This window comes from Neofelis nebulosa, chromosome 6 (assembly GCF_028018385.1).
Source record: "Neofelis nebulosa isolate mNeoNeb1 chromosome 6, mNeoNeb1.pri, whole genome shotgun sequence".
Taxonomy (NCBI): domain Eukaryota; kingdom Metazoa; phylum Chordata; class Mammalia; order Carnivora; family Felidae; genus Neofelis; species Neofelis nebulosa.
The window spans coordinates 10,348,079-10,636,436 of NC_080787.1; the positions used below are offsets into that span (position 1 = coordinate 10,348,079).

Genomic DNA, 288,358 nt, shown 5'->3' on the forward strand with positions numbered 1-288,358 from the left:
GATGTCTATTCTGGGCACATTTGCAAGGCTCCACTTAAAAGCTTTTTCTTCTTCTTCTATGCACAACAGGGACGATAAACACACACCTCGCTTTGAAGTAGAGTGAAGGGCGACTATGAAGTCAAGGGGCCCTGCAAAAGAATGCAAAGCCAAAGTTGAAAAACTTGACTCACAACCACTTGGGGATGAAAATGTGTTTCAGTGAGGATTCCATTAACTGATCAAAGAGTGATGTGTGCACACACACATTTATACAGGCTGTTACACTAGAAGTTTAAATTTGTTTTTCCATGTGCTTTATCAAATGGGCTTGGCCAACATCTTATTGCCACCAGTGCTCCAATGTCACATCAAAGCAGATTTGTTCAATGCATCTCTGTAACTCATTACCTGAATTTCCTATCTTGTACGTTCCATTTGCTCCATGGCTGATGTTTATTTCTTCCTAAGAGAAGCATTCTATTTGAAGAAGGAGCTGACTGGTTCGTTCAGGGTCAGATGTGGACAATCACTTCCATTTCTGAAGCCAGACCAAAAAAAAAAAAAAAAAAAACAAATGTTTCTTTCTCAAGGCAAGAGAAGCTGGTCCGCAGACGTGTATCTGAGATCTGGTTCTAGATATTTTTAGTGCTTTATTGAGCTTAAAATCTGGGTCTACTTGACTCAATGTTCATGACTAGCAAAAGACTAGTTATTGTTGAGTAACGTTGTAGCATGTTGGATGGCTTAATGATAATTAATTATTGAACCCCTACCCTCCACCTTTTACTGAGTTAGACTCTATAAATATAGTGAAAGTTGTGGTAGACATAGTGCCTGCCCTTGTGATATTGGAGGTGGTAGGGAGGCATCCATTTGTTCTCAGGTCTCCACATCTAGATATGTTTGTAATCACTCAAGTTGTTTTCCACCTTCAGCCAGCTATATCTACATGGTCCCATATTCAAGATGGGGGTGGGAGAAGAATGAAAGGAGCAGAGGGAAAGATCAATTGGCCTGAAACTATTTCTGATACCCAGCCCCCCGTTTTCATGTCCACTCCTACCCAATGTACACCATTCTATTCTAAATCCTAACTGAACTACAATCAGTAGCATCACATCTTTTCCGTGGCCCAGGTATCAGTGTTGGAAAAACAGAGGTACATCAATGCCACACTGCCCCTATCGGAGCAGGTGTGTGAGACCACACTCTGGGAGACATGATAGGGTCAGCACAGATGGTGTTTTTCATCACATGACTTGGTGAGCTAAGATACATTTCATTCCCCTAGCACTGTTCCTTTTTGATTTAGGATATAGGTGCCTTTCTTCTACCGTCTGATCAGCTGGAAAAGTAGTTGTTGGTCAAGACATGCTACGTAAATTCTGTAATCGTTTAGAGTCTAAAAGTCAGTGTGTAAACGTGATTATACACCCGATACTTTGCCTCCAAAAAAAGAAAAGAATTTTTTAAAGTTTGTTTCTGTTTTTGCGCCTTCACACATGGGAGCTTTGGGGGTCTTGTTTTATAAGCATAATGAATCAAAAACTGTCAGGGCTCTACTGCAGTGAGGCGCTCATATGGTGAGCATTATCTAGAGACCCGGATCTTTACACCGCAAATTTCAATAGGTGAAATAAAAAATGATCAGCAAGCAATGAGGACTATTATAAGGAAAACATCATTTAAAATGAAGCCTTCAACATCTGTTTCGCTTTCTAATTACAAATGCAACTCTCCCTCCTGACACCCAGTCTCACCAACACTACCATGAATCACAACCATAAAAAAGCTAAAAAATGAAGTGATTTATGTGGTTTTATGTGTTTTGTATTCAGAACCGCATGCATGCTTCAATTATGTTGCTATCATGCACCAGATGAAATCAGGTGGGATGGAGGGAGGGGAAACAGAGCCCTTACACTAACCATGCAATTCTTTCTTCCATGGATTTTCACTCAAGTCTCATGTAAATAAGAGTGGTCCTGGAAGGGAACGCGTGCACAAACACACACACACACACATACGAGAAGAAATCAACCTTGGAAAGTTCCTTCAGTCATTTATCAATAAATATGTAATGGGGATCCTGGATGATTTGGTGGGTTAAGCATCCAACTCTTGGTTTTGGCTCAGGTCACGATCTCAATGTTCATGAGCTGGAGCCCACATCGGGCTCTGTGTTGACAGTGTGGAGCCTACTTGGGATTCGCAAATCTCTCCCTCTCTCTCTGCTCTTTCCCCACTTGCACCGTCTCTGTCTCTCTCAACATAAATAAATGAATTACATAAAAATTTAAAAAATATAAAACCTACTATGTGGTAGGGTTAAAACATTGACTATGTGACATGAATGGTTCTGGCCTCTGGACACAAAGGAGTAAACAAAACACATAGTGCTCAGGGCCCCTGTGTGGCTCAGTAAGTTAAGTGTCTGACTTCAGCTTGGGTTATGGTCTCACAGCTTGGCTTTGAGCCCCACGTCGGGCTCTGTGCTGACAGCTCAGAGCCTGGAGCCTGCTTCGGATTCTGTGACTCCCTCTCTCTCTGCCCCTAACCCACTCACACTCTGTATCTGTCTCTCTCAAAAGTAAATAAACATTAAAAAAAAGAAAAGTCCTCCAAGTGACAACCTAATTGTCGAAGGAGACATTTAAAAAATACAATTGCACGCTTAAGTATATAATTACTATCATGATGTTTCAGTGAAGGCAAATTTCATGGTTCTATGACAATGAAATTTTCCACAAAAATCCCAAGAAGATAGCAAAACCCTAAGGAGACAGCAAAAAGACCACGGGAAGCATTCAGCTGACTCTTAGGAAATACAACCAGAGTCCTCTTTCCAGGATTTTTCCGTTTCTGGTCATTCGGCAATTAGAAGACAGGTATGGGTAATTTAAATAGAATATTAAAGATACGATTTATAGATTTAAGTTTCCAAAATTAGAGGCTTAAAGAATGAGAACACTATGTAACCCATGTGTCAGCCATTCTCCCAAGAAGTAATAAGTCTAAGGTTGATTAGTACAGAAGAGTCTGGTATGCGGAAATAGAGCTGTGAAGTGTCCTGAACTTGCTGACTACAGAAGTGGGTATAGACAGGAGCCAGGGCAAATACATCCCCATGCTGACACAGACACGTGCCCAACTTGCAACGGTTCCATTTACGGGTTTTGACTTCACAATGGGGCGAAAGCCATACAACTTCCATAGAAACCGGACACTGAATTTTGAACTTGGAGCTTTGCCAGGGCCAGCGATGTGCCATAAGATCCTCTCCCGTGATGCTGAGCAGTGGTGGTGGTTCCAGGCAGGCAGTGATAGCGAGGGCAGACAGCCTATACCTTACGGCCATTCTGTCCCCATACAACCATTCTGTTGTTCACTTTCGGTACAGTATCCGGTGCCTCACATGAGACATTCAACATTTTATTATCAAACAGGCCTTGTATTGGATGATTTTTGCCTAGATTTAAGCTAATGTAAGTGTTCCAAGAAAGAAGGCTAGGCTAGGCTAGGCTATGTAGGTCAGGTGTATTAAATGCATTTTTGACTTCCTATACTTTCAACATAAGATAGGTTCCTCAGTTCCCCTGGTAACTTAAGGATGATCTATATAGGGTTACACCAATTCCTTGGAGAGAAGAAAATTGCCATTGAATCTGCAATATAGGAGTACGTATACATTGGTGCATATCGTGGCACTTCATGTACATTTTCAAATACATGCATATTACCTGCTGCCTTGCACTTACTGCCCAACCTAAGCCTATAATATATTATATTAGTAAAAGAGAGGCTATGTTGCTGTAGCAAACAATTCCTGACTCTTAATGGCTTAAAACTCACCAGCCACATGTTCATTTTGGTCCCGTGAAAAGTCAGTTCCATATCCTCAAATAAGAACTCATGATTATGGAATTTACAACAGCTGAAACATTTGTGATTGCTGTTAAAGTGGAAGGGGCTGATGAAGAGTCGCCCACTGGTTCTCAAATGCTTCCATCTAGATGTTATGTTCTTTTAAATTTCGTTGACTGAAACAGAGCTTATCACTAGGCCAATTCTCCCATTTGCCCAAAAGTACAGAGGAACCAGATCTCCTTTTCTGCCTCATAAAACATATATACTGCATTTAACATACATGCATAATTAAATTATAGAATTATATATAAATATGTAATAAATAAATAAATATATAAAACTATATGAGTGTATTTCATTCTGTCATTTTTTCAGTAACATGTTAATTGTTGTTATCTGCCCTGGATTCATCTGATTATTTACAACTGAAATACAGAAACTTGGGGCACCTGGGTGGCCCAGTCTGTTAAGCATCCTACTTCAGCTCAGGTCATGATCTCACAGGTTGTGAGTTCAAGGCCCACATCAGGCTCTGTGCTGATGGTTCATACCCTGGAGCCTGCTTTGGATTCTGTTTCTCCCTCTCTCTTCACTCCTCCCCTGATTGCTCTCTCTCTCTCTCTCTCTCTCAAAAATAAATGTGTTAAAAATATTTTAAAATTTTTGAAAAAAAATAAAATAAAAAAACTTTTATGAAAAAATCTGATAAATAACCTTTGCTTTCCACCTCTTTTTTATAAATGGCATCTAAACAAGTGAACATAGCTTACCTCTACATGAAAACACAAGCCATTATGTCCACTGAGTAGAAGTAGGAATACTAAAGACATCTCTGTAAGAGGGGCAAGGCTCCTAAAAACTCCACTCATGACGGCAAATGAGATTTGACAAATTGTGTGCTTATAAGATGGAGTTAGCAATTGGGAACCTGCAGTTACTGAAATTTGAAAGAGCATAATTAGATGGGAACATAAGCCACACTGGTAAAAATCTAATTAATATAGACCTAGTTTGTTCATTAAAAAAAAAAAAATTTTTTCCCAAGGTGTGCCTGGGTGGCAGTTAAGCGTCTGACTCAGGCTCGGGTCATGATCTAGTCGTTTGTGAGGACAAGTCTCACATCGGGGTCTGCCGACAGCAGGGAGCCTACTTGGGATTCTCACCCCCTCTCTCTGACCCATTCACTCTCTCTGTCCTTCTCTCTCTCTCTCTCTCTCTCTCTCTCAAAGATAAAATAAAAACATAAAAAAATAATAAAATTTATAAGAATTTTTTCCCTTAAAACTATGTTATGCATGTTATGCAGGAATTAATCAACCGTCAGAAACAAGTATTTTTTCAGTGTGTTATGCAAGGAATAAAACATTTTAGCCTTCTTCTTTAAGGAAGTGAAATATTCATTTCACAGAAGAGGTCTTTTATGTACACGAAAACTTTTTTACTTATAAATCTATATTTTAAAACTGTGCATATCTTGTTGAATGGTTCCTTTTCTCTCCTTCTTCCAAAACATACATACATAATCCATGCTCTAGGAAATCACTAAAGGTTTCATTTCAATAGTAGAGCATAAATATTAAAAACAATAGCTAAGTAAACAGGAGGATTTCAAAGACACTGACAATTCCTACTTTTACAGATATCGTAATGTCTTTTTCTGTGATTGCAGGATATGAACCTTGAACACGTTTTTATTTTCCCTGCTTCCAGTCCCTCCCCTGCTTCTAGAACTGTCTCTAAAATAACTAGTATCTTACAGCATGGATAAGAAACAACAATTGGAAGAGTTCAGTGTCGGCTAAGTATGTTTGAGCATCTTTTTGTTACATTTCCTTAACATCCTAAAAAGTTATCTCATTATCTGATTAAATGAGTGATCAAATTCTTTTCATATGCATTCATTTTTTATTGTGGTAAAACATACATAACATAACATTGCTCATTTTAACCAACTTAAAGCGTCAATTCAATGGCGCTGAAAACATCCACAATGCTGTGAAACTACCACCACTATCTAGTTCCAGAATAGTTTCACCATCCCAAAAGGAAACCTCATATCCATTCAAGAATCTCCTTCCCTTCCTCCCCATCCACAACCCTTGTTAATCACCAGTCTTCTCTCTGTCCCTATCAGTTCGCCTATTGTGGATATTTCATATGATGAGAATCACAGAATATGTAGCCTCTTGTGTCTGACTTCTTTCAGTTAGCAAAATATTTTCAAAGCTCATCCATGCTTGTAGCTATATAGGAACCTCATTCCTCTTTATGGCTAACTAATATCCCACTGAATGGATATACCACATTTTGCTTATCCATCCATCATTGATGGACATTGGGTTGTTTTACCTTTTGGCCATCGTGATGAGTGCTGTTATGAACATTTGCATATAACTGCTTCTCTGAACACGCATTTTTAATCCTTTGGGGTAATCCCTAAAAGTGGAATTGGTGAATCATATGGGAGTTCTGGTTTGGCTCTTCAAGGAACTGCCAAACTGTTTTCCTCAGAAGCTGCCCAATTTCACATTCCCACGAGCAATACCTGAAGATTCTAATTTCTCCACATTGTCACCAACACTTGCTATTTGTTCTTAATATTTTCATGGTCACCCCAGTGATATATTTTAATATTTCTGGTCACCCCAGTAGGTCTGAAGTAGCATTGATCTGCATTACTCTGATGACTAATGATGGTGACAGCTTTGCATGAGCTTGGTAGCCATTTGTGCATCTTCTTTGGAGAAGAAATATCTATTCATGTCTTTTGCCCATGTTTGGTCATTTCTCATTTTGTTGCTGAATTGTCAGAGTTTTTTATATAATCCGGATACTAAACACCTATGATTTCCCTTAGGTGTTTAGGGGTTACTAAACACCTAAATAACTATGATTTCCAAGTATTTTCTTCCACCCCATTTGTTGTCTCTCTACTCTCTTGCTAATGTTCACCAATTAAACAAAATTTTAAATTTTATGAAATTCAGTTTGTTTTCTTTTGTTGCTGGTGCTTTTGATGTCACATCTGAGAAACCACTGTCAAATACAAGGGCATGAAGTTTCCCTCCTATGTTTTCTTCCTACAGTTTTATAGTTTTCACTTTTATACTTAGCTCTTAGGTCTGTTTTGAGTTTATTTTTGTACATGGTATAAGGTAAGAATCCAGCTTCATTCTTTGGCATCTGGCTATTTCGTTGGCCCAGTATCATTTATTGAAGACACTATTTGTATCCATTGAATGGTCTCAGAACCCTCATCAAAATCACTTGGCCGTAGATGTATAAGCTTATTTATGGATTTTCAATTCCATTCCATTGAATGTATGTCCATCCTTATGCCAACACCACACCTTCTTAAAATTATCACCAGAGCTCTGCATTAAGTTATAAAATCAGGAAGTGTGAGTTCTCCTTTTTTCAAGACTGTTTAGGCTCTTCAGGTTCCCTTGCAATTCCATATGAATTTCAGGATCAGCTTTTTCATTTCTGTAGAAAGAGCCATTAAGATTGTGATAGGGATTGCACCGCATCTGTAGATTGCTTGGAGAGTGTAACCATCCCGATAATATTAAGTCTTTCAATCCATGAAGAAAGGATGTCTTTCTCATACCTATTAAGACAGTAAGACAGGCAGACATAAAAGGGAGGGAGAGAGAAAGAGAAAGAGGTCTGAATGCAACACCACACTCGATTCTTACTCCCAAATTCACCGATCAATCATCATTTCTTCCAGACCCGGGGACCCATGAAGGAACCAAGAGTAACTGATTATCCCCTACTGTTTTTTCCTAAGAAGGCAGTGTAAATTCTCTCCTTCCTGTGGAAATATGAGGAGTGGGGAATAAGTGTGACTCTCAACTGTCCCAGTGCTCACACAAAGGGTTAACCAACCAACTTTGACCTTGCATTGACATTTTATTTTAATCTGATAAGTAAGCGTTGCACAAGCATGTAATCAACCCATTTACAGTTAGTGTATCTTCCTTCATATAGGATTATTATTGATTCATTTATGACACAGATCAAATCCTCACAAATGCCAATTTATATCCTTCATTCAAACTTCTAACTTTGGTCTAGAATGATCATATTCTTATATCTCTCCACTTCCCTTCACCTCATTGGTTGCATATAAGAACACGAGATTTTAAAGCATAGCTATTGATTTTGAAATATGGGTAAAATGCCCAAATGATAATTCCAATGGCAATCAGATATATGTTCCTCGAGTTCAGAAGAGACAACGAGGGGAGGGGAAAGTTTTAGGAGCCATTGACCTCTCTGTGGCTATTGAGATCAATAGATTGGAAAAGATGACTGAGGACACCATAAGAAGGAAAGGAGAGGGGCGCCTGGGTGGCGCAGTCGGTTAAGCGTCCGACTTCAGCCAGGTCACGATCTCGCGGTCTGTGAGTTCGAGCCCCGCGTCAGGCTCTGGGCTGATGGCTCGGAGCCTGGAGCCTGTTTCCGGTTCTGTGTCTCCCTCTCTCTCTGCCCCTCCCCCGTTCATGCTATGTCTCTCTCTGTCCCAAAAATAAAAAACGTTGAAAAAAAAAAAAATTTAAAAAAAATAAAAAAAAAAAAAAGAAGGAAAGGAGAAAGAAGAAAACCAAAGACAGAATCTGGAGGTGCCCTAAAATCTAAGAGTAAAGGAGAGAAAAAGGACCCGAAACTAGAGGCTGATAAAGAACAGTCTGAGATGTTAGAAACAAATGAGAAAATGGAATCAGGGAATCCATGTCTCAAAAAGGAAGGAATGTCAAACACCACCGAGAAATCATGTCAGGTGAGGTTTGAAAGTAGCCACCGGATTGGGCATCGAGGAAGATGTTGTTAATGTTAAAATGAATGGTTTCAGTAGATTGACAAGAAAACAACACAGCTTATATCGAGCCGAGGTGAGGAGAATGAGAGCGAAGACAGTAGACACAATAAAACAATTTTTGGAAGGTTGATTAAGACAAAAGAGTATTGCTCCAAGAAAGAGAGGCAGTCTTCTAAAGAATAGGGGTGACACTTCACCACGTTTATGTGCCAAGGGAAAAGAGAAGTGAAGGATGAGGGAATACCTGGTACAATACGGGGTTAGTTGCTAGAGCAAGGTCACTAATAAGGAAGGCAGTTATGGGATCCCATGCCCAGGCAGAAGGTTCCATTCTAGAGTAGACAAGTGTCACTCTTCCTTGGAGACAAAAGATTCTTGCAAATGCAGATTTAGAGTCTCCAATGAGACTCTTTTATTTTTTTAATAAAATCCTTTCCTTTTAAAACTTTATTATTATTCTTTTTAATAAAATCGGGCAAAGGACAGTTATCTGCTCAGAGAGATAAAGTAGCCAGGGTGAGGAAGGAGGCCATCAAAATTGTGTGTGTTTTCAGTAGCAGCCAAGGACAACGAAAGAAGCTGCTTATCAGGGACAATTGGTAATTCTGCTAAGTAACATTAAAGACACCGATGATTCTGGATATGATGTGAGTGTTCGACCTGCATACCAGCAGTACTGATCCAGAGTAGTTCTGGGGGTACTTCAAACTGGTTGCCACAGGAGCAAGGTAATGAAAAACATTAGGAGAGGTGGCTCAATTTTTCAGTACACTTGTATTCCAAGGGACAAGACTAAGATGAAGGGGATATTAGGAAAGTCACAGGTAAGCCAATGGAAATCAGATGGATGAAGGTTCAGTGCCACTGAAGGCTTGAGTAAGCTCTCTTATGTGATGTGCTGTGACGTGACGCTCATCTTACGTGATGTGAACGGACCTGGCAACCATCAACAATTCAGCTGTTAGGTATGCCCTTCGCCCATGCCCGTGGCCTCGTTTCCTTTCAGTTTTACCCAAACAACCTCCCGTAATATTCTTGGGCACTGGCCGCTGGACCTCACACCCTGGGTCCGATTTGCTGAGTTGCTCTGCATTATTTGTCCTGATTCTGTAGCTTGGATTTCTGGCGGGAGGGTGCCCTGGTGCCAAGCACACAAACACAGACTCAAAGCACAGCCTCGGAATGAGGAAGTCTGCGCAATGTGCAATTTGGAACACACGTCTGCACCCTGTACGAGGTGGGCTACCTTATGCTGAGCCCAGGCCCTGGCACACCTCCTACTAGACCTTCTGGGTTCTTCCCAGGAGGGTAGTCAGAACACCATAAAAGTATTGCCAACATCGCCAACCATTCCAAGTCTACGTGGGCTCCCAAACTTCACTGACGCTATCCACAGTGTGTACACATATATTTTAGGGGCTTAGCACTTTCCCAATATAAAGTATAGTGATATAGTGAAGATCTATATAGCAATTCTAATGTTACACTCCTCTCTCCTCTCTCTCTCTCTCTCTCTCTCTGATTTACCTACCTTGTATCAGACTCTCAACGTCAGATACAGTCAGATACAGCTGTACAAACCCATAGAAATTTTCATGGCGATGTTACGTGTAGCTTAAATTTACTTACTTAGACCTTGTACGAAGAGGGAATATTGACTTTCAGGGACTTACATAAGAATATCTCTGAGCAACTTCATCTGCTTCTATACATTCATGAAGCACTCAAGGCTCTCTTGTTACAGAGCCTGACTCTCAGGACCCATGCTTCCGATACAGTCCCATCTTCAGTGTCTTCACTGGTAAGGCCAGTAAAAGTCAAGGCAAAGTGAGGGGTGGTCATGAAGACTCCAGAGAACACAAGCTGCAACCCCCAGAACCACATGGAACAAGCCACTGGAGTGGGCTCTTCCTCCGTAAGATCACACTCGCCCCCTCGGGTCAAGAAAAAAGGCAAAACTACTAACTTCTTTAAATATCCTTTGAGCTACTTATTAGAGTAAATCTGCATTCTAAATTATCGTTGAGGCTCCAACTCAACAACATATGAACTGACCTACACAGGGAAACGGCACAACAGGGGGGAAAGTTGTACATCATGGTGCTCAGGGACATGGCTTTTAAACTCACATGGACCTCAGTTTGGAAACTGACTCCACTAAATATCCATGGTAGTTAATATCTAAAAGCCTTATTGACCATATCCATAAAATGGGGATAAAAATACAATTCCCAAAAAGTTCATATGAAAATTCAATGACATAGTGTATATAACATGCCCAATATGGTACATGGCCCATAAAAAGAATGTAACAAAGGTTAACATTATTAGTTATTCTTTGGTCAAGTACCCTTGGAAACTACCTTTATGAACTAATCAAATGGTAAGTAACTGCAGTCAACGTTTGGAAACATCAGATAAGAAAACTATTCCCCGCATCTAAAAGGAGTCCTCACGGCTAACACATGAGCACATTTTTCTCTTGATCCTTTCTCACAGTCAATGGAGAATAGTGGGTCACCTTTATCTGTTTAATAACACTTCATGTGATAGAAATCACTATTCACTGACCCCCTCTACTTACTCTGCCTGGCTTAAAAAAAAATCCGTCTCATTTAACCTTTTCAAATTGGGCTTGTTTTCCAACTCCTTAATCTTTGTGGCTCACTTTTGGATGCTTCACATTCTCTCTCTCTCTCTCTCTCTCTCTCTCTCTCTCTCTTTTTAACGTTTATTTGTTATTGAGAGACAGACACAGAATGTGAGCAGGGGAGGGGTAGAAAGAGGGGGAGACACAGAATCCGAAGCAGGCTCCAGGCTCTGAGCGGACAGCACAGAGCCCGACGCGGGGCTCGAACCCACAAACCGTGAGATCATGACCTGAGCTGAAGTCAGATGCTTAACTGACTGAGCCACCCAGGCACCCCTGTAGAGATCATTTCTAACCTATCCCCTCCATGTCTCCTCTGCATGTATTTCCTAAAGACATGTTGCTGCGAATGTTGCTAGAGGAAACGTGTATTAAATGCTTGTTCTTTGGCTGTAGGCTAGAGACTACGGTCTTTGATCTGTCTTTGAATATGTATTTGTGTAGTCAGGCTTACTGGTTTCAAGCCCTGCTAACATGTGAGGACATGAGAAAGCATGAGGTCACCACAAAGTCATAAAATACCCCAAATGTTGATCAATATTAACTTATAAGTGCATGTGTAATGCACACGTCTCATTTTTCAGCTGGTGATTCCTATCACCAGAAAGAGCCTCATGGAAGAGAATTACACAAGTTCTTTCCCGTCAGACTGGAAATGTAAAGCCATGGGAAGCATCCATTTTGAGAAAGAGGTCACTTTTCATTATTGTGCGTGACCCGGGGCACGTGTCTTCATTTCCACCCTGAAGAATAACGCATTTGAAACATCACGTTGAGACCCTCACGTAACAGATGAGAGCAGTGTCCTATCGAAACCTGAATAAGAAAGAGCTTGAGAATTGATTTTCTATGTTGCTGTGACCAATCTGCTTTTCATTAGTTCCACTACCATCAGTACTGAATATATAAAAATGAGTCGTGTGTGGGCGGGGGATGGCGTGTGTTGTTCTGTTTCTGTTTTATCTTAACATCACCCACAATGCTGTTGCCTTCCGATGAAGGGGAAGAGACAGGCAGCCCTCATCCTTCCCTTATGTGCCTCCAAGACCAAAATCACCCCATTTTCCCAAGTCAGCAAATGCCACGTACATCCAAAGCACTAAACTGGGCTCCTGAAAACGTTGCCTGCTTGTTACATCACCCACACTGGATAGGCCCTTGATGAGCCGGACACGCCTTGAAATTTACTGCCACGAGTGTATAGATCTTTCTAAGGCCTGCAGTTCTCTGGAGTCTTTTCCCCAGACAAGGCTCCTGCTGTTCATCCCTGCAGAGGGCAATGGAGAGCCACGCTGCCGGCCAGATCCATCCTTGCACCCTGAAGAAACAGTGAGCACGGATCCCATGGCTGGGGCCTTTGTAGCGCCTCGGCAGCTAATCAGAGTCATGTGAATGGCTTTACGCTGACCCATCTTTTCTTTTCAATTTAGCAGTCTGAGCAATGACTTGGGAAAGACCAATTAGGCTGGCCCGTCTTTCCTTCAAAGGACCGATTGTTCCACTGCTTGGTCAAGTACACATACTGCACAGAGATAGGCTGGAGAAGCCAGAGTCATAACACAAATCTACAGGATTCCAACTTTTCCTGACTCCAGCCCACTCCTTCTCTTGTGTAGGCAGATGTGGTCTTGTTTGGCACCTCAAAGGTTGGCTCAACCCATCACGCTTCCTTTAGACCATCTCAGAGCAGGCTTGTTTCATTAATTAACCTCCCTTTGTGGAGTCTAACAGCCATAAGCCCGAATGATATTGGCTTGGTAGCAAAGAGTTCCATGGCTACGTAGCGGCGTAAATTCATTTTCCAGCTAAAATTGTCTCGCGTGCTCTCTGCATTACCATTTGTAGCACCACAAGTGTGTTTCGAGGCTGACAGTGTCCTGTTCCTCTTCATTACGGTATCCCAGGATCGCACCATTAAACATGCATGCAGCGAGAAGACGGGCAGGAGACCCCTACGTGGTTGCCCCAATCTGGCATATCCCACTTCAGTTCAGGGATAAGACTGACCACTTCCATAGTCCCCAAAAGTAAACTCAATGATTATCTGAGAAAACACGAGGTTTAAAATAAAATGTCTTAGAGCCTTGTGGAGCTTACTTATGAGATGGTTTTCTGCTGCTTCGGGATCCCATTTGGTAGGTACTTTATAAAGACCTACACTCCTGGCCAATTTTCAAATTACTCTTACTACACTTTACCTTTACCAATGGCGTCTCGGGGTTTTAGATCCACAAGGAGCCATAGAAAGCAGATGACGACTGAGAAAGTAAAATATTATAACACCTTAGACCAGTGTGATCTCACCTCAGAGTGTGATCCCAAGACTAGCGACATCAACGTCAACAGTACCTGGAAACTTGCTCAAAAAGCAAACTCCCGGTCCCTCCTCCAGGCCTGCTGAATCACAAATCCCGGGGCCAGCAAGCCGTGTTTAATAAGTCCTCCAGGTGAGTCTGATGCCAGCTACATTTTGAGAACCACCGCCTTAGACATTTTTGAGGCTTTCGAGGTTTACAAATTATTTTGACATAGAGCAGTTTCACTTTGTTTCATAATAACGTCATCCAGTAAGCAGAGCAGATATGAGCGTTTTCAACTCCCTGAAGAAGAAACTGTACTTTAGAAAAGGAATTCGTTCAAGGGCATCCTGTTGCAAATGCTAAAGCCAGACTAGATCGCGGGGTTTCAAGTTCAACATTCATTCCACTGCATCCTGTTACCCAGGTAGTAGCATGTTACGACTGAATGGACGGACCAAGAAGCCAAGAGAAGGTCATCTGGCCCTAGTGACTGTCTTGGCTGGACTGTCCAGGTAGAGCCTTTGATGGCCGAGCACCACAAAAATTTTAAAAATAAAATAAAATAAAAAGTTAGAAAATAGGATTAAGGGGGACAAAACTAAGGAATGAGGAGACTCCATATACATATACCATATGTACCCATATGCTACAAAGAGGCATATGAGGTGAGAGCAAGCAATCAGGCCATGAAAAGTAAGAAAGAGAAGGAGAGCCCGTTTAAAACATGGAAGAGAGCATAGCTTGGATATTCTTCTTAGGCCTCATGGCAGGAGAAAAATCGCTCAGATTCAGAACAATGTCTGCGACAAATATGGAGGCCACAAAAAGTTGTTCTGTCCCCAAACCCTTTCAAGACAATTTTTTCCCCTTATTTGTCTTTGCATCTTAGTTGCTAACATCAGTGATCCTAACAGTGACAGTAGACCACCCATAACAGACATATTAAATTGTTTTAAATGCAGATTTCTGAGCAACGCATTTAAATTTACCAGATCTGGAGTTGGGACACAGGATCACTCTCTGCCATGTCTCAGGTGAGCTTTCTAGGTTAAGGTCAATTGCTAGATGAATGAGTTCATGGTCTGCACTAGGGGTGTGTGTGTGTGTGTGTGTGTGTGTGCTTGCATGCACAAGTGTGTGTGTTAACTAGCATTTTGTAATTAAAAAGGGGGGCGGGAGGACCGTCCTTCTCAATATCCAAGGAAGACCAAGGGAAAGATCTCTGGTTTGAACACAAAGTGGAAGAAAAAAGTGTGACCCTGGACATAATGGAAAAACTCTTTGTATGAATAATCCCTATCTGAATTGAATAACAAGGAAATAGTATATATAATGGATCTATGTGGTCATGCCTGCTCTGACACATCACCACATTATGGCAAAAATAAATATTATTTGTTCTCTAAGTACAATATTGCACAAATATACTAGTATATTACATAGAAAATATTCATAGGTGGCATGATTCCGTGGGAAAAATAAAGAGTAATTTATAGGTCCAAAGATACAGTGTCTGGAAAATCATCTTCCATGCCATATCCCAAGCCCTTAATTCTACCCACAGGATACAAAGTGCCTATGCAGAAACACAATTGAATAGATTTCTGTTTGTGTGAGAGGACCTGGCCCTGTTTCCTCATGCCAATTTTCCATTGCTTACAAATTAGGAAGTAAAAAATCATGAAAAAAACCGTAAACTAAATAAATGAATTGACCTAACCCATCTCAAGTCAATTCAATCTGCTCCAAGTAATACTCATTTTTTTTTCTTTGTTCCTAAACCAATGTTCCCCAACATACGCTCCCAGAGATTGTGATTTAATTGGTCTGGGACATGGTCTGGGCTTTGAAATATGCAAAAGATCCCCAGAGGATTCCAAATGTTCAGATAAATTTGGGAACTGAGACTCTAATCACATCAAGCAAAAGTAAAGTGAGCACTGAGTATAGTACTGAAATGCAATTATTTTCCCCAGTTCCACTTTGTGTATCCTATTTTTCACATCCTACAGAATAAATCTCAAGTGTTCAGCAGGAAAAGGCAGTCCTTCCATGGCCTGGCCACTGCAGATCTTTCCACTTTAATTTCTATCTTGCCACCCAGCAATTCACACTCAAAGAATGTGAAACTTTCTCAAACCTAGATAGTCAACAATTATCTGTTGAACTGGGTAAATAAAACAGAGAATATTTCCAGAAGGATGTCAAAACCACTGTAACATGCACAAGAATAAAAATTAGAAGTACCATGTGGATTTGGGGAGCAACGCAGGATATTCTTCATTTTCATTTAACAGCTGGTTTGCTCTCATTTTTAATCATCAGTTACCAAATATACGTGTCAGAGCTGGTAAGTAAGCTGTGAGCTCTCGTGATTCTCCTTCCAGCTGCATTTCATAAAGGGTTCTTCCTCTTCTGGTCCTACTTTCGGGTTTCTGCAGCCTGAGGCCATGCCTGTGCACATGCTGCCTTGGAGAGGTGTATCTTCAAGACACAAGATAGAAGAATAAGATACAAAATACAAGCTACAAGAACATACCATAGCCCATCGCTGTGTATAATGAAAATGAAACTTGAACAGGAGTGAGGGGTGAAAACCACATTTCCTTTCCATTGTACACACACTTTCGTAGATTAACACTTCAAATCGTCAGGGACACAGGAATGTTCATCTAAAGGACTCTCCTGCATTTCTGTCATCCCCTTTCCTGGTTTGGTTGCTTTTCCAGAGAAGCCACATCTTTGTCACACCCAGTCATATCCTGTCCAGTCTATCCGTAAATCTCAGAACAGCCACTCACGTATGTCCAAAATAACAGTCTAGAAATATCTTTCCCAGCAATTTGAGCAGCAATTCCAACCAAAAATGTGGTCACTGTCTCACCCACATTCTCCCTGACCTGTAGCTCAGGGTTTGCTTGTTTCCATGATTGACTGATTGATTGATTCCCAGCTACCCACTCTGTCCACATGAAAATCTGCTTCTATCTTTTCAAATGACATTAGATTGAAGGCAATCAACCTGAATTATTCCAAACTACCCTAGAATACATCATTGCTCCAAAAGGACTGAATCTGTTGGATTCTACAATAGAGATTTATTGTGACTTTTTAACTTAATAAAGTTACTTTGAGGGCAAATAAACAGTCTTGGGAAAAGGCATCAGAAATTGCTACCCCTGTGGGGAGCTGGCAGCCAGCCCACCTGTCTATCCAAATATTTAATTTCCATTGCCAAACACGAGATAGTACATTTATATCAGATCCATAAACTTTCTCGCAACTCAACTGTGTGAATCGACTCAAATGTATGGCAAAACATGGGTTTGAAATTATAGGCACACCTCCAGCCACTGAATATTATATCACACAAAAACATAAGCCAAGGTAAATTTAGAAATTGTACAACAGGGCATGCTGGACTTAGGCCATGTCGTTTGACATTTTCCAAAAGAGTTCAGAAGCTAATGTATTTGCTCCTGGTGACACTTGTGGATAATGTATTCGACTTTAATGAAGACATTTAAAAAAAATGGATCTGGAGCTGGTACATTTCAGAAGATTGAATGGCTTAATATGATATTTCAGGGAAGATGTGTTTAGTTTTGTTGTAAAAGGAATTAATACTAAAGATGAACAAACCTTTGTGCTTAGACACAAGATAAACAAGCCTACTGGGACAACACTGATATTTAAAAGTATCTGGACAGGGAAAAATCAGATGAATCAAAAACAACAATTTTTTTGAGTGTCTATTATGTACCCGGCTTTGTGTAAAATGTTTATAGCACCAACTCCAGACGCTGAGTTTACATTTCTAACTGGTTTCACCTTCATTCTTGAGAACCACACCAGAAGGGCTTTGGTTAATACTTAAGGTATATTTTAATATTTTTAATATATAAATGCCAACTTATTTTTTCCAGTGAATTTTTTAATTTCCTTTGGGTTTGGGGGTTTTGTTTTGGGTAGCAGGGCTGAGTAAGGAGAGAGGAAGAGACAGTAAGGATGTAGGGAACTTCTTAGCCGGTAGTAAAGTCACTAACACCATCAGCCAACTTAAACATGCCCAACTGAGGCTCTACATAAACTTGTTTCTGAGGTTATGAAAATTAATGATTTTCCTCTCAGGTTAACATTTTGCATCCAGTGTCTTTTTTCTTAAACAGGCTGATTTTTGTCAACGAGACTAAGTATAGATATGAGAACATTTTTTTTTTTATAAAAAGAAAGTCCCAAATAAGGAAGAGTTTCTGAGACTCGAGAGTGTGAATATTTGATTCTTCAGGAGTAGGGATAAGATTACTTATTAATTTGAACCTGGGATCTGAAAGGCCTTTGAAAATAAGCAGTGATGCAAACAGGTTATTGATTATCTCTCATACTACAATTTGAGAATTCAAAGTTTGGGTTCCTCCTTTGCCAGAAGGAAGGGATGGATGTTTTTCTTCAAAATGGAAACAAGTTCACAGTTTTGTAAGTTATAATGGTAATAGTGTTTTATTATACAAGTTCAAAACAAAGAAAGGCTACCCCACATAACGTTAGATTGTCAACGGATTAAATGAATATCATCAAGAAGCCATAGCAATAACCGTTATTCTCCATAAATCTGGAAAAACACCTTCTGACTTATGTGGGGGTCAAAGGAAAATCAGAGCATATCAAGGTACAGGAAGAGGGACACCGGGGTGGCTCAGTCGGTTAAGCGTCCACCTTCAGCTCAGGTCATGATCTCACAGTTCGTTGGTTCAAGCCCCGCATCAGGCTCCATGTTGACAGCCCAGAGCCTAGAGCCTGCTTCGGATTCTGTGTCTCCCTCTCTCTCTGCCCCTCCCTGTTTATGTTCTGTCCCTGTTTCTCTCTTAAAAATAAATAAACATTACATTTTTTTTAATTTAAAAAAAGTATAGGAAGAGAAGAGGGAATAGAAAATTGGATGGATTCTATGCATAAATATATAAATTTTACCATTCGTTAAAAATATCTACCACAAATGGCTGTTAAAATAATTAATTGAGATAGCACAGGCCATGTCCATACAACATAAGGGGTACTAAGTAAACATTAGTCCTCTCTTTTCACCTTCTTTTTCACTGCCAAGAAACTGACATTATGCCCACCCTTCTTGAGCAACTTTTGAAACTGACCTTTCAGATCCTTATGGTTATGAAAATATTAGGGCAATAAACAAATGCCCAACATAATTATTCATCATAAAAAAATACCAATTAGGATACGACATCACTAACAACCTGAAGAATGACTGCAATTAAGTATAAAAGGACTGGGGGTGCCTGGGTGGCTCAGTCAGTTGAGCCTGCAGCTCTTAATTTTGGCTCAGGTCATGGTCCCAAGGTCATGGGAAGAACCCCTGTGTCAGGCTCCCTGCTGAGTGTGAGGTCTGCTTAAGATTCTCTCTCCCTCTGCCCTTCTCCCCAGCTGTCTGTCTCCCGGTCCCTCCCTCCCTCCCTCTCTCTCTCTCTATCTCTCTGTCTCTCTGTCTCTTTCTCAAATAAAAACAAAGAATATAAAGGGTTGAGGAGAATGAAAACTCTTGAATTGTTGGTGGGACTGTTAACTGTACAATGACATTAAAAAAATATTTGACGACACCTACTGAATCTACATACTCTATGACCCTCACCTCCACCGGTGAATACACGTACATCAGGAATGAATGCTTTTGTCCTCCAAATTATGTACACAACAGTTGTCATATAATAGCCCCTCGCTAGAAAAAAGAAAACAGATATTCATCAACAGAACCCTCTACATCCATAAAAAAAAGAATGAAAGAAAGATACACATGATAATGTAGGTGACCCTTACAGACATGATGATACGGAAAGAAGGCAGGTACAAAAACATACATTCTATGCATTTCTTTTATGTAATATTCAAAAAGAGCTAAAACAGAATAATGGCTCCCCTTGGCGTGTATACTGACTGCAGGGTGGGTGGGAGCCTTGTAGAGTGCTAGAAATGTTCTAGGTCCTACACTGTGTGGTGTTGAAAGATGTTTGTACAGGGGTACCTGGGTAGCTCAGTCGGTTAGGTGTCTGACTTCAGCTCAGGTCATGATCTCTCAGTTCATCGGTTTGAGCCCCACGTTGGGCTCTGTGCTGACAGCTCAGAGCCTGGAGCCTGCTTCGGGTTGTGTCCCCCTCTCTCTCTGCCCCTCCCCTGCTCGTGCTTTGGTCCTTCTGTCTCAAAAATAAATAAACATTAAAAAAAAATAAAGATGTTTGTGCATTGTGTAAAAATTCACGACAATCTTCATTTCAAATCTGTGCATTTTGATACATAATTATATCGAACTATAATGTAATTCAATTAACAAAATCAAGCAGTTCAACGCCAAACCTAATATCCAATTAAAGAAACACACACACACGTGCACACACACACACAGAAGTCTGAGTCCAAATATCTTTCAAGTTTTTGTTATAGTTAAATGTTGTTCTGTGTTTACATATCCCTTCATTTTATAGATTTGAGAAAACTGTAGCCTAGGAACTAGCAGTTTCATACCCCTGATATATCTAATTATTTTTATAAAACTGAAAGGGACCCCTACTATAATAACAGAAAATACTTATTTTTTATGAAGGAACAGACATTGTTCTCAATAATTCATACACAGTATTCTGTTTTATTCCCAAATCAGACTTATACGGCAAATTCTACTATTATCATTCTTTTACAGATAAGAAAACTGAGGCGTAGAGAGGCTAAGGAGCTTACATAAGATTATCTAGAAAATGATGAAGACAATAGCAGACTTTTTTTTTTTTTTTAATTTTTTTTTTTTTCAACGCTTTTTATTTATTTTTGGGACAGAGAGAGACAGAGCATGAACGGGGGAGGGGCAGAGAGAGAGGGAGACACAGAATCGGAAACAGGCTCCAGGCTCCGAGCCGTCGGCCCAGAGCCTGACGCGGGGCTCGAACTCACGGACCGCGAGATCGTGACCTGGCTGAAGTCGGACGCTTAACCGACTGCGCCAACCAGGCGCCCCAATAGCAGACTTTTAGAATCTATGGCTCTCTCAGTCCAAAGATGATATAATTAAGCAGCACACAAAACCTCCAGTTGACTGCCATAACTGTTCAGAATTTATGTTACGCAACACAAAGACTAAGAAGACTATACTCCATAGGTATTATTTTCTTCAGGAAGGTAAAAGTGTGACGCATTCTATCTTTAAGAGGTGAAATTCTTTTCTGGCTTCTAGATCACTCTCCTATCAGCTTGTTAACTCTTTCCTCAACAACTCTCTCTCCAATGGTAGAATTAGGCTTCTCTGTTACCTCAGCAACAGAGAACTTTTAGGCCCAATCATTCCGCTGACCGACGACTTTTTCTACTCTCGCTCTGCTTCGTTTCTTTGGGAAAACATCTAAGATCAAATTAAAACTGTTTTCAGCACCTCTTCTGTCAGCATTTGAACACATTGATGAGTATTTCCCAAGAGAAAAGGCTGATTTCTCCTGGAAGAATGAGAAATATTGAGGAACTGAAGGTATGGCATGATTGTGCTAGACCTGATGATATGGGACATTAGGCTAACACTTTTTTTAGTTTATTTATTTCTTTTGAGAGAGAGAGAGAGAGACAGAGAGTGAGCGCAAGCACTACTGGGGGGAGGGGTTGAGGGAGAAGAGACAGAGAATCCCAAGTAGGCTCCATGCTATGAGCATGGAGCCCGACGCAGGCCTCGAACTCACAAACTGTGAGCTCATGATCTGAGCCAAAGTCAAGAGTTGGATGCTAAACCAACTGAGCCACGTAGGCACCCCTAGACTAACATTTTAAAGCATACTCCTTCCCCCTTCCGCAGAAAAGGAAAAAATTAAGCAGTTTGTTTTTTACTGTTTGTAATATGCATGCATATTTATTTCGGTCAACAGTCTCAATATTAATATTGTATTTGATTAATTTTTAAATCGGTTGCTCTTTGTTTAGTAGCTTTCCTTAAATGTTTCAGTACATAAATACTATTTTCAGGGGGAATTCTAGTGTCCTAGCATACTTATAAGAGGTGATGTGCCCCGCAGACCAGACAAATGAGGGGAAGTCTATTCATGGGTTTAAGAGTCAAGGCGACTGAAATTTAAATGAAGTCAGTGGGTTACTTCCACTATGGTTTCACCAGTACCAGAACAGAGTCAGACAGCAACAAAGACTCAATAGAAACAGGGCTGACAGTAAGATTTTTCTTGTTTCTATTTAATGGATGTGACAGTGTTTTTCTTCTCCAATTCTCACTTCTCGCTTCTAAATGATTTTTTTAAAAAAGCTTTTTTTTAAAGAAATTTCTTTTTAGAGTAGTGTTAGTTTTATAACAAAATTGAGAGAAGGTACAGGGATTTCCTGTATATCCTCCTTCCCCGGGTATGCACAGACTCCCCCAGTATCCCCAGCCCCCACCAGCGTGGTACATTTGTTATAATGGATGGACCTACCTTGATGCATTGTAATCACCCAAAGTCCACAGTGTACATTGTAATCCCCTCTTGGTTTTGTTCATTGCATGGGTTTGCACCGATGTGTAATGACACGTATTCATCATCATAATATCGTCACTGCCCTGAAACTCTCCTGTGCTCTATCTCTTCGTCTTTCTCCCCACCCCATCCACCAGCTCTGGCAATCCCTGATCTTTTTACTGTCTCCATAGTTCTGTCTCTTCCAGAATACCATGGAGTTGAAATGACACAGTATGTAGCCTTTTCAGATTGGCTTCTTTCACTTAGTAAAATGCACCTTAGATCCCTGCGTGTCTTTTGTTGGTTTGATGTTCATTTCTTTTTAGCACTGAATAATAGCCCATTGTGTGGATGGATCACAGTTTATTTGCCTGTTCACCTACTGAAGGACATCTTGGGCCCCTCCAAGTTTTAGGAATTGGGAGTTGAGCTGCTGTAGGCATTTGTGTGCAGGTTTTCGTGTGGCCATACAGTTTCAACTCCTTTGGGTGAATACCAAGAAGAGTGATTGCTGGGTCCTACAGTAAGAATATGTTCAGTGTTGTAAAAAACTGACAAACTCTCTTCCCAGGGGACTGAACCTTCTTGCACTCCCACCAGCAATTAATAGGTATTCCTGTTGCTCTAGTAAGTGATTCCCAGTGGAGGAAAATGTCTATGCATTTTAGGCCTTCTTGAGTAACCGGGGTCTCCTTTTGAGAGCACCCCTCTTGGCTCTGTTCTTGTACTCATCGAACCATGAACGTCTCTACTATTGATCACGATTCGTGGACCATGTTTATTTTGACCCTGTTACATGCAATAGTTCTATGTCTCTCCTCTGAGGGAATCAATTCACTCTGAAGATTAGAAACAGAAGGCCATCTCACTTTGGCCAAAAACAACGTTTCGGGAGAAACGAAAGTAAAAAAACAGAAATAATTCAAGAATCAAGCATTAAGGAGGATGACCTGTTTTCCTGATTTTTGTAGCACGAACGCCTTGGACTTGAACATTAACTCAGCAGGGGCCTTCTCTGCAGGTGACACGTGTTGTTAATCTTCACAACAAATGCTAGACATCCAGGAGGAAGGAATGATTGCAACCTCAACTTTAAAAAGAGGGAGAGAGACTCATGCAGCAAAACACAAAAACGATCAATACTCTGGAATTAAAAAGAGGTGTTAGTTTCATTTTTGGAGTACAATCTGAGGACCTTGGTAAAATCCGAACATGCTTATCAAACACAGAGGCTTGCTAAGGGACCACGGCTTTTCCAGTCCAGACGCTTCTGTTCTACTCTGTGTCTCCCGCTAGTTCAAGGTTAGATGTCAGGGCTCCATTTACTCGAACACCATGAACCATAAACAGCTCTAGCCTTGGATCGTTAGAAGCATCTTGAAAGTTTTGAAGAATGAGAGCAAAGGCCATTTAGGCTTCCAAGTTGGCCTGCACCCTCCTTCCCCTATGTTTGTGCATCTGTTTCGTTTTGTCCTTTCTTTTTGTCACTTAGTCCTTCAGGTTGACCTGTGACCCGTGACCCCAAGCCGCTTCTCATGTGGGAGAAGTCCAGACCCGCTTCCAGCTTGCAACCTAAATGCCCCGACCTCCTTGTCGCTCGGTGCCTACCACCTTTCACGTGCAAGTTACAAAAGCCAGAGCAATCTCCAGCCCCCATCAAGGGCAGAGCTCCAATTTAAGAGTCATGGCTGGAGTAGGTGTTATTTGTACCCCGTGTCAAGTGGTGATTGTTCACATCTGGCTGCAAGTGGACTCGGGCTTCGGTTTCTTCAGAGCAGTGCAGAAAACTGGCGCTGAGGGGGTTGGGGGCTGGGAAGGCGGTTTGGACTTATCTTGTGGATTTGAGGCAAGTAACGAAGGGACCTCGTTAGTACAGAAGCATAACCAAATATGTTCCCTTTAACGGTAAGTGGTCGCACGGACGTATCTCCATACATACCGGTGCCACAAATTCAAAAGAAGTAGCCTATCAAGGCATCAAAGTGGAGTCGGCATTCTTGCCCATAAGCTTTTCTGAGAACGGGATTATGATCCAACCAAGTGGTTGCCACTCCCAGACGCCGCACACACACACAGGTGCACACACACGTTACCATCAGCTATGGGTGCACATCTGATTTCTTCACACCAGGAAAGCAAGGACGTTTAAAAACCTTATTTCTACCCTTGTCTTCTTTCCTTTTTCTCCTCCTTGGCCCTTTTGTGTCGTGTATACAAAGAACACATGTTTACGGCTCAATTCTCATACCCGAGGATTAGAATGAAGCCACATGTAAAAGCTGTGTGAATACTGATGGACTCAAAGACGTCCTGGCCACTGTTTTTTTTCCTGAGAGAAGTCTCCTGGGGCGAAAGCCACACACGACATCCGCTGCTATTCAAATATTTCATTTCCTGCACTGATGCAGAGCGGCATAAAAATGTACATACCATTGGATACATACCATTCTGTGTGACAGAAAGATAGAAATGTGGATTATAATTAGGGAGAACCTAAAAAAAATCCACTGTATGGGAGGCTAGGCACAGATTTCAAAAATTAAAACAATACAGACAATATAATTGAAAGCCAAGAAAACTATTCGCTAATAAACACGAAGATCCGCTTAGGGTTTTCTTTCTCCCTGAAACGTTCCTTGCTACCTCTTCCAATATTAATTAACAAAACTGAGTTAGTCCTAGGGCAACAGATCATTAAATATACAAAAAAAAATATGAATTGCCCTGTCATTCTTTTAATATCATACAATGAGATAATCTAAATTAATCAGATAGGGAGATGATTAAACATGTCTCTTTCTTTTTTAAACGACACAATTGAACATCAAAGAAATAATGCAGAACAGATTATTTTTAAGCTGTCATTTTGACAGCTGCCCTTTAATTCCTATTTTGGCAGGACCTTGAATAATACATAAAACAACAGGATAACAGAAGTGTAAACGGAGGTCTTCCGACGTCCAAGATTGCTTCCGATACCTGTCTTCCTCTGCAGGGCTGTGGCCCTGAGCTAAAATACCTAAGGTTTGGTAGGGATAGCACGCCCCTTTTGTTTCCTTTTACTTTATAAGTCTTTACAAGACATCGGCATCAAGAATAAGAACTTTTCAGGAACGCATTCACTCCTGAAACAGATGATTTCTACATCCAGAGTCTGATTTTTCTAAAGCGTAATTCACAGCAGTTGGGATAAAATTCATTCTCTTCTATGATACTGCAACGGATGAGTTCAGTCAAAACAATGAATGTTCCAGATGACAACTGGGATAGTCTTCCTTCCTCCAGGGGCCCTCTTTTCCTACTTAGTCCGTCCTTGGGAGACTAGCATCCGTCATTACACAGCCATCTTCCTTTCTTGACATCTCCACATTTTGCACGAGCCACATGAGTGTTCTGCAAGCTTCGTTTTTAGACTTGCTGCTTCCGTCTGTAGGCACTGAGGATCGCACTTTGTAGTCCCTTACAGTGGCGTGCCAAGAGAAACCACACCCCCTAGTATTTACACCTCTGTGTAGTGCCTGCTCCTTAAATCTGGGCTGGGCCTGAAACTTGCATCGAACAACAAAACGATGGAAGCAATGTTGTCCCAGCTCCAGGCCTGAGGCTGGAGAAGGCCTGACAGCTCTGGCTTTTTGCATTTTCTGGGAGCCCAGCTTCCCTGTGAGAAGTACGGCCACCCTGCCAGAGAGACCACGAGGTGAGACCGTGTGCAGAATGCATCGGAGAAGCAGAAACCCTGGGGCTACCGCAGGAAAACGGATTCCCCAGCTGGAAGAGAAAATGGAAGTCCCGGACATATGACCCCACTTGGGCCATTTTGAGTCATACACTGCTACACCCCTAACAAGCCACTCCCTTGTGCATGATGAGAAAGGTAAGAGGGTGGTTGTTTTAAGTCATAGAGTTTTAGAGTTGTTTGTTCACAGTGGTATATACCAAACTGTCTCTATTGCTTTGACTGCTTATACATTTCAAAAAGTCAAACAGCATTTAACCAATAATACCCACGGCCCCCCTCGGTTGTGATGCTGTCTTAATCCAGCATCACCGGCCTCTACTCGGTCTCCTAGATTGAGAGTCTCTAAGAGACAAGTTAGTGCAATCGGAGAGGAAAGAACTCTTCAATGGGTGAGGCCTTTAAAAATACGACATCACATGATTATCTGGAGAAGCTTGCTATTTCCTTCCTCAGCAAAGGTACTTTTTCATGTTGCCTCTCTTCTTGGTAACTCCTAGGTAAAGGAGAACAATTTTCTAATCTGCAACCCCCCCTAAGGGAAACCGGGAGAAAGACAAACACAACTTCAACTCAGTGGAACGCGTTCCAATCTAGAGAACGAAATTTCCCTGAACTGCCTTGATCTCCCTGAGTGTAGAGTGAACCCCAAGATGATATTCCATTTACGCATCTCATCTGTTCATTCACTGAGCACTAAACAAACTTACGAGGAACTCGACAATGTGCCAGAATGCTATTTTCCTTTGCTCTAGTTACTTTTTTAACTTTTTAGTAACTAGAAAATTTAAGCTGATAAAGTTCAAGAATAATCTATTTCTCACAGATCTTTTGAAGCCAAATATATTTGTTTTTAAATATGCATCACAGCTGGGACATTACTCTCTATTTTCATGTTTGTTTCAATATTTAGTTTAGAGTTACTCAGAAAGGATAAGCATAGGAAACAGGGGAATGGGAAGATGAATCCAATTGTTGGACACATAAGTGAACGTGTGAATCAATGGACAATACTGAATTAAGTAGAGTGTGGGAAGGTGAAATGCTACAAATATTCCTCATGTTGAATGTTTACTCAGGTTTACCATTAGAAGATAAAAGAATGAAATAGATCCATATTTTAGAAGGCAGGAAGAATGCTAACTTAGTCCTGGGAAAAGAAAACTGGACGTTCAGTAGACTTGAAAAAAAAACAAGAAAGGCAAAACTGCCAGTTGTCGGAACCGGAGAAGGCAGGAGAGAGGCCAGCAGCATCCTGGAGGCACCACAGGGTCACTGCTGGGAGCCGTTCCCGCATCCTTCAAGTCTAGGAAAATACGCAGAGAGGACACAGAGGCTCCGAAGCTCGCCGTCATCACCGTACCAGACAGACTTCAACACGTCTCAGTAGGGTCCATTTGGCTCATTTCTGTGAGGAGAAGATTTTGAAGTCCCATCTTAGATATATTACACAGAAGCAGAAAAAAGTTAATGAATGACTGTAAATGTGTCCACTAATTGTTAACAAGCAATGAACAAAAAGCAGAAGGGTGGGGGTTGAGAATATGGAGAAGATTGCCTCTATCATCTAGAAAAAAAACCTCATAAATGTGCAAAAGAGAATAAGAATCCTAGAAGGCAAAATTACCCACAATACAGATGGAAAGGGTAAAGGGATGGGGTGGTAGTTTTTAGGGTGAACCCTAATCTGTCTTTGTTCTAAAGGTACAACATTTCAAATATCAGTATCAAATATCAATATTCAATATCAATCAACAATTCAATCAGGGACATTTGAAAGAAGTTTGCCGCATACCAAACCACCCTAAACCTTACAGGTTAAAAAAAACACTGATTTAGAGGTGCTTGGGGGGCTCAATCAGTTAAGTGTCCAACTCTTGATTTCAGCTCAGGTCATGATCTCACGGTTTGTGAGATTGAGCCCCATGTTGGGCTCTGCACTGACAGCAAGGAGCCTGCTTGGGATTCTCTCTCTCTCTCTCTCTCTCTCTCTCTGTGCCCCTCTCCCACTTGTATGCATACACTCTCTCTCTCTCTCAAAATAAATGAGTAAACTTTAAAACAACAACAACTCTGATTTATGTGCTCATAATTCTGCAGTTTGTGCTGAATTGTCTTTGACATGGTGGCCGTTGGGGTGGCTCAGCTGGGGCTAAAGGATGTCCTTCCACAATGGCTCACTCGGTTGTCCCGCAAGCTGAAGCCAGTTGTCAGCTTGAAGCCCAGGGGCTGCCAGCAAGGGCATTCGTGCCTTCTCAGCTGGCCCCTCCCTACAGTTTGGTTCATCTGCCCTCTGGCCCTCAATGATTTATGTCCTTTCCCCATGCAAAATATATGTACTTCTTCCCATGACCCCGAAACCTCATCTCATTCCAGCATGGCCTTATGCTTGAATTCCAGGTATTCACCCCCTAAATCTAGGTGCAGAGGACATTCATCAGGCACCCTCCCACTTGATTTGGAGACCTGTGAGCATATGAGATAGACTTTCTCTCCCTCATCTCCCCAACATACAATTGTACACCAGGAACAGGAAAACCGTAATAGAAACTCCCATTCAAAGACAGGGAATATGGAAGCCACGTGGTAATCATTGGTCAAAGAAACTCTGGAATCTGTTGGGGTAAACATAAACAGTTCCTTGATTAGGGCCTGGCATGGTTTTCCCATGACTACTGGCTCCATCCTTTGACCTGCCCTTCCTTTTCCATAATAAATAACCAATATTTGTAGATGAGTAGCTTTCTTCACTACTTCCTGCCAGTAGGAATCCAAGGGTCCAAAGGCCTCTGTTATTTGGAACTGTGTCTGTCCCTTTTAATCCAAATTGGAAGTCCTTCTGTTAATACAATTGCCTTCAAAGTCCCATAGATTTCCAACGAATCTCATTGTAATTCATCCCCTTACAAAACATATAAAGGTCACAAAAGCAGATCTCTTTGAAAAAGACTCCTCTGTAATTTTGGCCATGGCACAATGTCTTATAATTCTTAGATGGCTTTTGTTTAGCTGAAGGGCTCAATGTGGTACACCTTTAAGATGCTCAGAAACCCAGGGTTCCCCGGGTGGCTCAGGTGGTTAGGCATCCGACTTTGGCTCAGGTCATGGTCTCACAGTTCGTGGGTTCGAGCCCCGCGTCTGGCTCTGTGCTGACAGCTCAGAGCCTGGAACCTGCTTCGGATTCTGTGTCTCCCTCTCTGTCTGCCCCTCCCCTCCTTGCACTCTGTCTCTCTCTCTCTCTCTCAAAAATAAACGTTAAAAAATATTTTTAAAAAAGATTCTCAGAAACCCTATTGTCTAGCAGAGAGGGTCTAGGAAACATCACCTTATGTCCTTCAAAGGAAGTAACAAATGGTCTTAAGACCTGACCCTAACCCAGACACCGCCTTTTACCTACAATGACAGCCTTGGTCCTTCCCTGACGGCCGTTCTTTACTTTGAGAATTATTTAACACATGGAAAAAGTGTGAATGAGAAGCAACCATATTTGAATGAGGCCAACCCTGGTGTCTTTACATTTCTTTTTAATTTTGCCTGACGACCAAACTTTCCTCGTTAGTGCATCTCATGCCTTTTATCCCTTATCGGAGGAAGTACATTTGCGCTCTCAAATCCTGCTGGGAGATCTCCATCCCCAGGGCCACAACCGGATTAAGTACCTTCCTCCTCACCTGCCTTACAGGGAAGTCCGCACTCCCTCCTCTGCCGGCCCCATTCCCTCCAGCCACCAACATAACTTCCTTCCATTTGCCCATTCGTAGGAAAAGTCTCCTTGAGTCCCTTCAGAGTTCTGCCTGCCACCTAATCCCAAAACCAATTAGTAGCACGTGATGAAGCTTTCTGTCACAGGGACATCCCATCTGCGGGTACCAATCTGTTTGTTTTTCCATTTTCTATTGCTGCCTTAAAAAAACACCCCAAGACTAACAGCTTATGACCTCTCACAATCATCAGTTGACTTGGCTGTTTTTCTGCTTTACCTGGTGTTGACTGATGACTGGGGGGTTTAAAACGCCCTCACTCGTGAGATAAGTTGGTGCTGGCTGGCTGTGGGGAGCCCAGCTGAGGCTGTCTGCCTGGGACCTTTGGTCTCTTTGCCGGCTGGGTTCCTCGGTTCTTTTCCATTTTCGCTCTCCATGTGCTGATCTTGAACATTCCCAAATGTGAGGTTCTCAGGGAAGTTAGGCTCCTTACACAGTGGCAGATTTCCACAAGCACAAAATGCAAAAGCTGCCAGGCTCAGGTCCAGAAACGGCACAACAGCATTGCCGTCTCATTCCCTTGTTGAAGCCAAGTCACATGTGCCGGGAGTCGGCCCTGGGAGGTGTGACTTACAGGGGCCGCAGAAGTCAACAGTCTGTCACAATAAAATGCAGTTCCCTTTGTTACAAGGGGATGATAGGACGGTGGTTCTTAAAGTGTGGTCCCCACACTGGCAGCATCAGCATAGCCAGAAAACTGTTTCCAAACACAGATTCTTGGGCAGCATCCCAAATCTACTGAATCAGAAGTTCCGGGGACAGGTGCACAAATCTATGTTTATCAAGCCTTCCGGGCAATACTGTTGCCGACAGAAGTTTGAGAATTCAAGGGCAAAAGAAATGCATTAAATTGCATTTGCATCACATGTGGAAAATGTGAAAGCGTAACCCACTTGTCAACTCTAAATATGGTTTAGTTAGCTCGTACTTTTTGACAAGACATTAGTTATTAAAAACTCCATTTTGCTAGCAGCGTTCCTTGACTATTAGAATAAACCATCCTCTCTAATATGAACATGGTTGATAAGTAGTTAACAGTTGTCCTTGCTTCTACACACACGCTTTTTTCTCTTTCTTTTCACTCTTCAGTCGTTGCTGTTGTTGCTCTTGCTGCTGTTGTTTTTATAATATTTCGTGTTCGAATGATAAGTATTTTTGTCACACACAGTTGCTTATTCCCGGGATGTGAGCAAGGAGGTGGACAATGGTAAAGAAAGAAGTTAGCACACATGGTAAATATCGTCAGCGCCATGAACGACTTTTTTCTGTGACATTATTTTTGAAAACAACCTGAACGTGGCAATTTAAGACAAAGACACTCAGTTGGTAGGGGATTATCATCTTGTCCAAGAACATCTGCTAGGGAAATGATTATCCGTACATCCTGATCATTCTCTCTTTGGTCCAATGAGGTTATGCATGTGCCAGTAGCTCAGTCTGCTCCACGATCCTCCAAAGTGTTCAGGTGTTTGCAAAATTAACCTCTCAAAATATTGCAACTGGAAATGGCCTATGGAATTTCATTAATTGATTAAATTCTCCGTGCCATTAAAGCAGCGCGTTTGGTTGCCAATAAAAATGAATCATGGGAAGTGGTTTGTTGGGGATGAAAAGGAAAAAATAAAAAGGCTTCCAATATCTCATTGGAACCAAAAAGAAACTTGTAGTGCTGATCTCTGGGCAACAACTCTGCGATCAAATGGCATTTGTAGCCATTAGACGAGGGCACCAACGAGAGCAGTCGTGGCCGCAAAAGCCTTGAGCACGTTTTATTGTATTTCAGCAAATGCTCATGGAGCACATTATACATGCCAAGCACCAGTCTCCATCACGGAGTCCCTATACCAATCTTGTGCTGTAGGCAGTAGTCTTACCCCCATTTTACAAATCGGGAAACAAAGCCAAATAGCAACGTTGGGATCTGAACTCATACAAACTTGCTGCAGAGTTCATGCTCCTATCCAGTGTGGAATGGGTTCTTTGCGTTGATCTTAGACTCTCACTCTGCAAATACTTGGTTGTGTACCAATACGGTGAATCGTGAAGAAGTTAAAACCAATTCTTAGAGTCTAACCATCTCAAATGGAAGTAGGGGCCAGCATCATAGAGCAGATAATAACCTTCTGCATGCACAATGGCTTGATTTTAAAAGGCCCTGGACACACTCCATCTCATATGATTTACAAAATTCTCTAAAGGGCTTTACTCCAATCTGCCCTTATGGAAAAAAAGAAAAAAAAAAAAAAACAGGCTTCAGAGGATTAACTGATTTTGACAGTTTGTACAACTAGTAGGGGTCACAGCCAGAATTATTTGCCAGTATACTGGTCTCAAGTCCCATACTTTTCCTGGAAACCCCAGAAATTCTCAAAAGTCAAGTAACAATTCACAAAGAAAGAGAAACAGGGGTGATTATAACCAACACCCTCACCTGAACAGCAAAATCCCCAAGATATGTGGCCTTTAAAATGAAGTAAAGGTTTTCATTTTACTTTATTTCAAATAAATTTCAAAGTTACACTTCTAATGTATCTCCTACTCTTACATTTCAATCTCTTTCTTTCTTTCAGTGGGAGAGACAGAAATGAAAATAGAGACCGACATCCGGGGTCACCCAGTCCCTGCTCTCTGGGTATACACACCCACGCAAGCATGCAATATGAAAGACGGTGGTCTTTCCCAAGTATGTCCCAGGAGGCAACTGGTTGAGAGTCATAACCGGGTGACATGGCATGGTTTTTCTTTCCTTAGAATACATAGACTGGCACATAAGATAGGTGATGCTTGGTGGCTCTCCCTACTGGGTCGGTGTGCATTTGAAATAAATAATCACTTCCAGGACCCCATTCCCACTCTGCCTCCCTTCCGCAAACTTCCCGAGGAGCCACTAAGTGTTAAGAAAGTTTGAGCACAAGGATAGAAAGAAGAGAAGCTGCACACAAATGGAAGGTTGGATATTTGGGGAGAGCCTCCAGCAAAAGCAACCAAGCAGGAAGCAACGTGGGTTACAGAGAAGTAGGCACGGGTGGGTGGGTTGGAAGAAGGGCAGGGCTTGAGAAGATTCAGATGGCGTGGCATCCAAGGAGACTCCCCACTACTACTCTGACTACTCCCCACTACTACTCCCCACTCTGCTCTGACTCCGTCTATTGGCGTGACCTACCGCAGTCTTGCCGAACTCGGGCTGAAGCCAAGTGGACGCTTAATACCATTCGTCGTGTGAATTTACGTCTGCAACTTCTGTGTCCCGGGCATTCAGGGCAAACATTGTTTCCGTTTCTTGCCCATTTCGTGCCTCATTTCAGAGTGGCATAGTCACCATGTGGAAACTAGGGCTGCCAATTTTAACAAGTAGAGACCCAAGAATCGCGAAGCCTGCATTGCCTACATCAGGCGTCTCCTGTTTCCAAACCGGAGGATGGAGGTAGGGAGAGCAGCCGAAGTTAACAACAGTGGATCCCGTGTTTGCGTAAGTGGCCTGTTTTCACTGGGAGGCGAGTGTGCATTGCATAATCCCTTGAGAGAATCAGATCGCTGGTTGGTGGGCCTCTGGGGCCAGAACACCTGTGCGGTGGAGACGCTCCATGCTCTGTGAAGGGCCTTCCCACGTCACATGCTTAGCATCTGGCCCAGGATGGTAGCTGTTTTCTGAGGGCCAGTTGCTTGCAGAAAATAACTGGAGCTCTGTGGAGACTCTATTTCTGTCTGCTTTTCTCTCTGAAGCTGACTACTCTCTTTCACACTCTGCCCTATCTTGGGCGGCTTTGAAGCCGAAGCCTGACACATTGAACCAGTTTATCAATGTCCAGTACAGAAGGCATAATCTATCAGTCAGTCCCTGACACATCAGGAAAGCGGGATGGATAATAAAAGTTGGATGGCACTACATGGAGGTCATTTCACTGAGAGTCCAATATTTCCAAGCGTGCTAAGGGTCGTGTGTCTCCTGTAGTTTCAAACCACTGCCTTATACGGCAAGGTCATTTCTATCCCGCTCCTGGGAGTGCTTAACCGTGCCTGGCAGAATGAGCGAGTGTCAGAACTGACAAAGAGGTGAATGCTAATTTATGTAAATGGGATGAGATTTGGACATTTATGTTGCTTTTATAATTTACCTACTTGGATAACTTTCAGAAAGGAGCGTATTTTTAAACACTCTGCCTTTCTTCCTCCCCTTTTTCTTCCTTCTGTCCTTCCTACCTTCCATCCACCCTCTTTCCCTTCTCGTTTTTTGTTTGCTGGTTCTTTCTTCTTTCTTTTGTCTTTAATGTAATGTGAGAAGTCAAATCTATAGGTAACAGACCTTATTTGCCTGGGCGAACAGAGTACTTATTTTCCGAAGGCACATCAGGGGCCATTGTGTCTAAATTGACACCTGCCATTTAAAAAAAAAACCAAACCCTGCATTTCCTGGGATGCCTGGGTGGCTCAGTCGGTTAAGTAACCGGTCATGATCTCAGTCATGACATGGAGCCCGTGTTGAGCGTGGACCCTGCTTAGGATTCTCTCTCTCCTCCTCCCCCCAAAGTATAGAAATAAACAGTTTTTGAAATGTACATTTCCTTCAAAAAGAAGGAAATCATGCCATTTGTGGCAACAGGAATGGAAATAGAAGGCATTATATTAAGGGAAATAAGTCACAGCAAAACAAATACTTTATGGCATCACTTATATGCAGAATCTAAAAAGGAAAAGAAAAGAAATAAAGTTGAACTCATAGCAAGAAAGAGTAGAATGGGGGTTGCCAGGGGCTGGGGGTGGGGGCAAGAGGGAAGGTGAAGTGTATACACTTACAGTTTTAAGAATAATGTCTGAGGAGCTCATGTAAAACATGGTGACTGTAGTCGATAACACTATATTGTATAATTGAAATCTGCTAAGAGAGCAAAACTTAAATGTTCTCACCAAAAGAAACCCCCAAAAACAAGAAAAAAAAGCAAAAAAAAAACCCCACCAAAAACAAAGATAAAGATGTAGAGGTGATGAATATGTTGTTAGTTCAGTTGTGGGATGTGGGAGTCCCTTGATAACATACATGTATGTTGAGTTATCGCATTGTACCCTTTAAAGGTCTTACAATCTTATTGTCAATTATATCTCAATAAATCTGAAAAAAAAATTCAAGCTGAAAACAAAAATAACGACCCCCCCCCCAAAATGTGCATGTCCTTTCTAGCGGCAATTTGCCTTCTCTTCCATTTATTCAACTTCCTGGGAAGTAAAAGATGGTCCCATCATGCTGCTTCTTTGCTGCGGCTCCAAACCAAAATTATAGGCATGAAAGGGTCCTGCACAAGTAATTCCGCAGAAGTTTGGGTCTTCCGACTGTCAACCAGCCTGAGATAAGAGTGCAGATGAGAGCCATACCCACCAAGACTGCTGAAGCCAGTACCTGTCATGGAACATTCACCGGGTGGCACGAGCTGGCCAGTCAGCTGTGTATCCTCACCCCCTATCAAACGTACCTGTGAGTGTATTAGAAGAGAGAGGACCATGTTACTTATTGTATGGCAGCCTGAATTAAATATGTCCCTTTCTGGAAAATTCTCAATAGTGTGAGATTGGACAACAGCTTACCTGGTACCCATGCTGTCAATGTAGGCACAGGATATTATTTTAGATGCAGGTGCTTTCAAGCTGTGGTTCCTGGTGCAGGTGACTCAAGACACTAGTGATCAACTAACAAATAGAATGCCCAGGCTTACCGGTGAACTTTTAAGCCCATGTAACAGTGATATTACCCCACATTTTTATGCAGAATATTTAAAATTAAAAAGAAAACTCACTTCGTGCTTTTTGGCTGATCTCTAGAAGTTGTGACAGCAATTCCCATGACCTCCATGTTGTTGGTTCATCACTTCCCTTGGAAATGTCCATCTCTCCCCCCCCAACACACAGGGCATCCACATTTTCTTCCATTATCCCGCCAATCACTTTGCTGGACTTTACTTATCTTACTTAGGATGATGCTATCCTTAATATCATAAGACTCAGAATGAATCAAATTGAGGAAATGGTAGAGGGAAATGGCTAAGCTTCTTTCTTCTCTTTTGGAAATGCTGGTTCAATTTTTCCCATGAAGATAGAAGTTGGGAGGGTAAGTATATTTTGCACTAAAACCAAACTGATTCTGTAAATTTCACAAGAATAATGAGAGAAATTTACCAGTGACTAACACAACTATTTACACTCAGCGGAGGGGTTAACAGGTTGATCACGTGTGATAAAATAGCAAAGAAATTCAGGTCATAAGAACTGAAACTCTTAACACTCAGTCAATGTTAGGAACTTCCTGCTTGCCTTCTCTCTAGTGAGAAGCAAGGTTTTATTTTACAGTTGTGAATACGCGATTAATGCTAGGAGATTATTTTTTTTAATCTCACCCGCTCCTACTTGGCATGAAAATCCTTCAAGACAAATTAGCTCACAAGACATTTCTTTAGAAACGCCAGCTACCAAAGCAGTCATGACATATTTAATGATCTGATTAGAACTATTTTTTTTGTGATTAGAACTATTTTGATATTTTAAATACAGATGGCAAGAAGTAAAATCTTTCATGTTTATGGCACCTTCTATTCTGGATAAAATTCAGTAAACTTGGTATCTGGAATACTAATCAGAATATTTGCTACCCATGAAAACAGCAAGCCAGCCATGAAAATGCCTGTCTTATTAACTGTGAAAACTGAAACACAGAGGGAAAATATAATCTGTTTTAAATATATTCTAGCATGCAGAGAAGTGGAATGTATTTGGAAGGTTATAACTGGAATATTTCCTTGCTGTTTTCCAGGATGTGTTTATGTTTTACGGAGAATTAGCAGAGGCACAAGATGAGGCACAGAAAGTGACCTGATATTCTTATCTGGAAAGGCTGGAAGAGGGTATGTCAATATAATATTTTATTTATATTCCTAGGTGCTAAGGAATTATCTATTTTTTTTAGAAAATAGATTTTCTCCAAGAATATATGCAAAAGGGTTACAATTAAACTTCCTCCCTACAGAAGTGTGTAAAATTTTCCACCCTTGAAGCTATAGCATATGTATTTCTCAAAAAGACAAAAAAAAAATATTAGCAAACCACAAACACATGTGCACACACTGGGAAAATTGGATTGCTTTACTCAACCGAGTGAATAGATTCATTTATTGACTTCTGAGTCTCTATTTGAATGTAAATGTGTGTGAAGTGATTATTTTTATTAACAACAAACAAACCAAATCTACAGAAATGGGAGCGGGTTGAACCTAGCATCACCAGCCAGGTCAGGTCCTGCTGCTGCCAATGACCTTGATTAGGGTAACAACTTTCTGCCTCTTTTCATGAGCAAAAACTCCATAATGTATTCCCACCCATTGACTGGGAAAGCTGTCTTTCCAATGTGAGTTGTTCCTATTAACCAGAACAGGAATATTTGCGATCTTAACATTTTCCCATAATTTTCCATAAAATTAAGGATGCGACAAGGATGTTGGCTCAGCCTAATCGTTTTGGTTTTTACGTTTAGGTGTCCATCGATACAGAAATCATCCAACAGAGATGAACTCTAAACTTATGAACTCTCATAGAACTCTATGATCCATCAACTTCAAGAGCGAACTCCTACATACCTGTATAATCATTTAATTTTTCCAGTCTATGCTTTGTCTTTAAAAATATTTGTAAAGCTCCTTGATGACAGAAACCGAAACTCTTTTGAGAACATCAAGACATTTGTGTTCTTGACAGATTTGGCAATTTCCCATCTTCCCCTCCTGGGGTCTTTCACTTGCTTCCTTTTCCTTTTCCTCTCTTTCTCATAGGCAATCTGAGACTCCACCCCACTGTGCTAATCCCACCTGCTGGGGACAAGTACTTGTTGACTTAATGGGTGCCAAAGTGCCAGTGGGTACAAGCTTTTCCCGCCCAAAGGAATGTTTTCAAGGACTGTGGAGCTCCCTGTGCTCAAAGGAGACAAATGTTTTTGTGTTAGGATAGGCAAAGCCAAGTCCAGAGAAGGAAATATTCTGGAAAAGAGTTTCCAGAAACATAAAACCTAAGAGCAGTGAGCAATCAAACCTGCATTAGGAGAGAAGCATCGTCCAAGTTACATTACAGAAGTGTGAGTACGTTCAGGATGTTGGAAGGTGGAAAGTACCAGGTGGACGAGTCAAATCCAGGGCAAAATCTGACAAGATGGATGTTCAGAGAATCCAATTATGAATGCTCCAGTTCCTAGAAATCTGACTTGCTTTAGGTAGAGCTGGCTGATGTATGAAGCCAGCTGGATTCTAGGTACCCCAAGATCACTATTTTATTCTATACATTGTTCCAGATCATGTGAATTTCTCTACACTGAGGACTATCCTCAATCATATAACACAGCAGGCCAATTTGTCTCAGTGATTGTTTAGAAAGAGAGTGAGCGAGCGAGCGAGAGAGAGAGAGTTGATAGATAATAGATAGATACAAGGAGACAGAGAGGAAGAGAGATTTTTGAACAGAGAACACTTCCCCTACCCCAAAGTGAATCTCCTATGGAACAGGAAAATGCAACACATACAGTAGAGCTGTAGAGCTGTAGAGGGTTTTTTTTTGTTTTTTTTTCCAAAAAGGACATATTAGGGACACCTGGGTGGCTCAGTCGTTTAAGTGACTGACCCTTGATTTTGGCTCAGGTCATGATCTCATGGTTCATGAGATCGAGCCTCGCATCGGGCTCTGCTGACAGCGTGGAGCCTGCTTGGAAATCTCCCTCCCCCCGCCCCTCCCCTGCACAAGATCTCTCTCTCTCTCTTTCTCTCTCTTCCAAAATAAATAAACATTAAAAACTAATAATAAACTGATGTGATGTCAGCACAGAGCCTGCTTGGGATTCTCCCACCCCCTCCCCCTGCACAAGAGCTCTCTCTCTCTCCCTCTCAAAATAGATAAACACTAAAAACTAATAATAATAAACAAATCAAAAAGGACATATTATAATCTTCTATTAGTATTAAGTGTAGAACTGTTACAAAGCCATTTTGGCCTAATCAATTCTATTTACAAATGAAGGGCACTAAGGCCCTGGGGAAAATTCATGCAAATCCACCCAGGAATTTCTAAAGCTGAGGTAGGAAGCTATGTCCCCTGACTTGGGCCTAGTGTTCTTTCTAGTACATTATACAGATTATTTACATACCTCTTTCCTTTTCTTTCTGTTTGCTTGTTTACTTGATTGCCTTTGGTTTAAATATCTTCAAGTTCGAACATTGATAAGGTATGACTGCACTTCCTTATTTAGTACTTTTGCCAGTCTTTATTATTGTTCCTAAAATCTACTTTATGTTATTACCAACACACTTTTGGTTCAAATGTAGAACAAATTCACCCAGTATAGTTGATCTGATCATAAGTTCAAACTAATGAGGTTTCATTAATCACACCAAACCATGGAGTCATGGTCAATTTTGAAGATAAAAATCCTATAAAAGCAATTTACTTAAAATGTTTTATACTTGGTTTCATTGTTTTATAAGACTGAAGTCAATAATAGCAAAGTTATCTTTTTGTAATTAATTACAAGCTACAATAAATTGGTGGTTTTCTAATGTAGGATCTATCAATAATGAAAGAAACAAAAAGGACCTCATTTATCTAAAGGAAATTTTAAAGATAGAATGGTGGGCTTGGGTGGAAAACATGAAATTTTTTAAAAACTATAGAAGTAATTAAAACAACAAAAATGTTCTTTTTTGTTATTAAAAAAACTTGTTAATTACTAAAAGGAACTTCTAAAAGAGTTCATCTTCACATTTTCAAACTAAAGGCTTGAACGAATATCTTCTCACCTGAGTGAATTCAAATTTGATACTCAAAGAAATTTCACATTTTGGGGATTGTTGTGAAACATCAAAGCCCTAAGCACAGCGCTGTTTTAAATCATTACTGCATATATTTTATCACTGAGCTTTGAAATGTTATTACAGTCAAGAAGCTGGTTGCTTTTGCTCGCCATTCAATTTACTGTAATACAGCAACATGAATAGACATTTAAAAATTAAAAGTTCTGTAAACGAAACTGAAATATTCCCATTTCCAAAGGCTGAAACATATATTTATCTAAATATATATTAATTATTATATACGATATATGATACATATATGTGATAAACTATATTTTTCAGAGAGCCATATGATTAAAATAATTAGGCAGGTATCAAATTAAAACAAATTCCGGGGGCGCCTGTGTGGCTCAGTCAGTTAAGCAACCAGCTCTTGATTTCAGTTCAGGTGGTGATCTCAGGGTTTCATGAGTTCGAGCCCCACATCGGGCTCTGGGCTGACAGCACAGAGCCTGCTAAGGATTCTCTCTCCCTCCTTCTCTGCCCCTCCCCTGCTCACTCAGCCTCTGTCTCTCTCAAAAATAAAGAAATAAACTTTAAACAACAAAGAGTTAAGGAAAAAAAAAAAAGCCCCCCAAACCAAATTCTAGTTCTTTGGCTCAAGCGAGTCGATAAGCAATGAGAATAAGATCATGGAGTCAGGAAGCAGAGAACCTGGTTTGGACCTCATTTCCATCGGGGTGACCCTAGCCTACTTGCTGAATCCTCTTACCTCACGGACTCCTTGCTTATGTATTGAGGACATTATCAACTAGCCGATAGACTCACTACAAGTGCGGAAAGTATATTCTTGGTAGAATGAAGGGATTGTGATATTCATCATCACTATTTTAAGAGAATTTGGTTCCCAGAATAACGTCTACTACCTATAGAATGGGCTGTATGATCGGAAGTACCATCACTTGATCATTCGATTTGAATTTCAAAACAACCCGTGAAGTAGGATGATAGAGTATTTTATTCTGTATTTTATTTTGACGTGTTTTACTTTTGTAAACTGAAGATTATCGATTCATGTGAAAGGTCAAATACTGAATCGTCCATAGTGAAAGACCCGCCCCAAGGCCTTCTGTCGTTGTTATTCTTCCCCGTGTGCATGACATGAAATGTTCCTATTTCAATCCACCACACCACCTCCATCATCTGCCCAGGGCCAAGTGATAGCAGAAGCGGAGGCTGCAGGACAAGAGTGAGGCACAGAGGCGCATGCTGACCCAGCCAGCAGGGATAAGTCTTCTCCCACGCCCTCACCCCTCAGACATTTCTCCAGCAAATACTGGAAGGAGATGGCACTCGATCCCCACATGGTGGGAAATGGAGCAGAGCTCTCAGTGCTTCTGCCCACAGCAGGAGCATGGCTGGTCCACAGGCCACAGCCATGACTTCCAAAGGGGGCAACACATGGAATCTGACCAGCAGTCACAGAGGCACCGTTTTTGAAAAGGCCACTGCCATGAAAATGAAGTATGAGAAGAGAAACATCTTGATTCTCACGGGAAATAGCTTGGTAAACATTCCAGCATATTTCACAGCAAGGATACCCCACCCGCTCGCACAGAACCCTTGTCTGCTCTGGCTATTACAGCTTAAAAAAAAAAAAGAAAAAAAGAAAGACAGAAATTTTTTAAAAAAGGAGTAAAAATAAAAGAAAATAACAGTCTTTCTTTCTTTTGAAATTTTCACATGGCTAGCTAGGGTTTCTTTTAATATTTCTAGCCCCATTAAACCCAGTAATATTAACGGAAAAACAGCCAGTCCCATTTCTGGAACAGGTAAAGTTCAATTCACTAAATAATGCTTTCAAGCCACCAGGGGGAAGAAAAAAATCAAGTTATTACTAGAAAGTCAGGCAAATCCCTTTGTATTCATTCCAACAGCTGCTTAACATGATTGGAGGCCAAGTAAGGAAAGTTCAGGTAAATATCCCAATTTCGTAGAGTTATCCAGGGGTCAAAAAGGAGTTATGTGCTTTTGGGGGGATGGTGTTACATTTACCCTTAAAAGGCAATTTTTAATGGAAAAAGTGAAGCCCCTTGTTTTACAGACCTTAACATATTTTAGACACAGAAACATGTGACCATTTTATGCTTACGTTACACTGCCGAATGCAGGGCTAAATTAAGAGCCTTGCTCGGGGTCCCAACCAGCCAACGTCCGGATCAAAATCAGAGCCCTGGTCCCTTTGCGAACACCTTTCTCCCTGCCTTCCTACGCATCGAAGGCCACTTGCAGGGCTGAAATTCTATGTCCCCAAATAACATGTTTAACAGCACAGGGCTTCCTTCTTGATTGCACAGATTATCCATAGCTACGTACCCTTCTCTACTCAAAAATCATCCTATTGGCCTATTTAAGAATTGGATTTTTGAAGACACAAGGAGTGGTGTCTGAATGTAACAACAGATCCCTTCCTCCCCCCACCTCAATAAAAATACAATTTTCGCCAGCCAAAGCAATCATTACCTGAAAAAGTCTTGTTTCTGGCAGAAAAAAAAAATCAATTTAATTATACGAGATGTGTCTTACGTTTTAATTGTTGTTAAGCATAGTACGGTATTGACAAAGTCTCCCTGGATCTCAGTTTACGAGCTTTCCCATTACTCAGATAACTTGCTGAGGAGGGGAAAAAAAAAAAAAAAAAATCCATCATGTTACTTACAAGAACTGAAGCAGCTTTGTGCCCGAGTCAGTCATTAGGCCCCTTGACGGCACTCATAATGATGAATGTATCATTTTTCTTGCATGAAACACTGGTAACAAATAGCACAGCCAACTCTTTTCCAGCACTGTTATTCTGTTTTAAAAAACACTGACATTTTCTTAAACAGACATAATTTAGAATTTTAAGGAGCACAACAGTGCCTTGGTGTTTGAGGGCCAGAGAGCAAACAACACCTCTTTCAGTAGGACTTTTTTTCGAAAAAGGATCTCGTGCTCAGTGAGTTCACTGTAGCTCAAGGCCAGGGAGACACGGCGGCAGGAACACAGCCCATCGCTGCAGCATGTGGAGGTCACGACTAATGGGGTGAAGGTCATGACGAGCGGGGTCACAGTACAGTAGGGGTTGTCCGGAGAAAGGAGCCCGGGGAACAGCAGAGCTCAGCACACCCAGCATGGGAGTCCTCAGAGGCATCTCAGAGGGGCCACCCCCTTCGCCGGGGTTGAAGTGGCCACAGATCCTTCCCTCCCCGCCCCATGAGGGGAAGTCACAGACTCCGAGACGCTTCTGCCCATCAGAGCTCTCTTTAACAGGCTCTTCTGTAAATTTCACACAAAGGGAGCCTCGCCGCTGCCCATGTGACCGGATCAATATCCAGAGCCATGTTCGATTGCTAGTGGGGTCAGCTCAGCCCGAGCGGGTAAGTGGAAGTCTGTGCACGATGCTGCGGGTCTGTTGTTTGGATGAGACCTTAGAAGCCAAGGTCATGTGTAAAGATTACAATTCCCAAGGTGTTCTCTCTAAAATGGCTGATGTGCCTCAGTGCCCTTGGGAAGCTTCTCTTCCTAATAGTCCTTTACATACGTGACTTTTCTGTACTTTCTGCTCAGTTTTCCTTTAAACCTAAAAATGCTCCTAAAAAATAGTCCAGTTAGAAAGAGGAAACGAAGCCACTCTCACCGTGGGCATTTGGCTGCCTCCTCCCTGCACCACCAGGCCTGGTCAGAGCCTCTGTTCTCTGCACCCATGGAGCCCTTCAGGACCCCCAGATAGGCCTCGGCTAACAGCTGTCCTGTGTCCCTCTCAGTAAAGGGACTGGGGTCAAGCTGCTCACGACAGAGTCCCCGGGGGTAGACAAGGAGGCCCTGAGCGGGGTCTGCCCGAGAGACACCAGAGTGTGAGATGTGGTTTAATGAAGTAAAACGTGGTAAACTGAGCCCAAAGAAGGACCGCCTCCCCAGAGGCCCACTTCTCAAGATGACTCATGGACTAGGGACCCTCCCTGAAGCCATCTTGGGAGGCACAGGCTCAAGATGGAGGGCTACATGAGGGAAGGAACCCGGTCACTCTGTCACCTCTGGAGCAGAGTCACCCCTTCCAGGAACGCTGGGTCAAACAGGGGCTACTGGCTCCACAGAAAGTCCGGGAAATCATAAGACCTGCCAGTTGTGATTGATTTCTCCTGAGTTGTTAGGGTTGGAATCCAGGCCTCTTAGTTAATACCTTTGGGGACATCCGTCCGCCCGGGGCCCCTGCCTGCCCACACTGGCCACATACAGAGGAGAGAAGAAGACTCAGAAGGGTGGGATCCCCGGGATCTCGTGGGCAGCACCAGGCTTCCTGCAGCAGAAGGAAACCTTAAATCAGGAAAATGAGCCTCACCCAGGGACAGGGAGAGGGGCCCCACCACTCTGTCCTAACTTGCTCTGGTGTGAGAAAAGGGACATGGCCTGGACCTGCTTTGAGCCCCCTAGGTCTGCTGTAGGGCCAGGTGGGCCTGGAGTAGCGGGGGCTCCAAGCTGCCATCAGCCTTTTGCACTTGCGCCCGTGCCTGTGTAAGTGACATCCCTTTCTGTTTCAGGACCAAGTTAGGGAGAACTGCTTTCTGGCCCCTGGCTGGCCTCCCCTTCCCCCGGCCCGACTACTCTGCCCTGGTTGTTGGACACTTGTTTATCTTAGAGGCAGAACATTCTCCGGGGTTCTGAGCCATCAGTAGAGACCCACAGGATGCTGGCACTTGGAGACAGCGCTGTGGAGCGTGATGCAGCCATGGAGGGCCTGCTGCCCGTCACCAGATCCACATTCCAGCTGGCCTTGGAGCACCTGGGTGGTGGGGGGGGGGGGGGGGGGGAGGGCACCCTGTGGGTGTTTTCTGAAAGCTGGAGCCATGTCCCGGGCCTCTGTGTGTTTCCCTGGGAGATCCCGGTCTGTACCGTGGTGCTGGTTCGGGTGTAAAGAGACTACGAACTTTTAAGAAGTGTGAAGGCTCTAGGCAAACCGTGTTCTGCCTGCAACAAAGTCTGTGGCAAATGTGGTGAGAATTTTGCACCAGTGACACAGGCCGATGAGGCCCTCAGGCACCTGGGGCGGAGGCCGGTCCTCTCACGTACAGACCTTGTGCTGGTCGGCGATGAAAACAAACCTGAGCAGGTCGTCACTCCAAGACGTCACCGTCAACTCCCTGAAAAAGGCACAGAGGAGCCAACCCCCTAAATTTTCCCAAGCAACTGATGAAAAACCCATCTTCAAGGCATCAGAGAAGGACAGAGGACAACTTCAGGAGGAAATAATGGGTGGTTTGAAGGAAAGTTCAGAACCGTCCAAACAAGAAGTTGCAAGACGGAGGCAGAGAGTCCAGGAAAAGGAGGAGGAGAGAGAAGGGCTGGAGCAGCCGAACGCAGGGATGCGGCAGGTCTCGAGGGAGAAACTCAGCCAGTTGATATCAAGGGCAGAAAACCTGCTGACGACCTTCCCCTTCTCTGATCTCCTTAGAGAGAGGGGCAATCAAGCAAAAGAGAAGATGGCAATGGCCCCATCCACCAGTCAGTAGTTGATCTGAAGAGTGTCGACCATGCTGACTTCAGGGTGTCAAAGTACGAAGAGGAAAATCAAGAAATAGCCAGACAACTGTGGGAAGGAAAACAAACGAATGAACAGCTCGCAGGACAAATGACAAGACTCCAAACCGAAGAAGCACCTTTGTAACGTGAAAATTCACAGCTTGAAAGTGAGATTCTGCGGTTGAAGCTGAAGCTTCCAATTCTGCCTGGATTACATCAAGAACACATCGTGCAACGTCACAGACAGTTGTTTGAGGAGGAAACAGGCTGCTTGGGAGTCGAGAAGAAACTTCCCAGCGTGTGTAGAAGCACGAACTGCACAAATCAGATTCCCAGCCTCTAGAGGAAGACGGCCGAAGACATGGGCAAAGAATGGAGAGAAGCACTGCCTCCAATCGAAAGAGATCCGTGGGGCGCCTGGGTGGCTCAGTTGGTTGAGCGTCTGACCCTTGGTTCCGGCTCAGGTCGTGACCTCCTGGTTCAGGAGACTGAGCCCCGCCTCAGGCTCTGCACTGACAGTGAGGAGCCTGCCTGGGAATCTCTCTCTGCCCCTCCCCCACTCTCTTCTCTCTCCCCAAACAAATAAATCCTCTTCCCTGAGGACAGAGCTGGAGAAAGCTGGACGGCAGCTGTGTTGACTGGAGGAACCTCAAGGAGCTGAGAGAAGGAAAGGATCGCCACAGGCAAATGCTCGCCAACGCCACGTCCGACTCCCAGCCTTTCCCAAGTGTCCCGTTGGCTCCCGGTGCTCCACTCACAGCCCACAGAGGCCCGCAAGTGTCTGGGGGTCCCCTGGGCCACCAGCCCCCCAGGGAAGAGGAGGGTCACGTGCTGAGGGCTCAGGGATCGAGGCTCCCCTGCAGGTGTGGCCCGGCCCACGGCAGCCGGGTCCTGGTCACCCACAGCCTCGGCGCACCTGCAAGTGTTTTCTGTCTTCACAGTCGTTTTCACTGATCTCTTCTTGGTTTAGTTGCCGTCATTTAATTGCCGCTACGGTCGTTCTTATTCAAGTAGATATAACATAATTTTGGGATAGTGTTTTTCAAATAAAGATTCATTTGATATAATTCTTGTGAATACATTATTTTCACATCATTGGACACTGCAGAATTAGATAATGTAAGTATTGTATTTTGATTTAAATAAAAAGTCCACTATTACTTTATCCATCATTAAAATTTGGCACGCATACTGAGATTTAAAACAATGAAGACCATTTTTGTACGGCATCAGCATTTTTATATGCCACCTTGAAATATATGAGCATGTATTAACCAGTCTGTACAAGAAATTTAATATTTACCAGAATAAATTTTGATTGTTTTTCTTTTAATGGGGGAAACCCTAAGTAGCAGCAATACTCATTCAAACTTCATGATTTTTCTATTAGATTAGCCCTGAGTTCATAAACTAATATTGAATTATTTTTTTAACGTTTATTTATTTATTTATTTTTTTGGGACAGAGAGAGACAGAGCATGAACGGGGGAGGGGCAGAGAGAGAGGGAGACACAGAATCGGAAGCAGGCTCCAGGCTCTGAGCCATCAGCCCAGAGCCTGACGCGGGGCTCGAACTCACGGACCGCGAGATCGTGACCTGGCTGAAGTCGGACGCTTAACCGACTGAGCCACCCAGGCGCCCATCATAAACCAATTTTGGAGAGCTTAAATTTTGTGACTTATGTTTTTGTTATTTGTTTAAACGTTTTTCTCATTTGGTTTGAGATATTGGTTGTTTAAATATTTTTTAACTTTCATATAGTTAAAAGTTCTTTTAAAGATTTTATTTTAAAATGATAAAAAGCGGGGTGCCTGGGTGGCTCAGTTGGTTAAGCGTCCGACTTCGGCTCAGGTCATGATCTTGCGGTCCGTGAGTTCGAGCCCCGCGTCGGGCTCTGTGCTGACAGCTCGGAGCCTGGAGCCTGCTTCCAATTCTGTGTTTCCCTCTCTCTCTGACCCTCCTCCATTCATGCTCTGTCTCTCTCTGTCTCAAAAATAAATAAACGTTAAAAAAAAATTAAAAATAAAATAAAATAATAAAAAGTAAAAATTATTAATTTTTATTAATAAATATGTGATTTTATTGTCTATATTTTATTAATTTTATTAGTAAATATGATATGTAATAAAATATATTAAAATTTATTAAAAATAAAAACAGTAACCTCTACACCCAGCGTGGGGCTCAAACTCCCAAGCCCAAGGTCAGGTGTCCCAAAATAAAAGTTTTCCCTTGATGGCAAACACACACACGCAAACACACGCAAACACACACACACACACACACACCACAATATAGATATGAGTCACCTTCAGTTAGGATGTCAGTAACAGAGGATAATCTAAAAATAAAGAAAGCAGAAAAATTAAAAAAGACAATTAAAGAAAAAGGAATGGACAGTTATGTTTACAGTTTGTATATACACAAAAAAATATCTAACTCACATGCGCACAAGAGGAGATAAGGGACAAGATTCCAGCTGGAGACACTTCATCCCAAGTGGTGCAGGTGCAGAGGCTGTACTCGGTTTGCCAGCTGTGGCACCGACGGGGGAGGAGAGGGACGCGGAGACTTCCAGAAGCTGGCAGTAGGGGAAGCTGTGCCCGTTCCTGGGCCTGGAGGGAGGAGGGGTCGCCTGGGCCCAGTAAGGAGCTGCCTTCCTGATGGCAACGCAGGAGGGAACAAGGCAAACGGGCCCCACTTTCCCTCCTCACGTCCTCCCATTTACAGCTGGTGCCGGAATGGGCGGTGAGGCCGGGAGTCAGCCTCGGGCACAGAGCCGGCCAGGAAAGGGTGCAGAACTGATTCGGAGAATGACCAGCAGCACGCTTGAGTCTGTTCCATCAACAGTATGCACGCGTTTTATTGCATTTATTCTCGTCTATTTATTTAGTGCAGGCAACCTCAGAGATATTGTGGGTTCCTTTCCAGACCACCGCAATAAAGTGAATATTGCAATAAAGCGAATCGAATGAATTTTTTGGCTTCCCAAAACACATAAAAGTTATGTTTACACTATACAGTCTAAGTGTGCAATAGCATTATGCTTAAAAGAAAGGTACACCCTTAATTTAAAAATGCTTTGTAGCTGGGGGGCTTGGGTGGCTCAGTCGGTTAAGCATCTGACTTTGGCTCAGGTCGTGATCTCACGGCTTATGAGTTCGAGCCCCACATCGGGCTCTGTGCTCACAGTTCAGAACCTAGAGCCTGCTTGGGATTCTCTGTCTCCTTCTCTCTCTGCCTCTCCCCCACTTGCACTCTGTCTCTCTCACTGTGTCTGAAAAATAAATAAACATTTAAAAAAAACACACTTTATTGTTAAAATTGCTAACCATCATCTGAGCTTGCTGGTGGAGGGTCTTGCCTCCGTGCTGATGGCTGCTGATTAGGTACTGGTTGCTGAAGAAGGTTGGAGTGGCCATGGCAACTTTTTTTTTTTTTTTTTTAAGAGAGAGAGAGAGCTTGAGCAGAGGAGAGGTAAAGAGGGAGATAGAGAATTTTCAGCAGGCTCCATGCTAAGCATCGAGCGTGATTCGAGGCTTTATCCCATGACCTTGGGATCATTCGGACACTCAACTGACTGAGCCACCCAGGTGCCCTGGCCATGGCAACTTTTTGAAATACCACAACAATAAAATTTGCCATATTGGTTGAACCTTCCTTTCACAAATGATTACTCTGTAGCATGCAATGCTGTTTGATAGCATTTTATCCACAGTAGAATCTATTTCGAAATTGGAGTCAATCTTCACAGATCCTGCTTCTGCTAGATCAACTAAGTTTACATACTATTCTAAATCCTTTGTTGTCATTTCAACAATCCTAACAGCATCCTCACTGGGAGTAGATTCCATCTCAAGAAACCACTTTCTTTGCTCATCCATAAGAAGCAATATCTGTTCAAGTTTGATCATGAGATTGTAGCCATTCGGTCACATCTGCAGGTCCGCTTTGAACTCTAGTTCTCTTGCTGTTTCCACGACATCTGCACTGACTTCCTCCACTGGAGCCATGAACCCCTCAAAGTCATCCATGAGGGTTGGAATCAACTTCTTCCAAACTCTTGTTCATGTTGTCACGTTGATATTTTGACCTCTTCCCATGAATCACAAATGTTCTTAATGACATCTAGAAGCGTGAATCTTTTCCAGAAGGCTTTCAATTGACTCTTCCCAGATGCATGAGAGGAATCACTCTCTATAGCTTTACAAAATGAATTTCTTAAACTATAAGACTTGAAAGTGAAAATGACTCCTTGATCCATGGGCTACAAAATGGGTGTTGTGTCAGCGGCATGAAAACAACGTTCATCTCATTGTCCGCCTCCATCAGAGCTCTTGGGTGACCAGGTGCATTGTCAATGAGCAGTGATATTTTGAAAGGAATCTTATTTTTTTCTGAGCAGTACTCAACAGCGGGCTTAAAATATTCAGCAAGCCATGTTGTAAACAGATGTGCTGTCACCCCGGCTCTGTTCTTCCATTTGTACAGCACAGGCAGACTAAATCCAGTATCGTTCTTAAGGGCCCTAAGATTTTTGGAATGGTAACTGAGCGTTGGCCTCAACTTCAAGTCAGCAGCTGCATTAGCCCCTGACAAGAGAGTCAGCCTGTCCTTTGAAACCAGTTATTGATTGCTCCCTAGCTCTGAAAGTCCTCTATGGCCTCTTCTTCCAATAGAAAGCTGTTTGACCTACACTGAAACTCTGTTGTTTAGTGTAGCCACCTTCATTAGCTAGATCTTAGCTAGATCGTCTGGAGAACTTGCCGAAGCTTCTCTGTCAGCACTTACTGCTTCATCTTGTATTTTGGTGTTACGGAGATGGCTCCTTTCCTTAAACTGCATGACCCGACCTCTGTTGGTTTCACACTTTCCTTCTGTAGCTTCCTCACCTCTGTCAGCCTTCGTGAAACTGAAGGGAGTCAGGCCCTTGCTCTGGATGAGGCTTTGGCTTCAGGGAATGGTGGGGCTGGTTTGATCTTCTATCCAGGCCACTCCATCTCCATATCAGCAATAAGATCTTTTGCTTCCTTATCACTCGTGTGTTCATGGGAGTAACACTTTTCATTTCCTTAAAGAACTTCTCCTTTGCGTTTGTAACTTGCCCAACTGTTCGTGGCAAGAAGCCGAGATCTGAGCCTATTTCGGCTTTCGACATGTCTCCCTCATGGAGCTTAGTCAGTTCTAGCATTTTTAAAATATTTTTTAAAGATTTATTTATTTGCTAATCTATTTTGAGAGAGAAAGAAAGCAAGGGAGAGGCAGAGAAAGAGGGAGAGAGAGAGAATCCCAAGCAAGCTCTGCCCTGTCAGCACAGAGCTCCACAGGGGGCTCGAATGCAGGCATCGAAATCAAGAGTCAGATGCTTAACCCACTGAGCCACCCAGGCACCCCCGCTTTTGATTTAAAGTCTGATGTGCAACACTTCCTTCAGTTGAACACTTGGAAGCCAGTGTAGGGTTATTATTTGGCCTCATTGCAATATTGTTACGTCTCAGGGACTAGGGAGGCCTGAGGAGAGGGACAGAGACGGGGAATGGCCAGTTTGTGGAGCAGTCAGAACACACACAACATTTATCAATTAATTTTGCTGTCTTATATGAGTGTGGTTCACGGTGCCCCCAAACAATTACAGTAGTAAGGTCAAAGTCACAGATCGCCATGACAAATATACTGGTCATTAAAAAGATTGAAACGTTGTGAGGATTATGTTTGTCATACCAAAATATGACACAGAGACATGAAGGGAGCAAATGCTGTTGGAAAAATGGTGCCAATAGACTGGCTTGACGTACGAACCTTCGATGTGTAAAAAACACAATGCCTGCAAAATATAATAAAGCCAAACACAATAAAACAAGGTCTGTCTATAGTAAATAGCCATGTTTTATGACTTGGAGAAAACGATGTCCGTGAAGGCAAAGGTGTCTTGTGTGTCCCCTATATGCATAAAGCTATCTGTTTACGTATTATGCATGTATGTGTGTGTATATATGCAGATTTATATACACATATCTCGTGAGTTATCATTTCCCTATGAGAACATGTTTGCTCTTATTTCTTGATGTACATGGCTTCTCTAACTTAAATATATCCAAATGAATAGAAGTTCAGAATCCCAAGTGATGTTACCACTGCATGACGTGTGGCCACTCATTTGTTTCACCAACATCTTGTAAGCTCCTACCACGTTCCAGCCATGATGCTAAAAACTAACCACATGCACAGAGTTGACCTCCCTCATCCATTAACTCACAGCCACTTGAATACATTAGACCCCAAAACACAATGATAAACCAGCATCTGAATTCAAGCAAAGTAAGAAGGAGGGAACAAGGTGTGGTGGTAGCTCTGAGGAGCAGGGAGTCCCTCTAATGAGCATGAGTCAGGAAAGAATTCTCCAGGTTGGGGGAGGCTTCTACTGTGGATTTGCACAGAAAGGGGAGGGCGAGTTTGCCAGGCAGACAAGGGGAGGAAAAACTCTGGGCAGAGGAATGAGCAGGTGCGAAAGCACAGAGGAAGAGCCCCGCATCCGTGTTCAGGTGGAATATAAAAGGGCAAGGCTCCCGGGGGCAGAAAGTCAGTCTGGACAAGCAGACAGGAAACAGCACATCACACTGTGCCCAGTGCAACAAAGTTAAGCAGCTTGATTTTCTTCCCAGAAAGCATCACACTTGGGTCTCCGTGGAAACTAGTACTGTCGATATTTAGTAGGGAAAACTTGAAAAGGAATTCCGTGATCCACTATGTTGAGAAAATTCTGGATTGAACATGTCTCCTCGCTGTAGGATCCTTCAGAACCATTACTGCTCTGAATTACGAATGCATATGGGGTCTCCACGAGGGATTTTGCCTACGTCAGTTTTTAAATGTATAGTCAACCGTTTATTCATTTGCTGAAGTTTCTCTCTGAGTCTCTGTCATTTTTGTTTTTGTTTTTGTTTCAGAAAATGCTGATGTAATTGCTGGATAGACAGTGAAATATTTTAAACAGCAGAGCAAGAGAGAGACCATATCGGTCTTGTATTCTGACATTTTTGACATTATCCTCTGGTCGCAACGTGAAAGGCCTGGGCCTGACAGCAAAAGAACTAATTAAGAGGTAATTAGTGATCAGGAAGAAGGTCATCTCGGGCAGAGGGAAGAGAGACAGGAAGCGAACAATAGTTTAAGGAAATAATAGTTTGTCGAATCATCTGTCCCCTCTGTCTCCGCACCATATAGATTTCTTCAGCTATGGATCCTGGGCGACATGCGTTGCAACTTAGAGAAGCATAACGTGTCCCAGGCCTGTCCTGAAGATGAATATGATTAACATTAACTCATTGTTAGTTTGCGTCCTGTCAGCCCTTCTGGAGAAATCGGATTTGGGGCTGAGAACACATACCCTATAGTATCCCCCCTAAATGTTGAGCACGAGGGACGGAAGGGGATGAGCCTCCCTCCCGCCTCAAAGGAGAGACCAATGAGTCCAGCAAAGAGCAGAGTCCTGAGGCCAGAGCCTCAGGTCCAGAGAACAGGTCACCGCCTGTGACAAGTTAGCCGAGAAGCCTCAATGGTGCAAACAGACTCACCAAAAGTCACCAAATGTAGAGCAGAGTGGATTGTTGGGGGGGGGGGGTGCTCCGTGGCAAAGCAGGAGCACCCCAGGGACACCTGGGGGGCTCAGTCCATTAAGCGTCCAACTCTGGATCTCGGATCAGGTCACGATCTCACAGTTCATGGGTTTGAGGCCCACATCTGGCTCCGTGCTGACAGCGTGGAGCCTGCTTGGGATTCTCTCTCCCTCCTTCTGCTCCTCCCCCACTTGCTGTCTCTCTCAAGATAAATAAATAAACTCAAAAGAAGAAGAAGAAGAAGAAGAAGAAGAAGAAGAAGAAGGGCAGGAGTACCAAATTGTACAACAAAGCAAATGGGAGATGGGCCATTCCCCTGGGGTCAAAGGTGAAAAAGCAGAGAAAGGGTGTCTTATTTCCTACGCAGCCCCTTGAAACAGTGTTAAACTGCTGCCAGTGTATACAAATTAAACATATCCCCCTGTAGCTCTAATGTAGATAAATCCCTCGAATTATCAAGGACGGGGAGGAGGGAGGCGGGACGGTTGAGCGTGAATCTGGAGGAGGTGATGGGGTGAGAGGTGGGAAAGACTCACGCGAGGAGGGATTTCAGGAAGACCCCGGAAGCGAACACGAGCCAAGGACAAACACCGCTCACCACACCAGGCCTTTTATTTCTATTTTTTAACCAAAAACAGGGCTGCACGTTTTTCAGCAGTCTTACGAGACAGCCTGATATTTAGACACGTATGGCTACTTTGTTCTGAGTTGCACGGTCTCTGGGGACCCCCATAAACCCGTGGCAGGCGTGTCCGCACCAGGTGTGGGTCAGAAGCCCCGGGCTAGAGGGACCAGGGCACACATCCAGTATTCTGCTGGCTTCTCCCAGGATTTCCAGTCTTTCCCTGCGGCCTCCAGGGCTCCGTTTGACCCGAGGGCCTCATGGACACAGGAGAGGCACCTCCCTGTCCCTTTCTTGCTCTCCAGCTATCTCCCGCCTAGTGTCAGGATTATATGGAATTTGAATCTAAATGAGAATTTAAAAAGTGGCTAAAGCTGGTCCAGGCTGGAGTCTCCTTCACGGGAACGTCAGTAGTGAGTTCACCCGCTCCAAGCGACAGTCTGCGTTCCGTAGGCGCTTTTGAAGACTATTTAGAATAAAACAAGCGGAGGAAAAATCTGCCTTGTGCCGGACGGCGGGCTGCTGCCGAGACACACATCAAGGCAGAACCCGAAAGCTCTGTGAGCCCAGATCCCGGGCTGAGAGCCGCAGCCTCGTCTTGAATTTTGTTTTAAATCCTTTCCTTCCCAAGAGGAATGAGGTCACCAACCCCAAGGTTGCACCTGATCCTTTCCATTCCCTTTCAAGATGCTGGCTTAGCCAGTGTATGCTGCAGTCCTCTTTGGAGCTCCAGGGTGAGGCGGTGTGGGATGGGCAGGGGGGGTTAGGAATGACTTAGGAGCAGGAGAAAATGCTTCAGGCTGGAGCTCTGTGCTCCCCAGTGAAGGGAGAGCAAAGGGAGGGAAGACGAGGGAGGTGTTTCACCAAGAACCTCTGTGATGGCGACCCCACCCCTCAGGCCAGGGCGTGCACAGGATGTGCTCTCCCTGGGGTGTCTTCTAGCCCCCCAGGGATTAGAGAATCCAAGGTTATAGGCAGTGTGCCTTCTCAGTGCCCTCCAGATGAAATGTAGACTTAAGAAAAATTTGTTGAGACATTTTTCAAATCAAAACTCGGGACGTTCTATTCTACCGCAGTGCAGGTCTTGGTAGCTGGAATTAGTAACCGGTTCTGAAACGCAGTGTTGTAGTTGGAATTAAGTCAGTGAAGCACAGGAAAGTTGGGCTTAGAGGTGATCCCTGCCCTCCCCAGCCCCAAGGTGAGGGAGGGTATAAATTCGAATTACGATCTGCAGGAGGAGAGGCGGAAAATCAGTTGAACTTCCATCTCAAAATCTTCCAACTTGGCAAGAGCTGACTCTACTACTGGAAGGTATTTCGGAAGCACAGTCAGCCTTGTGGGGCTCTTCACTCCAGCCGCCCTGCACCGCCCACCCCCCTGGCCCATCCTAACAGCAACCCACCAGACCACAGACCACTCCACACTCCCTTTGCCCACCACCACTCTAATCAACGTGCTCCCAGAATTGCTACAGAACTCTCTTTTGCTTATTTTTAACATCCATGGAGGCGATTTTCAGCAATGCTGAGCCATCTGCCTGGGCCATTGGAATTAACTCCCCAGATACAAATTCTTTTCCTTCCTTCCTCCTTCCTTCCTTCCTTCCTTCCTTCCTTCCTTCCTTCCTTCCTTCCTTCCTCCCTCCCTCCCTCCCTTCCTTCCTTGTACTTTGATTGCAAAAAATGCATTGGACAAGCCTGTTTCTCTAAACCCTATTATTTTTAATGTGCAATGTTTAAAGGAACATACACAGCACTTGACAAGACATGCCTGTATTCTCTTTCCACTCAATTTCTTACCATCACATTTATGCTCATTGCTATCAAAACAATCAGCAACCATAAACGTACAACAGGTACCATGCTAAGCACTTTACATACATTATTTCACTTAATCTTACGTAACAACCTCACAAAGGAAGCAGTAACGAGTGAATTTCCTCAAGATCACTCTGCTTGAGTAAACGGTAAAAGCCAGGATTCAGAGTAAGCCGGGGAACTACACTATAAATTATCCACAGGGAAGAGTATCAAGCTTGGATACAGATATAAGGGGAAACTCGTGATAAGACAAAATTTGAACCTGGGAGATGCTTTATTGCTGCTCAAAATGTGATCTGTAAAGTGGCAGCATTAACATCACCTCATCATCTGGTAAAAATGCAGCTTCTTGGGCCCTAACCAGACCTATTGAATCACGTTATTTAAAAAAAAATTTTTTTTTAATGTTTGTATTTATTTTTGAGACAGAGAGAGACAGAGCATGAGCAGGGAAGGGGCAAAGAGAGAGGGAGACACAAAATCAGAAGCAGGCTCTAGGCTCTGAGCTGTCAGCACAGAGTCCCATGCGGGGCTCGAACTCACGGACTGTGAGATCATGACCTGAGCCGAAGTCGGACGCTTAACCGACTGAGCCACCCAGGATCCCCTCACATGTTATTTTTAAATGTATATATTTATTTTGAGAGAGACAGAGACAGCCTGAGCAGGGGAGGGGCAGAGAGAGAGGGAGAGAGACAGAATTCCAAGCAGACTCTGCTGCACCAGCACAGAGACTGATGCAGGGCTCGAACTCACAAACCTTGAGATCATGACCTGAGCTGAAGTCAGATGCTTAACCAAATGAGCCACCCAGGAACCCCTGAATCATATATATATATATATATGTGTGTATATATATATATATATATATATATATATGGCTACATATATATTTGTATGTATTTGTATATATACATATATATTTGTATGTATATGTAATATATATATATATATATATATATATATATAGTTGTTTTTTTTCTTTGAGAGAGAGAGCGAGAGCACTTAAGCACAAGTCTGGGAGAAGGGCAGCGGGAGAGGGAGGGTCTTCAGCAGACTCTCTGCTCAGCACAGAGCCTGACACGGGGCTCGATCTCACAGCCCTGGGATCGTGACCTGAGCCAAAACCAAGAGTCGATGCTCAGCCAACGGAGACACCCAGATGCCTCACGAATCATATTTTTATTATCCTGTTCAGTCTCCACGTGAACTGTGGAAACATGAGAGGTCATGAAGTTATTCACAGGAGTTATGAATCCAAAAGAGCAGGAGGCATTGTCTCTGGGATAAATATGTCTTGAGAACTTAAGTTTTGCAAAATATAAAGATGCTTTTGAGCCATCTCAAATATCTCTATATGGCAATAGTTCTGGACCCAAATAAATGTTTTTGTGTTAGTATATATACCTTCTCATGTAACTGGTTGAAGTATTAGCATATGAAGACCCGTGGAATTTTTTCTTAATTAAAAGGAATCTTCATAAAGATAGGGGAAAACCAATACATTTCAAACTCGCACCTGATGCCGGAAATTCTTTTCCAACATCCCTGATAAGTGGTCACTTAGTTTGTGTCTGAGGATCGCTGTGGAGAAGAACCACACTTCTCATTATCCAGCTCAATCATTTCTTTAGAAGATATAATTTTTTTTAATTAAAAAAATTTTTATGGACGGAGTACTAGATGAAACTTAGAAGACCTAATTTTTAGAAGTTATTTCAATATTGAGTTGAATCACACCTCACTACACTAATTTCAGCTTCTCAAGCTAAAGAAAATTAGAGGCCTAATCTCATCGTTTCTTCAAATATTTGAAGACATAACATGTCTTCTCTGGCCTAAACACTGTAATTAGATCCTTCAACTTTTACTCGTTTGGCATAATTTCCAGATCCTGAGAGTTTCCTTTCTTTTAGTTTTTGTCCCTTTAAAATAGAGTACCCACCCAAAAGACAACTCAATGCTCAAAATGAGATCTTTGTCAGTGCGGGTAAAGCTGTTTTCTTTCTCGTCTGAGGTGACCCATGTTTCTGAAGGTAAACCAACTTATACCCTTGGGTATTTCCTTTTTTCCTTTTTTCAAAAAGACTTTATTTTTAAGTAAGTTCCACACCCAGTGTGGGGCTCGAACCTGTAACCCTGAGATCAAGGGTCCCACACTCCGCTGACTGGGCCAGCCAAGTGCCACTTGGGTATTTCTTTTAAACATAAAATCAGCCAAGTACGCAAGACTGGTCACTTTAACTGCTATAAGGCTAGATCCTCAACATTCTCCCATTTGTCCCATTTGTTTGTTTGTTTGTTTGTAAACCTAAACACAGGACTTTCCATCTGCCCCTGTATATTTCACTTTATCTGGGTCTATTATTCCCAAATGAGAATATCCATTCTATTTTCATCCTGCCCCCGTGAATTAGCTTCCTCCAAACTCTGTGTGCTCTCAACAATAATGACATAAATGAAATAAACATGCAATGACTTCCCATTTGTGCATTTCTGTTCATTGCTTCATGTGACTGTTGTCCAAACACAGACGACTTGACAGAGTAGCCCATTCCAGAATTTGTCAGGAATCAAACAGAAGATCACCACCCTGGAGTCTGTCATTTAGGTGCTTGCTTGTCTTCCGGTACTCTACCAGTTCTGCATAACTCCTCGGAGATTATGAGTAATGGCTCTTTGACAGCATCCGCAAATTAATTCACTAGTCTGGAATAATCTAAGCCGGAAGACAGGAACTCCTTCAAAGCAGAAAGATATTCTTTACGTTTCTCTCTCATCTTTCTTTGGATCCATATGCCCATTTTCAAGTGAAAGGCCATTCTTTTGTGAAGACACAGGAAAATCACTGTAAGCCCTGGTCCTTAGATATTATAGCCCGTGCCCTTCGTTTGTATTCTCTCCACTCTACATACACATTACAGAGTGATTTCAGTGACTCTTAACATTTTTGTAAATTCACTGGCTTCTTCCTTCTTGACATTACTCACACTGTTCTGTGCCCTGTCTCCTGATCCCCTGGGCCATTAGCCCCTTCCATATACCCCATCTCATTCTGAGAGAACTTCTTCATCTAGCTAAGCTAAGATTATAATTTGGAGGGTTTATTTTAAACGGAAAAGTCAACCGAATATCCCAGATCTTTTCACTTCAATTGCTGTAAAGACGGATCTTCAACCTCCTCCCACAAGCACTTAGGTCAACCTACTCAAGGTGAAAGGAATAATCTTCCTCTCCATCCTCGCTCATCCTCTCGTAATCCTTGCCCTGGTTCGTGGTGCCACAGTCTAACCAGTTACCCCAGGCAGAAGCCAGGAGTGATTCCATGACTCTTATTCCCTCGACTTTCTGCAGTCAAACCTCAGCAACTCCTTCCAGCCATCCTTTGGTATTTCTCTTGATCCACCCTTCTCCCCATCATCTCCACCACAGAGTTCACTGAATGCCTGTAACATCCACTTTCCTGGAATGCTGCAATCATCTCCCCGGTGATGTGTCCTATTCTAGATGAATTCCTCCAGAAATTCTCCTCTACATTGTCAATATAAAAACCCACCTAACACACATATTGGATATCATATCTACCATGCTCAAAACCCATAAATGACTTCTCTTTGCACCCAGGATAAAATTCCAAGTTCTGAGCATCATCGAGCACTTGCTTCTGCTCACCATTGCAACTACATAGCACTCCTTCCTCTTGTAAGAGAGTGCAATGCACTTCATCCTTGCCTTGAATCTCCACCTACCTGAAATCTCTGCAGAACTTTTCTTCCCATTTTTCAAAACTCAAGTCAATTCCCCCCGTCTCTCTTAAATGTTTTTATGATCTAACAAAACTGACTTTGCTACTCCATCAGTGGGCCCTACAGACTCCTCTATTATACCACTTATCAAACGGTATGAGAAGGATTTATTTGCACTTTTGTCTCTTGGCATAGGCTATCGAATCACTGAAGGTAGGATCGGGGCTTGGTCATACCTGAATCTACACCCCATCCACAAACACCAACGTGGTAGGCAGAGTGATGCTTTCCTCCCCCCCAAGACAGCCACATCCTAATTCCTAGAACTGGTGAATATGTTGTCCTTTTGGCAAAGAGGAATTAAGTTTTCTAAGACTCTGGCTTTAAGGAAAGGGAGATTTGCCTGGATTATCTGGTGTGCCCAAAGTAATCACGAGGATCCTAAAAGTGGAAGAGAGAAGCTGGAGACAAGATCAGAGTGATGCATGTGAGGAAGTCTCAGCCTGCTCTTGCTGTCCCAGAAGACGGAGGAGGGAAGGGACAAAGTACAGACGTGCAGGTAGATTCCAGCAGCCAGAAAGGCAAGGGCAAGGATGATCCCCCACGGCCTCCAGAGAGGAGCACAGTCCTACTGACACCTTGACCTTAACCAGTGAGACCCGTACTGGACTTCTAAGACAATAGATTCATGTGGTTTGAAGCCACCAGGTTTGGCTTAATTTGTTACAGCAGCCAGAGGAAACTCATACAAGTAGCACTTGCCACAGAGTCTGTTTGAGACCAGTTTATGGTGAACGCCTGTCTCCTAAACTTCCACTCAGTAGACATAAGCATCTCAGAATGTAGAGTCAGGGACCCTCTCAGATTTCCAAGAATATGCTGATATTTGTCCTAATGCAGACATATTCCCCCAAGGCACTACTGCTTTTCCAGGCCCCATCCCTTCCAGAGAAAGAAGAAGCAGCCCCCCAGTTTCTGGATTGTTCCTGATCGTGTGTCATTCCTTAAAGTACCACTGTCATTGATGGTGACCGGGGTCCCCTACCATTGTGGAGAACGATGAACCACTCTTGATTCAAATTTGCTTTCTTCTCCTCAGTGAGGCCTTCTTAAGAAAATATATTAACCTTAAAATAGATACCCTCTATCTCCTCAAGCTAGAACTTCTCCACCTAATCGAAGTGAACAAGGCAGACTTTTATTTGTCATGTGCACTGTCATGCTGGGCTCACTAGGACCTGAGACCAATATGGCAAGTCAACCCACTGGGATTCCCCGAAGGGTCCACAGGAACAGAGAAACGCAATGGTAGATATGGGAAGACATTACTGGATGTACTCCCAGCCTTGTTCTCTGCTCCACAGAGAAAAATAAACATAATCAACAAGAAATGGAAACTGCTGGATATGGCTAGTCAGTAGTCTGAGACCCTCATCCCCTACTCCAGACTCTGAGGTTCCACGTGAGGCTCTGACTTCCTAGCCCTATGCGGTCTTAATTTTGTGACCAGCCGTGTTCCTAGAGTCACCAGTCTGAGACCCTGATCCCCCACCCCAGACTCTGAGGTCCATGTGAGGCTCTGACTTCCTAGCCCTATGCGGTCTTAATTTTGTGATCAGCCATGTTCCTAGAGTCACCAGTCTGAGACCCTGATCCCCCACCCCAGACTCTGAGGTCCATGTGAGGCTCTGACTTCCTAGCCCTATGCGGTCTTAATTTTGTGACCAGCCGTGTTCCTAGAGTCACCAGTCTGAGACCCTGATCCCCCACCCCAGACTCTGAGGTCCATGTGAGGCTCTGACTTCCTAGCCCTATGCGGTCTTAATTTTGTGACCAGCCGTGTTCCTAGAGTCACCAGTCTGAGACCCTCATCCCCCACCCCAGACTCTGAGGTCCATGTGAGGCTCTGACTTCCTAGCCCTATGCGGTCTTAATTTTGCGACCAGCCATGTTCTTAGAGTCAAATCTCCTATTTTTCTTAAATTATCTTAAATCGGGTTTATGACTCTTCCAACCAAAGGAGTCGTGGCAAACAATAAGTGTTATCAAATAAGTCAGGTCAATTAAAAAATTGGAAGCAATTCACAAAACTTGGGTCACAATCCCCTGAAGATGGTTGAAGATGAAACCACTCCGTACAATGCTGAAACAGGATGACCTCCACTTGAGCAAAGACCCTTGCACTCATTGTTGGAACGGCCTGTAAGGTCTTCAAAGCAAGCTAATGCACACTTTTAACTGTTGCTGGCTACGCAGCTAGCCTTCCTTAGCCTGCAGCCTTGGTTCTCAAAGTGTGAGCCCTGGGCCAGCAGTATCACCCGGTAACACCTAGCGACAAACATTCTCAGGCCCTGCCCCGGACCTATGTCATCAGAAATTCTGGGCCTGGGTCGAGTATGCAGGTTTAACAAGTTCTCCATATGATTCTAATGCCTTCTAAAATCTGAGACCTACTAACCCACATGATAACCACGCCATTGGGTTTTTTGTCAGTTGGTTTGGATTGTTGTATTTTTCATTTTGGGGGGTTTTTTTTTTTGCATTTCATTTTGTTTGAAATACTGATACATGACATATGACGAATTCGTAAACTATCAATCCATCTTTTTGAAGAACACTTAAATCTCCACCCAGCCGCGCAGAAAAACATCAACCACATAAACTTCACAAGTTGATAAATTGATTCCAGGTGAATTTTTTGCCAACTTAGGTTGGCAATTTTCAGCCTCGTATAGTATATAAAGGCTAGTATAGTATATAAATTTGTATGATAGAGGGAAAAAAAAGCTCTTTAGAAATCAACTTACTATCAACATTAAATATACATATGTAACTTTTTATTTTAGTTAGACTATGGGACACCAGGCATTTTTTTAGGCAGGTAGATCGCACACCAACTTTATGCTCTCTTATAAATCCCCTTGTAGCTTTTGTTTTTCATTTTCTTTGAATTTCTTAGGATTAAAAAAGGAGATACATATCCCATGATGTGAGTTCACTATACGAAAGAATACTCTATTTTGAGCTTACATTTCTGGGAGAAGTAAGTCTTTGCATTTCCTGGCTATGTTGCGAATTCTTGGCTCCAGTTACCCAAATTTCCAATGGGGCTGACTGCTGAACCCCACTACCCCAGTGGGGGGCACTCACTGTAAAAGGCTTGCTAAGTGGGCATGACACTTCCCAAGTTTCTAGGGAGAAGAGTGTTTGCTTTCCTTCTGGCTAAAGATTTAATTTGTTATTTAGTTTTGCACTCACTTCATGGATCTACAACCTGGGGTAGAAAAGAGAAAAAGTGATTACATTCAAGAAAATGGACAAATATGCCAGAATAAGAAATCCCGTTAAAATGTTGGATGCATTCCCCAAGGCCAGCAATGCTATCATTATCATAATATACTACCTTTCTCATATTGCTCTGAAGTATAAAACACAGCAACTTACCTACCTTTAATTAGCTGCATTTAGTATTTTTTATGGCCACTGAACATGGTACTCAGATTATCATACATTAGCATATAATTTGCATACACACCTCAAGGTATTTGATTTTATTGCTATTACCTTTTGTGGCCCTATTTCAGTAATGACTCTAATGGAATATAAAAAAAAAAAAAGGGTGAGATTTCTGACTCAATTCGCTCTGCAATCTTGGGAGTTTTACAATGGAAAGTTCTATGTTTAATATAAAATTCTTCAAAAAATTTTTTTCTGTGTCTTCTTATCTTAGTCAATCGGCCTAGGTACTTATCTGGCAAATCCCTGATCGGCGCCGCAATGAAAGCGTTTACTTTCATTCTGAGCTCCGTAAAGATATATTTCATAAGTAAGTCTTGGGGTATAAATTGTTTCATGTTGGCTGAAAAGAAAATTGCACACACACAATTTAATGAATCTCACCGGTCTATCGGCAGCTAAAGGCCCAGAGAAAGAAAAATACCAGCTGCAGCCAGAGAGTTTGGCGAAAGGTCAGAGGTCAGTGCCTGCATCTGCGTTCACTGGGAGACAGAGAGGAAAAATAAAGGGTCTCTCTTTGTTGCACGTCAGCACTATTTTAGAAAGTGCAGATACTGACTTAATTACCAACGTTCCCTCTTGCTCTGGGGTGCTGCGGCGGGCTATAAATCAATACCTAAGGTCACATTGCTAAAAGCATGAAAAAAATGTCTTTCTCGCGCTCGGGAGCATTGTTTTGTGCTTCTTTCTTGGCGTTACCAGCGCTCGATATCAGATAGAAACAGAGAGCAGGAGTCATTACGGAGAGAATCAGAATTATGAAAACCGATAAGTAGAGCCGGCCTTTTGAACTGCAGGCAACTGTTCAACTATGTCAAATCTCCTGTCATTATTTGATTGTTTGTTGTTGATTCGTTTGTTTTTAATCCCTCCACCCAATCCTTAAGCCTAACTGTGTAAATAAATATTACTGCGAATTATGTGCCAATTTGGAAGTAAAGCCAACCAATTTGTCTTCAGTTCAAAAATAATTTCAATGGGTAATTGTAATGGGTTCGGGGCTGCCTATACATTCTTATTCATCTTTCTGTCAACACGCTATGGAAATTCCTACATCTGATTTCCATAAACAGAAGAATGTCACCCTGTTAAAAGTGGGTGTTAGCCCCTTTATCGACAACTTACGCTACCTGGAAGGAAGCATGGCGTTTGTTAATTTGCAAAATTACAAACAGCCATTTCAAAGTAAGACACTCTTGAAATAACTCACTTTGATGGTTAAAAAGAGCCAAAATGGAATCCCTTAATGATTTGCCTGCATCGAAGATACTACTTGGGATGCAGCTGAGGTTTGGTTCGGAGGACAGTCTGACGATCGTTGCATGGATGTCCACACCAGGCTTCTGTTTCAGTGACCAACGCTGCCATCACAGATCAGACCAACCATGCAGCAGGCTGATCTGGTTAAGACAAACAAAATAACTACATTGATTTTGCTGAAGGGAAAATGAATAGATGTAATATCTTTAAATAAGAAGTTTACAGCTCAGTCTATACATTTAGGGTGTCTGCAGTGGTTTAATATTCTAAATTTTTTTATGTTTATTCATTTTTGAAAGACAGAGAGAGACAGAGCACAAGCAGGGGTGCGGCGGAGAGAGAGGGGGACACAGAATCTGAAGCAGGCTCCAGGTTCCGACGCGGGGCTCGAACCCACGAACCGTGAGATCGTGACCTGAGCCGAAGTCGGACGCTCAACCGCTGAGCCACCCAGGCGCCCCTACAGTGGTTTCGTTTTCAATGTGTACTATATACCTTATTTTTGGAAGTAGGTAACGTGCCAATTAGGGATACGTGAAAATAACAGCGATAATTTCTGCAAACCATTCCCACTTCTTTATGCTTTTCTTTACATTAATTTTTTCTTCTAATACTGATACTTGTTTTAGAACTATTAAATTTGGCCCAAATTTCTATTTTACTTGTACCATGTAGCCTGGGTCCTTATGGAAAGTACATTCTTCTACAGATATCCAATTTAGATAGTTCTACAGTATGTATTAATGACGTCTTATCACTATTTCGTTGACTCATACATTTTGAGCAGGAATCTCCCTTAGAAGTCATCTGGTTGAACCTCCTTTTCTAACTAGTGGAAAAAGAGAGAGATCGTCTCATGTTGCTCCAAGGACTCAGCTGAAAAGAAGACGACAATTCAGTTAAATTTGTTTGCAGGGGAAATTTCCAATAAGTAACAGGCTCTACTCAACATCTTGGCGCAGGTTGGCGAGTATTTACTTATCTAATTATCTCTTCAAATAGTCCCCCTGGTAATGCAAAATCTGCTACCTTTCCCAGAGTGGACAAAAGCACATTTAACTTAATGAAATGGCAGCAGAGAGCAGCAACTTGTATCTTCCCAGCCTCCGCCATCAGAGAAATGCGAAGTTAAAAGACAAGTTTCATTTGCTGTTCTCTCATGAAAATGGGAACTGGATGAGAAAGGCTGTTTGTTCTGTTGCCACAGAGAATTCTCCAGAATGAACACACATATTATTATAACGGCTCAGCTTATAAAACACAAGTCGTAATTGAAGGTAGTGTCTACCCTAAATACCGAGGGCAATTTGCCCTGGCATCTAGCTACCCATCGTGCCTTTAGGGGTCCATCGAGCATATGCCCATCACATCAGCCAGAGTCTGCCAGCATATAATGTCTCTCTAGGGTTTCACTATTACCCTATTTGAATGCCTGAGAAGATGCTCATAATTGCTTATTATGACATTAGACAAGAGAATTCAAGTCCCATTTGATTGTAATGAGTTCGTGGAGTCCCTGCCTTTTGTGGGTCCAATCACATCCAGAATTGAACTTAAGGCATGTATATTGAAACAGAATTACACTTGAACCGTTGAGCACGAGGCGTGGACCTTGTTCGCTTGTGATTTTTTCTATTACTTTCCATAGTCTGTTGGTGGAAACAAAAATAATATCAATTATAAAATCCTTCAGCAGACACTTAAGCTTCTTTCCAAACTGCAATTTATTTCTCCAGGTTACCTCTGAAATCGTTCAGACTTACTGTCTCCAGATAAGCAAATTAAATGGTAAAAAAAAAAAAGATAAAATTATTTCTTTAAAACATGTATTAAGTGGCAGAACTAGTGGGTTTTACGTGTATGTATAAAAATATGCAAATATGTATCTTACGAGCAGGTGCGTCCATTGACAACACCTATTTAGACCAAGGTGAAACACCTCTGCGTTTAAGAAATTACCAGTAAACAGCCTCTATCCTATTTTTACAAGACGAAAAGTCAAAGGAGGCCTATTAAGTCAACACAGAATTGACTACAATAATAGGGGCAAAGAGCAACGCGATCCCATTCGATTTCTAAGTGGAAAAACTAGGAATCCTTTGAAGTGCTTAGGATTTCATCATTCTGTGCTTTGATAAAGCACCGCTGCTTCCCATTTCCTCACAGGCGTATCCAGACGGCTGAAGGAGGAACAACAGTGAATCGGATTCTAACGGAAAGCTCACTGAGACCCCAGGGCCCTCCGTTCAGAGCTGAAGCCGAAACCGTCCAAAACGTGAAAGCACATGGGGAGGTGGTGCAGGGACACAACCAGCAAAGCCCAGGTGCATGTGTGATCTTCAAGTTTGCAGACACACATCATGGTAATTGCTTGCCCGCAGAGGTAGGTTTTTTTATTATAGATTTTAATATTTGTTATTCTTTTTTTTCTTAAAAAGAGATAGTGTGTGTGCGCAAGTGGGGGACAGCGGCAGAGGGAGAGAGACAGAGAGAGAAAAAGAGAGAGAAAGAGGGAGAGAGCGTCTCAAGCAGGCTCCACACGCAGCACCAAGCCTGAGGCTGGGCTTGAACACATGACTATGAGATCGTGACCTGAGCTGAGACAGACGCTCGACCAACTGAGCCACCCAGTGCCCCAATTTTAATAACTTTGATTTATTTTGAGAGAGAGAGAGAGAGAGAGAGAGAGAGCAAGAGTGAGAGCACAAATGCGGGAGGGAGGGAGAAGGAGAGACAGAATCCCAAGCAGGCTCTCTGCCATGAGCACACAGCCTGACACGGGGCTCGAACTCACAAAACTGCAAGATCACAACCTTAGCAGAGATCAAGAGTCGGAGGCTCAACCGAATGAGCCACCCAGGTTCCCCTTCATTATAAATTTTAAAATACTGTTGTGGCTATTCTGAAAACAACACTAAGTTCCCTTAATATCAAACTGGCTCTGAGTTATTAAATAAATATCTGATTGCCGGGGGTGGGGGGAAGCTCTGAGTTGGGGTGTTCTTTTCAGAGAACTCTAATAAGTTTTCTTTTTTTTTTTTTTTTTTAATATTTCGAGGGAGAGAGCAAGTGAGCGCAAGCAGGCCAGGGGCAGAGAAAGGAAGAGAGACAGAATCCCGGTAGGCTCCCTGCTGACAGCACAGAGCCCTATGGGGTCTGATCCCAGGAACTGTGAGATCCATGGCCTGAGCAGAAAGCAAGGTCGCCTCACCAACAGAACCACCCAGGCACTCCTAACAAGTATTTTTAGAAGAAGACCCAACATGTGTTTCTCTGTTTTTCCTACAAACGTTACCAGGTCATTTCACTCTTAAATGGAGCAGTTAGTGTCCTTATCTTTCAGAAGAAAATAACAGTGATTTAAACCACCCAGCATCACTCAGTATGAATTGAGTACCAAGTATTTGCCAGGCACTGAACTAAAATGCTAGAAAGATAAAGAGGAATATGGGGAGCTGCCATCTAGGAGGTTAAAACCTGGTAAGGGAAGTATCCACTTGCCCTTCTCCCAAGAAATCCCATAGCAGCTACAGTACCGGCTTACAGAGCTCTTGTGCAGGCAGGTACTAGTCGTGAACTTGGCGAGCCCACGAACATCTCCAAATCTCAGTCTTCCCATCAGTGCAATGGGAATGATAGCAGTTATCTGCAGCTTAAATGCTAAAATTCAAATAAAATAATCAGTGCCAGCTGGACAGGTAGTGAGCATTAAATAAATGTTAAACATTCATTATTATTATAATCAACAAGGTAAAGTGGTCAAATAATGTAAAGAGGAATTCATAAAACGCCCTTTACAAATACTATAAAGGGACTTACTTACTCTGATGTTATAAATAGGATAATGAGAACTGTTAGGGGCTGAATTGAGCTCCCCTCCCCAAATTCATATGTTAAAGGCTGAACTCTCAGTACTTTAGAACAGGACTGTAGAGAGAGGACCTCTACAGAGGTAATCAAGGTCAAATGAGGCCATCTGGGCAGATCCTAATCCAGTCTGCCTGGCGTCCTTGTAAGAGGGAATTTGGACGCAAGAAGAGATACCAGGAGGGGCGCCTGGGTGGCGCAGTCGGTTAAGCGTCCGACTTCAGCCAGGTCACGATCTCGCGCCTGGAGCCTGTTTCCGATTCTGTGTCTCCCTCTCTCTCTGCCCCTCCCCCGTTCATGCTCTGTCTCTCTCTGTCCAAAAATAAATAAAAAAAAGTTGGAAAAAAAATTTAAAAAAAAAAAAGAAGAGATACCAGGAATGTCCATACACAGCCAAAAGACCACTAGAGGACACAGTGAGAAGGAGACCCTCAGCAAACCAAAGAGAGAGGCCTCAGGAGAAATCAAACCTGTCTACACCTTGACTTTGTACTTTCTACCTACAGAACTACGGGAGACTAAATTTCAGTTGTCTAAGCCACCCAGTGTGCGGTATTTTGCATAGCAGCCTGAGCAGACCCGTGCAAAAATGAATAAATGTCCACACCGCAATGATTAAAAAGGTAGACACATGTCGTCTTAAATATATTAACTTCTGAGCACGTGTCCTTTTGTGAATTCGTATTTTGCAATAAAAATAATGTATGTACACAATAAAGAAGTATTCAAACAACTGAAGGGTGTAAAAAAATGGTAAAAACTAGCTTCCCTTTCTTATTTCTATTTGAAATGGATGGATGATATTAGAAATATATTTCTGGGCAAAATATATACGGCAGAAATGTTTCATTTGATATATGGATGACCGATGATTCACAGACCCTCAAGTGTGCACAACAATTAATCCAAGGTCTTCATCCACCCACCATCACTACCAGAGAGGAATATCCACATCGTTCTAGAAATGTGAGCCAGTCGCAAGTACATCCACACTGGTTTTTCAGCTGGAAAATGTGATACAGCCCTGGACTCAGAGCTTCATGCACAGTATGAGCTCAACAAATATGTGTCTGTTAATTTGATATGTTTGATTAATGATGCCTCAGATAATAAGTTTTACAGAACCAGAAGCACATGGTTTCCCTGGATATAATGAGTTCTAATTTTCGGTCAAGTCTATATGCGTGCGGATAAAAAATGACAGAATACATATGTTAGTGCAAGAGATTTTGCCAAGCACTCTTTCTTGTCACCTTATTTAGTTCAATATGTCCATATTCCTACATTAACTCAGTGCCAATAAAAACTTTGCTCCTAATGTTTTGCTGCTCTACAAGTGTCAGAGCATCGAAAACTGAGGATTAACTTTACCTGACAGATATGGGCCAAGGCAATAATCCATACCTAATTTCAGTTTTCCTCATTGTCTCGAAGATTCCCTGCAGTTTTCTAAGAAATAGCAGGAAGGGAAAAGGATTATGGAGACTTTGTTCACAACCAGAGCTCCTGCAGGAAGTGACAGCATTGCACTGGGCAAGCCTTTTTTTTTTTCTTTTTCTTGTCTGTTTTCCTTCCATGTTTGGAAATAGAAATAATACTGTCTCAGATTTCTAATAATGAGTTATTATTTCTTAGGATTCTGTGTATTGGCCAGGGGCTGATTTGCTCATCTTGCCGGGGCTCTCTCAAGAGGGAGCATTCAGCTGACAGGTCCACTGGAGCTTGGGTTCACCTGGGTACCCCTGTGCTCAACTGGGGCGTCTGGACCTCCCTCCAGGGTCTAGCAGGATTGGGGCTTTCAACTCTGTGATTCGCTTTTTCTCCTGGTGGCCTCTCCTCCCGCAATGCCTGCGGGCAAACCTGGTCCATGAGGGTAAAGGCTTTATTTTAAAATGTCTTATTTTGATATTCTTTCATTATAATTTGGCCTTTGCCTTTTCATTTCACAGATAACTTTGACCTTTTTGGACAAAAGCCATTTAAAAAAAAAATTTAATGTTTATTTTTGAGAGAGAGTACAAGCAGGGGAGGGGCAGAAAGAGAGGGAGACACAGAATCTGAAGTAGGCTCCAGGCTCCGAGCGGTCAGCACAGAGCCTGACGCAGGGCTTGAACTCACAGACGGCGAGATCATGACCTGAGCCCAAATCAGACACTTAACCGACTGAGCCACTGGGGTGCCTCTGGACAAAAGCCTTTTTTGAAAAGACATATGAAAAATTATTTTTATTTTTCATTTTTTACATTTATTTTACCATATATCTTGCATAAAAATATGTCCACAATTAATTTTGTGCACTTTTAAAATTTCAATTCTTTACTATCACTACAACCTACATTATGTGAAAATCTTGATTAAAAAATGTAATTAGTGATTTTGCTAAGATGAATATTATAGAATAAATATATAACAAGCTATATGTTTTATGTGTCTTTATTCTCTTAATCATCCTGACATAATCAGACTGTGTCAGAATACCCAGACATGCATCACAATATAATTTAGCTGTTTTACTATTTCTCTGACTTTATTCATATAGAAAACCATGATTTTACATGTTGTGGTGATATTTTGTCATCATAATGGTATACGTCTCACAGGATAGCTTTCGTTCATTAGTTTGTTGAAAGTGATTTATACTTTTACTGTTTTAGCTATGTTTACATAAGATTCCACCCATACTCCGGCCCTAAGCCCTGGTGATTAAAACATCTTAACCAAGGGAGGAGCATGATCAACACCACATTCTAGAAAGCTCTCCACTGGAGAGAATAAGACAATCAGGAGGCCGGTCTTCCTTTGAGTGGATAACGTTTCCACCTCTACCCTGAATTTCTTTTTTTTTTTTTTTTTTTTAAGATAATTTTATTGATTTTGAGAGAGAAAGAGAGAGGCAGAGAGAAAGAGAGAGAGACAGAGACAGAGAGAGGGAGAGAGAGAATCCCAAGCAGGCTCCACACCATCAGTGCAGAGCCTGATGCAGGGGCTCAATCTCATGAACCGTGAGATGATGACCTGAGCCAAAATCAAGAGTGGGATGCTTAACCGACTCAGCCACCCAGGCACCCCACCACCCTGACTTCTGAGTCGACCTCCTTCACTTCGTTCCTTAGCATATCTTTGGAGAGGTGCTGAGCCCTGCCATTCTAGGTTTCCCGGCCAGCAAGTTCTTGAGGCCTATCCATTTTCAGACCAGGCATTTCTGACACCTCAGCCACAGGGGTGGACAGAAGAGGCAGAAGCCACCAGGCATCTTGAGGCCTCTACTGTGGAACCCACCCAGCATCATTTTTCCGCCATTGAAAATAACACACAGGTTTGGCCCATGTTCCGAGGGGGTCAACAGACTCCCTGCTGAGAAAGTCACGGTACAAAGTCAAAACACCGGAAGCCATACAAAGGCTGAGAGATGGTTAGCAAACCACCACAAACACCTATTTTGTAACATCACCTGCCTCTCCCGGAAGATCATTTAGCTTCTCAGGGCTCGAGCTCCCTCTGTGTGCCCCAGAACAGGTACTCTGAGAGGAACCAGCAGCTGGAATGAAAATAGACATGCCAGAGATAGACCCCAAATCTGAAATAATCACCAATTATCCGGTGTGTTCCTTGGCCAAGTTTTAATTTAAAATGTCATGAATTACAAACAGCCAGTGTTTGCCACTGAGCCAAAAATAACGTTTTCTGAATTTCTCCCAAGTTCTACTAGATACGCCTCAATCGCTCGTTTTTACTTCATGTCGGTATGCCGTTGTGTAATTCACCATTATCAGAATGATACGCTGGGTTGGGGCGATTCTCCTGCTCAGCACAAATTACCAGAGTTTGACCCCATGGGAATTACTGGTAGCAAAAAAAAAAAACCTGTTAACAAGCAGCTATTTCACTGAATTTATATCTCTGTCCAACACAGGCACAGTAGCCCATTTGACGTGCCTGTTACCAAAAGAATGAACCCCATTAGGGCACCTGGGTGGCTTGGTCGGTTAAGCATCCGGCTTCTGCTCAGGCCATGATCTCGTGGTTTGTGGGTTTGAGCCCCACATCGGGCTGTGTGCTGACAGCTCAGAGCCTGGAGCCTGCTTCGGATTCTGTGTCTCCCTCTTTCTCTCTGCCCCTCCCCCACTTGTGCTCCTTCTCTATCTCTCAAAAATAAATAAACATTAAATAAACAAGCAAATAAATAAACACTAAAAAATTAATTAATAACAAATAAAATAAAAAATAGATAAATGAACCCCATTATATTCCAGCTGAGATAGATCTTTGTATGTGGTGGTGTGGGGGGGGAGTCCCTATCTTTCCTGGGAGTTGCTATCTCTCCATTAAATGAGCTGGAAGTTTAAAATGAGAATTCATCCTCTATTAGGGCGCTAAGATTTATATACATGTATATATATGTATTATACAGATATATGTATACATGTATATATATATTTATTTATGTTTATTTAGAGAGGTGAAGCAAGAGAGAGATGGAGAGAGAATCCCAAGTAGGCTCTGCGTGTCAGCACAGATCCCGGTGCAGGGCTTGATATCTGGAACCCCGAGATCATGACCTGAGCAGAAATCAAGAGCCACACACTTAACCGACTGAGCCACCCAGGCACATATATACATATTTTTTTTTTTTTTTTTGAAATGTTACTTCTCTACTGCCCAGGACTTTACTGATTTTAGTCTTGAAAGTCCCACATCCCGGGATCCTAACCCCCTCGTCCTAGGCAAATGGATGGTTGGTGGCCTATTATCTATCTGCTAAATTCTGACTCTTCAAAGGCAGTGCCTGTATTTCCATTATTATTACTTTTTGTGCCCACCGTGTTAGCCCAGCGTCAGATACTTACTACATACCCGGTAAGTGTTTTTTTTTTGATGAATGAATGAATGAGCGAGTGAATGAAAGCATAAGAGAAGGGACCTGGAGGACAGAGTAAAGGCAGGAGAAGAGAGAAGGGCACCTCAAGAGCTGAATACCCTGCAGAGGTATTCAGAGTGTAAAGCAGAGTAATGGAAGTGATCAGTCAACACCGCGAGCAGTCACTTCAACCTTGCTGCACCTCGGAATCCTCTAGAAAGCTTTCTAAAAATACCAATGCTCTGGCTCCACCAATTGAATGACGTCTCCATCGCGAGGGCTCTGGCATGGTATTGTCCACGAGCTCCCCCAGGGTATTTCTTCACTGCAGCCAGGGCTCAGAATCACCGGCTTAGGGCCTCTCCAGGCAGTCAACACACGCTGCAGGGGAAGGATTCTGGAAAAAACAAGCTGCAAAATGAAAAGATGTGATTCTAACACACTTCTCTGATAACCTCGCTTGGGTGAGCTTCTTACTTCTACGGCTCTCCCTGCTGCTGCTCCGGACACATAATTATCCTCCCAATTATGTGACTTCTTGACTAATTTCTAGAGAGGAAAACCAGAGAGTCAGAGGAATGTGGTGGCCAAATGTTCCTCGATCTAATGGGAATGGCCAATCTGTCTTGCGATAGTTGTTTGGAAAAAGAAATAGCAGCCAAGGCCAGGTAGAGAAAATGGTGAACGTTAGCAGTTTTGTTAACATATCCAGGAAATAGACTTGCTACTGGCAGGCTAAATAAATGTGTGCCACACATGACCTTCAAAACCATTGATCTTAAAGGTTATAAACAATACCCAACTGACCCATTGGTCTGTGTCCTCGGATTAAGAGATCCTGCTGTGGATATTCCCCTTTGTAGTGCATCGCTGCCAATAAGGAAGACTACTTTAAAAATATATATATTGAACCAGGTTATATGTGATCATTAATCACAGGCTCTCCCCAGGACTGCCGTCGTAAATACCGCATCTGCATAAAACTCCCTGCTGAAATTGCCTCATCATCTCCTCAGCCTTCTAGGAAAAAGCAGACACACTTGGAGGAAAGAGGAATTAAAAAGGCACAGAGAAAGGAAACAAAGAACAGGAAAGGTGCTGCCTTTTACATTTCACTTTGAATTGTTTACATTTTTCAAAATTGCCTTATTTTTTAAATGACTTTATTATCCCAAATTATTCAAAATCGGCTTCTAGATATGCTAGCCCTTTGTCTCATAGCACTGTGGATGGTGACGTGAAACATGATACTTTAACTTAATCTTTTGTTATGTTGCTCTTTCCCTATTACCAGGCACGTCCTCATGGGGCAATTCCTTATTTCGCGGTGCCAGAAACTTACACAAATTGACAAATACAAAATTAAGTACCGGCTCTGGGAAGGGGCCCCGAAGCTGAGGCTTCATTAATATCACAGAAAATTTGCCACCAGCATCATATTTGGGGATGTTAATGATATTTCTTTCTTCCTATTGTTTTAAAAATGACATCAAATTATATGGGCATAAAAATTCCAATAACACAAAATTGCACAAATAAAAATTGAAAGGCTTTTTTTCCCCCTGCCCCTCATGTTACTCTATGGAAGTTACTGCTTTCGGCATTTAGTATGTGAGATGTACCCATTTTCAGGAAGTGCTTTCGAATAGCTATTTATGGTTTATTTTCTTTCCAGGGTTTCACGTATAACATATATTTTTTTCAAGGGTTCAGGTAAGCACATCCATGCTGTCAACTTTCGACTATCAAAGGCTGTTTGTTTCAATTCATGGGTTCTCAGGTCTGTTCCCTTCTCTACCTTCTCCTTCAAGTGTGCACTTGATTTGGGGATATTAGGTCTGTTTCTACAACCCACCCATGGTAAAATGGACAACTCAGGAGTCAGACTTTGGTTTGAAATCCTGTTCAGCAATTTAATAATGACAGGACTTAATGATCACTGCTACTTCGCTCTAGGGGGCGCCTGGGTGGCTCAGTCGGTTGAATGTCCAACTCTCAATTTCGGCTCAGGTCATGATCTCCCAGTTTGTGGGATCAAGCTCCCACGCTAGGCTCTGCGCTGACAGTGCGGAGCCAGCTTGGGATTCTCTCTCTCTGCGCCTCCCCTGTTTGCACATTCTCTCTCAAAATAAATAAATGAAAACCTTAAAAAAAATACTACTTAACTCTCTTCAGTTCTCCTTCACCACTGACCAGTTTTGAAGTTCAAAATCAGGATAATAATGAAAATTGGCTCACAGGGTTGCCGCAAGGATTGATTGAGATAGTACGTGCAAACAACTCAGCACCATTCTGCAATAAATATGAAAAAATATGCAGAGTATCACTTCTGCAATAAATATGAAAAAAAAAAACATCTTCAAGTCCATCAAGTTCAAGGTCATCATCATTACCAGCGAGGTGTTTTCAAATCTTAAACTGGTCATTTTGAAAACAATGAAAACAATTGAAAACAACTCGACCAGCTTTAACGGTGAAGGGCTACAGGAAAGGGGGGTTATAAAAAAATTAAGTAGGATTTTCGCTGCTTATTTGTAACTTGGTAGATGCTTTTTGGTACAAGAGTTTGAAATTATCGATTATGGTGAAATTTGGGGTGCCCTGTAGAAAACGGTCTTCCAAGTAACCTCCAAGTACACCAACTTGTATGCTGTCCCCGGGGTCACAGAACAGAGGGGCTCAGAGACCAAATTATCACATGGCTTATTAAATCCATGTAGAACACACAGTGAGAGCAAAGGGTAGGAAGAGGCTGCTAATCATCTCAGGGCGGTGTGCAAGCGGGACAGAAGGATCTCCTTACCCCAGCCCCGGGTATGCGACGATCACACGTCCAGCCTCTCTACCGCAAAGCCTGCCCGGCGGGTGCCGTCTCTGCAAGCAGAGCAGGGAGCGCAGCCAGGGGGTTCGCAGATGGGAGACGCCTGGAGCCAACACACACTCGCACTTTCCAAAAGACACAGGGCGAGTCCGTCTGGCCAGTAGCTGTAACTTGCCAATGAGCCTGACGAGCAGCTACCATCTATCCGGCAGGGGACACGCGGGGCCGGGATGAACGCTCCCCCCACGGGTGGCTGCTTGAAGACCTCGTGAATATGTACTGCCTCCTCGGCCCTCCCGGCTCCTCTTACCCACCTTCAGCATCTATGGTTTTACCCAGCTCACCTAGGCCCGACACAGGCCCCAAAGTATTTTTTCCTCCACCTCGTTTATCTATCCTCTTTTGATTTTTAACTTTCTACAGAAGAATGGAGTAGTCTGATTCCATTCAATACACAGGGTTTACACTCATGGTGGTACAGCGGGCTTGTTATAACTCTGCTCTCAAGCCAGGTCACCTGGGTTCAAATTCCAGCCCCACCACATGCTGGCAGTGAACACGTGGATAAGTTACTTGACCTTCCTGTGCCTCGGTTGCCTTCTGTGCAAAATGGGGGGTGATGATGACACGAATAGTACCTACCTGATAAGGCCTTTGTGTTGAGAAGACAAATTCTTCAGCTTCAAGAAGACAGTGCCTGGCACTTAGGTAGGATTCAATACATATCAGCTCCTATGACTTTTAGCCCTTTGGACAGGGTGCTCTTGGCTGGCTGCCTGGCCTGGGGGCCTGGGGAGAGAAGACAGTGTGTTTACAGAGGGAGAAAGCAAATCTCTCCATTTGCAGACTGCTTGCAACTTAACCAAGAACATCTAAGTAAATGACCAGTTTAAGATTTGAAAACAACTCGCTAAGCAGATAATATGACCCCCATTTCACAGACCGTGAACCTCAAGGTCAGGGCATGAAATGGCTTACTCAGAGGCACACATTGATTTGGTCATGTCTTGAACCCAGCCCTTCCAACTGTGTGGTCGGTACTCTCTCCTGCTTGAAAATTAGACGTCCCTTCCAAAAACCTCCTTCCACCGCACGTTTAAAGTATGAAAACTCTGTACAGCCGAAGGGAAGATTTAAAAATGGTTTCTCCCCAACGGACAGTGATTAGTTGACAGTATTGCATAGATGGCTTATAACCGATCATCTCTGATTATGTCCTGGGGTGAAGTCTTCATAGTTGGGACAGCTGGGGAGGTTAGAAGATGTGCAGAGGACAGATCTCAGAAAGGGCTGGCTGGTTTCACCATCTGGCCTAGGATTGCTAAAAATGATATTTCATTGGAATTCAATCTCTCTATTCAAAAACTAGTCTAACAATGTAAACAAAATACAGTAAAAGCTGGGTTTGTGAGCATAATTCATTCCAGAAACACACTTGTAATCCAAAGCACTTGTATATCAAAGCGCATTTCAAGAACCACTGGCTCAGTCGTGATCATGTGACATTCAGCATCACATACCAGTCATTGCAAGACATCGCTCGTTTTTGAAGTTAAAATGTATTGGAAAGGTTTGCTCGCCTCGCGGAACACTCGAAGAACACGTTACTCGCAACCCAAGGTTTTACTGTATAGGCACAAAGGAGAAGATATTTATAGATCTCATTGCAACATTTGCACAAATAGAAGTGTAGGCCCGAGTTCACCTGGTCTCTCCTCTTGCCTTCAGTGGAGGCATCGTACTGAGCCAGTCGTCAACAACTGCATTGAGTGGGGAAAATATGTTACTATGGAGAAATGCCAAAGAGGTAAAAGAATATCACACGGAAGGAAAGAAAGTGACCGTTGACGGAGAACAGAATCCTATTGCCACACACACGTGTATACGCAAACACGTGCGCATGCAGACACACAGGCCCGCACCCCAACACACACACACACACACACACACACACACACGGAGCCAAGTGAAATTAAACTGGCTGTCAAACCACACTTCCACTGTCTCACATTTGACCAACCTGGAAAGTGGCTCCATATCAGAAGGATCTCCTTTTCCTACAGAGTGCATTCTTTCAAATGCTTTGGTGAATTCAAGGATCATTTATTTTCAAATTTCAAGTAGTCAAACATACTCTGACAGACGAGGCCCCCCAACAACCAGGCTCCTGTGCCATCCCGGCCCCAGTCATAATCGACTCTTTGTATAAAGAGGCAAGATGGATTTCTTCTCAGAAGTCTTAAAGTCTTTACAGTTATATTAAAAGGGGGAAAAAATGGACGCTTTGTAATTTGCAGAAAAATGCATCACTCTTTCTCAAGGCACGAAAATAGTCCTGAGGGTGCTGTGAGGAACAGTCATCATTCCCAGGGGGCCTCAGTTGCAAGAAGGGGGCATCCAGAGAGGCCAGGACTGACTGAGGGTGGCAGGGGTCTACTCCTGGGTCTTGTGATGGCAGGAGAATTTAGGTATCTCATTACAGTATCCAGGAGCTACCTGTCCTCCAAATAATGTTCGACATCCTTTCCTTTTCCTAACTAAACTTTACGTTCTCTTCTGCCAACACTGGTAAACCTCAAACCTAAAATAATCGTGATTTATTTCGTGGTGCTTTATTTTATAGCACTGTGCACATGTATCAGGAAGAGTTCAGTCAGAAAAGCAGAACCATTAGACATGTATATGAGAGGTTTACTGCAAGGAATTGGCATATGTCGCTGTGGGGGCTGGCTAGGCAAGTCTGACCACCCTTCACGCACCCTCCCCCAGGGCATGCCACCAAGAAAGGCAGGCTGGGGCGCCTGGATGTGAGCAGACATGGACGTTTTATGGGAGGATTTGATTTCTTTTTCTTCAGGAAAGCTTCAGTTCTGCTTTTAAAGCTTTCAACTGATGGACTTGAGCCCACCAGATTTTCTAGGATTAGCTCCCTCACTTAAAATCAGCTGATTATGAACTTTAATGGTGTCTCTCAAAGACCTTCCCTGCAACACCTAGATTCGTGTTTATTTGAAAAACTGGCAAGTGTAGCCTGGCCAAGTTGGCACATCAAAAAGACCATCACGGGGGCGCCTGGGTGGCCCAGTCGGTTAAGCCTCCAGCTTCTGTTCAGGTCACGGTCTCAAGGATCCTGAGTTCAAGCCCCGTGTCGGGCTTTGTGCTGACAGCTCAGAGCCTGGAGCCTGCTTTGGATTCTATGTGTCCTTCTCTGTCTGCCCCTCCCCCATTCTCATTCTGTCACTTTCTCTCAAAAATAAATAAACATTAAAAAAAATTAAATAAAAAAGACCATCACAGTATATAGATGTGTCCGGAGCTACTCTAAGGATTTCATCTATTAACTCATTCCTGTACCGCACAACCACCCTAGGAGGAAACTGAGGCACAGAGTAATAGAATAAATTGTTCAAGATGGTATAAGAGACATTTGAGGCCAGGTGATCTGGTTCCAGAGACCATGCTTCAACCATCATTTTGCTGATTCAAGCTTCCCACTTAAAAAATTTTTTTAAATTTATTTATTTTGAGAGAGAGAGAGAGAGAGAAAAACCATGAGTGGGGGAGGGGCAGAGAGAGAGGGAGAAAGAGACTCCCACCCAAGCAGGTTCCACACTGTCAGTGCAGAGCAAGGCAGGGCTTGAATTCACGAATCGGGAGACCATGACCTGAGCCGAAGTCAGATAACTGACTGAGCCACGCAGGTGCCCCTAAAAAATATCTGGAGTGTTGTTTTGTCAAGGGACCATTGCTTTTCCTACCAAAATTTCTTGTATCCCATTCCCACTCCTTTGTGTACAATGCTATTTTTCTTTAGGTTAATGATGATTCTGATAATTAGTATCGTGGTTATCCTCACAATTAAGAACAGCAGATATAGATTAAGTTCGCTACGCCGTCCTAAGTCATTTGGTCTAACCCTCATTGACATAGTAATCTATTTTGTAATCCATTTTATAGGTGGAACAACAGAGGCTCAATTGATTCCAAAGTTCTCCCTAAGCTGACAGACCTAGGGACGGAGCTAAAAATGTTTGTTCCTGTGTTTAAGAAGGAATTGTCCTACAAGCCAGATAAAGTTTCTGTTTGCTGTTTGGAAAGGGGAGCGGACAACGAACACAAGTCTGGAAAGGGAAAAAAAAGAAAAGAAGAGAAGCAGCTTGGATGCAAGTTCACAAATAGTCTGGAAATATTTGGGAATTTAATCATTTTATGTAGGATTTTTTTCCCCCGTGAGTAACTGCTGAGAAGAAGAAGAAAAAAAAAAAATCTTTCATTGTGTCAAACTCAGTGGTGGTTTGAAGGAGATGTTGACGGCCACACTTGGCATGTTTTTCCAAGCTGTCATGGGTGTGAGGAGATGGGCTGTACTGCCCGTCCCGCTGACCTTCACGAGCCCGTAAGGAAAAGTCCTGAGTAGGCAGGTGTGAGGGCTCCTGAATATGTTTACCAGCCAGAGGGAACTGCTTTTACAATTCTGCCAAGTTGACTTCTGTTCAGAATCCCAGCAACATCCCAGCTGTCCTGACCCTGGGGTGCACACACAACTAAGAAGGCTTGTGTGCGACACGTCACCCCCCCCCCCCCCACACACCTGTCACTTAGACTTGTCACCTCCTCCACCTCCCATTGAATCCTCGCTGAGGAACATTTCATTCTCCAGATTGCTGCTGCAGGAGATTGAAAAATAAAATAAAACAGCTGCGGGGAAGGTACAGGTTTATTACTTATAAAATCTCTACCAATTACCTTTTTCTTGCTCACTTGCTTTTTCTTCTTTCTTTCAGAATTATTTCAACGTATTAGATATTTTAAATACGTAAATATAAAGTAATAGATATCTGTGTACCTAGCCCTGAGACTAAACGGATGTTAACGTGTTTTATCTTATTTCCTTTGGATCATTTAAAGGCAGAAAACATTAGAGTCCCAGCTCAGACCTTACTCCTTCCCATTTTCTAACCCTTGTTCCCTGGATGATTATCTTGACGTTGATGCATATAACTCCCATCTACATTTCTGTGCTCATACTGTGTACCTGTCAGTCTGTCCATCTATCTGTCCACCTATCACCTACCTACCCAGATGTTTCTGAGTCTTCAACATGACACATTTGACATCTTATCTGTATCTTTTTGCAGTGGACTTCTCTTTTTAATGATATGTTTTTGAGATTTGTGTATGATTATAGTTATAAACCTAGATCAAGTAGTCTGTCTTTTTTGTTTAGATTTTTGGTTTGTTGGCTCTTAGAAACAGCAATGCAATAACCATCACGTTATGACTTCCTGTGAGCATATGCTGGACTTTCAAGAGGGAGAATATCCAGGAGTAGAACGACTGAGTCATTTGGGGTACGTGATCTTGATCTTTTTTTAATATAACTACGTTGCTTTCCAAAATGGCGGTACTGATTTCACTTATCTACAGCGACGTATGGGCAGTGTTGCCATGAATGGTACGATCATAGCTGGTGCTACTCCTATAAAGAATCAGAATGGCACCTGCGGAAATTAAGCAAGTTTGCAGCCCTTTGTAGAGGAATCTTTTATTCCTGCTATGCTCACCATGACATGTTGTTGCCAGATGCAGTATCTGTTTTGCCCGTTTAAAATAATATGCCATTGTTTTCATGTGTTTGCTTGCACTTCCCTGATTGGTAGAAAAGTTGAGTATCTTTTCATATGTTCATTTGGTAATTTTGATTTCCTCCATCATTAATTGCTATTCTTTCTACTGGGTTTTCTTTCCTTGTATTTGTAGGATTTATTTACCAATTCAGGGTACTAACCCCTGTCGTTTGTTTGTTCCTCTGGATGGCAATATTTACACCCATTTGTGCTTTGTTTCATGTGCCTTTTGCCAAATAGAAATTTTCAATTCTAATGTAATCAAATATATCAATCTTTACTTTTGGGTGTTGTGCTATTCATGTTTTCTATAAGAAATTTCTCCCAACTGAAATATAATGAAGGATTTGGGTTTGGTTTTGGTTTTTTGCTGTTTTTTGTAACATTTTTACGGTTTTGTTTTTCATATTTGGTCATTGATCTTCATTAACGAATAGTGTATGAAAGAGACTGCATGTTATCTTTTCCATGTGAACAGGAAGTTGGCCTAACACCGTGTATTGAATAGTCTCTCTTTTCTCCAATACTTGATAAAACTCCTTGAGTTTCTGTGCTCTTTTTCTACTTTATGCTGTTCTATTAATATTTTTTTCTATTCCTGAACTATACTTGTAATGATTATAGCTTCTTTTTTAAAAATTTTTTTTTTCAACATTTTTTATTTTATTTTTGGGACAGAGAGAGACAGAGCATGAACGGGGGAGGGGTAGAGAGAGAGGGAGACACAGAATCGGAAACAGGCTCCAGGCTCCGAGCCATCAGCCCAGAGCCTGACGCGGGGCTCGAACTCACGGACCGCGAGATCGTGACCTGGCTGAAGTCGGACGCTTAACCGACTGCGCCACCCAGGCGCCCCCGTTTATAGCTTCTTAATAACTCTTTTTAAACTGAAATACAACTGACATATAACATTGTATTAGTCTTACAACATAGTAATTTAATGTATGTGTTGTGAAATGTTCACCATAAAAGTCTAGATATTATAGTATTGATTTAAAAAATGTTTTAATGTTTATTTATTTTTGAGAGAGAGAGAGACAGAGGGTGAAGGGGGAGGGCACAGAGAGAGAGAGAGAGAGACATAGAATCCAAAGCAGGCTCCAGGCTCTGAGCTGTCAGTGCAGAGCCTGGCATGGGGCTTGAACCCATGAATGGTGACATCATGATGTGACCTGAAGTCAGATGCTTAACCGACCAAGCCACCCGGGTGCCCCATAGTCTTTATAATATATGCAATAACTTTATACTTTCTGTCAGAATTTTTCAATAAATTGAGTTCCATGAGAAGGCTCATTAATAATCTAAAAGCAATGGCATTGAATGTATGGATTAACTGTAGGAAAATTCCCTTCTTTATGATGACGTTGGAACTTCCCCCTCTTAAAGCACAGTATATCCTCTATTATTTCGGCTTCCTCTTTTGAGCATTATTAAATTATAACTTTTGTCATGAATTGTATATCTACTGTTGGATTTATTTCTACATGCTAGTATTTTTTCTATTTAAAAATTACATATTAACTGTTTGTTTTGGAAAAATACCATTGATTCATAGGAAGTTGCAAAAACAGTACAGAGAGGTCTCATGTACCCACCACTAAATTGCTTAGTAGTAATTTCTTCCATAACTATGGTATAATATCAAAACCAGGAAATGGGCACTTGCCTAATCTGCAGATGTTATTCAGATTTCAAGCGGTACATGCACGTGAGTGTACCTGTATGCAATTTTCTCACAGATGTAGATTCATGTAATCACCACCAAAGTCAAGATATGGACTGTTCTTTTACCATGAAGATCAATTCTGCTATCATCCCTTTGTAGTAATACACTATCCTCCTGACTTAACAACTGGCCACTGCTATTATAGTCTCCGTATCATATTGTCATTTTGAGAGTAACATAAACATAGAATCGTTTTTTATGTATGTAATTGTTTTGAGATTGGCCTCTATTCACCCAGAATAATTCCCTTGAAATCTGTCTAAATTTTCATGTATATCAATATTTTATTCTTTTTTATTGCTAAGTAGTATTCCACAGCAAGAATGTGCCTCATTTTGTGAAACCATTTGCCCACTGCAGGACCTTCAAGTTGCTTCCAGTTTAAGGTTATTATAAATAAAGCCACTCTCAACATCTGTGGACAGGTTTTTACATGAACATAAGTTTAACTAATGCTCACGAGTGCACTTGCCAGCTCAGATGACAGTTACACTTATAGTTTTGTAAGAAACGTCCATAGTCTTTTCAGTGATGGTACCATGTTACATTCCCACCAGCAATTCACAAGAGGTCCAGTTTCTCCACATCTTCACCAGATTTTTGCTGTTTTCACTTTTTTTTTTTTTTTTTTTATCTTAGCCATTCTGATGAGTGTGCAGTGATCTTTCATTGGGGTGCTAATTTGCATTGCCCTAACAGCTAAAGATGTTGAGCACCTTTTCATGTGCTCCGTTGCCAATTGTACATCTTAGGTGAATAGTCTGTCCGTACCTTTTATGTGTTTTCTAATTAGACTGCTTAGTTTGGAGAGTTTTTAATATATTCTAGACATTCTTCATTTGTCAGATATGTGCTCTGCAAACATTTTCTCCCTGTCTGGTGCTCGTCTTTCCACCCTCCTCACGGGGTCATTCACAATGTGAAAGTTTTGCTTTGTTCTGTGTTTCACTTTCTTTTTTTTTTTTTTTTTTAAGATTTTTAAGTAGTTTTGACACCCAATGTGGGTCTTGAACTCACAACCCTGTGATCAAGAGTCACACACTCCAAGGCATCCAAATCAGCCAGGAGGAGGTCAAACTTTCACTCTTCTCAGATGACATGATACTCTATATGGAAAACCCAAAAGATTCCACCAAAAAACTTCTAGAATTGATTCATGAATTCAGCAAAGTTGCAGGATATAAAATCAACGCACAGAAATCAGTTGCATTCCTATACACCAATGAAGGAACAGAAAGAGAAATCAAGGAATTGATCCCATTTACAGTTGCACAAAAACCATAAAATACCTAGGAATAAATCTCACCAAAGAGGTGAAAAATCTATACACTGAAAACTATAGAAAGCTGATGAAAGAAATTGAAGAAGACACAAAAAAATGGAAAAAGATTCCATGCTCCTGGATAGGAAGAACAAATATTGTTAAAATGTCGATCTTACACAAAGCAATCTACATATTCAATGCAATCCCTATCAAAGTAATACCAGCATTCTTCACAGAGCTAGAACAAATAATCGTAACATTTGTATGGAACCAGAAAAGACCCCGAATAGCCAAAGCAATCTTGAAAAAGAAAACCAAAGCAGGAGGCATCACAATCCCGGACTTCAAGCTATACTACAAAGCTATAATCATCAACACGTATGGTACTGGCACAAGAACAGACACTCAGATCAATGGAACAGAACAGAGAGCCCAGAAATGGACCTACAAATGTATGGTCACCTAATCTTTGACAAAGCAGGAAAGAATATCCGATGGAATAAAGACAGTCTCTTTAGCAAGTGGTGCTGGGAAAACTGGACAGCGACATGCAGAAGAATGAACCTGGACCACTTTCTTACACCATACACAAAAATAAACTCAAATTGGATGAAAGACCTCAATGTAAGGCAGGAAGCCATCAAAATCCTCGAGGAGAAAGCAGGCAAAAACCTCTTTGATCTTGGCTGCAGCAACCGCTTACTCAACACGTCTCCAGAGGCAAGGGAAACAAAAGCAAAAATGAACTACTGGGACCTCATCAAAATAAAGCAAAGGAAACAATCAGCAAAACTAAAAGGCAACCGACAGAATGGGAGGAGACATTTGCAAATGACATATCAGATAAAGGGTTAGGATCCAAAATCTATAAAGAACTTGTCAAACTCAACACCCAAAAAACAAATACTCCAGTGAAGAAATGGGCAAAAGACATGAATAGACACTTCTCCAAAGAAGACATCCAGATGGCCAACCGACACATGAAAAAATGCTCAGAATCACTCATCATCAGGGAAATACAAATCAAAACCACAATGAGATACCACCGCACACCTGTCAGAATGGTTAACATTAACAACTCAGGCAACAACAGATGTTGGCGAGGATGCGGAGAAAGAGGATCTCTTTTGCATTGTTGGTCAGAATGCAAACTGGTGCAGCCACTCCGGAAAACAGTATGGAGGTTCCTCAAAAAACTAAAAATAGAACTATCCTACGACCCAGCAATTGCACTACTAGGCATTTATCCACAGGATACAGGTGTGCTGTTTCGAAGGGACACGTGCACCCCCATGTTTATAGCAACACTACTGACAATAGCCAAAGTATGGAAAGAGCTCGAATGTCCATGGTTGGCTGAATGGATAAAGAAGATGTGGTATATATATACAATGGAGTATTACTTGGCAATTAAAAAGAATGAAATCTTGCCATTTGCAACTACGTGGATGGAACTGGAAGGTATTATGCTAAGTGAAATTAGTCAGTCAGAGAAAGACAAAAATCATATGACTTCACTCATATGAGGTCTTTAAGAGACAAAACAGATGAACATAAGGGAAGGGAAACAAAAATAATATAAAAACAGGGAGGGGGACAAAACAGAGGAGACTCATAAATATGGAGAACAAACAGAGTTACCCGAGGGGTTGGGGGAGGGGGAATGGGCTAAATGGGTAAAGGGCACTAAGGAATCTACTCCTGAAATCACTGTTACCCTATATGCTAACTAATTTGGATGTAAATTAAAAAAAAAAAAAAAGAGTCACACAGTCCACTGAGCTAGCCAGGTGCCCCATGTTCTTCAATTTCAATGGGATCCAATTTATCAGTTTTTTCCCTCCCATGGAATCTAACAACTCTGTGCCTGTCTAGTTCTCAAAGACTTCCTCCTATTTTTTCTCAAAGTTTTATGGTTTTAAATGTTAAATTTAAGCCTGTTGTCCATGTAGAATTAAATTTTTTACAAGGTGTGAGGTTGAGGCTAAGGTCATTTTTTTTTTTTCTTCTGGATGTCCAATTGCTCTGGCACTATTTGTAGGAAGAGCTAGTTTTCCTCCATTGACCATCTTTTGGACTGTTGTCAGAAATCAGCTGAATACATTTCTTGTAGGTCTATTTTTGGGTTCTCTAATTTGATCCATGGATACATGAGTCTATCCCTCTGCCAACCCATATTGTCTTGCTATTGTGGCTACAGAGTAAGATAGAGTGACCCTTCCCACCTCATTCTTCCTTTTCAAAATAATTTCAGCTTACTCGGTACTGTGTCTTTCCATATAAAGTTTTAAGAATAAGCTTGTCTATGTCCAAAACAACTTTGCAGGGATATTAATAGAAATTAGGTTCAATCTATAAATCATGCTGGGGAGAACTGACATCTTTACTATGCTGAGTATTCCAGTCCATGAACACAGTATGTCTCTCCATTTATTTAGGTTTTATTTGACTTCTTTCATATCCTTTTTCTTTCCTGACAGACTACACTCAAATTGACTGTTTTTATCTGATTCTTCTTGACGGACAGATAGGGAGCACCCAAATTCTTCAGCCTAAACTCCAGGCAAGCAGAGTATTTAAAGTAAAAGGAGAGGGAGCCAGACGGAGTCACAAAAACAGTATCAATTTCTGGGAAGGTAGCAGGAATTCATACTTATTTAGAATGCCACCTTAGGCAAGTTACAGAATCTTTGTTCCTTTATTTCTTCCTTTGTGAAAAAGATGACAGTAGAGTTCCCCATCAAGGATACTTGTGAGAGGCCACATTTAGCAATGAAGGCAGGGCTCGGTGCACCCAAGCACTCAGTCAATTTCATCATTTTATTCATTTCCTTGTTAGTTTAATTACCATTGTGATTGTTATTATTTGCCAATCACTTTATAGCTTACATCACAACAACCCTGTGCAGTGAACTGTATTATCAACCACGGAGAAAAATGAGATCTGGACGTGGTAATACAAAGTGGCCAAAATTAGTCTGACCTGCTTGGCTTTAAAGCCCGTATTTCCCCCCAACTTTCTCAGCCGTGGATTTTTAACCCATCCACTGAAGAGTGACAACTTGCACTTGGTGCGTCTAAAGTCCTTCAGACACCAAATCAGGAGACGAGAAGGGGAAGGTCTTCAAAGAAAAACCACCTTTCCTTCTCTGCTTCATGCACCAGTCAGGGAGAGGAAGTCCTTCCCTAATGCTTCACTCATGTGTCTGCAACTGAATTTTCAGCCTCTCTCCCCTTATATGGTTCCTAAAGATAGTTTATTACCACACTCAATGTAATTTCCCACCATTCACCATGGAAGTCGTAATGACTTTTATTGTAAGCATTAAATCACTTGTCACTTGAGGACAGATGGAAGGACACTAATAAATGAAGACGAGAGCCTTTTCTGAAAGGGAGGGTCCATATGTAAGAAGGGGGAGGAGGGGCGCCTGGGTGACTCAGTTGGGTGAGCATCTGACTTTGGCTCAGGTCATGATCTCACGGCTCTGTGTTCGAGCCCTGCATCAGGCTCTGTGCTGACAGCTCAGAGCCTGAAGCCTGCTTCGGATTCTGTGTCTCCCTCTCCCCTCTCTGTCTCTACCTCTCTCTCTCTCTCACTCTCTCTCTCTCTCTCTCTCTCTCTCAAAAATAAATAAAAAACATTTTTAAAATTTTTTAAAAAGAAGGGGGAGGAAAGCATGACTTCTTAAAAATTAAAGATAATTCTTATTTTACATCGGGAAGATTTCAATTTGAGCAAGATGTACCTTGCATTCTCTCTCATTCTCAAGGTGCCGAATCAGGCACACCTTAAGCCCCTAAACTAAGAAAGAGCCTGACACTTGCGATTCTGGAAGCTTTCCTAGAAGCTGGCCCAAAGTATGCCTTCAGCCGTGCAGGGAACAAAGCATCACACTTGTGGATTCTGCCCCCACTCTCCTGAGATACCTGAGATATCTCAGGTATAGTAATAAACTATCTTTAAGAACCGTATCTTATACCCTGCGATAGTGGCCACTCGCTGACAGCTTCCCGTTTTGTGGGCCCTTGGCCTCTGAAAGCTGCTAGTCATTCATTCTGAATTGGGGAGATGCAGACGTTTGGGCAGCAGAAAGTAATTTGGGGGTTGTATGGCAGGAGACATAGTCAGAATGGGAGAAGACGGAGGGTGTCCACACAGAAGGAGACGCAGTAGGTCTGCTGGGTGAGTCGGCACAACGCCAGCCGCTTTGAGACACGCAGGGACTTAACGAGACAGAAGTGGAGGACTTACATTTGGTCCGAAATAAGTCTTGCCGACAGGCAGGTCGCCTTGCACGTGGCTACGTAGGGATTCAGGCACGGTCTGCCGTGTGGACCCGCCCTCCTTAGGGCCTCACAGTTATCTGAATTCTGCAAACACGTGGGGAAAGAGGAAGGGAACTGCGTGGACACTTGCCGGTTCCATCCACACCCTCTTGGTACGAGTCAGTCGCATGGCAACGTCTAACTGCCCAGGAAACAGATAAATGTGAGCTAGCGTGTACCCTGGGCAAAGAGAAAGGGGCTCGGGTATTTACCCCCCACGGTCCCTGCACGGTGACCTCACAGAGAACCTAGTCTCAGATCATCCCATCCAGAAGGCAGACCAAATGCTTGGCCCTCACACAGACCTGTTCTCTAGGGCCCAGGGAGGGCAGAATTTCACCAAGCCAGTGTAGGGAAGGCTGCTGTTGTGATTCACAGAAGAACTCACCTCGGGGCGCGGTGTTTTATTAACGTGTCCCTGTTTTTGTATCTGCGAAGCACATTCCAGTCTCAGATTTCACGGTGTTAATTCCCAGCATCTTCGTATGTTGCCTTTTCCTCTTTCTTTTTCTTTTTTTTTTTTCCCTTAGCGTTTATTCATTTTTGAGAGACAGAGCCTGAGCAGGGGAAGAGCAGAGAGAGAGGGAGACACAGAATCCGAAGCAGGTTCCAAGCTCTGAGCTGTCAGTACAGAGCCCGACATTGGGCTTGAACTCATGAACCTCGAAATCATGACCTGAGCCGAAGTTGGACACTTTACCGACTGGGTCGCCCAGGCACCCCTCCTCCTTCTTGTCTCAGTTTAAATTCATAACCCCAGAGACTTTTCTCACATTCCCCTTTCTAAAAGTTTTCCCTTTACCACATTAAACTCTAACATATTACCCTGTTTGACTTCCTTCATAGAACTTGTCTGGATATGAAATTATTATGCCTGTGACACATTTATTTTCTCTCTCTCCCACTGGGATATAATCTCCAAGATAGCATGGGCTCTCTCTGTTTCATACACTGGCAATGGCATTTCCTCAATAAATGATGGTTAGGTAAATTAATAAAATACATCCTTCTGCTTATAAAACTAGGGAAATCCCATTTCATTTTCCATGAGTGCATAAGAAAACAGAGAGCTACAAATACAGACGTTCCAATGCCTAAGAAATACCAGTGGTGTATTAATTCACAGGTACTTTTAAAAATGTTTTCTATTTAACTGTCTCACCATTAATTAATTTCATTGTAAACCAATTCAGAGAGATCTCTTTATTTTTATTTTTTATTTTTTTTAATATGAAATTTATTGTCAAATCGGTTTCTATACAACACCCAGTGCTCATCCCAACAGGTGCCCTCCTCGATGCCCATCACCCACCGTCCCCTCCCTCCCACCCCCCATCAGCCCTCAGTTTGTTCTCAGTTTTAAGAGTCTCTTATGTTTTGGCTCCCTCCCTCTCTAACCTCTTTTTTTTTTTTTCTTCCCCTCCCCCACGGTCTTCTGTTAAGTTTCTCAGGATCCACATAAGAGTGAAAACATATGGTATCTGTCTTTCTCTGTATGACTTATTAGCATAACACTCTCCAGTTCCATCCACGTTGCTACAAAAGGCCATATTTCATTCTTTCTCATTGCCATGTAGTATTTCATTGTGTATATAAACCACAATTTCTTATCCATTCTTCATTTGATGGACATTTAGGCTCTTTCCATAATTTGGCTATTGTTGACAGCATAGAGATCTTTTTAGAGTTCTCTGTGCTTAATAGGTCTGCTTGAGGTCAGAAAAGTACTAACGAGTAGCCATACAATTACCCAAAAACTTATACTATGGGTAATATAGGGTATAACTATAGTAAAGTTCAAAAGAATATGGAGTGAAATAAACAGTATTTGTATCTTCAGAATCAGTTCAGTAACAAATAACCAAAACGCATGTCAATATCCATTCTATTAATCCAAAATCTATATTATAATCTTTTTTAATTTAATTTTTTTTATTTTAGAGAGAGCAAGTGAGTTGGGGAGAGGGCAGGGAGAGAGAGAGAGAGAGAGAGAGAGAGAGAGACTCTTACAGGCTCTACTCTCAGTATGAAGCCAGATGCAGGAGTCCATCCCAAGACGCTGGGATCATGACCTGAGCCAAAATCAAGAGTGTGACGCTCAACCGAGCCACCCAGGTGCCCATGTAATATTACAATCTTTATTGCAAGGCCAATGTATCATTTTTGCCAGAAGAATTAAATGTAGGCATAAAGGTGGCAATCAAGAAATATAATTAACAAAAATTTTAGACCTGAATATGCAGGAGATCACTAAGTGTCTAACTTAAGAAACAAACAGATTTTTGGGGATGGATTCGTAGACAGAATTCTTGCATTTAGGGGAAAAAAGCAAACCTCTGGTCTATTAGGTCTAGAATAAGGCTGGCCCATCGCCTTTCTGTGAAGCACAACCTAAGGCTATAGAATCTCCTCTTTCTTTAAGATCCAGGCACTTAGTGGTCCCTGGGCGGCTCAGTGGGTTAAGCATCCGCCTCCTGATTTCAGCTCAGGTCATGATCTCATGGTTCAGGGGTTCGTGCCTTGCACTGGGCTGTGTGCTGACAGTGCGGAGCTCTCTCTCCCTCTCTCTCCCTCTCTCGACCCCTCTCCCTCCCCCCCCCCCACACACTGTCTCTCTCAAAATAAATAAATAAACTGAAAAAAAAAGACAAGGGTTGAGATACCATGAAGTTAAAAAATCATGAAAAAAAAAGATCCAGGTACCTAAAAATGTGTATTTCATCTAATGAACAGATAGATTGTATAAAGAGAAAACCTCTTGTATTTGAATCTAATGCCAACATCCCCCGCCCCTCTCTCTCAGAATACTTGTGAATTCGGTAAATGCCTACTACAGGTTTTATACTGTCACTTTACTTATTTCATGTTTCTGCTGTTACAGGCTTGCTAATCATCCCAAGTAGCATTGGCAGGTACCTACATATTACGCAGTCCCTACAGTAAATCTTGGATTGTAGCTCCTTTGTGCTTGTGTGGCATCCACCTTATCAGCTCAGATGACTGAGTTCCGGATGAGTAACGAACGGTATGTTGCTCTGGATTTGCATCCACAAACCTGAGTACTACCAATTCCAAAGACACCCAGGGCAGCACATTCTCCCGGCTTACCATCGGCTTCCCCTCCCAGTGGGATATCTCAGCAGCTCTGCTACAGCCCTATTTTTCAAAGTCAAACACTGAATTCAGGTTCCACGAACCTGCCAACTCAATGCCTCATTGATTTTCCTTTATTGTTTCCAAATATATTGTGTAGATAAATGAGGGGTGGATAGGATTTTTAAAGTTTGTGTAAGGATTTAGTGAAGATTAAAAAAAAAAAAACCCAAATGTTTGGGTATTCATACATTGCTTATCTACTCCCTTTGGAAGCCAATGGGAAACCATCCAAGAAGGATTTTCTATCCTTGCCAACATTTCCTGCTTTAAGTTGGGTGAAAACAGCATGTGGTCCTACTTCAATACTTACATGTTTGCAATTTTGGTCATAGTCAGAAATTGCTTCAGTAAGAAATTTGGGGAAATAAACAGGTAAATCAATTCAACTTGAAATTTTGGAACACTTATGTGCTGGATGTAAATATAGGTACACTCCGCTTTGTCCAAAATGGACCATCTGACCAAAGCAAACAGAGTAAAAATAAAATGAGTGGTTCAGAAATGGCGAGTCTTGGTTTTACGATGATTGGTTTTATAAATCTGAGCGGATCTTTTAGATCCTCGGTTCTTTCATTGGCTAAATTTTCATATTCTAGCTAACAAGCTTCTCAAAAAAATTTTATGCCTTATGAATATGAAATAATATTCATAAATTGGTGGTAGTTCATGACCTTCTCTGGGACAACACATGGTACGCACAAAGATCCCAAGCAGTTCGCATTATAAATGCATACTACCTGTAAGAGGGCCATTATCTATATGAGTCAAATTCCTAAGTGCCTAAGTTGACCAAGTGATGTGATGACCCGGCATAAAAGAAAATTAGGTCCATTATATCAGAAAATAGGTCTATGTTATATTTGGTTAAACTTCTCATACAATTTGAGTTTCTTACTCCTTATTCTCCTAGATTCTGTGGAGTATCAAATGAACCCTGTGTTGTTCTACCCTTCATTTGATCACATAACTACAGGGAGTCCTCTAGTGTATACAGTATCGAAGTTATACTTAAAGGTTCAATACCAGCAACGCTCCTTCCTTAATACCTAACCGCATGACTTTACCTATGATGGTTAGGTAGGTTGTTGGTTATGTTTCTCTAAATCTCAGCCATGGGTGATTTTCAAAAGATCTTCCCAAAGGTCAATTTCATGTTATTTATTGGCCAATCCCTCCCTAATAAATGTGCTGGCAACTACTAATTACATAAAATCATGTCAAGCTAAGCTGTGGACATACATACCTCTGAACAAATACATAAAGGCTTTATATAGCCTATGCAGGAAAATATAATGGGTAGCTATAATATAATAGCTACCATTTATTGGTGTCTTTATCATATAAAAGACATACTGCTAAACATTTATAAGCATAAATTTCATTTCATTTCTCTAGTCATCCTAAGAGACAAGACCATTACTATTCCTGTTTTAAACATGAATAAAACAAGATTCAGAGTGGTTAAATGCCTTGCCCAAAGTCGGAGAACCTGTAAGGGATAAAATGGGGACTTGAGCTTGCTTCCAGAGACCATTTCCACCTGGCTGTGCTGTTCCCAACATCCCTCACCATGCAAAGCCAGGGATTTGGGATGGTGGTTCAACATCCTGACCACCCGCAACCGGACCCTGACTATCCCACCTTTTGTATGTCTCTTACACAATGACTGCTTCCTGAACACTAACATTCCAGACTGACAACTCATGTTTAACAGAGCTAGACAAACCAGCAACTATGGACACAGGCCACTGCCCCCAGATTCCCTCAGTGTCCTCAGCCTTACAAAGAAGACAGGAATCAGGGCTCCTGGGTGGCTCAGTCGGTTAAGCGTCTGACTTCAGCTCAGGTCATGATCTCACACCTTGTGGGTTCGAGCCCCATGTTGGGCTCTGTGCTGAAGCTCAGAGCCTGGAGCCTGCTTTGGATTCTGTCTCTCTCTCTCTCCCTCTCTCTCTCTGCACTCCCACCCCATTTGTGCTCTCTCTCTCCCTCTCTCTCAAAAATAAATGAACACGAAAAAAAAAAATTCAAAGGAGACAGGAATGTGTTGGGATTGTGTGGAGATTCAGGCCATCTTTGCTTTTTATCTACCTTATAAATCCCTTAGTTACTCTTCCCGAAAGTCCAGCTGTCTATGCTTTTTCACAGAATTATTCCAATAATCTCATGTCTAAACATCAAATGGTAATGTGGAAAACCATATGGATAAACTTCCAAGCAGTCACAGGAATAATTGGAAACAGTTAAGCCAGTGACTGTTTATCTTTTTAAAAATACACATTTCTGAGAATATGATACTTTAAATACGTTACTCAAAAATTGAAAGTAATTTCTACAATGAAACTGTGTGTTGATTCTGTAACATAAATTGCGTTAAGTTTTTGGACCTTAAGGGCACAGAGTAACTTATGAAGTGTGGATATGCTTTTGGTGGACTCTGCTTATGATGTTCAAAATCTTTCTTTAATTCTGGACAATGCCATGTAGGTTTCTCAAAAGCTCATTGTTTTATCTGAGAATAATGAGACTGGTAATTGTGTTTAAGATAAAATATATAAATAAACATATTATTAACAAGTTAATAATAACTCTATTATTAAGAGCTGCTAAATTCTAGATACAGCCAGTTTTTCATTATTAACTTATTATAAGGTCAATGCCACCGAGTCAACATACTTCATTTTATTCACAGGCATGACCTGTGTTATTTGATCTGAAGGATGTAACCTTTCGCTTCCTTTAGACTCAACTTTGAAGTCAGCCAACTAATCCAAATTTACTCAGTAAAAACTCGTTGGATAATGTTTTTAGTTTTGATAGTATAAATATACTTTCTGCTTACAATATCAATTAGTCACCAGTGGGAGGGACTTATATTAACATTATTTTGTAGGAATCCACTCAAATCACTTTCATGCTCTTTCTAATTTTAACCAGGACATGCAAAACCATTTAGGGCAAACCAAGCTGTATTGAGTTAAAATGCTAAGACTTGAGCACAAAAGTAACGATTTTTGTTTGGTCATTATTGCTCATGAATCTCATACACTCGGCAGCCTTTTAAGGAATTGGTGATACTGTCTTTCTGCATGCTTGTCGTACCCGGAAATACACACTGCACATGTTAGATGGTGCAAAACACAAAAATGATGACATTCTATAGTTTCCTGAAAACTTTTCTTGGTTTTATGGATTTGTGTTTCACTATAAAATGTTTTTATTTATTTTCAAGACAGAGAGAGAGAGAGAGAGAGCAAGCGGAGGAGGGCCAGGGGGTGGGCAGGAGGTCCAATGTGGGCTCTGTGCCGACAGCAGAGAGCCTTATGTGGGGCTCAAACTGACGAACTGTGAGATCATGACCTGAGGTGAAGTCAGACACTCAACTGACTGAGCCACTCGGGCGCCCCAAGACATCCGGCTTCTAAAAGAAGATTTTGAAGACACATGAAGGCAATATCTATGGCTCTGTTATGTTCTACAAAGCACCAACCCAATGCCAGAAGCAAATTCTACACTTTACAAAATTAAGCAAGAATGGACTTTCCACCAAAACGTAGTTTTTCTTAATCATTGTGCATTATTTTGCTAGGTTTTGAAATTCTATTCTATTTCTCATAGAATACCTATTTTCCAAAAAGAAGGCTCAAAGGTGAGATGAATAAGTGATCAGCATGGTGTTTTTTATGCACACCGCAAGGTATACCCCATACATGATGCACCTGCCATGTGTGGGAGAAGGGCGAGCTATGACATCAGCAATGACAGAGTGCCACCAAGAAGGGAGTCGTCATTTTGTAGGCTCAGCTGTGGAGTATCCTCCGGAGTATCAAAAAGTCTAAGTTGATACCACAGGCAGAAGTAGATCATACCCTCATACCCTAAAAGCTTAGGAAAAGCACAAGAATAGGGGGAAGAAATTCTTCGCATTGGATTACTCTTTCTATCTCTATATGATTGAATGAGCACGGTATTCTTGCATGTATATGAACTAAGCTTCGATTTCTTCTATTCCGAAACTGAATATCCTGCCATAGAACCAAATAGAGCCAAATAATTCAAACTGGTACAAACAGGAAAGAGAATAACAAAGTTTTGGTAGATTAAACACTCCAAGTCCACACTGATGCTTTTCTTCATGGACACACACACACACGCGCGCACACACACACACATATTCCTGTGATATTGTTTCTTTCCTTTTAATCCATGCTAGATACCCATAACTCATGATACACAGCAAGGGCTTCATCAATTACATTTCCTTTCAAACTGAAGCTAAATTTGTAAAGGGAAAAAGCTTGACAAGTTCACGGTGGGGTCCTATCTCCACTTTAAAATTGAAAGAAAAATTAATAGCTAAACAACTATTGCAAAAGTTGTAAAGCCATTACGTGTACATAAGCATAAGCGTGTGTGTGTGTGTGTGTGTGTGAGTGTGTGTTAGTAATTGGGGATTGCTGGCCATATTAAAGGTCCATGTTCTCATAACAGGAGTTCTACCATCGAGCATCCTACTTCAAGGGTATTAAAAGACAAAACTCAATTCAAGACAAAAAAAAATAATCACTGACTTACCAACCTGGTAAGTCCTAAAGAAATCCTTCAAGAGAATTCCAATCATTGACTTACCAACCTGGTAAGTCCTAAAGACATTCTTCAGGAGAATTCCATGGAAATTTCCAAGGAAAGAGAATTTACAAAGAAAATGTTGTATTTTCTGGTGGAATCAAGGGACGGGGAAAACTGCTTATAAATGCAAATATTTATGCCAAGGTTATCTTGTTACAGCAAGGGCCCACAATTGGAACTCTACTTTTGTTGGAGGAGCAGTGAGGTGTAACCGACACGGGTGCCAGCAGCCAGACTTGTCTGAGGAGACGGTGTGTCGGGTTCAGAGTGTGGACCAAGAGACAATGGAAACTCACTCCAGGAAACAGGTCAGCAAGAACCAAGCTTGTGGTCCAGATGAAGTACCAAGCTGAAGAGGGAGAAGCTGGTCCTAAGGCAACAAGATCCATACCCAAGATACCAGAGTAAATCTACCAGGAGCAGAAGAATGCTTTTGACCTCATGGAAGCCACTGACCTGGCTCATCCAACATACTGACCATATCATCTGGTCTTCCTTTGTGTGTGTGTGTGTGTGTGTGTGTGTGTGTGTGTTTCTTTGAGTTTTATGTACGAGGAGAAAAGGGTGCATGTCTGTGTGTGAATATGTGTATGTGTATGTGTATGTGACACACACACACACATTTGCAACCGTGGTTAAAATAATAGCCAAAGGATCATAACTACAGAACCCTACAGGGCAAGGTCTGTGGTGCATTTTTGTTTGTTTTCTGTTTTGGGTGGTTTGTCATTTTTTTGTTTTTTGTTTTTTGTTTTTTGTTTTTTTTTTGGTTTTTAATCTATTTCCTGCAACTAATGCATTTTATGTATGACAATGAATGTTTGTTTAATGAGTGAATGAGGAAGAACTTTTGTCTCCTCTGGCACACGGTACTTTGCAGTTGTATTTATCAGGGATGAACAACTGTACTTAAACACTTGATGCCCAAATAATAAAATTAATAACGATATGTCATCAGGAAGTTGTCACTATCTCTTTAACCTTAAATCTGCTTTTTATCAAAACCTAAATAAATACCTCTGTGCACGCTACGCGGGGGAAAGGTGGAGTCCTGAGAGGGAGACATGAGAGAGGCTCATGGGGTATCCTGCTGTTCCACATCCTGAGAGGCATGGCCACACATACGAGTGTGATTTGTCACACTGTACACCCAAGATCTGTGCACTTGACTGCAGGTACATTACACCTCCAGCGACAACACGATGCAAGCCAAATAAAATGTGCCATGAGGCCAGGTAGGGGAAAAACCTGCTTTTATCGAAAGACTTTACTGCAGAAATAATTTGTCTCAGCTAAAGAGGACTGCCGAGGAAGGTGCCTGAACAGTCATCTGGGGCAGAAAAAGGCGTCTGGTCCTGAAGCATACGCTGCATTCTGCAGCAGCACCAAAATAATGAGCACAACATATACTAGTCAATTTGCAAAACAGAAACCAGTACATTTCTCGCAACTTCAGTGATGTGACGTGGGTCCATTACATTCCTACAAACTCACCCCGTTGGGGGGTACTCCAATGTCCTCTTCGCTGCCCGCAGGGGTGAACTGCCGGGAGACTATTCTACTGTGGCTGAGCACAGAAGGCCTACCCTAGCCGTTAGGAAGGCTGGGCCTCTGCAACCATCCATCAGCTACGGGCCATGTTGCCTGTTCATGTTTTGTTAGTGTGCTTCCCAAAGCACTGGACTGTCCCAGTGTACTCTGGAGCCAGCGTCTGGGGGACACCTAACACCGAACGCCAAGTCTGTGTGAGAGAAGCCAGCACAGCTCCTGAGACCCCGCAGGCCTGGGACCAGAACCCGATTCGGCACCTTCCCCTGCCACACATAGGAATGGAAACCGATGTGTTTAGCATCCAAATGAGGCACAGAACACCAGCAGCAAAGAAAGTTGTCATTTTTTAGTTTACTTGTAAGGCATTATGAAAAAAAAATTAAATAAACAAATACAGATTATTTTTATAATGAATGCAATCTTCTTAGACTAATAGCCAGAGAAGGGCTATGATGGCTACATGTCTAAAAATCCCAAATGGCAAAACATAATTAAAGTTAAAACTGTTGAACAAATAAACCTGTTAAATACATAATATTACCAGGCAGAATAGCTTTGTGTTTATCACTTTGCCACTGTAATTACGTTCACTGCAACTCTTCATGCATATATTAATATCTCGCTAACATTATGGAAGCTAAAACATAAATTGCAGAGCACTGAGTATAGTTTCAAACAGAAAGCACACGGTAAAAACTCTTGTTATTAAAAAAGAAAAATAAAAAGGACCTTTGGATTTAATGTTACTACTAATTGCTTTCCTGAGAAGTAAAAGATTCTAACTACATGGGTACTGGTCTCAACTGAAAAATCATTATGTACCTCTACATGGGTGTCTGGTTAGCAAAGTCTTAAAATTAGGTGTCGCAGGTCTCCTTGAGCATGAAGCAAAAAAGAAATGGTTCAGTTTAACCTGAAGGAGAAAACACCAGGAAGTGAACCTAGGTTGTTATTCCCACGTAAATAGAAGACAAATATTTTTAAGTAATTTTAACTAATTTCCAAAGATTATGGGTAAACCATAATTGCATAGATGTGGGTTCAAGTGGGTGTGTTAGTTATTAGGAACCGGGAGAGGTCAGGAAATTAATTCCCCTGGGGTGAAACTCTGTCTCCAAAAATAAGCAAGAAGAGACTTTGAAATGATTTCTGAAGGCCTGACAAAATCAGTGCCAAAGGTTGCAGGGGGAAAAAGAAAAAAAGAAAGAAAAAACGATTACTTGCAATAAAGAGCAAAAGGAGGAGGGGGAGGGAGAGGGGGGTTTGAGAAGGAGAAGGAAGACCAGAGAGTCTATAAGTACAGAGCACATCAGGAACCTTTACTGCCTGGGTCCATAAAACACTGTTAATACCACCACCAAGTTACAGAAACAGGGACTGAAAATTTTTAATAAAAATCACAAGGCTTTATTTTATTTATGTACGTATTTATTTTCATTTTCAAGAGAGCATGTGAGCAGGAGTCGGCGGGGGGAGAGGGGCAGAGGATGAGAGAGAGAGAGAGAGAGAGAGAGAGAGAGAGAGAGAGAGAGAGAGAGAGAGAGACTCTCAAGAGGGCTCCACACTCAGCACGGAGCCCAACACAGGGCTTGATCCCGCAACCCTGGGGATCATGACCTGAGCCGAAGTCAAGAGTCTGACACTCAACTGACTGAGCCACCCAGGTGCTCCTCCTTCAGTTTTTTAAAATAAATACCATGGAATGACAATCTCGGTTGCCTACCTTTTTGGTCCATCACATAGTGACTACAAAACTGCCCTGACACGTCCAATTTAATGGCCATCGTGCTTGTGGTTTTAGAGTGTGGCGTTCCGTTTCCTCGCATTTGGATTTTAATCCCATCAATCATTCGAGTCAGACCGCTGAACACCTACCGATTTTTAGCAACTCGAATTACCCCCATTTTGAGATGGATTAAAACTTAAATCATGCTGAAGGACATGGCCCAACCAGTTAATGTATATATATGGGGGTGGGAGGTTGCAAATCTGGATGATCTCAAAATGGAAACTATTGTATAGCGACTGGACCCCACGCCCCGCGTGTCTGCACACATCCACGGCACCGACTCGATCTCTCTTGAGACAGTCACCGTGAGCAGCGACAGATCGCTGTTTGCTCAAGCCCTGGACAAAGCCCGAGATTTTCCCTGTGACTGGAAAGGGCCCTGAGTGCCATTCTAGCCCCTTGCCGCCCCCCTGGTCTTCACCACTCCATTGTGCTGCAGAAATAAGGAGGCGGTTCACATTCCCAAATCCTTAAAGCTATTTTACCCCCGAGCTTCTGTACACATGGTCCCCTATTGATGGAGGTAGGCTTGCTTGCTTCTTAAACTTGCCATCTTCGCCTGCATTTTTTGTCCCTTCACCCCTCCCGTGAAAGATCACCTCATCCAGGAAGTCTTTGATGATGATGACGAAGCCCGTACAGACATCTTCGTTGGGGTCTTCAACAGGTAATCTCTAGTCTGCTGTGTCTTCCATGGGATCACCAGCTATTTAAAGAAAGGGACCTGTGTTACTAAACTTCAAAGCCCCAGGACCTATCATAGTTCCCGAGGCATAGTTGCGATTCGCTCATTCAAGCAAGTTGAATGACTAAGAGAAATCAACAAAAGCCAAAATAGAGAGGAGGAGAAAGGAAGGACCAAATGAACAGCAGTGACATTTTTAACTTTCACACAGCTCTGTACTTGTGCTGGTCGGCTCATAGATAGCCCTGTAAAATATTTTTCCAAACTCTCTTATGACACATATTTCCCACTTGGTAGATGGATGTTCTTCTGCTTGTTATGAGGACACTGCAACTCAGAAAGATGTTAAAGACTTGCCTAAATGCAAGCAGATGGCTGATGGCAGGGTTGGAGCTACACCTTCTAAGACTCAGTCAGCTTCCTTCCACTTGGCTGCCGTGTGTTATGTGCTGCAGAAGAGGTACATCAGGACGAAGGAAGGGGTGACAGGAAAGAAGCTTCCCCAGAACAACTCTTTGGACACAAAACCTTTCATGTAATAAATGTAGGGAGAAAACACCGCTTTGTGGTTTGAGCACATGCAACCTCAGAACAAAATTAGACATCCTTGCTAATTTCCTTGGAGGCCCAATTTTCAGGGGGGAGCAGGTAGAGATATAGAAGCCTTGGTTGGGGTACCAGGGTTCCACATAACAGCTCCAATAGAGCAGCACTGAGTGAGAGCCATAGCCAGCTGTGGGATCCCTGGGAGAACTGCAGGGTGCGGAACCTGGCAACAGAATGGGTATAACTTTATCAGCAAAGAATGAGTTCAGGCATGGAACAAAAATCCGGGCCAGATCACTTGGCTGCTGTCACAGGGAGGTCCTGTGAACTCAGGCTGTCATTGAAAAGACATGGTTTGAAGTCGTTCCAAGGCATTGGCATTGTCCGGTGAGCCATATCCACAGAGGTAAGGCTGGAAAGGCCTGTGAGATCATCGGGTGCAGAGAGCCTCAAGTATTTTCAATTATTCTTTAAGCATATGACCCAACCCCCCAGCTCTCTTTAAAATGGTGCTAAAACCCAGTGATTCGGTGACCGTGTTTTTCTCTCCACAGGAAACCCCTTGGACAAAACTTCTGTTTCCCACTCGTTTTAGAGGAAATATCCAAGTGGGACATGGGGCCTCCTGATCCTGAAAGAGCTACTTAAACTCAAACAGTTCTCTGGGATATGCACAGACGCCCAGCATTGACCTTGGATGTAAGCACTGACTTTACAAGGCGACACTGTACCCATGTTTGTTCCCTAATGAACACAAGAAGTTTTGCTGGAGGAACCTGCATGAGAATGAGACTTTAGGAATCTACCTCCGATCTGCAGCTAACTGATACGACACTGGCCATCCTCTTTTATCAATCTGGGCCCCCCAAATCTCATCCTTCAACCCACATATGACATTCTATAGCACTAGACTGTTGAGACTTTGATGTATATACAAGCCTGAGATGTTTACTTAAAAGATCACTCAGAGAGGCACTGGAGGGAACAGGTGGATACAGACAACTGTGAGAAACAGAGCTCTCAGGGGACCAAAAACAAATCCTTGGAGACCCCTTATCATAATGAATGAACGAATGGGTGGATGGATCAATCAGAATTTTTCTGCTATTGCTGTGTTTAGGCCTGTAAACATTTTATCACCTGACTGTAAACCTCCCTTGAAATACAGTCAGCATCGATTCCAGCCAAGGATAGTGTCTTATCAGGCTGTTACATCCAATATTAACATCATCTTGGTATCTTTAGTGACATAGAAATATCACTCTTCAGAATATGAATTAGAAGTGTTTAAATTTTTTTTAATTTTTAATTTTTTAAATTATAATTTATTGTCCAAATTGGCTAACATACACTCTGTGAAGTGTGCTCTTGGTTTTGGGGGTAGATTCCCATGGTTTACCGCTTCCATACAACACCCAATGCTCATCCTAACAGGTGCCCTCCTCAATGCCCATCACCCATTTTCCCCTCTCTCCCAACCCCCATCAACCCTCAGTTTGTCCTCTGTATTTAAGAGTCTCTTGTGGTTTGCCTCCCTCCCTCCCTGTTTGCAGCTATTTATTCGCCTATCCCTTCCCCCATGGTCTTCTGTTAAGTTTCTCAAGATCTACATATGAGTGAAAACATATGATATGTCTTTCTCTGACTGACTTAAAGATTTAAAAATAGAACTATCCTGTGACCAGGCAATAGCACTACTAGGAATTTATCCAAAGGATACAGGAGTGCACATGTATCCCATATGCATAGGGGCACAGGTACCCCCATGTTTATAGCAGTGCTTTCAACGATAGCCAAATTATGGGAAGAGCCCAAATGTCCATCAACTGATGAATGGATAAAGAAATTGGGGTTTATATACACAATGGAATACTACTTGGCGATGAGAAAGAATGAAATCAAGCCATTTGCAGCAATGTGGATGGAACTGGAAGGCATTATGCTAAGTGAAATAAGTCAGGCAGAGAAATGTTTAAATTATGGGGCACCTGGGTGGCTCAGTCGGTTCAGTGTCTGAGTCTTGATTTCAGCTCAGGTCACGATCTAATGGTTTGTGAGATCAAGCCCTACATCAAGCTCTGTGCTGGCAGTGCAGAGCCTGCTTGGGATTCTCTCTCTCCCTCTCTCTCTGCCCCTCCCCTGCTCTCTCTCTCTCTGCCTGTCCCTGGCTCTCCCTCTCTCTCTCTCTCTCTCTCTGAAAGTAAACTTTAAAAAAAATGCTTAAATTCTCTTATCCCTTAATCTTTTTTTTTCTAATTGAGATTCATTAAATTAAATCCATGTTGTTTTGTCCTGCTACATAGCCACAATACCCAAAGAGCTGAAGAAATTTCTTACTTGCTTGTTTCCAAGGTCCCAATGCTAAACCCTGGCAAAATGCTGTTAGCTATTTGGAGACTGTATGCTAGACAAATCTTGCAAATAAATGAATAAATAATATATGAATGCCCTGGGTCCTTCGTTCACCAGATTTATACAGCACAAAACTGACAGGGAAGACTGACAGCAACTTTAAAATATGTAAATACCTAAATTAGACAATTCAGGCACAAAAATATATTGTAGCTTGGTACTTACATAAATTTATGTTTTATGCATTTCTGTTGTATAAGTTAATATATTTCTTGGTTTCTACATGCTCGTATCTCCAACAATACCTTGTCTTTAAAGTATTGCACAAAATATCAAGAAAGCATTAATCTATAAAGTTTAACTACTGTGTTTGTTTTTATCAACCACCCCAAAGCAGAGTTTCTCTTCATAATGAGGCATTTCCTAACAGCTTGACAGAGTATTTTTAAATCAGCATTGACAAGCTTACTCCGAGCCTAACCATTCCCAAATGCATGTGTGTCTATCTCCATACACACTGTGGACACCACTGTGAGCTCTGGGTGGAATGCTTTAAATTTCCTCTTGTTCAATATCAATGGCCTGAGCTGCTGAAAATTTTTCTTAAGCTCTCAAAACAGAGTTAGTGTTGATTTCTGGGGTTGGCACGATCTATTTTCTCGCTTAATGCGAAGGAACAAATCTTTGTTTAGCTCCAAAATGGATGATTTTCCAGCCACATTGTTGCATTTGGAAAGAGAGTTCTGGAAATCATTGCTTGCTGTATTTGTAACTTGCTTTGTATTTTTAGGGCATTATTATTATTATTATTATTATTATTATTATTCAGTGCAGCTTTAGAATTAAAATGTGGATAGTCACTCCTGCTTTTCCCAAGATAAATATAAAAATTTCTCCCTTGGTCACCGAACCAGTTTTTCCTTTATGCGGGCAATCAACCAAGGGTCAGGTTTACAATGGTGGGGCAAGCGTTCGACTAATGAAAACCATGGAACTTTCTAGTCGCTTAGGTTTGAGGAGTTTGTGCAATTGTTCCAAGACCTATTGGCTCTAATTTCCCCGGCCCTCTCTTTCTGCCTCCTTTTCGATAGCAAGAGATGATCTGTTTCAATTTTTTCAACTTCTCTGGAAATCATAGACGTGATACCATTGGCTTTTCTCTGCCCTCAAAAAAAGTCCAAGTTGAAAGTACCTCGCTGCATATTTTTGGGATAAAAAGCATTAGGTACCGGTATTTCCTAGCAAGAGTTGGTCTAACTTATATGTTGAACGACATTTCTTTGGATGGCTTATGAATTTTCATTTGCTTCTCACTGTATCTGATGATCATTCAGTTTCCTCCTCTTTTCCTTTATCTTCAGTGTCCCTTCTACACCTGCTGGACTACATCCCTGCCCCACGTCTCTTTAGGCGAGCTGAGGATTTAGGTAGTCAGTGTAAAATATGGGAGATTTCTCTCATCTAAAATTGTTATTTACATGTATTATGTTAGAGTCAGTCCTGCAGTGACCTCTGCAGAGGACAATTCACCAGTTTGTGCAAGAGCAAGTAAAATCAGAGCCACTGCATGAAATGAGGAAGTGTCTAAAGAAATGCGCAGAGAAAATGGAAGGAATCCAACGGTAAATGTGCCAACACTGAAATGCATAAACAGTTACCACAGGTGAAGAGCACTGAAGCAGAAATGGCTTTGTTTTTGTAACTGTGTTTCAGATTTAATTGAATCAAAATAACATATAGGATAGATTCCTTGCCCGGGGCTCACAATTTCAATTCATCACCCTGGTGGTGGGGGACGAGGATGGAAAAGAGGAGGGAGACACAAAGGCCCAAACAAACAGGGTCCAAAGGTGGGGGAGGGGACATTGGAGGCGGTCATTGAGGCGGGTTCACACGGAATATTCCATTTGTGCCTTCTCCATTCAGGTGGGCTTTTACAATTCCTATCATCCAATGAGATCTGTTGGCTTTTCCCTTTAGCCTCACACTCTGTGTTCCGCTTTACTTGTAGCTTACTGAGTGTGCATTCTGTGTTGATTAATTATGTTTATGGACGAGGCTGTGAAGGCCTGTCAGAATTCCACTTAGGTTGCTTGTCATGGGCTCATCAACACCTGGCAGGTCTGTTCTTCTATCCTCTGGTGTGATCCAGGCAGATCTTTGATGCAGAGGGACAGGCTCCATGTCAATAACCAGGACCCAAGGTAAACCCAGGGGTGTCATTGTGGTGTGATTTGTAGATAGCGGGGTATGGGAAAGGAGAACGTCAATTAAGTCCAATACAAGTGTGCTGTGTGTACGTATTCCTAGTGCAGGTTATAATTCCCAGGGCTTTTAGATTGTGAATAATTGACATCCCTGTAAGGTGGATCACTATAATTGTCCCCATTTCACTGAGGAGGAAATTGTCCTGCACTCCGGAAAAGCTCATTTACGCTCTGTGTATCTTTGCTGCGTACCCAGGCACTTCCCAGGGGTGCTGTGAGGACCAATTACTAATTATCTGGAAGAGCTCTTGTGCTCTGATGAGATCCTTTAGAATGTAGGTCTCTGTGAAATGCTGGTGATACCTTGCTCGTGTTTTCTATAACAGTTGGCATCAGGCCAGGCACCTTTGGTCATCTCATCAGCACTGTCAGAACTAGATGGAGAGAGGAGAGAGAGGATCTTAAAGAGAAAGTCGCAGGAGAGACGGTGCTCCACCCAGCCATGATTCAAACGTCAAGACTGTAGCAGTAGAGAAACTAACCCTATGTGACCCTCCCATTAAAATGATTAAAAAAAAAAAAAAGAAAGTTGGGAAATTGTAGAGTTGGAAGGGTCCCAATGGCTACCAGGTGCTAAACCAGCAACAATAAACACCTGGTACGACATCCACATGGAAGTGAACTTGGAACGCCACATTGCAATAGCTGATGAAAACAACGTAAGCGACTCGAAGGAAGAATCGTGATAGAGGTAAATTCAGTGCCCTGGGACGCTTGGGTTAATTAGGAATTTCAAGAAAAGAGTTTTGACCAAAGTCGCAACAAGAAGTGATAATGGACCAAATCCTCGGATTGTCGTATGTCGGCCGGTGCCATGGTGGTTATGAGCAGGTGTTCCAGAACCAGCAGGCCCTGTTGACACAACCACGTGCCTCTAGGTACCAACTTAATTTCTCCGAGTCTCAGTTTTTTCTCATCGGTAAGACGGGATAAGTAGTGGTTTGTACCCAGTGAGGATCTGGGGGAGAGCAAATGAGGGGATACTTGTCAAAACGTGGGAAGAGAGACTGACACACAATCAATTATCAACAAATCCGCCATTCCGTTGTAGCCGTGGTGTCGCTCCTGGCCCGAAGTAGGTGCTCCACAGTATTTACTGAATGAATGCAAGATTAATCTTTTCCGTAGGTCATTTCTCTGCTTTGGTGTAGTAGCACTGGAGAGTGAATGAGGGAAATAGACATTTTAGAGATGCGCTGGTGTCCTATGAGTAAGGACAAAACCAAAAGACAGCAAACAACTTTTCTTCTTGCAATGGCATTAGCTCCTTCATTCACTTCCCAATGGCTAGCCTTCTTTGAAGTATCTTCTGTCATTCATTCTCCATTTGTTCTTCCATCACTGGCCCCCTTCACAGACCGTATTTTCTCTCTCTCAGTGTCTTTTGCGACATTCCTGTCTCTGGGTTTTGTCCTGTATTTCTAACTGCTCCTGGTACTCAACCCCTTCAGAGGTGACCACTGATGTTATTGGTGCCCAGGAGTCTGCCTGCTCCTTGCTCCTCGAATCCGTCCTTCAGAGGAGCCCCTGGACTCTCCAATCTCATGCCCTACCAATCCTTCCCTCCCACATGTGACCTGAACTTCTCCTCATTCCATGAGCCACCCTGAGAAGTACCCTCTCATCTTTCCATTGGTCTTATTTCTGGTCACCCTTCAGCTTCAGGGTGGGCTTCTCGGACTTTTGCACAACCGAGTCCCTCTTGCAAGAATTTCCTCTGTAATAATACTCTGCCTGTTTGCTTTCAATGACTTGTAAGTGTCTGTTTCCCCTGCAGAGTTCCAACTGGCGTCCTGGTGCACTCTGTTCTATGCAGATGTTCAGAGCAGAAGAGGTGAAGAGGCAGAGAGACGTCTTCTACACTCCGTGATCCCAGGAGTGGGGCAGCTCTGCCCAGAGGCCACGTCTTTCTCCAATGTGCACAGAGAGAACTTTTACACTAAGGGAAGCCCGATCCTCTAATAACTTGAAAGTTGAATGAAGAAGAAACGGTGTCTTTGTTCACCACTGAATTCTCAGCTCCTATCACAGTGCCTGGAATCTCTCAACTAATAATTGTTAGATAAATTCTATCCATTACTATGTTCTAAAACTGTACCGTTCTCATGGCAGTCCCTGATCCACACTGTGGCTTCTGAGCCACAGTGGCTTGAGGTTGCTCAGCGTAACGTATACACTGAGTTTCAGACTTAGCAAAAAAAAAAAAAAAAAAAAAAAACAAGCAGTGTGTCTTGTTAATAATTTTGTATTGATTACATTGATCCAAAATAACATTTTAGAGTTATTGTCTTAAATCAAAGGTATAATTAAGATTAATGTCACCTATTTCATTACATTTTTTTTTCTTTTGAGTGGCTACTACAGATTTTGCATTTGAAGCTTCCATCAGGCTAATGTTGGACAGCATCATTCCAGACTTCCTTCTGAGATGCTGTTCTGTATTGAAGCCTTCACTAAACATGTCCAGCTGATGTCCATGGCCACTTTCCAATGCAACAAAGCTGATCAATTTCCCGATAACTTGTTCCTCCTCCTCGGGTGTCGATGGCCACAATTCACCCAGTCACCTAAGCCAGAACATTGGCATATCTCGCAACTCATTTTTTCCCCATAAAATGACTCTTTTCCTTCAATTTGCCCTTTTCCTTGTCTACCCTTTGCCATGCTATGAAAATGGCCACCAGACTCTCCATTGTAAACCATGTAACGACTCCCCATCAGCACCATATAAAACACCCTTTTTGGCAAAGCATGTATGAAACAGCCTTTCATTATGATCAGGTTGCTGTCTTCCACCCCAGTCTGTCCATTCTCTATTGTCTCACTAACCCTCTCTGCTTCCTGCTACTAAAAAGAGCAACTTACAGAGTATGTTTCAAAAACATATCCTCACCACACCTTATCATTCCCGTTTTACAGATGAAGAAACGGAAGCAGACAGGTTAAATAATTTGTTGAGCATTTCACCTAACCAGGTGACAGAACCGGTACTCGAACCCAGACCATCTGACAGCATGTCTGTCCTCAGCCAATGTGTTCAATTCCCTTCCACAGTAATGAAGCCCTTGCTGTTCTCCGAGTGCATCAACGCTTGTCATCCCTTTGTATCTTTGCAAGTGTTGTTCTCTATGCTTGGGAATGTCTACCAGCCCGTCATCACCTCATTGACAAGGACATCTACGTGGAAAGTTATCAGCCCTTACCAGGAATGTTTAGTACTTTTCCTTCATGCTCTCCTAGCACTTAAAATACATAAATATTAAGTGTCTTGCTCACTGGGATGATGTATCTTTTCTGTCTTAGTTTTCTAGTATCAAGCACAGCACCTGACACATGATTGGTTCCTAGTGTACTTCTATTGGGTTTGGGACTGCACGCGGTGGCTGGAGGGCCACTGCTTTGAACAGAATATTGTTGGCTGGAAGGTGGTGAGGTTGCTGACTGAGTCGACCTTGTCTGGACTCTTGAGATTTCCAATTACAGTTTGAGAAAGTTGAGAAACACTGGACCAGACAAGATTGAAATTCATCCTAGTCCATCTCTTCGTGCAGAGGTTTTCATTCATGGGACCATTTTTGACAAAGAGTCATAGAATTCCATGATGGTGTTACAGCAGAGACAATTTAACAGCCAAAGCTCTAACTGCACACAGAAGTAAACTGAGACTGCAAAGTTTAAATAACTCGCCCACAATGATGCTATTAGAGCCTATATTTGAACCCAAATTCTTGCCTTAGAAGGTACCCATAGTCCCTGGCTCTTTCTCATGGACACGTAAGTACCAGGATGATTTTACACACACGCGTGCGTGTGCATGTGCGCACACACATGTGCGCGTGCACACACAAACACACACACACACACACACACACACACACACCACTGCTAATGACGTATTAAAGTAATGCATGTTTCCTTACCTAAAACCCAGAGTCATTTGTGGGAATAATCAGGGCTAATAGAAATTCGGTTATTTAACCCAAATATCTCCTCACTTACCTGTATACTTTACAAAGAAATGCACTATTTCTCTTTCCCCAGGACGGGGAAAATTATCCAGCCAACACTTTTCAGACCAGTCAGTCGAAGAAATCAAGTTTCCTCCATTTTGCTGACTTACTTTTTGTCAGTCTTTACTACTTTCATAATTATCACCATAATAGCTGCTAACATTTCTGTAATAATCATTCTCTATCATGACTTCTGCAAATGTTAGACACGCCTTGCCCCAGTCAATGCATACAGCAACTCTACGGGGTTAGATCAGTAATACAATTTCCCATTTGTCAGTGACAGATACTGAAGTCCAAAGAGATTTAATAAATTCCACAGGGTCATAGAACTCTTCTGTGGCAGAAATTGCAGTTGTATTTAAAGTAAACCTGACACCAAAGCTTATGCTCTTAACCGCTAATCCTGTCCGTGTGTCTTCGACACTGTTTTCATGTTCTGTTTAGAAAGAAGGAATCACAGAACTAAAGACCCAGAAATTATTAAGATTCTGTCTGGTCCCTATGAATTATGTGGTAGGAACACAAAGTCAGGTTCTGGAAAATAAATGAATCAACCTCACCTGGACTTACTGTTCTTAAAATGTTTTCCAGATTTTTCTACATCACGCAAGAAAGTGCTTCTCATAAGTGTATGCGATGAGTAGGGACGACTGACTTCCATGAATTCTTCCATAAATATACACAACCATATAAACACATGCATATGCATGTATGTATATCAAAACCTAGTCTGTGTATCGCTAATAACACAGGCCCTGGGAATAACAACCAGCCTGTGAAAACACAGTAGAAGGACCACATTTTGGAGAGAATTACAGTATCATTACCATTGACATGGGTAGAATAGACGAGTGTCCCTTAACTACCGCCTGTCAGGACCTACTCCTATCTTAGTACCCAGTTGAAACAGTACTCAGCCAGCTGCCTGTGGATTTAGCCAACATTGCATGTTAATGCAAGAGTCTGATTGCCCAGATGGTTATTTCTAGGCTCTCAACCAAAAATAGTAACCGAACACGGGTCCAAAGCATATCTAGCCTACGCACAGGCTAGTGCCTTCTTGCTTTCTTCACAGATCCCTCTTCTGTGCATCCTGGGCATGTCAATGGTCGCTGTTTTGATAATTCCCACCAGGGACAGGAAGAGGGAAGCAGAAAGGACTGGACATCAATCGGTGAAATCTGTGAAAATTTCTACAGTACTTCATCCTTCATATCTTTGCATTTTTCCTGTCTTCACTGCTACGATTGTGTCTGGAGTATTCCCTCTAGCTGTGAACCTCCCTAGAGTGAGTGTTCTCCCTCCTTTATCTATTGCATGGAGCACCAGCACAGTGGCTTGGTATTGAAAAGGCAAAATAAAGACTTGGTGAATCTAAGCAGCCGCAAAACAAGCAGACGGACCGAGCAAACAAACCCGAGTGCTCCCGGGGACTTCAGTGGGAGGAGTCCTGGTTTAGAAGTCTGGTGACCCCCCCTGCATGCCCCAAGAGAAGAAATTGCTGGCATACTGTGGAAAATCAGGTCTCTAGGACAATAGCGTGGAATGATTCGATTTGTGAGCAGGAGTAGAACCACCTTCAACATCTCGTCCAAGCACCTTTCATGAATAATTCTGAATCCTTTTTATTAGGATGAAACCCGCAGAGGTGGTGAAGACATGGTGCCAGCTTTGCCCGGCGAACCTCGGATTTCTGGGATGTCCCTCTTGATTACACCCCTGGAGAGAGCGAATTCCATTCGCTGCTTTGCAGAAGCACCTCCCTTCCTATAAATTACCTTAGCTCTGCCTTCATCAGCCCTTCTGGGTTCTGTTTCAAGAAACAAACATAAGAACAAATAATCTTGCACTTTCTTGCTTGCTCTGTTTACCTAACGGCTTTCCTCAACCAGCAACCTTTTCTAATCTTTCCACCGCCGTGAGCAGAGAATTTTTACAGGGTAAAATTGTTCATTTCCACGTCAGCATGTTTTCTTATATTTGGAATAGCTTGGCTCAGCTACTCTGACCTTGAAATGCAGCCCCACCGCCCCTACCAAGAAATCAGCAGGAGCTGGAAAGTAAAGAACACGGAGTTTCCATTTCTTTGCAAATCCATATTTACATGGTGACAGCTACGCTGTATCCAAAGGCGAAGGGGCGGCCTATCATCCAAAGAGAATGATAGATAAGGATTAGGTTTAATACTGGAAAACATTTAGAGACGGAATGAAAGGCTGCATTCATGATGGAAATAAAAGGGGCCATTCTTTGGCAAAACATAAAACAGTATCTGTTGCAACAACTCAAGTTCTGGGCTGCTTTGCATGGCATCCTTTGTTGCCCAAGGATGGCGGCATCTCTCAGGCCTTTGAAGACATGAAATGATGACAGATAAGGAACCTGCGCCAAGAAGCGAGAAAAAAAAACCCTCACATTTTGATGTGCAACTACTTGATTCTCAGCCATCTAGAAATACAGAGAGGAGGCTGTCAAATGCACTCAATGAACTGCTTTGGTAGCGCTGGATGATTAATTTCCAATTTTGCCCTGCTCTGTCACATAGTGGAGGGCACATTACCAAGGCTTTCTGGCTCTGAGGAGAACATGAACCCCACGTGTGTAATCTACTCCAGGTGTACTGAAGTACTCTGAAGTACTTCAGCGTACTGAAGGGCTCTCTGCCCTCTTTCTTTGGCTGTGCACCCCCTTGACATTCTGGTGTGATATACCCACTTTTGCTATGTGAAATTCTCATAATAGTATAGCCCAGAAAAACTCCCAAGTAATATATGTACATATGTGTGTATATACATACATATATATGTGTGTGTGTGTGTATATACACACACAGAATATTGTGTGTATACACAATATTGTATATACACACAATATTGTATATACACACAAAATATTGACAGAAATGAATTGTTGCTATATAGCAACAATTCATTTCTGTCAATATTTTCCACATATCATTTTTTGGCATAAGATAGGGAAAACACAAACACTAATCTTGATCATGCCTTAAACCAAAGAACTAAATTACTGAGTTTGCCTACCACTTCTAGATGATTAACAGAGCTTTGAATACACACAACTAATTGTAAGAATCATTAGAAACAGAGCGGATGGACTTCTTTTCTCAATGGCCAAGGTCACTGTCGTTTGTGTAGTGTTGGAAAAAGTAAACATAAAAGACAGAGACGTTTTGATATTTCACCTGTATTCAAAAACACGTCTGATACCTTTGATAAAGAATGACATAACATTTTATTTGCTTAACATACAAGGTAGCTAATAGATACTAGCCATGCATGCCCAGGGGGAAAATGACTTTGTTTTACTGCAAGGAGATTTTGTGGCTTTTTATTTTCATGTCTGAACCATGAAATATGCCAGAGACACTTTGTTGCTGTTTACAGTATCTGTGTTCACTATTAATGAGTGGCCAATTTTTACTTCCTAGAAGGAACCTGAATAGTAAAACACTTATCTACATATTAAAAAATTCCCTTAAATATGTTCTGCATTTCCAAAGAGGCAAATTTCAATGGTCTTCATTAATTTCACTGTTTTTTAAGTTTATTTATTATTTATTTATTTATTTATTTAGAGAGTGAGTGAGCACAAGCAGGGGAGAGGCAAAGAGAGAGGGAGAGAGAGAATCCCAAGCAGGCTTCCCACTCTCAAAGTGGGGCTCAAGCTCACAAACTGTGAGATCATGACCTGAGCTGAAATCAAGAGTCGGCCACTTACCCGACTGAGCCACCCAGGTGCCCCTAAATGCTCTAATAATCTCTGTTTTGTCTAAGTCTGCAGTTAATCTGTTCACGGTAGCTTAAAGGTTGAAAGACATGCCATTTGATTCACACCATGATTGAAAAAGGAGAATCTGGCTTCACTTGTTTTAAAGATGGATGTTAAACACAACAAGCCCAAAATGAAGTTGCTTATACAAAACTGCACACCACGAAACCGAGACTTAATTACACTCTTCGACCTTCCAGCAACGAACTCTTATACCAGTCAGTCATTGAGTCACCTGATCAGCACTAGTTAGGTCACCCTCCTGGGAGACCGTCCCCTAGGGGAAAGTAATCTTGACATAAACAGTCTCCTTTTTCATCCAGTACAACTTCCTTGTTCCTGCTCCCTTCTGCCTATAAAAGTCTTTCATTTTGCACAGCTCCTCAGACCTCCTTTCTACCTGCTACATTGCATGCTGCAGATTCACAAATCATTGGCTAAAGCCAAAAAGATCTTTAAAATATATTCAGTTGAATTTTGCTCTTCAACATGGATAACTGAAAAGAAAGGGTGTGGATACTAAATCCTGAGACCTTAGTCGATAACAATCATAATTTTAATTTTGTTTTGGCCTCTCTGGTATGATATAGGAGGTGATAAGACGGTAGAAATATCTTTGTCAAGACTTGCCTTGATGGAAAGAGGTTATTTTTGTTAATTGGCCCTAAAGGGAGCAGTTGAGGCATCAGGGCCCATATGATAAGAGTCCCTCGAGATTTCTGGTTCCATGATGAAATGGAGTAGTTACCCAGCTGGAATGTTGTTATGGAGGTAGAAATTGCCAGTAGGTACTGCAGAGGGTGATGTTGAGACAATGTGAATCTGGGACAGAATTTGGAAAAGAAAGCCACAGAATCCATTCAAATGCAAATGTAGCCTCCTACATATGTGGGCAGAGTTTGGAACTCAGTTCCCACAGGCTGCATGTCCTGGACAAATGTGAAAGACCCTGTGGCCACCTCTGGGGTTAAAGAAGCATCGTTGCCCACCTCGGTGAGACAACTGCTTTCTCTTCTTTGGCAAGCATTCCTCATTTCTAAAGGGGAAAAAGAAAAACAAAATCCCATCTCCCAACTTCTTCTCTTCACTGCTAAGAAAAAATATCATCTTAACGTAGACAAAATGGTTTCCCTATGCAAGAAGAATGAATGAAATTTCTCTGTTGTTCTGCCCAGTAAAGCCTAACTTGGCTTTTTATCAGGACCATTTTTGCTAATTACTCATCTGAAATGCAAATCAATTGAAGTGAAAGGTCTACTGTTTGGCTAAAGGTCTTCTTTTCTGCCTCCTTCCTGGAGCGTTATGTAAATGTACACTTTTTACTATTAAACTTTTGAAGGATTCCAGTGGACTGTCTCTTTAGGCAAAGTTTTCCAGAAACTTCCATTTCTGTATGAGCGGCCGGCCTACAGAATATGTTCCATATTTAAAAATCCATTGTGTTGGAAATGCCAGAGTTCAGTGCTTAGATTTACTTACAACAAACTTAAAAGATCAGTGGATTTGGAAGATTAAGGAAATCATCTGGGTCTGAATGAGAACATGTCCGGATCCCAAACAAGCTTCTTTAGGGCTCATCCACAGCCTAAAACCATGGATGACATTCTATCATCTTTTGTTTGGCCTACTGAATAGTTCCCCCAAGTGTATGTTCCATCTTATGTAAGAACTTTTCCTCCTTTCACGAGAAATTTGTTGAAACATGAATAAAATATTAGAGAAAAGGAAAAGCATATAAAGACCTATGTAAATAATAGAGCCGGTCAGAGAGGGAACACATAGCAGCTCCAAAAATCTAATCCCTTAACCCAAATTAAATTATATTCACCCATGAACTTTACATCCATTTTGCCAATGAGTATCACTAACAATCCTGTGAGGCAGATATTGTTATTTTAGACTTTAGAGATAAGGGACTTGGACTCAAAGAATATAAGAAAGCAATCTTGGCAGCTGCGTGGTACAGAGAGAATCTGAGTGTGAGTCTTTAATTCCAAGGCCCAGATTATTACCCCTCCTCTACCTTGGGAGCTTCCATCCGGCTGAGGCAAGGGAGCAAACGCCCCACGCAACTCATTTAACAAAACTGCGTTTCTCTAATTTGAGGTTTTCCTCAAGAGTCAGGTCCCATCAGATCTCTAAGTTCCAACAGCCCTTGGCAAAGCTACTCTCCTATTGAATACCTATAAATATTCAAGTTCAAAAGATGAGTTTCTGGGGTCCAGGTTTGCCTTTATCTACAACCCACTTCTTCCTCAAGATCAAGCCTCGGGTCGATTTCAAGTACACAAAATACCTGCCTGATCTGGGAAATTTGTCACTGAAGGAAATGTGTTCATGACGGAGCCAACTTCCCTCAGTCTTGGCCTTTAAGGGCAAGTGAGGGTCAGAGGAAGTCCACAGTGGATTGTGTCGTCAAGGTATTCCATTAAAGTTACACGAAACATCAAGAAACGTCAAAAAGCCTAGAAAAGTAGAAACCTGTTTCCTAATCCTCAAACAACGGTATTAACCTAAGCAAAAGAGGATTTGATAGAAGAAAGAATCATTGTGTAGCCTTGTCCTAACATAACACACAACACAAAGGGTATATTCACAGTGGAAAGGTACTTTCCTTTTCTTTCAAAATAGGGGACAATGTATCATGAGATACTTTACAGAAGTCCTTTCTCGTAGGACTCTGCAAACAGTACAGGTTCAAGAACAAAATCAAAGTTCCCATTCATGAGACTGATTTGTCTTGCATTTTAGAAATTCTAATTGAATATTTGCACCGTGTCCTGTAACCTACAGAAGGAACATACTTCACTTTTCCTGTTTGCTCACTTTTCAGTCTATGAAACAATGATTTCTTTTCAAATCTGAAATTGGAACATTTATTCACCACAATCACTGCATTTGACCCAGAAATTTGTCCCCAGCCATTACCTTCCAAAGAATTCGTCCCCAGTCCATTATCCTCCAAGCTCTCGGTCACATCCAAAAGCTATTACAATTGAAGCTTCTCCTTCCCGCTCTTTATGGACTTAACTTTTACCTCATCTCCCATACTTCTCCATCAGTGAAATCTAAAAGGAGTTCAGAATCTTGCATACTATGCAAACAGACAACCTAATACCCTGTCTGTATCATGGCATCATTTTATTTGGAGAAACTCAAGTATTTGAAAGTGAGTTCTTGAAATCGCAATTGACAGCAATTGACTAGAAGGAACGGAGACAAATTTCAAAGGTTAGAACAAATCATACAAAGGATGGAACTTCTTGGACAGAAACTTTCTGTCTTGGAAAACTGATCACCCTTCTGGATAGGAAATGATACAATTTCCACACCACAGCATCAAGAGTTGCTCGGTTGTGGTCCTCTCTGAAGAATTTTGAGATTTTTGTGACAATGTTAATTAGAGTAGAAGGCAATTATCTTTAGATTTCTTCGTTGATTAGTAAAAGTCTTTTTTAAAATATTATATGTATGCACTTAACCAAGATGTTACAAAATGATTGTTTTTGTGATGAAGTTTCAAAACAAGCAAATGTAAGTATTTGCCTCGCTGTGGTCTTATTAGTTCAGGGACCTTTATAGAAGCTACTTTGTATACTAGCTTCATAGATAATGCTCTGTCAAAACAGAACATTTGTGTACAAGTCTAATTCCAAATACTCCAGGTAAGCATAAATTACTCCCGGACTATGCTGCAAATTGAGATTTATGTACTGTGCTTCAATGTATGGTAGAGTTCTTTATTACTTTTTGGTTATATGTGTATCTTATGTGTGAAATAAACCCCATTATTGCTTCTTCATATTGACCACCCTAACAATTGCTGTGGTTTGCTGTATGATTGATTTGGCTTCAGCTTCAGCAATTGTTATTTATTGACCAAAATAAATGGATCCAGCTCACGTCCTGTTCCAACTTATCAACAGTATACAGTTAACGCGTAATTTGGAGCACACTGGCCTTGATTATGGAATATTGTATTTTAGGGATTGACTAGAAAATGGGCTATCTCTACAAACACGAACCTACGACTAATTACAAAACACGACAAACTTCAGACGACAGAAGCTTCAGACTAATGTCTGAAAACAGAATAAATGAACCTTATCAAAGAGAGAAGAAGTAAGCAACTTCTTGATTCTGAAAGCATCTATTCACCCTATCTTGTCATGGTTTACTCGAAGTGAATGTACGCATTTTAAGTCATTCTTTAGCACCTGCCGTCTTCCAGAACATCTTCTGAGACTGGATAACAAACCTTCCCAGAGCTGCCAGAGAAAGATGCCTAGGAAAGAAGAGAACTCCTTGCCTCCAAATGTGGGAGGAGACCGTTAAGTCCCCTTAGTAGCTGAGAAACAGAACGCTCCCACTATATGTAAACTACCACTATGCTTTTACCCAGGCCAGGGCGCAGGGTGTTGTCCAACAAAGAGGAGAGCCCAGACTTTGTGTCTCTGCCCCACTGGAGTAATACTTAAATATTTCAGTGAGAAACCTCTTCGCTCGAGCAGAAAAGATCAGTATGAACATCATTACAGTGTCAACTCTTTTTGAAAAGGGCAGGGCACGCTCAAGCACACTCGCTATCATTTGCTGGGTTTTTTATTTTTTCTTTCTTTTCAAAATGTTTAGCATCCTGTGGGCAAAACCTTTCTCTTCCCTGTTCTCAAATAAAATTGTTGGATGGTGCTTTCCTCCAAACTGCCAATTTGAAAATTGTCAACTACTCTTATGAAACGATAAAAATGAATTATTCTCTTTAATACTAAATCATAATATTTATTTAAAAGGCTCTGTATTTGTCAGATTTGGACACTAAAAAGGAAAAGAATTATAGTATTTCAAAGGCTGTGTATAAACCTGTGTAAAATTTAAAAACCCGTGTCTAAGGGCTCTTGGGTGGCTTAGTCGGTTAAATGTCCTACTTCAGCTCAGGTCATAATCTCGTGATTTGTGGGTTCGAGCCCCGCATCGGGCTCTGTGTTGACTGCTCAGAGCCTGGAGCCTGCTTCAGATTCTGAGTCTCCCTCTCTCTCTGCCCCTCCCCAACTCTCACTCTGTCTCTGTCCCTCAAAAATAAATAAATGTTTGGGGCGCCTGGGTGGCGCAGTCGGTTAAGCGTCCGACTTCAGCCAGGTCACGATCTTGCGGTCCGTGAGTTCGAGCCCCGCGTCAGGCTCTGGGCCGATGGCTCGGAGCCTGGAGCCTGTTTCCGATTCTGTGTCTCCCTCTCTCTCTGCCCCTCCCCCGTTCATGCTCTGTCTCTCTCTGTCCCAAAAATAAATAAAAAACGTTGAAAAAAAAAATTAAAAAAAATAAAATAAAATAAAAAATAAATAAATGTTTTAAAAAAATTAAAAGAAAAATAAAAAATAAAACAAAAATTAAAACTCACGTCTATTTGACCTTACGAAAACCAAAGGACCTAAACACCCCACAACAGTTACTAATTTCAGCGACTTAGAAACATTTTTACTGCCTGTGGGCCCACATTTCCGCCACAACAAAGCTAGCCGAATGAGTATTAACAGTCAACACATTTAAAATTATTACAAGAATTACAAATATCTAATATTTTATTGGCTATTCCAACCTAGAGAGTGATTTTAATTGTATAAGAGTAGTGTTGCCATTACTGATTTAATCAACACATCCATGTACGCAGACCATTTCAAAAAGGAGTCCCGGGGCGCCTGGCTGGCTCAGTCCGGTGGAGGGTGCAACTCTTGATACTGCGTTGTGAGTTCAAGCCCCATGGTGAGTGTACAGATTACTAAAAAATAAAATCTTTAATAAATAAATAAGTAAATAAATAAAAAAAGGCTTTGTAAGCCAAACATAAATGTCTAGATATATTTTTAAGTTTTTTTTTTTTAATGTTTATTCATTTTTGAAAGAGAGAGAGAGAGAGCATGACCGGGTGAGTGGCAGAGAGAGAGAAGGAGACACAGAACTTGAAGCGGGCTTCAGGCTCTGAGCCCTCAGCACTCAGCACATGGGGCTTGAACCCACGAACCGTGAGATCATAACCTGAGCCGAAGTGGGATGCTTAACCGACTGAGCCACCCAGGCTCCCCTGCCTAGTATAATTACATATACATCTAAGTCTGTCTTTCTGTTTATCTACATATCTATCTATCATCTCTCTATCACCTCTCTATCTATTGGTCCTTCTATCTCAATTAATCTGTTATTCGATTCAGTTTTGCACACTGCCCACCCTACTGTAGCCTCTCAGGTATTGGAGTACCTGACGCTACCACTCATCCTCATTTTTTTTAATTTAGGTTTTATTCAGAGATATTTAAAAATATATAACCTATACCAATGCTAGAAAGGAGTCACCTAGCCCTTTTATTTTAAATCACAGACAAGCAATACGTTGAACGGCTAATGTTCACATGCAGATGATATGAGATGAAAAGAGGCTAAAACATATAGCATAACCAGTGATTGCGTTGGCAGACTAATTCTATAAGCAGTGGTTCTCAAAGTGTGGTCAGGGAACCCCTGGGGTTCCATGAGGGGCCCATGAGGTCAGAGCTAATTTCATAACAAATTAAGATGTTATTTTTGCTGTTTCATTCCCATTCTTTCACAAGTGACCGATGAGGTTCTCCAGAGAGTACATAATGTACCAGATCATGACGGGCTGAATAGAGAAGCAAATCTAAGAATCCAGCTGTCTTCTATTAAACAAAACAATAAATTTTTTAAAAAATCTAAAACCATGCTCTTCTAATTTTTTGTGTTGAAAAACATAGCTATTTTATTATTATTTAGATAATTATGTCTAAATGTAATGGGATTATTATTGTTGGTTTTAAGTAATTTAATGACTAACTATTAAAAATTTTTCGGTATTTTAATTTCTAATATATATTCTTGACAGACATAACCCACATTAATAGAAGCTTTGGGGGTTTCTCAATAATTCTTAAGTATGTAAAGCGGTCCTGCGACTAAAACATTTGAGACTGCAATTTTACAGCTTTGGGATCTCAAAATTTTTTTAAGGCCTCAGTTACTAATCTTACAAGAATCAAAATTAGGGTGGTACTTGCCAGAAAAGACTCCAAAATTACACTTTAGCAAGACTAGATCCATGTGTCTTGCTGTTCTCAGTTGTTAGTCAACAAAGTATAGCCAACTGACTAAATGCAAATATAGTTTTAAATGTGATTCATTTCACCGCCTCCATTCCTGGCCAGCTACTTTTTCGAGACCTAACTTTGTGCTAATGCTAGTGTAGGTAGGAGGCATCTGGCCTGGCGTGCGTTATGCCTCTAATACATATTTGCTGACCTGATTTAAATCCAGGCTGCCTATATCTTCACTTAAGTTTACTTGGCTAAATCATTAAGTTTATTCCTTGTTTTGTTTTTGTAATTACCATTTTGGTCAGCAAACTAGATTGGTAGGTATTGGTGCAGTGGGTAACAGAAGACTCCCCAGAACCACCCTGATCTGGCTTACATCCTGCATCTCATCCTCCCTCCCATACGACCATGGACAAGCTCTTTACCTAATCCGTGAGTGAATTTCCTCATCGGAAAATCAGGGATAAAAATAATACTTTCTACTTAATAACTCAGTTGTTATACCAAGTAACGAAGTTATTAACATTTGTAAAAAAAATTGAGAACTTACCATATAATAAATGCCACGTGAAGATGTCTTAAAATATAATCTAATTTCAACTGCCATTTAAAAAATTGTTTTAACATTTATTCATTTTTAAGGGACAGAGACAGAGTATGAGTGGGGGAGGAGCAGAGAGAGAGGAAGACTCAGAATCTGAAGCAGGCTCCGGGCTCCGAGCTGTCAGCACAGAGCCCGATGCGGGACTTGAACTCACAGACTGCCAGATCGTGATGTGAGCTGTAGCCGGATGCTTAACTGACTGAGCCACCCAGCTGCCCCTCAACTGCCACTTAAAGCAAGTTCATGGATACCAATGCTTTCGTTTTCAGAGAAAATGTGTTTATTTAGCTAAATTCAGACACTTATTTAAATAAATTCAACCCATTTAATTCCAAGTTCATCCCCACCACTAAAAGTTAAGAGTACCAAGTAAAACATGAGTAACAGTATAAACACACTGACAATGTTGAGAGAAAAACAGCAGGAAAATGCAGGTCCAAACATAGACACAAGAGTTCAGAAGTATGGTAGAGAAATTCAAATGCATTCAGCTAGCAAAGCATCAAAAAGCCAGTAACTGAAATGGTCTAACTTATTTGGGCAATAGATAGAAAGGTTGGCCAAGCCCTCTAACCAATTTTTTTTTAATGCTAAAAATGTGGACACTGTCATCAAAATATCATTAATATTATCATCTAAACAGTGTCTTTGTAATTCTAGCTACTTTTAAAAAAAATCTTACAATAATAAGTATACACAGTCACGTAGTATGGTCCAGCTAAAAGCAAAGGGAGAATTACAAAATTTCTAGAACTCTTTCACTCTTTGGCTTCCACGATATCCTTTGGGTTGAGTTTCCAACTCACATCTTCCAACAAGATAAAATCCTCCTCCTACTTGCCAGGCTCTACGTCCCAAAGATGTGGATGTAATGCCGAATGGATGGACTGTACTTATCAACGTTGGCACGTGTTCAGCATCCATCAGCTTAGCAGGCCAAATATCCCAGCCTTTGAGCTTGTTTGCAACCAGCAGCAATGCCTAACTTCCAACTCTCTAGTTGTTTTGTTTTGTTCTTTTCCTGTAAACTTATGTGAATTCAAGTAATTAGATGAAATAAAGTATGTTACCCCCCCAAAAAGATTTATTTAGTAGATCTGGTTAACTTGTCTCTTTAGCTATTCATATTTTACCCAGAAGAAATGAGATCAGGGAAATATATACCTGATTGTTTTTTTTCCAAAAGCTAATTTCCCTTAAAATGGGTTATAGACCAGAATTTGCTAGCACCTTGTCACTCTAGTCGTGGATGTAAAGTACCCTGGTCTGTCCTGTATTAAGTGGCTACACTGGGAGGAAGAGGGCACCCTCATCTTGTTGACCTTGTCACCCCACAGAACTGCGTTTTAACTGTTTAATGATAGTTCATTTCGAGTTATCAATAGTGAAAATATTTTGCTTCTTAGATAGTCCTTAAAACAATGAAGTGTAAAATCTGAAACAGACAGGAGCGCCAATGTTGTAGCATGGGAGTACTTAGGGGGAAAAAATTGAGTTTTGAGATGGAAAACAAGGTTCGAAATGAATTATTAAACCCTAACAGGTACTTTTTCCGTGTGCGCGTTTAGGCAGGTGAACCCCAGGTAAGGAAAGCCCATTTCTGTGATAACTATCACATGCCTTCCAATTTGTTTTATTTACGACCAGAAGCCTGCCACTGAACACGGAGCATTGCTCTACTTGGGTTTCCATGGCAGTGAGCTGCAGTGTTTGGGGGTGCAGCCCAGAGGGGTTTGGGGAACAGTCGGGGGACAGGGCACGGAGGAGCTGCTGGTCCCTTGGCTCCTGTACTGTTGCCAGCACAGCATCTGTCTCCTCCTTCGTCCTGTTACCACAGTGAAATAGCTTCCTGATAGAGCTCTATTTCAACCAGTTTCCTGCCAGCTTCTGCGGGGAGCATGACACAGGCACATCGCACCATTTTTACATAGTGTGATAGGAAAAGGTCCATTTTACAAAGCGATGCCATGAAGGCAAGAGCTCTGCCCCTGCCTGTCCTCCTCAATCTCACTCATAAAGCCAAACCAGATGAACCCTGCAAAACTGTCTGCAATTCACTGTCTTCCGCCAATATTAAGGGGAACGGGCTAGACCACCAAAAATGAATAAAAGTAGAAGAGAGCCATCATCATTTCTTTGGGGGTTTACCAGTGAGGGGCAAATCAAAGAAGATTTTGGCTATAGAAGAATTAGAGAAAAATGTAAGTTTTATTAAGTATCTGAAATAAAACACTGATGGCATAGACATGAACTAATGAGGAGTAGGAATTAGTCTCTTATTTCAGATTAGCAACAGTGTGAATTTCCCTTGTTAAAGCAGTATTTGCACCCTGGGCTTGTTAATCAGCTGTGGGGAAGCAAGGATCTTCAGTCAAGAATTTCTGGACTGAGTGAGCTATGGGAAAAGAAGATTTCCCCCAAGCTCAACAATTTATGTCCTCAGAATTGGGGCAAAGGTTTCTAAGCACATTTTCAAAACAACCCTTTGCCTTACATCATGATGAAATCACATTGGAAGAGCCCAGAAAGAAATGTAGAGCATATTTACAGATGGAGAATCAAAGACTCATTTGTTGACTTCAGGAAAACGTGCCTAAGTGCCTCGTACTTTGAACACTCATGACAGAAAAGGTAGAAACTTCAGGATTATCTGAAGGAAAGAATGTTCCTCAAACTATTTATATCACCATCACTCTTCTTTCAGAGGGGAAAATCAGTGAAGTATTACCACAACAGGTTTCTTAGAGGTTTCCCCAGTTTTCTGAAGAAAACAGAATTTTTCCAAAGCACTGGAGATATTTAAACTGTATTAGATGCCTGATAAAATCAGAAATGATACACGTATTTTGGTTGCAGAAATATTTATATCTTTCATCAAGAAAAAGGATCTGTGACTATTGTCAAGGTAGTCATGGTGATGACTTAAATTTTGAAAACTGTATCTGCGGGATAACAACCAGATGGACATAGGAGGCACAAAGACCATTTATTTAATTAGCTGATAAGATCAGTAAAAAGAAGAAATGCTGGTGGATAAAATTAAGATTTGTTTTTACTGAACTTAGTCAATTTAATATGTAAACCTAGCATAAATTATATAATTATATTGTTATATTTACATTTTATGTATTTATTGAATTATAGCAACTGTGCTTAAACACAATAAAAACTTATTCTTTCCATCTTGCTGTTAAAGAAACTGAAGACCAAAGTAAATAAGTAGCTCTTTCAGAGCAGCAGAAGTAGTAAATGGCAAGGTTAAAAATAGCCCTCAGGACTTTAGATTCTTTTTAGAAGCTCTGCTACGTTATACATTTTTATGTTGCTTCTCTAAGTTAAATTTAAAAGATATTTTGATCATCTAAAGAATTTGTTTGAAAACCTAAAATAGCATGGGATATTTAATTCTCTCTTTCTCTTCCCTAGATGGATAGAGAGATGATTGATAGATAGACAGATATATGACAGATAGATAGATGATTGATAGGTAGATAGATAGATACATAACAGATTGATTGACAGGTGGATAGATGATGATAGATGATAGGTGGGTGGGTAGATATATACATAGATAGATAAATAATAGATTGATGATGATAAATAGACATAGATGACAGATAGATAGATGATAGATAGGCAGGTAGGTAGATAGATAACACATAGATTGATTGATAGATTGACAGATGATGATATATGATAGGTGTGTGGGTGGACAGACAGATGGATGGATGGAAAGATAGAAAGATGATTGATAGATAGATAACAGATTGATAGATGATGATGATAGAGATAGAGGTATATATAGATATAGAGGTATATCTATACACATTTGTATATATCTATATACATCTCTATCTCTAGCTCTCCTAGTGTAGAAAATCATGTGTTGTTTCCCACTGGTCATCTGTTAGAACAAGAATGAATAAGAAAACTCTACAAGGGAAGAATATGTAAACAAACCAAACCTTCGAACGTAAGGTAACTTCATTATCACAGGTTTTCTTGGTTTTCTTGACACTTCTACAGTGTTGATACTGTGTCAAGGGTGTCTATGAGGTTATGATCGTTTGGATCAAGGACCCTCAGCCTTGCCTGAGGTCTTCAAATTCTTCACTCGGACATTAACTGACAGGAGCAGAATAGCTCAGAGAAGATTCTTGCATGATAGAACTGCTGAGCCAATGGAAGCTTCTCTACTCAAAGGCATGCAACACGTTACTGAAATGCTGTGTCCACAATTTTAATGACCCAGTCCCATTTCTCACACTGCAAGCCTATGTGAACTCTGAATGTAAACACGGGGCCAGATTTTGTTGGATACAGCAACACCGCACTTTGAACTGAAAAACACTTGTGAATACTTAATCTTGAATATAAGGCTATCTGGGTACTCACATAGAATGGCAGAGAAAACATATGACATAGAAGGACAACAATTATATTTTGTTTTTCTTTAGAATTAGATGCCTTACTTTCTGTTATTGTCTCCAAAAACACTTCTATCTTGGATGAAAATAAAAGTAGAGAAAGTATATTTCTAATAACTTTTATTTATAGCTGTTTATATCAACTTCACCATCCCAACTACTCTGCATATAGTAATCTTAATATCATACTATACTATGACCAAATAAAAATGGCATAAAATAGCAACAGACAATAGATGCACAAACCTGGAAAAGTCTTTATGCAAAAAATAACACATAGATGTAGATGTAAACTAAAGGGTAGACAGTCTCTGTGGAATGGAATTTGAAGAGAGGAATATCCCTTTAAAGTTATCCCTTTAAAATTTTAAAGGAAAATCCCTTTAAAATTAGGTTTGTTTTTGGTGGTTTTTGTTTTTTGTGGGTTTTTTGGTTTTTGGTTTTTGGTTTTTGTGGGTTTTTTGGTGGGTTTTTTTGGTTTTTTGGTTTTGGGTTTTTGTTTTTGTTTTTGTTTTTGTTTTGGTCAGGAAAAGTCATCACTTCTCTTCAAGGAGTCAGAAATGCTTTCGAAAAGACACTATTTGAATAGTGAAATTCAGAAGTCTTGAAACTGTGGCACAGGAATTTGTGTGATGTAGAGCAAGTGTTGAGCCTGGTGTTCTCAGTTCTCACACATGTCTCATATGACTTGTTGCACCGGCTGGGCCATTCTGTCACGGGTCTACTTCTCTATCTTCACATCACCCTTTGCCTTCGTGTTCTGCAGTGCCTGAGGCTGATTTCCCACGACAGTTCCCTAGGAACTTTACCAGCGAGTACCCCCATATCACCCCTCCTGCTTTCAAGGACATGTAAGATCAACCAGTGTAATGCCTGGAAATAACAGTCAAAAATGAATCTCTTAAAATAAGAGAAGTGAAGTGGAAAAGATGGAGGCGGCAGGCATTGGTCCCCTATTTTTATGTTGGAGCAAAGCCACACTGGTGCTCGACCTGATTTCAAGGTAATGTTCCCCACGGCAAACTGCATTCAGCAAACTAAAATAATGGAAACCCTTTCCCAACCCCCAGGGGGAGAAATGACATCATTGACTATGCTCTCAACGTTAATTATTTTCCACATGCATATATGCTTAATTTCTTGGGGTCTGCTACGGCTTGTCCTCTATCTAGGAAATGCTGGTGTTTAAAACATTTACAGAGATCACAAAACGGCAACAGCAAACCCTCATAACAAGAGCCAACTCCTTATTAAAAATTTATTTATTTATTTATTCCTGAAAGGGTAGGGGGAGGGACAGAGAGAGACAGAGAGAGAGAAAGAATCCCAAGCAGGCTCCCCAATGTCAGCTCGGAGCCAGACATGGGGCTTGAACTCATGAACTGTGAGATCCTGACCTGACCTGAAATCAAGAGTCAGACGTTTAACCGACTGAGCCACCCGAGAGCCACCCTGATAATCACTGTATGTATGAACTTTAAATAACTTCACTCTCATCTTATCTGTGAGGAAAACTGAAGTTGAGTGACCGCAGTAGTTAAGGCCACACTAGTTGCTAGCAAAGATACATTCTGAAATCTTAGTAGCTAAAACAATAGAAGTTTCTCTTCTATACAACAGTCCAAAGAGAGTGCTAAGTGGATAATCTTCCTTGCAGTGATTTTAGACTCAAGATTTGTATTGTTATAGCTACATTCTCTTTTTTTTTAATATATGAAATTTATTGTCAAATTGGTTTCCATACAACACCCAGTGCTCATCCCAAAAGATGCCCTCTTCAATACCCATCACCTACCCCCCATCAACCCTCAGTTTGTTCTCAGCTTTTAAGAGTCTCTTATGCTTTGGCTCTCTCCCACTCTAACCCCCTTTTCTTTTCCCCCTGGATCCTGAGAAACTAAACAGCTACATTCTCTTCAAGACGGCTTACAAAGTCACTGTGGAAGAGGAAAATCACAGCACCCTAGAAATGATACTCTTCGCTCCCACGTACTGTCCATTAGTGAGAATCAGTCCTACGGCTTTGTCTAGAAGCAAGGAAGATTGGAAAATTGAGACCATAGCATAGAAGCCTCTGCCCGGAAGTATGTTCATACTACGGATGGGGTACACAAATCTTTGATAGACAGTTGGCAATTTCTGCTAGAGAAGGCAGTGAAGCTGGCATTTGAACTCATCTTTGGCTCCAGATGTGAGTTCCTAGCCACACTGTCATACTTTTGAAAGTATGGCTTATGCTTTACTGGCTCCTTCACTGCCCTGCATGAAAGTCTTTATGGCTGTGACTATACATAGCAGAGTGAAATTATAATAATATTTTAAGGCGTTCTGAAAAAAAAAATCCCCATTACTTCCTGAAATTCTGCCAGCAAAGTAATCTTGAGAATTTCCATTGTGGGGTAGGGTAGGCATGTTCTAAGATCTGAATGAGTGTCACAAAAAAGATACGATTTTCAACATTCAAAGGACACAAGTTTCAGCACCTTCCCTGTAATATTCCAGTATAGAAAAAAATCTAAATGTACAGTTTGCCAAATCAATTATTATTCAATGGTGCTTTATCTCTTTGCCATATCAATCTTATTTGATGGAGTCATATGGGCCTTAGAATAGAACTGTTTTTCTTATTATCAGCTTTTCTAATATAAAATTTCACAAAGCCAAGTTCCGTATAAAATTTAATGTTGGAGGGAACTGCCCTCTACCAATAAGCTTTTATCGGTCATGTCTAAGCATACCAGAATAAAGAAAACTACTTGTCTCCTGCTGTTCAACAGCAATGGAGAACTATAGAAACTCTAAAGTTAAAAAACTAGACACAAATGGAAGAGACAATATTACCCTCCTCCATTACATTCTTTAACCAAAACACCCTGGCAGGATTTGCTATAGACGTTGCCAAGCAAGTTGAGCTGAGCCTCTCTGAAACTGTACACAAAACAAAATTGCTATATAGTTCTTTAATTCAGCAAATTTAATTCTACATATGTTTATTTAACAATGCAGCTGAACTCAGTATGTTGGCAGATCGGACTAGCTGACTGACAGTCTGCACTGGAAATAAACCGTAAGACTGCTGTCTTGCTATTTCCAACCTTTCTTCCTATTAATGACCACGTAATTATAATTTCTGAATCAAATGCACCAATGATCTACACTTATTTTTAATTCAGATGAAAAGGTCAAAAGTAAGGCCTGTAAATAACGATTAATATTGTTTTCCTAAAATGTCAAAAAGGGAGAAAAACACAACAAAACTATAAGCAGAAAATTAGCCTTTTCAACGACTGACATTAATATCAGTTCTTTTCAACAAACGTTTATTGAGCACTAACCATGTGCTATGCGTTGTGATAGCATCCCACAAGAACGATTCATATGCGCTTTTTCTCCTCAAGGTGTTTACAACGTTGTTGGGGGAAATATATGCTTCAATACTTCTAAAAACAAAATATGAGTAGCATCCATTCAAGTAGCTCTTCTTAGAGTTCATCCGTGCCAAATCTGGGAAGAGGTTGTATATTTGTATCATCTTTATGGAGGTCTGAAAGTGAATCACTGAACTTAATCTGCCCCAAAATACACGGAGTCAAGGTGAAGTTCTTTGTTACCCTGATTTATACCCATGAGATGAAGGAAACCTTCCCACGCTGCCACAGGATCTTCTTTCCTACCTATGAGATCACGCAGCCCTACCCACACAAGAGACAGTGACAAATGAGAAGTTCAATCACCACTTTGTTGTAATTATCCTACTGTCCATCACTCCCACTTAAGCCCTGTAGTAAAGCTGGGGTGGAATGCTCGACTCCACAGACGTAGAGGCCCTTCCCTGGCTTTTAAGTTCTCGTCACAAGCAAGTTGCTGAGCCCAAATTAATGAGAAACCCAATGCATGAAAGCAGTTTTATAAGATGAAGGTGGCTCATCATCCCCTCCCTTCTCCCCCCCTGCCCCCGCCCCCCGCAAAAAAAGTCAGGCCAAACTCTGTGGCTTTTACCATGTAGACAAGGGATCAAGGAAGAACATTAGCAGCAGGGATGTCTGCCTACCACATGGAGGCAAGACAGGATGACGATCACGGGCACCACTTTTCGCAGAGCTATCCCCCACTACAAAATGGGCCCCGTCTGTGTTTCAGAATCTGGCCAAAGTGGCAATTCCTGTGTGTGTTTGGGTAAACAGAAGGAATGTGAGGAGGACTAAGGAACGGGTCAATGGGGAAGAGACAGCTTTCCTAAAATTCAAGTTCTGCTATTCTCTATCTCTAGAAAATGTTGCTGAGAAAAACTTCAATAACCAGCTGCTTTAAAAATATTAATTTGCGGGGCGCCTGGGTGGCTCAGTCGGTTGAACGGCCGACCTCGACTCAGGTCATGATCTCATGGCTCGTGAGTTCGAGCCCTGCATCGGGCTCTGTGCTGACAGCTCAGAGCCTGGAGCCTGCTTCGGATTCTGGGTCTCCCTCTCTCTCTGCCCCTAACCCACTTGCATTCTGTCTCTCTCTCTCTCTCTCAAAAGTAAATAAACATTAAAAAAAAAAAAAAACAGTAATAATAATTTGCATTTGTTAGAGTGTCATTACAAAATGAGTCCAAAAACAAAGAAAAGATTGAGATATGGTGAACTCGATATACATAGGTTCTCGTTCTTTGGGACAAAACAAAGTAAGGAATTCGTGAAGTGGGTGATTTCTCTCCACCACACATAATGTCATGTTATTACATGACATAAGCTACACTTTAGTCCTTCAACTTACAACAAATTTAGAATAGTACTTAAAAGTACTCTAAATAGGTAACAGACACTTCTAATTTGGGGAAATCTATAAGGTTATATAAAATTCAATACTTGGTCAATACATTTTCAAACAAGTCTAGTAAATGTAACACATAAACCTTGCCCAAGTGGTAACTAAAGCCGTTGCTTTAAAAGCCAGCCTAGGGGCGCCTGGGTGGCGCAGTCGGTTAAGCGTCCGACTTCAGCCAGGTCACGATCTCGCGGTCCGTGAGTTCCAGCCCCGCGTCAGGCTCTGGGCTGATGGCTCGGAGCCTGGAGCCTGTTTCCGATTCTGTGTCTCCCTCTCTCTCTGCCCCTCCCCCGTTCATGCTCTGTCTCTCTCTGTCCCAAAAATAAATAAAAAACGTTGAAAAAAAAATTAAAAAAAAAATAAAAATAAAAATAAAAGCCAGCCTATGAAATTATGACATTGCATGTAACTTATGAACAATTTCTCATAGGTTCATTTTGCTTTGTTTCCTTCCAGAAGTATTACTACACTTCCTTTTGAACAGCCTTACATAGACCTTCCATTTTTAAAGGCCTATTGCTGCCTTGGGATATAACTAATAAACAAACAAAAATTTTAAGAGAGTGACATCACCACACCCGGGTGGCTCAGTCGTTTCAGCCTCTAACTCTTGATTTCGGCTCAGGTCATGATCGCATGGTTCCTGGGTTCGAGTCTCGTGTTGGGCTCTGTGCTGATGGCATGGAGCTTGGTTGGGATTCTCTGTCTCCCTCTCTCTCTGCCCCTCCCTGCTCATTCTTTCTCTCTCATTCAAAAATAAATAAGTAAACATTAAAAAAAAAAAGGGAGAGAGAGAGTGATGTCACCAAGGTGGTAGAATAGGAGACTCCCCCCATCCTTCACCCCTCACAAAGAACAACAATTAGGTGGCTATTCACCAACAAAAACAGCCCTGGAAGATCTTACGAATCCACTTGCAAAGCTTCAGTAACACAATGGAAGAAACATCTTGAGAATAACTGCACAAAAAAAACCAGGGGAAATGGTCTCATTTTGCCAGCATCATCCTATCCCCTAGGCCTGCACCATTCAGCACCAAGAGAGAACTCCCCAGCCTGAGACAGTTTTCCTCAACAGGAAAAGGAGAGAGGGGTGAGCAACAAGCTTCCTCAGCCTTTCGGGGCACTGCGTGAAGGACCGCTTTGGTTTCAGCCCACGCAGAGACCAGGGCAGCTGAAACATCTAGAGATGACCAGAACGAGAAGGAACAGGTACTACCAAGAGCATCCACACAGTAGGAGTGACCACGGTTCCCAGGGGCCTTCACCACTGAGGACCTCAACAGCCCTTGTAAACAACCGTGAACCCTAAGAGCTTGTATCACTGACGGCTTTGTCCCAGTCCTCAGCAGACTGCTCCACAGAGGACCCCAGCAGCTCTCACCACTGAGGAAACTAATGGCCGGCACGGTCACCATGAGCCCCTGCAGCTCTTGCCACTACAGCTCACAGAAGGAAGTCTGGAAAATTCACAAGTATGGGGAGATTGAACAACATGCTCCTAAACAATTGGGTGGACAAAGAAGAAATCAACAAATTGTCAACGCCTTGAGACAAACGAAAATGGAAATACAACACACAAAACTCATGGGCTGCAGCAAAAGCAGTTCTCAGAGGGAAGTTCATAATGATAGATACCTACAGTAAGAAAAAAGAAAGAACTCAAATAAACAACCTGTCTTTATACCACTAGAAGCCAGAAAAAAAAAAAAAAAGAGCAATCTAAACTCAAAGTTAGTTTCAAGACAGAAATAAAGATTAGAGCAGAAATAAATGAAATAGAGACTAGAATGACCATAGAAAAGATCAGTGAAATGAAGAGGGTTTTTTTCAAATATAAACAAAATTAATAAAGATTTAGCTAGAATAACTAAGGGAACAAAAGAAGATTCAAATCAAATCAGACATGAAAGATGAGACGCTATATAACATATACCACAAAAACACAAAGGATCATGACACTATTATGAATGATTATACACCAACAAATTTGACAACCTAGAAGAAACAGAGAAATTCTTAGAAACACACGGCCTACTAAGACTGAATCAAAAGAGATAGAAAATTTGAACAGAGCAATAATGACTAAGAAATAAAATCAGTAATAAAAAACCCGCCCAACAGAGAAAAAGCCAGGACTAGATGGTTTCACTGGTGAATTCTACTGACCATTTAAAGAAGAATTAATACCATTCCTACTCTAACTTCTAAAAAATTGAAGAGGAAGGAATAGTTCCAAACTCACTCTACAAGGCCAGCATCACCCTGATTACCAAAACCAGACACTACAAGAAAAGAAAATTACAGGCCAGTATTCCTAATGAACATAGATTCAAAAATATTCAACAAAATACCAGCAAACTGAATTCAATGGCACATGAAAAGAATCATATACCATGATCGAGTTGAATTTATCCCTGGGATGCAAGGATGATTCAATGTATGCTAACCAATAAATGTGATACAGCACATTAAAAAAAGGAAAAATATAAACCATACAATCATCTTGATACAAAAAGAAGCATTTCACAAAATTCACCACCTTTTATGACAAAAAAAAACCCTCTTAATAAGTTAACGTATGGAAGGAAGGTCCCTCAATATAATAAAAGTCATATATAACAAGCCCATATCATACTCAATGGCGAAAAGCTGAAAGCTTGTCCTCTAAGATAAGAAACAAGATAATAGTGCCTGCTCTTGTCACTTGTATTAAGTAGTAAAAGTCTCAGCCAGAGTAATTAGGCAAGAAAAAAAAAAAGCATCCAAATTAGAAAGGAAAAAGAAATACTGTCTCTATTTGTAGATGACATGATCTTATATATAGAAAACCATAAAGATGTTATCAAAAACTGTTACCATTAACAAATATAAAACAAGTGATAGGCTATAAAGTCAACATACAACAACCAATTGCATTCCTATACCCTAACAACAAACTTCCCAAAAAAGACATTAAGAAAACAATCCCGGGGCGCCTGGGTGGCTCAGTCAGTTGGGCATTCAACTTCAGCTCAGGTCATGATCTTGTGGTTCATGAGTTCCAGCGCCACATCAGGCTCTGTGCTGACAGCTCGGAGCCTGGAGCCTGCTTCAGAATCTGTGACTCCGTCTCTCTCTCTGTCCCCTCCCCAGCTCATGCTCTGTCTCTGTCTCTCAAAAACTAAATAAATGTTAAAAAAAATTAAAAAAAAAAAAAAAGAAAACAATCCCATTGGGGCACCTGAATGGGGTAGTTGGTTGAGCATCCAACTCAGTTTCAGCTCAGGTCATGACCACACAGTCGGGATTGAGCTCTGCATCTGATTCTGTGCTGGGCATGAAGACTGCTTGGAGTTTTTCTCTTCCTCTCTTTCTCCGCCCCTCCCCCACACATGTGAGTGCACTCTCTCACTCTCTCTCTTTCTCAAAATAAATAAATAAATACATACATACATACATACATACATACAATTTAAAAAAACAATCCCATTTACAATTACATAGGCAAGAATAAAATAATTAGAAATAAATTTAACAAGGAAGTGAAAGATCTGCACGCTGAGAACTATAAAATCTTGATGAAAGAAATCAAAGAAGACACAAATAAATGCAAAGATATCCTGTGCCCATAGATTAGAACTGATACTGTTAAAATACTCATTCTATCCAAAGTGATTTAGACATTCAATGCAATGCCAATCAACATTCCGGTGGCATTTCTCACAGAAAAGACACCAAATAGCTAAAGCCACTTTGAACAAGAATAATAAAGCTGGAGGCATCTGAAGTCATAATTTCTAACTTCAAACTATATTGCAAAGCTATAGTAACCAAAACCATATAGTGTTGGCAAAACACACACACACACACACACACACACACAGCAATGGAACACAATGGAGAACCCAGAAAGAAACCCACGCATAAAAAGTCAACTAATTTTTGATAAAAGTGCAAAGAATACACAATGGGGAAAGAAGAGTCTTTTCAATAAATAGTGTTGGGAAAAAACTGGATATCCACATGCAAAATAATTAAATTATATTACACCAAACACAATAATCAACTCAAAAAATTCCTAGAAGAAAACACAGAGGAAAGAACTCTTGAATATTGGTGTTAGCAATAATTTTTTAAATAGATAACAGAAGCAAATAATAAATAAGTTGGACTACTTTAAATAAAAATGCCTTGCATAGCAAAGCAATTAATCAACAAAATAAAAAGGCAAGCTATGGAATGGGAAGAAATATTTGCAAACCACATATTTAATAACGGGTTAACATCAAATCCCACCATTTGCAACAGCATGAATGAATATGAAAGATGCTATGCTAGGTGAAATAAACCAGACACAGAGAGACAACTATCCAATTACCTCACTTGTATGTGGAATCTTTAAATTTTTTTAATATTTATTTATTTTTTGAGAGACAGAGACAGAGTGCGAGCTGGGGAGGGGGAGAGAGAGAGGGGGAGACATAGATTCTGAAGCAGGCTCCAGGCTCTGAGCTGTGACCCTAATGCTGGGCTTGAACCCACAGACTGCGAGACCATGACCTGAGCCGAGATGAAGAGTGGGACGCTTAACCGACTGAGCCACCCAGGCACTCCTAACTAGAAGAACGTTTTCATTCAGAAAATCAAACGATTCACCCATGTCTTTCTTTTCTGAAGACAAGAACTCCATTTTGCAACGTACTCCATTTCGCTTTGCAGAACTTGGAATAGAATTTTGCCATCCTGGCATCAGGCGCTTCATCCGTTTCATCCACCATCTTGTGAATTTCACAAAACAATTGCCAGAACGTTCATCGCCATGTAGTCTGTTTTTAAGATCTGGCCAGACTACTTTCAACAGACTTAGGCTCTACGTGCCGAGTGAGAAATACTGGAGGAGGGGTCATCACCGCTACGTTTGGATGGTGGACTATAAAAGAATGGTCTCGGGGCGCCTGGGTGGCGCAGTCGGTTAAGCGTCCGACTTCAGCCAGGTCACGATCTCGCGGTCCGTGAGTTCGAGCCCCGCGTCAGGCTCTGGGCCGATGGCTCGGAGCCTGGAGCCTGTTTCCGATTCTGTGTCTCCCTCTCTCTCTGCCCCTCCCCCGTTCATGCTCTGTCTCTCTCTGTCCCAAAAATAAATAAAAAACGTTGAAAAAAAAATTTAAAAAAAAAATAAATAAATAAAAAAAATAAATAAAAGAATGGTCTCTCAGCCAAAGAGAGAGGGGAAAATGAAAAAAGGAAGCACACCTTCTGACCACCTGATAGAGTGATAGAATGCCATCCCTCTAGCCTCCAGAATGCATCCCATAAATCATACTATGAGAAGGTTATTTAATTTTTTTTCCACTGCGTCAGACATTTTTCCCCTGCACTCAAATCCCGCCAGGCCTGTTGTGCCAAACACTCCCAGGAGACACACGGGGTGACACCGTGCGTTTTCGCAACTGCGGGGAGGCAGCACAATCCTCAGCTTTAATGCAGGGCCCGTCTCCGCGCCCCAGGGCTCTGCTTCTTTGTCGATATTCTCAATGGCACAGCCCTGAATGTTACTTAGTGCTTAATGAAAAAACAGATTGCTCTGCCTAGCATCTAATAGTTGTTAATATCCTAATAACATTAATGTATGCAATATTGAGCTGACTTGTGAGGCTGACAAGAGCCTACGTGTGTGGAAATGTAATTACAGTGGAAGTTTAATGGTAAATCACTGCAGTTTCTCTCTTCCTTAATAAACTGTGAGGTACTACCGAATAAAACAGAAGCAATTAGGGGAATCAACAGGATCTTGAGCTGAGGGACAGGAGGGAACGGAAGAAATAGAACCGCTGCACCCCCAAGGTAGCTTGCATAAAACGCTGCCATTTAACAGCTGCTGAGCTTGGGTCCGTCCCCTTGCCCACCCGCCTCGAATACAGCAGTTTGATTTCTCATCAGAGGTACCTTATTTTCAACCGTGCTCAAGGACCTTAGCTATCCAGACAGCTCATTAAATTCCATCTATTATTTCTGTATTCCCCTCGTATCTATTGAAAGTGGTTATTTGTAAAACACTAACATTTTAGTTCGTTTTATTTAAAAGCAAGAAACCCCTTATTCCCGGGATCTTCCAGCTGTGACTGTTAGATGGACAGACCAGGACACAGACGGTGCAATGAATCTAGGACAGCACATGGCACAGGTTAGGGACCCTGCTGCCCAGCAGGGAATCACAAAGGATTTAGAGAGTGATGGACCGGAGTTCATAGCTCGGCTCCAGGGCTTTAGAGCTGGGCTACTTTGGACAAGTTGCTTCAATCACTTTGATACCCCGTTTCCTGATTTATAACATGAAAATATCAGGTAATAATATTGACTTCAGGGGCACCTGGGTGGCTCAGTCCGTTAAGCGTCTGACTCTTGATCTCGGCTCAGGTCATGATCTCGCGGTTTGTGGGATCGAACCCCAAGTAGGGATGTGTGCTGACAGTGCAGAGCCTGTTTGGGATTCTCTCTTTTCCCTCTCTCTGCCCCTCCCCTGCTCACACACGCGTGCGTGCTCTCTCTCTCTCTTGCTCTCTCTCAAAATAAATAAATGAGCATTTCAAAAAATAATATCTTCATAAGGTTGCTATGAGGAACAAATTAAATAATGTACTAAACGTCTGACCTGGTACAGCTCCTGCCACTTCTAATGCACTCAATATATATTATTAATAGTTCATTATTATATCATCAACCGTGGTATATATGTGTGTACCACCACCCTGCAGCCTCAACATGTTTGCTAGACCTTGTTCCTGCAGCGAGACTAAGTGATGGAATCATTACAGCATCTGGACAGACAGGATTATTGTAATTATACTGTCTAACCCTATTATAGGACACAGGAGGAAACGCAGTTGATCTGAATTCATACATCTAATCATTAACTGGTCAGATACAAGCCCAACACCAGGCTCTGAAACAGGCACTCAAAATACAAATATAAATAGAACACAGTCCCTATTCCCCCGACATCCACCATCCTCCTATTGAACCAGACAGCTTGGAGGCAAATGAGAAATGCACCAGCCCATGCAAGTTGCTATTGACCCTCAAACCGCAAAGAGAGAGAACGTACCTCTCCGGCTGACAGTCTGAGAAGGTGTTTAGAGAAGATGACGTGTGCTCTGTTGTCAGAGTCCACATACGACGGAAACTTGAAGAAGAAAAAAAAATCAGAGTACAGAAAAACAAATAGGACTATGCGCGAATATCATCAGTCATTAAGGAAATGCAGATTCAAACCCCAGCCAGATACCGCTACATCACAATTGGAATGGCTAAAATACAAAATAAAAACAAACAACTACAATTCCAACCACTGGAGAGGATGTGGAGGAACTAGATGGCTCATACACTGTTGGTGGGAATGCGAAATGGTATAGGTACTTTTAACACCCGCTTGTCAGTTTCTTATAAAGTTAAACATCCATTGAACAAATGATACAATCTTTCTCCTAGGTATACACCCGAGTGAAATTTTTTAAATTAGGTTTACATAAAAACCTCTTCATGAGCATTTAGAGTCTCTTGGGGCACCTGGTGGCTCAGTTGATTAAGCATCCGACTTTGGACCAGTCATGATCTCACGGTTCATGGGTTCAAGCCCCATGTCAGGCTCTGTGCTGACAGCTCAGAGTCTGGAACCTGCTTCGGATCCTGGGTCTCCCACTCTCTCTGCCCCTCCCCACTCACACTTGGTTTCTCTCTCTCTCTCTCTCTCTCAAAAATAAACATTAAAAAAATAACCTCCCCAAACTGGAAACATCCCAAATGCCACCTCTCACCCCCACAATGAATGAATCGATAAACATACCATGGTACATCCTTACTACGCAGCAGTAAAAAGGAACAAATCATGGATACATGTTAATAATGTGACTGAATCTCAAATGCATTATGTTCTGTGAAAGGAGGCAGGCTTAATACACTAATAACTTATGATTCCATTTGTGTGGCATTTTGGACAAGGGAAAACCATAGAGAAAGAATACAAAATCACCAGTTTCTACGGGGTCAGAGGAGGCGAACTTTAAAGGGGCAGGAAGGACACTGTGGAGTACTGGGGCAGTTCTGGATCTTGCCTGTGGTGGTAGTTACCAGACTTCAAGTATCATCAAACTTTACTCTAAAAGGGACAGATTTTACTGTATGTGCATTATACCTTATTTTTCAGAAGGGCCCAAACGCACGATGTTCAAAGACCTGGAAATATAAATATTTTTTTAATGTTTTTTTATTTATTTTTGAGACAGAGAGAGACACAGCATGGACAGGGGAGGGGCAGAGAGAGAGAGGGAGACACAGAATCCAAAGCAGGCTCCAGGCTCCGAGCTATCAGCACAGAGCCCGATGCGGGGCTCGAACTCACAAGCTGTGAGATCATGACCTGAGCCAAAGTCAGACGCTTAACCGACTGAGCCACCCAGGCGCCCCCCAAAGACCTGAAAATATAAAGCAGGGCAGCAAACTCAGGTTTTGCAAGTATGACAAGGGAATCGGGGGGTATCACATAGCTATTGCTTTGCTAGCCACCTGGCACGTGGTAGAGATCCGAATACCATATGTAGCGTGAATGAACGGTGTCGAAAGACTGGAAATAGATAGGAGCCAACTTGCCTCCAATCATCGAATCATTGACCAAGCCCACACGCTTACATTTGGCTCAGCCGTCTAATGAATATCTCTGTCGAATACATTATTTAGTGAGTCCTGTCTTCAAGGAAGGAAGAAAATGTAATAAGATGAGGTGTATAAGGGCAGCCACGGACACCAGTTCCTTATAATCTATGCCGTCACACACAGCAGCCCTGGGGGTGTTTGCTGGGGAGACGGTTCTCTGTGTTCACGTCTCCAGGTGTCAGAGAGAACTTCGCTAAGGACAAACAGAAGTAACAGCAGGAACCCAGAATCCAAGGGCTGAAAATGAGAGCTATGCAATTCCATGGGTTTTATGCCATTAGGCCCACCTCAGTCAAATATTTTTTCAACAGTTTTTCCATATATATTTAGGCAGCCATCCATGGGTACATGATACTCCAGGGTAATGTGTGAGAAGATAAGGTAATACAAAATTATTTTCATAGGAGTAAAACATCACCTCACACACGGGTCATAATCGGAAGTCAACGTCGTAACTCAGGACAGACAGAGAAACACCTGGTGAGTGTAGAACCTCGTGGAGCTATGCACCCAAGTGCTGGGAAAAGGCTGGAATTAAGGGAATGAATGCAGGGAAGGGAGAGCTGTGCCTTAACAGTGTATGGTGGGATTGTTACCATATCTATTACTTCCGGAGCAGGAGGCATTTTGAGCGGTCTACTCACCATCCTTAATTAATCATCCCAGAATGCCTGACCTGCAAAGAAATATTAGCCTCTTGGAAACAATGACTTTAGAAGGTGAAGATGAGCCAGAGAGTCTAATGTCCACAAAAAGAACTCTTTTGACCATTTCAATACCGTGGTGCTCTACTCTGAAAGGATGGGTGTTCAACAACATGCAGCTCTCTTTCTAGAACGGGAACGACTTGGAGGTGTTTTGTGGGGCTTTTTGTTTTTGTTTTTGGTGGTTTTTTTTTTTTTTTTTTTTTACATTTTTTGAAATAATACTTCTAGATAAAGGGCCAGATGGTATTAGGAGGAGGGAAGAGAGTCAGAAACAGGAAATTCGGTGTCAGGGCAAGAAAGGACGTGTAGAGAAAAGTTTAGAGAAGTTACTCTGTGCATCCACCGAGAATCCACACGATGGGGTTTTATCTCGACCGAGTCTTTTGAGATTCATCTGTCACTAGACAGTACTAAGCACGCTGTCTTTAAAAGAAATCTTTGTTCGGATTCCCCCCTGACAGGAAAAAGCTTCTGGGTTCACTCAACCCTATCTTTATCCTTTACAAAGGAAAACTATAGAGAGAATGGCTTTACTCCCAAGGGCTTTCCCAGGACTTCTTATTTAACTAGCTCGTCTAACCAGAGAAGTGTTCACACTCCCTCCATTCACCTGCTACAGGCCTCACACAACAAAAAAGCTTTTATTTTCTTTCCTTTGGGGTTCCTCAAAGTCTAGGTGCCCCAGAGAACAATCCTTTGAAACGAGGTGACCTAGGTGATTGATAAAAGGGCTGGAACGTTCCAAAAGTTCCAGTGGTTATTGCTTGTTTTCCTCAACCCCACAATAGCGGAGAATACATGACCCAGATTCACATCATCAGAAGAAGAGATTTCCAATCCTGTATCGAAACACAAAAGAAATGGCAATAGTTCTCACATTACATTTAATCGCAGAGAGCCTCTCACACCCATGGTATATGGAATGCTGACCGGCCCTTGCTTCAAAGCATCCAGATCATTGTACAAAAATCAGCATGTGATTCACTCTAAGGCGTTCCGGAAGAGAATATTCAATCTCAAAATCCAATAGCCCCGGTCAACTTCTTACAGTATTCCACAGTTGAATTTTCTGATTTTTACCTCTAATCTCATGTTTATGCTCTGGATTATAATTTCATACACTGTACTGCAAAACTGCAGAACTTTTCCCAAGAAATATTGCTGGGCTTGGAATAAAAATGATCGCTTCTCATTGTAATGAGTGCACCACTGCTCATCTCCTGTGTCTCAGGTACGACCCTCAGTTGCAGGCAACACAAAGTGGTCCTGGGTTATTTAAATAGAAATGTATTTATCGGAGGGGTGCCTGGGTGGCTCAGTCTGTTAAGCGTCGGACTGTTGATGTCGGCTCAGGTCATGATCTCGAGGTTCATGAGTTCAAGCCCTTTGTCAGTCTCTGTGCTGACAGCATGGAGCCTGTTTGGGATTCTCTCTCTCTCTCCCCCTCTCTCTGCCCCTTCCCTGCTTGTGCGCGTGCTCTCTCTCTCTCAAAATAAATAAACTTAAATAAAAAGAAACGTACTTATTGGAAATACGATGGGTCCACAGAATCTGCACGAGGGTGGAAAATCAGCCTCAGGAAGCACACCAGAAGTGAAGGAATTTGGTAAAGAAGCAAGAAACAAAACAATTGCCTCGTGGCAGAAATGCCCAACTGAGACGTTACCTTAGGTCCCACAGAACACGGACGGGGCTGGACACCACACCCTCACCGCTCACAGCGAGAGCTATGAATGCATCTTCAGTCTCCCTGTCTTTGCACCTTCTGCTCCAGATTAAAATTCAGAGGCTGAAACATCTAACTGGCCAAAACCAGGTCGTGTCCTGGTATGTGCAGACTGCCGATTACTCGCACAAACCCACTCTACGAGTCGTTGTTACGACTAGAACACCTTTCTTTAAAAAGTCTTCTTTAAAAATTTAAAAATAAATATGGGGCGCCTGGGTGGCGCAGTCGGTTAAGCATCCGACTTCAGCCAGGTCACGATCTCACGGTCCGTGAGTTCGAGCCCCGCGTCAGGCTCTGGGCTGATGGCTCAGAGCCTGGAGCCTGTTTCAGATTCTGTGTCTCCCTCTCTCTCTGTCCCTCCCCCGTTCATGCTCTGTCTCTCTCTGTCCCAAAAAATAAATAAAACGTTGAAAAAAAAAAATTAAAAAAAAATAAAAATAAAAATAAATAAATAAATAAATAAATAAATAAAGGGGACACCTGGGTGGCTCATTCGGCTGAGCATCCGACTTTGGCTCAGGTCATGATCTCACGGCTCGTGAGTTCGAGCCCTGCGTCGGGCTCTGTGCCGACAGCTCAGAGCCTGGAGCCTGCTTCGGATTCTGTGTCTCCCTCTCTGCTCCACCCCTGTTCACACTCTCTCTCTCTCTCTCTCTCTCTCTCTCTCTCTCTCCTCTCTCTCTCTCAAAAACAAATAAGAATTAAAAACAAAAAATAAGGTCTTCTTGGCAATAAAAGTCTGAAACTCCAAAGGAGGGAAAATACCTTCTTTATGTCACTACATACGACAAAGCAGTAGCCCAAATATCCACAGAGAACCATAGGATAATAGCAGAAAAATGAGCGCTGACCATTGATATGCCTCTGCTCCTCTCTTGACATTAATTTTGGCTCAAGTTTGCTCACGTTTGGTTACGCCACAAACTCCTAGGACACTCACCAGAACCAACAAAGAGCTATTTCTCCCCAGTGTGGTTATTTCTTGATTACAGGGAGCGGCGGCGGCCTGGGAACAGGTGGCTTCCTTCAATCAGCTGAGTTCCTGAGAGATGAGAGGGGAGGCAGGTCTTGCAAGATCTGTCGCCGTCTGGCAGTGGCTCAGACATCCCAAGATTTTCTGTCACTTTCTGGAAAGAAGGGGACATTTCAGAAACTACAAAGCTTCTCTCAGCTTTGATTTGGTGCACAGCTCACAACAGCTGTAAAAGTTGAAAAGTTGAATCTTGGGGGATGGGTGGGGAAGAAGGTCAAGTCTGATTATAATGTGGTTTTGCTAGAGTGTATTGTTTTCAGAAGAGGGAAAAACTACTGGGTATGAATATGCAGAGAGTGAAAAATGAAAAAAAAAACCCCAAGATGTTAGTTTTATTTCAAGCTGTAGACACGGAGCCCACAATCCCAATTACATATACGCTTCTAGGGGCAGAAGGAATAACTCTTTGTCTTTGAAATGCTCCAAGATCATCTCCGAAAACATGCACTGTTTTTAGTTTGTTTTAAACTGTCATCATCTGAATAGAGAGGGGTGGCAGTGTCTAAATGCTGAACAGGTTAGTGAAACCAAAGTATTCATTAAGAATTGATGGCTGATTTTCACTGTACCCTCCTGATTCAGCAGCAAAGTGGAGAATTTTCTCTTTGGACGTCACTTATTTCCTTTTACTTATTCCCTACTATAGAGAAACACACACCCCCCACTCCAAGTAATACAAACATGTCTCTGTCTTCTCTAGAGATTCAAACTGGAATTGTTTTGTTTTGTTTCCAAAAGCAATGGAGTTGTGTCTCCGAATAGCTCCCAGGTTTTTCATGGTTCTCTTGTCAGTTCACACCACTTTTGACAAGAAATGCCAGCAGGAAGGTAGCTCTATTTTAATGATTTAGGATAGGAGCTCTTGACCCCCGCTGCATGTTAGAATCACCTGAAGCACTTCAACAAAATGGATATCTGGGCCTTATTCCAGACCAGCTCAATCATAATCTCTAGACATGGAGCCCCGTCCTGGTATTTTGTTTTGAAACTCTCAGGGGAATCTAACGGGAACCTGGACTAAAAACCACTTCGCCCAGTGAGCTGCCATTTCTTTGCGGCTGAGGATCAAATTCTGTACGAAAGGATTTCTATCAGGACACAAAGAAAGAATTAAAGATAAACTATTCCTGCCTCTTTCCTCTAGAGGAACAGCTAAGCTCCTGAGCCCAGATGTAATGTAACAACAACAAAAGTCACCTTACCGTTTCCCCACACCTCTAGCTCTCTTTCTCCCTAATTAGTCTTTCTGATCCAGAAAGGGTACCTTAAACTTGTACGTTCAGTATGTCTGACCCTCTGAGATCCTGGCTCTCATGACATTACTTGCTATAAATTGTATTGTCCATCAGAGAATACAGGAATCCCAAGGCGAATGCCCTTGCCAATTTCTGGAAACATTTTTAAAGTACTTTTGAGATTCTAAGGGCGAGTTCCCCACCGGTATGCACTTGATGGGCAGAGGAAAGTCAGTTCAAAGGAGTGGAGAGCAGGCTGACACTGAGCCCAGCTGGGGCCCAACTCCCACAGCACAGAGCTACGGCTCTCCAATCTGACATTCTGATTCGGTACATCTGAGGGGAAACCCTACGATCGGCATTTTTTAATAGGAACCTCAGAAGATTCTGCAACAGATGGTCTGCAGACCACCCAGGGAAACGGGGCCATAGACTCTTCTATGAAAAGCTTTCAGAGAAACCAGGAATATTTAGGTGGGGAAAGCGAAGTTGTCTTCAAATATTTAAAAGGTCTTCCTGTTTGGGGAAAATAAAAAAGTTAAATAGATTTTTTTTAAGCCCTCTTAAGACCCCAAGAGATAGAAAAATGAAATAGGGGTTGAAAATGTAGCAAAATTGATTTGGCCTCAATTTAGAGAAGAATTTCATAGCAATCAAACCGGACTGCCTTGGAAAGCAGCATTTCTAGATTCATCCTAGAATGACTGCCACTTAGCAAAGATATGATCAAGGGGAATCAAGTTTATGGTGGGCAGATGGCTCAGTTGCCGTGTCCCTTAAAATATGCATTCACTCAGGGTAATAAAACTCCTCACCGTCCTAAATGTGTATCTCTACAGCAGGATAAGAAAACGACAGCTCAACACTTGTGCATCATATTCACTAACTCAGTTTCCTAAACCACATCATTACCTCTTGAATATCTTACAGAAAGGAATCTTGAAACCAGCTTTTAAGAAATTCTAACCTAACCGGTGAATAGGGCCACCAAGATAAAATGCTGATCAACCATTTATAACTTTAGAGTGTAGATCTAAGCTGATCTAACACAGGGATGGCTACATAGATGGATAGATAGATGGGAAGGTGGAGAGAGAGAGACAGAGACAGAGACGCATTCACTTCTGGCTAAGACAGACTAAGCACTCTCCACTCCAACTCTCGCTGAAGGCAGCTTTAAAAAAGCTGCATGGAGTGGTTCCTTGAGGACTCTGAAAAAGAAAATGGCAGCAAGTGGTTTGGATAAGACCAGAATTTAAAGTATTATCAAACAGACAACTCACCAACCTTCTTCCCCTCTGGAGTTCCATGGCCTGAATTCAAGATGGCCCAAGAACTAGAAGGGGTCCTTGGCACAGACAGAAATCCAGACAAGTATTACAGCCCTGGTTCAAGACGTGCTAAAAGGGTCTCCTAAATGTTCACAAAGAGGATGGATGTCCCATTTTATTATTATTTTTTCTTTGCTCTCCCTAGGGCCTCAGTGGAGTGATCCTAGCGCAGTGGTGGCAAAGGCTGCACATGGATCCAGCAGGAATCCTCGACTTTGAGAAAAGAAAACTTCCCCTCCAAGCAGTGGCTTGGGTTTCAAAATAAGGGAAGAAGCCCCAGTTACCTCCATTCCTCCCCCCCCATCTGCCCCCCCTCCGTTGACCCCAAGGAAAGTGTGCAGCACAGCAGGAGGTATTATAGCTCCAGCTTTATGGCCAGAGGACTGAAGAAGGGGAGTGGAAGGAAAGTACTGGGGAGACAGCAGAGAGGGAAGAGCTTGAGAAAACTTGCTCCCTCCAGTTGTGGATGAACTCCCGGCTTCCCTGAGCTGCATGTGCAATGATCTGAGTCTGAACAGCACACACAGAGGGCGAGAAATAAATGACAGGATAGGGCCCCCACCCCTCAAGGCCCAGGCTGGCCACATGTAGGACACGCACGACAGATTTTAAAAACCATATTGACCTTGGAAGGCAACCCAAAGAAGTCTGGTCAAAACGTGTGATTTGAACCCAGTCAAGTTGAATGCTGCCAGAACAAAAATATCAACATGCTCTGTAGGCTTTCCACTAGAGCCAGAGATGCAAGGTGGTATCCGAAATGTCCTCAACATAACTGGAAATTTCTCAGCACACACAGAACCTGGGACAGCTAAACTGGCATAGGAAAGAGACAGGGTGAGAAGATACAGATTTGGGAATGATCTGACAGAAACTTTAAAGCCCTTATTTTATATAAGTGGTCTCCAACCAGAAAGGGCGGGCGACAGAAACACCCTTGACACAAACGCAAAGATAGAAAAGTCCCAGCAAAGAAATAAAAGACATAAAGAAGAACTTAAATGGAAATTACAGAACTGAAAACTGGAAGAACTGAAATACAAATCTCCTAGCTTGGTCTCAATGACAGAATGGAAGTGGCACAAGGAAAGAGTAAAGGTGAAGATCGAAGAACAGATACTTAATTCCAACAGAAGGGGAAGGAAGCAAAGAAAGGAGGGAGGGAGAACCGGAAGGAGAGGGGAGGGAAAGGAAGGAAAGATGGAAAGGAAAGGAAAGGAAAGGAAAGGAAAGGAAAGGAAAGGAAAGGAAAGGAAGGGGAGGCGGAGGGGAGGGGGAAGGAAGAGATCAATAGAGCATCAGGGAACTGTGGGATAATATCAAATGGTCCAAGGCTCGTATCATCTCACGCCAGAAGGAGACAGAAAAACGTGTGGGGCTGGAAAACAAATTTTGAAGGAATTATGGCTGAAAGTTCTCCAAATCTGGTGAAATATTACCTACAAATGATCCTGCGTGCGTGCAGCCTTGGGCCCGGCAGCCAGAGGATAGAGAGCGAACCAGTCAGGGGGAGCAGCCCCAGCCTTCTGGAACCGCAGCTGCACGAGACGGAGAGAGGCCCACCCCGTTTCGAGTTAGTTTGTCCCCTCTGCGCTTCCGTAGCCGCCGCTCCCATCGCCGCCCGCGGATTGGCTGGCGCTGCCACAGGTGGGGGTGGAGCTTCTCGGGATTTCCCAGGGTTCGCACTTCCCGTCTGGCTGCCGGAAGCCCGGCTCTTCCTGGAGCGTGCTGTGACGGCGTTGCAGTGCTCGCTTGCAGGGTCGTGGCCTTGCGAGGTGCGGGCGGGGGTGGCAACAGGGCGAGCTGGCCGCGGGCTCGCTCAGGGTGAGAGGTCTGCTCGCCTCCAGCCCTCTTGCTGCAGCATTTACCTGGGGCCCCAAACAGCTGCCCTCTGCGCGCACCTGCGCTTGCTCCTTGTTACCCGGGCCTGGGACCCCCGTCCTTCCAGAAGGAGCCCCAGGGACACGAGAGAATACGTATTTGGGGGGAATTCCTACCTGTCACGAAACGCTGCTTCTTGAGTCTTTGGATAACGTTTTCAGGGATGAATGCTAAATAAGGCCCTTTTGGTTTTCTGTTTATAGATTATTCAAAGGATTCTAATTTCTTCGATTATATTCCTAGGCACTTTCCCACCCCACTGCCAATGTGTATTGAAGGACTAGGAGGGTATTTTTAAAGAGTCCAAGAAAATCATCTTTTCGAAAGTAACAGCGTTTGTGCCTAAATATATAGACTTCCCAAATTTAAATAGTCATGATTTTGGACCATTCTGCCACCGAATGCTATCATTAGCACAAATAGCGGGAAGGTGGCTACATATTGAAAATACATGTACAGTCTTACGTGTTCATCATACATTCTGTATTATTCAGGAGATGCTGAGTGTCTATCTGCTTCTGGCTTTCACAGTGTGGCAGTTAATAAATGGGGTAAGGTCCTGGCTTCATCGTATCAGTGTGCATATTTGAATAAAATACCATAGGCAAGCTAACAAGCACAATTGTTCCCATATTGTTGCTTTGAATATGTAGGTATTTTTGTCTTTTATTTTTTTAGAGAGCGAGTGTGAGCAGGGGAGAGGGGCAGAGGGAAAGAGAGAATCTTAAGCAGGCTCCGGGCTCAGTGCGGAGCCCAACGAGGGGCAACATCCCACGACCCTGGGATCATGATCTGAACCAAAATCAAGAGTTGGAGGTTCAACCGACCCAGACGCCTCTAGATATTTTTTTCTTAATTCTGCAAATGGTGTTGGCCTGTAGTGATCTTTACAACACCATGGAGATTGAACCAATCACATTTCTCTTCAGATATACTTCACCTGGAGAAGTTCAGAGCCATCATATACTTCACCGTCAACTGAGTGATGTTAAAAATAGCCATATGGTTTAGGTATGAATAACCCCGCTCGTTGAGCATAACACTCGCTTCTTGCCTTGAAATATTTTGCAAATTTTTGAAATTTGGGCAAATAGGTCAGGTTTACAAAAGCAAAAAAAAGAAAAGAAAAAGCCACATGTTGACTCAGGTCTCGTTTTCACTCTGATCCGTGCTCTCCCAGCTGAAGTTAATAATTATACCCCTTATTTTCTTAAGCAACTTTTTAACTTTAAGAAATTACACGACTTGATGAGCACAGTTTATCTTTCGCAGGGTGGTTTGTTGGATGTCACAGTTAGCAACCCAAGGCCTGACAAATAAAGCTAAATTCTTAAAGTGAATTTTTGTTTATTCACGTCATGTCACTTTGGGTTCACTGCAAGAAAAGGGCACTAGCTACAAATTCATTCAGCGCACGAACCTGGGGGGAATTTTGTGAACTTAGTATTTTGCACTTCAGCTCTGTGGCGGAAGTCACATTTCCATGCCGGACACTCGGCATCTATGTATCGTTTCCGTTTCCTCCTTGTCTTTTCTCCTTCATCCTCTCCTTCATGCCTCCATCACACTCCCTCTGACCCACCTTTGGTCAGTTATCATCTTCCAAAATGTTTGAACTTGGTACTGAGAGCATGCGCATGCCGTCACTTCTCAAATACAATCAGGTGTGGTGCACAGCCAAGTTTAACAGACCACGGCCATTCTGTCATCACTATCACATGGGGTGCTCATGCGTCTGTTTATAGGCGTCCAGGCATGCAAATAATCCTCACCTGGCAGAAACACGGTCCACTAATTAAAGCTGGTGGAAACTACAACAATTTCACCGAGTCCCAGAAATCATATAACCTCTCAGTCTGTTTTGAGGCATTTTTCGCTAACATTGGTTAAATAGCTCTCATTTTTTAACATTTACCTTCCTCCCACCCCCCCAAGGGAGGATAGTACTATTGTAATTACACTACATTCTTCTGAGGTTCCATAACGAGCTATTATTTTGCTAATGGAATATTCAAGTAGTCTGTAGTAATTTATCAAATAGTCCTAAATCCCATTTTCTCAGTGTGAATCTTTTTGTTCACAGGTAAATTGATGTGTGGGGGGTTATCAAGGCTTTTTTGTAATTCAAATTATCCATTTCACCTCCCTTCACACACACACACACACACTATATATATATATATATATATATATATATATATATATGCATGTATGTATGTGCAGTTTTATAAGAGTTCTTACAAATATTTCGAATTAAAACTGTACAGACTGTGCAAGTGGTAATTTTTGCATTTTCATTTGTTTTATATTTTTTGCGTTTTGATACCTATTTTTGAAAATGCATCGAAACTGAGGCGGGGCAGGCAAACATGTAATTCGACTTTTTTCACACTACAGGCTGTTCTTTGTTTCACTACTGGCAGGAGAGCTCTATTTTAAATCAGATCCAGTGACAGGAAACCATCTCAGCTCACGCTCTCCCACTTTCCTTCACTTTACAAGACAGGAATTTAAACTGATTCAGTTCTCATTGATATGGACACCACTTTTCAGCACAGAACTCCTCAACGTCTAATGGATTGTGCACGTATTGATGAATATATAAGGGCCCTTGAGCAAGAAAACTATGCAAACAGACCCAAGTTGGAAGAAGGGTTTTAAACTCTTTAAGCGACAGCAACAACACAAGCAAACAAATGCAAATTACTCGTGAAATTAACCGAGCAACTGATTGGAGGGTTCCGGTTTTTGTCAAGGCAGCAAAATGGCTTGAGCTGCTCAGGTCATTATCTCACTGTTTGTGAGTTTGAGCCCCATGTCGGGCTCTGTGCTGACAGTTCAGAGCCTAAAGCTTGCTTAAAGTTTCTTTTGTCGTACTGCCGCTGCAGGAAAATGTCTCCGAGAAGCTAACCAAAATCACTAACAGGAAGCCATGAGAAGGCTGCAGGAGGTCTGAAATTGCAGCCTGTGGAAAGGATGAGGGGGTGCATCCTCCCAGGGGATTCGTATCGTCCCATGGATGCACTCCAAAGAGGACCTTGGGAAGACCAAGTGGAGGAAAGCCTTTCAGATTTGGCACTTGCCTTTCCCTTATGTTGTCTGCGGACAACTTCGCCTTCGTGTTCGCCAGAAAGCTGCTACGGCGGCTCAGATCACTAACGTGGTGTCCCTGAGAGAATACTGAGGCAGCAAAGAGGCCCTGCCTGAGTGATCAGATGTCAAAAACAGGTGAAGACTGACCCGCTGCCCTTGGACATTCCCTGTCCCCCTCCTCCCCCTCTATATTCATTCCCCAGTCAATATCAGCCCAGGGAGACAGCCTCCTCCTCCCGGAGCTGCATGACCATTAAAAATGGGGCAGGCATCACTGGCAGGATGAAAGTCCTGTGAGACAGCTAACAGTCTGGAATCCACAAAGTTCTGTGGTGCCTGGATACTCTGCACAAGGGCCTACCCCCCCACCCCCCCCTCCCGCATTTGTAAATTCTCCACAATTCACAGAGGCTGGAGCCTGACATTTCGTCCTTGCCCCAAACACATTTCCAGAAAATCAGGATCATCTTTTCTTTTCAGATGTCCCGCTGAAACAGAGTAGCCGACGCACCAGGAGAACACGAACTCACCAAAAGTAACTAGATGTCAAAGCCTACGATTAATCTAAAAGAGAAAGCACAAATCAGGCAACATATACCATCTACAGCAAAAATATTGGAAGGGACAGATTAAGAACTAAAAATAGTATGATAAATATGGAGATACTAGACAAGATCAGCCATATAAAAGAAGAAAAATGAGCCACAACAAAGTTCTCGGGACTATAAACATATAAAAATTTAGGAACTTTTCTCAAAATTAAAGACAGATGGAAGATCTTGGATTTAGAAGGACAACTGAGTAGCAAATCGATTATTTTTAATTAATTTACTTATTTTGAGAGAGAAGGACGGGGGCAGAGAGAGAGGGGGACAGAATCCCAAGCAGGCTCTGTGCTGATAGCTCAGAGCCCAATTTAGGACTCGATCTCATGAACTGTGAGATCTCGACCTGAACCCAAATCAAGAGTTGGATGCTTAACTGACTGAGCTACCCAGACGCCCCGCCAAAATGGGATTGCTAATGAAAAACTCACACCTAGACAGAGTACAGTTAAATTTAAGAGTACAAAAGACAAGGAGAAAATCTGAATACTGCTAAATAGAGAGCAAAGGAAGGAACTAATGCCCCAACTGAAAACAATTCTGGAGGATGTAATCACATTAGAAATGGACCCATCCAGAACAGGATGGAAGAAACAGAATCAGTTGAACGAGCAAATACTGTGGTTAACAGTTACTGTTGGCAAAACGTGAGAGCGAGTGAATCTAGAGCAAATGAAGAAGCATATATACAATAATCCAGAACTAAAAGTCAACATGATTCAATCTGATGAGGTAGCAAAAGTGAGTAATGAGACTGAATTAAGGTATTTGTCCTGTGAAGAAAAATGTCCTTTCAGATAGTTACATGCATTACTTGTTTTGTCAGAAGAAAAATGTATAAAATTCTTAAAACATATATACATATAAATGTGCGTGTGTGTGTCTACATAATACAACTTTAACATTTGCTACAAGAACATAATCGTCACCATGGGTCATTGGAGAAGGACAACTGCCACAATAATGAAAAAAGATGTCATGTATAAATTTTAAACAGCAGAGCAAATTACAATCTATCAAAAAGAAAAGCATAAATAAACAGAAGAAAAGAAAAACATGTGAAGTTTACATGAAAAATAAATACGAGTATAACAGCACTTGTTCACCTAGCAGTTACACTTATCTATAAAAGTGAGTGGGGCGCCTGGGTGGCTCAGTCGGTTAAGTGTCCAACTTCAGCTCAGGTCACGATCTCACGATTTGTGAGTTCAAGCCCCGCGTGAGGCTCTGTGCTGACAGCTCAGAGCCTGGAGCCTGTTTCAGATTCTGTGTCTCCCTCTCTCCCTGCCCCTCCCCTGCTTGTGCTCTCTCTCTCTCTCTCAAAAATAAATAAACATTAAAAAAAAAAAGTAAGTTAAACATAGGAGTTAAAAGGTATAGACTCTAAGAATGCATGCAAAAAAGCAAAGATTCAATCATTTGTAAAAGAAAAGAAAAAAGGGTGGATCAAGCAACTACGAGACAAAAGAGAACTGACAAAGTAATCTTACTACCTGACAAATATAACCAAATGTCAAAAAGGATGTTATCTACCCATAAGAGAAACACTAGAACAGGCCATGTCCATCCACTTATGCATTGTCTATGGCTGCTTCCTCGCGACTGTGGCAGAGCTGTGTATTTGTAACACACCAAACAATTTGAAAACCCTAAAGTAGTTACGCCCTGGTCTTTTACAGAAAAAGTTCACCAGCTCTTGATGTATTCAACTGAGTGCTACAAGGAGAGAAAGTGAGTGGAACAAAAATACTATTTTAAGAGAAGCGGAATTACACAAATGATACAATTTGTAAGTAAGAACATTTCAAAAGCTATTATGTCTGTCTTCCATATGTTCAAGGAGCTAGAGGAAAGACTGAACATATTAAGGGCACTGAAGACAGATTTTTTAAAAACGAAATTGAACTTATACCAGTGAAGACTACAATATCTGAGATGAAAAATTCGCTGGGGGGGATTCATGGCTGATTTGACATTGCAGAAGAAATTAGTGAATTTGAAAACATATCAATAAATACATTTTTTTAGTGTAGAAGATAAAAAGCTAAAAAAAAATGTCTACAGCATCAGTGAGTACTGCAAAGATACACACATGACTGGAGTTGCTCAAAGACAGGAAGCCACAGGTACAGAGAGAATATTTGAAGAAATAAAGGACACAATTTTCCCAAATTTTCTGAAACCCACATATTCCAAGATCCAGAAAACTGAATAAACCTCGGGTGCAAGTGACACGAAAACGACTCTGCCAAGTCACATCAGAATCAAATTGTTTAAAATCAGTGATAAAGAAAATCTTCAAGTGATAAAGAAAATGTTCTACATTTGGCTAAATGTAGAACAAAGTACATTTCATATAAAAGAACGAAGTGTCCCAGCGGATTTCTCATTGGATGGAATGCAAACCAGAAACACGAAAAGAAAAACTATCAACCTAAAATTATTTACCCACTGACAATATCTTTCAAAAACAAATATTAAATAAAGATTTTTCAAATATACAAGACCAGAAGGCAATAAAGAGCTTTGGGAATCACAGCTACATAAGTACATATAAAGATTTGTACGAAAATTATTTAAATATCTTTTAAAAAGGATCTGCCATTTAAAGCAAAATTAATAACAATGTGTAATATGGTTTATAACATATGTCAAAACAAAATATATAGTTACAACAACACAAAAACTCAGAAGGAGAAAATGGAAATACATCATTTTAAGTTTCTTATAGTATACATGAATTTGTGTAATATAACTTAAAGGTGGACTCTGGTAAGTTAAAGATGTATACTTAAAGACCCTTAAGTAAGCACTAAAATATCACATTAATGAGTTACAATGAGTGCTCCAACAAAAACAACAATGTGAAATCGTAAACAATACTCCGTTAAAAGGAAGGCGGAAAAGAAAAAAAAGGAACAAAGGAAAAATGGGACAAATAGAAAACAGATGGCGGGAGAATAGATTGTCAATAATCACATCAAATCTACGTGGTCTGAACTCCAGCTAAAAGATAGGGACTGTGTTGTATAAATTTATACAATTAATATAATATGTAGAGAATACCAAGTATATTTGTATGTTGCCTATCCATTTTATAAAGAAATAAGTTAAAAAGTAAAAAGATAAAAGAGCTGGTCTACGTGAAATAGATGAAAATGAATGATCAATATATGAAAATCTGTTTTTCTCTTATACATGAACAAAAACTTGGCTAGAAATGGAACTTTTGCACTGAGGTTATCACTCTGTGCTGTATGAACTGCTGACCTGGGGTTAGTTTAGAGACCATACTGCCTGCTGATGTGTTTTTCTTGGCTTGTAGAGTATTAACAGAAAAGGTGAATTTGTTGCTGGCTTTCAAAAATCTGGAGACTTCACATAAAAAGTCATTAATTCTGGCTTTTCTCAAAAGGCTAGCACAGTTGGCGCCCTGGGTAGCATTGTCACATAGCAATAAGGAGCTGGAGTTGAGTGGCCACTTCTGCCCTTCGTCTGCACCTGCACTCTTCAATTCACTGGGGCACTTACCTGAACTACTTCAAGACGCTTTCACAATACCGTCTGACTTCTATCCGCAATTGAAAACTGAGATTGTGAGCCCCGATGTTGCTTGATTGGTTTCTAGAATTTTGTGTGACTGAAAAAAACACTGTGAAACAATTCTGGCTTTTGTAGTTTGGTTTGTCGTGGCTTGTTTTTTTGTTTTGTTTTGTTTTGTTTTGTTTTTTTGTTTTTTTTTAATGCTCTGCCTGGATTAAGATTTCTTTAAAAGGTGAAACTACGGGTGCCTGGGTGGCTCAGTCGGTTGAGCATCCGACTTCGGCTCAGGTCATGATCTCACAGTCCACGAGTTTGAGCCCCTCGTCAGGCTCTGTGCTGACAGCTCAGAGCCTGGAGCCTGCCTTGGATTCTGTGTCTCTCTCTCTCTCTCTGCCCCTCCCCTGCTCATGCTCTGTCTCTCTCTGTCTCAAAAATAAATAAAAACATTAAAAAAAAAAAAAAGGTGAAACTACAAATATATGAAAAAAGAAAACGAAACAATAGAAACTTATATCTGTTTTTCTCCATTTACTTATCTAGTATATAATTTGTTTTGCATAGTGAAGTATGCAGCTTAGTAAGTTTGGCTTCCATTCTAATTTATTTATTACTTTTATTTTTGTATTATGATGCCAGGTAAGCATATGTTGAAGATATGACTTTAATATCTATCATCTTTTCTATCATTGTTTCCATTTCCTTGTTTTTTTTTTTCTTCTGGGTTCTAAGACAATATTTTATTCGTTATTAAAAGCTCAATTTTCTGTAATGTTGACACAACTCTTTATTGTTTCTAATAATTTTAATTCTGTGATTACATTTTAGTTTTTTAGTATATTAATAATAGTATTTATTGAGCACTTAACTATATGTGAAACACCATTTAAACGTTTTGAATATATTATCTCAATGATTTTTTCACCCAGAAATCCTATGAAGAATGTATTATTATTATCCCCTCTAAAGATGAAAATAATGAGGCTTTCAGAGATTAAGTAACTTTTCTAAGATAAAAGAGTTAGATAAGAGTGGCACCAGGATATATAATTAGGCATTTTTTTTTAATCCAAAGCCCATGCTCTTATTTAATGAGCTGCATGGCAAGTTCTCTTTATCTCTAAATGGTGAAACAAATATTCCAACATCTGGATCTAAAAGGTTATCCACCCCCATGTTGGCCTCAGTGGTGTTTCATTCCCTAGGAATATTGGGCAGAGATGCATTAAAGACTGAAGTGGGGCCAAAGGCTAGAACAATGTGTTTGGATTCCCCATCAAGGAGCTTTCCCGAAACAGAAGGGTGCTCTTGTGCCTCTGTGAGGCGATGGAGGTGGAAATCCCTCACCTTATTCACCCACACGGCTTTGTGATCCTGCCTCCAGGCTAAGCTTTCCCTAGTTGTCTCCAACTTTTTTGTCTGACACATTTTCGATGAGCACTTCTAGTTTCCAGTGTTGTTGAAACTGCCTCACGTTTCCCGTTTTCGTGATCGTTACAATGGAGGGACCGCAGAGGGGGAATCAGGAACTGCTGACTGCCAACAATGGAGCCAGAACGCCCTCTTCCATATTGAAGGAAGAGGGAGCTGGTAGATGTGCCGAAAACCCAGTGTGAGCCGATGGTCTTTTTTAAAGCACACAATGGACGATGGGCCTTTTGACTATAACTTCAGCTGGTCTTTGGAGGGCCGGTTTCTCTTTACTACTATCAGCTTTTCCATTGCCTTATCTCACAAGTATTGTATAGGAAAAAGTGCATATAAATTGTACAAATTACCTATATCGTACTGAGATGCTATTTGTGAGCAGTTTTTCCTTAAAAATCTTCACTGTTGTTCAACATCTTTAAGACTAAGTATAATTCTGATGTGATGACTTTAATTTTTTTTAATGTTTACTTATTTTTGAGAGAGAGAGAGACAGAGAGCAAGTGGGGGAGGGGCAGAGAGAGGGGCGACACAGCATCCGAAGCAGGCTCCTGGATCTGAGCTGTCAGCACAGAGGCTGATGCGGGGTGTGAACCCACGAACCGTGAGATCATGACCTGAGCTGAACTCGGACACTTAACCAACTGAGCCACCCAGGCGCCCCCTGATGCGATAACTTTAAATGATCAGATGTCTCTTCCGTGGTAGAGATTTGATGACTTCCAACCTTCCAAACTCTAAGTCATGTCCCTAGTGCACGTTAGTTTAACGAACGGCCTTTGTGGAAGTAACAGTAGCTAAATTATCAAATCTGTTAGAAATCCATTCTACCACGGTCTAGTTCTTTATTATACGATTTAGGGAGGGTAGGACACGTAGAAACAGAAACGGACAGAGTGTGAAATTTAGGCAAAAATGGTGGGCTAAAGCTTGAAATTAAAATTTCAACTAAAGCTTGGTTTAAGAAAACAAACTGAATCTAGAATGGGATTTTTTTGTATGCGTGTATACATGCTTTTGTGTGTGTTCTCTGTGGCCTATGAACATTCGATGAATTAGCTCATGGCCATGACTGCAGTATTTCTTATGGAAAGAATGGGTAGCTTGTTAGCATGATCTCATCCATCCTCAAGGAGCAGGACGTTGTTTATGTGCAAAGGCTTTTAACAATAATAATTCTGAAGAGAGGAAGTGTTGCCCAATGTTTCGAGTCAGCTGCCTGGATTCTATTTCTGGACCCATCAGCTTTTTGCGGGAGGTGTTAGACAGGTCACCCTTTCTTAGGACTACTGTTTCTATATCTGCCTCTGATTGGCATACTAATAGTTTCCACTTTATTACTTCATGGCTATTTTGCAAGTTTTTAAAAACTTTAGGTAAAGTAATCTGCAAAAATGCTTTACGGTCTTTGGAGAACCTCCAAACAAAGGAGGAAGTGTTACTTCTCTGGAGAAAATGTAATATCTTTTCATAGCGAGTGTTGTGTGGTCTTTCTTTTCTTTTCTTTTTTAATGGAAAGGCTCAGCATTGCCAAGTAAATTCTATAAACTTTCTTTCCAAAATTGGCACTTAGCAGCACCTTACCAGCCGCCATAAGAGTTTTACATGGCCTCATTATTAGACATGGTTTGTGACGAATACATTTTCTTAGTATGTTTCAAAGAAGAAAAATCACTGCGGGACGAGGGGGGCAAAAATTTGGAAACATTCTAGAGCAACAGCTGTCACACATATTGAAAACGTACTTGTAAGTTCACCCTTTTTTGTATGATGCCCTGGGCAGGCAAGTGTCCAGAAGCCCGTGATAACATTGTTCGTGTAATTGGGACCAAAGAGGAAATATAGGTGTTTGAGACTTAGCTTCCGGAAAAATGACTGAGCGAATGGGTCTGCAAGTATCTAGAAGCCAAGGATGTGTGTTCGTCTCTGTCAATTCATAAGGAAAACTGAAATCTGCCCCACGCTCAACAGTTTAAAATAGCACAATCATCTGTGCAGCTTCACGAAAACCGTGAGGTAAAGCGATGCGTTGTTTCAGGATGAGAAAACTAACATGTGGAGTTTCTAATGGATTTGTCCAAGGTTGCACAGCTAGAGAGCTAGTCCTCTAAGGCAATATTTTGATTCCTCCAAATAGCTATTGATGCTCTACCTTTGATTCTCAATGAGGGAGTGGAGGGGGTCAGTTTTCAAATAGTTCATGCTCCCTCTCCTGCTCATCTCCAAACTTTGAAAACCAACATCCCACCCGTTGAGAATCACTGACAAAGTCAGCCATCTTGATGCATGGCTTCCCTCCAATGTGTTAGGACAGAACACAGCTTGCCAACCACAGAATGTGGCTTTTTCTGCGGGTGTTTTTCTTTCCTTTTTATGTAAATGATGAAACGATATCATGAATGTGAAATACGTATCTTCGTTTCCTAAAGAAAGCATTTTTTTTTAATATTCCCAGATACTTGTGACAATGTTTATCCCCACTCAGAGTTGAAATTTGGCTGCTGTTTTTATGCCCTGACAATAGTCCTAGCCATCCTCCATTGGCTGTATCTAAAACTAACATTCTCCAGGCCTAATTCCTTTCACTGCTGGTGCCTGAGTTTTTCACTAATGTACATTTTAACTGAAAACACATGACACTGAAGAGATTAAAACCTTTCTGAAACATAACCAAGGAACATATCATACTTGATTTCCCTCTGGACCTTATTCCAATGAGATTCTCATGTGGAGGCAAATGTCGAACCTCACACTGGCATCTATGTTTTGGCATAAACTTGGAGAGAGAAATAAAACAGGTTCCTCTTCTCATGAAAATCTCCTATCAGCCCTCGGAGAAAGAAATGGGGAACTGTTTCAAGAGAGACATACCTTAATTTTGTTGCAAATCCTTTTCTGCCTTCCAGACTTCAATATCAATATGTCACAGTAAATTATTTCATTAAGTACTTCATCTGCTCTGTAACCTGCTTGTCTTTGAGGACAAACTTTAGATCTGCCGTGTACACGTCTGCGATATTTCGACTCAAAGGACACCTGCCGACTCTTAACTGGAAAGCTGTGTGCATTCTTTTCGTCTCCCCTTCATAAATATATATTGCAATTGCCACTGTTATTAAAAAAAATTATCCTTTGGTCCTTAGTGATCCACTGTGCTCTACCCTCCCTTCATTCTCAGGCTGACCTTGCTCCCTCAGAAAGACAAGAAGACAACCTTAAGTGACAACGAGACAAATTTCATTTTGTTGGGAACTGCCTTTTCAATTATTTCTCTCTTCTCGATTTCTCCTTGCTGGCCTGGTCCAAGCTGTTACTTTGACAGGGGTCTCTCACCTCTAAATTAAAATATGCAAATTGTTATGCTTCCTGCGCTAGGACCAGGATAGCCTATGCATTGTAATTGCAAAAGATTGCTCAGTTCCGTTTTACGCCAGAAGAATACAGTTACCCACTTCTGCCATTTTCTGTTATGAGAAAAATAATATCCTGTAGACTGATACATTATAAGCAATACATTTAGGCATCAGTATATTTCTATCTGAAAAATGAAACATTATTCTTTGTGACCCACATTCTGCCACAAGGAAAACAGGTCCAAATATATCCAAATACTTTCAAAGACTTGGGGGATATATTTTAAGTGCTCCAATACAGAGACCTAGTCCACCTTAATCTGAAACATAACTACACTTTTAAGTGCTTAATTTTTATGGAATGGACTTGAAATGCAGAATACTTACCGTCAGTGCATTTTTTCTTCACGTTCCTCTGCTAGTAAACTTTTGGAAACAGATGCTTCTCTAATCACCTGATTAGTCAATACCGGTCTACACTGATAAACCATTTTCAAGGCCATCCTACATACTGTTTGCCTCTATGTATAGATATGATATTTTCCTAATACATTAAAACAAGTTCTGTTTCTCACTCCCCTATAATTAGCTTTATAAATACCTACCATGATGACAAACAGTATTTACAAAAATTGCTTAAGGCCTATCTCTACGATGCTGTCACATTTGCCATAATTTCAGAAATTCCCAAATGATCATGAAATGTCTCTGGGAGACTAATGATTCTTCCCAGGTTGTCTCAGGATTTTGGGGTGAAAGCCTATTTGGAAATCACTGAATGGGAGTCAGCTACCTAGAGGAGGAACAACAATAATAATAAAAAACAAACTATTGGAAAATCAGAAGGTTATTGCTTTGGGATAGATTTGATATTTTCTATTAAATTTTCCATCAAAATTTGGTCGTGATAGATTGTTTTCAAGTGAACTTCTAGGGGCGCTTGGGTGGCTTGGTCGGTTAAGTGTCTGATTTTGGCTCAGGTCATGATCTCACAGTTCATGAATTTCAGCTCCATGTCAGGCTCTGTGCTGACAGCTCAGAGCCTGGAGCCTTCTTTGGATTCTGCGTCTCCCTCTCTCTCTGCCCCTCTCCTACTCACACGCTGTCTCTCCCTCTCTCTCTCTCTCAAAAATAAAATAAACATTAAAAAAATTAAAGTGAACTTTTAATAGTTAAGCAGTTACTGACAGAAGGAAAATGTATCAAGTAATGAGAGGAAAACTATCTTGAGTTTAAAGTTTTACACAATGAAAAACTACAGGGAGCGACATGAACTCTGAATTCAATGCAAAGACATTAAACACCAAGTCCTATCTCTGTTGGTAAGGAGTAATATAGACACGGGGTAAATAACTTAACTAGACCCTACTTTCCATATCAATTAAATTCCACATTCCATGTCAGTGAACTTTAGAGTTGAGATGACCTCATCAACCCCCCTTGGTTCAAACAGAGTAACAGGATAAATTATGTGACAATTAGCATACCATCAGTTATCTGGAAAGGCAGCTCTAGAATCCAAGTCATTTACTCTTCCATTTAATGAACACTCTACTGAGGAGCGACAGGGTTAGAAAAACCATTTGTGGCTATGAGAAGTTGGTAGGTGTGTAGGTGATAATTGTTGACTCTTATCACAGCCCAAGGCCATTTGAACATGGCCTTGCTCCTATGGGGTCTCGCTAATCTCTCACTTCATGAATGCTGTGGAGTTAGGACCTAGCTCTACTACTGATTCTTTTCTCTCATTGAGTTGGTCTTCCTCTCCTAGAGATTGTAAAAAGTCATCCCTCAATTACTTGTTTCCCAAAAGAGCAAGTGGTAATTGGATTTTAACAAGATGAGAACAGAAGCAAAAGGGCCCAGTTTTGTTTTGTTTTCTTCCCCACCACCCCCACTAAACAATGTTCTTAGATGTTTGGGTCTGACACCATGTGGCAGACTTCCTTGTTTCCCTCTTCTACTGAGAACATGTGGTCATTTGACCATGGTATAAGAAGGCAGCTGGAGAAGCACTTAGCAGAGGCAGGGCTCCTGAATGCTGGGTGACTTGGAGACCCAAGCTCTTACATGTTAACTCAACATACTTTTGCCTCTGTGTGTGTGTGTGTGTGCACGCACACACACGCTCATGTGCCCATGTTTCATTTCTGTGAAACAAGGGACTGTTAAAAGTAGTAAAAACAGAAAAAAAAAAAAAAAAAGGCAGCAGGTACACATAGAAAGGTTTACAAACCCAGAATAGAAACAAAAGAAACAAACTCAGAGTAAAATATGTGTTTCTTTATCAATGGAAATAGTTTCATGGGAGCAAAAGATAGTCAAACATGCTAGAAAACAATGTTCCATGTCAGGCAGAGAGAGAAGTGACCGCCCCACCAGTATACACCAAATTTTAGGAAAACTAGTCTGCATACATATGTATGCATGCATGTGTACATGTGCTAAAATCTAAAATTAGTTTCTAGAGACCAATGTACTGAGTAAGAAAAAGAGTATCCATGCTATAGTTTTACGTATCTTTTTTTCTTGTGTGAGGAGGTCTAAGGGAAAATGACAAATTTTTACAAACTAAAATAGAAACACGGAAGAGAATTTTCCCTGGTCTCTTAGAGATTATTGAAAATATCCATTCTGTAACTATAATGCATCAGTTCTGGGCCCCCTTGTCTAACTTGTCTTGTTTACTGCAGGAATATAAAGAAAGAAGTGTATCACTACAAACCATCCTTTATAACTCTAAATGTCTGAGATTATTACATAGATTCTTTAAACAATCCATTTTTTTCTCTTCATTTTGTCTTTTCTCTTGAATCACTGTCTTTGAATTTCTCTCCACACCAACCCTAATCCTACATTTCATCTTTAGAAACTAAGGGAGTTCTGGTGGCATCAAAAAGCAACAAAGATCATTCCTGACTTTAGTTCCCCTCATAAGAAGACCAACTAACAACCATTCATAGATAAGATACCATGGTGAAAGTCCTAGAACAGAGGGGCGAGGCTGAACCCTGCCCTGGATCACGGAGACAGAGAAGGAGTGCGTTAGAGGGGAGAGGGGAACAGCTACACTCTGACCACATCCCCTGTCCCCCAGGGTGACATGGTGCCACACCAAGAGGGCCCCCCAGGCCTACGCTTTTCCCAGTGGGAAGAAGAGAGCCCAAAGTGGACATCCAGCTCCCCGAGCATATGTGTCACATCCTGGGAAGCCCATTTGTGTCTCACTTCACAGGAATTGTAGGAGGAATGTGGGGCTTGACTGTGGGAGGTCAGATTGTGGTGAAGAGGAGGGACAGGGCTTAAAGCAACCAGTACTCAGATCCTGGCATACTAAATTCCTATTCACAGAAGCACCCAACTAGAAAACCTAACCAGTAGACTTTAATACCCCACTTTCAACAGTGGATAAATCAATAAGTCATCCAAAAAAAGAATCAATAAGGACACAAACCAGATGGACCTATCATATATGTAATGAACATTCCATCCAACATACTTCTCTAGTGCACATGGAACCTTTTCCAAGACAGATCATATGTTAAGCCCCAAAACAAGTCTTAGCAAATTTAAGAATACTGAACTCATTCCAGGAGTCTTTTCTACCATAATGGTATTATAGTAGATATCAATAATAGGAAGAAAACTAGAAAACTCACTAATCCATGGAAATTAAGCACTATATTCCTGAAAAACCAATGGATCAAGGAAGAGATTATAAAGGACATAAAAAAGCATCTTGGGGAGAATGAAAGTGGAAATACAATATATCAAAATGTATGGGATGCAGCAAAATCAGTGCAAAGAGGAAGATATATAGCTCTACAAGCATACAAGAATACAGAATGACCTCAACTAATCGACCTAACATTGCACCTAAAGATACTAGAAAAAGAAAAACAAACTAAGTCCAAAGTTAGAAGGAAAACAATATTATAATTAAAGCAGAAATAAATGCTATCAAAAATAGGAAAACAAGAGAAAAGATTAACAAAACTAAGAGTGGCTTCTTTGAAAAGAAAAGACAAAATTGAAAAACGCTGTAGCAGGACTGACCATAAAAAAGAGAGATTAGTAAAATTATAAGTGAAAGAGGAAACATTACAACTGATACCACAGATATACAAAGGATGACAAGAGACTCCTATAACCAACTCCACATCAGGAAATTGGACAACCTAGAAGAAATGAATAAATTCCTATAAATATACAACTACCAAGTCTGAAACAGGAAGAAATAGAAAATCTGAACAGACCAGTAATGAGTATGAGATTGAATCAGTAATTAAACTCTCCCCCACCCAACAAAGAAAATCCCTGCACCAGATAACTTCACTGGCGAAATTTTACAAAACATTTAAAAAATAATTCATGCCGGTCCTTTTTAAACTTGTCAAAAAATAAATAAATAAATTGGAGGGAACACCACCAAAGTCATTTTACCAAAGCCAGATAAGGAAATTACAAGCAAGGAAAACTACCACCCAATATCCCTGATAAATATGGAAATACACATTCTGAACAAAATACTAGCAAACCAAATTCAGCAGCACATAAAAATGATCTACATTGATCAAGTAAGAATCATTCCTGGGATGCAAGGACATATGCAAATTAATAAATGTGATACACCACAACTATAGAATGAACTATAAAAATCATACAGTCATCTCAATAGACGGAGAAAAAGCATATGGAGAAATTTGACATAAATTCATAATAAAAACTCAAAAAATGAGGTATAGAAAAAATTTGCCTCAACATAACTAAAGCTCGATATGACACCCATAGCTAACGTACTGGATGGTAAAAGTTTGCAAACTTTTCTCTAAGATCAGGAACAAGACAAGAGTGCCCCCCTCACCACTCCTATTCTACATAGTACTGGAAGTCATAGTCAAAGTCATCGGTGAAGAAAAAGAAATAAAAGACATCCAAACTGGAAAAGAGGAAGTAAAATCGTCTCTATTTGCAAATGACATGATTTTCATATAGAGAAAATTCTAAAGACTTCACTTAAAAACTATTAGAATCTAGGGGTGCTTGGGTAGCTCAGTAGGCTGACTCTTGATTTCAGCTCAGGTCATGATCTCCCCGTTTTTGAGATTGAGCCCCAAGTCAAGTCTGTGCTGACAGCATGCATCCTGCTTGGGATTCTCTCTCTCTTCCTCAGATTCTGCCCCTCCTCCACTCATGCTTGTTCTCTCTCTGTCTCAAAATAAATAAATAAACTTAAAAAAACACATTAGAATCAAATGAACAAATTTGGTCAAATTGTAGCATACAAAATCAACATACTAGAACAGTAGCATATCTATAAACTAACAACAAATTATCTGAAAAAGACATTTTTTAAAAAGTCCAATTTATAGTTCTATCAAAAACAATAAAATACTTAGGAATAAATTCAACCAAGGGGGTAAAAGATTTCTACACTGAAAACTGTAAGACATTGATGAAATAAATTGGCAAAGACACAAATAAATGGAAAGATATCCTGTGTTCATTGGGTTGGAAGAAGTAATATTGTTCAAATGTCCATATTACACAAACCCATCTATAGACTCAGTGAAGTCCCTATCAAGAATTGAATGGTACTTTTTTTTTTTTTACAAACAATCCTAAAATTCATGTGGAACCACAAAAGACCACAAATAGCCAAACCTATCCTGAGCAGGAAGAACAAAGCTGAAGGCATCACACTTCCTAACTTCAAACTATATACAAAACTCTGGTCATCACAAAAAATAATTGTATTGGCATAAAAACAGAAACAGGGACCAGTGGAACAGATCTACAGTCCAGAAATTAACCCATGCATATACAGTAAACTAATGTTTAAAAAGAGAGCCAATAATACTCAATGGAGAAAAGATAGTTTCTTCAATAAATGGGGCTGGGAAAATTGAATATTCACATGTAAAGAATGAAATCATGTCCTATCTTACACCACTCACAAAGATTCACTCAAAATAGATTACGGACTTAAATGTAAGGCCTGAAACCATAAAACTTTAGAAGAAAACACAGGAGAAAAACTTCTTGACAATGACTTTTTGGAAATAACACCTAAAGTATAAACAACATCATTGAAAACAATGGGTACTCTACATCAAACCAGAAAGCTTCTACACAGGGGAAGGAACCATTAGCAAAACAAAAAGGCTACCTAAGGAATGGGAGAGAAATATTTGCAAAGCACACAACTGATAAAGGGTTAATATCAACATATATAAGGAATTCATACAACTCAATAGGAAAACAAAACACAATTAAAAAATAAGCAAAGAGGTTGTTGCCTGCTTTCTCCTCCAGGGTTTTGATGGTTTCCTGTCTCAGCCACAGCAATTTCTTACTTGACACATCTCCAAAGGCAAGGGAATTAAAAGCAAAGCTTTTAATTCCCTTGCCTTTGGAGGGAATAATCCCACTGAACTATTGGGACCTCATCAAGATAAAAAGCTTCTGCACTGCAGAGGAAACAATCAACAAAACTAAAAGGCAACCGACAGAATGGGAAAAGATATTTGCAAATGACGTATCGGATAAAGGGTTAGTTTCCAAAATCTGTAAAGAACTCACCAAACTCCACACCCATAAAATAACTAATCCAGTGAAGAAATGGGCAGAAGACATGTGAATAGACACTTTTCCAAAGAAGACATCCAGATGGCCAACAGACCCGTGAAATGATGCTCAACGTCATTTCTCATCAGGGAAATACAAATCAAAGCCACACTGAGATACCACCTCATGCTGGTCAGAGTGGCTAAAATGAACTGTTGGTAGGAATGCAAACTGGTGCAGCCACCCTGGAAAACAGTGTGGAGGTTCCTCAAAAAATTAAAAATAGAACTACCCTATGACCCAGCAATAGCACTGCTAGGAATTTACCCAAGAGACACAGGAGTGCTGATGCATAGGGGCACATATACCCCAATGTTTTTAGCAGCATGTTCAACAAAGCCAAATTATGGAAAGAGCATAAATGCCCATCAACTGACGAGTGGATTAAGAAGATGTGGTTTATATATACAATGGAATACTACTTGGCAATTAGAAGGAATTAAATCTGGCCATTTGTAGCAACGTGGATGGAACTGGAGGGTATCATGCTAAGTGAAATAAGCCAGGCAGAGAAAGACGGATACCATGTTTTCACTCATATGTAGATCTTGAGAAACTTAACAGAAGACCACAGGGAAAGGGAAGGGGAAAAAAATAGAGAGAGAGAGGAAGGCAAACCATAAGAGACTCTCAAATACAGGGAACAAACTGAGGGTTGATGGGGGCTGTGAGGGAGAGGGGAAAACGGGTGATGGGCATTGAGGAGGGCACTTGGTGGGATGAGCACTGGGTGTTGTATAGAAGCCAATTTAACAATAAATTATATTAAAAAATTAAAATTAAAACAGGGGCACCTGGGTGGCTCAGTCTGTTGAGCATCTGACTTCGGCTCAGGTCATGATCTCACGGTTTGTGGGTTCGGGCCCTGCGTCGGGCTCTGTGCTGACAGCTCAGAGTCGGAGCCTGCTTTGGATTCTGTGTCTCCCTCTCTCTCTCTCTGCCCCACCCCTGCTTGCACTCTGTCTCTCTCTCTCTCAAAAATATATAAATGTTAAAAAAAATTTTTTTCATTAAAATAAAAAATAGGTAAACGACCTGAACACAGATTTTCCCAAAGAGGATATTCGAATGGTCAACAGGTACAAGGAAAGGTGCTCACTATCACTGATTATCGTGAGAATACATTTCCGAGCACAAGGACAGGTCACCCCACATCTGTTAGAAAGGCTATCTCAAGAAGATAAGAGAAAACAGGTGCTGGCAAGGATATGCCGGAAAGAAGAATCCTTGTGCCCTGTTCGGTGGAAATGGAAACTGATGCAGCCACTATGGAAAACGGTATGGAAGTTCTTAAAAATATCAAAAGCGAACTACCATATGATTGATTAACTCTACTTCTGGATGTATATCTGAAGGAAACGAAATCACTATCACACAGAGGTATCTGCACCTCCATGTTCTTGACGGCATTAGTCACAATAGCAAAGACTTGGAAACCATCTAAGTATCCATCCATGGATAGATGCATAAAGAGAATGTGGTATATGTACACACTGGAATACAATTCAGCCATCAAAATGAACAAAATCCTGACATTTACAACAACATGGATAGACTTTGAAGCACCATGCTAAATTAAATAGAAAGGCAAATACTGTATGCTCTCACTTAATGTGGAATCTAGGAAAACCAAAGTCAGAAGAACAGAGACCAGATTGGTGGTTGCCAGCGGAGGCAAGGAGCAGGGGTATTGGGTGGAGATACCCAATACCTTCTCGTTATAAGACAGGTTCTAAAGATACAACGCTCTACATGATGACTTTAGTTTACAATACTGTATTGCATACATGCAAGTTTCTATGAGAGTAGATCTCCAAAGTTCTCATTATAAAGAAAAAACTTGTTAACTATGTTGCACTGATGGGTTATTATGGTTAATATATCGCAATGTATTCAGGTTCAAATCATTATGTTGTACACCTTAAACCCACATAATGTTATAAGTCCATCGTATCTCAATAAATCTAGGAAAATTAAAAAAAAAAAACTAGTGGAGTTCTTATTTTTTTTTGTAAGGCCAATATTTTGATTACAAATATATCATTTTCTCTAAAAAAATATGTTAGATCACCTCCTTTATCAACTGGGGGGCAGAGTGCTAATTGATAAAGGGGAAGCTAATTGATATGAGCATTAGGGAAAAAAGTGATTTAGGTTTGTGGAATCTTGCTAAGATGATCATTTTTAGAAAATGTCTTTGAAGGAAAAATATCCCTATCACTGTACATAAAAATGCTATCAATATTTTGGTAAATCTAAGCTTTCCTGTACTTTGCTGGCCTTATTTAGTCTCACAGAGGGACATCTTTAGACATTACCATTATCAAATATGAGCTTGAATAATGCCTGGGAGTTAGCATGAAATCTCTGGTGATAGCTTTCCCCCTGAGCGAGGTGTAAGCACGGGTATGTGTGGGCAGAGGGTTCCGCCAAAAGCAAGGAGGGAAGGCACACAGTCTGAGAATTTCCAGCTTGGAGTGCGTTGACACCGCAATAATATTCGAATGGTTGGTTTTGAGTAGTGTTGTTTTGAAAATAATTTGCCAGGAGGGTATATGTGTACGTAGTAGGAAATGATGTGTGCTAATAGTTTACCCTAAAACATGAAACCAATAAAATCTCTCCCCCAATTCAGTTAGTGTTACGCCTGCCAAAGGAGGCTGTATTATTCAACTTACAGGCAAAGTGGGCATAATTGGGAGACCTCAAGATGCAAAGTCTTTTATATGTATCTTTTATTGGAGTTTATTTCTCTCTGACATACTGGTGGGTTTTTTTCTTTTTTTTAATTTTTTTTTTTAATGTTTATTTTTGAGACAGAAAGAGAGCGTGAATGGGGGAGGGGCAGAAAGAGAGGGAGACACAGAATCGGAAGCAGGCTCCAGGCTCTGAGCCATCAGCCCAGAGCCCGACGCGGGGCTCGAACCCACGGACCATGAGATCATGACCCGACCTGAAGTCGGACGCTTAACTGACTGAGCCACCCAGGCGCCCCATGTTGGTTTCTTATTGGAGAATCTCCCACGCGGTGGGAAGGAGAAATGGTAGGTGTCCTTCTCTCCCGAGGCATCCCATCTCTTGTGGACTGCGACCAGAACCTAGTCAATGGGCACTCCAAGCCATTGCCAAGAGAGCTGGGAAAAATAGCGCTTATCTGGGGGGCTGTGTATCCAGGTGAAACTAAGAAACTTGTTTATTCAGTGAGGAAGAAAGGAGATTGGTAGACCACAGCGGTTTCTGCCCCTTTGCATTCGGTCGACGTCTATGGAATAAATGAATGCCATTTTTGGGACATTTGTTTAAAATCCAAAATGGTACTAGTGGGCGAATTCCCAACTGAATCGGAATAGTGTTTCTAAGCTAGTATTATTCTAAGCTAGTTTTAATACATATTTAAGTATCATTAATAGGAGAATGTAACTCACAAATATTCTTTTTTCTGGTCACCAATATATATTTTCTTTTTTCTGCATGACTACACAATATGGCATTGTAAACTATGCCTGTGGTTAAGGAGGAAAGAGAATAAGCACACAAAAGTTTGTCTGAAAATATTAAGGGAACTCCGTACACATACCTATTCTGAGACATACAGTGAGGAAAAGAAATCAGTACTCTATTACTGGTTCCTACCCATGGAACAGCTCCCCGGTTCTCTTTTTACCTTTCCAGGCCAGTTGACTTGTTCTCACTAAAACGTTTTGGCACATTCTTATTTTCCTAGCCATTTCCAGAGGATATCAACTCCAGCCCCTTTACCCTGTCTCCGTCCACATTCCGTAACATCTTGCAAGGCTGTGGTTGCTTAATTAATTCAGAGCATGGGTACCAGTAATTAAATATCATGTACAATCCACTTTAAGAAGAGTAGCAGTAAGTGACTTTGTTTCCCCTCCACCAAACCTTGTTTAAATTAGCTATGTTCGCTTTCCAGTTTGTTAGTCGGCCTAAATTGAAATTCAGTTGACGGCATCTTAGCGATTACCTACACATCTTGCACCGTTTTGCCAAAAGCTCTCAAATACACTTATTTATATGCGCTCTTTGGATTTCCCAAAACCATTATAAAAGCAAGCTGACCTAGAGAGGCTCGTGTTTTCTCGAAAGGACTGAACTGTCTGCTGCATAGAGGCAATTATTAAAGGCAACGCTTTAAGTTTTGAAGCAGAGAGCCAGCACAATTGCATATAAAATACTGACATCAAAATTCAGAGAATCAGAGAAAATAATAAAGGCAAAGACAGATGACATAAAAGTTGATCAAATTTTAATCTAAAGTACCCTATGTAATTTTACTTAACTTCTTGTTCCTAAGGCTGCATAAAGTTAAATCATTTATACATGCTGTTTGTGTGTTTTAGCGACATTATCAGTTTCTTGTGTTTCATTTTTCTCTATTCACACACTGAATCCACCCCGTTGAAGTAATTAGCATAATCACCAACATTATAAGATCATTTTCCTCACTCCAAATAAATGACCATCAAACTCATGCCTTACTCTCTATATTCAGAAATGCTTAAATAGTTCATTATTACCCAAATGATGATGGGAGAAATGCTGTGCATAAGATAAAAGGAATAATGACTCATACCCCCCACAAAGAAGATGAAATTCTCCCACATAAGAATTAATTCACTGTAAGATATCTGAGTATAGGGATGATAATTGAAAGGACTAAAAATAAAATTGAATGCAATAGGCAATCTAAAGGTCATGAGACTTGTCACTAAACAATTAGCTTTTTAAAAAAATTTTGATAGGTTTTATAAATATTACCATGGCTTGGATTCTGAATGTAGATTACTTTTAAATGGAGCTTTCTTGCATCTGAATGCATATCTAATGAAAATACTTCATATGCTGCAAGCTTTCTCCTATCATACCAAATTATATTGATAAAAAGCTAAAGGTCAGGAGACTTATCACAAACAGAGTTTTTTGTTTTTTTTTTTTAATTTTGGTAAGGTTAAGTTTTATAAATACGACTCTGCTTCTGTTTGGAATTTAGAACAACTTTTAAGTGGTGTTTTATCTACCTAAATGTACATCTAGTGAAAGCCTTTTTCTATGTTCTGAGATTCACATTTCTTACAGTAAATCTAAAAAGAACCTGAAACACTTAATAGTAGCCATTTAATTATCCAACAACAATATCTTCTGTTGGTAACAGGTTTTATCGATTTTTAAATCTGAACCTATATTGTCTGAAACAAATGAGGATTAATGAGGACTATAGTATTCTTACATTCAAAGATTAAGCAAATTTGCTTATAGGGATATATATTGATTTGCATGACATCACAATGGATTAGCGATACTGGTTAATAGCAGAATTTAGATTTCTTAACACTGAACCTAGGGGCCAGGTCTAAGCAAATCATATCATCTTTTTTGCGTGCAAATTTTTCTCCAAATACCTTCTGTGTCCATGTTGGTCCCTAGCACCCTGCTGCCCGGGACTAACATGCATCTGTTAAGCTATAAGCCTGTTACGGTTGGTATCCAGGTGACAGGTCGGTGGCTACAAAGACAGGTGATAAAGTACTTTGAAATTCACCCATGGTGCACACTCTCTAAGTCAAGTCTATCCTTTCATAGGAGACTTTCCTAACAGAACTCAGGGGCACAGCTGTCTCTTCCTCTCTTGAGTGTCTGGTCTACTTTAACTTCTTACGGTCCCAGAGAATCTTCTACAAGATCAGTGTCCCTCTTTCCTTTGGCCAATGTAAATTTCTGAGGTGAGTTTCTAACTTACCTTTAATGTCTGCAGTGGTGTCTATCAGGGACTACGGTTCACTGCACACATCAGGTTGGGCACCAGACATCCCCAGACATTGTCATGAACCTTCAAGTCATTGTAGCTATGTAAGGTTTTTGTGACAGTTTTCCCAGAAGACGGCTTTGGGGCATCTTGGTAAATGGAGAATTTTTCCTAATTTGCAGAAAGGTCAATAAATATAATTTATTTCTAGTTTCCAAATGGTCAATGAATGCATCAAAAGCTACTCGACATCATGTATCAAAATAACTGAGAGCAAATCAGACTCACAGACAGTACACCTTGATGCAATTACTTCCATAAATTCTTGGCCCATACCTAATAAATCTGGACATACAACTAACATACATACAACTAATGAATCTGGACACACATACAACTAATGCCCGTTGTGGGTATACCCAACACAAAGGCGTATATATGGACTCTAACAGAGTATTTTTAAAGACCCATAGCAAGCTTCATTAAAAACAAACTCTGGGAATACAAACAGTACATAAATAGATAAAAAGAATTGTGGTAATGGACAGTGGAATACTATATACCAAGAGAAAAGAGCAAATATTGCTACATGACAAAAATATGGATAAATACAGAGCAAAAGGGTGAATGCTATGTTATTCCACTTAGATGAAGTGAAAGAACAGGCAAAATTAATCTGTAAGGACCTCTGGAGTGGAACGAGGAGGTTCTTGATGTGAGTGGTAGACAGGAGTGTTCACTTTTTAAAAGCCAACTGGCTCTCTACTCGTAAGGTAGCACTGGAATACCATGTTTTGTTTTGTTTTGTTTCGTTTCGTTTTGTTTTGCTTTTAAAGGAAGCCCACATCTAAAACAAAGATTCACCTCTTAGGGATTGATTCACATTACCCAGGTACATGAGAGACAGCTAGGCAAACGGAATGTCAAATCATTCACTGGAATTAGCAAACGTAGTGGTTTCATAGACAATACGTGTGTCAGTATGATCAACACATTTACTCCATGAAAACAAACCCCCACGGGAAGCAATATTATACGAATACAACAACAATGACCATTGACTAGTAAATGTCCTTTCGCTTAGCAGTGCACTGAACCTTTACCATGCTAAGCATAGAGGGCACATTTGTTAATTCAAGAGGCATTTAGTTACATTCAACGACACTGGTTCAAGATGGCCACTCGAACACCAGAACCTTTGAGCAAGCCCATCTAACAGCTCTCCCACGGCTACAGATACAATTTTGACATAGCTTGTCTGAAGAATCCCAAGCTACTTGGGAAGAGTGTGACTCTCGGAGATCAAGAATTGACATTACCGTATTTTATAAGGGGTAAACTCAAGTTCAAATCCAAGTCATGTTTATCTGGAGGCTACGGATAAAACCAGAAGAGGATTCAGGATGCAGGGCTTCAATTCAGAGATGCCACACTCATTCACTCAAGAGCTGGTTATGGAGAAACAGCTTATTTGTGGCCAACTATTATTGCCTTATGTGCTAAGGACAAAGCTCTCATTGGAAAAGTCTTTGTCCTCAAGGTGATTACATTCTAGAGGGAAGACAGACAGACCACACGCCCATAGCCAAATAGGAAACTGTCACTCAATGGGGCGTGCTCTGAAGAGAACACGAATCAGGGTTAGGAGTAAAGACCGACGAAGGGCCCAACGAAAAGCTCAGAAAAGAGCTGTCCAGGCAAAGGGGACAAAAAGTATAAAGACCCCGAGGCAAGAACAAGGTTGATGCACTCAAGGAACAGCAAAGGGCTCAGCATGGCTAGGGTCCAGTTCAAGGAGAGGCGGGAGCAAATGAGGTGGGAAAGGCAGGCGGGGGCCAGACCACACTTGGCCTTCAAACACATACTGAGGGGGCTCGGGTTTTAAGCAAAATGAGGAAACACTTGCGGGGATTTAAGCAAAACAAACATAATGCCTATGCCTTAAAAAGACTACTCTCAAAAATAAACATTCAAAAACGGGGGTGGGACCACCTGAGTGGCTCAGTAGCATAAGCGTCTGATTCTTGATACTGGCTCAAGTGAGCATCTCACGGGTTCGTGGGTCTGAGACCAGCGTCAGACTTTGCTGTCAGCGCAGAACCTGCTTCAGATCCTCTGTCCTCCTCTCTCTCCTCCGCCCCTCCCCTCCGTCTCAAAAATAAATATGCATTTTTCAAAAACAGAATACTCTGGCATGTTACATAGAGACATACGTCCATACTGAGGCAATTTGGAAGTGAAATACTTTTTAAGCACCAGCCCACTTACTTTCCAATGGATAAAACATTCTCAGAAACGTTTTACAGTAACACCCAGCTCAGTGCCTTTTTCTCTACATTTCCCAGGCTCAGTGGATTTCTTGGAAGTCTATGGTTTACCACTGTTTTCACAGAGATCTAAGGAGCATCTGAAATAAAGGGCAGTCTCATCGAAAGGCTGTCTACAGAGAAATGTAAGTATAAATAACAGCATAGGACTGACCACTGTCAATATATGATAGAAAAAAATCCTTTGGTGTCAAAATTTGTAGCAGCGTTTATGGCTTGCCTCTTCCACAGCCCCACATACTTTGGACCAAAGGAACGAGGGGGCTTCTTGGGTATGTTTGCTAGGTTTGGTGGAGATGATCATCTCTGGTCCTTCCCAAACTCAGAGATTGTTTCCTGTAGGAACCCAGATCTCTTCAAATAAAAAGCAGTGACTAGGTCGTCCGCTCACTAATTACAGATTGCATATTTGCTCTTGACTCACTTGAACAGATGAACTGCTACTTACCTCTTTGTTATACTGAAATCCTCACTTGCATCGCTTGCCCTGGAAAACAAATGTGAGAGGCATGCTTAGGACATTATCTCCCAATTGGCTATCCCTCGAGTTCACCCTCAGGTGGAAACGCCACGCACAGGGAAGTGGGTCAGGGATGAATCCAATTTCATGAACATCTGAAAGCTTTCATCTGGTGGAACATACCATCCCTTTCGAAGAGCAAAACAGATCCCTCCCCCCAAAAAGTTATTAGTTAAAAGGCCAAACTGGGGTCCCCGTGGTGATACTTTTAGTGCCATGAGTACTGGATGAAGTGAGGTAAATAATAGATGGCCTGTTCGCTGGGGGATTTATGTCCGGCTTTCTCAAGAAGCAGATGGAAATTTTAACCCACTCACATCTGATCTCAGTTTGGAACCATCCTTCTTTCTCTCCAAAGAACAGAGACTGGATTTCAGGCCAGTGAAGTCATTTCCCTGCTATCCTATCAGTGCAAACAACAAGTTGAAAATTACGTGATGAATCACTGCTCTGACCTTCTGCCCAGATATAGTTAACTGCCTAAGTTATTTGTCTTGCAAACCTAAATAATCAGGTTTTAGCACTTGACCTTATGTTGGGAATGGGGGAGGGGGGTACTCAGGGTGGAGATCCTGGAATGAGCCTCTTTCGACTTTGATTTTACATACACGCGCGTGCGCTCGCGCGCACACACACACACACACACACACACACACACACACAGAGTGGGATAACCTTTGTTCCCTTTCCCAGATTCGCTCTGGCTTCTGAGTTCAGGCAATGGGAGACTCCAGTAGAAAAGGCAGGAGCAGAGTGAGGTCAGGATGTGTGTCCAAATTTGACCCTGCTTGCCCACTGGCTGCCAGTGGGTGCGTTTCTTCACGAAAGGCCACAGCTCCACCCATCTGGCTGCCCTATCCTATGGCTTGGGATCTCTCTGGTTCTCTCAACCTGGCCATACTTCTGGCCAAGCAAGCACATTAACGTCTTTTCATCTGAGCGTACTGCTGCCATCCCCTTCCTGCCTTGCTATACCAGTACAGAATTTGGTTTCAAACATCTTACATGGCAGTTACATTTCCCGTGGTATATGTTACCATTATTAAGATGATTTTACTACAGAAGATCGAAGGTACATCTAAAATTTTACATTGGAATAATTAGTAAAAAAAAAAAAATTTTATATAACTCTCAAAACAGTCACCTGGTGAAAGTCTGCCTTAGTACGCGTCAGCCAATAAATCAGGGTTAGCTTTTCGGGTAAATAGAAGATGAGAGCTAACATTTATTGTAAGTCTTCTGTGTCCTAGACAATTTACATACTGTACTCTAATCATTATAACAACTATATATGAATTAGAGTGAGTAAAAGCCAGAGCAAATATTCAAAAGCTAACCTCACCTTGAGATACTTGTACCTTATTCAGACCGCTGCCATTCAAAGGTGTTCAAGTGTGGTTTCTATTTGCATTATTTGCTATCAAAGATATGAGAAGTCAGCATAAAGAGGAATTGGTGAAAATTCTGCAAACGCTGTCGTCATCGCCGCCTCAAAGCATCCCTTTTCGGAGGCGGCTGTGATCTGAGAGCTTGTGTTCCCCGAAAACGGATATGCTGGTATCGTAACCCCCAATGGTGATAGTATCAGTAGGTGGGAGGTGCTTACGTTATGAAGGTGGAACTCTCAGGAATGCCACGGGTGCTCTTTACAAAAGAGGCTCCGGGGGCCCCTGGGAGGCTCAGTTGGTTGAGCATCTGACTTTGGCTCACGTCATGCTCTCACGGTTTGTGTGTTCGAGCCCCTGGTCAGGCTCTGCGCTAAGACTGTGGAGCCTGCCTGGGATTCTCTCTCTTCCTCTCTCCCCACCCCTACCCTGCTCACACTCCCTCTCTCTCTAAGTAAATAAACTTTAAAAAAAAAAAAGAGGCTCCAGAGAGCTCCCCCCCCCCCCCACGCCACTCCCTCCATGTGGATGCAAGAGGCTGCGACCAGGAGGAGGTCCTTGTGACACATGCTGGCACTCCGATCTGTCTCCGGAACTGTTAGAGAGAAATCTCTGTTACTTTAAGCCTCCCGGGCTGTGGCATTTTATTGCAGTGGCCTCAACAGACTACAGTAGAGGCACCCCCTCTGGATGGCAGCTGGCTCCCTTGAATTTAGGTATCAGCTCCTTCCCACTTTACCCCTCAAGCCTCAGAGATCGGGCTCTTCCAGGAGGCTGACGACTTGGGGGTGAGTTCATAGGCTGGTACAGCGGTCTTCTGTCCACAGTCCTTGCGAACTTCGAACCACTCTCTCTCTCTCTCAGCTGAAGCCACTGGTTCTTATATCTGGGTGAAAATTCATATACTTCCTTATTCGGGCAGAATGCAGAGTACACGTTCTATCTCAATAAAGCCACAGGTTTTGAACACAGTTTCCCCTCTGACATACCAGCCAAAGTGCCAAAAATGCAGCACAAATGCTCTTCCGCATTTTTTTCCTCCTGTTTCCATTCACAAATGGTCATTTGGGCTGAAGGATTCTCAGCTCTCCCCAGACTCATTAGTGAAGCAAGTTACTGACCCACATCTTTCTTCCTTTGCTCCGTGACTGGGAAGGGGGAGGCACCGAGAATGTCCTGCAGTTCAGATTCCCACAGCCCTTCTCTTCCTGCCATTTCCTCCCTCCAGTGTCCAACTTTACTCTGGGTCAGTCACCAGGTCCCCGCCCACGACAGAAGCTACTTGAGCATGTCGCCTTTCTATTCTCTCAGCTGCCCGCCCCCCGCCCGCCCCCATCTCCACCCACCTCTGCGACACCATGGTGCACCTGCGGCTGTCTTCCGGGGCTGCTCCCCTCCCAGGGCTCAGAGCACAGGGCAGGGGTGGAGGTGAGGGAGGCCTGTTGCACTTAGCTGCTTCGAGCCTAACTGCAGGAGACCCTGTGGATTGCAGGAGGGCAGTGTCCCGGTCGGCGTCCCCAGAGGAGGCTGGCTGTGAGGGTTCCGGGCTTTTCCACTGCCCTTTTAAGGACTGGTTTTCCTTTCCGCTTGGGATTGGCTGTTGCAATTAGTCTCCAAATCTGTGTGTTCTCCTCTCCCTCTTCAGGTTCCTATTTTCATTTCCCCTCCCTCTTCTACGGTCTCATTCCCTTCCTTCTTCCTCCTTCTGCTCTTCTCGGGCCAAAATGGTAAGCCAATTTTCAAAGGTGGTCATGAAGAGGAGAACCCCATATGCTTCGTAGCCTGGAGGTGGGAATACTTTTGTTTTGTTTTGTAATGTTTTTTTATTTGAGGGCAGGGGGAGGGGCAGTGAGAAAGGGAGACAGTGGGTTTGAAGCTGGCTCTGCGCTGACAGCCGAGAGCCCAATGCGGGGCTTGAACTCATGAACCATGAGATCGTGACCTGAGCCGAAGTCGGATGCCTAGCCGACTGGGCCACCCGGGTGCCCTGGGAATACTTATTTTTAAAGAGAGGATGCACTTAATAAAAAGGGTCACGCCCTTGGCAGAAGGCATACTGAATAAAGGCACAGCTTTCAGTAGTATAAATTTGACGGAATGTGCTTAATTCTCCACAAATAAGGAGTGGCCCAGCTCGCACACAACTCAGGGTTTGAGAGCATTTTGTGCACCTTCAGTATCTAATTTCCTCAGAAATTAGCCTTATCTGTTCAGGAAAAAAAAAATGAATTCTACACATCCTTGTCCACACGGGTATTTCATTCAAAATCAAGGCTAACAACTGCATGGCATGGTTCCCACACTTTCCCTCCAGGGCCCCTGTTAGTCTTTACTAATCAATCACCATTAGTTTTACATTTGGGCACAGAAGCAGCTTCTGCTTTTCTCAAAACAGTAAGCCAAGTTGCTTCCACCAGTTAACGGCAAATTGCTGGAAGAGAAGTCCATTTCTATTCCTGTAAAAAGATACCAACTACTCACCATAATCACCTCCACATATGACACTAAGGGTTGTATTTTATACTCTGTAAAACTTATCAAAATGCGCTACAATGATTACACATTAAGCTGATACAGATGGACTTTTATAAAGTTTTTTTTTTTTTTGCTTGTTTGTTTTGAGAGAGAGAGAGAGAGTGGGAAGGGGCAGAGCAAGTGGGAGAGAATCCCAAGCAGGCCTCACATTCAGCATGGAGCCCAACGCGTGGCTTGATCCCAGGACTGTGAGATCATGACCTGAGCTGAAATCAAGAGTCGGCCACCCGCTGAACCCAGTGAGCCACCCAGGCACCCCAAGATGTGCTTTTAATGAAGAAATTGACTACCTTATATAATTTGAAGACAGAGTTGCCAACACGTAGATTTCCTTTTGACAAAACCAAAGTAGAAAGTCATGTCAATTATCCGAGCAATTCTTTGTGTCCTACCTAGTTCTTGAAGTATTATAAATACCCTGAGGTAATCATATTTAATTATGGCATTTAAAAAACAGGAAGACCAGTAGATTTTCCAAACTATCTTAAGACATTTTTTATGATTTGCATAGCGGCAAAGAGGGAAGGGTGATAAAAAAACACACTGCACTGTGATGATTAGCAAGAAACTTGCAGGTAGAACACAAGGGGCTATTTAAAAAAAAAAAGAATTGTTCTTAAGGGGGAAAACATTTCATTTCTATTTCAATTGATAAGGCTTCAAATTAGTTTCAGCATAACATTTGGAAAAATGTTAGTTAACATTCACAGGCAATATTACCCTAGCTTGAAGCGTGTGTGTGTGTGTGTGTGTGCGCGCGCGTGCATACACTTTCATCTAATTCACTCTTACATACCTTTACCCTGACATTTACCTGGACTTTGATTTATACTTAACAATTTATTCTTAACACATATCTTACAACGTTATTCTCAAAAGAAGCTCTTGGTAAATATTGATCAAGGGTACGGAATCTGTCAAGGAGGCTAATATTGGCTTTCACTTTTGGCAATTTTTTTTTTCCATTTCTACACAAGGAAAATCAGAAACCATTAACACTCAGGATTTAAGCTCTAACAGATATCTCATGTACAATCCTGGGTATGATATCAAAGCTAGGGGAAAAATGTGAATAATATTACAGTAGATTGGTGTGAGGCATGATTACTAAAATGACTCAGCTACATTTCACTTACCAGATACTCCTATATACCAACTCTCCACTTACAGAGCCCTGGAGAGTCAAAGAAAAGTCAGAAAGTTTACACCTTTATTTATTGGAAAAAAATTATTGAGGGTCTCTTACGACGAGATTGTATGTTTCTTAGAAAGTGAACAAGACGGATATGTTCCCTGTCTCACAGCGCTCACAGTGTAGTGAAGAATACAGACAAATAAATGCCCACCTACAATGCCGTGTGTTAGGATGATTCATGATTGTCCCGAATCAATACCACCTGGGGGGCTTTTTAAAAAAAAAAACATATTCTCGGGACCCTGCTCCAGGCATCCCGACTCAGAGCCATGTTTCAGCATGCCCTGGGAGACAAGAGAGAAAGCTCATTTCCCAGAGGAAATGAGTCTTTAAAGGAGATGGGAATTATCAAGGAGAAGCTTGCGTGAGGTTGTTGTCGGGGCCAGGCCGGGTCGGGGGCAGGGGTGCTGGGTGGGTGGAATAAAATGGGAGAGACCAGTGTTGCGATCTGAGGAGGGCAGCGTGTATGCCTCCTTAAACGTGAACAGGCATTTATTATGGTAACGTCATAACGTACGACCTGGAGCGGTGCAGGAGGGTGGACATGGTGGAGAGAAATTCGACTCATGAAACAAGGCCTAGCTCATACAGGACCTTGGGGGTTCAGATGATTTTAAAGAGTTTAGACTATTTCACTAGTAGTGGGCAGAAGAGAAATCTGCTCAGGGTCACCGTGACGTTGTTTCCGGCTCTCGGGCCACGGTGCAGGTGGCTGTTCACGTTTGCTGATGTACAGAGCACAGGAGGAAAAAGTTATTTGGGGGGGAAGGTGAGAAATTGCATTTGTTAAAAATGTTTATGCATTTTTAGAGAGAAACAGCGTGCACAAGCGGGGAAGGGGCAGAGAGAGAGAGAGGGAAAGAGAGAATCCCAAGGAGGCTCCACACTGTCGGCTCAGAGCCTGATGTGGGGCTTGATCCCACGAATCGTGAAATCGTGACCAGAGCCCAAATCAGGAGTCAGATGCTTAACCGACTGAGCCACCCAGGCACCCTGAGAAATTGCATTTTCCACATAATGTTGAGATCCTTGTATTACCATCTAGTGGCAATTAATGGCTATAAAATCCAGGAGAAACTTAAGAGTCACCAATCATTTATTCAACAGGTATTAACTGAGCCCTTCCTCTGCACCTACACCTTGCGCTAAGTCTAAAGACACAACGGTGGAAAAAAAGGACAGGCGGTCCCCACCTTTGCGACCGTGTCCGTGGATGTTCATGGACGCTCTGGAAGGGCAAGGGGATCACCCGAGACGGGGTCCGCTTAAAACACGTAAAAGGATTTAGATGATGAGCGACACACAGGAACCTCTATGCAAACACGAACTACTAACGAAACAAACAAAATCAAAGAGCATCCTCGCAAAGCAGAGAACTAGAATAGGATGGAGTGCCGCCAAATGATCCGACAGCCGTGAAAGGCCTCTCTGAGCACCAGAGGACATTAAAAACGAAAAAAAAAAAAAAGCCATGGATGTATCAGAGGGAATCGCTAATGTGAAGAACCCAGACATGAGAGAGACGGTGCACGCGGGTCTGAGAATCTGGCACTGGGCTCCCAAGGCCCCCTTCGTGCATTGGAATTTTTAGCCGAAACAGGAGGGGAGGCTGCTAGATGGTTTTAAGCTGGAGAGGAACTTGATCTGACTTACGTTTTTAAAACTACTGCCGTGGCCGTTGTGTGAAGAACCGACTCTGTAAGACCAAGAGTGAGAGCAGGGTCATGCTCTAGGAGACCGCTTCAGTCATCCAGCAAGGTGATGGGGGCTTGGTCTCAAAGTGATGGACTCAGTTCATTTCCTGAGAGTGGAGGAGGATGGCCTCGCTGACGAATTAAATGTAGGCAGATGAGGGGGCACTGGGTGGCTCAGGCGGGGGAGTAACCGAATCTTGGATTTCGGCTCAGGTCACGATCTTGCTGTTTGTGGGCTCAGCCTCGCGTCGGGCTCTGCACCGAGTGTGGAACCTACTTAAGATTCTCTCTCTCACCCTCTGCCCCTCTCCCCTGCTTGCTCTCTCTTTCTCTCTCTCTCTAGAAAAATGAAATAAAATGAAGTAGGGAAAGGAAGGAAACCAAGGAAACATTTGGTGACGTGTTGGCGTTTCTCCAAGTTCAGAGTGAATTACTTGGGGAGGACGACCACGGTGCCTACCACAAATCATTTGTTCCCCTTGCCCCTGTTTTTTCCAGTGCTTTCTGATATGGCCGTCTGAGAAGGAGTGCTTTCTGAATGAATCAGTAAATGAGAGAATATGTCCATACGTGGAAAATGAGGCCGCTTCTTTCATGCAGCTCTTTTCCACCGCCTAATTTCACCTTGTTCCCCCAGGACATTAATCTCTCCCGTGGAGTATGTGTGGTCTTTATTTATTCAAATATCAGTGAAAACAGGTTGTAGCTTCTCTCTCCACTTTGAAATAAAATTAACATGTAAAATAAAGGAGATTTCGTCCCACAGCCTTTTCAGAAAGCAAATTTATCCCTGTAGAGGCTATCAGGCTTCTGGAGCTATTTGACTCCAGGGGTGATGGGTGTGGAAGAATTCAGTAAGTACCTCCATATGCTCCATACCATGTGGATGTGATTAAACCTCACAGCATCCCAAAGGGAGGTGATATTATTATTATTATTACTATTTTATCTTTATTATTACCATTCTAGAGATGTGGAAACTGAGCCTCTACAAGAGGAAATGGGACTCAAACCAGGCCAATCAATGCTCACAGTTTTTGCTTCTCACCCCGAGGTTTCCAGGCCCAGATACCAATAAGACTCATCTCGGACAGGTCAGTCGTGACCCAGGAAAGGTCTATCTGTGACTTTATGGGAACTCACCGGTCATTTCTCTCCATGTTTTACAAATGAACAGAGCAAGTATTCTCCATGAAGATCTGCCAAACATGGACACAACTATTTAAGGGCAGTCAAGGATAGGGAACCCCCTTCCTGATTTGGGCAATACACACGTGTTGGTAAGAAAGCTGAATCCAACGAATGTGGTACCAGCGACTTCTTTCCCCACTAAAATTAGACCCAGATCGTTGAGGTGGCCAGCCCAAAGCCTTCAAGTCTGTGGCCCAGCCTCAGGGCTCTGAAGGCTCCAGCTGTCTGCTTAACTCCCCCACCCCAAGTGCCTATTTTAGTTCATGAGCCTTTTTGCCCACAGGAAGATATGTCAAGGCAGGAGATGGGTTGAGCTAAGAGTCCTAGTAAATGGTTCTCCATGAAGTTCTCTTCTGCCATTGTACGCACTGACTTCAGAAAAGCACACCAACTTCATTCTTACTCTAGTCCCTTCTTCTCCTGGCCCTACTCTGCTAGCTGCCCTTATTCTTAAAATTCTGTTCGCTATCTCAATCCTATCCCTTCTGCACACACGCACGCACCACATTCACTCATTTCTATGATGTCGCATAAACAAAGAGATAGATTAGGCAGCTAGGTTTAATTTTGGCAACAGGCCTGGCATTGAGGGAATCTTCTCGGATAGGGTGTTTCTCTTTTTAATATTTTTTAAAAGTTTCTTTTATTTTGAGAGAGAGAGAGAGACAGAGAGAAAGAGATAGGAGAAAGGTAGGGAAGGAGCAGCAGAGAGAGAGAGGGAGAAGGAGAATCCCAAGCGGGCTCCCTGCATGCTATCAGTGAAGAGCAGGGGCTATTCCTAAGAACACTGGCTTTGGGCCTTCCTGCATCCCCACATTCTACCCACCCAAATATGAGCAACATTACCAAAATATTTTAGCCAGGTCACATCCCTAGAACAATTTTCATTTTACCTAATCAGAATACGGTTCTACCAGCGATCATGCTAAACAAGCCACTAATTTCCCTGAGCAAATCCATGTCTGACCTTCATTATGCTGATTAGAAAACCCTCAGGTGTTGACTGAGCTATAGATAGTTAAAGGGCTTTCAGTGGCCATCTTTGGAATTTATCTTTTTCATATAATGTTAGGCACCACCCTTGGAGTATGGATTCTTGGTTATAGAAATGGAATGGCCCCAGAAGTGAAGCTTGAACTAAGTGTCACACACATAATATCATACAGTGTGCCAAAGTGTCTTCAAGTGTGTTATTACAGACACTGTAACAGTTCCCCGTTCAACATGAATACGGCAAGTGTGATATTTTAATAAGTTCCCTCACCAAGTATTTCCGGGTGCCTGGAGACTGTTCACATGTTCCGAGATCTGCCAGATCAGTCACTTGTTACCTCAATTGTCTGCTGCTTTTTCTCGTTTCACCCCTCGTCATTCCTTCTTCTACCAATGCTTTAAGAACACAGGACTGGGGGCGCCTGGGTGGCTCAGTCAGTTGAGCGTCCGACTTCGGCTCAGGTCACGATCTCACAGTCTGTGAGTTTGAGCCCCATATCGAGCTCTGTGCTGATGGCTCAGAGCCCGGAGCCTGCTTCCGATTCTGTGTCTCCCTCTCTCTCTGCCCCTTCCCTGCTCATGCTCTGTCTCTCTCTGTCTCAAAAATAAATAAAAATAACATTAAGAAGAACACAGGACTGAATTTCAGGACTGATACGAGATCCTCCCTTAACAAACTCTGTAGTTTCTATTAATCATCTCAAATTGACTTGTCTAGCAAGACCTCTCATACACTCAAGGGTGAGCTATTTATTTATTAGTTTAGTTTCTTCCTTTCATTTCAAGGAAGGAAGTTAAAAGGTAACATTAATTCCAGTTATTATGGTGAAAGTCTGAACGTATTTTTTTTTCCTATACCAGGTAGCAGCCGAATGGATTCGTTCTAAAGGAACTAGAAAATATATGCTAGTGACACTTGCAAGTTATTACAGTCTAATTGTAGTTAATTTTATTCTCTGGGACAACTAATCTCTCGATAACATTTGCAGTGATTGATTAAAATCCACTCCTTGCTAAAATCAAGGTCTTTAGGTAATTGATGTGCTAATAGACCCGCAATTATTTGAGGCTGTGCTTCCTCACAGAGAGCAAGTCAAGGAATGGATAAAGTCCAAATAAAGTACCTATTTTGCAACAGGAGCTATGATAATTGCCAGGAGACAGCCTGCTTATCAGCTGTGAGAGTTTGCCATCCTTCATTAATATGTAGTTCAGTTGGACATCAGAGAAACTGGCCCCCATGGGAATACTCTTTGAATCTCCCATTATCTCATTTTCCATACACTTGGCTTGATCCACTTTTTATCTACGTTCACAGAAAGATCTGGCTTTTCACATAGGAGCTTTCTAAACAATCGGCTAGCCATGAACCCTTGCCAAAGCTCCACGCGGTGTCGGCTGCTGTAAATGTGGACGAGCGTGTGCACCAATAAAGTATCCGTTTAAATGTTCCAGACTAAATATTTTAGAAGTAGACAAAATAAATACTCCAAAGTGCTAACCTGTGAGTTTTCCATTCTGTGGCTCATGTCTACGTGTCCTCCTGCGGTAGACTCTCGATCGGGGCTCTTGGACTTTACTGCCTTCAGGCATCTTGGGAAGTGCTCCTGTTCTGCTGTCCACTAACTCCTCGCTGCTTGTCCGTCATATCGAGCTCTCTGCTGAGTCTAAACACGCCCACAGAGAGACTGGGATGGATGCATTAAAAACTCATTTAGTGGGGTGCCCCTCTGGCTCGGTCAGAAGAGCACGTGACTCTTGATCTCGGGTTGTGAGTTTGAGCCCCAGGTTGGGTGTAGAGATGACTTATATAAAAAAAAAACAACTTAAAACTCATTTAGTAAAATAAAATAATAACCATCTTCTTCTATCTCAGCCAGACACGATCCAGGTGGTCAAAATAACAGAATTGCTACTTGAAACTAATCAACTTTATTTTGTCCTGGGCTTGTGGGTGAATAATTTTTAAATGGGGTGCAATTCTTTGGGGGCATTGGCTCTCTTTATCCTTGGCCTCGTAAAGAATATTCTTGCCTGAGGGCTTATAATTGAAGTTTATTAAAGATGATTCTTTCCAATTATAATATGAGGGATGACTGCTTTATCTTTATATTTCATCCTCATTATGGCTCAAAACAAATATCCAATGTGGCCAATTACTAGGGACAAATAAAAAGGAAACCACAGCCACTCAGGTGTTAGTTAAATACGGTTTGCAGGTCCTAGAATAACGGCTAACATATAATGCGAACGGATCACGTGCCAGACTCTGTGCTAAGCACGTCCCTCTTACCATGCCATTCAATCTGTACAACAGGTAGTATTTCACTTATATTACATCCCGGCCAGCACAGTTATTCTCCCCATTTTAAGGATGAGTTCACTGAGGAAAAGGTAAGTTGACTAAGGTCTCACATGGTGGTAAGGAGCAGACCCCAGACCAAAACCAGAACAATAGCCAACTGTATGATGAGAACACAGCCAGATATGACCTCTGCTGTTCTGAATACAACTGAGCAAAGGAGAAGCGCCCATCAATCATTTTAACCAAGTTCACCTTTTGTTGTTGCTATTCAAGCACGATTTTTGGCCCAGGAAATTTGTAGTGAGTGATTATGATTACATTTTCCTCATCTACATGCCTCTGACACTCTTGTTGAAGATGCTAATCTTGTATGAAGCTGTCTTTGGAGTTGACGATGCCTGCCACATGCTACTCCTGTGGGAAAGGGATAGATGTCATGCAGAAAATAGAATAAAATGCACTGGGGCAAGTTAAACTGCTAATAAGAGTAATCACAGTCATAGATTTTAAAATCATTTTAAATCTAGTTGTAATTACATAAGTTCATTTCAGAAGTCCTACTGATGTGATGAGAAATTCATAAACTCTATACGAATTGAAAACAGAAATGATACACTTTATTAAAATACTACTGTCTCTGTATTATCATATATGTAAATTTATGCATATATCCATAAATTATACATTTATATGTATAAACTTTAACTTATCAGGACTAATCAATTTCATCTCCTCCTTAATTTAGTCCTTACTAATTTTCAATATTCCCATCAAAATATATTCTCCTATCAACGATAATAAAACATAAAAGCATTCTAAGATTACTGAGTGTTTTTTCTAAACAAAATTTCCTTCCCATTTTAGAAACTTGATGTCACCAAGGCATCACCGTCAAATTTCTGTATTTTTCTTTAAGATAAAAATAGAGGAGAAATCTTTCTAAATGTGTAAGTCCAAGAAAAACTTTAATTAGAATCCCTGGCTCTTGCTTAGGATTCGTTCTACATCTTATTTCAGTGACAGTAGGCAGGAAACTTCCCCTTCAATTTTAGGTGGAAGCCAGAATGAAAAGTGTTTTGGAAAAAAAAAGGAAAAATGAACTCTGGTCTCTGGTCCCATAATTCCTTTCTGTCCATAAAATAAACCTATGCAGAGTATCTGAAATAGTATCTCACACCTACCTGGCTCCTCTCTGTCACTCATCTCACTTGGTCACAAGACACTGGATGGCCAACCCCTGAGGCACCCATGGTTGATCAGATTGGAAGGCTACAACTTGAGCCTTGGATCCCGGGAAACCTTTCCGACTCACTGGCATAGTGGTCAGGCTAGAGGTTTCAAGTACTCTAAAGAGACTCGTTTATTTTGCCACTCAAGTCTGGAGGGCTTTCCCGCCAATGGCTTTGCTGTGGGTTCAAAACACTGTTATTTTTTGCCTCAACAGTCCCTGTGGTTAATGGTTGGCGTTACTTATTGCAAGAACCTCGGGTTTTGAAACCTAAGACAGCCTCCGTAATCTCTCAACTTTCTTTTCAGTTAAGGACAGGAGACCTTCAGTCCATCCACCCCTGTGGCTGTCAAAAATGCCTGGTCTGAACACGGACAGGCCTGCGGCCAAGAACTTGCTGGGCAGGAAAACTAAAATGGCAGGGCTCAGCACCTCTCCGGAAGTTATGCTAAGGAACAAAGTGAATGAGGTTGACTCCTAAGTTCAAGGTAAAGGTGGAAACATTACCCACCCAGAGGATGGCCTAACTGGCTAAACTGGCCTCCTAATTTGCCTTATTGTTTCCAGGGGAGTGAGATTTCTCACGGGTGGTGTTGATCATGCTCCCCCCTTGGTTAAAAAGGGCTTGGGGCAAGGTGGAATCTCACATACAGACAGCTAAATGCAGTAAGAGTACAATTCCCATTTAATAAACTGAGAAACAGAAGATATCCTGTGAGATGTATGCCTTTATGTGGACAAAATATCACCACAAATGTACTATGTTATTTATATGGATGAAATCAGGAAAACAATAAAACTAATTATATTATTATTGTACATGCTTGAGTGTTCTGTTTAGAGTCTGATGATGTGAGAATGAGTCATAAAAACACACAAAAATATAAATTATTATATATCCTCTAATATTCACATTATTAAAATTATGAAATATATTATTTTAATCAATATTTTTACATCATTCTAGTGACTGTAGTGATCTAAAAGATGAGAAATATTCCAAGATTACAAAAGCTTACTATATTTTCATTCATTAAAGATGTAAGCTAAATGTACAAGTGAAAAATGAATATTATTTGTCATATTTTCAAAGTCTTTTCTCCTAAAACATTGAGAATTAAAAAGGCAAATGACAAATTATAATAAGTATTTCAAAATGTTAAATGAAAATATTTTAAAATAAAGCTGAAATTGTATGTAATTTTAAAGAATGTAATATTTTCATGGAAAGAAAGCCATTCAAATTTTAGCAATGTAAAATGTTCATACTTTGTGTTTTTATGTATATATTTTTATGTATCTATTGTGTGTATGTGAGTGTGGTCTCCGTATACATATATGGAGAACAGAAGAGGGGAAAATGAGAATTTTTTAAAGCAATATGAATATTTAGCACCGTAAAATATTCCTGAGCCTTCACGTGCAAATTTTTGGAAGACCACCCCAGTTCCTGTGCGCCTCTTTGTCTACAAACTAGAACATAAGGAGAAGGAAACGGATCTTTTCTTGGTCCTGTTTCAAACTACCCTTCATTAGGCAATAATTCTTGCATACATTATTATTTGAGAAGCTTTATCCATTTAGCATAAGTTCATAAAAGCAAATTACTTCCGTTTTTCCCCTCTCAAGTTCTTTCCATTTCTCAGTGTTCCTTTGCAATGTTGGGCAGTGCAAACCACAGATCCTCAAAGAGCGAGGACCCAGTCTCCTGTGGACATCAGGCCAGAGATGCCTTCCTGGGTCCTGAATGTTTGTGGAGGATTAAGTGCCGAACTGGGTCACCCATGGTTCATGGCCACCATGAACCCAAGTACGGAGGTAGCCTTGTGTTCTTTAAAAATTTATTTATTTAGTCATTAATTTATTTAGTCATTTATCTATCTTTGTTTATTTATTTACCTATGAATATTAAATGAAAGCCTCCTAAAGCATGGGCTCCAGAGCAAGGGCCCCTCCAGCCTGAACGAGAGCACTTCTGTCATAACCACTGTGGCCTTTCCAATGAAATCCACATATTTTTAACAAAACATAGAAGACAAGACTCCCTATGGGCAAACTCCTGTTTTCTTTTTTCCACTAGATGCCTTCCCCATCCTCACTGGCTCTCCTCTCCAGCCAAAGGGAAGTGATTCTGTGCCCCATTATCCCTGCTTTTTCTTGTGTTGGGTGTTTTGGAAAACTGTAGACCCTTTGCTTTCAGACTCTTTTACTTCACGCACCACCGCCCCCGACCCCCCATCTATTGGTCATTAAAGATGTAAATCAGACAGCTGATATTTCTGGGAAGCTTCGTGCTCAGACCCGTCTGGGTTGGGGTCCCTTCTACGTCCTCCGACAGCACTCTGGGCCTCCTTCCATCATAGAACGGACCACACTGTATTGTAATTTTGTGCCTACGAATCAGAAGGCCCCTCCTAATTATGAGCATGTTAAGGGCAAGAACTGTGTTGTATCTGATTTTGTAATCCTTCCACCCAATAGGCTGTCAACTGCTACATCACTGATGCCTAAAAAAGCATCTGATAAAACAACACATTCAATACACTGTTTTTTAAGTTTATTTATTTATTTTTGAGTGAGAGAGCATCCGAGTGCAGGGGCAAAGAGAGAAGGACAGAGAGAATCCCAAGCAGCCTCCACGTTGTCAGCCCCGAGCCCCATGCAGGGCTCGATCTCACAGTTCGTGAGATCATGACCTGAGCCAAAAATCACGAGTCGGACAATTAACAGACTGAGCCACACAGGTGCCCCAGAAACTCAATAAACTATCAAATAAAACTGAACTTTGTCAAACCATCACCAATACACAGATATTATAAATTATATTTCTATTCATTCGGTTGTTGCTAGAAAGCAAAAGGCACGCTCAGACCAAAGCCAGTCCCTGGGCTGTCCCGTCCAGAAGACACAGAAATCCTTAGACATGGATCTTGCTCAAGCCCTTACCGGGGCCACCGACAAATGCACTGCCCTCGATACACGCGAACCTCTCCTCAAACAAAAGCCTCACCGGATGGCATCGCGTCTTGCATATATTGGGCTTTACTCCTCACAAGCCTCAATTTCTTTTCTCCCCATATGTGTGAAAAGGCAGCTGGGATGCCAGGGTTCCAGGCAGAGTTTTCAAAAAAGGTCAGCTAGCATTCAGATTCATTCTGGTAAAATTCATTCCTTCTCTTCCAGAAATTTAATGAGAAAGGACAGCTTTGTGAAATGGAGGAGCAAGAACAATATTGCTTAAATAAATTGGAATTTGCACTTTGATTACCCCGCAGTTTCTGCCATGCTTTACTGGAAACGCTCCCTGCGGTGCAGGTTTTTTCCTCTGGAGTGACATCATCTCATGAAGCCACCCTCGCCATAATTATTTCCATCCATATTTGTAGAGCACACAGCAAGAACGTTCAGTAAGGAAGAGCCGGTGCATCCAGAACAATTTAAAACTGTACAGTCACCAGAAAGCCCCATTAAAAGGCAAATGATATATCTTTAGGCATGTCTCTGACCCCAAAGGAGATATTTCATATTCATATTGGAAGAAAAAAAAAGAGTCTCTTTCAAACAATGAAACTCTGATGCGAGCAAACGTCCCATGCCAGGAAATAACAAACAACATGCAGGGGTTCGGTTGCTTTTCTTGGAATAACACTTTTAAAAAACTGTCACATACAGGAAGTGGACATACTGTCGTTCACAATTGTCAAGTTTAAATCCTTTTGGAATTTAGGCTGTGTCAACCCTAATACCAAGTATTGGAAGTTAAAAAATTTTATTCTTAGCCATCCTGCTTTCCCTTTGGGGCAAATTGTTCTTTTTAGAATGTGCATTTCTAAAAATTTTAATGAAAGTGAAAACATCAATAGAAGAGTGTTAATCTTCTCAAAAACCAAATAACTTGCTGAAAAAGAAGATTTATTTTTTTGGCAATTTAAGTGAAATTAAAAAACAAAAACAAAAAAACAAAAACACGAAAGCTGTAGATTGGCTTTCCTGACAATTTGTGATGTGCTGGGGCTGATGTGACCCGTGGGACAGAGACCACAGACTCCCAGTGCTGTGAGGTGAAGGGCATGGGCCAGGTTCTTTGTCTCCTGGAAAATCTGCTCACTCAGGCTTTGATTTTGTTTTAAGTGTAGAAAAACACGCACTTAACTCTGCAGTTAGTGACAAGAACCAAATTCATTCCTTCATCCATTCAGTCATTCATTCAACATAACTGAGGAAAAGGTGTTGAATAAGAGGTTAAACTGAAATGTTTACTTAGGAAAATGTGATTTTTCTTTCTCTCGCACCACTGTTTTCAGACCTGCTCTGTAAAATCCCTTTTCCATGAAATTTAATGTCCTCTCAATCAGATTCTGTCATTTGTCAACTATTATCAGTTGCTTAAAAGTCCAACCTAATTTCACTCAGTTTAGGGGTGCCTGGTTGGCTCAGCCGGTAGATCACGGGACTCTTGATCTCAGGGTTATGGGTTCGAGCCCCACAGTGGGTGTGGTGCCTACTTAAAAAAAGTAATTCAGGGGCACCTGGGTGGCTCAGTTGGTTGAGCTCTCGACTTCTGCTCAGGTCATGATCTCACGGTTCATGAGTTCGAGCCCTGCATTGGGCTCTCTGCTGTCACCAAAGAGCCCACTTTGGATACTCTGTCCCCCTTTCCCTCTGCCCCTCCCCTGCTCATGCTCTCTTTCTCTCAAAAATATATAAAGCATTAAAAAAAAATTAATTGAACTCACTTGAAAACTTCAGCCCACAACCTGTGGAACACTTTTTGCCTCTCCTGGCCCGGTGTGACTCACCCTGTGACCACAGTCCAACCCCCTGTTCCCTCTCCTCTCTCTTCTGTGCCCTGGTACCTCTGTGTTGACCGTCCAGGAGGATGGGCGGGGCAAAAAGGACCAAAAGTCCTTACAGGTGTCATCTTTAGGTTGTTGCCAGGGCAGGTGAATTGATCCTTACTGTCTCAGGTGGACAACGCTGAGCTCTTTGAGGCCCTGGGGAGATGTTGCTCCTGACTCATCACATGGGTCAGGGTAACCTTCCTCCACTGTCCCCCTTGGGTCCCACCCCTACACAACACCCTAAGCATAATGACACCTATTCTGGCTGTTCAAGGATTTTCTTTTACAAACTCATGGGTTCATAGTTTTACTTTGAATGATCATTTAGTTAATCGAAACTCAAATCACATGTCCATCTAAGCAACAGGCAACCCGCCACGGGTCAGTATCACATACACATCTAAGCCAATGAGCAAACCTCCCCTACGGCTCCCTGATTTATGCTAGAGCGCAGACCCCACTGTTACAGCCTCCTCTGTCTGCATGTGAGACACTCTTGGGGCTGAGTTTACGGGGTTTCCAGTGTGCTTTCATTTGCACACAGCACGAAAGACATTAGTCAAGCTGACCCTGTAGGATAATACTGTCAAATGCATACATTTTCACTATGCTCCCATTTCCCGCGTGCTTGATTGCAATCTGGGACGGTGGGTGGTAAGTCTGTTAGGTCGCACGTGGCTCCAGTTCTCAGACTGGGGAACCAAGCTCTGACCTCGTTTGCAGCCAAAGCAAATCTGTATTTCAAAATGTTTTATGTTTCCCGTTGCTTGTAAGGGTGACTTACCCACCTCTGTAAGGAAAGGGAAGTCACACTCCCCTGGTGCTGCACGGTTTTCTTCTGGCCAGTGTTAATGTCCATGGAATCTCCTCAGGATCAGAAACCAGAAATGCTGACTGCCACGGAAAACCCGTATTTCTGCGATTTGGGGAATGAGTCATCCCGGTCACTAAATAAAGCTCTGTTTGCCAGAAAAGAAACAGTGGCATTAAATAAGACTGTGAAATACTTTGAAGCACAGAGGGAATATGGGACTTAGGTTGAAGCCCCGTGCTTTATACCATCCCGAAGTTACACACTCACCTCCCTGTTCGCATAGGAAATAAGTCCCTCACACCTGCACCCCTCTTAAATCCCCTTTGAAAGAACCTCAACACCTCTTTAATGATACACTGTAAACGATATTGACCAGGAGGCAGGTAAAGAGACAGATTGTGGCAAAGTGCTTTAGCATTCGGCTTAAATCATTACACTGTCTTCATTTTTCAAAGGGCATTAGATCAAAACTCATAATCCATCCTTAGAGCTCCCTAAATAGCCCTCTTCCCAATTAATGCAAAACTATTCAAATGTTGAGCTTTTAAAAACTGTCCTGTGAAGTTATAAATGCGTATCTACAGCTTTCAGAAATTCTTATAAATTTCCGATGTAAATTTATAACATGCTACCACAAGGGAGAAAAAAAAAACAACATTTTGCTATTATCATCTTAGAAAGGAAGATGGAAGAATTTTGTCATAAAGTAAGCTGGGGCTCTTAAAAAAATTTATTTTATTTTATTTTATTTTATATTTTATTTTATTTTATTTGGAAAATTTCTCTAAACACTTGCTATTATGCCCATGTAGAGAAATTTGTTCTCTTGAGCTACAGGGCATCATTTTCCATAAAACTAGCTCTGTGGCTGATTTCTCCAAATTTCTCAGTGCACGTTTCCTGGGAGTCTTCCTGAAGATTCTGCCAGAATCACTTGATAAGGCTCTTGAGTTGCTCATCAGGACACATCAGGGAGAAATGGACCGGGCCTGGCTTCCCCACGGAGAAATCTGACCATTTTGCCTGGTTCCAAAAATATTCCCCAGATCCCCCCTTTTCTTTTTCACTTTTCTTTATGACGTTTCTTTCATTCCCTTTAACTTTAGCTTGAACTTCTGTTTATGACTATGTTCATCTTCAGGAGGTTGATAATACTATGAAAACTCAAAAGTACATGGATGGGGTATAAGCAGTAAAGTCTCATCGGGAAATTTATTAATTATCTGTTGTGTGCACATTTACATTAAAGTGAAAGTTGGCTCACTCCAGCTAAATTTAAATTCCAGATGAATGATGCTAGCAGATCGAAGAGTAGATCAAGAAACCTGGATCCAGTTTTATTAATGGAAGAGCTGCTAAAATAAATATATAGATGTCACCCAAATGAAAATGTAAACAACCCCCAAAAGTTTCCGTGATTCTACTTTGCCTACCTGAAACCCTGAAATTCATGGAAATGAAGTGACTAAATGGCATGATCACAAATGACCTGATCATGTTGTTTATTTTGAGACATCCATTTATTTGCTATGCCACCCGTGTTTCCTGGATTCACTGCTAAAATGATTTCTCCCCTTGCCGTAGCATCCCTATTTTTAGAGAGTCTATTTTCAACGAGTGTTAATACCTTCTTTAGAATCAAGAAGATACCCCTTGAATTGGGACCTTTGGTAAGGTGACACTGTGCTACGCCCACGTGCTGCTTTCTTAGTAACTAACACAACACTGAGAAGACGCCATTGAGTTTTGTCTCCCCGAGAACTTCCCCTGGGGTGTGCAAGATCAGGTAATTCTATCGACTAATTTCTTTGGTAAAATAAAGTGGCTGTCTTTGAAATATCATAAACAATATCCTTTCATTTAGTCCTGTACTTATTTACTAATCCATTGGGCATTCATTCTGTGCCTACTAAGCCCTAGCAAACATACTAGGTGTTAGGAATTTATTTCAATTTATAGCTATATCAACATAACCGAAATCTCAGCGACAGTGACCAACAGAGAGGAAGACCAGAAGATTCATCTCATATTCGATGCATTTTATCAGGCTTCAGGAGCACAGCAGGAAACCAGGGTCTTTGGTGACTGACTGCATGTGTAATGAGTAGGGCAGCAAGGTTAAAAAGACAGCCACACAGCTACAATGAATTCAGCAAACTATACCTCACTAACACATTTGTGGGCTTTTTTTTTTTTTTAATGTATGAATTCTTAGCTACTTTGAATCACTACCAGGCTCCTTCTAATTACTAACAATGCCAAGCCTGCCCTCTCAGCTGTAGCTGGATGCCCCAGGCATCTTCATAGCAAAACAAACAAATGATTGGAATATTATGATTTAAACTCAAAACCAAAGCACAGTTGGAGATTTTTTTTCTACCAGACTGCTTGAAAGTCTTGTGTCTAGGGTTTGTGAGATCATAGAAGATGCAGGAGGACGACACAAGGTCAAATCTACGTCTCATATACAAAGAACAAACTGGTTTTCCAATCCTTTTGCCGTGGCTCACAATCTAGACGATGGCATAGGACAGATAGTAAGGTCCTGTGCACAAAGACCACACTAGTGACCTCAAGTGCCCTGCTATGGATAATGGCCATTATCAGAGGGAGGGGGTGGAGGTCGCAGAAAGAATGGCCCCGCAGATACATGCCACGTGGACTATTTTTATGATCTAATTCTTAGGGGCATCTATTTATTTCAACAACCAAAACAGCCCCCTCTGAGTACGGCAATGAGGCACCCTGTCATTATCCAGCTGTGGTGGAGGGTTGGTTCGTTTTTGAAAATTGATAAATACGTAGTATCCACCCTGGTCTCACACAATCAGAAAAAAAAAAAAATTAAATATGCAGCTTCTGTAAGGGAGGTTTCTCTTTGACTCTCTATGGTAACACACATAGCAAGCTGTGCCTTGGGTGTGAAGGTTCGAGGGCCACTGGAGTCTGCCATTTTTAACCTGTTCATTACCATTTGTGCTCAGCTTTGAGGGAATATCTTTAACCAGTTCATGGGGTGAGCACAATCAGAGGGCACCCTGTATGCTGTAATATTTATTTCGGGGAGCTGATATAAGTGATATTGTCCTGGGTGGGGGAGGACTGAGGGAGGAGACGTAGGAAAGCACAGTAAGTCTTGTGTTTGGGTTTTTTGTTGCACAGTGAGCACTGGGATGGTAAAATATTATTTTCATCATTCTTTCTCTCTCTTTTTTTTTCAATATATGAAATTTATTGTCAAATTGGTTTCCATACAACACCCAGTGCTCATCCCAAAAGATGCCCTCTTCAATGCCCATCACCTACCCTCCTCTCCCTCCCAGCCCCCCCATCAACCTCTCTCTTTTTAACTGCAGTATCAGAAATATTACAGAATACCTGCACTGAATTATGTCTACTTGGCATTGAAACATTCGTATCAATGTGATTAAAATATAGTCAGGCTGTCCGTTTCTCGTGACAGTCATAAGAAATATGAGAAGGTGGATACTCAGCTCCCTCATTAATTGATGTGATCCAAACAGCCCTTCTCTGCTTCAACAAGGGACCTTAATGTGGATTTTTTTTTTCCAAGGCTGTGACATTCACATCTAATGGCAAAGCCCTCTAACAGAGCAGTTGTTAGGAATGCCAATCAAGTGGAAATAGCAAAACTATTGTTTTTCTCTATAGTGTGAAAGGAGACTTTTAACGTACCTAAAACACATCTCTTTACACATGCTGCACCATCACTCGTCCTTGGCTTATAGCGTTCATCTGAAAGACTGGCTAAGTTAGCTTTTACAAAAATCCGGGATACCACCAGGCTTCTCCTTGGGTGATGGGATAATATATAGGACCCTGGAAACATTTTTGATTCATGTCTATTATAACTCCAGACTCTGCTCCTGTCATGAAACAACAAATTCAGATTCTGGACCAGGAAAAAAAAAGAAAAAAGTGGAGGTTTTAAAGCCTAAAATGACTTAACACTAACTAGAAACTCAACCTACCTAGAAGTATCCTCCTAAAATGTAAGCAAAAACTTGCCCTTGACCGTTACAACAGAAAGTGGAATATTCCCCACCCGCACACGCTTCTCTCCACGCTCACACTCCAGCAAGTACTGCTGGGTTTGCATTCAGGGACATTGGCTAGTGAAGCCTGGGGTGGGGAACTGTTTACGCAAATCCGCCAACCCCGAAAACCTGAAACTCTAGGCTGTGATGACGACATGCCCCAAGAAGACTCCATGACGCTGCCCTGGCGTCCAGCCTCTAAATCTAACTCACGTCTCGAACGAAACATCCACCACCTGTGCACATGCTCTCTGGCTGCTGAGAGGCGGGGCCAACGCCCTCCTACACTGTGACTTCATTAGTTTCAGTTAATTAATAACAACGGATGACTCTTTGGGAAGTGCTCTGCTAGGTATTGGCAGAAGATCTGGGAAATTTCACGGCCCCCGTGATTGAGCACTTTCTGTTTGGGGCGGGAAAAGAAAAAAAAGAGCCAAAATATGTTAAATAGCATAAAGATAAAATCCTGGTCTATATTGCAGCGCGAAAGACGCCACATGAATGTGTGTGACAGCTTGGCAACGGGTGGTACCGGGCAATGGTTCTCATTTCGAGTGTTATAGGACTCGTGTGTCTCTCTCTGTGGTGAGGTGTAATATACATAATACGACATATATCATATATTATAAGTGTAATTATAAATAATAAAGTATTTAAGTTTGTGAATTATTCGTTTTCATAACTATATTGATTCAAGATCATCTTTGTAAAGATGCTGCTCTATTCAAGTACATTCCCATGTGCTGGCTTGAGGGCCTGGGAAACGGGAGAGCCCCAGGGCCACAGGTCAACTTGGCCACCACACTCACTGTCCTGGTTACCGTGGCACAATCCCCGCCAGCCACTCTCCAGCCCTGCTTACCTTAGTTTGTTTTTCCCAGTGTCTTGCATAATCTTCTAGGATAAAATAGAATCTTCTTATTTATTAAACGTATTTTTCTAATGTATGTTCATTTTTGAGAGAGGGGGAGAGTGAAAGTGTGCGCAGGGGAGGGGCAGAGACAGAGGATCCTAAGTGGGCTCTTTGCTATCAGCACAGAGCCCGACGAGGGGCTCGAACTCACAAACTAAGAGATCATGACCTGAGCCAAAGTCGGACGCTCAACAGACCGGGCTGCCCCTAAGTTTATTTTTGATTGCCTCTCTCTCCCTGCTAAAATGGAAGCACCAAGAAGCCAGGTACTGGTTTATATTGTTTCCTGATGGATTCTAAGCCCCTGGAAGACTCTCTGGCACACAGTAAGTACTCAATAAATGGGTGCAATTTTGTTAGTGTTGTCACTGCACAGATACAGGGACACTCACCAGCATGAAAGACTCTGGGGTCATTGTCTATGCATTAAAATGACCGAGAACCACCAGGAGAGACAATAGTGCCATGAAGTCACAGTAGGACAGAAACATTTAGTTCTGTTAAAACAGTTTAATATGCAGTGAGCCCCAGACTCACTCAGAGTCTTATAAGACACAAAGTTTAGTTTTAATATCGTTGAAAACATATGCCCCTTAGTCATTTCTCTGTCCCACTTTGATGTTACTGCATTGGGAAACTTTCATTATATTTATTTACTGTCTACTTATCTGTTTCTCCCCTAGAATATGAGCTTCATGAGGGTAGATGGCTGTTAGTCTTGTCACCGCTCTGTCCCCAGTGCTCCCCACACGCCCCGCTGGGACTGCAGCAAGAATGCTCCTCTCTCCAGGTCCCACATCCAACAAGCCAACGAGAGCAACGTTGTTATTAGGTGTCTAATAATTTAGCAGATTTTTAATTTTCAAAAAAAAAAAAAAACACACACACACAAAAGGGGCTCTCATACAACGTTACTCTGGCCTTTTTCCTGTTTCTTGCTTTTGTTTCAATAACGTATTCGAGGTGTTGTTCTCAAGGCAGCCACGGACTGTAATCAGTGCACGTGTCCCAAACATCTGAGAGTGAAAACAGGGACACTAATGAAAAGGATGGAAGCGGATGAAGTGCAGGCTGAGAAACAGAGACACGGCTGAGGACCTGAGGAGTGGCCTGCGAAGAAGCCACCAAGCCCAAGCAGCAGAATAATGGCAAGTGAAAGGGGAAAACAGGCCTGGTCACAAGTGAAGAGAGGGGGGCGGGGAGAAAGGAGCTGAGCTGCACGTATTTTTAATGAAGTGTTGAGTAGGTCGCCAAGACAGGTGGGTGACAACTATGATGAGCAGTCGGCCGGGGTGTGAAAAAAGAAAAAAAAAAAGCAGAATTAAGTGACACTCGGTAAATCACAGGAGGACACGAAACCTGGGAGGGCTTCTGGAAACAATGGTCGATCCCTTGTAACACCCCAGTGCCTTCCAGTAATCGAATTGGGCAGCTCATTAAAATTAGGTGTGAACAGATAGGTACCCTGGCAAAAAGGCAAGGGAGCCAGGAAGCGGCCAGAGCAACGCAATTACTATTTCTGTCGTTGAAAAAAAGAAAAATCAGGCCCATAGGAGGTATTCGAGGAGGTGGGCTTAAAAAATCCCCATTGGAAAACAGTGAGTGGCTCCTGGGGAAATAACAGGAACAATAAAATCGGCCACGGGAGGGCTGAGTCAGGCCAAAGAAGAGGAATGTTTAATAATTGGATATGTGTGTGTAAAATAACTCTGCTAACAGTGAGGGAGTTTAAAGAAGTTATTTGAAGAGCCATATGAGGAAACAGGAGAATAAGATCTCAGCCACTCTCTGTGTCTGGGCAGGCTAAATATAGAATTGGCAAGTGGACCTCAGTAAAGAGCTGCACGGCATCTGGCCGAGGGCCCCAGTGTTTTCCTAAATAAGCGTGTTAAGGTGGCTCCAATGATCACAAACGGTGCCGTTAGCTCTCCGGACCACGCTGAAGGGAGGGGGATTCACAGCGACATCGTGCCTTCTTCGTGCTGGGTAACGGTGTGTGACATTCTCACACGTATGAGCTCATGTGCTTCTCACAACCAAACTGTCACATGAAAATCATGGTCACAACTTCCAGTTGAGGGAAACTGAGATCATGCGGCTGTTCAACAGCAAAGTCAGGAATTAACGGTGAGTCTGGGGCGCTCCAAGGCCAGCTGCCACCAAGCTGCTTCTTTCATTAGGGGAAGCTGATAAGGAAGACTCAAAGCACTCAAGAGGACGTGTAACTGAAGGAACCAGATATCGTGGGGGTGCCTGGGTGGCTCAGTCGGTTAAGTGTACGACTTTTGCTCGGGCCACGATCTCACAGATTGTGCGTTCAAGCCCCACGGTCTGCCTCTGTGCTGACAGCACGGAGCCTGCTTGGGATTCTCTGTCTCCCTCTCTCTCTGCCCCTCTCCTGCTCATGCTCTTTCTTCCTTTCTCTCTCCCTCTCTCAAAAATAAAATAAACATTTAAAAAAAAGGAACCAGATGACTGTGTTGAATATGCTTATTCACACCCTGATTCACATGGCGACCTTGGATAATTTGATTGATCTCCCTTGGGCTTCAGTCTTGCTAAGGTTTATTATTTTATGAGACCAACTCCTACCTATATAAAATGACAAAATGATCTAATTCAATGAGTGGGGCACACACCTTTAAAAAAAAATCCTTAGGCTCCCCTTAGAGTTTTTACTGGGCATGACAAAATTTCTCAAGTTTTCCTCTGACGTTTGGGGTGAGAGTGGGGGTGATTTGTCATCCATTCATTTCATTATTAACAGCCATCAACTGAGAGCTTAATGTGAACCAGGCACTTTGGTGGGCTCTTGGAAGCAAAATGTCACGGTTCCTGTCTCCATAGAACGTATACCCTACTGGGTAAGGGATTTTACTGTTTTACTGAGCATCAGGGAGTGGAGTAGATGTTGTTACAGGAAAACCAGGGTCTTATCCAACTTTGGAGCAAAACCTAGTTCTGATGTAGTACATTTAGGAAAAGCTTCATCAGGGGAGAAGCGAATGCAGCTGTTCGTGTTCTGGGCGGAAAGAAGAGCCGGTCTCAAAGTGGCAAAAATCAGAGAGGCAAGGGCACTCACCAAATGGTCCACAGTCCTCAGGCACTGACCACACACCAGGCAGGAAGCAGGTGAAGCTTGTTTTCTGCCCGTCCCCACGCCAAAGATTCGGCCACTCCATGACGAGGGGTGCCCTTGATCCACATACGCCTCAAGCTGCCCCAGGCCATCTGGAGCCCTTGGCTGCAGTCTTTTCTGTGTGTTCTCAAGACCATCTCGGTGAAGTTGAAATTTACATGTGAAACCAGACTGCAAAGGGAAAATCGCCCGCTGTCAGAATTACTCTAGGAAACCACTTAGGAGGTCTCTATTTTAAAGATCTCAAAGTCTAATACAGTCAATTTTTCCACCAGGAGTAGGAAACAGAAGTGTTTCTATACAGGCCAGCTAGTTGGCTTGTGAGATTGGAGCCAGATTGTGTAGTGAACAGATCCTGTTCCTTTAAATACTTTCCATTCTGGGGCGCCTGGGTGGCGCAGTCGGTTAAGCGTCCGACTTCAGCCAGGTCACGATCTCGCGGTCCGTGAGTTCGAGCCCCGCGTCAGGCTCTGGGCTGATGGCTCGGAGCCTGGAGCCTGTTTCGGATTCTGTGTCTCCCTCTCTCTCTGCCCCTCCCCCGTTCATGCTCTGTCTCTCTCTGTCCCAAAAAATAAATAAAAAACGTTGAAAAAAAAAAATTTAAATACCTTCCATTCTGAGAAGCGTCTACACCAGTGAGGCATCTATATCATAAAAGGCTGAGGGAGTGGCAGGTCCCAGTTCCCCTTGGCATACTCACACTTCTTGTTGATTTCTGGCTGAAGGGTTAATACATGGCTTCTGTCTGAAGAAGGCAGCAACCGGAATTCTCTCATCCCTGCCTGGGGACCTGGGCATGATGAAAACAATGGACGTAAAATCACCCCAACCTGCATATGTCATTAGTGGACAAATCAGTTTCCTCTGCCTCCCTATGGGGGTCAGAATGGGTTCAACCTCACATACGACTTTTACTCCAGCATCATGATTCTAAGGAGTATCTCATAGCAGACTTCTAAGTGACTGCCAAATATCTACCGTGTGCTTGTTATGGCCTGTTTTGGGAAATTATGGCCTGTTTTGGGAATGGGGATAAACTATTAATGAAACATATGTTCTTTCTCCTCCTCCAGTTTAGTGGAAAAGCACAAACTTCACAGGAAATGACAGTATGGCCAATGCGAGCATGGAACTATGGGAACACATGGGTGGCTCTTACCTCGAGTAGTTGGCCAGGCCCAGAAAGGGGGGGGGGGCAGTGTTTTCCGAATGCAAGTAGCAGCATGTATACACAGCAGAGGTTAGTAGAAGCTTCTCTTTGACAAGAGTGTTGATGATGAAGGGAATTGAAGATGTCCTGTGTGCCCTGAATATCTACTACACTTCCAGGGGCATAAAATGGAGGTACGAGCCAAAAAGAAGAATCTGCACCTTTGGTGAGAATTTGCAGAACGGGTTGAGAGCTAGAAGACAGAGAATTTACAACTGTCAGTGGCAAAGTCCCTTGCCAAAGTGATGTAACCAGTGACGTTTGTGTGAAATACCAAACACTTGGAAAGCCTTACCTAAGCCAGTATGTTAAGTGTGTGTGCCGATCACTGACAACGTGCTCAGCATGCATTTGCATGGAACGCTCAAACGAGACCTTCCAAAAACTCCTCAACACATTTGAATGCCCCCCAACACCGCATCGGCAGACAGCCCAGCAGTGCTCTCCGTTTGGCAAGGTAGCTGGTTATCGATCAGTAATTTTGTCACCGAGGCACACAGTTTTCAGAAGAAGACAAAACAAAACAAAAAAAGACCGTAGCACTAGAATGACTGGAAATTTTAGACAGCCAAAAACACTCATAGGGTCTGCTGTGTCGGAGAAGAGGGCTGAGAATACAGATTTTCCATGTTTCCATTCCTTCACTGAGTTTTCATTGTGTTTGCTAATTCTGCGCATCACTGTTGAGGGGTACGGTTAGTTGCATTACCATTATCACGACCGTATTATAGTCGCTGAGAAGACAAACGTATGCAATGCTTCCTAATAAACACCAACTTTTTTCTATCCCCGACATTAGAGACAAAAAGGGAAGGAAGAGATAACACAAAATGAAGGACTCAAATGGTAGTAATTTCATTTTCTAGCTTTCAAGTTATTGAACCATTTCAGAAGACGTCCCCCCGTAAAAAAAAAACTTATCAAAATCACATGCCTGCCTGTGGCAAACATACCAATCCATATTTGAACTTCCCGTAGTCACATACTTCTTGAAAAACAGGGAATGTACAATTGTCCTCACCATCTCACCAAGTCATTTAATGACAAAACCATTGTCAGGTTTTTTTTTTGTTTTTTGCTTTTAATTTTTTTTTACACACCCATTAGCAGTGTTTGTTAATTTATTCTTTGTTAATATAAAAATTCTTTGTCAATTTCTAAATGTTCCCTTCAAAATAGTAGATGAAAAATAAGTACTCCTATTTTATTCCAATAGGATGTTTTATTCAAGAACCCATAAACTATAATAAAACAAGGTTACTAGTTGTCTGACCTTGAGAAAATTACTTAGCACCTCTGAACCTCAGCTCCCCCAGCTTTAAAATAGAGAATAGTAGGTACCTAATTGGGTAGTTGTATTAATAAAGACTTTACGTGTAGAACATATCAATTAGCTGCTCTCATCATTATTTGTTATTGATACTAAAATAGCAATTTTGTTGACTTCGGATTTCATGGTCAGTGCTGTTTTTGAATGTGTAACTCGGGGGACAAAGCTCAGGCTTGGACCAGTGAAATCTGCAATTTGATTCCCGAGAGCCCTGTGAAGTGCAAGAAAAGCCACTTAACCTCTCTGAACCAAGCTGTTTCCGATGGGAAATTTGAATTTTAATGTGCACCTTCCCAGATCATTACAAAGATTGAACAAGGTCGTTCTTCTCCGCACATGGTAAACATTCATTGAAGACTAACTCCTAGTATTAATAATACTGCAATAGCAGTAGCGGAAAAACAAGGAATCGTCTGGATATAAGCCTTCGAGTAAAATAGCATCATCTTGCACGGTGACGTCTTCTGTTGCCCACCGTGCTGGTTAGCTGCCTCGTGTGTTCTACTGAAAAGCACTCTGCTATTTACTATAAGTCTTTACATGTTGACAAATACCCTACCTGGAAACCAGCATGTGATTATGAGTAAGGATATTTCAATATCCCCAGATATATGCACAAAACCACTGGGGAAAAACACATACACAAAATATTCTGCAGACACTACATATTTTAAGAACGGGAAATATAAAGCAAGAGCCTTTTATCAGCAGAGTAGTGATGAGATCTTTGAAAGCAATCACGACAATAAGAAAAGGACCAATCCTCTTACCCTTCTTCTTCTCTAAATCTGTTTGGTAAATGCAGAATATTAGAAACTCAGTTGTTGTCCCAGGGTGTCACCATTCATACATTCTAAGGTGACTTTTTCCCACTGGTTCTAAACAGTGTGCGTCGTGGGGCGGGGGGTGGGGGGGGTGGGGGGTGGTGGATACTATGGAAGGTTTCTCAAAGTGGAGGGGATTCTAAAATATCCCTGTCCACAACAAATGATTGCTTTTCACACAGGATGGACAGAAAACAGGAAGAGCCTTAAAGTGAAGGGCCAATTCTTCAGAAACCAAAGGAACAGGCCTGAGATGTATTTAAAGTAATCAACGGGTTTTATTTCCTGGAACTGAAATAGTTCAGCTCTCAACTTCCAAAGCTACAGTCAACAATTTTTCATCAGAGCCCAAGAGAGAAGGGCAAGGGTGAAAAAGACAACAGACAAGAGAGGCATCCAGAGAGAGTAGAGGAAGAGGCTGACAGGGGGCACTTAGCCCTCTCTCTTCTCAGGAAGTTACATTTCAGGTCTGGTGACAATGCTGGGGGGTGGGATAGGAGGCAGATTGTGGGATGTGGATGGAAAATGGCACCTGCCAAGGAACACCAAAGCCTTAACTACAAAAAGAAAGTCATCAAACCCCAATGGAAAGGGAACATCCTAGTCCATCTCAGACCTGGGGTAAACCATGGCAGAGCGGCAAGCTGACTGAAGACGTCGCCAGGGAAGTTCATTTTTGAAAAATAAAAAAATTCTTTGCATTAAAAATTAGGTTTCCTAAACAATGTGCCTTTTGTTTTATGCCTGAGTGATACAGATGACTGTAGGGTGGCCTTGAGGCTGTGGGGAGAGGGAAAAGGGGTGGCCAGGAGTCTCCCCGAACATTCCAGTAGCCCAGACATCTGAATGGGGATAGATGTTCCTCACTGCTCCCTTCCAAAGAGCTGGGCAAAGCTGACCCTTCCCACCTCACAAACAACTTGGAAGCTCTCAAATTATTTGGTGAAAAAACGACAAATCCCTGGGTCAGCAAAAGGGGAGACCCAGATGGGAGACAGGGCCTCCCACTTTGGGGGAATGCGAGCTGCTGGGTATAACAGGCATGGGGTGGGGGGGGTGGACAGGGCAGGAGCTCTGGAAGACGGCCACCCACTACCAGCCCAGTTTGAGGATTGCCCCTTCCTAGCCCCTGGAAGTCCCCCTCCGCACCCACCCATGCTCTGTATCCTGCACCCCTTCCCCTCCTACCCCTGATTCCAACGCAGAGGTCCAGAATGCCCCGGGGAGGGAGAGAGGGTGCAAACGGCAGGTCCACGCCCCAACTGAAACCTTAGGAAACAGTTCCAGGCAGAGAGGGGCGCGGTGGGCTCAGCTCAACCCCGGAGGGGGTGGGGGTGGAAGTCCTGGCTCTGATCACAGGGGTGCCGGGGGCCAGGTGGCCTGCCCCTCCAGGTCAACCCCAGGGCCGGGCGCGGTTGGTGGGGGGGAAGGGGTTGGACGGAGGAGGAGAGCGGGTGGGGGGTGGAGGAGGCGTCCCAGTTCGTAGGCCGTGGCCAGTTTCCCCAGTTAACAGCCAGGCCGCAGCAGGAACGGGGCGGGGGCTCTTCTCCAAACCGGTGACTACAGGCTCTCGCGCTCTGCGACGCCCGGGGCCTGCGCCTCGGCGGCCGCGGCCTCTCCCGGCTGCTCGGGCCCCTCCGCGGGCGGTGCCTGGGCCAGGCCCGGCTCGGGGGCGGTGGCGCCGCTGATCTCCAGCTCCACGAGGGGCGGCGGCGCGGCTTCCCTGGCGGCCTCGGCCTCCTCCTCCTCCTCCTCCTCTGGCGGCGGCGGCGGCTGCTCCCCTTCCGGCTCGGCCTCCCGGGGCTCGGCCTCTCGGGGACGTTTGGGGGAGCCCTCCGGCAGCTCCCCCGCGCTCCTCTTGGGCGCCGCCTGCTCCGCGGCCTGCTCGGCCTGCGCGTCGCCGCCCGCCTTCCCTTGCGGGTCGCCGCGGCCTGCGGTGGCGTCCGAGCCGGCCTCCGGCTGCGGCCCGGGCCAGTCGGCGCCGGCCTGCCCCCGGGCCAGCTGGTAGTCGGCGGCCTGGACGGTGGGGTTGTTCTCGATCTCCCACAGCCCCGCGCTGAAGCCCCTCCTCTTGTTGGGCTTGCCGAACTTCTCCTTGGACTCCTCGTACGGGAACAGGTGCTTGGGGCCCAGGAAGGCCGTCTCGTGGGTGCCGAAGAAGAACACCCGGTACCGGTTCGGCTCGGCCATGTGCTCGATCCTGGCGGGCCAGTGGGCGTAGCCCTTCAGCTTGGCGAACACCAGGTCGCCGCTCTTGTACTTGGGCCGGCAGTAGCGCGACATGGCGGGGGTGCGGACCCGGCCTCGGAGGAGGCCCCGGCGACGCCCCACGACGCGAGCGGGTGGCGGCCGCTGGGCTGGGTGCGCGCGCCCCGCGAGGGCCCCCGCGCGCGCGCCGACGCGCGCAACGCCCCGCGCCCTGAGAAGGTTCTAGCGCGAAGAGTGCATTATCTACGAGACCCCAGTGTGGGCGCCGTGGTTTCTAGAATGATAGAGCTGACAGGTCGGATGGCCAGGTGGCCCGGGGCCCATTGGTCTGTAGAGCACTTGGGCCATAAAGGTTGCGCGGGTCACGCTGTGTGCCGGAGGAGCCTGGGAAGGGTGACGTGGGGCAGTGTTGGGAGAACGCAGTGACACGATGAGAGCGTGTTCGCGGGGAAACCGGTAACAGGCTAGTGCAAACTCGAGGTATCCACGTGGGTCCTGATCTCAGCACAGCAAACTCCACCCTTGCCTCAGGAGCCATTGATGGCGTGGTGGGGTCAGAGGCTTCCCTCCTAATCTGATTTCCTTGAAGGCTGACACTGGAGCCTCCTCCAGGACTCCAGAGCAGAGTGGAGGTCAGGCAAAGGGACAGAGTCGGATAGTGTGAGGATGTCCTGAGTTCACATCTTCTGGAATCCAGTGTTCTGAACCGGTAGTATTCTTGGGAGGGGCGGGGGGGGGGGGGTGCACAACATATTAATAGCATCGTGATCGTGTCAAACCAGCCATATCAGAGGGGTAGCCTTTGCCCTTTCAGTGATTCTTGCCTATTGTAAGAGATAAGACTTCATGGTTATGATACATCAAATGCTCCCAGAATCTTCCCACAATAGAGGAAAAGTGGGCTGGTTGTGATTAAGAATTAGGTAAAGGTCTGCTCATATCAAATACGCTGTTGGTAACTAGGACTCCCTCTAGGTTAGACAAAAAGAAGAAAAAAAAAAGCATGATCTCAGCTGAGAGATTATTTTAAGAAGAGACATTTCTCCACATACAAGACTATTCTAAACTGATACTTACAGGAGTTTCCATGTAACCACACTTGTTATAAAACTTTCTACATTTTTTTTTTTTTTTGAGTCCTGCTAGCTAGCTGTGAGCTTGTACTTTGCAACCTAGCCTTATATTTCAGAATAGTACTCTTGGCTATAAGGACAAAGACCTTTCAACATTTATCATGTATTTAACTACACAGATGTTCCTTCCTAGTGTGACCAACAATGACCAGTGGCGAATTAAAACCATTAACCTGTTTCAGAACAACTCAGATTTCTCTCTGGGTTGCTGGGGCCAATCAGCCATTTTGCCTCTGGGTTGGGGAGACCCACTTTGGGCAAAAGAAGTTACCCTCTCTCAACAAGGGAAAACAAATACGATGCGCTTTGAAATGCTAGACAAGTTCTTTTTGCTTTTCTGTCGAGCCATATTCTTAGAACATTCTTTAGGACAGTCTGCTACAAAGACAAATCTGATACATTTCCTCTCTCAACTTCACAGAGAAAGCACTAGAAAACTAGAAATGTTTAGTGGCTGCAAAAGATAATAGGACATCATGGGCATTCGCATAGTAGGAAGGAATGTGATGTTTCTGTAAGCAGAGTTCTTACTATGCACACGTGGCCTTTCTTCTCAACGCTCACTGTGCTGCACTAAAACACAGGTCATGTAGCAAAGTTGGAAAGAAGGAAAAAGGCTGGGGAGACTCGGAGTGAGTGTGATTACGGCCAAATGGGCCATTGTGGTAGAAGCCAAACATCAAAGGTCATTGTCTGGTAGTTGAATCACAGCAGGTAAGCACGTACATGTGAAGGTATTATTTGGACGGAGTATTCGAGGGGTAGAGCAAATAACCAAAAACCTATCAAAAACTGAAACGAAATGTAAGGAAATAGAGGCAAGAAAACCTAGTAGAGAAGGATCCATACCTGCAAAGGGTGAAAGAAATTCTAGTAGGCACAGACCATCATTGTCTCCTTGTCACCCCTTACAGGTGACTGCGCGGTGTGGTGCTATATAGGGCCAGCACAGAAGATGTTGATCTCTGAGGACTTGAAAATATAATTTAAGAGATAAGTCACCAGAGACTTCCTTACAGAGAAACGCAAGCTAGTCTTCAAATTCCAAATCCTATGTTCTTTGCATCAACACAAAGGAATTTCAGGAGAAATCAGTGGGTGTGTGGTTATCAGAACAAGCTTATGGGAAGGGGTAGTAGGAGAAACAATAGAGAGAATTCTGGCAATCCTCACTTGTTTACCAGCCTGGTAAGGTGTTTACAGTAATACTTAAAATTTCTCTCAAGGTTTTTTTTTTTTTTTTCAATTTTTTATGTTTATTTATTTTTGAGAGAGAGAGTGGGGAGTGGCAGAGAGCTAGGGAGACACAGAATCTGAAGCAGGCTCCAGGCTCCCAGCCGTGGGCACAGAGCCCAGTGCGGGGCTCATGGACTGTGAGATCGTGACCTGAGCCGAAGTCGGATGCTTAACCAACTGAGCCACCCAGGCACCCCTCTCAGGATTGTTTTAAATGAGATTATGGGTAGGACAGTCCAGACAATGGCTGTGAGAGGCCATGATATACTGACAAAGTGTGATCGCGTGTTTCATCATGGATAGGATTAGGCTGTTATTATTATGCTATTGTTATTATTATTTTGTTATTAGACTAAATGAGGATAAAGGTCTATCGAAAGGAGTAGATTCGTGAATAAGGGTGCTGAAGAATGAAGAGAAGCCCTCTGCCAGCTGGAGTCCATATGACACATGCAATTTCATATCCAGTGCAACTTCTGCACGAGACAACATAAGAGGTCTTGTTACGTGGAAATGCTATTTTTAAAGCCAGTGTTCTTCAACTGAACGTGATCACCTAATGGTAGCTTACTCCAGAAGTGGGGGAATGGGAGGAAGCTTGGGGAAAAGTGAAATGCATTTAAAGAGTTAAACTGGGACCACTCTCCCAAAGAGTGTGCCTTTTATACCTACATTCCCAGCGACGTGATCAAGCGGCAGGATCTTAGCTTCTCTGACCCTTGAAACCAACTTGTTTTTAAGTTATTGTCTTGCAGGCACCTGGTGGCTCAGTAGGTAAAGAGATAATGACTCTTCATTGCTGCTCAGTTATGATCTCAGGCTTCCTGAGTCTGAGCTCCACATGGGGCTCTGTGCTGACAGCAAGGACCCTGCTTGAGATTCTCTCTCTCTCTCTGCCCCTCCCCTGCTCTCTCTCTCTCTCTCTCTGTCTCAAAATAAAAAATAAACTTAAGAAAAGGTTATCATCTTTCTTGCTCAAAGCGGAGAGGCAGAGAGGGTAGGAAGTGGTGTTCATGGTGACCTGGTTAGGTGTAGAGCGGGTTGTTATACAAAATACTCCCGAGCAACTACAATCATCAGTTTTCAGGCACTAGATCTCCGTGAGCTCAGCTGTTTCTAGTAGGTCAAGATGTTTGAAAAGTCAAATGTACTAAGAACACCTGTTTGTCAAAAGGACCTAATTTCAGCAGAGACATACCTATCAAAACACCTTCGAGTCCAAAACGTGTAACACTTCTGTTTCCGTCTCGGAAAATTCGGGATAGGACTTAAAAAGCTGCTTGGCAACAACTATGAGACACAGGCAGTAAAACAACATAATTGTACAAGAGACAATAGATACCTAATTGATGTTTTCTTGTTTAATTAGTTTAAAATTCAATTAGTCTGACGTGAACTATGATATAAAATAAATGCAGTTGTTTTCTGAGTGCTTTTGTCTTCGTTAAAAACATTAGCCGCCTCTGGGTTTACCCAACAGAAGCGTTTCTATACGGTTGGTATGTGGGGTTAAGGCTTTTCCTTTTAGAATGTTCTAGCAGACATAATCAGACAGAAAAGAAATCCCCTCCCCGACCGTGGGTAGAAAAATCCCCTCTCTGTCCGTTTTAAAAGCCACAGGAAGTTCCCTGCTTCTTTATTTCGTCACCCCTATATTTTATCAGTGTCCACTTAGCATACGCCTTAAAGCCTCACAGCCTTCTGGAATCCAAGAGAGAAGCTGAGGGTGGGAATAGACTGTATCACTGTGGATGCCCCAGGGCTAAAGAACAATTTAAGGAATGACCCAAGGCGTTTATTATTATCAGTTTGAAGAGTGAGTCAAATCTTTACCTACCCTTGATGATGGGATTCGGGGACTGGGGACAGAAGGTGCAGGTTTTCAAAGTGGTTAGGCGTGCTGGCGATGTGGACCTCGTGACCAATCACCAATGTCACGCAAAACTGCTGTTTTCTCCATCATGGAAAGAACATTGCCACCCTAAGATTAATAAAAGTGGCAGTTACAGATAAGTATAATTCATTATACTGATTTCTTGGAGGCTTGAAGCTTTTACAAACTACTCTGGGAAAAAAAGACATTAAAATGTTTCCATAGTATGAATATTTTTCTAATTTGAATCTTGCATGGTAATATTTATTCAAACTCTGTCACATGAAAAATGGATGAATTATTGTTTTATCCTTATAATTAGCAAAGTTTAAACAAGTAAGTTATCAATGCTGGTGAGTATTCAATAATTGGGGATTAGATGCATATAACGGGGTCTATTTACATAATTACATAATTAGATAGCCATATTTGGTGTCTTTAAGGTTTTTTAAAGTACAATTTAGTGACTTCAAGAATGCTTAACATGTGAAGTTGAATGAAAAGGGAGAACAAAATATATAATGTAGGCAATTTGTCAGACTATATGAAACCTAGTTCCTTCAATCTAAAATGTGGGTCGCGGCATCTGGGTGGCTCAGCCAGTTAAGTGTCCGACTCTTGATTTCAGCTCAGGTCATGATCTCGCTGTTCATGAGTTTGAGCCCCGCATCAGACCCCACACTGACAGCCAGGAGCCTGTTAGGATTCTCTCTCTCACTCACTCTTTCTCTGCTCCTCCCCTGCGTGCACTCACTCTCTCTCTCTCTCAAAATAAATAAACTTTAAAACATAAATAAATACAATGTGGATAATCTTAGGACCCATTTGAGAGAGAGAAGGGCTGTTTGAAATGAACAAAATAATTTGTGTCAAACATGTCTGGCATCTAATAAATGTTCAATTACTACAAGTCATTGCTATTAAAATAGCGAGTTCTACTCTGTTTTGTTAAAGTGCAAATCTTTTTATTTTTGCATTACGTGACACTTTTGGAGGAGTTACTGTCGTTTTCTTCCCCACAAATTGTTTCTGGCTCCAAATCTTGCTTCATGCCTTGCCAGTGTTTCTTTCATTATATTATAATTACATATTTCTTCTTATGTTTTGGGGGCGATGTGTTCTTCATGCAATAAAAACACATTTTTGAAAGATCTGAGATCAGCAGAGTCCTGTCTGTAAGCAAACGTGGACATGGGTTTTGCAATTTCAGTTCTGCACTTGCCATTATATTAAGGTGTCCCGCAAGCGGTTAAAATAACCAAAGCTTTCAGAAAGCCTTGCTAAAGTTTTTAGGATATAACCTCAGTCTTTGCCTCAATTATCTCTTACTCTTCCTTCCAAAGGTCTCTTAGCTTTCAAAATAATTACCAAAATGCTAAACTTTGAGAATAAATAATTTGTACCGTTTCCATTTAAGGAAATCATCAACAATGTGCATAACAATAAAAGGGAGGGAGTTTTTATTTTTATGATTTTTTAAAGTTTATTTTGAGAGAGAGAGCAAGCAAGCAAGGAAGGGGCAGAGAGAGAGAGAAGGAAGAGAGAATCCCAAGCAGGCTTCACACTGTCAGCACAGAGCCTGACGTGGGCTCCAACTCATGAACTGTGAGATCGTGACCTGAGCCAAAACCAGGAATCAGATGCTCAACCCACTGAACCACCCATTTGCCCCAGGGAGGGGGTTTTTAAACCAAGATGTCTAATTTTGAATTCATGAAAATGGTATTTGAAGAGGAACAATAATTTTGATTGAGTTTTTCATCTTTCATTATTACCAAATGCCTTACATTTTTCATTTAATTTTGGAGTATAGATACCTGTATTGAGTTGGTATTTATCTTTATCACCAAAGGATTAATGGAAGTGAATGGCTTTGTCTTTTTTAAACATTGAGAAAGAAATATTTTGCCTCCAGAACAATTCAGGTTTTTCTAAATGAGGGAACATGTACATTATTTGTTGAAATATATAAATACTCTAGGGAGTTTAGAGATTTCATATAAATTCAAAGACTCGTAAAGCATAGAGTAGAGATCAAGTAACAGAAAATCAGAGCATAGACATTCAACACTGCATTCAAGGTCAGCGAAATCTCCAACAAGCACTGCTTCTGTCTTTCAGAGAGTTTGTTCATTGTTTAGAAGGAGTTGGTGAGGAAAACACACTTTAAGATGCCTCAGAAAAATATCCCATATGACCCAAATGATAAGCTTTGAACAAATGGTGTTATCCCTTTTCTCTTTGGTCACTCTTCATGGTGGGACAAATTTTAGACAAAATGTAGCACTTTGGATACTTGTAAAATTGAAATACTTAAATAAGACACTTAGGAATCATCTCATCAGTTTTGCTCTTCAAAATCAGACCTAACAAACGCCCTGCTCGTCAGAGAATAACCATGAGAATATATTCGTAAGTAAAATTATGACAGAGCTGCTAATGTTTACCATTTATTGAGCACTTACACACCATGCATTGGTAGAAGCATTTTAGATCTATTTTCTCAATTCTTAAAACACTTTGCTATACTACACTGCCTTTTCCTTTTTCTTTTTTCTTTTCTTTTTTTTCATTTTTTTTTTTTTGCCTGCCCACCTATTCATCATGAGCACAATCATTCAAAAAAAATCAACCAGAAAATTTGGTGGAGACAAAATGAAGAGTGAAGAATGATGCAGATCCTAAGTAAGCAGAAATGTCATAAATAGCGAGTTACTAGAAGGATCACAAAATGAAATGGGGAAAATTAGCAGTCCTTAGAGCAGTTACAGTTGCCAAGATTTTCCCAGTTGAAATTTGAGTTCCGTTTCCATGCATCCTTACGTTAAAAATATTGGGTCGGGCGCCTGGCTAGGCTCAGTCGAAAGAGCGTGTGACCCTTGCTCTCGGGGTCATGAGTTTGAACCCCACATTGGGTGTAGAGATTACTGAAACAAAACTTTAAAAGAAAATAGTAACCCAAATATGTATCTGCATTTGGAGAGGCAGAAATGAAGGTGCAGGGACGCCTGGGTGGCTCAGTCGGTTAAGCGTCCGACTTCGGCTCAGGTCATGATCTTGCGGTCCGTGAGTTCGAGCCCCGCGTCGGGCTCTGTGCTGACAGCTCAGAGCCTGGAGCCTGTTTCGGATTCTGTGTCTCCGTCTCTCTGTGACCCTCCCCCATTCATGCTCTGTCTCTCTCTGTCTCAAAAATAAATAAACGTTAAAAAAATTTTTAAAAAAAATAAAGAAAGAAAGAAATGAAGGTGCAGATTTAATCCCAAGAGTGAAAGAGCATCTGTTCTTAGAATACTAAATGAGTAAAACATAACTATGCAATCATGTTTGATTGGAAAATATATATAAAGGTAAAATGATGTGGGTTTTTTTTAAAGTTTATTTATTTTAAAAGAGAGAGCACGGGAAGGTCAGAGAGAGAGAGAGAGAGAGAGAGAGAGAGAGAGAGAGAGAGAGAGAGAATCCCAAGCAGGCTCCTCGCCGTCAGCACTGAGCCCACTGGGGGGCCTGAACTCTCAAAGCAGGAGATCATGACCTGAGCCAAAAAAGATCATGACCTGAGCCAAAAACAGCAGTTGGACGCTTGACCGACTGAGCCGCCCAGGTGCCCCCTAAAGGTACAAGGATGTTAACTGCACATCGAGTAAAGTTACTATGGACATGGTATCTCTCCAGTGTGAAATATTACAGACAGAAGGCCTACTTCTCTTTAAAACGGCCAGCCTTTGGGGGCGCCTGGGCGGCTCAGTCGGTTGAGCCTCTGACTCTTGATTTCAGCTCAGGTCATGATCTCAGGGGAATGGGATCAAGCTCCACCTTGGGCTCTGGGCTGAGCATGGAGCCTGCTTGGGATTCTCTCTCTCTATCCTCTATCGTTCTGCCCCTCTCCCCCACTTGCTCTCTCTCTCTCTCTAATTAAAAAAAATGGCCAACCTTTCTTTTTCTGTCAGAATGTTTATAACAATAAACTGCAACCACATGAGTGTTTTGTTTTGTTTTTAACATTTTCATATATATATATATGAAATATATATGCTCATATATATATGCTCATATATATATGCTCATATATATGCTCATATATATATGCTCATATATATATATGCTCAGTATATATGCTCATATATATATATATATGCTCATATATATATGCTCATATATATATATAAATATATATATATATGAGCATATATATATTGAGACTTTTACCAGCTACCATATTGTTTGATGATGGCTGACTGTGCTTTTTTCTTTTGTAGTAATAGCAAAGTCAATAACATTTTCTTTTTTTTTTTAAGTATATTTATTTTGAGAGAGAGAGAGAGAGAAAGCCCACACCAGTGGGGGAAGGGCAGAGAGAGAGAGAGAGAGAGAGAGAGAGAGAGAGAGAACCCCAAGCAGGCTCCACACTGGCAGGGCAGAGCGCGACACAGGGCCCCAACTTACAAATCATGCAACCATGACCTCAGCCAAAATCAAGAGTTGGAGGATTAACCGACTCAGCCACCCATGTACCCCAAAGTCAATAACATTTTTACCGAACAGATAAATCTAAAATGTTTAGGGCACCTGGGTGGCTCGGTCAGTTAAGCGTCTGACCTCTCTGCACTGAGCATGGAACCTGCTTAAGACACTCTCTCCCTCTCCCTCCGCCCCTCTCCCCCGCTTGCGCTGTCTCTCTCTCTCTCTTTCTAAAATAGAAATAAATAAATAAATAAATAAATAAATAAATAAATAAATAAATAAATAAATAAAAACAATACCAGCTGGGTTTGTTTCTGCTTTGTGCACGTTGAGGATCTATTGTTAACAGTATACCTAGTCTTTATTTTTATATTGTTTGGCTTTTTATTAGAACGCTATCACCCTTTGAAGGCTTTTGCCTGAAATGTCACTTTGCTTGGATTCAGTACAAAAAAGCAGCAGCTTTTTTGATTAGCATTTGAGTCATAGTTCTTTAATATTAACTTTTATATGCCCTTTTGTTTAATTATACCCTTGAAACCAGTCTCTGGATAGACTGCATTCAGTCTAATATTTTATTAAGAGGATTTAATCTTTTTAACATTTTGTGATGAATTCTACGTCTACCAGCCAGTTTTGTGTTTTTGATTTACTATGACTTCGTTGTTGTTGTTGTTGTTATTGTTTTCTCCCTGTTTTTCTACTTTCCTCTAGACTGACAGTGGTAATCTCTAATAATTATCATATCATCACTGCTACTGTTTTCCCTTTTGCTAGTTCCCTTTGCTGGTTTGGTAACTCTCTTCCTTCAGCAATTCTTATTTAGCATACATAACTCTATAAATTTTCTAACCAAATCCAAAGACTTTATAACACGTGTCAAAGACCCCTAACACTCACCTTTGTAATTGTCCATAATTTTACATTTTTAGAATTTCATAATATTTTCACAGTTTTCACATTTATTTACATATTTTGTTATTGATTTCTTCTACGCCTTTTCTTTACTTTCAATAAAGGAAATACGTCACTTGGTAATTGTTTTAATGAGTGTGTACAGTTGCAAATTCTCCTAGCCTGATATACTTCAAAATATGTTTATGATAACCTCACTATTAAATAGTTTATGAGCTGTGTGTATGATTGATAATAAAACTATATTCCTTTGGGGCACCTGGGTGGCTCAGTCGGTTAAGCATCTGACTTCAGCTCAGGTCACGATCTCACAGTTCGTGGGTTTGAGCCCTGCGTCGGGCTCTGTGCTGACAGCTGGGAGCCTGGAGCCTGCTTCGGATTCTGGGTGTCCCTTTCTCTCTGCCCCTCCCCTGCTCATGCTCTTTCTCTCTCTCAAAAATTAATTAATCAATTAACTTTTAAAAAACCGTATTCCTTCAGGGGCGCCTGGGTGGCCTAGTCGGTTAAGCGTCCGACTTTGGCTCAGGTCATGATCTCACGGCTCGTGAGTTCGAGCCCCACGTCAGGCTCTGTGCTGACAGCTCAGAGCCTGGAGCCTGTTTCAGATTCTGTGTCTCCCTCTCTCTCTCTGACCCTCCCCCGTTCATCCTCTGTCTCTCTCTGTCTCAAAAGTAAATAAACGTTAAAAAAAATTAAAAAAACAAAAAACAAAAAACCATATTCCTTCAACAATGTGAAGAAGGCATTACTTCTGTTATTGCTGCTGACAAGCCAGCCACCAGGGCAAAGGGCATTTCTCGTCAGGCATCATGTCTTTTTTTCCAACTATCAAGCCTTTGTCCTTGATATACCACAATTTCACTAAGACAACTATGGGATTATTTTTACTCATTATGAGGGATACTTGAAGACTTTTACTCTGAACTCATGTCTGTCCTCAACTCTAGACAATTCCTATGTTTTTATTTGAATTTTTTTAATGTTTATTTATTTTTGAGAGAGACAGAACACGAGCAGGGTAGGGGCAGAGCAAAGGAGACACAGAATCCGAAGCAGGCTTCGGGCTCTGAGCTGTCAGCACAGAGCCCAATGCGGAGCTGGAACCCATGAACTGTGCGATCATGACCTGAGCTGAAGTCGGAGGCTTTAACCGACTGAGCCACCCAGGCACCCCCCACCCCGTTTTTAAATAAAGCCTCTCAGATATTTCCTCAGATCTCTTTTGGAACACTTGTATATATACATTACATCATCTCGATCTATAGCCATGTCTCATACATGTTTGGAATCTCTGTTGTGCTACACTCTGCAAAATTTCTCAAAACCATAGTCCCATGTATTAATTCTTTGTGTCTGATTTCAATGATCAGTTATCCCAATTTGTTTCGTTTCAGCAACAATGGTTTTCACTTTACGAATTTCTAGTTTTTTCTATCTACCCTTCGTTATTTTATCTGTTTTGGTTTCCTACTTTCTCATTCTCTTCATGGAGTTAATCATTTCTCTGTCCCTTCATAGATTCTAAACACGCTTCTTTTAAAACCACACCAATTTTAAAACCACTATGGAGATTTTTCTCTCGTCGTCACTTAATCTGTCATGATTTCATTTCCTGCTGCCAAGCGGTGGCTGGCCCCAGGTTGTCCGGCTGTAGGGCCATCTGCTTCTTTGTGCCTCTCGAAGAGGCAACATTATAAATGGCGCATCCCCACAAATTAGTCAATCCGGGCTTTTTCAGCTGCCTTTTCAGTGTCCGGAAGTTCCACGCTGGCCGGGCAGTGAGACCAGCTCTGTGTCTCCTGAGTTTGAGGCCCCTATTTCCTACTACCCCCCAGGATCCAGACACGTGGTCTCCTCTGCGTGCTTCCGGTCCGTGATCCCAACCCTCTGGTAGTGTCAGTGTCTCTACCTTTCTGCATGTCATATTCCATTTTCTAGCCTATCGATACATTTAGCACTTTGAAGTTACTTAATTGTATGTTTTATATTTTATCTGCTATTTGCCATATGTTGGATCAAAAAGGGAAAGTCTCAAAGCATGAATTTATAGCATCTTAATTAGGTGTCAGGAAGTTATAAAATGTCATGCATACCCTTCCCTTAGTAATTTGAAAATTAATGGAGGAGAAAAAATTCTATGCATGAAATATTTAGAGAATACAAAACAGATTCTAATAATAAAAAAAACTTGTACCCATTTATACAAAAATAATTAGGGAAGACTTTATGGATGTGGCAGGAGTTGAGATTTTTCTTAAAGAATGAGCAAGATTTGGATGGATGGACATGAATTATATGAATTTTAACCTCTTTACCGATTTACTTCATTATATGGCTTGAAGATACAGCTTATGTACTTCCTTTAGTGGTTTTGAATGATACAAAGACAGTGTGTTAAAATTGTACAGCTCTGGGTACACAATCAAGTGGGAGTATTGAGAGAAAACAATTTTATGGGGATCCTAGCAATTTCATGTAAAAAGTCACCCTAGGAATCATTCAATTTTGGAGAGACGGATGCAAGGGGAGAAAATGTGTGCATGTATCTATCTATGTCTGCTGAGAAATATTAAGATTGCAACTACTATGCTATTGCAGGGACATGAATATTCTTCCAGGAAATTATTAGCAACAACTAATTGGATCGGTATTGACTAATTTCCCGGAGAAATCCAGTATCTAAAGCTAACTGTCTCTTATTTCCCTCTGTACCCAAGTTTTCAGCTTTAAGCTACTTCATAAACTTCTCCTCTGCTCAGAAAAGTCTAAAAATAATTGCACTGCATAATGTTCTAATGTCCTTCTGATGGCCGCTCTTCGGGGTTCATCACACATGCCAAGAGCCCTTCAGTGGATAGTAAAAAGAGGCAGGACATTTACAAATAGGCTCACAGTTTATTTAATGCCTCTGTTTAAGTCTCTCTTATTCAGACTCTGCCTACGTCCACTGAGCCATTTTACAGAAATAGTAGATATAATTGGCCTTGTGCCTTGTTAGTTCTGATGATTAGCCTGACTCAGATTAACACCATTCCCAGTGGGAAAAAAAAAAATGTAGCTCTTCTTGTGCATAAAGAAGAGGGCAGGCTTCAGCCACAGGCTTTGGCAAGTTCTACACACAGAAGACCATATAGTTTCAAAGTAGGTGATGGAAATCAGGAGACAGAAAGATTAACCCTCAAGACATGTCTGTTTTAACTCAGCCTGATTTCCATTTACTGCAACCCTGACATTGGAATAAACCTGTTGACTATATTTTCAAAATGCGACCAAGTGGTAAAACATGATACCTCCATTTAAAGTTTTTTTAATTGAATGCGCCTGGTGCTGTTCTCTTCCAATTTACGTTAATGCCACACACAGGCAAGCAGGACCTAATTACCAATTAAGCAATAAAGCTGTTTATAAGGCCAAATGTTCTCTGGGTCCAGTCAATGAATTATATGTGTGTGTGTGCGCGTGTGTGTGTGCGCATACATATACATATGTGTGTGCATACATATACATATATGTGTGTGCATACATATACATGTGTGTATACATATACATATACGTGTGTGCATACATATACACATATGTGTGTGCATACATATACATATATGTGTGTATACATATACATGTGTGTGCATACATATACATATGTGTGCATACATATACATGTGTGTGCATACATATGCATGTGTGTGCATACATATACGTCTGTGCATGCATATACATATGTGTGTGCATACATATACGTCTGTGCATGCATATACATATGTGTGTGCATACATATACGTGTGTGCATACATATACATATATGTGTGTGTGCATACATATACGTGTGTGTGTGTGTGTGTATGGGTGTCTGTGTGTATAACTATAGTTATACACACACACACATCTGTAGACACTCCATACTTCTTAACCTTTGTTACAATTGTCAACTTGTCTGGTTTTATAGAGATGTCTTGTGGGAAATGATTTGATCCTCAGAAGTGATGAAAGGGATTCCCTCATTATATAAAGTCCTGGTCATTTCAAGTCTAAAACTGAGAATCTTTAAAATGCATGAAAAATAGTTTTGTTTTGTTTTCTCAAATGGTCATTGAGGGAGTCCTCTGATTCTGTATGTGGCTGTTTATGATCTCAAACATTGCTCTGGCACTGACCCCGATCCCCTGACTAAAGCTTTCTCCAGGGAGCTGGTATAAAAGCTCAGGGTTAGGAAATAGAAGGGCAACTTTGTGTCCTTTTACTTGACATTGTTATTGTCAAAACTAAGGCAACTGCAAGCCTGGCCATTCACTGCTCTCTATACACTATTTTTTTTTTTAAGTTTACTTATTTATTTTGAGAGAGAGAGCAAGAGTGGAGGGGGTGCAGAGGAAGAGGGAGAGAGAGACTCCCAAGCAGGCCCCGTGCTGACATATCAGCACAGAGCCTCATACAGGGTTTGTCTCATGAACTTTGAGATCATGACCTGAACTGAAACCAAGAGTCAGACGCTTAACCAACTGAGCCACCCAGGCGCCCCTTACTATATCCTATTGATGCAGGAACACTGAAAAGAGAGATCTGAGAATTTTCATGGTTTGCTTCAGTTTAGGAACTTTGCCCCCAGAACCTGAACTTGGTTGTAGGATATAGGCTGATTGTAATTCAGTTCAGCTTTACAAAAATGTACTGAGCATCTGCAGGCACTGGGAACGCAGGGGTGAACTAGACTACATCCCTGTCTTCTGTGAGCTTACAGACCAAAATGTTTTGTGTCACCTTTTCCCTTACTTGTCATTGCCATGCTTACCACCATGGTGACAGATCACTCCTGGACTTAACCATCAGTAGACAATAGTTCCAGATTGGCTGCCCAGTTTTAGTTGTGTGTGTGTGTGTGTGTGTGTGTGTGTATGTGTGTGTGTGCGTGTGTATGTGTGTGTGTGCATGCCTGTAAGAGAGAGACAGAGACAGAGAGGAACTGCAGGCGAGGAGAGTTGAGATAGTCCTGCCCCTTCGTCAATAGCATCACAGCTATCAGTCTGTCCAAGGGCAACCTAATCCTGGCCTCTTCGTCCTCCTTGATCCTAGCTCTCATCCTCTCCCCTCATACACGCACATTCCAGAGGGAAGGCCATAGGGGGTTTTGCCTGTGTTGGTGTTCCCATCTACACTAATGCAGTCCATGAATCTCATTCCATGTTGTTTCCACTAAATATGTCTTCAGGATCTGTCCAAGTTGTTTTATACTGTACTGTGGGGGTTTGCAACTGACATGCGTTATTGTGCACCACTAACTATAACCACCTTTTACTTCTTAATTCCTCTACTGGCAAATGCTTGGATTACCTCCAATTTCCCTCTCTCTCTCTCACGCTCTCTCTCTGTTACATGCACACACACACACACACACACACACACACACACACACTGGCCCCAATGAAAGTCCTCATTCCTACTTACCTACTATGGGAGAATTTCTTTAGGACACAAAAACTATTCAAGGTATCATAATCAGCAATTTAATCTAGGAACAAAGAGCTTAAAAATCACTGGAAGGGCCAGTGGAATGAGGACAAGTGAGAGCCCTCCTGAGATTCAGGGACTCGGGGATCCTGAGCACTGCAGCTCCCCACCCCCAACACTGAAGTGGGTGATTCCCAGCAAGATGTCCAGAGGCGTCTGTACAATGTCACTGTCCCAGACCCAAGCATTTGCTGGCCACCAGAGCAACATGCACCTCGCCCGCCCAGGCCACATGCAGGTATCTCCTGCAATCCTGGACTGCAGGGATTGTTGGAAAGTAGGCCCCAGGTTTCCAGGCCTTTCTCTATAGGGAGGAGCACATAGGAAACAGCCCCTCTGTGTTACACTCTCCCTAACTTTATCTTGCTAACCATCTATGGATTTTTTTTTACTGTACTCTTTTTAGTTTACACAAGTTCTCACCAATTCTGACTTTTTTATATAGTGTTTGGTTCTTTTTTTTTCCCCATGGGTGTGATATATTCTCTTTCTTCTCTAGAGATACTAATAATCATTCTTCTGAAATTTTCTTTTCTGTACTGTGTTGATTGCAAGCATATCTCTTTTTCTTTTTCTTTCTGTCTCTTGGTTTCATGTGAACGTCTTTCCCTTATGTATCTTGTGGTGATGTCTGTCCATTCTTGTTTAAGAATGAGGCACTCAAGGGGCGCCTGGGTGGCTCAGTCGGTTAAGCATGTGACTTTGACTCAGGTCATGATCTCACGGTTCATGGGTTCAAGCCCTGCATCAGGCTCTGTGCTGACAGCTCGGAGCCTGGAGCCTGCTTTGGATTCTGTGTGTCTCTCTCCGCCCCTCCCCTGCTGGTGCTCTGTCTCTGTATCTCAAAAATAAATAAACGTTTACAAAAATAATAAAAAAAAATGAGGCACTCACATGACACTTAAGTAGGAATGCGGCTTGTTCTGTGAAGGTCTCCAGTGCTGGGTGACCTGATGAGTAGGACATATCATTGGAGGATGCCTAAATGGCATTGTCTGGTGGTCTCCTCTCTTGAACTGGTTGGTTTTCCAGAAAGGAGATCTCCCACCTGAAAGGGAGAAGGTGAAGCTATGGGGTTTGGAAGTGGTCTGACCTACTGGGGCTGAGGGGGCTTACTGGAGGCAATGAGCCCAGGAACAGGGCTAGAGTTCAGTTTGTAGGTACTGCTCTAGTCCTCATTCAGAAAGATGACTCATGGGGGCGCCTGGGCGGCTCAGTCGGTTAAGCGTCCAACTCGTGATATCGGTTCAGGTCATGATCTCATGGTTTGTGGGTTGGAACCCCAAGTCCGGCTCTGTGCTCACAGTGTGGAGCCTGCTTGGGATTCTGTCTCTCTCCCTCTCGCTCTCTTTCAAAAATAAATAACACTTAAAAAAAAAAAAAGATGACTCACAACCTCACTTCTGCCTTTGCCTGGGTCTGTTGTACCCAAACCCAGAGTCTACCCGGACCAATCTGTCCACATGGCCACTTCTAGTCTTCTGCTGGAGTAGAGGAAGCCTGTCACTAGCCCCCTAAGTCTGGGCAGATGACCTTGGAGTCCAAATGCCTCTCCTTAAACCTTCATCTTTCTTCCTGGCTGTGGCCCCATCTGATTCCCACCTTCAGCAGTGAGAGATACCTCTGGTTCCGGGGCATGTCCTGGATTCTCACACAGGGTCAACACGTTCCTTCTGGTTTGGCCCTGCCCTGCCCTCCTCCTCTTCTACAGGCTTCACTACACCCTCCGTTCCATAAACGAGCGACTACACGCCTACATTTCCCGTTTCTAAAATACATTCTTTTCTGATGTTGTCTCATCCCCATTCCTCTTTTTCCTTGAAAAATGTGTCCGTCTTTTGTCTTTCTCTTCTGTATCATTTTAGTATTGTTTGGAGGAGGGAACAGAGATAAATATTCAGTTCGGCTTCTGCCACGCTGGTAGGTAATCAGTAAAAATGTTCAATGGGAGGCTTCTGAATGGAAGTATTCTTATATTTTAAAACAACAAACTTGAGGAGTTAAAACGCATGCATACCAGGGAACATAATCGATGGTGTTGTGATAGTGCTCATGGTGACTGATGGCAGCTACACCGGGGGTAAGCACAGCGTCATGCACAGATTTCATCATGTCACCATGTTGTACTCCTGAAACTAATATAGCAAGGGTGTCAACTATACTGCAATTCAAAAAAAATGTATGAGTACTGCCCTCTGTCTGGATCTCTATCCATTCTTCCATATTCCATTTTTTATGAGTTCTGTAGTTATAATCTGTTTTTTGATGATTTTATCCTTTAATGCAATAAAACACCAATACTATTTTCAGCCTCTGTGAGTCAAATATATTGAAATATGCCCCAACAGCTGGGGCTAATTATCTTCAAGTGTGTATATTGTTTATGAAGAAATGTGGGCCGGAGTGAGCTTCTGACTTATCCAGCTTACGTTCCCTTAAATACCTTAAAAATGGTTACGAACTAGATCAGAAGTCTGTTATGAATCAAAAGTCTGCCTTTGTCAAACCTGTGTGCTAAAATCTCACCAATACTCTGGGCAAATTTCAGTTTGACACCCAGAGGATTCTCATTTCATCCAAATATTGTTCACACTTCCCAAAGTGAATTTCACATACTTCCCTTCTGAAGTTGCCACTGAATATATTATTTTGATTCGCGTTGTCAGGAAGTACCTAAACATGTGTCCTCCTTGGTCGGTGGCTTACGTTCTTCATGAAATTCTATCGATCACGGGCTGCTCTGGTATGTGCAGGAAAGTGTGAAGAAGTAGGAGTTCCAGATCTTGCTGTGTTTTTTGTGCTCGAAACTACTCTTGGTCTCAGATCTTCTCATCTGTATAAGAAAGGGCAGGGCTAAATCAGTGATTCTCTAAATACAGCAAAATCAATGACAAGACAATGTGGGCATGTCTGTCCATACAGTTGTGAGTGTGGTTTTGAGAGCCAGGCACACCTGGCTTGAAATCCCAGCTGTCCTCCTTACTAGTTTTGTGACCTGTTATTTCGTTTTTCTGAGGATAACATATCCTTATCTGTAAAATTGAGGCAATAATAAAAATTCTCACTTACATGCTTTTATGTGAGTGTGCAAAAATTAAATGTCATACAGTTCGTAAGGTGTTGAACACTAGCAACGACAATAAAACCAACATTACTGTGGCATCGAAATGGTGCACTGGGCTGTGGATAAAAACCAAATCATCGTTTATTCACCTATTCAACATTTATTAAGCACCTCCCTAATCACCAGATGTTGTTCTGAGCACTGATGTTATAAAATGTCCCCACCTATGGAGCTGACTTATATTTTAGTGAGAAACACAAGAAAAATATGATAGAACAGGATATAATGGAATATCAGTCACATGCAATGAAAAAAGGCCTCGAAGTAAAATAAAGTAGGGTGAAGGAATACAGAGTGATCTGGCATCGTGTGTGTTCTTTTATGCAGGGAATCAGGGAAGGCTTCTCTGAGGAGGCAACTTTTGGGTAGGGACTGGAGTCGAGTAGGCAGATACCTAAGGGAAGAGCTTCCGGGCAGCAGGACCAGGGTGTGCAAGGATCCTGTGTGTAAGCAAACTTGTTGCGTTAGAAGAACAAGACAAGGAGGTTACATGACTGCAGACAGGGAGGGAAACTATAGACATAAAGGTGGAGATGGGGACAGAAGCCTGATGGGTAAGACGTTGAAGAACATGTCAGAGACTTTGGATGTTACTGTAAGTATGATTAGAAACCACACCTGGAGTATCATGATCGAGGAATTAACATGACTTAAGTCTCACGTACACGTGGGTTTGAATCCCGCCTGGGAAAGATGCTGAAACCCCCTGGCTTGTTTCTCCACTTGTTCTTGGAAGGGCTCAAAGAGACAATGCATGTGAAAGCAACAAACACAGGGTTTGGCATAAAGTTACCCGCTCAATATCCTTAAACATTAGAGATTCTTCCTCTTCACCTAGAAGTCTGGGACAAGAATGGATCAGTTTGAGCCAGTGCTTCCTTTCCCACTGGTTAATCCCACCTCTTGATATGATTTCCAGTTTAGCCACTCCTTTCTCCTATAATAATACATTAATTAAGAGGAATTAGCTATACTGTCAATGAATAACAGGACTCACTTGTTACTAGTTGGTGATACTTTGAGCAAACGAGGAATATGAGTTGCATTGTGACTGACAGGGTGGTAAGGGGGAGTGTATCTCATGGGACACACTGCATGACCCACACAAGGCAGCATGATCTTGGGACATAGGGCAGGAAAGAGGAAGTTAGATTATAGCAGCCTGGGGGGAGAAGGAGCACAGATGAATCAAATGTTGTCCTCAGACAGCCCTGCCGTCCAGGCTGCAATTCATTTTCTTTCTCCAAGCTTGAGAAGTACATATCACATGAAGCCACACAGAGAGTAACAGACGCGCTCATGCAGGAGGTCGAGATCTTAGAGACAAGTGCTTCTCAGGTTCAAGGCTTGACACCGGAGGCTTCCCTGGACTAAGCGTTTCATTTTGGAAAGAACATTTTCCATTTGATCTTTGCTTCTTATTGGGTCCTCCTTAATTTCATCTTTTATTAGAATATTTGTATTGGGCCATTGCCTTTCAGTGGCTCAGCTAAGTGGATATTCAGGGCTGTGGATTTCTTTTCTATCTAAAGCAATCAACGGTGCGGATCTAAGAGTAGAAGATTTCCAAAAAAATATATACTTTCCTGACACTGATTCAAAGAAAGCTTGCCCGCCTTGCACATCATCTCGCTTGACTATTATACAACATTTTAAGTGCTGTTGGGGAAAAAAAAGTTTTCTAACATAATTGTACCTGAAATGCTAGTGAAGCCTGAAGCAAATTTTAATTATAACAATGTTCTCTAGGCCTGCTCCATATAGAAATTCATCTTACATTTTGCATGACGTGATTTAGCACCTTGATAGCAGATGCAGTACGTGTATTGAAGTTGCCATATAGACTGAAACTCACCCTGGGATCTCCAGGTTTCCAAAGCTGAAAATGAAGGGAACATGAGTCCAGACTCATTTCCAACTCTTGTCTTCATCTAACTGGAAGGACGGGGATATTTCCACACTGGCCTCAGGAAAGACTCACGACTTTTCCCAAAGTATAGCTCCCAACAACCCGACAGCAGTCCAGTAGGTGTAAGAGCTGTGACGTAATAAAAAGTTGGTGTTCTGCACCGTTCCAGTCAAAGTGCTAAGTGACAATGCGTGAGAGTCTAGAAGATGATTCCTTTTGAATCATATGAGCGGATTCCCCCAATCTCTTCTCTTCGCTATCTTCTCATAAAGAATTCAATGTTCGCTACGTATGCCTATAAATTTGTGGGCAGTTGCTAGTTCTTTTTACAATTCCAGCTGCTTCTAGTTCTTCTCAGGTAGGTGGGAAATACATTATACATAAATGAGAAAATAGTTTTCATTGGGTAACATATGCCTCAATCTTTCTTGCTTCTTACTATTGACTGAATTCTATTTCCACTCATTCTTTCTTTCTCTGTTCTGATTTAAAGCTAATTGCACTAACTCTCCCGTGGATTCTGTATTTTTCCTACCTTCTCAATGGACTTGCCTCATCCATGACTCTCTCCTCTTCGAATTTTTCAACCTTCATTAGATCCTCCCACTCCAAGCTCTGATGAAAGATCTTTCCTATTAGAGCTGTGATTTGCTCAGTCCTCCCTCCCCATCAAGCGCACTCTTTCCATCCTTTCCCATCACTGCTCAGAGACATTACGTCCCCATTATCTCTCGCTCCTCTGCTCACCTCTTTCTTTAAAACTTCCTTTTTAAAAATTACTTTCTAACTTCCATGTCCAGTGACTTCTCCTCATTCCTGACCACACATTACATTTCTTCTGAATTTTAAAGTGTTGCCCACTCACTCCTTCTCAAAAGTCATACCAACCTTCATTCCCTTGCCACAGTCCTTTAAAAATGTAAATATTTGGGGCGTCTGGGTGGCTCAGTCGGTTGAGCGTCAAACTTCGGCTCAGGTCACGATCTCGCAGTCTGTGAGTTCGAGCCCCGCGTCAGGCTCTGTGCTGACGGCTCAGAGCCTGGAGCCTGCTTCGGATTCTGTGTCTCCCTCTCTCTCTCTGCCCCTGCCCCGCTCATGTCTGTCTCTCTGTCAAAAATAAATAGACATTAAAAAAATTTTTTTTCAATGTAAGTATTTACTGACAGGTATTTTCTACCAGGTAATAGGTTAGTTATCAGAACTAACTCAAATGCAGGTTCAAACTGAATAGATTTCATGGTCCAGGCGGATAAACAAACATGTGCTCACAAAGAATACACAAGACCTTCCCACACTACCTGTTCTGATAATACTTTAGATGAGATTTCCAGAGACTTTGTCCTAACAACAGCAACAACAACAGCAAACACTTAAATTAATCCCAAACTATCTTGTGTAAAATTTCTCTAAATGCTTTACTTGACTGGCAGGAAAGCAAAGGAAATCTCCATGCCAGAAAGAATAGGAAAGCACGAATCGAGAGAGATAAACGCACTCAGGACATAGTGCTTTCTCTTTGAGAGCTGTCAGATCCTCAGTTGTAATGGCAGACAGATGTAATTTGGAGGGAAAAAAAACATGGCACCCAATCAAAGTAGATGTCTGAGCAGGGAAAGCCGTTCCCCCTCATCTTTTTCCACCACAGCCCATCCTCCAATTCCACATAAAATGTGGACTTCTGCAGGATGACTTCCTCACCATTACCTATTTTTAAAAAAGGAAAATCTGTGAGGCACCTAGGTGGCTCGGTTGGTTAAGCATCAGACTCTTGATTTTGGCTCAGGTCATGATCTCACAGTTCAGGATGTTGGGCTCCACGCTGAGAGTGTAGAGCCTGTTTGGAATTCTCTCTCCCTCCTCTATCTCTGCCTCTCCCTCACTCGTGTGCTCTCTCTCCCTCTCTCAAAATAAATAAAGAAACTCAAAAAAATAAAAAAGGATAATCTGGGATACCTAGATTCAGAAAACCTAAACAAAATAGGTACAATGAAATTGGTACTTGAACATAACACAGTGGGAAAGAAATTGGACACATTGGGAAAGAGAGGTCAGAAATGACTAAAATATTAGCAGCAAAAGCCAGAAGCCAATGAGATAACATCTTAAAGGTATCATGAGGAAATTACTTACAGCCTGGAATTATACATTCAGCTAGATTATCTTGTAAAGGTTATGGGCATTTAGAGAATTTGTAACAAAAAATATCCTCCACAAATGTTCCTTCTAAAGACCACTTTAAGAAGAAGAAAACTTTATGCCAGAATAAATGGTGAAGAAAGAAAACACTAAACATTTGGGTATATATAAACAAACATTGCAAAAAGCAAGGATAACAACTACTTCATAGGGGGTAATAAAAACAAGATTAAATTGAATACTTACAATAATCAGCATATAAATAAGAAGTAGGAGTTAAATTACCCTAACTTTATTATTCTTCAGCAGGATGGTAAATACTTAGTAATTTTAGCATCTGAAAGTTTCTAGACTAACCATTAAAATAGTGGAAATAGACTCTACAACTACAAAACCAGTAGAAGAGACTTTCTCTCCCACTTAGGATGGAGTAGGAATAACCAGACTCACCCTCCTCTCTGAAACAACGCAGAAAACCAGAGAAAAAGAGCAAGGACCAGAAATCAGTTATACTTATATATACCAGAATTGAACAATTACAAGTAGAGATTTTTTTTTGAATATTTGAATGTTTGAAATTTGAATAAATGCTCCCAAATAAGACATTTAGGAATGAATTTGACAAATGATCAAGACTTGTTTGCTGCCAACTAAAAGATGTTCTTGAGAGATATCATGTAAGACCTAATTAAGTTGTGAGATATATTCTCTTAATGGTGTGGAAGACTCAATACCACTAAGATAGCAATTCTCTCCATACTGATTTATAGATTTAATAAAATCCCAATCAAAACTCCAGAAGCTTTATGGAAATTGACCAGGTGACTAAAATTCTATGGAAATGCAAAGGACCTTACATAAATGAAACAACTTTGAAAAAAAAAAAAAAAGATGATTAATACTACCTGGTTATAAGATTTGGTTTTAAATCTAGTATCAGTAAACTATAGTATTTAGGTCCACAGACACAAGTCAATCGATAGATGAGAACAGTGTCCAGAAATAGGCCCATACATAAAAACTTGATTTTTTAAAAAATTGCAGTAGAGAAACACTAGAGACCATTAATTTTTTGAAAAAAAGTAGAAAGATAATTCAGTGGAGAAAGGACAGTCATTTCAACATATAACACTGGGTAAGTGGATATCTTTTTGAAAAAGAAAGAAAGAGAGGAAGGGAGAGAAAAAGAGAGAGAGAAAGAAGAAGAAAGAGAACAAAAGAAAGAGAGAAATAAAAAAAATAAAGACGAAGGAAAAAGGGAGGAAGAAAAAAGGGAGGGAGGAAGAGAGGCAGAAGAAATTATTTCCGTTTAATCCTGGCACCATATTCAAAATTTAATTGGTATGGATCATAGACCTAAGTGTAAAATGTGAAACTATAATACATCTTAAGAAAACACAGGAGAAAAATCTTTGTATTCTTCACTTAGGCAAACATTTCACCATTATGACACTAAAAGTACAATCTATAAAGGAAAAAAATATGAGTTCGATATCCTTCAAAATGTCTTCCTCAAAATTTCTTATGAAAAGATGCTGTTAAGAGAGTGAGAGTTTGGGGGCACCTGGGTGACTCAGTCAAATTAAGCATCTGACTCTTGATTTTTGGCTCAGGTCATGATCTCACGGTTTGTGAGGCTGAGCCACGTGTTCGGCTCCACACTGACAGTGCAAAGCTGCCTTGGGGTTCTCTCTCTCCCTCTTTCTGCCCCTGCCCTGTATACCCTCTCTCAAAATAAATAAACTTAACAAAGAGAAAGAGAGAGAGAGAGAGAGAGAGAGAGAGAGAGAGAGAGAGAGAGAGAGTTTGTGGAAATAAACCACACGGAGAGAAAGTATTTATAAGTCATATATCTGATAAAGAACTCATGCCCAAAATATGTAAAGGATGCTTACAACTCATAGTTTAAAACAACAATCCATTAAAAGAGTGGGGAAAAGATTTGAACAGACACTCTAACAAAGAAGATACACAGATGAAAACATGAGTGTGTGAAAAAAGTGTCCAAATCATTAGTCACTAGGTAAAAGCAAATCAAACCTGGAAGGAGATACCATTACATAGCTATCAGAAAGGCTAAAAATAAAAAGACTGACAGGAACAAGTGCTGACAAGGATACAGTAACTGGAACTCTCCTATGCTGCTGATATGGACAGGAGAAGTACAACCACTTAGAAAAGATTTTGTCAGTTTATTTAGACTTTAAATACACACCTTCCATATGCTCTAGCCATTGTACCTCTAGATACTTCTGTGAAAGAAATGGAAACACATACTTGTAAAAAGACTTACACATGAACGTTCATGGCACCTTTATTCGTATAGCCCCAAATTGACAATAACCCAAAAGTTTATCAATACATGAATAAAATTTATCGATACACGAATCAATGGAAACACAGGAGTATATCCATTCAGTGGAATACTACTCAGTAAAACAAACAAATCTACAGAGACATACACCAACATGGATAAATATTACAGACCTGTGGTAAGTAAAAGAAAACAGGCAAATATAGGACATATTTTATTATTGGTTCATTTATAAGAAAGTTAGATTGAGTTTGGTTAAAAGCTATACGTAAGTTCATAGAGAATTAACATCTGAAAAATATTGAGTCTTCTAATCCACAACAATATTAGTTCCCTTTATTTTTCTAGATATTCATAATTTATCTTAACTGTAATTTTTAGAGAATTATTGTGCAACTTTTGTTATATTAATTTCTAGGCACTTAATGTTCTTGATATAATTTTTAATGTAATTCTTTTTTAAAATTTATTCTCTATGGTTTAGTACAGCTAAGTAATATATATTTTTTTTATTTTTACAGCAGGCCTAACAACATTTTGACTTCACACATTATTTCTAATAATTTATACATTGGCAATTAACAATAATTTATTGTTTTGTCATTTCTACATATGCCATCATTACATATGGATTACATGCTTGCTAAGAATTTTTATCATAAAATATGATAAATTTTAGTAAATGCTTTTTCCACACTCTGAGTATTACTTTAAGATTTCTGCATCTATTTCCATGAAAGAGATGGGCCAGAAAATTTCCTTTCTAATAATATTCTGTTCAGCATTTGATATAAAGGTTATGCTGATGGGAGTGATGCCATCAAGGTAACAACATAATTCATTGCTGACTTCAGTCCCTCTCACAAGACGACCAACTCATAACTATGTAGACAAGACACCATTGTCAAAATCCCAGAACACGGGAACGGGGCAGAATCACCCACCTGGACCACAGAGACTGCGAAAGGCTGCATTAGCAGGGGAAAAGGAACAGCTGTATTCTGACTACATCAATCCTCCTCCATGCTGGCACAGCACCACACCAAGAGGGCTCCCCTGGGCCTATGGATTCTCCAGTGGGAAAAAGCCCACGGTAGACATCCAGCTCCCTAAAAGTTGTGGGATAATTCCTGCAAGGCCCACTTGGGTCTCACCTCACAGATATCGTGGGCTCCTCTGAGCACTTGGATCTTGGCAAACTGAGGTCCTCCTCACAGAGGTGCTTGAGTAAAGATCCCAGCCAGTGGCTCTGGCCATCTGCAGAAAAAAGCTGGTGTCCTGTCTGGTCAGGGAGCTTAGTGCACATTTCTGCCCAATTTGGATCCCCAGTCAACAAGCCCTACAGGCTTTGGAGACTGTCCTACCATTCCACCTAGGCCCGGAAGAAAATACGTAGCCCTGCCTACTGATAAACACAACCCCAGCCCTACCTAACCAGGAAGCCTAACAAGAGCACCTATGAAGCTGAGTAGCTCATTCTAAACACCTACTTACAATACACCTAAGCAGAAAACCCTGCCAGTGGCTCTGTCCATCTGCAGAGCCAAGTCAATGGCCCTATCTGGCCAGGGAGCTTGGTAGACATGTATGCCTGACTCTGGCCACCACCCATCAAGCCATAATAGCCATAAAGCCTGGTCTATGGCCCAGCTTGGGCAAGGAAGTAAATTTGCAGTACCACCCAACTACTGAGTATAGCATCCAATCCCATCCTACTAGGAAGCTTGACCAAGGAGAATCTGGGCAACCATGGGGCCCATCCTACTGTCAAACTTGGGCAAGGAACGCAGCCAGCAGTCCTAACCAACTGCTCCCACCCACCAGCAGATCTCAGGCCTAATAACTCAGGCAGTGGCCTCGCCCAAATAGAGACCCCAAAAGCGAGTTCCACATGTCCAAGGACACTAGCTGACCCACCCAGAACCCCAAGTTCAGTGGACTGGTGAAAGACTATTAAAGCAAACCTGTAATGTCTGGAAGAAGAGATTATGTAATCAAATGCTCAAATATCAGTGCAAGGAAACATGGATCATGAAGAATTAAATGAACGTAACAACACCAAAGGAAATTAATAAATCTCCAATAACTGACCCTAAATAAATGGAGATCTATAAACTATCTGACACAAAATTCAGAATAATTCTCTTTAAGAAGTTTAATGAACTTCAAGAACATGCAGACAGACAAGTAAACAAAATTAGGAAAACAATGCATGAACAAAATGAAAAGTTCAACAAAGAAATAGAAAACATTGACAAAACAACAACAGTGACAAAACAAATCTGAGAGCTGAAGAATACAGGGGTTGAATTGAAGAATTCAATAGAGAGCTTCAAAAAACATACTCAACCAATCAGATAAGAAACAAGGAACCAAGAATCTACAAAACAGAAAACAATTACAAAATGGTAATAGGACCAATAATTGCTTTAAATGTAAATGGATTAAATTTACCAATCAAAAGGCATAGAATGGTAGAATGGATAAATACAAAACAACAACAAAAGTTCCAATGATATGGTGCCTACAAGAGACTGACTTTAGCTTCTAAGACACACATGAGACTGAAGGGATAGAAAAATATTTTTCGGGGTGCCTGGGTGGCTCAGTCGGTTGAGTGTCTGACTTCAGCTCAGGTCATGATCTCACAGTCTGTGAGTTTGAGCCCAGTGTCAGGCTCTGTGCTGACAGCTCGGAGCCTGGAGCCTGCTTCAGATTCTGTGTCTCCCTCTCTCTCTCTGCCCCTCCCCTGCTCATGCTCTGTCTCTCTCTGTCTCAAAAATGAAAAATATTTTTCAAGCAGATGTTAACAACAACAACAACAACAAAAGGTAGAGGTGGCTATACTTATCTCAGTCAAAACAAACTTTAAGCTTAAAATAACAGGAGGTTGTGCTGGGATCATATAGCAAGTTGGGAGCGGTCTCTTATTTTTTTAATTCCCTGGAAGATAATGTGTAAGGTTGTTGTTATTTCATAATTAAAATGTTTGGAAATTTTTACTGGTAACATTATCTAATACTGGAGGTGGTTTTTTTGCATATGTATGTGTGTATATGTATACATGTCAGAAGGCAACAGAGGAAGAAGGTTTTAATTATAGATTCTATTCCATCAAAAGATACAGGGTTATTTGCACTTTCTCTTTCTTCTTGCTATAGAGCTGACAAAATTCTTCTAGCAATGTGTTCCTTTCATCTAAATGCTTATTTTTTTTATATATATGAGGTGTCTATAATATTCTTGTATTATATTTTAAATATCTGTGGAATCTTTAGTGTTGCCCTCCTTTTCATTCCTAATAGTGGTAATTTGATTTTTCTTTCATATGTACATAAACACTTTCTTGAACTTTCTCTGTTTGGTTAGTCTTTCTATAGGTCTATCAGTTGTCTTGTCCTTTGAAAAAAAATATGTTTCTATTTCATATATTTCTACTATTATATATTTTTTCTTTATTTGAGATTAATTTATTATTCTGTTTTTCTCATTTCTTGAGATAGTTAGTATGGTCATCAATTTCCAGCCTTATAAATTTTCTAATATATGAATGCAAGACTGCAATTTTCTTCTTAAACTCAGCTTTAACAGCATCCCAATAATTTTATGTCTTAGTTTCATTATCACATAAAATATTTTTTTATTTCATTTTGATTTCTTATTTGACCAACATATTATAGCTTAATTTACTAGAAGTTCAGTACTTTTTAGTTATCTTTTCTTACTGACTTTTAGCTTAATTAGAGTCTTGGATCCTTAAGACTATAATTTTGGTCTCTGTTCCTGCCGGACTGCCAAAATCTCTACTGGTTATTTTGTCTCCTAGTAGAGGCTCTCTGTCTGAGACTTCAGATCCTAAGTCTCTTGTCCTATATCCAAATTGGCAAACATCCTGAAGGTAAAAGCGATTCTCTTTCTCTGCGATTGTTTTTGTTTTCCTAAAAGTCTTGGTTGCCACAGCAGTTCTCCAGTTCCTTTAAATAGACCAATTCTTAGAAATTTTTCTCAGCTTTACAGGTATTCTCAGTGAGAACCCCAGTCTGGATGAAATCATAGCCCAAAGTAAACACCTTCATGTTTAATTTTTTTGTTTGCCAATCGGTGTTCTTAAAGATCATCGCCAAAATTATTTGTTTTGCCACCTCAAAATATAGTACCTACGCTGTTTCAATTACTCCTTGGTTGTTAATAGTGGTCTACTTTATACTATTATCCAATGATAGTGTATGTTCTTGAAGGCAGAAACTGGTATCTGATTAGATTTTCCTGTAGAAATCCTAGTTGGTATATTCAAGGAAGAAGTTTTTTTTTTTTTTAATTTTTTTTTTTTAACGTTTTATTTTATTTTTGAGACAGAGAGAGACAGAGCATGAACAGGGGAGGAGCAGAGAGAGAGGGAAACACAGAATCTGAAACAGGCTCCAGGCTCTGAGCTGTCAGCACAGAGCCCGACGCGGGGCTCGAACTCACAGACCGTGAGATCATGACCTGAGCTGAAGTCGGACGCTTAACCGACCAAGCCACCCAGGCGCCCCTCAAGGAAGAAGTTTTAAAGGAAGTGGAAGGAGGAGTGCCTGGGTGACTCAGTTGGTTAAGCATCCTACTCTTGATTTTGGCTCAGGTCATGAACTCAGAGTTCATGAGTTTGAGCCCTTCATGGAGCACTCTGCACTCACAGTGTAGAACCTGCTTGGGATTCTGTCTCTTTCCCTCTCTGCCCCTCCCCTGTTCACGCGTGCATACAATGTTCGCTCTCTCTCAAAATAAATAAACTTTAAAAAAAATTTTAATGTTTATTTTTGAGAGAAAGAAAGAAACAGAGTGGAGTGGGGGAGGGGAAGAGAGAGGGACACAATTCAAAGCAAAGCTCCGGGCTCTGAGCTGTCAGCACAGAGCCTTACATGGGGCTCGAACTCACAAATGGGGAGATCATGACCTGAGCCAAAATCAGACTCTCAGCGAGCCACCCAGGCACCCCAACAAAATAAATAAACTTTAAAATAATAATGAAAGAAGTGAATGGAAGCACTGGAAGAGGAATAGTAGAAAAAGAACCCAAATTAAAATAGGAAAATATGATCTATTTTTCAGAAAAAGACTAAAAAAAATCCTATGCAGGAAACAATAAACTCTCACTTCCCAAGCCTTACAGCCCTTCATAATTTTATATCATGTTTGCCTCATCACATTTTGTCTGATTAATTAAAATGAGATGGAAAATTCCTGATTACTTTCTCTCTGAATTTCATTTGTCAGTAACACGTCTTTCTTCCACCACCACATGAAACAGAAAAATACTGAATTGCATTTCTTACCAAAAAGCAGTTTTTACTGGAATACTGGGAAGCAGGGGTTGATATATTTTTATCAGCACTTCCCCAACTAGTTCCATCATGTTACTTTGTGTACTGTTCCCATTGACAGCGATGCTATGAAAAGCCATGGTGCGTGCTGGGTAATGCAGACTTCAAGCATTCGCACTCCATTAATTAATTCATCACCTAAAAGCTAAGTATTGATTTTTTAATGGTTTTACAAATCTATTTAAGTTTCAGTGATGTGATTAAGAGGATATGTGTTTACTGTAAATTATCTAACAAGTACAATGGTATTACTCTCAGAAATAGTAAACAATTTAGCTTGTGAGAAAGAGAGAAAAAAGATGGGTTAAAATATTTTTGCAAATACTGACTATTTAATAGCTATTACAAGCCATTAAAATATGGCTTAAAAACCCTATCATTTCAAACCATGGGTACTATGGTTCTTGATTTTCAGTAAGAATGAGATCATACATCCATGATTTTTTCCCCAATCCTACTACAAATTATAGTGAGGTAAACATTCTTTGATTAGTAGCGTTGGTCCAAAATTTTCACTTTAATTCTTATTGTGGAATATTATGGAAGATGTGGAATTAGTTTACATTTTTCTATTTTCATTCCCAGAAATTGTTTGGGCTCACAAATCATTTAGAAATATTCCTGCAGGTATGTATTTATAATATTTCCCTTATTTTTTATAATAATGGAAAACAAAATCATGCAATGTATTCTTTAATTCTTAAAATGAGGTTGACTTCATAAATTTACTAAAACTTGAAATTGTGTCATTTATGGGATAAATTGATTTTTAATTGCAACAGAGATAAATAGAGTACTTTGGAAATCATAGGCATTGCATTCAGAAGAAATAATTTCATATGTATACTTAGAAAAGATAAGAGTCATTTATATATCTGCACAAAGTTAAATATGTCCTTTGATGATATTCAACATGAACTGTCACAGGCTACAACAGCGACATGTATGCTGTGGCTTATCTTGAAGGAATTTTAATGCAAAGCCTATAAAGATTCTGATGATATTTTACCAAAAACCCTACCATTTTTTCTTGTAGTACAGTGCAATACAATCTGAAAATCCACTCTCCCTGAAACATTTCAGACCATGCTAACATACATGGCTGAGGAATGCAGAGAATGTTTCTTTCTAAAATTAAAATGGAAAAAAAAGCACTGGTCATTTGATAATTGGGTGGATACTTATCACCTTTTACTACATACTCTGGAGGAAAAGGCTGCATTATTTTTACTGGGAACAGTTGCTGTGATTACTCAGTTTTTAGGTGACATCCAACTGGTAATGGGAGATAGGAGGCTATTTGAAGCTATTCATCATGCAGAGATAAAAAGCCTGCAGAATAATCCGGCTAGGTCTTTTGATAGCATTAATTAGCAGCAGAGTGAAGGTTGGTGTATATCTGTGACTTTCTTGTTTTTTTACTCTCAGTGTCAAAAAAAAGGGGGGGAGGCCATCAGAATGCTTCATATTTTATGAATAAGAAGAAGATACGTTTTTGCAATTAAAAGCAAATATGCCCATGTGCATACGTTTTTAACTCAGGGAAGGATGTACCCCTTTTTGAGGTTTGGTTCCTCCCTAGGGCTCCCCAAATAATCACCATTTGGCATCTCTTACAAAGTGTTGGTAATTAGGATTTTAAATAGGCTTTTGTAGATTATGAAGAAATGCTCTCATTTGTGGTTAACTTCAAATAAGTTTCTGGACCCTCAAAATGAAATTAAACAGTTACTTATTTACATATTTCTGCACACATCCCATCCTTCTGCATCGGTGTTCTACACATAAACATAAACCCACAATTCTACTTAATTATGCCACCAACAGAGGGTCATCAGAGACCTCTACTACTTACGTTCCCATTTTGGGAAAATGTACTCCATACGTTTCTCCACAGTAAATGGACTCAGAAAGCTATATACAGTGTGGTCCCATGAAGAAATACCAGAAAATACAGATCTTTGGGAGGGAAAAGACCCTAAATTGTGATTTCCCATATCAGAATGAGAGAATGTTCACCACAGTTGTGGAATAGAACAGATTACAGGGGCAGGCCACGTGGGAATGGTCAGCGTGGTGGCGTCCATCAAAGGCAAAGGAAAGGACGAAGTGAAAACATTTGGGTTCAGAGATGGGATTGCAGAGTGGAGAGATCAGGTCCTTGGGTATGTCTGATTACAAAACAGAAATGTACGGTTTACCAGCTGAGATACAAACGTTTGTATCCGTATCCATATTTATATTTATATATCTACTCCATATCTGTATCTAATCTAATCTATGTCCATAGCCACACATGGATATAAATATACACAGAGGTAGACACACACGTCTGTATCTTTCCCCTCATCTCCGCTAAAATAGGCATAAGCCAATGCAATGACTTTATAAATGTTTTAATTTATTCTCTCAGGAACTAAATGGGAAATAACCTTTTCAATACCGCAAATAATACTCATAATAATAATTTAATTTTTCATGTTTATTTGCTTATTTTGAGAGAGACAGAGCATGTGCACACGAGCAGGGGAAGGGCAGAAAGAGAGACAAGGAGAGAGAGAATCCCAAGCAGGCTCCGCGCTGTCAGCACGGAGCCTGGCATGAGGCTCAAACTCACGAACCACGAGATCAAGACCTGAGCCAAACTCAAGAGTCGGATGCCCAACCGAGTAACCATCCAGGCACCCCAATAATAATAACTTAAAAACTGTATCATGAGTCCATGAGTGGAGAGTTATTCAAAATGAATATCTCGGATACTTTTGTTATTGTTCATGAACCTGATCTGATAGACCTTAGGCTACTGCCTACGGAAAATAAATACAAGAATAAAAATCATTATTAGCCTCAAAGTATAAGCAGCCAGAGAAAATATTTTCTGGGACTCTTAGAATAACTTGATATTTAATCATTTAACAAGTATTTATTGAGCACTTACTATAGGTCAGGCACTATTCTAAGCACCGGGGATAAGGCAGTGAATGATTCAGACAAAAACCTCTGCCTTCATGGAGCCTCCAATATAGTAAGGAAACAAGACAATAGTTAAATAATAAAAGAGGGAATAGGAAGAATGTCTGGAGAGGTGGATAACATACAGTAGGGTAGCCAGGAAGACCTTATGAAAATTATACTGAGCACGTGAAGCCAAAGACAAAGCTTTCTTCATGCGGGAGGGCATTTCCATTATTCACACAGCAGCCTTGGTTTCGTCCCGCTGCTGAGGGAGCCTGTATTCATTCACCTTGAAATCTGTATGATGGAAACAAACACGCAAATCCAAAATGGCTCTTTCCAAATGGTTAGTCCTTCACTAACTTTGTGGCCTTGGGCTAGTTATGGAAGGTGTCTGACCCTCAGTTGTCTCATCTTTGCAATGGGATTAATAACACTTCAGGAGAATCGGGAGTATTTGTGCCAAGAACTTGGAGGGCACTAAATAAGTAGTCACTTGGCTGTATAATTATCTATAGTATACAAAAGGTAAAGTTTGCCACTGAGTATCCTGTATTTTTGATAAGATCTACATCCTCTGGTTGGTAAACTACCGCTGTCATAAGCTTGAGGAAACACAAATACTATCGTTGATACACAATCTGTAGACTGGAAGTCCCCTTCTCCAAACTGATAACTTTTTTTTTTTTAATTTTTTTTAAGTTTATTTATTTTTGGGACAGAGAGAGACAGAGCATGAACGGGGGAGGGGCGGAGAGAGAGGGAGACGCAGAATCGGAAACAGGCTCCAGGCTCTGAGCCATCAGCCCAGAGCCTGACGCGGGGCTCGAACTCACGGACCGCGAGATCGTGACCTGGCTGAAGTCGGACGCTTAACCGACTGCACCACCCAGGCGCCCCTGGTGTTTATCTTTAATCACAGATTCATTTTGGAGAGGATTTATATAGTACATGTCTGATTTCTTTTTTTTTTTTTTTAATTTTTTTTAAGTTTATTTATTTTTGGGACAGAGAGAGACAGAGCATGAACGGGGGAGGGGCGGAGAGAGAGGGAGACGCAGAATCGGAAACAGGCTCCAGGCTCCGAGCCGTCAGCCCAGAGCCCGACGCGGGGCTCGAACTCACGGACCGCGAGATCGCGACCTGCGCCGAAGTCGGACGCTCAACCGACTGAGCCACCCAGGCGCCCCCAAACTGATAACTTTTCATCATCCCCCTTGAAAGTCGATGTTGCCAGTGAACAATTTATTGAAAACGGAGATGCATGCCATAACTTGGCATTAAGAACGAATTAGAAGTAGAGTTCTGGATTAGTGCCAGGGTTGCAGCTGGATGTCAGGCCACATCTGAGATTCCGGAGAACACAGGGTAGTCAGGCAGAAAGAGCCATTCAAGCAAGGATGACCCCAGTCCTTTCCATAGAGGAGCCCGAAATCTGGATGGGGAAATATCCAGACACAAAAAAGTAAAATGGATTCAACGCCATGCGGCTTGTTTTTATGGTTGTTGCAAGAACCGCATCCACTCTTGTGCCCTCTCAACCTGCTTTCTGCGGAGTCCATATTCTCTTCTCTGTGCTCTCCTGTGTCCTAGAAGACCAGTCAACACCCAGGTCCTTTGGCCTCTGCCGGCCAGCTGGGTCTGGCCAATTGGAAGAACGGATGGAGAGACTGGAGGGCAGGAAGAGAGAGGCATTTAATCTGCACACTCTTCCCATGTCTTGCTGATATTCTCTGGCAATGGATGCATTCCTATATGGCCAAGATTCCTGTCAGGAGCTCCTGCTTTCACCAGGCTCTGAGAATCCAGTTCCTTCTCCTTCAGGCCTGAGAGGTGATAACAGCATTATTGCTGGTCCCTACATGCCTCTGCATGAAATCTCCTGTCACCCTGATCACACCTCTGGAGGTGGTTCATTTAGTAAATTAATTTTCAATGAGATCCTTGTGAATGTGCTATCTCACTCCTGCACTGACCCTCGACTGGTATATCACCTTTGGTCAGAATTGGTTCTAGATCAGAATAAGAGCTAACAAGCATTCCTAATCATTGCAACACATGTGTATACTCCTGGGGTACAGTTTTATCTGTCATGAGAGCCACTGGCCGTGAAGTCTTCACAAAGAATTTGGTCAACGACAACTAGAAAGGGGATGATAGACTCTTGCCCTTGGAGCATTTGTATTGGCCTCTGGGCATCACCCCCTGGCTTGAGCGAGTTCCCAGCCAAAGGAAACTGAGAAGGAGGAACCTGGTCCCAAACTAAAAATGCACCTGAAGAGGACAGGTCATGTGATGTAAAGATACCGGCTTAGCTATCTGTTGACTAGATTCTTTCCTCCTGGAGAGTTTTCTGTTGTTGGTGGTGGTTGGTTGGTTTTTTTTTTTTTGTTTTTTGTTTTTGTTTTTGTTTTTAACTTACCTGGGCTTCTGGGAACCAGGAAAGAATAGGAAGTAAAGAGAGCCATCCTTAGAGACCAAAAATTCTGTTAGACAGCTGCCAGGGCTGGGTCTGAAGACTTTCTCCAGCAGAGGTTTCTACAGTCTGCGATGGGAGCTATCAGGGGCAGCCTGTCTAAAGACTCCTTAACTAGAGCTTAACAAAAATAAACCTTAATTGTAGACATTTAAATAGGACCATCATAACCTTATTTATTTTCATAATATTCATTCATTTGTTTTGAGAGAGAGAGAGAGAGAGAGAATCCCCAAGCAGGCTTTGCACTCTATCTCACGACCACGAGGTCACGACCTGAGCCAGTTATCAACAGTTGGAGGCTTAACCGACCAAGCCACCCAGGTGCCCCAAGTCCATCATAATTTTGAACACTAGAACAGAACATCTTATTTTTAAATCAGTAATTGTTAGTGTTTGCTCTAGATTCGACTTGGTAATGGTTGGCTTGAACCACATTAGTTTCTCTTGCTTCTCTGTTTTTCCCAAATTAGAAAATGAGGGTGAACTCAGCAATTGAAAGCCTTGAGAAAGGCAGGGTGTGCTTCATGTGTCTTTCAGATAATTCTGGCTATTGGGGTTGAACCCAGGAGTCCCCGTTCTTGTCCACGGAAGACGACTCAGCTACTGAAAGGTGACTACGTTACATTCAGAATCCAGCGGTCACGGAGATTTAGCTTGGGTGGCAATGGTAACTGCTTTTTAATCAACTCTCCATACACTCAGTGCTGGGGCACATCTATGTTCTGTTGAGGAAACTTGATGATATTTCTAAGTATGTCCAGTAACACATGATTGACTGGTTCTTCCAATCGAATTTGTGCAGTAAAAAGTAAATCTCTTGACAATGAAATAAGTTAGAAGACAATCAGTTCTGTTTAGAAATCCTAACAGTCTTGTGCTTAACACTATGGTTGTTTGGTTCTGAAGCATTAGATTATGTTACTCAGAATCTTGGTATCCCTTTGGTATTATTAGTCACCTGATGAAATAATTTTAGAAAATCTTCTCTTTGCTGCTATCGGATACTCATGTGAGTACCCTTCCCACACAGTCAGCATATTGTAATATGGATGTGTACATCATGCTGAAAAGGCATACCTTCAGAAGCAAAATTTGATTGTATGTTCAATTTTAATTATTTTCTCCATCACCGAATCCAGATTCGGAGACCTGGTATTGACTTCCAGCTGTTTTCTCTAATTAATGTGGTAAGTGGATTGCCGTCTTTGGGCAGCCTCTCTTGCTCACGTGCAATGCCTTTCCTTGTTGATCAGATAGCTGTGACTACGTCACTTATGAAGCAAATGCTATTTCCAGATTATATTGTGTTTCTTAAAATAACCACTACTTAGGGGCGCCTGGGTGGCTCAGTCGGTTAAGCTTCCGACTTCGGCTCAGGTCACGATCTCGCGGTCCGTGAGTTCGAGCCCCGCGTCGGGCTCTGGGCTGATGGCTCAGAGCCTGGAGCCTGCTTCCCATTCTGTGTCTCCCTCTCTCTCTGCCCCTCCCCCATTCATGCTCTGTCTCTCTCGGTCTCAAAAATAAATAAAACCTTAAAAAAAAATTAAAAAAAAAATAACCACTACTTAAACGAAAAGTCAATTGTTTTCTCAAGCTGCGATATAAAAATATCTGTTAGCACGTAAGAGAGTAATTGAACGTCCATATTGTATGCCACTGATATAATATCCAATAGTCATATTAAAGAATACCACCAACTGATCATCCTACTTTCTCTCTAAAGTAGTTTTCAGGAAGCATGCAGATTTTACAACTTCTTAGTAATATTCTCACTTGATTCTAGCTCTGTACCTTTCCATGAAGCCATTTCACACTGAAAGCATTATTTTACACTGTTCTGGAAACGTTACATGGAATACAAGAAGGTTCAATATACTTGGAAGATAACAAGAAGTCTTTGCTGAATTTACATTTCTCACTGACACAGGTTCGTAATAGACAACACTCTGAGGAGTTAGGGAAAATAGATTGAGTCTCTAATAAAGCCTTATTTTCAATATTTGTTATTGATTCCATTTATGTTTAGCGGATAACTTTTGAGACAGTTTATTTTTATGACATTGTGGTACAATCCAATACAATAGAAAAATAAAACAAATTCAACAAATAAAAAATACAGCACTGAATCTTTAACAATTAGTTAAGACAAACTCTACCCTAACGGTACATTAGTGAAGATAAACTGACCGGATCAGACCTGACAACTTCTGTTAAACCTTTAAAAATGTAACACCAGAGGATATGTGTAAAAAATCATGATTAATATATATTTCGTATTTGTGAAAAGTATACAAAATATTCTAACATGTTTTCCACTAAAACCACCAAACTGCCAACAGACTACTTCCTATTCAAATGTGTGTGTTTACTATTCAGCAGTGTGTTTCCAACAGATTTTAGAGAGACTTCTAGAAAGATGGCATCTGTTTTATTCATCAATATGTCCTTGGTGCTTAGCACAATGTCTGACACATAGTAAGTGCTTAATAAATAACATTTCCATGATAACTAAATAAATGTGAAGTGGCACAAATCTGAGAATACAGTGTGATTGATGGTGTCTAAAATGAGGGCTTCCCACAACTTGATTCTCATGTGAGTGATTGGCTTGGACCGAGTGGGCTTGATGGATTCCGTAGGGTTTGTTATTGGGTTGCCGGCCCTGGGGTTCCCCGGATATGCATATGATTACCTGTGGCTTTTGAAAGACCTGTTAAAGAGGAGCTCCCTGAGAAATTTTACTCAGCGCTATTGGTGAAATATTATCAATGTCATTGAATACCGTGAAGTTAAATCTTTAGAATCGTAAAGGACAGCGACAGTTTCGAGGTCTGGGTGGAAAATTACACACACGTACCATACGGTAAAACACATACTAGAGAGTAAAAGTTTTTCTGCCACTCCTCACCACACACACACCCAATATTCAGTGATGGAGTAGGGACAGTAGCCACATAAAGCTCCTATTTGAAAAGGGAACAATGGAAGACATTCAACAGTTTCTGGTGTGCAGGGTTCCTATGGTGCAGACATTATAAAGTTTCCTGAACCGGCAGTCGGGAAGTTCCCTAATTAGACTCCATTTTCCATTTATCTCTGTAGCTCCGGGTTCTGACCTCAGAAGGGAGAGGGTTTTTCTTCATTATGCTCCATGGCTACATCCGAAGTGGGCATTAGGAAATACGTCCTCCTGAAGGTGGTGCAGTTCTGGGATCACGTTCCTGCTTATGCAACAGTGGCAACTCAAGTCTACTTTAATTTTGAACAAAGCCTTTTTTAGTTTCAGCTTTTGGTGCTTTTAGGCGATACATTTCCTGAAAAAACTTAATAAGCTTCTGATGTTTGCTTCTAGTTAGTTCCGTGCACCAATATCTACATATAGTGTTCCCCTAGATTTAATTCTCAAATCTGCCCTACTTTATTACATCTTTTAACCCCACAACACTTCTCTCTGTACTTAGTGGTAGCCACTTTGAAACTACATACTCATGAAACCATGACCTCAATTTGACATTGGCCACAGGACTGGGATTCAAAAAGCTCTTGTCTCTCCAGGGTATTTCCCCCTCTTATTTCCTGAATCTGGGAACAGTAGGATGTTAAATTCTTTAAAGTCTCGAAGTTCTAGGCTTTCTCTAGTTCTCTTTTATTTCTGCTTACAAAACGGCCATTTGTCTTGTGATCTTTTCTTTTTCTTATGCCATCTTGCCAAATACATTTAATAGTAGCCAATAATCACTAAGAGTTGAATCTTTCCAAATATACCTCCTTCTAAATGCCTATAAAGAGTGGAGTGCCTAGTTTCAATGTGCTCATAATCTAATTGGAGAAATAGTATATATATATATATATATATATATATATATATATATATATATATGTGTGTGTGTGTGTATAAAGGCAAGTATAATTTAAAATGGTAATTTCAATTTGTACTGCATGCCTAGTGATTGATTCAGAAATTAAGTTTTATTCCACTTCAAAGAAAGTAATGGTCACCATCTCAATTCAAATAATGGGAATCTTTGCAGATTTTTGAGGGAAAGAGCAACAGAATCTTAAAAGAGTTTTTAGAAGACTTCGGCATAACTAAGCCTATGTATGTTAGATTGAAAATGTGATATGGGCAGTTTCTAAATTTATACTATGTCCCTCCTGGGGCTTTAGCGCTGTTTTGAAAGGATGTTGGAATTAAGAATATCAACAGTACTTTACAGAGATGATCCAAGCAATGATTGGATTTCTCATTTAATTTCTCATTAGCTCAGAAATGTCAGTGTGCTAAGGAAAAAAAATATATACGGCATTCCTACACCCTGCATGTGTTTATAAATATCTACTGATACTTTAAGTTGAGCATTGAAAATAATTCACTAAATGATAGCTGTAATGAAGTGTGAAATAAATTATCATCTTTGTTGGCGACAACGATTATTGTGTTGGGCAAAAGACATATTTATCACATGGCCTTGACAGCACAGACCTGCTACGACAAGGGAACCGGAAAACAAACAATCGAGAAACCAAACGTATGAAATTAATTAGCTATTTAAATCCATGTGGTGGTTATGATTCAGACACCTGCCACCAAGGTCAGAGGGTTTTTTTAAGGCCATTCGTATTCTCAGACTGTAGCTAAAGGATTTGGTCTAACCATACTGACTTTCAGCTGCTTCCTAGGATCTGAGGAGGATACAATGAGTGGTTTAAGGGATTTTCTTACCCTTAAAAGGTTTTCTTAGGACGGTGTGTCCCAATTGTGACCACCATGGTGATTTGGCCAGATTCATTTCCAGCTCATCAAAAGTGTTGCCCTATGTTAGCTTATGATCAAAATTCAATTATTCTGGGGTAAACATTATCATACCATCTTCAGGAAATTTCTGGTAATCATTTCACATGATATTAGTTCACCCCTCCCAGCACACCCTCTCACCAAAAACACATTCTTACTCTGAAGCATGAAGTTTTTGCATCACATAATATTCTGACATTTTGCAAAACCATTTTTTGAAATTGTTTATTATTTTGGTGCATTTCTCTTCATATTAATTTTAGTACACGCTAAATTTATAATATGTGTATAATTAAGAAGACCGTACACTATTCAAAGTACAATATGTGTGTCGCCCATGTGTATTTTAGCTGAAATTAACTGAGAACTGGGCTGCCATTATGTATTTGGGGACACTTACTACATGCTGAGTCTTTAGTAAAAATTAATTACAATTTATTACGATAAGTCTCAGTTAAGTTGCATATAGTTTTCATTTTAAGAATAATGAGGTAGGAAGATTTATGTGCACCACAATTGCTCTTAGGGAGAGTCTTGCCTTTGTTTGGGGAAATGCTTTAATATATAATTGATGTAAGTATAAGAGTACTTTCCTTCTTCCTCACTTAGCCTAGGAGTTGTCTCACACCAAGATGCCAGAACATGGCTAACCTGTTCTGCAGAATAGAAGTAAAATAAGGGGGGCAGAGCACCTGGGTGGCTCAGCCAGTTAAGCATCAGACTTCAGTTCAGGTGATGATCTCATGGCTCCTGGGTTGAGTCCCATGTCGGGCTCTGTGCTGACAGCTCAGAGCCTGGAGCTTGCTTCAGATTCTGTGTCTCCCTCATTCGCTGCCCCTCCTCTGCTCAAGCTGTGTCTCTCTCTGTCTCTCAAAAATAAATACATGTTAAAAAAGGAGGAGGAGGAGGAGGAGGAGGAGGGGGAGGAGGAGGAGGAGGAGAAATATAATGGGTAGTTCCAGAGGGAAATCCAGAATAGGAAAGAAACCAGGAAGCTGGGTCTGACATGGAAAAAAGAGGCTAGAGAAGAGTTTCTCAATCTTAGAACTAGTAATATTTTGAGTTGGATAATTTTTGTTTGGGAGCGCCTTCCTGCACAATGTGATATTCAGTAGTGCCCTGGGTCTCTACCCACTAGATACCAGTAACACACTCCAAAAATGTCTCCAGAATCTGCCAGAGTTCCCCCGAGATGGCAATTCTGTCCCAGTTGAGAACCACTGGACTAAATGGAGGTGTCCTAAATGGCAGGCTGGCCATAATAGGACTGGGAATGAACATGAATGTTTTAAGTTTTTTTGTTTTTTGGTTTTTGTTTTAAAATCTCTGTGTTGGCCTTTAAGAGAGCCTCAAAATACTATACCTTTCTTTCCGAAAGCTGAATTCAAAAGCAATTAGGAGTTAAGCTTAGGAACCTGGCAGATGGATCCCAAAACATTAGTTGAATAGTGATAAAAGCTGGATTAAATTACGTATACTAGTTGTGAAATAACTGAATCATGGGGTAGGTGTATTTTTAGACCTGTAGAGTCTACCAAAATCTCTCCAAAGTGGTTGTATAATTTTACATCTGCGTTAGCCATGAACGAGGGCTGAAGTTTCTCCACGTCCCCACCAAGCTGCCCTTCTCTTTGCTATTAAAATTTAGCTACCGTGGGGTGTACAGTGATATTTCATCGTGTTTGTGCATTTCCCTGGTGACTAATAATGTTGAGAATCTTTTCATATGGTTTCTAGCCATTCGGATATTCCCTTTTGTAAAGGGCCTGTTCAAGACTTTTGCCCTTTCAACCCCCATGACTTATTTATTTTATAACCGAAGACTGTACCTCCTAAACCTCTTCACCTATTTGGTCCATCCCCCAACCTCCTCCCCTCTGGTAGCCATCTGTTTGTTCTCTGTATGTATATGTCTGTTTCTGTTTTATTTTGTTTCTTCATTTGTTTTGTGTTTTAGATTCCACATATAAGTGAAATCATAAAAAAAGACTTTTCCCTTTTTATTAAAAGACTGGTGTCTTTCCCTTTTGTTTTTAATTGATCTGAAGGAGTACTTTATGTATGCTGTATACAAGTTCTTTCTTAGTATATGTGCTAACAATATCTTCTCTCAACTGATGGCTTGCTATACGGGCTTCATAGTTAATGCAAGGTTTTTAAAATTTTTTTGAAATAACAATTTGTAGGATTTCTGTTATTTGTTTGATGGTTTAGAAATCTTTAAGAAATCTTTGCTACTCCCAAATCATTAATATATTCATTTTATTATGTGTTCGTCTAGAACAGAGGTCAGCCAATTATAGCCTATGGGCCAAATCCAACCCACCACCTATTTTTATATGAACCATGACCTAAGATTGGTTTCTACATTTTTTAACAGTTTCAAAAATATCAAAAGAAAAACATATCAATGATACATGAAAGTTCGATGAATTTCAAATTTCAGTGTCCATAAATATCAGTGAAACATAGAAATGCTTATCTATTTGCATACTATCTTTGCCTGTCTCCATCAACATCAACATCAACATCAGAGTTGAATAACTACAACAGATACTACATGGCCCCCAAAGCCTCTATGTCTGATCCTTTACAGAAAAAGCTTGCAATCCCACTTGCAGAAAACCGATTTCTTTAGTGGTCACATTCAGGTATATGAACCCTCTTGGACAAATTTTGTGAGATGGAGGTTAAGGTTCATTTCTTATCCTTATAGATATCTCACTACATTGTCATTGATTCATTTTTTGAAATACTTGTTTTCCCTCACTGAATTTCAATAGAATTTTTGTTATAAATCAAGTGATAATATATGTGTATGTATATATATAATGGACTCACTAATACACATATTGACATATACACATATATCATCAGTAGCGCATACAATATGTGGCATATTGTAAAATAGTATATATATCACACAGATGTATCATCTTATATAGTTAATGATTCTGGACTCTATTCTGGTGCATTGACTTATTTCTTGTTCTTTTTTTTTTTAATTAAAAAAAATTTTTTTTTAACATTTATTTATTTTTGAGACAGAGAGAGACAGAGCATGAACGGGGGAGGGGCAGAGAGAGAGGGAGACACAGAATGGGAAGCAGGCTCCAGGCTCTGAGCCGTCAGCCCAGAGCCTGACGCGGGGCTCGAACTCACGGACCGTGAGATCGTGACCTGAGTTGAAGTTGGACGATTAACCTACTGAGCCACCCAGGCGCCCCAACTTATTTCTTGTTCTTATGTGAATACTATACTACCTTAATGACTAGATTTATAGAAAGACTTAAATCTGGTAGGGTAAACCCTCCCCTGTTCTTTGTGTTTAAAATTATCCTGGCTATTTTAGGTTTTTTGCATTTCCATATAAATTTTAGAATATACTTGTCAGTTTCTAGAGAAAAATCCTGAAAAAAAAATAGTTTGGAACTATAGATTAATTTGGGGAAAAACAGTGTCTCAAAAATACTGAGTAGTCCAATTCATAAATAAGATGAAAATCTCCACTTATTTAAGTCTTCCATAACTTTGCTCTGCAATGTTTAATAATTTCAGTTGTAGAAACTTTGTACATGTTTTGATATGTTTATTTCCAGTATTTGAAGTTTTTGTGCTACTATGAATAGTACTATTTTAAAATTTCATTTCCTGATCATCTGCTGCCAGTAGATATAACTAATTTTTTGTATACTAACTTTATATCATGCAATGTTGCTAAATTCACATAGTGGTTCTAACTGTTTGTTTGTAATATGGCTTTTTCTTATTACTCTAAGCTTATAGCATAATATTGAACAGAACTGGTGATAATTGTCCCACTTTAGAGAAAGAGCGTTAACACACACCATTAAATGGAATATTACCTGGGGGCATCAGGGTGGCTCAGTCACTTGGGTGTCCGACTTTGGCTAAGGTCATGATCTCACGGTTTGTGAGTTCAACACCCACATCGGGTTCTTCACTGATGGTGTGGAGGCTGCTTGGCATTCTTCTTCCCCTCCTCTACTTGCCCTCTCTCTCTCTCTCTCTCTCAAAGTGGATAAATAAACTTTTAAAAAGTGGGATATTTGCTGAAGAAGTTTTGTAGGTCCTTTACCGAAATGATAAAGTTCTTTTTTATTCCTGGTTTGCAGTGGCTTTTGACTAAGAATGAGTGGTGAATTTTATTGAATGCTCATTCCACATACATTAAGATAATATTTTTCCTTTATTCTGTTAATATGGTAAATTATATTTTTTTTCATCTTAATTGGCCCCTGTATACCCGGAATAAACTCCACTAGGTTTGATTTGCTAAGGTTTTCCTTGGGATTTTTGTATCTATATCAATAAGGGATAGATTTAATCCAAACCATAGCGGTAAATAACATTAAATGAAAGTGGGTTAACCACTGCAATGAAGACAGACTGGCTGATTGGCTAAAAATACAAGTTTCTGTTTTCTTTTCTTTTCTTTTTTTTTTTAATGTTTATTTTTGAGAGATAGAAACAGAATATGAGCAGGGGAGGAGCAGAGAGAGAGAGGGAGACACAGAATCCAAAGCAGGCTCCAGGCTCCGAGCTGTCAGCACAGAGCCGGACGCGGGGCTCGAGCCCACGAACCATAAGATCATGAGCTGAGCTGGAGTCAGACGCTTAACCGACTGAGCCACCCAGGCACCCCAACACAAGTTTCTATTTTCAAGGGACAAACATTCTTGCATATACTCACAGAATAGTCTGTTCCTTCCACCACAAAGAACCAAGGATTTAACCACCTCAGCAAATATAGGTCAATTTAAGTTATCTCGAAAATGAGTTCTTTATTTAGCAAAACACATGATTCAGCTATGCTTCTTTTTTTTTTTTAATTTTTGTTAACGTTTATTTATTTTTGAGACAGAGAGGGACAGATCATGAATGGGGGAAGGTCAGAGAGAGGGAGACACAGAATTGAAAGAGGCTCCAGGCTCTGAGCTGTCAGCCCAGAGCCCGACGCGGGGCTCGAACTCACGGACCGCGAGATCGTGACCTGAGCCGAAGTCGGCTGCTCAACCGACTGAGCCACCCAGGCGCCCCTCAGCTATGCTTCTTCTATCCTGTAGATGAAAGTAACTCTCCTTGGGTCCCATGGTTCTCCGAATCCGCCCGTGTCCCATCCCAGCGTGCTCTGCTTCTTCCCAATCTGAACTTGTAAGTTTATGCTCCATAAGGAGTCAGCATCCCAGCCTGCAGGAGGCCTGTCCGGCCCTTGTGCACACAGGTTTACATTTCCCTCAGTGCCTTTGCCTACACGATGCTAAATAATCTGATCACGTGTGTGACATCAAACCGTGTTCCTCCTGAACTTAAAAGGCTACTTCCAACTCCATCTTCATGATCAAAACATCCCTGTTAAGTTCAGGCATAACTGATGTCCATAAATATCCTTTTAATTGACTACCTGAGATACTGAACAGGGGACGTATCGTCTCTAGCCTGTGTCCTACTGTGACTGCTGTCTAGTAGCACCTGTCTTAGGTCCATTTGAATTGTGTTTACTCCACAGAATTATCACAGGGTTAGGAAAAGTTATGGCACCATAGCTTTCAATATTCAGAACTAATGCATTCGCTTTAGTGCTGAGTAAAAAGCCAAAGTGGTATCTAAAGACATATACATAGAATCATTTAAAATACACTTTGAGAGGTGCCTGGGTGGCTCAGTCGGTTAAGCGACCGGCTTCAGCTCAGGTCATGATCTCACAATTTGTGAGTACGAGCCCCGTGTCGGGCTCTGTGCTGACAGCTCAGAGCCTGGAGCCTGCCTTGGATTCTGGGTCTCCCTCTCTCTCTGCCCCTCCATTGCTCATGCGCTCTCTCGCTCGCTCGCTCTCTCTCAAAAAGAAATAAACAGTAAAAAATAAAATATTTTTTGAATAGAAGAATAGGAGAAAATAGTTGAATAGAAGAAAATAGTTTATGGATGTTGCCAGTGGTTACTTTAAATGGTGGGATTAGATGACTGTTCTTTCCCTTTTTTTACTTTTGTGCATTTTCCCCTGGTTTTCGTAATAGGCTTATTTTATCTTTAAATCCCCATAAAATGTTCACTATTAACAAGCTGGATAGTGTATGTGTGTATTGGGTTAGGTCTGTGTAAGCGTATAGGTCCGTGTGCCTTGAATCTGCAGGTTTCTATATTTGTGTGTTTGTGGGGTTTTTTAAAAATTTTTTTAGCATTTATTCATTTTTGATACAGAGAGAGACACAGAACGTTGAGTGGAGGGAGGGGCAGAGAGAGAGGGAGACACAGAATCCAAAGCAGGCTCCAGGCTCCCAACTGTTCATCACAGAGCTGAACGCAGGGTTCAAACCCACAGACTGTGAGATCATGACCTGAGCTGAAGTCGGATGCTAAGTGACTGAGCCACCCAGGAACCCCTGTGACTTTTTTTTCTAAATTTGCTTTATGCTAATTACATGACCTTGAAAAGAGTTATTGAACCTCTCTCTGCCTCAGTTTTTCCTTCTATAGAAGTCGGTATAACAATACTATTCCTTTCAAAAAGATATAAAAAAATTCAATGAGCTAATGTTTGAAAAGCGCTGATAAGAGTACCAGACAGATAGAAAATGCTCAGTAAATGTTAGCTTTTACTATTGGTCTTATTACAATATTGTTATCAGATAGTAGGGCAGTTTATAGATAGGTATGTAGGTAGGTAGACAAATAGATTCCAAGTAAACTGAATAAAACATTAACCATTGTTAACACTCACTGACGGGATTATAGGAAATTATTTTCCTTCTGTATATAACTTTTGATTATTGCCACAATAAAAATCTATTATTCTATATTTAGGAAAAAATATTTCAAAATGGGAGAAGCTCCCTTTTTTTGAGTAGTTCTCTTTTCCTTGAAATGAAATATCGTATTTCGTTTGCCTGAAATGATATAATAGCTCTAACAGACACATTTTAAGACCTAGATGCTAAAATGCAGGGGAAATACCGTAGATGGAGATTTCTTCTCTGTTTTCTGCAGCTGCATTCTTAGGAGATAGTTACCTTCTGGATGAACTATTTTAACTTCTTGATTTATTAGGTCGGTAAGAACGACATACTCTTCCTCTGATACTTGCAAAAGCAGAAAGAGGCTTGTCTTCAATATAATACACCTACTAAACACAAAGTTGTGTGTCCAAACTGCAGAAATGCATTAAATAATCACAGACATACGGAAACTCAGGAAGATGCCACTAGAGTGCTAGTACTGGTTTGATCCGGAAATAATTAAAAAAAAATTTTTTTTAAGTTAATTTATTTTGAGAGAGAGAAAGAACCAGCGGGGGAGGGACAGAGAGAGAAGGGGACAGAAGATCCGACACAGGCTCTGTGCTGACAGCAGAGAGCCCGATGTGGGGCTCAAACTCACGAACTGTGAGATCATGACCTGAGCCAAAGCCAGATGCTCGACCCAGTGAGCCACCCAGGTGCCCGGTCCTGAAATAATTATTATCTCTGGAGCCACATCCGACAGAACCAGAGACGGGAGGTGCGTACCGTGTTTATTCCAGAGAGCAGACTGGATTCGGCAATTGGGTTCCTCAGGGCGCCTGGGTGGCCCAGTCAGGGAAGCATCCAACTCTTGACTTTGGCTCAGGTCATGATCTTACCGTAGGTGAGTTCAAGCCCCGCATTAGGCCCCAAGATCACAGCGTGGAGTCTGCTTGGGATGTTCTCTCTCCCTCTCTCTCTCTCTTTCTCTGTCTCTCTCTGCCCCTGCCCTGCTTGTGTGTGTGCGCTTTCTTTCTCAAAAATAAATAAATAAACATTAAAAAAAAAGAAATGGGGTTCCTCGCTGGATGAGGATTTGTGAGCAGGACGCTGTTGTTGGCTGATGGAAGGTATACTAACCCACAAGACAGCCCTTTCAGCCTCTCTGTCAGCACCAGTGAGGCTTCAGAGGATTTAAAACCTCATGAGATCTTGGGAATGTTTGAACACGCTCAGGAGAGCCTTTGATAAGACTTGGGGGGTAACCTTCACCTTGGAATACTGGGAGGAGAGCACTGACATAGCATATCCCTGGTCCAGAAATGCACCTTAAAATGCACATGCACTTTGATGTGTGGCTTCTCATATGAGGTTATTGTGTTTCATTAATAGATTTCGAGACAATGACTGCCTCCAGAGAGTTAATAACAATACTAACGACACCATAATAACGCGTGTGTTGCCTCATTGGCAAACCTGTAATGGCATCCGTCTTGATCTACCTCCAGAATCGAACTCTACCCTCAGCACTTACAAGGCTCCAGAGGATAGCCTGGAACATTTAGTAATAATTTGTATCAGAGTAGTTCTCTTCTCCCAAAAGATTTTTATCTGCAAAAGTAATGGAGATGAGAGGCAAATGGCTTAAGGCTTAGCACCATCACTGCTTTGAAACGGCCCCAGACACCTTAATGGGGAGAAGCCCAACGTAAGGCTACCAGAAGAGAGACTGAAAAAGTTCCTGGAATATAACTCTACATGAATGGAAAATCCAGCAGACAGGCAAGAAAGCCTGATCCGCAGTGAGGAGAGCAGTTTCTGTGGACATTTGTTACTAAGCTGCATGTCCCTGCCTAGATTCTACTTAATGGAGTCTCCTGAAACTCAAAATTGTATGAAGGGAAGAGCCTTTACTTTTTTAAGGCTATTTTTTTTTACCATTATGGAAATATGACACACTTTGCCGTCAAAAGGGATTCTTTAAAACACTGCTTGGAATACAACCAGCCTTGACACTTAGCTCCAAAGATTCCAACAATGCTTTGGCAATAGGAATATTGGTGGGTCTTAGAAGGAGAGAGGCTTCTAATAGCGTAGGAGAGGATCTGATTAGAAGAGGAGACTGGAGGGTCGCCTGGGTGGCTCAGTTGGTCGGGCATCCGACTTCATGATCTCAAGTCATGATCTCACCGTTCATGGGTTCAAGCCCCGCATCGGGCTTTGTGCTGAGAGCTCAGAGCCTGGAGCCTGCTTCGGATTCTATGTCTCCCCCTCTCTCTGACCCTCCCTCCTTAACATTCTGTCTCTTTCCCTGTCTCTCAAAAATGAATAAACCTGATAGACTCCACCAAAAGTCTGCTAGAACTGATACATGAATTCAGCAAAGTTGCAGGATACAAAATCAATGTACAGAAATCAGTTGCATTCTTATACACTAACAATGAAGCAACAGAAAGACAAATAAAGAAACTTATCCCATTCACAATTACACCAAGAAGCATAAAATACCTAGGAATAAATCTAACCAAAGATGTAAAAGATCTGTATGCTGAAAACTATAGAAAGCTTATGCAGGTAATTGAAGAAGATATAAAGAAATGGAAAGACATTCCCTGCTCATGGATTGGAAGAATAAATATTGTCAAAATGTCAATACTACCCAAAGCTATCTACACATTCAATGCAATCCCAATCAAAATTGCACCAGCATTCTTCTTGAAACTAGAACAAGCAATCCTAAAATTCATATGGAACCACAAAAGGCCCCGAATAGCCAAAGTAATTTTGAAGAAGAAGACCAAAGCAGGAGGCATCACAATCCCAGACTTTAGCCTCTACTACAAAGCTGTCATCATCAAGACAGCATGGTATTGGCACAAAAACAGACACATAGACCAATGGAATAGAATAGAAACCCCAGAACTAGACCCACAAACGTATGGCCAACTCATTTTTGACAAAGCAGGAAAGAACATCCAATGGAAAAAAGACAGTCTCTTTAACAAATGGTGCTGGGAGAACTGGACAGCAACATGCAGAAGGTTGAAACTAGACCACTTTCTCACACCATTCACAAAAATAAACTCAAAATGGATAAAGGACCTGAATGTGAGACAGGAAACCATCAAAACCTTAGAGGAGAAAGCAGGAAAAGACCTCTCTGACCTCAGCCGTAGCAATCTCTTACTCGGCACATCCCCAAAGGCAAGGGAATTAAAAGCAAAAGTGAATTACTGGGACCTTATGAAGATAAAAAGCTTCTGCACAGCAAAGGAAACAACCAACAAAACTAAAAGGCAACCAACGGAATGGGAAAAGATATTTGCAAATGACACATCGGACAAAGGGCTAGTATCCAAAATCTATAAAGAGCTCATCAAACTCCACACCCGAAAAACAAATAACCCAGTGAAGAAATGGGCAGAAAACATGAATAGACACTTCTCTAAAGAAGACATCCGGATGGCCAACAGGCACATGAAAAGATGTTCAACGTCGCTCCTCAACAGGGAAATACAAATCAAAACCACACTCAGATATCACCTCACGCCAGTCAGAGTGGCCAAAATGAAGAAATCAGGAGACTATAGATGCTGGAGAGGATGTGGAGAGACGGGAACCCTCTTGCACTGTTGGTGGGAATGCAAATTGGTGCAGCCGCTATGGAAAGCAGTGTGGAGGTTCCTCAGAAAATTAAAAATAGACCTACCCTATGACCCAGCAATAGCACGGCTAGGAATTTATCCAAGGGATACAGGAGTACTGATGCATAGGGGCACTTGTACCCCAATGTTTATAGCAGCACTCTCAACAATAGCCAAATTATGGAAAGAGCCTAAATGTCCATCAACTGATGAATGGATAAAGAAATTGTGGTTTATATACACAATGGAATACTACGTGGCAATGAGAAAGAATGAAATATGGCATTTTGTAGCAACATGGATGGAACTGGAGAGTGTGATGCTAAGTGAAATAAGCCATACAGAGAAAGACAGATACCATATGGTTTCACTCTTATGTGGATCCTGAGAAACGTAACAGAAACCCATGGGGGAGGGGAAGGGAAAAAAAAAAAAAAGAGGTTAGAGTGGGAGAGAGCCAAAGCATAAGAGACTGTTAAAAACTGAGAACAATCTGAGGGTTGATGGGGGGTGGGAGGGAGGGCAGGGTGGGTGATGGGTATTGAGGAGGGCACCTTTTGGGATGAGCACTGGGTGTTGTATGGAAACCAATTTGACAGTAAATTTCATATATTAAAAAATAAAAAAATTAAAAAAAAAAAAAAAAAAAAAAAAAAAGAGGAAGAGACCGGAGAGCAACGTTGTACAAGAATTGGCTAGGCCTGGCTTCACAATATATCTGGGACATCTCCTGGATCACCTCCTGAAAATGTTTCCTGTGTGTACTGGTAAAAGTGGGGTAGAGCGTGAAGTCGGCCAACTCGAGGTCACACAAGGTCAGGCTCCTCCCAGAACGTAGCTGGTCGTCAGAGTCTTGAGAGATTGTCACCTGCACATTTTACCTACTACAGAAAAAAAAAACCAAACCAACTCTTTCTAAACTTTAATTTTATATATTTGGTTTTAAAAAGAGAGGAGGGGCACCTGGGTGGCTCAGTCGGTTCAGCGCTGGACTCCTAACTTTGGGTCAGGTCATGATCTCGCACTTGGTGAGTTGAAACCGTGCATCAGGCTCTCCACTGACAGTGCAGAGCCTGCTTGGGATTCTCTCTCTCCCTCTCTCTCTCTCTCTCTGCCTCTCTCCTGCTTGCTCTTTCTCCCTCTCTCAAAAAATAAACTAAAAAGAAAACCCTAAAATAAATAAATAAAAACGAGAGGAAATTCTACCATTATCATTTATGTTGAAGGATATAACAACATATGTGCATTATCTGAAACAAATTGTCTTCATGGACATTAAACCCAGAATTGCTCTAAATCAACATTTATGTCAAGGAAGGCAATATTAAAGGACCTGGCTATTTTTCTTTGCTACAAAAAACTGGAAAAAAAATGATATTTACAATAGGCCCAGGAGCGCCTGGGTGGCTCAGTTGGCTGAGCATCTGACTTGTGCTCAGGTCATGATCTTGCAGTTCGTGGGGTCAAGCCCCGTGTCGGGCTCTGTGCTGACAGCTCAGAGCCTGGAGCCTGCTTCGGATTCTGTATCTCCTCTCTCTGCCCCTCCCTTGCCCACACATGCTCTGTTCCTCAAAACTGAATAAATGTTAACAAAATTTTTTAATATAAAATAAGCCCAAATCATCCAAACTTGTATTAAATCAAGATGGCAGACTGACTCATTAACTGAAATTAAGGTACCTCTTGAACTTTCTGCTAAGTTCAGTCAAAGTCATCCAACTTCCTCAGAACTTTCATGAAGAGATAGACATAAAAGCAAAAACACTTAGTTCAAACAGACCCTTGATGTCTATCTGTCAAAATCCTGTTGCCTAATTCTCCATGGTTATTAGGCTCAAGGAGATTATTTTTTTCCAATAACAATTAGATTGCCACACACATTAACCTGCCCCCACCTTACAATCTTTTAGCGTAGCTCTACTTACCTACTATAGTTCTCTAAAAGCCACTCATTTTTAAACTCTTCAATCATTTACACTTAAAAGTGATCAAAATCCACAAAGGTCCAACACCACCCATGGGTGATGGTAACTCCAGCTACTAATACTTCATGTGAGTGGCTGCTTGGCAGTGACTTGGTCTGGAGATAGAAAAGTGGGATTAGAATGCTTTTAAAGACCTAGGAAGCCCTTCAAATGAAACTGCAATTATATATTCCATTTTACATAGCTCTCTTGAAAATAGTTGTGTTGTTGTTGTTGTTGTTGTTGTTGCTGCTGTTTTTGTCTCTCTCTCTCTGCTGGGAGATTTTCTCCAGCCCCTAATTTTTTTGTATGTTATGAAGTCTTATGTTTCATTTTCCTACATTTTTCAGCTCCTGTCTGAGCTGATGCAGTGTCTCATAGGTACAAATCATTTTTACATTTTCTGGAGTATGATAATGTTTTCCAAAAAAAAAAAAAAATAGAAAGGTCATTTTTTCAAGGTAATGCAAACTTTACCTGCAAATACAGCTAACTCAACACCAATGAAAATACCAACTTTTTAAATCCTTTTGAATCGTTCCTTGAAATTAAATTCCAATCATCTGAGAAACCCTGTCCATCTTTAATTCAATGAACTGAATCCTCAATGCTGGGCTATAATTCTTGCAGACATCAGAACAGGTTTACCTAGAAATTTCCTTCAAAACATGGCAAACCACTGTGGTTTGGGTATATGAATACTCATGGTTTGATTTATCCTTGACCAAACACACCATACCAAAGATGCATTTTTGGAAGGCATAGAAGAAACAGAAAATATAGTATAACTGATCTTAGAAGATGATCATCTGTTGAACTTTGCGACGTTGGGAAAGGACACTAGCCTTCATGGGAAATAGAAGAATAATTAAGAGATAAATCATTTTATTACTTTCTTTCACTGTTTCCAGGTTTTTGTTCTCATAGAGTTTGACTCTGCCCTCATTACGGATGAGGAACTACAAGCATGGATTGCCCTCTAGGAGAAATAGTTATTCTATGAACAGGAAGAGTAATGGGACTCAATTTCTGTTCCAAGAATGGAAGAGGGACTCTGGCGATTTCCTAGGGTGCATAGCCCTGTTCGGGCATCAAGGGTTAAGGAAAATGTTGGGGCACATGGAGAGTTCTGCAGTTTCCATTTACATCTGTAGAAGTTTTTCAAAGATTTCAAATTCACAATGCAGGAACAAATTATGCCTACATCTGTGAGTTTAGCATTCATAGCAATGTTACCTTGTATACCTCTCAGCCGAGTCACACTGGGATTATGAGGTTGGAGAGCATACTCTACTTTTAGAAACACATATACTTGGGTTGTCTAATTATCTGCCATCAATTTCAGTTTTGATCCTGAGCAAAACACATCAAAATATAACTTGGTACTTACTTTCCTAACTTTACCTACCAAAGTCAACTGACCTGAACTTGTTCGACCCCAAGGTAATTCCTAACACTATTTTTATAATTACCCCATACATAAAATAATAGATTTAAAAATTCACAGTAAGGATACATTCCATACCTCCAGAATAATTCTTAGTTCCATCATCACAAGGTAAGAACTGAGTAGCCCCTTCGGTGTATCATTTGGGCTTAAGTAAAGATATCCTGGTCTTAAATGTGATGCCCCAAAATCAAATGTAAAATATGACCCACTGCCCCATCCTAGTTTCATTGCATCTTTATAAGTAGATTTGGATTTTAGCGTGTAGCTGTACAGCTGGGTTGTGCGCCAGAATATGGGAAAGTTATTTCTTCTTTAATTTACCCCTTAAAATTAATGGCATATTGTAGCACTGAAGTCCAAAGCAACAAACAGCAAAATTCTGCCAGTGTACATTCAAACTTTATTTCTCAGTTTAGTCCTTTGCTGGACAGATTTCCTGTGCCTCCCTAATTGGAACACACTTATTCATTTGTCATCAGACTCCAAATTTAACTGAGTTAACATGTTTTATTTAATCTTCCCCAAAGGAAATATATTGAACTTTACTAAAATAGCAGAGGTTTTTTTGGGGAAAGAGGTTCCACAATAAATCACGCGCGCGCGTGCGCATGCGCGCGCCCACACACACACACACACACACACACACACACACACACACAGCTACCCTTTAATACCCTGCATATATGTAAGGAAAACCACTGCCAAAGTGGTTTAAAGTAATAATGAAACAAAACCTTCCTCCTACTCGTGAGTACTTGCGTTTCTGTTTTCTTATCTTTGTGAAGAAAGGTAAAAATACCTCTTTATTTTAAAATATCACTTTTAACATTTATTAAAAGAGTGTGCAAATATATTTTGTTCTTTCAATATTCGTTGGGAATAGTGGTTTTGTATCTCAAGAAGGGACATGTGTTCAAAGGAAATTATTTAGTAAGAATGCAACACAGCCTTAACAACTCATGATTTAACATAAGGAGGAAAAGAAAGCAGTGAATGCCGGCTGAAAGGGGGAAATGCTGGCAAATATATTTATTCTACTGAATAACTTGCGTAGAGTATCTAAACGACAAGTCTGGGACTAAGTTTTGCAATAAGTGTTTAACAGTCTCTAATGTTTTTACTTAAGCTCGTTAAGGTGTGAACAGCGGGCAGGCCGGTTTCAGATAATGAAGGACTACGAACACATATTCCAGTGATATGAATTATGAAATAGAAGAAAGATCATGTAAACAGAAGATGCACTGTTATAAAAAATAAATCAAGACTTTTGCCCCAGAACCAGATTGAGGGGGAAAAAGTCTTTAAGTCAATCGCTACTTTTGACCCTTCAGCATCGAGTATATTTCTGGTTCAAATGGGAGAGGTTTCGTTCTAAAATGAAGTCCATTTTTCAGTTTTCAAGATATCCTATATTAAAACATGAGCTCTCCTGTGAGTTGACTCATACAATTTATCTATATATTTATCCACACTGTTTATTAACAACTCTTAGTTACTTCCTCTAAACTTTAGACATCAAATTTTCACAAACACTGTGCAGGCTACCTTGTCAGCCGAGGAAAAAATAGTTGAGATCATTATTAATATTTCAGGGAAGAGGTTCCTCTATCTGAATTTTATGATGTGACCTCTTTTCCACAATCATGTATTATTTAGGAGGTATAATGTCAAGTTTTCATCACATGTATTTTGGCAGATTTTCGTCACACAGGCCATCTTAATAAGGCACGTAATAGTCACAAGCTATTCACTTCATTAGGCATAGAAAAGGATATAAGACATGACTGTCCTCAAGAAGCTTACACGAGAATAGGAAAAATAGAAAATACATGTCATTAAATAAATTCATATGAAGCATCATGAGGCTGCTTTCAGTGGAGGGTGTGCTGCATTCATTGGTTTGGTGATGGAAAATTACTGGCTTTCAGGCCAAACGACTACAGTTTGACTCCTGACATTAGTACTTAGTAACTCTGTAGCTTTGGGCATATTATTTGACTTTTTTCAGATCTCCAGGCTCCTCATCTGCAAAACTGGAATAATGATATCTAAATTATAGAGTTGTAGCTAGGATTGAAGATAATGCACATAATGTGGCCAACACATGATAGTTGGAGAAGCCAATTCTCCAGAATTATCTCATGTGTGGGCATGATTTAAGCCCTCTGAGAAAAGGTATTTATGGCCAGTGTTTGTATAAGGAGATAGATACTCCAGGAAAGGAAAGCTGGAGACATCTCCCTCTCTGGAGATGCCTCAGGGTAGTAAAGGTAAAACCTTTCCCTTTCATTCCCTTCCAGAGATTTGTTTATATTCCAGGGAGTAATCCCAGAGATGTGCTTTTACCTTCTTCTCCTTGGAATCTGCTTACGTTTATCAGAATCGACTTTGGAAGGGAGATATCTCAGAAGATACGTAATGAATGTCAGAGGAAGTTATCAAGGATAGTCCAAAGATATGAACAACGAGAAAGGATCAGGGGTGAGGAAAGTTCTTAGAAATATGTAGAAGTTGGGCGAGGCCTTGAAGAATAGGAGAACTTGGAATATGTAGAGACAGGAGGGAGAGAGGGAGAGTATTTGAGGTGATAAGAGCAACCCCAGAATCGTGTGAAAGCACCGGGTGGCGGGAATGTAGCAGGTGGATCCTGAAGCCTGGGATATATGAAGGGAAATGGGAAAGGCGGGTAAATAGCTCAGGATTAGATCACAGATGGCTTTTCATTCCGGGCTACGGAGTGTGATTTGTTCCAAGCATTAGCCTACCAGTACCTGTCTGAGGCGCATCACCACTCTCTGTTGGGAGTGGATGTGGACCTTAGCACATATGAGGGAGCGCACAGGCAGAGGAACGAGTCAGAGTGCAGGGCTGAGGTGGGTCCAATACCAGTGTAGCTGGAACGCTCTGCTGGCCTCCCGCCTGGAGACTGCTCTCGGGGTGGAAAGAGTGTGTGGCACCTCCCAGGAGCACAGTCCTTCTCTCAGCACGGACCCTCGGGCAGAGAGAGAGGAGGCCACCCCCAGGCCACCTTCTCTGGCCTTAAGCAGCCTGTGCAACTAGTCCCCAAACATTCGATTTCCCACAACTAATATGACGAAAAGATTTGAAGCTCAAGAAATGTTTTGGCTGTTAAAATAGCTATATGGCCGTGGACATTGTGAAACCCTCAACAAAATGTTTATTGGGCGCGGAATGAAATCTAATTAGGTTAAAAGCAAAACAAACTGTGTACAGAAGACCACCGTGTGCTCTTCATATAAATTTAGACCTTGGCCAAACTCTATAAAATCTATTAACTGGTTTTTGGCAAGTCTAGAGTATGATGAAAGGTGCTATTTTCACATACATAGTTATAAATATATCTTAGAATGCATAAGAATAGAAGGGAAATTGATGGAAATTGGGTCTACCTTGACTTCAGATTGTATTTTGAAAATTCACATAACCTAAACAGAATGCTCGAATGTATTTAAATGTTTGATTAAGCCAAACCACACCGTCAGAAAATGTTATTTTGATTTGGTGTTATTTTATTTGCCTTTGCCTTCCCAGGAATAAAATATCACGAAGCCATTTGCGAAGAGAATTTAAAAATCACATATGGCCACTTTTCTGTCTCTCCCACAAAATCTTTTGGTTCCAGCTAAACTTAGAAACACGAGTAAAATCGCCTCAACCATAACCCACTCCTGTTCATCTGACATCCAAGATCCTTCAGAAGTGTCAGAGCAGTCTCATTGTGCCCCAGGACTTCAAGAATGCCATCAGTCAGTATGGATAAACAGATTTGCTATCCGAATTTATCTCCACACTCGGTTTAGAGGCATCTGCTCAAGCTGTCTCCTTTGTAAAGTACCCTACTCTAACCACAGGTCTAGACAAATAACATCATGGCACAAGGTCAGCAGGTCCCAGACTCTAAAGCCCTTGCTTCTCACATTCAAACTTGTTTTGTTAAACTTGTTTCAACCCTACTCTACAATCTCAGTTAGTTTTTTTTTTTTTTTTTCCAAGAGACCTGCCATTGGATTTTAATTCCTGACTACTGGTTTTATTCTCTTATTCTCAATGGTCCAATCACTCTGGCAGATTAAGATAAGCGCCACCCCCCCCATAACTGTCCATATTCAGACAGTGATATATATGTGATCCACACAAATACCTATCAGCTGTAAAAATAATGTGTACATATAAATAAATATATAAATGTACCCAATATCTGCCACATATACACAGACATGTTTGTGTCCTCTTATGTGAATTAAGGTCTATTCCTTTGCCCCTTCCGTCCCTCCTACCTTTTTCCTTCCTCATCCTCTCCCTTCCTTCCTCCCTCCATCTTTTCTGAATTTCCAATGTCTCTTTCTGTACTGTCGATATTAGCCATCTGGTATATACAGGATATAAACAGTTTTTAGTCCACACGTCATCGTTTAACTTTGTTTACAGAGTTTCCATTTAGCATCTCACTATTTTTTCAATTGTTTTTTCTTTATGGTTTTCGCATTTTGTGTTTTGACAAAGAGCATACTCCAACCAAGACCAAGTTAGCGAGCATATTCTCCTACATCTTATTGTATCATATAGTTTTTGCTCCTTTACATTTAGAATTTTGTGAATGTCTGTTAGGATTCTCACTTTAAAAAAAAAAAAAAAAGAGCAGTAAATGGTCACCATGCTGTAGAGTATTTCAGATTTCTCCCATTTTAGTATTGTAAATTGGCAAATAAAATAGATTCTCAGGGCGCCTGAGTGGATCAGTTTGTTGAGCGTCCGACTCTTGATTTCAGCTCAGGTCATGATCCCAGGGTTGTGGGATCGAGCCCTGCCTCAGACTTTGTGCTGAATGTGGAGCTGCTTAAAATTTTCTCCCTCTCTGTCTCTCCCCTTCTGCCCTCTCCCCACTCATGCACTTTCTTTCTCTCTCTCTCTAAAATAAACAAATAATACATAAATATACATATATACATACATACATACATAAATTCTCTACTCAAAACTAACGGCCTTTTTTGAGTGTTCTTATACCAAAATGACTGAATATTAACGACCATCTTCAAAATGTTTTGTTATCATGTGGAATAAACCTCTTCACCTCCTAGTCCTGCTACTGCCTCCACCGCTGTTCTTTTTTAAAACTGCCTGGGCTGTTCCAGCCCATTTTCTCATCCAAATGAATTTTAGTATCAGTCTATAAGGTCACTCAAACAAAGCTTCAGGGATATTAGCTGGGACTTCTTTTATTGAAAGATTAAATAATCAGAGGGAGAATCGGTCTAACAGATCTCCTTCATAGAACCCAATTTTCCTGGTGGACCTATAAATACTGTACTCTTAAAGTCCAATGCAGCTGCGTAGCCCCTGGGCTTCTACAGGTTAACAATGACACATGATCAAACGTGCACAGAGTACCAATCTCATATATCGTTAGAGCCCTTTATGATCATACTATGTTATTCGATCAAAGTTCTTTCGTATGTATTATTGCATCTTGATCCAGCAACAAGAAGGGTATATGATAATTCCTATGCCACCACCGTGGAAACTGTCAACAACACTGGATGGAATTAACAGGCACGAAACCAGGTTTTATGTTTTCTAGTCACTTCTCCCACTCCACAGATCTATTAGATCACCCTGTTAAGACACCATCAGGATAATGCACTTTCTTCTCATTGAAGAGCAGGACTAGCCACCGTGGAGAGATAATGTGTACAATCCACAAAATACTATCTTTAAAGGGAATACAATATTTGGGCTGAAAGGACTTTTAGAAATTATCGAATAGCAGATCTTCAATTTAATAGTTGGAAGAGATAGAGGCTAAGAAAGTGAAACAGTTTTCAAGACTACTTACCTACTTGGTGGTTACAGGTTGTGTCCATTCTTAGGTACATGTTCCGGCTGTGATCCATTAGCATCTCTCCCTGATGAAAGCTACCGTGCTAAAAGAAGTAAAATAGATCTGTTGATCTGGCACTTTCGGAAACATTTAGAACCAGAGTGATAGCTTCTCTGAGACCTCAAAGTACCAAGTAATACTCCTAAACTACCGTCCAGGTTTGCATTATCCAGTCAAGAGGATTTTTTCGGATATCCACTCACAATAGCACATCTTAATTCTCCATTGTGCCAGGACTGAACGTGTTGCTGGCTTCAGCCTGTAATCATATTAAGTGGCTGTTTAGTTTCGTCGTGCTTAATCTTAACCTGAAGGGACACAAATCACAGTATGTTTTCTACCTACTAGTAATAAACAAAAGCTAAAAACTTAGAAACCAGACTTAGTATTTTTACTCTTTGTGTTTTCTTTGGTCACAAAGTATGTTTTCTGAGATGAGACGATTAGCCACAGATTACGTTAGCACCTTTTTTTTTTTTTAGCTCTTCTTTAAATATCTTGGCAAGTGTTTCTCTGTGCATTAACGAGGTGGTGCTTAAGTCACCAACCCATTTAACCTTTCTTATTTTCAAGCTGGTTCATCACTTAAAGGGTCAAATTTTAGTAACTGCTTCTGAAACCACCTAATTTTGTAGCTCTTTTAAATATTTTTGTAGAGTATGAAGCCAAAAACTAGGGTCGTAAAGTCTTTGAGGCATTTATCTTGCACCAATTTTTATTTTAATTTCTAATCGGCGCTGTTTTTACAAAGCAAAATGAATGCCATGAAACTAACAGAAGGCAGTTCCAGTTCATGTTGCATAGGGTTGCTGTTTTTCAATCTTGGAGATCTCATCTTTGGGTGTTAAGATGTATTTAACAAAATGTTTCAATATGGTGTCAGTGCTCAATTTTGCAACAATTCAATTAATTCTCTTGCCCAGTATCCCCAAATCATCCTCAGTTTCTTTCATTCAATCCCAATCAACAACTTCAACCATGGATGACTCTAATCTGGGTAATTGCTACTGGCAAAAAAAAAAAAAAAAAAAAAAATCACAAAATTACCGTAAATTCATGAGTCTCAACCCCAACTTGGTTGTCGGGCAGTATTTCTCTGTTTCAGTGTTCATATTTCTTACTCTGTTCTTTGATATTTTCAACCTTTAGCATTCTACCTTTATGCTTCTATTTTTTTTTGCCACTTTCTCACTCAGAATGGGAAATCTAGTGAATTTCCTACCTAAGAAAAATCAACTCCCCCTGCTTCTTACCACCAATCCTTTATTCTTGTCATATTTTATGGTGGAAGAAGACTTCCTATCTTTGTACCGAGCCAACTCTTCCATCTGTGCTCTGGGTTCAATCAACTTGAAGTTGGAGTACATGAGTCTGTATATTATTATACATACTTCTTTACGTGTCATCCTCCGTTACTACCTTCCTATGGGCAGTGACCAGGTTTTCACTGCCTAGAAGAGCACATAACACAAAATAGGGGCTAAATAATCTTGAGGGTGGGAAATAATAACTATTTTTATAAGTCGTATAACTGAACTAATTCAATAGTTACCCAATGCTCTCAGTACACACTCTCAGTATTTTTAAACTTGGATGAAACGCTAAATATATCCAGCCCCCAACTCATGTGGATTGTTTTGTCCACACAATCTTTCCCTCTTCACACTTTCTACTCTTTATTTTTTGGACCGGATTTGTTGGCTTTGATTCTCCCCGGTAGACTTGCGTTCAGACTCTGGATTGATCCACATTATCCACTATGGACTTCACATGTAATGAATTCTATAATTTTCCAGTTTGGAGGCCCGTGTTGTGTTAGCACCTGCTGGTCAAGCCCATATGTGTCCATGCAGAGCCTGACACAGGCTCTCCACCCCGCTGAACTGAATTTCTCTCTCTGCCACCCAGCAAAACAAACAAGCGAGCAGTCCTTGAACAAATACAGAGTAAAACATGGGCACTGCAGGAAATAACAGTAAGAAAACTTTTGACACTGAAGGCTGTTCTGCAACCAGGGAAGGAAGACAATCAGTGGCCGCTCTGAGAGGCAAAATTCAAAAAGATGGCTTCAGTCCTGCTCAGTTCCCTCATCTTGCACCATTGCCTAAGGATTCACTGAAGGCCCACAGCAAGGTCCTTGGCAACAATATTTAGTGCAAGGCCCTTCTGAGTAGGCAGATGAAACAAGAAATGCAGGTGATGGTTGACTAGCATCTGACGTTCTCTTCTGTGTCCCCATCTAAACCCCTAGTGTTGGGGGAATATAGTCCTCTTCCTTATGACATTCCTCCCTGAGGGTCTAATGGTGAACTTGAAGGAGGAGCTGCTCGGTGAGATCAATGAATTGGGAGCTATTAACTAAATTTACCATCCTGAGGTTTCCACACTAGGATGCGTGTCTTCCCTCATCTTGAACTTCTACCTGTCTCAGAAATTTATGAGAGTTACCACGAGCGTATTGGCATGCTTTCTCATATTAGCCATTCTCTTGACTCTGCGGTGGTATTTCATTATGGTTCTGCCTTGACTTTCCTTGACGGTTATATGCCACTCAGATAACATCTCTGGGGAGTGCCTATTCAAAATATCTACCCATTTTCCTATAGAATTATGGTTTTTTTCTTACTGATTTGTAATTTAAATGATCTTATCAAGATCACACACGTAAAAAGTGGTAAAATTATGTCTGAAACTCTGAGGTAAATGTTCTTAATGATTAGTGCCCCTCAAAATAGTGAAATTTTCGTGATTGTCCCTGGCCCTCAAAATAGCTTATGGAAAAAGCAAAATAATTGCATTCATTAATGTTTATATTAAATGATTCTGTATTTTAAGATAGTGTACGTTTTCATTGTTTTTAAGTTTATTTTGAGAGACAGAGAGAGAGAGGGAGAAGGAGCACAAATGGAGTAGGGGCAGAAAGAGAGGCACAGAGAATTCCAAGCAGGCTTCACACTGTCAGCCCAGAGCCCTACGCAGGGCTCAAACTCATAAACCATGAGGTCATGACCGGAGCAAAGATCAAGAGTTGCACACTTAACCAACTGAGACACCTGGGCAGCCCTAAAATGTTGTATGTTTCCAAACAAAATATGTTACGATGTATATCACATATACGTTCATATTCATATAAATAAAATGTTAGGATGTATATTATACATATACATACTACACACACACACACACACACACACACACACAACAATTTGTCATTGGGTTGTGAAAATAATTCTACTTATTAAAGACAGCAAATGAGCATTTCTTGACCAACTCTCCACTACACCCCGAGTAGGATGAGTTGTATATGTGTGCATCATATATGGCAGTGCTAAGTATGCGTAGGTTTGTAGTTATAAGTAATGGTAGGTACAAATATAGTCACTTGAACTCTTTTGACCCCATCTGAGAATAGTTTTAGTTAAGGTCATAACAGCTAACAGATCCACAGGTGTCAGTGAATTTTGTATTCATATAACTAGATGTATGGACATGATGCTGACATAAAGCTATTGCTTCCTAACAACTGATTAAACAATACGTGAGCAGATAAATGATCTGAAGATCTCATATAGAAATTATGAGATTATACTTAAATGAGCTCAAATATTTGTTCTTTTTTCCCCTCTCCCATCATACTCTTCCCTTGTCTCAACCTGTTTTTCTTCTTCCTGTCCTCATTCACTCTCTCCTTTTCTGTTTATATCATGGGGCTTACAAAGATGGAACCATTTCAATGTACTGGAGGTAAGGGCATCAACCCAAGAAGGGCTGAAAGCAGCCAGGGATAGACAAAGAGAAAGAGATTTTCTTTGGATGCCGGCTTGCAGCCCCGTCGCCCTCTTCCCAGTACACACTCCGCGAGGGTGGTTCGTGCCTCTGAGAACACACGCGGGGAGTGAGGCCCTCTGCTAGTGGGAACAGAGAAACCACATGCTATCAAGCAGCAGGTGCAAGCCCTCAATTAGGATATGTCATTCGTCTCTGTCAACACTAATGCAATTCAGAAGCCCAAAGTGACAGGTACAGCAACTGGTTTGGGAGTTTCAAAATGAATACCTTCAAGTTTCATTGTGCTGTTCCTTCCAGTTTCAGCTCCCTTCCCCTGGGAAGGTGAGCGGGAGCCTCACTCCTCTGGCATGTGCATATCCGGGAGATGAAGCCCGACTCTAAGTGGCATTGCAGGCTGATTTCGAGGAGCGAGAAACGAGAGGGGGCGCGGGGACAGAACTCAGGTGCTCTTTTGAACTCCGACAGGACAAATGAACCTGCAGTCACGCCGTCTGCAGGGCAGAGCCGACAATCTGCAAAGGCACGAGGTTGACCGCAGGTAGAGTCTGTCCGCTGGAACCCACCAAGAAGAGTAACAGACGACGGCTGAGACGCAGCACTTTGCAATTCGGAGGGTGCCCCGAGACAAGACAAACACAGTAGTCGGTAGCCAAGTTTCTGAAAATCATCATCAAGTTATCTGCAAGATTTTATGTCGTGGGGCTGCCCGTATTTTTTACACGTGAGATAAACCATCACATATACACTGCATTCTAAGAGGAACCGAAGACCTCCCTAGGAATGTGATCCCGCATGGCTGATGTTTTCTACACAAATAACAGAGGAGATTTTAAACTGGTTTCTCTTTCCTTTTTTTAAGATTTGGAAACATGCTTTTCCAACTCCCTGTATATGTATGTTCTCTGAGTTCCCTAGAAATGACGTGAAAATTTGCCATGAATCAGAACCCAAAGCTCTGACAGCAAATCCCCTGCTGAAATCCGAGAGCTCACGCCGAACAGATTTCTGTAGTATGACTGGAATACTGCCAAAATTTTTTTTAGGAGCCATGATGTCTCAGAGGAAACATGCAAACAGTTTCTTGATTCTTTCAGCCAACGTGGCCAAATTCTTTCCCCGAGGTTAGGGTGAGCATACTCAGTATGGCTCGTTCCTTTCCCCCACGGGGCCCTGACCCTCCATCTTCGCTCTCTGCTCGTGGGTTGGTAGGCTCTGTGCCCTGCTTTGAACTCCACCGAATCTAAAAGCTGCTTCCCTTTTTCAGTAAGCAGTAGCTCGGGTCTAGTGCAGGCCGGTTGCTACCTTGTCTTTGAAAGCTACTTCCGTGGCTTTCTTCAGTCATATACAACTTTCCGCCTTCAGCCCTTCCCAGAGAGGCACCTATTTAAATTCACAGGCCTCAGTCCATCTCAGGCTTCGGTGCACTTCATCCAACGTGGGACGTGCAAACACAGAGGAGCCGTCTGGGACAAACATATTTCCCGACCGAATCACAAAAGTCAGCTCGTTAATAAAAATACTTGTGGGCTTCTACAGCAGGGGAGTATGAAATGACACATGATCACAACACTACAGAGTGTTGCTTTTTAGTTTCTATTACCAAAAAAAAAAGTGCATTTTTACAAAAGGTACCACAGGTAAAGTCACCATATAATTTATCATCAAAACTAGGACACTTTGGAGAGCAAAAGGAGGTACTATTAATAATTAGTCCAGGACAACAGGCTTGAAACGGGACAGTCCCAGGAGAACCTGGATGTGTGTCACCCTAAACTAGGTCAGATGGCCCACAAAATGGCTCTTGCCAGTAAAAAAGGAAAAAAAAAAAAAAAGTCAGGGACCTGGTGGAAAAACAGTCAGTTTTCCTCAATGGTATTTAATTTACTCTTTTTGACATAGTATTTTAAGAAGAATAGTTTTTGTTTTCCAACAGCTAAGAGTTGGAGGTGGCTTTTTTCTTTTTCTTTTTCTTTTACTTTCTTTTTTCTTTTTCTTTTTTGGAGAATGTGGAGGAGACTAGAGTGAAGAGTGAAAAATTGAGTCCTAAGAGAGAGAATCTACAGAAGGAGGAGGTATAAGAGGAGGACGTTATGATTAGTAAAATCATTTAAAAGATTCTTATTATTCACCTGGTATGGCGTAAAGTGTTATGCAGGCGCTGACATGTTTATCAGGTATGACTTTTTGCCTCGGGGGAGAGAGACAATACACAACAGGATGGACTGGAGGCATTCACCAAAGGAAGAGGGTCATTTGGGCTGAGGAGGTCAGGAAAGATTTTTGGAAGGAAGTGAGCATAAAATTGGTTAAGGTGGCCTTTCCTGAAGTAGAGAGGATGTGGGAGGGGCTCCAGGGAAAGAAACAGCAGGAACAAATTGTTGAGCGAGCCCAGTTCATACTACGTATAACGCCCAAACCAGGGCAAAGGGTACTGGGAACGGGGAGGTAAAGCTCAAATCGTCGGTAGAAGGTGCTGCATACCAAGCTAAGAGTAGGTATATGATCCCGTGAGAAGCTAAGAAGTGATAAGTGTTAGAAACTCAGACTGACGACACTGTTGACAGAGAGAAAACTGGCGGGAGGGGGATGAGTTAAGCAGTTGCTTCTGTGATACGCAAACAAAGGACTGAATTAAGAGGGCGATCATAAAAATGGAATATGGTTTAGAAAGTAATCTAGGAGCACCACAAAGGGAAAGATCCAAGTTATTCTTGGCCCTTGGTTAGGTAAGTTGCTCCAAAAAGTGGCAGAAGCAGACTGAAGCTCAGCTTCTAAATCTCTGGAGGTGAGGAACGCCATGGTGCTTACCATCGACGAAGAGGAGTTTGCTTCCAGATGCGTTAATGTTTGTGTGTCCAGAGAAATACCCAGGTGGGAACATAGAAAAGTAGATAGGTGTTGCGCAGGTAGATGAACATCAGAGCTAAACTGGGATCTTTGGAAGTCATTACCTTGAAAGTGATTATGAAAACCTGAGAAAGTGTGTGAGATCTCTGTTAATGAGTAGGTACGAGGCGAGAAAAGAGGGTCAGAGAACCTCCGCGGGGAGGTGGGACAGAGTGAGGAAAGAAAGCTTTGAAAGAGGCAAAGGAGAAGCCTGAGTGCTTAGGTGAACAACTAGGCTTTTGTGGTTCTACACAAGTACCTGAAGAGGTCTTAAACAAGAATAGCATGATCTTAAACAGTCACGTCTCTATTATTCAAAGGCAAAGGGAAAACAAAGAAAAGACTTGAACAAGACGATTGCATTTGTTGGCTGGCTTATTGCTGCTCAGCCAGGACTTAGATATGACCAGATATCAAGGAAATGGAAGCAGCTAATGTAGTAAGGTCACTGAAGACATTTTTTAGTGTAAGGAAAGCGAGACACAGTGTAGACGGCAGCTTCGGGGCAGAATGCATCTCGAAACTCAAACGTCTAGAAGACGCTGGTGATACAAGAAAAAAGAAACATTTTTCAAGTAACTCCTAAAGAGAAGGAAGGCGGCATGATTGAAAGAAGAAACCAATCGCAATTTCCTGAAATGGAGAAAGGATATCTAGAAAACATGGCACAGATGAGGGGATGTTTAAGTGAGGAAGAAGGTATAGCATAAACGGGACTTGATATCACGTCATGCCCCAAGAAGGTTCCAGTCTTGGTCTCTGCTTTCCTTTGTAGAAGGCTTACAGAGCCCTCTGTTTATTTAGTATTTGCCTCTCTTTACATCTCTCTTCCATACTTTCCGTATAATCATATTGATTTATTTGCTTATTTGACTTGTTGATTTATTCTCTACCTTCTTTTGGTGTTCCCACCTAACTAGTGAAACATAATATTAAAATATATGGCTGTAGCGGAAGAGAAAATGGCGGCAGAGAAGGAGGACGCCAGTGTGTTCGTCCCATGAACACAACTGGATTACTATCAACTCATCCTAAATAACCCAGAAATCCACCTGAAGGCTGTCAGAACAAACACCACAACCAAAGGGAGAGAAGAAGCCACACTGAAGAAGGAATTTAAATAAAAACTTAAAAATATATATATTAAAAATATATATTTATATAGTTTTTGTTTGTAGGGTCCCATATATGTTGTGATTTCTGTTCACGGTTCCTAACTTTTCCCCTCATGGTTTCAATTACAAATAACATTTCAATCATCTCTGTTCTACCCCACGTACAAGTCAGATAAATCATAAAGTTATTTCAATAAGTAAAGGATTTTAAGCGTCAAGAGCTTTAATTCTTTCATCCTGTATTTAAAAAGTGACTAATGCTTTTAAGTATTTGTAATATTATATTGTGAATTGCTCAAAACACAAGGAATAACAAAAGATTGGACTTCATATAAAGCTCTATTTTATTAATAGTGAAGTGAGTTACAACTTAGCTAAATTTACATTGGATTCAAGGAAAAGTGCATGTGCCAATTATAAAGGGGCCTGAGGCTGATTTGTGCACTGAGTACAATTTAGAAAATGGTGGAACACTAAATAAATACTTAGGGAGATTTTAAATTTTAGGTGCATCGTATTTATTTTTATATCTTGTAAAAAATCATTAGCTGTGGTCAAAATAGGACGCCTATAACTGCCAGGTTGATTTGTAGGCCGTGGGCTGTTGACATGACTCCAAACTTGTGAACAAAGGCTGAAAAAAACCCAGTTAATTATTTAGACATTTACAAATGCCTCGATGTTTGGAGCCATGTAAAAAACATATGTGTATTCAAGTTTTATTCAAATATTTTATTCAAATATCGAGTTTCTGCAGCTCCTGGAATTGTCTTTCAATCTTCTGTGCTTCAAAAATACAATTACCAGGTAACCTCCATCCCATTTTCCACATAGGACATACTACACATCTGCCCCTATGTTTTACTCCCCATCACCCCCAGTCTAACATTTGGTGAGTAGTAATTATGTGCCAAGAACTGCGAAGGTGTCTGCATATATTATCTCTAGTCCTCACAACCGTGCTGCAAATTAGAATGTTTTCCTCATTCTAAACATGAAGCAAATGAGGTTCATAAAGATTTAATAAGTTACTGACGAAGCTCCAAGTCAACATAGATTTGCGTGATTCCAGGTCCATAGTCTCCACCGCTATGCCAACCTACCTCTCTCCCATCATACCGGGTATAAACTCCTCTTTGATTAGAACTGGATTAATTCGACAGCTCCCTAAACGGATGGATCTCCCTGCCTCAGATTTCACCATTGGTTGGCCTGCGATCACACTCAATCCTTTAAAACGTTCCTTATAACAACTTTCCATGATCCCTCTGACATAAGAAACGGAGGCTTCACAAAATAGCTTATTCAGTAAAGCAAGATTAGAATGGTGAGAAAAAGTTTTCTGTTGTGAAATTTACAGCATTTGATTGCATAATACCTATGCATTGAAAGTTGTAGTGATGCTCTTAGTGATTCAGCATGTGGCCAACATATACAAATGCCCCATGTGTACTTCAGTGGTATTTTCTATTCTTTATGGGGAGCGGGTGTTGTGAGTTTCACATACCTACTGGATTCACCTATAAATCAAGCCTTCCAGTTTGGTTGTCTTATTTTATACACTTCCTTTGGTTTCACTTCTCTTGCCAAATTCCTGGTTTGCTGATGCTGCTATTGTTTTTTAAATTTATCTCTGCCTGCCCTCATCGCTTGGTCCCCATTCCAAAAGCAGGTTTTAGAATAGTGGGTTGCAGTCCCTCCCTGCAGTGAGATGAAAGACACTGCAGCACCTGGTAACCAATCAACTGCTGCCCTATTTTAGTTGCTGGACACCAACGCCCACTCCATTTTGTATAGCCAATGACAGTCATTTGGTGGTAGTTTATTTCAGCTTTTTACTTAAATTCAGGGTGGGGATGAGGTGCTCTTTGAGATCCAGCACCCCTGTTAGGTCCTGGCTTCCCACCTTTGAGCTAAGTTCTGGAACTTCTTCTGAGCACTTCCAGGCTCCACAGGAGCTCAAGTTCCCAGGACCATTGCCTACTTCTGGTCCAGCAGACTGTTCACCTCAACTCCTCATACTCTCTTACTTCTAGTTCACTTCTGCTCCATGAAGACACTATCACGTTCACTAAGCCTTGACCCCATTTACTTTTTTCCTTTCGTATTTTATCTACCCTTGATAGCAGCGTGGAGCCAAAGAGCTGTGTGATGATGCCTACCATCCGACCAGAAGTTGGAACATCACATGAACAATATCATCCTATTTCCGATGTGTATTAACTGTAATATGCATTGTAATGTATCTGTGAGACAGTGTCAGTAATTGAAAGAGCCTCCTTTTATGGGGGACTGGAGAGGAAGCAGAATTCTCGTGGAAGAAGAAAGACATGTACCTTTAAGCCAGAGCACAGATGTGACCATCAGAAATCCGGACAGACTGCCCCTCTGTACCTTTCTGTGGCTTCTTGGATGGAAAGTCCCTGCTAAGCTGGACAAAGTTAGGTTGGAATTCATGTCTAACACAGCTCCTTCTCTTCCAGAGCAGAGAGAAGTAAGGACTAAGAGTGAGTCTCAGAGGCCTTCCAGAAGGCTACAAATGCTAAGTCTCCCCCGAGCTCTGCAATTTTATGAGCCTGTCATTAAAGAATAAAATCCAGGTGGTGAGCACAGTGTCTCCATCCCTCCCAGGACTAGATTTGATAGCACGGGGAAGAGAATGTGCTCTTGAAGATGTTAAAACTCAAAATACTGTCAGAAATAAGCACAATGTGTGAAGATCACAATCAATTTTATGAAATCTAGAACTGCTGTCAGGACAAGGAGAATGGGTGAAAGCATGTCCAAGTTGATAGCAATGAATACATCAAGTCAATAGATTGAGATATAGATGGGTCCCTTTCAGATTTCCAGTCTGCATTTCAGTCACACAATGCCATGATTATCTAATTAACGTACGCTTTCGAAAGTGAAATGATGGTCATTAATCTTGGAAATACTTAGATATGTTTCCCAAAAGCTTACCATCAATTTAAATACGGGCGCAAGTTTGAAAAAGAATTCTATACTTAACACATACTTCCTCGATATTCAATGAACATAGAACAAATAAACTCTTAAGCAAGACAAGTAAAAGATATTTTGTACAATTAACTTTTTTACGTGGATTGGAAAAAAAATGGTCTCGTAAATGGGATTTTGGAAAGAAACGATGAGGGAAAATGTCTGTAAGGAAAGCAGCCAAAGGAAATAAACTCGTAGTGAAAATTTTATGTGTGTGTATAACTTTCTATTTTCTGGCATGAAAAAAAAATAATGGATAAGAGAAAATCTTCCCCATTCCCCAAAGCACATCTTAGGAAAGAACTGTGTAGATTTGTTCATCCTTAGATAAAATGCCCACGGAACTTCCAAATTATTTTAAGCATAATTTTCATTTTAATAATTAATATGTTAATTATTAATAGATTTTAGCTAATTCTGTATAGAGCACACTTAGATTTTCATCTTGATGTTCATGCAAGACATTCAATTTCTGTTTTACTAGAAGAACCCTGTAACTACCTTTTCTCTGGAGAGTAATTTTATTTAATTAAAAAAATACCGACAGTTGCCTGCCTCATACTATCTCTCCAATGGAGCTAGTCTTCCTGACCTGGGTGTTTCCTCTATTTCAGTCTTTCAGTGCATGCTCTTTTCCTTTCGTTTAAAACTTTTCTCCTTGGGGACACGGGGCTTAAGGCCATTCTGAAACTTGTACAGGATGCATTACAGTTTGGGCGGATGAGGCAAATTACAAACTCATGATTCTGTTGTCCTTTGTAAGATAGTAGCATTCCTAATTTCAAATACCTACCTAGCTCTATCCATCTGCACAGAATTGCCATCATTTACAAGAGAGAATGAATTATACCCAGTCAGCAAACCAAAACACAACCTGTCTTTAATTTTTTTTTTTAATGTTTATTTATTTTTGAGAGAGAGACAGAGCATGAACGGGGGAGGGTCAGAGAGAGGGAGACACAGAATCTGAAACAGGCTCCAGGCTCCCAGCTGTCAGCACAGAGCCCAACGTGGGGCTCAAACTCACGGACCGCGAGATCATGACCTGAGCCGAAGTCGGCAGCTTAACCGACTGAGCCACCCAGGCGCCCCAAAACACAACCTGTCTTGCTGCCATGCTTATTATCTATTGCTTTTAATATAATTCCCTCAAGCATCCTTTCTGCTTAATTCTATTGATTCTTGTATCTGGGCAAATGCCATAACTTTTAAGATAGTACCATATGCCTCCCTACACAAGGCCTGCAAGGTTCGATCCTGAGTATTTCACATCCAAATGATGGCCAATCCTCAGTGATCACGGTACCTGCTGTCCGATGGGTGATTTTGTGACCTGCACCCCCGCCTCTAAATGCAGAGGCATCAAGGCTGACTGATGAGCAGCATGATGTCTCAAAGATGGACACCTCAAAGATGATGATATCTGATGATTTATTTCCATAAGGGCACGTGGTAGGCACAAGAATGGCTCTCAACGATTCCACGTTCTCAACTCTGAAACCTGTGGATATGGTAGGTCCCAAGGCAAAGAGGAAGCAATCTTGCAGTGGAATGCAAGCTGCCAACCAGGTCATCTTGCAATGGGAAAATTATCCTGGATTAACCAGGTGGGCCCAATGTCATCACAAGCTCCTTAAATATGAACGTGGAAAGGGGGTCACAAGCCAAGGAGAGTGGGCAGCCTCTAGAAGCCAGAAAAGCAAGAAAGTGCGTTATCTTGTAGAGCCTCCAGAAAGGGCTGTCAACACCTGGATTTGAACCCATGGAGACTCATTTCAGATTTCTGGACTATAGAAATATAAGATAATAAATTTGTGTTGTTTTCACCCACTAAACTTGTGGTCATTTATGAGAGCAGTGACAGGTAATGAATGCAGGGCATTTTAAAATAAATCCATTTCCAAATGGAAACCCGCTGCTGTGTAAACGTTAAACCTGCCTTAATATTGTTACTTGGAGGAACATGTCCATTTTTCTTTTCATTAAAAATGAATTTTAACAGACTTTCAAAAAGATGTTTGTCAGGTAGAAGAATCCAAAGACATCTTGCCCTAAAAGAACCCGTGTGTCACAGACAATATCTGGCACATAGTAGCTTCCAAACAGGTGAGATTTGAATGAAAGAATGAAGGAATGGACAGACGCACTAGTGTTAGCTACTCTAACTTGGTTTTTCTAGACTGTATCATTAACGCATCAACGGGCACTATTCATTCAACGTTAAATATTTAGTGAGCAAATACTTGGTGTTAGGCTTTGTTCTGGGAATGAAAACAATATATGATCAGAAAGGCAGATATCCCTGTGATTGGAATATTCTCTGGAAAAGGAGGCTGAAATTGAGCTGGCCACTGGAGCATAATTAATTGTAGGAAATACAGAGCAAGGGGAGAGGCCTCCTTGCAGGAAAACACCTTCAGCAAGTGACCAATCTTGGGTGTGTGTAACATTTAATCTGTGGGTGATTTGGGGGGGGGCGGGGTCAGGAATACTGGTCTCAAGGGCAGTGTGGAATAGAAAACCAAGGCAACAGAAAGACTATTCACAGGGTGGGGGCAGTACATGTTCACCACTTGTATCCCCAGTGTCTGCACCAAGTAAGTGCACCAAAAATACAGGTAAATAATAAATGAATAAACCAAAAGAATGAGAAATAAAAAGTGGCTATGAGACATTTTAGAGAAAGTCTGAAATACCAAGTGAGGGAACTAGCAATATTATAAAGGTAAAAAGTAAGATATCGATGAAGATTGTAAGTAAGAGATGACATGTTAATATCAGAGTTGTAGAAAAGATGAACCCAGTAATGACATGCAGATTTTATGAGGACAGAGAGAAATGGTTTAGAGCTTCATCACTTTGTGCATACACTATTGTTATTATCGCTTCTATTGCCTTTCGATATACGTAAAGAAAAGACAGATGTATAGAAAGATGCTATAGCAGACCAATCAAACGTATGTTCATCTTCCACTGGTCACAATCTCTCACTAAAAAGTCCACCAGGGGCGCCTGGGTGGCTCAGTGGGTTAAGCCTCCCAACTCTTGATTTCAGCTTAGGTCAGGATCTCACGGTTCATGAGACTGGGCCTTGCATCGGGCTCTCCGCCGACAGCATGGAGCCTGCTTGGGATTCTCTCACACACCCCCACCCATCCCCCATTCTCTCTCTCTCTCTCTCTCTCTCTCTCTCTCTCTCTCTCTCTCTCTCTCCGTATCAAAATAAATAAACAAAAACATTAAAAAGAATGTCTTCCAGGTCTCTACAGGCCCCTGCCAAAATCTTACTCTTCCTTCCCTCAAACGCGCCCAGTTTCACACTGCCCTCTGCCTCGGGACTCTCAGGATCTTAATCCCTATTTATATCAGTCATACGCTGGCCCAGGACTTCCAGAACATTCCTCATCACCCAATGCTCACTGCTTTACGGCTTTTTACCTACATCTTCTGACTCCATCTCCTGCTCCTTCCTAAACATTGAAAATTTTCCATTGTGCCTTCTGGAACCGGGGACACTTCACCAGCAAAACCCCCTACTGTCCCTGCCACTCTCCTGAATGTCATCCTTTTACCCTACCCAAAACCCAACCCTTCAAACCATTCCCATATGTAAAATCTTATTCTTAAGAATCCACTGAAATTCTAAACAACCCATAACCTGGATTTTGTGTCTTCTACTTTCTGACCACCATCTCACATCTTTTGGTGAGATCCCAACTACAACATGCTTTGATTCCCCAAGGCCTTCAGTACGTTAATCCTGCAAAAAAAATTCTTCCCCATTTGTTGCATATGGACTTCCACTAACTCAGCCCAGAATTATGAAGATTATCTTAGATGTTTCGTTCTCTCACATCTCATATACAGTTAGAAAATTCAGGGGCGCCTGGGTGGCTCAGTCGGTTAAGCTGCCGACTTCAGCTCAGGTCACGATCTCGCGGTCCGTGAGTTCGAGCCCCGCGTCGGGCTCTGGGCTGATGGCTCAGAGCCTGGAGCCTGCTTCCGATTCTGTGTCTCCCTCTCTCTCTGCCCCTCCCCCGTTCATGCTCTGTCTCTCGCTGTCTCAAAAATAAATAAAACGTTAAAAAAAATTAAAAAAAAAAAGAAAATTCAACATACCCAGAATCAAAGTAAACCCAGAATCCTACTCCCCAGTAGCTCTAACATACTAGCTTGAGACATCATCCTCATATCCTCACCAGAGTAGGTTGATAGCTTCCAACCTACATCTCTGCCTCGATAATTGCTGCTTGCTGCTGACACAGAAGTCATGGGGCTTACTTTCAAATGGAAATCAGAACAAGTTACTCCTTTGCCGAGAACCCTCCAATGGCTTTCTATTTGAGTCCAAATATAGCCAAAGTCATTGCAGGGGTCATCAAGGTCTTACAAGATTTGATCCCTTGCTGCTAATCTGACCTCATCTCCCAACTGTCTCGTCCTTGCTCTATCCATTTTGGTCACATGGCATCCTTGCTGTTCCTAAAACATGACAAATGTATTTCTGCATCAAGACCTTTGTGGTTGCTGTTCCCTCTGACTGGAACACTCTTCTTCCAGAAACATACATGGTTTATTTTCTCACTGTTTTTCAGGTGCAAACTGCTTTTAGAAATGACAGAGGGGGGTGCCTGGGTGGCTCAGTCTGTTAAGCGTCCGACTTCAGCTCATCATCTTCAGGTCATGATCTCACAGTTTATGAGTTCGAGCCCCACGTTGGGCTCTGTGCTGACAGCTCAGAGCCTGGAGCCTGCTTCAGATTCTGTGTCTCCCTCTCTCTCAGCTCCTCCCTTTCTCACACTCTGTCTCTCTCCCAAAAATAAACATTAAAAATTAAAAAAAAAAGACAGACAGATGGACAGATGGACGGATGGATGGATGGATGGATGGATGGATGGATGGATATAAATGGATAGATAATTGTTTGACGTTTTTGTTTATCTTTATTATGACATGAGCTCCATGAGGGTGAGAATTTTGCCTATTGGTTCACTGCTGTTTTCCCAGAACCTAGAGCAAAGCCTGGCACAAAGTGGGCTTTAATAAATATTTGTTAAATAAGTGAATGTTGTTTAAAGGGATATGTAGGTGAGGGAGAAGATAATGCAACAAAGGTTCACAGAAACTAAGAGGATCAAAATAATCACGGATAGACTGATCATATTCTCAAAAGATCAAAGTCATAATAAAGCTCAGAAAATAATCTGGTTGTTTATGGAACCACTGGCTCATAACAATCCCTCCCCTCAAAATTTCTTCTTATGCCTTGCCATTCGTACTATCTTACATTACCATCCATTTGCCCTTTTCAGAAGATAACAAGATTCCAATTACATCCAAGGCTACTTCCTGGAGTATGATTTAGAAAATTGCTTTTTTTCTTCCAAATGAAAAACAGAGTGCTCAGACACTAGAAGAAAATTCTAGGCCCTGCTGTTTCAGTGAAGGTTTTAGAGACCCAGTCATCTGGAGTAAGCCAAAGTGAAGGATACATTCTTGTACCTTGAAGCTCCCACTGTGAAGAAGAAAGCATCCCACCCAGTAGATCTCTTTAGATTCTGGAAGAATCCGATTCCACAGTTGGGAACACTGCTCCAACTCACTGAGGATTGTGAAGGTTGCCAGCTGTGACTGTCAGAAAGGGACTCTTCAGGGACCCCTGGGTGGCTCCGTCACTTAAGTGTCCAACTTCGGCTCAGGTCATGATCTCATGGTTTATGAGTTCGAGCCCCGTGTGGGGCTCTGTGCTGACAGCTCTGAGCCTGGAGCCTGCTTCAGATTCTGTGTCTCCCTCTCTCTCTGCGCCTCCCCTGTTTGCACTCTGTCTCTCTTTCAAAAATAAATAAACATTAAATATTTTTTTTAAAAAAAAGAAAAGAAAAGAAAGGGACTCTTCAGGAGGACCAGCCTGAAGTGCACGCAGCCGTGACATTTGGTTTTATATCCTGATCACCCTACGCGGTCAGAAGTATCTGCAAGGGAAGCCCCTCTATGGAGTTTATGGCAAGTCACGATAGGAAGATCGCAATGTCGCACCCTCGGGGTGCTGTGCCAGTGCAAGTCCCTGCCGTGTGCAGCGGTGGGAACTGCTGTTTCCCCCACCTGGTCTTCCTCTTACACGTTTCTTAAGTAAAAGAAGCCAAGCAGAAGACTGAAGGAGCTCTTTGCAGGTGGGATAAAACTATTATACAAAGAGAGCGCGTGGAAATGGCACCCCCTTGCCCTTTGATGACAGAAGCTGCCAGAGTGTTGAGTCCTAGTGGTTCACAGCTGATGTCTCAACTGCTCTCAGAGACAGCTTCCTTATCCAACCCGAGGACAGCCTGTGGCCAGTGACTGGTGGGAGGTAGGGTAGACCGGTGAGGTCTCTTGCCTCAGTTCAGAACACATCTGAAGTCAAGGCCAAGCCTCAGAGCTTCCTAAGGGATCAGCGGAGTTTCTGTTGTGATTGTGTCACAACTCCACTTCTTTCCCTGCCCAATGCCGCTTCCTTAATTACCCCACGATTGGTGTTTTCGAGAACACTCCTCTATCAATCTCCTGCAAATCCTGTCTTTTCTTTTTTTATTCTTATTTTTTGGCTAAGAAACTGGACCTAAAATAGGTATGTGTGTGGGTGTGGGCGTGAGTGTGTATCCACGTGAACCTTTGTGAAATCATTCAGAACGGCACCAGCAGGGACAAAAAGGTAAATAATGTTCTATAAAATCAGGTTTGAGTAGTGGAAATGACGCGAGGGTAAATTTCTTTTTACGACCTGATTTTTTTCTCAACTCACACTAGCCATGGAAAAAATAAGATTTCTCGAAACGGCAAAGCTGTTAACAATTTTAAAGCTTTTAACAATTTTACATCTCAGGCGTGCTTACAGAATTAATTTTTGTCCTAAACGGGACAAAAATCGACTTCTACTTCTTTGAAAACATGGCATTTTTCAACTGTCCAGGTCTTTTTCACTTAAAATGAGTCATGTAGATTTAGTCCAAGAATATATCGACTGCCTCCAGTGTGAGATTTTTCATGCAGTGGACTTTTATGAAGGACTTTCTGTCTTTGTCAGAAAGACATTTTTAAAACACTATTAAAGTGCAAGACAATCCATATCTAGACTTTTAACAGAAGGCCCTGGAATTTTAGAAATATCTAAAAAAGGTATACAATTTGGCTCGAATACTGATTCAATTTTATTTTCAACTCAGCTGGGGCTCTTTAGAACAGCAGGGTGCTCAGCTGGACTTGGGATTCTCAGGTTACTTCTTTTCAGGTCATTGTCCTGTGCTTCAACCTTTTAATTGAGCACCAAACATGCTCCAGTGAATTCTACTGACTTAGGTTTAGTACTTTCTTCAGAGCATTTGTGAGACATTCATTCCTTCCCACTCACGGTTTATAAGATTTCACAACAAGAACTCTTATGTGGATCCTGAGAAACTTAACAGAAACCCATGGGGGAGGGGAAGGAAAAAAAAAGGGTTAGAGTGGAAGAGAGCCAAAGCATAAGAGACTCTTAAAAACTGAGAACAGGGGCGCCTGGGTGGCGCAGTCGGTTAAGCGTCCGACTTCAGCCAGGTCACGATCTCGCGGTCCGTGAGTTCGAGCCCCGCGTCAGGCTCTGGGCTGATGGCTCGGAGCCTGGAGCCTGTTTCCGATTCTGTGTCTCCCTCTCTCTCTGCCCCTCCCCCGTTCATGCTCTGTCTCTCTCTGTCCCAAAAATAAAAAAAAATAAAAAAAAAAAAACGTTGAAAAAACTGAGAACAAACTGAGGGTTGATGGGGGGTGGGAGGGAGGGGAGGGGAGGGTGGGTGATGGGTATTGAGGAGGGCACCTTTTGGGATGAGCACTGGGTGTTGTATGGAAACCAATTTGACAATAAACTTCATTTATTGAAAAAAAAAGATTTCACAACAAGAATCTGTTGTCATCGTTAGTGTAAGTTCAACAGTCTAAGTGACCTCACTTTCTGCCTAAATCTTAAATTTCACGGTTTATTCAGGCTAAAAGTAGGATTCACTTAAAGGGCTAATTAGGATCATAACGGATTTGTCTTCCAACTCTCTCTTTGGAGGGGAAGAGATATGAAAGTAAGCTCCTCTAGAAAATTAACAGAGCAAGTAAGGTTTGGTGGGGGGGGGAAGTCCTTTCAAGGTCATCTGTTTTAGAGATTTCCTTCTTTGGTTTCAGAGCTGAAGCTGAATCGGTGAAATGGGGACTCACTGGATCCATACTGGGATTTACCAAACCATCAGAGGATCACTGCCTCATCCATAAGAAGATAAAAGGGAACGTCACGCCTTGTTACCCAGACAGATCAAATTTTCGTCCTTATCTGGCCTCTTAGAACAGAAAGTAACACAAGAATTCCAGAGTTGGTATTGCTCAGCCCGAGGTAGAAGGAAAGATTCCTGTGATCAATGAGACGATGAGGAGGTCAAAATTTTCCAAACAGGAAAGCTCAGATTTTTTTGTAATTCATGGTAATTAGCCTAGACTTCAGAAGGGGTAGAGATAAACATCTTGACCCTGAAACTATACATACGGCAAATGTGCTAAATTTGCAGGCCAGAGGATTAAAACTGTGGATTCCTAAAGGAATTGGCTAGACAAAACTTCAGCAAGGACTTACTATTTGAAACCAGACAACCACGTTATTTGCTGCCAAAAAGACAAAGGTCAAATATTCAGTGATGATGTAGGCTTCGCTCTGCCTCTGATTCAATGGTGCCATTGAGATGTAATCTTTGAGTTTAGACTTCTACACGGTACATTCGAGGGCTGGGTTTGCCCAAGCGGAGTGTTCTCGATTTAGTGAGGGCATTTAGACATTTAAAAATAAAGAGAAATAGGAATAAAATTTGAAAAAGAAAGAAAGAAAGAAAGAAAGAAAGAAAGAAAGGAAGGAAGGAAGGAAGGAAGGAAGGAAGGAAGGAAGGAAGGAAGGAAGGAAGGAAGGAAATCTGAGGTGATGTAAAATTATGTTGCCGAGTGTCCTGAAAGATGCCAGGTACTTTCAAGAAATAACTGGTGCTTCGTACGAATTCCACATGAATTATTAATTGTAACCAAGCATCATTTACGTAGCCACCTGATACATCATTAATGCAATAGGGAATTCTCAGGGTGATGGGAAGACACGTCAGTGGCTCGGTAACAGTTTTAACATGGAAAAAATAAAAACGCCTTTATTATTATTTCAACATAAACTACTTAAATAATTCATTTTAAAGGAAAATTTCATCATAAATTCGGTAATAATTTTTTTCAATTGGGCACAGAGAATAATGAATCAATCAACAAAACAGGTTGCTATTGCTAATCTGTGACAGAATGACATATTGGGCTGTATTTAAAGCACAGCATACCATTTATAAAACGGGATTTATGTATAATTTGTTACATTCTGACAAAACAAATGCCAGCGGAATACATAAGAAAATAATTCCTGCCATCCTTTGGGATCAGTTATCTCGAGAAAAAAAAAAAAACACACTATTCATGTCGGCAAGAATGTGCTATCTTCCTGTAATTATGTCTTTCAAATGTCACTGAATCAGAGATGTGACCAATTGCCTTAACCCACAATCTAGTTAAACTGCACTATCATTGCCAAAAGTCCACTTTAAAACGCCTTCATTTTGCCAGGTTAGTGCATCTTTATTCTTTTTATATGGACTAAAAAGTGATGCTGTCCATAGCTGCCTGATGGTAACACACACACACACACACCATGTCCTTAAAAAATGAAAATCACAATCCGTCACTTATGAGGATTAAACTTTTCTGGCAGAAAACCTTCCCTATAGCCTGAAAGAGAGGGCTGCTAATCTGTCTAAACCAGAGACAAAATATCAAGGTAGAAGTCAGGAGTGATACTCAAAACATTAACAGATATACCACTATAGGTAAGACCACCGACCAAGCCAAATGGAAACCAGTTACGTCGGGAGTAGAATCCCACACGTCTCCTGATGCGCCAGGGGACTCCCCTTCTGTTGCCAAATGATATGCGTGCTCGGGGGTCCCGGGGGAGGGGTTGTGCCAGCTAAGGGAAGGGAGGAACACTTGGTTGGGGGGGATGGGGGAAGGTCCTGTGATCAACAGCTCTTGACCTACTGGTAGGAAACGTCTTACTATTTTGTACTACCTGCATGTCAATCCTGATACAAAGTGTGATTTCATTAATCATCAGAACAGGATTTCCAGACCAGAAAATAGCAAGTTCTAAGGAGTTGGAAGAATGTATTGGTAACATACCTGTAGAAGAGTAGAATGTAAGTGAACACGTTAGAATGAAGTTATCATAATTGGGTCTGAACATAAGACAGCAAGACCTCCCCCATGGGTTGCATGTTACTAGCACAGTTCTGGTCCCCAGCAAGGATCTCCAGGGCAGAAGGAGTCAGACCAAGCAGTCAGGCCTGGGCAGTGGGGAACACTGGCTTAGAGAAACTTACTTGATGCATGATGGTTTGCATTGGGACACCCAGATTCCAGATCGCAGAACATGATTAATGTGAAGTCCCATTAGATAACTTGTCTGGAATGAATTAAATATGCCTGCTCCAGATGGTTCAGGAATCCAGAGGAAGGCTGAGGCCTCAAATGTGGAGGTCAGTGCGCCCAGCTCTGGCAGGTTGATGAAGGTAGGGGCTGAGATAGGGTCTCACCATTTTACCTCAGTCTGCACAAATTATCAGCAAGTTTTTTAAAAAAGAGCACACATCTGCTTCATCCCCCCCAAACCTATAACATTCATTCCATAACAGGAACAACGAAAACTAATAGATACAATAGTAAATGAGTTGAGGGATTGTTCTGAGTCTCAAATGAGCCCATTATAAAATTTCTACCCTGACACATAGCAAATGCCCTGCAATTGTCATTTAATATATATATTAATTGGGGCACCTGGGTGGCTCAGTCGGTTAAGCGGCCGACTTCAGCTCAGATCACGATCTCGCGGTCCGTGAGTTTGAGCCCCGCGTCGGGCTCTGGGCTAATGGCTCAGAGCCTGGAGCCTGCTTCCGATTCTGTGTCTCCCTCTCTCTCTGCCCTTCCCCCGTTCATGCTCTGTCTCTCTCTGTCTCAAAAAAAAAAAAATAAATAAGTAAATAAAACGTTAAAAAAATAATATATATATTAATTTTATAGATAGATAGATAGATAGATAGATATAGATAAATAAATAAATAAATAAAACTTTAAAAAAATAATATATATATTAATTTTATAGATAGAAAGATAGATAGATAGATAGATAGATAGATATAGATAGATATCTCAGAGTGGTCACTTTTACCATAGAGAAGTTCCGGATATGTAATTGAGCTAAATAATAATTTTTAAGACACCATTGGGAGGAAAAGACGATGACACACTTGATGAAATATGCACATATTGGCACGCGGCGTCCGTAATTGAGTAACTTCTAGGCTCAATGCCTTTGCATTATACTGCCGACACACGTTGAACGTGGCAAAACTGTCGGTGTCACTAATTCTGGAGATAATGTGTGCAGTGTTGCACGTCATCCAACTGACAAACAATCGGCAGGTAGCTTTTATAATAGCAAGAGGGATTCTTGTATGGGATGTGTTGATTGCTTATGTCAGTCCCTTTGAAATTTAATGGCAGTTGTAATTAGAGCTGTAAATCTCTTCTAACTATAATTAGATTACTATTTATACCCATTGTCATTTTTTTTTTTTTAAACAGCCTGAGATGCTACTTTGGAGTGACAAAGGTGTGCCTACGGAGGAGGGGCAGGGCACAATATGGTTCCTTTAAAACAAGAATTGCTGTTAAGTTAATTCTTAACAAGGAAAATATTTCAGAGTGATGGCTGCATGAATCTTTAGTCTCCATGAAGGAAGCACGTTCTCCAAAGAACCAATCGGGTCTTCCCAGGGGCTTCTCTAAGCTAGACCTGGCCATCAATAGTTACACCTATCTATATGCATTAGGACAAAATGAAATGAGAGAATGTGTCATAGCAAACTGAATTCTACATTTTACATTTTATTAAATCCCAATTCCCTCTGAAAGCATTCTTTTGCTGACTCTGTAATTCAGGGAGATGATGGAATGATGCTGGAAATCTACTGCTCGTTTAGGATGTTGTGGTGTTGCTGAAGGCAATGGATGGGAGCTCTCATCCCTTTATCCTCCCCTTCTCG

The 288,358-nt window shown here is 41.5% G+C and overlaps 1 protein-coding gene and 4 long non-coding RNA genes across 8 annotated transcripts; 1 reads left to right on the forward strand and 4 right to left on the reverse strand.

Annotated features, from left to right (window-relative positions):
• Positions 1-15,879: 15,879 nt before the first annotated feature.
• LOC131513407 (uncharacterized) lies at positions 15,880-19,996 on the reverse strand. Its single transcript, XR_009262563.1, has 2 exons — positions 19,272-19,996; positions 15,880-16,108 (listed from the first exon to the last, which is right to left on the reverse strand). It is a non-coding gene; the product is annotated as an uncharacterized LOC131513407 (long non-coding RNA).
• Positions 19,997-21,003: 1,007 nt separating this feature from the next.
• LOC131513703 (uncharacterized) lies at positions 21,004-67,604 on the reverse strand. 4 transcript variants are annotated; one of them, XR_009262731.1, is made up of 5 exons: positions 64,231-67,604; positions 63,513-63,702; positions 35,191-35,743; positions 34,985-35,078; positions 21,004-21,117 (listed from the first exon to the last, which is right to left on the reverse strand). It is a non-coding gene; the product is annotated as an uncharacterized LOC131513703 (long non-coding RNA). The 4 variants fall into 4 exon arrangements; XR_009262730.1 differs by lacking the exon at positions 21,004-21,117 and adding exons at positions 24,964-25,794; positions 28,261-28,467 and having other exon boundaries at positions 34,985-35,743; XR_009262732.1 differs by having other exon boundaries at positions 34,985-35,743; positions 67,107-67,604.
• On the forward strand, positions 21,062-37,212 carry LOC131513704 (uncharacterized). The gene is made up of 3 exons (XR_009262733.1): positions 21,062-21,149; positions 36,410-36,500; positions 37,127-37,212. It is a non-coding gene; the product is annotated as an uncharacterized LOC131513704 (long non-coding RNA).
• Positions 67,605-68,021: 417 nt separating the features above from the next.
• LOC131513709 (uncharacterized) lies at positions 68,022-225,567 on the reverse strand. Its single transcript, XR_009262735.1, has 15 exons — positions 224,407-225,567; positions 223,291-223,450; positions 221,512-221,665; positions 209,704-209,847; positions 201,085-201,328; positions 200,626-200,715; positions 199,869-200,096; positions 191,790-191,960; positions 173,563-173,601; positions 170,782-170,958; positions 141,838-142,024; positions 98,213-98,303; positions 76,629-76,734; positions 75,751-75,897; positions 68,022-70,967 (listed from the first exon to the last, which is right to left on the reverse strand). It is a non-coding gene; the product is annotated as an uncharacterized LOC131513709 (long non-coding RNA).
• On the reverse strand, positions 203,544-205,663 carry HDGFL1 (HDGF like 1). Its single transcript, XM_058732856.1, has one exon. The coding sequence runs from the start codon at positions 205,570-205,572 to the stop codon at positions 204,850-204,852; it is 723 nt and encodes a 240-aa protein (XP_058588839.1). The 5' UTR covers positions 205,573-205,663; the 3' UTR covers positions 203,544-204,849.
• Positions 225,568-288,358: the final 62,791 nt, after the last annotated feature.

Excerpts from the sequence above, each read along its gene's own strand:
- HDGFL1 (XM_058732856.1), bottom strand. The coding sequence starts at position 205,572 with ATGTCGCGCTACTGCCGGCCCAAGTACAAGAGCGGCGACCTGGTGTTC.